Source organism: Amblyraja radiata, chromosome 8 (assembly GCF_010909765.2).
Source record: "Amblyraja radiata isolate CabotCenter1 chromosome 8, sAmbRad1.1.pri, whole genome shotgun sequence".
NCBI lineage: Eukaryota > Metazoa > Chordata > Chondrichthyes > Rajiformes > Rajidae > Amblyraja > Amblyraja radiata.
The window spans coordinates 24,533,512-24,821,869 of NC_045963.1; the positions used below are offsets into that span (position 1 = coordinate 24,533,512).

The window sequence follows — 288,358 nt, forward strand, 5'->3', positions numbered from 1 at the left end:
ACGGAGGAGCTCAGCAGGTCAAGCATCATGTGTGAAGGCAAAGGGAGAGTTGACATTTTAGGCCGAGAGCCTGCATAAATTTGTTTTATGCACAACTTAAGAAATTTTAGTCAGTTCTTTTCGGAGAGTTATGTACTGAGCTTGGAATTAACAACATTTATGAGGATAACTCAGAAAAGAGATTAGACTAGTTAATCTCTAGTGGAACACAGTTGGTTTGAGGAATGACAATATCTTTGTAAAGCCAAAAGACAATGCCTGAGTCTGAAGAAGGGTCTCGACCCAAAACGTCACCCATTCCTTCTATCCAGAGATGCTGCCTGTCCTGCTGAGTTACTCCATCATTTTATGTCTATCTTCAGTGTAAACCAGCATCTGCAGTTCCTTCCTACACCTGAGAACAGAAAGCCATTAGCATAGTGGGGCAGCTGGTTGTGCTGCAGCCTAGAGACCTGGGTTTAATGCTCAGGTACCATCTGTGTGTAGTTTGCTTGTTCTTCCTGTGATTACTTGGGTTTCCTACAGATGATCCAGTTTCCTCCTACATCCCAAAGACATGTGGGTTTGACAGGCTAATTGGTAACTGAATTGCCTCTAGTGTATAGCGATTCGATGAAAAAGTGGGATAACAGAATGAGTGTGAACTGGTGATCGATGGTTGGTGTGGACTTGATGGGCTGAAGGCCCTGTTTCCATGCTATATCTCTAAACTAAACAAAATAAAGTATTTCCTCGTATTATATAATAATGAAATATTATTTTCTTCTGTGGCATGCAAGTGATTTTCAGATGAAAATATGTTGCCCTTTTTTCTGATTATCTAAAAATTAAAGACTTATTCTGAGTGCTTAATTATCTAATGCAAGTGCTTAATGTTCTGCCTGTCGGTAGCAAGAGTGCTATAGTAAACCATTGTTTTACGTCATAAATAAGGTGCCTGCTAAATCACTTTACAGCACTGAGTACTCATTCTACCAGGTTTATAGACTCCTGTTTATGAACTCAATTAGATAATCAGATTCACCATCAGGAAACATTCATAGGAAATGGCTGTTTATGATCTCATGTCACAAACACAAGAAACAGAAAATGTTAATCAATTGATTAAGATTTACAATTTAGATTTACTTATTGCTGCTCGGAAATGCATCTTCGTCATTCTGAACAAGCGTCCCGGATCGAAATGTTACCTGTCCATACTCTCAAGAGTTACTGCCTGACCCGCTGAGTTACTCCAGCACTTTGCGGCCTTTTTTGCAAACCAGCATAGAAATATAGAAACATAGAAAATAGGTGCAGGAGTAGGCCATTCGGCCCTTCGAGCCTGCACCGCCAATCAATATGATCATGGCTGATATTGTAGTTCTAGTGTAGGAAGGAACAGCAGATGCTGGTTTACACCGAAGATAGACACAAAATGCTGGAGTAACTCAGCGGGACAGGCAGCATCCCTGGAGAGAAGGAATGGATGACATTTCGGGTCGAGAAGAAGGGTCTGTCTGAAGAAGGGTCTCGACCCAAGATGTCACTCAATCCTTCTCTCCAGAGATGCTGCCTGTCCTGCTGAGCTACTCAAGCATTTCGTGTCTATCTATAATTTGTAGTTCTTTGTTTCTTCACTCACAAAATGTCTTCATAGGAGCTTTAAGCTATTTGCTGGCACAGTTGATAGTCCTCTGGTTTGCACGTGTTTATAGAATGCTCACAGATATCCACTTTATTTATGTTTATTTAACATTTTATTGATGTACTCTTTGTTTCTTTCTAGCTGGAAATTAGTGACCCTTCATTTTTTCTCAACATTCCAAATGAAACCCATACAACGTGAAACTCCCCATAAGAAAATGTACTAGCATTTTACAATTGTAAATCAATACTCAAAGGGATCAGTTAGTTTATCCACAAAAGCCGCTGGCACTTCGCCATTATAAAAGCTTGCTGTTTGCTTCAGTTCTTTGTTTCCTTTAGAAACATAATCCCTTTCGTTGCATACTTCGGCTTACAATTCATTTGAAACCTCTGTGGTTTTTGAAGAATTATTATTGTTCATTCGGTTGGTTTGGCTTTTATATAAAATATTTTCCTCACCATTTAGGAACTACCAAGTTTAAATCTACAGTTTACCATTATTAGGGTACAGTAAATGCATTTGTTTACAACAGTGATAGGTAGGTAAATACACTACAATACCAATGAAGATATTTTGCATTTCTGATGCATAGCCAAACATAAAGCCCAAAAAAACAGAGATGGGCACAGACGTGATAAAGAATTGAGTAAAAATGAGAGGATTTTAAACGATTCCAAGATGATTTTACAAACAAATGGACAAGAATGGGTATTGAACCAAACAACAACGAGGGGTGACTCAAATAAAGGTCTCACAGGAGCAGGGAAGTGTAGAGACAGAGAGATTTAGCAAGGAATTCCAGAGTTTAGAACTTAGATGAGTGACGGCACAACTGGCAATAGCGAGTAAGATTTGTAAAAGCTGCTTCGGTAGCTAATGAAGTGGTGGGCTGGACTATTTTACAAAAATAGAACAGATAAACTCAATGGATGAACGGGAGCACAAGAATGATATCTTTAAATCCGATATGTCTGAAGATCAAGATCTCCAAGTAAGGAAATGATGGATGAACAGAACTCAGCATGATATAAGGTGAGGCGTTTTGGATGAGCATTATGTTGTGAACAAAAGGATGAGTGGATATCGTTGACATAGTTGAATTTGGAGGTAACAATAGTTTCAGGGTTTAATCAGCCCACGGTTAACATACAGCGCAAGATTGAACATTTTGTGATCTTTGAAATAGAGATATAATGTGTTTAGAAACTGATACAGATACATTCCTAAAGATTTCACTTAATTGTATGAAGTTTTAGTGGACAGCCCTTCGGGAATTGTTTCAATTGATCATTTGTGAAATAAATTAAAATTTCTTGTACATTAGACTGTTTTCGAAGAGCTCCAATATAATTTTCGTTACTACAGGTACAGGGTACTTCATTATAATTTTCATAATTCAATATACAAAATCGAAAACCAGATAATGACGAAATTCAGCACCAGTTATCATTACAATCATTAATTTGGGGCAACATTTTCTTTTTATTGATATTTATTTTCTTCTATTAGATAAAGAGCATTTGATTTTTTTCTCATCTAGCATTTCAGAGTGTTTGATGAACTAGTATGTAAAGATTTAAATAAATGTTACTAAAAAAATCCATACTCAAAGGAATAGGATTACAAGTATTAATTCTGAGTTATAATACAAGCTAAAGCACAGTAGCAATACTCTTATCCTTTGAAATAATTTAAATTGCCTGTTCATCTTATACAGTATTGTAATACCAAGCAACATGGAAATAAATCATGGTCTTTTGAGAATCCCCATAGTTTGAAAAAACAACACAAAATTGATTAACGTTGATTATTCCCCGAATCACTGAAAGAAACTGGCTGCACTTTCCAGCAGGGGTCACAGGATCTTTATGTGCACTGTCTGGTTCTTCTCCTTCCTGGGCCTGCAATGTTAAATCAATTGTTATTCTGACTCAAATAGGATCAATTAAGTTTGGGGTGGCATGGTGGTGCAGCGGTAGAGTTGCTGCCTTACAGCGGCAGAGACCTGGGTTCAATCCTGACTATGGGTGCTGTCTGTATGGAATTTGTACGTTCTTCCTATGACCAGGTGGGTTTCCTCTGGGTGCTTCGGTTTCTTCCTACACTCCAGAGATGTAAAGATTTGTAGGTTAATTGGCTCGGGTATAATTGTAAATTGTCCCTAGGGTGTAGGATAGTGTTAGTGTACGGGGATCAATGGTGGGCGCAGACTCGGTGGACCGAGGGTCTGTTTCGGCGCTGTGTCCCAAAAACGAAACCAAATCTGAGCAGATTTAAGATTGAAAATGGGATTTTTCTAATTGGAGTATTCAATCTCTTGGTTACAGGTATAATATAGAATGGGGACACATGAAACATATGGGCCTGTCCCACGTAGGTGACTTTTTAGGCGACTGCAGGAGACTATGCGGTCACCACATGGTCGCCACATGTTCGCGGGTGATTGCCGGGGAGTCGCCTTCATGGTCGTAAGGAGTTCCCGCATTCTGGGAACTAGTCATGGCCTCATTATGGTCGCCGCAAATTTTTCAAAATGTTGAAAATTAGCGGCCACCAGAATGAAGCCGCCATGGAGAGTAGCGAGAATCCTCGTGCCGTAGGTGGGTCGCCAGGAGGTCCTAGTGGGTTGCCAGGAGGTCGAAGGTTCTCATAGGTTGTAGCCGGTGCTGACCAGTGAATTTCATTGGCTCATTGGGAAAAAAAACGTAAGCAGTAGTTTTCAGAACCAAGGATAACCGACCAGTAATGTTAATGTCCGCCGAGCTTCACAGCCGCATATCTCTGGCTTCTTAAAAGTTGTCTCTGGCTTCTTAACAGTTGTCTCCCACCTCTCCCCCCCCCCCCTTATAAAGGACTTACGTGACCCTTCCCGTACACGGTGCTTTCACCCTCTTAATTACAGCGCCAACACCCTGTTCATCGCGGTGTGCATCTGTATCACATTGGCTTTGCATCATGTGAATTTCACTCGGACATCGCTCCCCCCGCTTGCCCTGTCCCCCGCCTGCAAAACGGGCTGGTGAATGAAGCTTGGCAGTCACCGGCAGTCGCCTGAAAAATCGCCTAAGTGGGCCAGGCCCAATACTGCCATTCATTTCTGAAACTTGAAAGCACAAGTTGACAGATGGATTGATCCTCTCCAATTTTTCTTACAGTGTATAATTATGCAGTTAATGTGAATGCTCCATTGTAGCTTTGTTGATATCATATTACTTTTACCAAGAATTGTACCTTCTGAACAAAGGATAAACCACATGGATTTTCTCACATTCAGGAGCTGTTGATGGTTCTTACAAATCCAAATGATTTACAAATATTCTCGAAGGAAGTAAACCAGCTGCCTAAATCTTGTTGGGCCTTTATATGATTCTAGATACATGAATATAGCTCATCCTTAGCTACCTCTCAAGAAGACTAACTGGTCAGTCTGATGTCTCATGGCACCTGTGATGGGCATTAAATGCCAGTTTTTCCAGCAATACTCCCTACCTGGAGTAAAACAAAATAATTGTATTCAATACACATGACCCTATCACAGGAACATTGAATGATTGGTGTGGTTTAAATCCATTATCTATGCTTTACATGGCAAATAAGGAGTGAATAACAATATCTTTTTGATGAATTACTACCATCATACCTTTCTTGTATGAAGCCCTGGTTGCAGTTAAATATTGACTTGATGCCTGAACATTAAACAATCTTGTGGATTATCTACCTTTTACAGAATTCACCGAGTTTCATTCCTATTCAAATGGATCAATGAAAATGAAAATAAAACAATACTCCCTACCTGAGGTAAAACAAAATGATTATATTGATAAAAAGTGGCGCAGCGGTTGAGCTGCTCCTTCACAGTGGCAGAGACCTGGGTTCAATCCTGATTATGGGTGCTGTCTGTGCAGAGTTTGTGTGTTCTTCCTGTGACCACATGGGTTTTCTCCAGGTGCTCCGGTTTCCTCCCACATTTCCAAAGACATACTCGTTTGTAGCTTAATTAGCTGCTGTAAATTGCCCACAGTGTGTCGGATGTGAAAGTGGCATAACAGTGAACTAGTGTAGGGTGATCGATGGTTGGGATCGATTCAGTGAGCCGAAGGGCCTGTTTTCATGCTCTATCTCTAAAATAAAATGAAAACTGAATAGTTTCTACAGCACGTGAACTTCAGAACACCTAGTTATTTTTTCTCCAAATGCCACACAGAAATGTATCCCCTAACTTCAGAGCTGGGCCTGGAGAGTTGATCAAATATATATTGTTTGATTCTGATAATGTGAGCCACCAGGCTGGATCCAGTCTTTCTTGTAGAGAAATAAACACTGAAACTATGTCTCTAAATTTGCAATATATTACTGCAATGTGAAAAAACTTCTTATTTGCATGTCAGTTGAGAATCATATCAAAAGCTGATCAAGAAGCTAATCAAAAGCTGACACCATAAAATCAGGTCTTGAATGCCTTCTTTTGTTATATGGCACATAAACTGCCATATAAGGGTTGTCATTAGTAAACTGTCAGGATATAAATAGGAAACACTCTGAGGGGGGGGGCAATTCAAAATTTATTTTCAAGGATGTCATTCTATCCTGACTGCAAAAACCACTCAATTCAAAACTTTATTTTGTGCATTTGCAAATCTGCACTGTATCCTTGGATAGCCTTTTTGTTCTCAGCAACTGTGTCATCACTCTAGAAATGAAAAGAGGACATTATTCAGTGAAAGGGTGAAGGGATGCAAAAATAAACAACAGGGAAACTTTGATACAGCCACTTTTTCTTCTACATTCAACTCTGTGAATGCCAATAACAGGGTAATTAACACACTTTCTTCATTCCAGTTTCTACCAGAACAATGTGACCTAATTACACCATGTCATACATAGGTATAGGTGACAATTTAGAACTGCACGTTCACAAATCTGCCTTTGCAGAATTCTTTGTTACTTGTGATACATTTGAAGACCATTTGCAACTTTCAAGAATTTACGTTGAAAACATTTTTCCCATAAATTGCTGCTTTAATAAAATCTCGGCAGGGAATTCATGTCTTCACTACTAGTACTTCTGCTCCCCTACCGCCTGCCAATTGTAATAGAAACATAGAAACATAGAAATTAGGTGCAGGAGTAGGCCATTCGGCCCTTCGAGCCTGCACCGCCATTCAATATGATCATGGCTGATCATCCAACTCAGTATCCCGTACCTGCCTTCTCTCCATACCCTCTGATCCCCTTGGCCACAAGGGACTAATGAAATATAATTTCTTCCAGATACAATATCTCCCACCGATGAAATTTTCAAATTTTAATGGTTTCCTTCCTTGAATTTGGCTACTAGCTACCACTGTTTTCAGATGATCAAAACATAAGTGGCTATTTTTTCAACTGACTAATTAAAACTTCGATAAATAAGTCATTCAATCTAAACCAGGTCATACATTTTAAACAAATCAGTGACAGCAAATTAGAAAACACATGAGCTCCTGACTTTCTCTACCATTTGCCAATTCCATAGGATGAATTTCCATTACCCAAACAGCCATAATGAAGGAGTTACCTGTAGTCTTTTAAATAGAAAGCAAGGGAGAACAATTGGAACCTAAAGCCTACAACACTACAGACTGATAGGCAGAATCAACGTGATTGTATGAATTGGAAGGGTCGAAGGGCCGAATGGCCTACTCCTGCACCTAATTTCTATGTTTCTATGTTAATTTCTATGTAGACAAAGAAACCAGATGATGTAATTTTTCAGTATTTTTCATTTTCATAAGACCTTGGTAATGTATTAAACAAAATGTTCAAGAAGTAATGAAAATGATAGCAAGAAGATTGTTGGCATAATATTTTAATATGAATGAAGGATTGTTTAAAGGGCAGCAAACAAAGAGATTGCATTGGCAATTTTCAGGTTGGCAGACATTTACTTCTGAGGTGCCACAGAGATTTATATAAACAATGCAAATTAAAAGCCAGTGTTTACAGCATTCAAGATTACTGATGATAAAAAGCTACATGGGAAAGTGAGGAGAATGTAAATAATCTAAGGAATATGAGCAGGTTATGTGTATAGAAAAGAAGATGAGACAAGAGTATAATGTGGGAAAATCTATATTACTAAAAGTCTGATCTTAAACACTTCCTGTTGTTCTGTATATTGATTTTAGAAAAGACGCTGCCACTTACGACTGAGGTTTTTGGCCATCTTACTCATAGTCCCCCTCCGCTGCGCAGGTCAAGAGGATTTTTCCCATCGGCGAAAAATAAAAGAGTTATTAGTGTTTGAAAAATGTTGTGATTCTCTCTCCTGAAAGCCACGCCCCTTCCAGAGGGACTTTAAAACCCGGAAGTGTTGAGTGCCTCAGTCGGTCTCTGCAAGATGGGGGAAGCGAGAGGGTCACGTCTCTCAGTCTGAGCTGTAAATCACACTGAACACATGTCTACTAAAATGTGAGTGTGGTTTTACTGACCTTGAGTGCCCTTAATGTGGTTTGAAAATGTGGTTGGTTTGAACTAAAGCACAGCAAATGGTTGGTGGTGATTGGTTTGAACTAAAGCACAGCAAATGGTTGGTGGTGGTTGGTTTGAACTAAAGCACGATTAAAAGTCTAAATTTGACAACTTCCTGCTTGCACTGTATATTGATTTTAGATAAAACGCTACCACTTACGGCTGTGATTTTTGGCCATCTTACTCAGTCCCCCTCCGCTCATCAGGTGCAGAGAATTCTTCCCATCAATGAAAAATAAAAGTGTTATTAGTGTTTAAAAAATGTTGAGAATCTCTCTCCTGTCAATCACGCCATGAAGGCCACGCTCCTTCTGGTGGGAGGGGGGAGGGATTATAAGACTCGGAAGTGTGGGTGTGGCTCAGACTCTGCAGATGGGGATGGAGAGGTCACGACTGTCTGAGCTGTGAATCAACTGAACACACTGAATGTCTACTTAACTGTGAGTGTAGTGTTTATCTGGTATTTTGTGGTGTTTTGTGTGGTTTTATGATGGATTCACCCTGCTTGAAATGGTATGAAACTGCACTTTAATTTGGTGGCCTTGCACCCTGCCTGAAATGGCATGAACTGCACATGAATTTGATGACCTTGCACCCTGCTTGAAATGGCATGAAACTGCACTTGCATTTAGTGTCCTTGCACCCTGCTTGAAGTGGATTGAAACTGTACTTGAATTTGGTGGCCTTGCACCCTGCTTGAAATGGCAAGAAACTGCACTTGAATTTGGTGGCCTTGCACCCTGCTTGGTGGCATGAAACTGCACTTGAATTTGGTGCCTTGCACCCTGCTTGAAGTGGCATGAAATGGCACTTGAATTTGGTGGGCTTGCACCCTGCTTGAAGTGGCATGAAACAGCACTTGAATTTGGTGGCCTTGCACCCTGCTTGAAGTGGCATGAAACTGCACTTGAGTTTGGTGGCCTTGCACCCTGCTTGAAGTGGTAGGAAACGGCACTTGAGTTTGGTGGCCCTGCACCCTGCTTCAAGTGGTATGAAACTGCACTTGAGTTTGGTGGACTTGCACCCTGCTTGAAGTGGTATTAGATTAGATTAGATTAGATCCTTTATTTGTCATTCAGACCTTTCGGTCTGAACGAAATGTCGTTGCCTGCAGCCATACATATAATAATAAACAACAAAACGCACAATAAACACAAATTAACATCCACCCCAGTGAGTTCACCAGGCACCTCCTCACTGTGATGGAGGCAAAGTCTCAAAGTTACTGTCTCTTCCCTCCTCATTCTCCCTCTGCGCTGAGGCGATATGTTACCCCACCGGGCGATGGTAGTCAGTCCCGCGGCTCAACTGAGCTCCGCGAACGGGCCGGTTCAAGCTCCGCGGCCCGAGGTGGTCGAAGCTGCCGCCCTCCAGTCCAGCGGACGCAGCTGTTGCCGCGGAAGCTCCGGAAAACAGGAACCAGCCTGTGACCTGCGAACTTCCGACAATGTCATCCACTGGCCCGCAGCCGAGCCCCGGATTCAGGTCGCCGCTGCCGGAACGCCGCCTCAGCCACCGGAGCACCGTCTCAGCCCCGAGCCGGGCAGCCCTCACCGGAGCACCGTCTCAGCACCGAGCCGGGCCACCCTCACCGGAGGGCCATCCGAGCCCCGCGCCGGGCCGCCCTCACCGGAGGGCCATCTCAGCCCCGAGTCGGGCCGCCCTCACCGGAGCCCCGTCTCAGCCCCGAGCCGGGCAGCCCTCACCGGAGCCCCGTCTCAGCCCCGAGCCGGGCAGCCCTCACCGGAGCCCCGTCTCAGCCCCGAGTCGGGCCGCCCTCACCGGAGCCCCGTCTCAGCCCCGAGTCGGGCCGCCCTCACCGGAGCCCCGTCTCAGCCCCAAGTCGTGCCACTTCCACTGGAACGCCGGAACGCCGCCGCAGCTCGAAGACGGCCAGCCTCGCGTTGGTGAGTCCTGGCTGGCTCTGCTTCCAGAGCCTCGACCCAAGTTTGATTCTGACCTTGGATGCTGTCTCTGTGGAGTTTGCACATTTTCCCTGTGGCTGTGTGGGTTTCCTCCGGGTGCTCAGGTTTCTCCCCACATCCGAAAAACATGCGGATTTGTACGTTAATAGACCTCTGTAAATTGCCCTTACTGTGTCGGGGGTGGATGAGAAAGTGGGATAACATAGAACTGGTGTGAACAGGGGATCTATGGATGGCGTGGGCCGAAGGGCCTGTTTCCATATTGTATCTCTAAACTAAATTTAAGTACACTAAATTTAAAGTACTTGAGGGATGAGCATAAGACACACAAAGGGCTGGGATGTGGGCAATTGCTGGATAGCACTTTGTAAGGCTGACATGGATTAATTAAGTTAAATGGTCTCCTTCAGTGCTTATATGGTTCACACTAGTTTCTCTATGCCTAAATTATGGTGCGTTCTGGGTTTATTTGTAAAACCAAGATATGCCAAATGTGTAACTTCTACCACATAATAGTTTATTTTGTTTGGTTAAAAACTGGAATTCTAAACTTTGCCCAAAATTGCTTAAATAAAGAAACATTTGTATTTCTGATTGCATAAGTGCTTTTACTTCTTGCTTTGGTCATGTTTTTCCATCAAGAAAAAAGTTCCTGATCAGGGGTTCATCCTGTGACAGTTTCAGTTGCTGAAAACAAAGGAACGTTTATATTAATGGTCAATTTTCATAACAGTGTTTGATGAATTAGATAAAACAGCAGCACATTCCACTCACTGTCTTTTTATCCATGAGATCTCAGTTTAGTTTAGTTTAATTTAGATATACAATGCGGAAACAGGCCCTTTGGCCCACTGGGTCCGTGCCGAGCAGAGATCCCGCTATCGTGGATCAACACTATCCTACACCCACTAGGGATAATTTACATTTATACCGAACCAATTAACCTACAAACCGGTACGTCTCGGGAGTGTGGGAGGAAACTGAAGATCTCGGAGAAAACCCATGCAGGACACGGGGAGAACATACAAACTCCGTACAGACAGTACCTGTAGTCAGGATCGAACCTGGGTCTCCGACGCTGCATTCGCTGTAAGGTAGCAACTCTACCGCTGCACCACCGTGCCACCCTAAAATGGAGCCCAGTCAAACAGAACAAGAATCCCATGACCAAATGCCGCACATAGAAATGAATTTAAGCAAATTTAATAAAGCCTGCAGCCAGTGTAAATCCACATCAACTATCTGTTCAATTTATTTGCACAAATTGTCATTATATTGTAATCTTGGACTCTTGCTGCTTCAGCTACATTTTGCCGGAATATTAATAAGCAATTTGTTTTTCTATTCCTACTTTAGAAACACAATATTTTTGCATATAAAAGTGCTGCAGACAGAGTCAGGTGCATCTCTGAGAAAAGAAGATAAGATGTTGAAGATGAGCTCAAGTAGGTAATTTCAACATGTTAACTCTCATCCCTTGACACTGGGGCAAATTGATTGAATTTCGGAACCAACATGTTCCAGGAAGGAGAAGGGATAAAGATAGCAAAATGAGGTATACTTGGATTACCAAAGAGGGTGTAAATTTGGTCAAAAAGAAAGAGGAAGCACATGTAAGGTTTAAGATGGCGGAGTCAGACAGGGCCTTTGAGGGATATAAAGAAAGATAAAAATAATTCAAGATGGAGATTGGAAGGGCCAAAAGGGTCCATGAAATGGCTTTGATGTGTTGGATTAAAGAAAATCTCAAAATTGTAATACTTAAATTAAAAACAAGAGGGTAACCAGGCAGAAGGTAGGACCAATCAAGGAGAAATTTGTGCTTGGAGTCTGGGAATGTAGGTACTAAATCAGTTTTCACCCAGGAGAAGGACATGGAGTACAGTGAGATCAGTGTGGAGAACACTATTATTTAAGGGCAGTTTGAATACTAATATGCAGAGGGGAGGAGGTGTTGGGGCTCTTGAAGAGCATTAAGGAGGGTAAATCCCCAGGACATGATGGGATTTATTCCTGGTTATTGAGATTACGGGAGCCTTGATGAAGATCTTTGCATCTTCTCTAGCCACAGGTGAGGTGCCAGGAGACTAAAGGGTAGGAAATGTTGTCCTTTTATTTAAGAAGTGGGGATAATCCAGGGATTATAGGCCAGTGAACTTCACATCAGTGGTTGGGAATCTATTGGAGAGGATTTATTGGGATAGGATTTACTCTCATTTGGTAGAATAAGGTTTAATTAGGGACTGTCACCATGGCTTTGTACCTGTACATAGCAAATCGTATCTTACTAACTTGATCTCGTGTTTTGAAGAGGTGTCAAAGGTGATCAATGTGGGCCGGGTGATGGATGTTTGTTTACGTGGATTTTAATAAGGCATTTATTTGATAAGGTTTCCCATGGTTGGCTGATCCAGAAGATTAAGAGGCATGGGATAAGCAGTGACTTGGTCGTGTGAATTCCAATCTGGTTTACTGACATATACAGAGGGTTGTGGTGGACAATATTCAGACTGGAGATTCCACAGGAATCTGTGATGGGACCTCTGCTGTTTGTAATATATATATAAATGACTTGGCCATAAACATAGACAGGTTGGTTAGTAAGTTTGCAGATGACACCAAGATTGCTGGGGTCACAGACTGTCAAGATATACAGTGGGATAGAGATAAACTACAGAAAAGGGTGGAGAAATGACAGGTAGAGCTTAATCCAGGCACTTTGGATTAAATATCTTTTCAAAGTATCGCACTTTGAAAAGTCAAATATAAGGGGAAATATATACAATTAATGGCATGAGCACGTTGATGTACAGAGGGATCCAAGACATAACTCCCTGGAAGTGGCGACATAAGTAGATAGAAAGGTAATGCTTACTTTCATAGGTTGGGACAGTGAGTGTAGGAGTCACGGTCATGATGCAGCTTTAGGCCGTATTTGGAATATTGCGTGTAGTTCTGATGGGCCCAATACAGGAAGGATGTGGAGGCGTTGGAAAGGGTGCAGGTTTACCAGAATTATTCCTGGATTCGAGGGCATAAACTATAGGGAGAGATTAGATAGCCTTGGATTATGTCTCTGGAACACAGGAGGTAGCTGGGAGACCCGATAGAAGTATATATATTATGAGAGGCATAGATTGCTGAGACAGACAGAAACATTTTCCCACAATGGAAAATTCAAATACTAGAAGGTGTAGTTTTAAGGTGAGGAGATGTGAGTGTGTTGGTGGAGGCAGATACCATAGTGGCAATTAAGAGACTATTGGATAGGAGGATGGATATTGGGAGAATGGATGGATATAGATTATGTGCAGGTGAGATGGTCTTGTCATAATTTTGACACAGTCATTATGGGCAAAAGGCTTATTCTTGTGCTGTAAAGTTTAAGTTTCAAGGCCATTCTGGTGTCAGTCAGAACATTCAAGTGTCAGTCAGCTCAATAGCTAGTGTCACCACTACGCTACTATTGATGAATATTGAAGTAACTCTTCACAGGATTCTGATTGTGGCTGAGCCGTCCACATTCCATCCTCCGAGAACTGTTCAACAGGTAGGATTATTAATTGAAGACAGTAGGTGTAACCTATCACTGGTTATCCTACTCCGTTCAACACAGCAGGCAATTTCATAGTATTTGGATGAAAAGATATATGGCATTGTGCTATTACATATAGGGGGGAATGTCTTGCAAACTCAAGATTTGCCTAGGCCTTAGGCTAGATTTGGAGCATTTCTATTAATGTGGCAATGTCAGACTGTTGTATGATTAGTCTGTGGTAAACTCTTCCTAACATCAACGTAATTCCCAGTGAGGGTGAGCACGATCCTGCCCAACTGACATCCTGTGTCTTTACTGCATCTTGCTCTGATATATAAGATTGAAGTCGGGGATATGATTTATGATGATGATTATTATTAGAAAATATTTTTCAGTTGTAATATTAATGAAGCCATTCGTGCTCTCCACCATTAAAACTAACACCATCACTGGGATTTCCATTTCACGCAGAAGTCCCAAAATCGCCATCAATGATTTAGATCGTCACCATAGGCTGCTATTTGTAATATTGCCTTCCCTATTGCAACTCAGGGAAATTAATTGAATTGATAAATATCTCAGATATTTGCAAACTAGTTTCACTGCAAAATATTCTGAAAATTTTGTTTTGTTATTTGAGGAGCAAGCACATTATAAATGACATATGTGACCATCATCATCGGCAGTCACTCAAAACGAGTATGACAGTCCTCTCTATAGACGCTTGTGCGTGACTTTGTTTAACGTGGGGAGACTGGAGCACAGACAGCCACCACATGGTCTTTGACAGATCTGGGTCAGGATCCAGTGGCATGGAGTCCAAAACGACCGGGGACCCTTTTCTGCTGCAGCCTTCATCCGCCTTCCCAGCTGTTGTGATGCTCCACTAAAGTCAGTCATCATCCTCCGCCTGTTCCACCGTTGAGGTCTTGGTTGGATTGCTCTTTGTCAGGGACCTCCCTCTCGACCTTACCGCCATGGGTGGCCCTAACAAAAGCATTGCGCCAGACGGCATCGCTTTCAGGACCACACAAGCTTCTCCACCATGACAAGGTGACAATCCACGGAGAAGATGTGGCCATAGATACTATGTATTTCAACTTTTAACAATTTTATTTCGTTGATCCCATTTTCTTCTGCAATCTGTAAAATGTTTGATGATTAAGTTAAAAATTTGTTCCTTTTAAGAATGTTTCAAGTGCACTTGACCATAGGTTGGTCTGAGTCCAATTCTATGCTACATAGCATAAACAAAGAGAGACCACTTTTCAACAGAAAAATCATATTAGGTGGTCAGCTAACAAAATAATATTTTCAGAAAAAGGCACATTTTTCTGATATTCCCATTGTTATAAGATCTTATAGTTTTCCATTCTGTATATTATGGGTCAGCAGGTACAATACAATCATTAGTAATTCATGTTCATCCAGGGAACCTGAGTGAGTCCAAAAATAATTCTAGATGCAATTAGGTTAATAAATTAATTTATTGAAACAGAATAAAAGCTTACAATTACCGAGTACAACTTAGAACATATGCCACGCAGAAAAGAATACCAATCAAACACACTCAAGTACATAGTTTTCAGCAAATGTTACTTACATATTTGAATCAAATAAATACTTATTTTTGAATGTGGTATGTTATTAAGTTACAGACAACAGTTTTGTTCTCTTACAGAGAACATGTATCCCTCTAGGGGCGCTGCACTGGCAGCAGCCTCTACCTACAGCCTGGTAGGTTCTATCTTTTTTATTATTTTTAGTTAGTCTAAAGTCTTGTGTTGGGGGAAACTTTAACTTTTCTATGTAGGGGAGGGGGGCAGGGTAAGGGGGAAACCGTCTCCTAGTCTCTTCCTGGCGGGGACGCGACTATTTCTCCGAGTTGCGTCCTCGCCCCCAAACACGCGGCCTACCAGCTGGATCGGAGCGGCCTTTCCTGCCGGGGACCGGGACCGGACCAGGGCTGCTACAGCGGCGGCGCAGCGCTGGAGTCACCGCGGAGTGGGCGATGCCTACCTGGGTCGCCGTTTGGAGCTCCAGAGCGCTGGGCCGTTGCTCCAACATCGTGGAGCTCTGGTGCGGAGAGCTTCCAACGCGGGCGGCGCTGAACAACATCGTGGAGTCCTGGGGCGCCTTGCAGAGGGTCTCCAGCAGCAGTCTCCACCCGGCGCGGCCTGCGGACTTTGGAAGCCGCCGACTCCGGTAGGAGGGGGCCGACTCTGGTGTCCATGCCGCTGAGGACGTCCCGCAGCCCCGACGTCGGACTTACAACACCCCGGCGAGCGGTCCTGAACATCGGGCCGCCCATAGCAGCAATCTGCGGAGGACACGGGGAGGCCCTGACCACGGGGAACAATGGAGGAAGAGACTGACTTTGGTGCCTTCCCACACAGTGGGAAACTCTGATTCTGCTGTGTGGGGATGTTTTATGTCAAACCCTATAGTGTGTTGTGTCCCTTATTTTTATTGTATGGCTGTATGGGAATTTCATTTCACTGTGCCATCTGGCACATGTGATGAATAAATCTATCTTGTATCTTGTATCTTGTATCATTGAATTTACCACTAATTCTGACATGACGATTCGTAAATTTAATGTTAAATTTGTGTTATTAGTGAAATTATCAAAATCTACACACTTGTGATATTTTGCAATTATTTCATCATTTTGACGGAAGATTTAATGACCAATTGAATTTTCAATTGAATTTAAAATACCATCTTGTATTGATTGGAAATTTCACTTAACATTTTCTAACTTTCAGAGTCATAGAATCATATAGCACGGAAACAGGCTCTTTGGCCCAACTTGCCTATGCTGGCCAACATGCTCCATAGTTTCCAAGCTTTACCTTGCAGCCCTTCTTAAATAGAGGCATAACATTAGCCACACTCCAGTCTTCAACTCAGCTGTGTCTAATTATTCATATATCTTAGCCTGCAATTTCTTCGCTAACTTCCCACAGTGACCTTGGATATATCTGATCAATCCCAGGAAATGTATCTACTTTCACATGCCTTAGAATATTCAGCATCTCCTCGACTGTAGTAGGGACTGTCCCCAAGACATCTTTTGGAGTCAAGAATCTCAATTGGAGGTTACAATTAATGGCTATTGCATCCATATGTATAGGAACTTAACAATTACATTGTTTTTACAGTTTGTTCCCATTCACCAGGTCATCACATCGCTTTGCAAGTGGTCACCAGTGCATACATTTGAATTGTACTTTCAGAGGTATTAAAAAACATTTAGCATATGGACATTTAATGAAAAACAATGTTATTATACATTTAAAATTGTGGTTTTGATTTTATCATTAATTTACAAAATTCCAAACAATTAAGTAATCCAAATTCAGTTCTTCCATTACTTACCCCTTCCACCAGGAAACCAAAGGTTTTTGCCTTGCCTTGTCAGGTTCTGAATCATTCAATTTAGGTTGTGGCCTGTTTGTTTTGCAAAATATCCTCCATGACATGTTCTAAATGTGAAAACTCTTGAGATTAATCAAATCAAACTACAAATTGCTTCTGAATAGGAAATGGCATATATTTTCTTTATAATTTTTTCTGTGTATTTGTATACTTCGCAAAAACACAATGCATTGTAGTGTCTGAAATACTGCATCATGTTGTTGGCATTGACTTTGCTTCAATACATGAAAAGATTTTACAATCTATGCTTTAAAAATAATTAATTGCTTCATTAAGCTGAGGATGAAGGCGACTAAACCTTCTATATTACTAAAAGTCTGATCTTGACTACTTCCTGCTGTTCTGTATATTGATTTTAGAAAAAACGCTGCCACTTACGGCTGTGATTTTTGATCATCTTAGTCCCCCTCCGCTGTGCAGGACAAGAGGATTTTTCCCATTGATTAAAAATAAAATAATTATTTGTGTTTAAAAAATGTTGAGATTCTCTCTCCTGAAGGCCACGCCCTTTCTGAAGGGACTATAATACCCGGAAGTGTTGAGTGCCTCAGTCAGTCTCTGTAAGATGGGGGAAGCGAAAGAGTCACGTCTCTCAGTCTGAGCTGTGAATAACACTGAACACATGTTTACTAAACAGTGAGTGGTTTACTGACCTGTCAGTGCCCTTAATGCGGTTTGAAAATATAGTTTGGAAATGCTAAAGCTGTGTTGCCTTAGGTTTGGAAATGCTAAAGCTGTGTTGCCTTTGGTTTGGAAATGCTAAAGCTGTGTTGCCTTTGGTTTGGAAATGCTAAAGCTGTGTTGCCTAATTAAAGTTGCCTTGCCTAATTAAAGTTGCCTTGCCTATATAATTAAAAGTCTAATCTTGACCACTTCCAGTTTGCGCTTTATATAGATTTTAGAAAAAGGCTACCACGTACGGCTGTGATTTTTGGCCATCTTACTCAGAGTCCCCCACCGATCATCAGGTGCCGAGGATTTTTCCCATCAATGTAAAATAAAAGAGTGTTTAAAAAATGTTGAGATTCTCTCTCCTGTCAATCATGCCATGAAGGACACGCCCCTTCTGGTGGGAGGGGGAGGGACTATAAACCCCAGAAGTGTGGGCATGGCTCAGTCTCTGCACGATGGAGGAGGGAGAGGTCACGACTCGCTGTCTTTAGTGGCCTTGCTCCCTGCTTGAAATGGTATGAAACTGCACTTGAATTTGGTGGCCTTGCACCCTGCTTGAAGTGGTAAGAAACTACACTTGAATTTGGTGGCCTTGCACCCTGCTTGAAATGGAATTTCAAGTAATTTTTTTTTTGAAATTACTTAATGAGAATATTTTAAGAGTATGAATGAATGAATCTCTTTATTGTCATTGCACATGGTACAACGAAATTTAAAAGTCAATCCCATGCAGCTATAAAGTCATCTTCTTCTGAACATATCATTACATTTTATTTTGATTCTAAGCAAAATACTTGACTGAATGTTCCCAATACTACTTAGTTAAATTGTCTCACTTTATTTTTCTAAAAATATATCTGACAGTTACTAGGGAATAAGGTCCATGAATCAGAAATAAAACAATGAAACTGGTATTCTTTGATAAAGTGCTGACATAGTTTGTATGTTTCAAACATAATAGTAAAGTTCAGTGATAGTCAAGCTTCGATTCTTCAAAGCTACCCTTATCATGTCAAGTTGCTGGGCATAGCTGTATATCCTGTACTCAGGAGCCAAAGATGAATTTTCTAGGCAGCCTTTCGTTATTTCCCCTTACTCTATGAATAGGGTTCATAAGCTCAAAAGTGATAAAAATGTATACAATATAACTGACTGCAGATTCTTTCATAATTCTGAAGATTTCATGCTTATAATAATTAATTTGATATCACAAGACAAGCACCTTAATTATTAACTTATAACTCCTGGAAATCTCTTCTAGATGACGGGGGATTTGTACATAATATCACGAAGGTCTTCTTAATTTTTTTAATTGTAACGTTAGTCATGACTGACCATTAATTATTCAGTCCTTTCACTGGTAATGTACTACATGCTGTTCTTTTTGCATTGAGTGCTACTTGTACTTTTGGAAGCTAAACAAAATTAAATAATCCATTATAAGCTGGGTAAACATTATCTTGATTGTGGTTCATTAAGGTAAATATAATTTTACAAGTCACAGCAAAGGTTGATTTTTTAATAGAATATTTCAGACCAAAATAATACAACACAATAAATATTGTTCATTCTTCCTGGGATGCATATTACCTGGCATTAATTTAAAGATGTTGAAGATCTTCAATTCATCTAAAGACATAGGCGGCACGGTGGCGCAGCGGTAGAGTTGCTGCCTTACAACGATAGTGTTAATATGCGGGGATCGCTGGTCAGCGCGGACCCGGTGGGCCGAAAGGGCCTGTTTCCGCGTTGTATCCGGCCTGTATCTCTGAACTAAACATAGTAACTCAATTGAAATCATGTTAACATTAATATTTTCTTGCTGACCAAAATATATGGGTAACTTCATAAGCCAAATTAAGATTTCTTAAGTCAATGATAAGGTTCCACATATCGGGCAGCTCTGGAAAGTTAGATCACATGGGATCCAGGGAGAGCTATCTAACTGGATACAGAATTGGCTTAATGGAAGAAAGCAGAGCGTGATTGTGGAAGGGAGCTTTTTGAACTGCAGGCTTGTGACAAATGGGGTGCCTCAAGGATCAGTGCTGGGCTCATTTTTTTTTTTTTTTTTTTTTTTTTTAAATCAAAAATATTTATTCAAATATTAAAATTGTATTTACAATACAATAAAACAAAACACCACCATAATGCAAGATCAACAATTATGCTAATCAACTGCTAAACAACTATATTACAATCCTTGTCAAGGATACATTCAACCTCCCTCGGTGCCCAGCGGTCGCGGAACTCCCTCAGGGTGCCCGTAGACAGGGCGTATTCCCTTTCCATCCGCACCCGGGCACGGACGTATCCCCGGAAAAGGGGCAGGCAGCCGGCTCGGGTAGAGCCCTCCACCGTCTGGCGCCGTGACTCGCGGATGGCCAGCTTGGCCGTGCTGGGCTCATTGGTGTTTGTGCTTTATATCAACAATTTGGATTAGAATGTACAAGGCATGATGAGTAAGTTTGCAGATGGCACTAAAGTAAGTGGTATCGTAGATATTGAAGATGACTATAAAGAATTACCCCAGACTCTTTATTAGCTGGGCAAGTGGGCTGAGGATTTGCTATTGGAGTTTAATGCAGGTAAGTGTGAGATGTTGCATTTTGGGAAGTCAAACTGAGGCAGTATTGATTGGATCTAGAAGTAGTTCAAGTTCACATTTCTTGTCACATGCATCAATTGGTACAGTGGAATTTGGGTTACCATACAGCCATACGAATAAAAATAACACAATACACAATAGAGTTTAACATAAACATCCATCACAGTGGACTCAACATTTCTCACTGTGATGGAAGGTAATAAAGTTCAGTCAATCTTCCGCTTTATTTTGGTCGGGCCCTTTGAACCCTCCGCAGTCGCCCTTACGGACAGCCCGATGTAAAGGCCCTATCGCCGGGATGATCGAAACTCCGACGTTGGGACGGAGGAACACATTCGGTTTGGAGTTCCCGAATTGGCCGCTTCTTACCGGAGACCACGGCTTCCGAGACCACAGGCCCCGCTGGACAGAGCTACACCACTGGCGATCCCCGGCAAGGGATCGCCCGGCTCCGCGATGGCAATTACACGCTGTGCCTGTTGCTGAAGCTCTGGGCCGGTCTCCGGTAGGAAAGGCCGTGCCAATCCAGTTGGTAGGCCGCAAGGGAGGAGGGGGGGGGGGGGGGGGAGAGTGCAACACAGAGAAAGGACACATCTCCGTCCAGTTAAGTGACTGAGAAATGGTTTCCCCCTATTCCCCCCGCACCACCCCCCACATAAGACATACTGGGAAACATTAAAACATATATTTAGACACATATATTTAGATCACTGCTATAGGAAGGATGTCATTAAGCAGGAAAGAGAAGGATGTTGGATGTCAGGAAAGAGCTAGGATGTTGACAGGACTTGAAGCGGTAAGCTATAGGTAGAGGTTGAGTATGCTAGGACTTTAGTTCTTGGTGCGCAGAAAGCTAAGGAGTGATACAGTATAAATATATATAAAACCATGATGGGTATAAATGGGGTGAATGCACAGTCTTTTACCCAGGGTAAGGGAATAAAAAAAGAGGACATAGGTTTAAGGTGAGATTTAATAGGAGCTAGTGGTGCAACATTTTCACTGAAGAGAGTGATGGTGCATGGAAGGAGCTGCCAGAGGAGGTAAATAGGCCAGGTACTACAACAGCATTTAAAATTCACTTGGACAGTGGATAGGAAAGGTTTAGACGGATTTGGGCCAAACATGGTCAAATGTGACCAGCTTAAATGGGGCATTATGGTCTGCACAGATTAGTTGGGCCGAAGGGCCTGTTTCCATGCAGCATGACTCTTATGACTAATCTTCTTCACATACATAATTTGTTGTTTAAAAAACGTTAAGATTCCCAAACTTCTTTTGTTGTCTAAACTTTGTAAATATGACCTCTTCCCTTATGCATAAATTGTGTACACAGTAGACAATCTATTTATGGTATGGTTTTGTACATGAATCAGCTGCTTTTGACCAACTTTCTGGGAGGTCATTAAAAATGTAATACAAATACAATTTCATCCCTGAAGTTGATGAAACATAGTGGAGTTGCTCACCGACATTGACTTGGATTATACAACATATTAGAAATGAAGAAATGTTTTCATTCCTAATATTCATCCTCCCAATCCTCGGAAAGAAAGGTGGAGTACTTCTTTAATGCTTAAAACAAAACTAATTGATAAAGTTAGGATAATTCCTACCTTTGGTTATATCAAGCATTTGATCCTGTAACAAATAGCTAAGTAATGCAAACAACTTGAGACATATAACAAAATAAAACAATGATTCTTTGGAAGAAGGGAACTACTGGTCTCGCGGGAACATTTTTGGTCTGGATTCTGAAGGACAGGATGTACCTGCATTGGCTTTGTGCATTGAAAATCACGTCTCACTAACCTAATAGAATGTTTTGAAGAGGTCACCAAGATGATTGATGAGGACAGGGCAGTGAACGTTGTCTATGTTGACTTCAGCAAAGCCTTTGACAAGGTCCCACATGGTAGGCTTGTCTAGAAGGGTAGATCACACAGAATCATGAGTTGGCTGATTGGATTCAAAATTGGCTTTGAGGAAGGAGTCCAAGGGTGGTTGTGGAGGGTTGTTTTTTCTAAATGGAGGCCTGTGTCCACAGATGTCAGTTATCTTATACTCATGATTTGGATGACATTGCTAGTAAAATTGCAGCTGATACCAAATATGATGGTATTGTGGAAAATGTGGAACAATATCTAAGTATACAGCAGGATCTAGATCAGATGGGACGGCGGGTCAAGGAACGGCAAATGGAATTTAACTCTGACAATGTGTGGTATTGTCAAACCAGGGCAAGGCTAACACAGTCCTCCAGTTACCAATACGTTTGCCATTGAAAGCAATTCCTTCCTTTTCACTATGTGAAAACACTGATAATGTTGACACCCCATTAAAATCTTCCGTCAATCTCGAAACCCCACCTCTGATCTTTGCACTTAGCAGAAGCAATCTTGCTTTGTACCATTTTGGCAACCTATCCTGCACTCTTTCCTCTCAAAGTTGAATAACCAAGAGTGGACGCAAAGCACCAGCTTCCTTGTTTGTGTACTCGGTGTCACTATTTAAAACTTTTAATTGTACATTCTTCATTAACAGATCGTGCCATCTTGAAACATTTGCACTTCGTTATACTCGGATCTCACTGTCACTGAAATCTCTACAAAATAGTGCAATATAGTTTTTTATTGACAGCCGTCTCCAACCCCCCGCCGCCCACAATGCCTTCCATCCCACTTCTCCGCATTAAATTTCATCTATCACCTGTCTGTTCATTTCACCCGACTGACAATATTTCCCTGAGGTCTGATCATATACAGTATATATATCCCTTGCGGGCTACTGCTTTTCCCAGCATGAGACCTTGAGTAAAAATCACTGAATATTGAAAAACAATTAAATAATAAATTAAAGGATCACTTTCACAAAATACCTCGTCGTTTTATGTAGGACTTTCTAGGAATCTTGTCTTTTGGCGGAAATCCTCTCAACCTCAACAGCACAGGTTGGGAATTGCGTAACAATGCGCACTTAAGCACATGCCCCGTCCTACGTGTGATCCATGTGGATCTGCGAATAGACCATTGCACTTGATTCCCTGTGAAGTTTTTTAATTCAGTTTGAGTTTTGCACCGAAGCTTTGCTTTGCTTTGCTGCCTTGCCAGACGTCAGAGCCTTAGTAACAAAATAACAATGACTCATACTGGTCATTGCGAAGATCCACGGACTTCATTGTATCCCACTGGAATGCGATGACCCAGTGATAAGGGCCACTTCACAACGTGACCTTGTGAAACTATTTCGATGAATGCATGTATGCACACAATCATCTTGCCAGGCGAAAGGTACCACTTCACGTCACCCCTCCAAGTTGACCTACAACTTTAGGCTGTGCACGCCATACGCAAGAAGAAGAACGTCACCCCCGAAAGCTTCCGAAATACCATGCCAAGCATTTCCTATCTATCCTTTTGCCAAATGCCAGATAAATGCAATTTACATCCTTCACCTCTGCTGCAAACAGACATCCTTTTAGATTGTGCACGGTCTTCTGATACTAATATCTGTCCAGGTGATACAAAATAGTAAAATAATTCCCTTTGACAATCTAATATGTAACAGATTATATCTTCCGTGTATTTTTTGTATTGATTTGCACTGCAGGAATGCGGATTGGGCTCTTCTTAGATCTCCTTCGCTGAAAGTCCGTGGATAAGCGAGAGTGTCTGCGGTGCAGCTGGAAGGGCTTCCGACTGAGTGGCCGCCGCTGGGATCGTTCTCTCTCTCTTGCTCTTGCTCGTCGTAGGCACCGGCTCTCTCAGGAGCGCTCGTACGCCGGCGAACTCCCTCTCAGTCCTTCCTGTCTGCCCGTGGTGACAAGTACAGCCGTTTCCGACGGCTTCTGTCTCAACAACCCCCCTCCCCTCCTCTCTCCCTCCTCCCTCGCTTCTCTTCCACCCCTCCTCCCCTCTTTCTCTGTCTCCGCTGCTTCAATTCAACACCAATTTCTCCCTCTCTGTCGGTCTCGCCTCCCCTCCCCACCTCCCTCTCACTAACCAACAGATGCCCCGGTCAGTAATGGAGGATTTCCTACCCGACATGTAAAAAGCCAGCCTTGTCTTCGCCGCCGGCGGACCTTTTCCTCCGATTGACAAGGGGGGGGAATAAAGGGACAAACAAAACACAGCAAACAGCGAAACAACGACGGCCAAATAAAAACGGGTCTGTGGAAGGACGAGGAAAATTCGGCCTATGCACCGAGTGTGACGCCAAAATGTCGACCAGAACGCCATTGCCTACCGTAAATGAGCGCGACACAGAAAATGTGAGTGAGATGATGCTTCATTTTATTTGCTTTAAAAAAAATGTTACTTTTAACGCGAGGGTTTTGGCGGAGAGCTGCTATGTGACTGAAGGCGGGTGTTTGTGTGTGTGGGGAGGGAGGGAGGGATGCGGCGGCCGGGACTCTCCGGGAGATGGATCCGGCGCAGAGAAATGAAAATCCCTGGGAGAGAGGGAGAGCAGCGGACGGCGGCTCCCACTCGTCCGCTTCCCCGTCACACAGGCTTCCCGGCTTTGTTCGCAGGAGCGGGTTTTTTTTTAAATTTCCCGAAGAGGCATTATTTTCGTTCAGACTGAATTAAAAAAAAACTGTTTCTCATTTGCATGTTGCCTTCCTTCCCCCCGGTACCCTCAGGTCTCGAAATATCCATTTAAGGCTGCCTTTAGCTGTGGGTTGCAACCCAATGACAAGGACCACAATAGAGCCTCGACCCGCTTTAGTGTCGCTCAATGCAGACTTGGGGCTGACGCAGTATCTTTCAGTTTGATCTATTATTGAGGGAGTTTTCTTTATCCCTTCCTTTTGAGGGGTCCATATGCAGATTCCGATTGCATTCCTGTTCATGTTTCTTTCACGACCTGCTCACTCCCGGCGTATTGCAAGGAGGAAAATGGGTTGATGGCAGGACTTCAAAAACTGGCGACTCACTGAGAAGGTGAAGGGTCAGGTGGACGATACAGCAGCACAATTCAAGCCCCACATGTTGCTAGAACGTATTTGTTTGTACCCCTAATAGATGAATCATATGCTCGGCACCCTCCCCAACTAGATCTTTATTACAAAAAATATTAAAATAATGGTTACATCCTATCAGAGATGAGTTACATTGTGCCTTTCTTCATCATTTATGCTTTGGTTTAACGTAACCCACAACACTGAAGTCATCCAAGTCTTACAGTTACAGCAGAATTGCTGTGCAGTGATAGGACTGTTTGATGTATTATTTATGAAAATCGCTGATATTGTAAATCTAAGCTGTTGCAAGCAATTAAACGTGTTTACTTTTTCTCATAATTCTGACTAATTTGCAGCACACTTCTCTTGATGGATATGCTGAATCGCAAAGCCAGCCCTCCAAATCAAGTAGCAGACAAAGTCTACCACGGTGCAGGAATTCAGTGGCATCTACGACCGACGAGCAACCCCACATTGGAAATTACAGGCTGCTGAAGACTATCGGCAAGGGAAACTTTGCAAAAGTAAAATTAGCACGACACGTTCTAACTGGAAGGGAAGTGAGTTTAATATTGTATATTTCAGCTTTATCCGAATTTCACACCCATCTCTTTCGTACTGATATCATTTTGGAATTGCATTTATTTCATATCTTTGAAAGATTTTTCACAGTTTATTAATAGTTTTTGTGATCCTCAGCATATGGATTGCACTGAAGACTGAAACAGTCATGCTGATTGTTTTGGTGTGCCTGTGGTAGTGAAAGGCAAATGTCCACATATGATATGTGGGACAGGGCCGCAATAGCTCAAATGTTGCCTTTGTTCATTTTCTCTGCTGTATCTGTAACAACTTGGTAAATGCTATAAGGTTTTCTGATGAACTTCTGGGATGCCATCAAAATCATTGTTGATGTTCTAATCCACATTGGATATAAAACAGTGTTACAAAACTTAACTGGAGATTATCTCAGTAATGCTTGTTTATTGATCTTAATCTTTAATGTGGTTGTCGTCAATTATGTTAGAAGCGAAACAATTTCTGAGTTATGCTCAGATAATACTGATTATATCTGTTGAAGACTAACCTAACATATGTATTATCTGAATGATGCCCGATTAGGAAAAGGGGAGATGCAACGAGACCTGGGTGTCATGGTACACCAGTCATTGAAAGTAGGCATGCAGGTGCAGCAGGCAGTGAAGAAAGCGAATGGTATGTTAGCATTTATAGCAAAAGGATTTGAGTATAGGAGCAGGGAGGTTCTACTGCAGTTGTACAGGGCCTTGGTGAGACCACACCTGGAATTGTGTGAACAGTTTTGGTCTCCTAATCTGAGGAATGACATTCTTGCCATAGAGGGAATACAGAGAAGGTTCACCAGACTGATTCTGGATAGACTCTGCTTGTACTCGCTAGAATTTAGAAGATTGAGGGGGGATCTTATTGAAACTTACAAAATTCTCAAGGGGTTGGACAGGCTAGATGCAGGAAGATTGTTCCTGATGTTGGGGAAGTCCAGAACAAGGGATCACAGTTTAAGGATAAGGGGGAAGTCTTTTAGGACCGAGATGAGAAAAGCATTTTTCACACAGTGGTGAATCTGTGGAATTCTCTGCCACAGAAGGTAGTTGAGGCCAGTTCATTGGCTATATTTAAGAGGGAGTTAGATGTGGCCCTTGTGGCTAAGGGGATCAGGGGGTATGGAGAGAAGGCAGGTACGGGATACTGAGTTGGATGATCAGCCATGATCATATTGAATGGTGGTGCAGGCTCAAAGGGCCGAATGGCCTACTCCTGCACCTATTTTCTATGTTTCTATGTAAAAAGCAAATGATTTGTTTCAGTGAAGGCAAAATGTTTAAATAACCTCTAGGACTCTACAAAGTTTTCTGCAAAATGCTTGTTTTGCAGTATTACTGAAACCAAGAACCGAGCAGGATTAAGTGTTCAGAAATCCTAAGACTTAAACCTGCAGCCTACAGAGCCTAATCAGTGCTATGGGTATATATCCATTTTAGCTAAAAATGTTTTAAAGTATATCGACAAGCATTCTGTTAAATACTGTCAAAATTATTTTCAGGTTGCTGTTAAAATAATTGACAAAACACAGCTTAATCCCACCAGTCTACAAAAGGTAAGGCTTTTTTTAAAATCAAATACAAAGTTTATTTATTTGCAGCTGGTTTAATAGACAAACCAAGAAAATATAAATTATCCAGTTTTGTGTTTGCATATACAGAATTTATTATACTTCAATGCCAAAGGGAAATGAAACTTAATTTAAAAATTATGCACCTAATGGGTGTTGACATGACACAATGTTACTGTGTACAGTAGTGAAAAAAACATGTGTTGTTAAACAAGTAGTAGCTGGTTGTTTGCAGAAATTTTGTTTCACCTCCATGTATTGTTTGCAACAGACGAACAGCTATTAACCCTGCAACTAGGAGTTGAATACAATTGTGAGGAAAATGTTGTTAATTTATTTTTACTCCTATGGTTACAGTAACAATATTGTTTCAGTATCATTGTAGAATTCGGATCAAAAACACGATTGCAACATTTCATTCATGTGTGTATTTACCAGTCGCTAGATATTAGATATTCTTTATTTTTGGCATGTGTCCGAAAATAGATATATTTTTGTTTTACAGAATGTAACTGGTTGTTGTGCTTCAGAGCAAAATATTTTTTGCTGAAGAAGCTTGTTTCACATCAGAGCACTATGTTGTGAAAATTAAGTAGCAAATTCAGTAATCCTAGTAATCGGTCTTAAGTTGTTTATGTGTTTAAATGTTGATGTTTGTAACTTTTCAATGGAAATCTATTACAAATTTATAGAAGCATATTCTCTTGATGGCAGGAGCTTTGTTGTTTATTGTGTTGTTTATATTGAGGACTGTTGAACTGTTTGACACTAGATTTACATAGCAGGGTAAACAATGCAAAAGATGATGGAATGTTGGCTTTGTACGACTAATAAATTAAGATATTGGCCAAAGATTGTGTCATCATGCTTAAAAGAGCACAATATTTTTGAAAATATCTTTGCTTGTTTTGGGGGAAAGCCCAAGAATAAAGTGTATATTTTTAGAGCATAGGCTTTTCATTACTGTTTAATGTGTAATTTAAGTATGATAAATGTTCAGCAATATGTCATGAAAACAAGCTATCATCAAATCTTGATATCATGAGAAATGCCTTTTAAATTGTTCATTATACTAATTTCAGTGTTTTCTTTATGGATTCTCAAAGCCCAGATTTTCATAGAATATCCTTCCTGAATTCTTCAGTTGATGAACCAAAGGAAGAGTATAGGAATGTGTCGAGTGTAAATATACCCTCATTCCATTGGAGGGTATCTTGTGCTGTAGTTCAATGTGGTGGTGGGGGGTGGGGGGGGGGGGGGAGAAAGTCAGTTTATTTTTGTGTGTTCGTATGTAGTTTGACAAATTATTTAAAATAAAACTGCATTTGCTGAGTGGCTCTGCTGTGTGCTGTAAATGAATAGTGTCGTATATGGTCATTATATGGATGTGGTACAATGCCATTTACTCATATTTTGAATATCATAAATATTGGGTTAAAATAACTTGATGAATATGGTGTGCAGGTATATCACTATGGCTTTGCTCTACTTGTGTTGAATGACACAATGAGTTAAAGTGTACTATGCAATGGATAAATCGAGTGGGCTAAAATATGAGAGCCCTGATGTATGTAAGTGAAACTGTCGATGTGATATATACATTTTTAAAACAAATTCAACAATGTTTAATTGATCTGAGGGGATTACTGTCTTTATTGTTTGTTTAGAATCCCATTGCCAAATTAATTTAGATTTTTTTAACTGTTCCCACTAGATGTACATAACCTTAGGGCTCTCATGATATCAAACGTTTACCTGACCTGACCACATTTGTTTTGGGTGAAAATGGAAGAGACATAAGAATAGTAAGATTAAACGAGAACTTACCAGTTTGAAGTTTGATCTGTATTTTATGAGGAGTTACGATGAGGGATTACGTGAAGAACCCGTTCAGCACGCATGCGCGGCATACTTCAAAGCAGCGGTGTGGAATCACAGATAGACACAGTTATTGAAGTAAACATAGTAAAGATAAGGAGACATCAGTTTATGAATTTGACCCATATTATTGAGGGTGGGAGCGGAGGGCACGTAATCCCTCATCGTAACTCCTCATAAAATACAGATCAAACTTCAAACTGGTAAGTTCTCGTTTAATCTTACTATTTTACTTCGGAGTCACGTGAGTGATTCCGTGAAGATTTCAAAGCTCTGTGATTTTAAACCGTGTAACAGTTATTACTACATCACTGCCGAAGTCTTTGAGGGAGGAAGTGTGTTATCGTAACCAACCAATGAATCTGTTTGTAGAAAAACACAATGGTATTTTTTAACAATAACAACAAAGAAATTAAATTGCTTCCCTGGGCTTAAATTAAATATTTGCAGTCTGTAAAATCTTTCCTGCAAATAAAACAGGTTTTGCCAACGGTTTATTATAAAATTTCTGAACGGTCTTTCCCCCCACCATCCTGCTGTAGCCAGGATGTGGTTTATAGGCACGTCCATTCTTTTAGCCGTCAACGTGGATGCTGCCCTGGTGGAATGAAATTTGTACATGTTATTTTTTTATCCCAGCAGCTTTTAGCACCTGCTTGAGCCATCTCGAAATGGCTCGTCACCTGTCCATAAGGTTTTTTATGACTGACCCACAAGGCTTTTTATCTCCCTCGAATATTTTGGTTGTGTCTATGTAGGATAATAGGGTCATGGCACATAACCGTGTTTCTGGCGGGTAAGCCCCGAATTCCACGACTGGATTAGGTGTTCCTGGTCTGCTCTGTTTGATCATTCCCTGGATAACGACAGAGATCTGGTCTGGAGCTGTGAGCATGGTGTCCAGTCGCAATAGGTGTAGTGACTGGACCCTCTGTGCAGCTACAAGTGCCATCAACATGAGTGTTTTGAGCATAGATGGTTCCAGGTTGAGGGATCTGGCTGGTGGCCATCCCCTGAGGTATGTCAGGACCACACTGACATCCCATATATGGGTGTACCTTGGTCTAGGGGGTTAGGGTTGTAAATACCCTTCATTAGTTTGACCACCAGCTGGTGGGACCCCATGGCCTGTTGTCCTGGAGCTGGCTTGAAATAGACAGGCAGGGCAATTCTAGCTGTGTTGATGGCTCTGTAGCTGAGTCCTTCATCGTGGTGAAGGTTCGCCAGGAATTCCAGTACGTTGGTAACTGTAGCGGTTGAGTAGGTGGTCCCTGTATCCAAGCAGTACTTCTCCCATTTTTTGATGCTGGACAAGTGCTGTTTTTTAGTGGATGTTCGGAGGGATGCTGACATGGTGTCGACAGTTTGTTATGATAATCCCAGTCCCAGAAGTGGTTTGTGCAGAATCTGCAACCCAGGAGTTTGATTTTTTTCATGGCACGGGTGGCTTGTGCCCGACACTGGGTGTTAACAACTCTGGGTCACTGGGGAATACCATCGGAGTTTCAACAACCATGTCATGGAGTATTGGGAACCATGGCTGTGTAGGCCAGTCGGGTACTATCAAAATACCTGAAGCAGAGTCCATTTGTACTGTGCGTAGTCCCCGACTGATGAGGCAGAAGGGAGGAAATGCATAGAAGAAGCGAACGCATCTACCGCTGCTGCTTCAGTGTCTGGTTCACAAGCGACATACATAGGTACCTGGTGATTTAGCCTTGATGCAAATAAATCGATATCTGGCATGCCATATTGCTTGATAACTTTTGTGAATTTTTTTTGGGGGGGTTTAACATCCATTCGATGTTGTCATTAAATGTACGTGACCTGGTGTCTGCCACTGTATTTAGCTTACCTGGCAGGTAAGTTACTGATAGCCAAATATGTCTTTGGACACACCATTGCCAAATTATGTTGACCAACTTGTCGCATGATACCGATTTTATGCCGCCCATATGGTTAATGTAGGCCACCACCGTAGTATTATCTATTTATAGCCGTACATGCAAGTGATGCATATTTATGCATATGCTTTTAAACCATAAAAGTCACCCAACATCTCTAGATAATTAATGCCCAGTGTAAGTGGTAACGATGATTCTGGGTTAGTCCATCTACTACTTGTGCTGGATATAGTTAGTTGCTCCCCAGTCTTGAGCACTGGCATCTGTTTGGATAACTGACATAGGGTTAGTGATGATAATAGGCTGAAACTATGTCAAACGTTTTTTGCCCACCACTGTAGTTCTGATATTACTTCAGTGGGTAACTTCATGAAACGGTCATAATGACCTGTATGTCGTTTTTGGTACAAAGGTCCGAATTATGTAGCTGGAAATGCTGCTACCATTTTCCCTATTACTCTGTTACTTGTCGAGTAGTTGGTAGTTTGTTGACCATTAAATTGTTGCATGATTGTGCCAATTCAACTATGTTGTCTTTTGGCAATGTTAGTCACGTAGACTGAATTAATTGTGAAGCCCAAGTAGTCCATGATAGAGGATGGCTTCAACTTAGATTTATCTGGATGTAAGACAACGCCAGGGTTTCGAATAACTGTTTGGTAGCTGAACAGCTAACATAGTCAAATTCATGGTCTTGCCTACCATTTAGGATATCATCAAGATATGCCATGACAATATGTTTTTGTCTTCTGAATATTGCCAGAGCTGGTTTTAGTGTCTTGGTGACACTCTTGGGCTGATGTGAACCCATTGGGTAACGCTTTAAACTGCTATAGCTGCCCCATCCAGGTAAATTTCAGATATCTGCGATGATCCTTGTGAATGGTACTAAATAGTAAACATCTTTAAGATGAATGCTTGCCATGAAGTATCCTTTGGAATTTAGTTGTTTGGCAGTAACAACCGGTTCCATTTTGAAATGTATATACTTAACAAACATATTTAGTGAAGTTAAGTCAATGATGATGCGACATCCACCATCTTTTTTGGGTTTAGTGACTATATTTGATACGAATTGCAAGGGTTCAGGTTTTCCCATGATACCCTTTGTAATTATTCTCACCAGTTCAGCTTGTCCCTCTTGTTTCTTTAACGGAGAGGGGAAAAAATACCCTCTGGGGTGAATGTTGACCTGGTGGCAATTTTTCTAGTATGAATTGTATTTGTATTCACTAATGCCATTGAGTATATACTGATCACTCGTGATAGACTCCCATGTGTTCGTATTACTGATAGGAACCAGACCCACCTACCTCCATGGTTATGGGTATTCTTCTGTTTCCTGCCGGTCCAACGAGTGTTGCACGTCGTCTGACGTAGCGGTGACGTTGGGGGGTGGCACATTTTCCATGGGGTCCGCTCTAGGCCCTGGTCTAAAGAAGACTTTCGGTAATAGAATGCGGACCCCGAGCTTTCATCAGTCCGATATGGTAGACGTTGACTGATGGACGCGATGGGGTGCTGCTGCGTAGGAATTACTGTTTTTGGTTACTCGTCCCGGCCCTGCCCTCATGAGCCGAAAGTTTTGTAAACCCTCTTGCATGTCCTTCATATGCTTTGTGAGGTTTTTGCCAAAGAGCAGTGGGTCTGGCTCAGTGGCTGGGGTATGCACAACCCCGCAATGTAGGATTTTATGGCAGGTCTTATGACTTGTTTACGAAGGTTGTGGTCATCACCGTATTTGTCCATGGAACGAGGAAAAAACGATGTGATGGCTGTCGTCAGGCTTTTAACGGCCTCCTGCACGTGGGGTTTCCACGTAGCTGTCTACCACACCTAGCAGCTCTTCCTGTTCCTGCGCCCCTTGCATACTCTTCAGCCATTGCCCCTGTTCTTGACCAGCCCAGTCCTGGTCATCAAAGCTATCCTCTGGAAAGGAGGAAGCAATGGACAGTGCACAAGGCACTGTGGAGGGAGTGCCTGCCCCCCCTCTGCGAGAGCGCCCCTCCTGGGGTTCACCTCGCTGGAGCTCCTGCTCCAATAGCTGCTCCAAGCGGCTCAGGCGGCTGTCTCTCCCCAGCCTGGGTGGAGAGACGTCCCCGTCCGATAAGTCGGAGCCACCGGCCGGATGCCTCTTCCTTGGTTTACATCCAGCCCGCTGCTCAGGCGCTAGCGGGGCTGGGCGCAGTGTCGGGGTATAGCGGACCGCCCGGTAAGCGGTCCTACCGCCTTGTTGCTGCCCCCACGAGATGGAACGCTCCTCCGTGGAGTCGAGCGGGGGGTAGGTCTGTTCAGGTGGCTGTCTTTCCCCCCGGGCGGGTGGAAAGATGTCCCCGTCTGAGAAGTCGGAGCCACCGGCCGGACGCCTCTTCCGTGGCGGTACTTCCAGCCCGCTGCTTAGGCGCTAGCGGGGCTGGGCTCGGCACGGTCTCGGGATAGCGGAGCGCCGGGTAAGTGATCCTACCGCCTTGATGCTGCCCCCCAAATGGAACGCTCCTCCGTGGAGTCAAGCGGGGGACAGGTCTGTTCTGTTGCTGCCCCCCCCCCCCCCCCAGATGGACGCTCCTCCGTGGAGTCGAGCGGGGGACAGGTTTGTTGCAGAGCCTTTCTTCTCTGCCGGACAGCAGAAGGCTCCCTGTGAAAGAAAAACCCGACTTCAGCTTACCTGACGGTCCGTTCTTTCACCTCCGTAGCGGGAGCGCCTGACTCCCGCTGTGCCGCTGTTGCTCTGCTGGACGTAATGCCGCGCATGCGTGCTGAACGGGTTCTTCATGGAATCACTCACGTGACTCCGAAGTAAAATCCAATTAAAAAAAAATATTCTTTGAAGTCTTATTGCGGCATTGATTGTTCCATCGAGCATAGGTTCAACATTGAAATGTAACAAGACACCCCTAGAAAGACCACTGATGGATATGGAGAACAAAATACTTAGTGCATCGAGGAAGTCTGTGTTGTACTCAAGTAACATCAAAGAGTCCAGCATTAAATGGAAGGTGGTGCACAGAGCTTGGTGTCTCTGTACATCTTTGTATGTGCTTTTAGACCGAACATGTAGGGCAATATCTGGCTGATGCAACAATTTCCTTTGCAAGCAGTAGTAGTCACTGAATTTCAGAGTAAAGCTTGGCACTGAAAGATCAGATTGCTCACGTAAGCTCAAGTTGCTGCAATGGAAGCAGGCAGCTGCCATCACGAAATAAGAGAAGAAAATGCTGGAAACACAGTATTTCAGGTAGCATCTGTGGTAATAGAAATAGACTTAACATTTCCGGTTGAGGTTCCTTCATCAGAACTGGGAAGAAGAGAAAACAAATTAACATTGAACATGAAATGGCTATCATGTGTGTCCAATAGTGTGGAAAGATCTTGCAGGGTTCAGAAGGTGTTTTCCCAAGTGATTACGAGTATTGTTGAAGTGCTACTCTAACGCAGGAGCCGTGGCTACGTGGAATGTGATCCCTTTGTTCTGTCCCAGATAAAAATCATTTACTCTGTCATCCCTGCTTCTCCATCAGTGATGTTGCTTTTCAATGATGCTGAGTCATGGCATAGAAACACAACTGCAGATGCAGGTCAATATGCCAAAGGCACAAAGTGCTGGAGTAACTCAGCGGGTCAGGCAGCATCTCTGGAGAACATGGATTTCAGTCTTGGAGTTTTCTTCAGACTCTGAGTGGAGTGATGACTGGGGCCATCAGTTAGGGTCTCGATCAGAAATGTCACCTATCCATGTTCTCCAGAGATGCTCCCTGACCTGTTGAGTTTATCCAGCATTTTGTATCCTCTGACGCTGTGTCATGGCCTGCTGAGCCAGTGTGGCAAGAAGCTGGAGGTTCTCTGTCGTGAGTTGTTTGTGTTGATGTTCTGAAGCCCCCTGCAGCCTTCTCTACTGTTAGCTGGGGTTATTGGAAAATTATGGCCTAGGAATGTTAAGAAGCAGAGGAGCATAAGTCCAATGGAATGTGCAAGGAGGATTAACTCATAATTGTATTCAGTATGGCATGAATTTGGTTTGGGCTATTTATACTACATTGTGTTGGCTTTTATTTTGGTACTTTGGCCTTGCAGGCACCTGGTGACTGATGCATTTCAGATCAAAACAAATAATGCTGGAAAATCTCAGTTCAAGTTGGAAAGAGCAACATTTATTTGTTAACCTTAGTGCTTGCTTTGCAAAGATGCTCCCCCCCCCCCCCAACATTTCTGTTTTTATTTTATATTTTAAGCGTTACAGTTTTATATATTTTCATTTACTGTGTTATTTGACATTGTTTAAGCCATATTTATATTCCATTAATGATAGATAGCCCTGGAAAAATGTGTTTACCTTGGTTGCCTTCCTCCCTCTTGCCACTTCTCCTCCTCCTCCTCCTCCTCCTCCTCCTCCTCCTCCTCATGCTCCTCAGCTGACTGTATATCAGACTGCAGAGGCTGTCCCCACATGAGAACACGTTATGCAAAAGGCAACGGATCATCGCAAATCTTGACGTCCAGTGTACCAGGTTCTGCAGGGCAACTCCAGATCAGTAACGGCAGTGGAAGTGTTGTTTCTACATGGAGATGCAAGAGGCTGCAGATGCTGGAATCCAGAGCAACAGGATAAACACAGCAGGTTGAGCATCATCTGTGGATCAAAAGGAATGGTCGATGTTTCAAGTTGAAACCCTGATGCAGGGTTTTGAACCAAAACCTCGATCATTTCCTTTCATCCATTTCTCTCCATCCATAGATGCTGCTCAACCCGCTGAGTTTCTGCAGCAGATTGTTTCTACATGGCAATGGTTTGTTCTATCATATTTTTCACGATACCTGTATGTGCATTCCATAAACACGTGAGTGGGTTGCGCACTAGAAACACAAGTCCTGCTGTCAGTGGATGGATGTGCTGTCCAGGACTGACCTCTTCACTTATCTTAGAGATTGGCGTGCAGCTTGGTGTAGCAGAGTGAAAACAGCACCGATGTACCAGGCACTGATCTGTCCAATTGACTGGTTGGATACCAGCTGGTTGATGAGTAAGAGGAAGCCCGATCGTTTTGCAGTTAACGTATATAGTGCTCTCACTTAACATTTTTTCCCTGTTGCCAGCCGGGCAACTTCAACAGCTTTTTAGGTTGCCAAATGACAGTTTAGGTGGTCTTTTAAGATGGCTTGCATGACGCGCGCGATAATGTGCTCGAACGAAGTGCGTAGTTACCAGTCGGAATTATGCTCAATGAAGCATTCACATATTATTACTGCTTCAAATAATGTCACAAACTAAACATATTCACCAATCAAGACATGATATATACCGCAATGACATGCAGCAAAGTTACAATACAGTATCTCAACTCTTTTTACACATTGCAATTAATGCAATTTCTATTATTTCTTTCCACTTCCCAACAAAAATGTGGTTGGATTATTCAGCGTATGATCAACCTGTGTCAATAAATCCTGGACCATGGTAACATATATGCTTAACCATGCACACTACAGATTGATGCAAGCATGTTTTCTGTGAAGGACCGAAAATTATCATGACATTCCCATAACATGGGTCGTTATTGCTATTGGTACAGAAACACTCTCACTTCCCACATAATTTATCCACAACAAAATATACAGGTTGCAAGAAAATTTCTAAAGGCATTTTATGATAATAGCTGTTAAAACCAACTATACCCATCTGACAGGTTAAACATTCCACTAACTGACAAGAGATGGCCAAAGGACATAACTGCAGCAAATGTTCTTTTGGTAATATGTTTAAAGGTGTCAAAACGCCACATTACCGGGCATTCTCTCATTAACTACCTCTCTCATTAACTACCGCCCAATCTCAAACCTCCCCTTCCTTTCAAAAACCCTGGAGCGTATCGTTGCGTCGCAACTTCATTCCCACCTCCTTGCGTATAACCTACTTGAACCCTTCCAATCTGGCTTTCGCCCCCTCCATAGCACAGAAACTGCTCTCCTCAAAGTCCTCAACGACCTCCTCACCTCTGCTGACACTGGTTCCCTCAACATCCTCATCCTCCTCGACCTGAGCGCAGCCTTCGATACATTGAACCATAACATCCTGCTCACCAGACTCAAGGACCTCGGCATTGAAGGCTCTGCACTCAGCTGGCTCCGTTCCTACCTTTCCAACAGATCCCACTTCATCTCTCTCCACAACCACACCTCTGCTACAGCCGCAGTCACTCAAGGCGTTCCCCAAGGCTCCGTACTCGGCCCCCTCCTCTTTATCATCTACATCCTCCCCCTTGGTCAGATACTCTGCCACTTCAATCTGGACTTCCACTGTTACGCTGATGACACCCAGATTTACCTTGGCACCAAATCCCCCCACAACCCCCCCCTCTCCCATATCAACTCCTGTTTGTCAGCTATAAAAACCTGGATGCAACATAATTTCCTCAAACTCAACAGCGATAAGACAGAATTCCTCCTCATAGGCTCCAAAGCCACACTCAGCAAAATCAATAACCCCACTCTCACCATCGACGGCACCACTGTCTCCCCATCTCCCCAGGCCCGCAACCTTGGCGTGATCTTTGATTCCACCCTCTCCCTTGAGCCTCACATCCGCCATGTCATTAAAACCTCCTTCTTTCATCTCCGCAACATCGCCAAACTCAGACCCTCTCTCACACCGCCTGCTGCTGAAAGACTCATCCATGCCTTCATCTCCTCCCGACTAGACTATTGCAACTCACTTCTCCTTGGCATCAGCTCCACCTACATCAACCGACTCCAACTGGTCCAGAACGCAGCCGCCCGACTCATCACCCACACCAAATCCTGGCATCACATCACTCCAGTCCTCAAAAAACTTCACTGGCTTCCCATCTCCCACCGGATCACCTACAAAATCCTGGTCCTCACCTACAAAGCCCTCCACCATCTGGCCCCAACATATCTCATTGACCTCCTCTCCCCCTACCAACCCTCACGGTCCCTCAGATCCACATCAGCCGGTCTCCTCTCCATCCACAAGTCCAACCTCCGCAGTTTTGGGGACAGAGCCTTCTCCAGGGCAGCTCCCAGGCTCTGGAACTCCCTCCCCCAACTGATCCGCAATTCCGTGTCCCTCCCCATCTTCCAGTCCCGCCTCAAGACCCATCTCTTCACCTCTGCCTATCCTTAGCCCCACGTCCCCGTCCCTTTTCATCTGTGCATTAATTGCCTCATGCTGTGTTTTGTATTGAATTCTGTCTTTACTTTGTGTACTAGTCATGTCTCTACTATTTATTTCATTCCCCTTACATGTTTTTCCTATACATGCTCAATTTTTGTAAGGTGTCCTTGAGACTCTTGAAAGGCGCCCATAAATAAAATGTATTATTATTATTATTATTCAGATTAAATGTATGTGTTGTGAACAGCAATGAAGATACCCAGTTTGTACGCACCAGATTTAAAAAAAAATATTGATAAACGCTGTTTCCATCATTCCCACTTCAGAATTAACGTTAAAATTTCAACTGAAATATCTCCTGACCAAATTTGTGATGTATATAACCGACTGTAGAAGTAAAACCTGGATAAATCCAACGTATAGTTGTGAATGTTGCTCATTAAATAACAGTACTGATACTCCATATTAAGAGCATTAATTTGCCGTTAAAATGAATTCTGTAATAACGTGTCAACGGTAGCAGTGACAATCGAACACTGCGGTTTTAATGTTTCACCTGTTCACAATTTAATTCATCCATCTTTATGGATTAAAACAAATAATAACATTGTGATTTAAAACACATTTGATTGCATTCCATTATCAAACATAGTCATTTTTCGCTCTGAAGACATTTTCAGCACAGTAGGGGTGGGAGGCTGTGAATCAGTGCGGGATGGATAGATGGGGGGGGGGGGGGGGGGGGGGGGTGGTGGATCAGAACGTGATTAACGGGGGGGCATCAGTACAGGATGAATGGGAGGTGGCAGTGCAGGATGGATGGGAAAGGGGGTGAGTAGAGGATGAATTGGAGGACCAGTGTACGATGGATGGGGGGTGGGGGGGTGGCAGGAGAATCAATGCGAGGTGGATAGCCAGATCAGTGCAGGGTGAATAGATGGGGTGGGGGGAGCACAGGGGATGTCAGTGAGGACTGAATAGAGGTTGGAATGGGGATCAGTGGAGAGGAGGGATCCCAGGATAAGGGGGGCGTACAAGCGAGAGAGAGAGAAAGGCGGTAGGTGGAGAGGAAGGAAGGTCAGCGCTCATCGGACAGGGACTGTATCATCGCCCCGCTGCCTTGGCCGACCCTGTCCACCGCCAAGTGCCGCCGCCAAAGGGGGAGACAGTTGGGTTCTCCTCGCTGCCGCCTCCCCTCCTCCGCCAGCGGGGCCGAGCGGTGCAGCTGCTTCAGACGGCGGAAGGGGGACTCCCTCTCCCTCCCTCCTCCCGGCCTCGGCATGCTGGAGGGTTTGTTTTGAAAGCGGTATCGCAGTTAGCGGAGTGGCAAGCAGCGGTCGCTATCAGGGCGGGCGGGGTGCTGGAGAGGTGGAGCCGCTGTCACTGTGCGGGGCTCGTCATTCGCTCTGACCCTTCATCACCCCACACCCCTTATCTTTGCTCCACACTATGTCACCGCCGACACGAAACATCACTTTCCTTTTCTCCAGAGATGCTGCCTGACCCGCTGAGTTACTCCAGTTTTTGTGTCTGTCTTCGGTATAAACCAGTATCTACAGTGCCAAGCCGGGCAAAATGACTTGGCATTTAGGTTGTCTGGCGGCACTTGGTGGTGGCGATTGGCACCCGGGCAACCACTAATTTTGAGCCCTGTAGTCTGTAAAGCAATGGATATACAGTCAATGGCCTCCTGTGCTATAGGAAGCTTGAAGTCCTAAAGAAAAAACTTCATAGAAACATAGAAAATAGGTGCAGGAGTAGGCCATTCGGCCCTTCGAGCCTGCACCACCATTCAATATGATCATGGCTGATCATCCAACATAAAGTCCATCTTTTGTCTGGTGAGCAGGAATAACACCATTACCTGTTTGAATAAAATGCTTCAGTGGTGTATCCTATAACTACAGGATATTGCTACCTTCTGTATCTCCAGCTAGGCATGTTAACCTTGACGGTCTCTGGCCACATGGTTGTTACTGACTCTGAGGTTTCAGCGGTGACTGGCATATTTCCGACTGGAAACCCAGACTGAGTTTGGAAACATCTTGCCATTCAATGTTACCCTCGGAATCTTTGTAGTGCGAGAGATTCTGTATTCCATTAACCATTGCAACATGTGGCTTTGTTTTCATTGAGTGCAATATTTGTCTTGAATAGTAGCTGGTATGATTGCCAGAGACAGCAGTTTTGGCTCCAGGATTTGCTGTGGAAATATAGCTGGCAGTTGCAGTGTCAGCATTTTATAGGTAGGTAGATGAGTTGTTGAAACACACCTGGTTGGTCATGGCCTCTTACCTACATTTTCTTCAACTCCATTCCTTACTTTTGTCTTCCAGCAAACTGCCCTGCCCAGTCTGCTTATTTGCTCAGTCTTGGTGTACTTACTTCAATAGGAAAGTCCATACTTGTAATTATGTTGGTTGGCTCATAGTTTATGCAAAAGTCTTGAAGCAAAAAAAAAAAAAAATGCTACTAGCATTTGTCACATTGCTTTCTGGAGATTTTGGCAAATTAAATAAACTCAATAAACACAAAATATTTATGGAATTGTAGCAGCAGCCAAAAGAAATAGCCTAGCAATTAACCATTACCATTCAAAAAAATATTTTAAATAACATCAATGGAGATGAGCGTTGGTGAATTGGAGTGTTACTACGAGGGATCCTTTGCATTACTTAACATGTTTTGCTGCAGTTTGAAAAACGGATGTGATTGAGGCACTGCATTCCAAGATGGTAACACTGACATCAGATCGGATCTAGGTGCTGATGAAGCTTGCACTGTGCATGCTTCTGGTAAATATTACAGGAACACCCATTGGTGCCTTAAATGTTGGAACATTCAGTGTCATTCACAGCAGACCTGAATAATGACTTGCATGCATTGGGGATCATTTTGGTACCCAAAAGATGGCTGAAGCAAACATAACTTTGGGCCTTCCAGGTTTCTAGTTTATTTAAGTGAGTGTTTAATCTTCTGAGGCTAACAAATTTACTGTATTGCTTTATTGTACTTTGGCTCAAGTAGGAAATCTATCGCCTAAATTTGGTGTACATTCATATGTGTGGTAGTCAATTACGCCAGTGAATCAAATTTAACATCTAAATGACATTTCATAAATTAGATCTGTAATCCTGGAATAAAATTGCAAGTAATTTGTTCAGATGTAATTGAAAAGGCATCCTCCCGTAAACGTAAACCCAGCATGCTTGATTTATTCAGAATTTTTTTTAAAAGGAAAGAATAGTTTTTTTTGCGTTTAATCTGAGCAAGTGTGAAGTGTTGCAATTTGGGAGGTCAATGCAAGGGGAAAATATACAATTAATGGCAAGACCCTTAACAGCATTGACGTACAGAGGGATCTTGGGGTCCAAGTCCATAACTCCCTGAAAGGAGTAACACAAGTGGATAGAGTGGTAAAGAAGGCATATGTCATGCTTGCCTTCAACGGTAGGGACATTGGGTATAAGAGTCAGGAAGTCATGTTGCAGCTTTATAGGAATTTGGTTGGGCCGTGGTTGGAGTATTGCTTGCCGTTCTCATCGCCCCAAAATAGAAAAGATGTGGAGTTATTAGAAAGGGTGCAGAGGAGGTTTATCAGAATGATTCATGGATTAGGGGGTATTAGCTACAAGGAGAGGTTGGATAGACATGGACTGTTTTCTCTGGAATGTTGGAGTTTGAGGGGAAATCTATATAAATTATAAGAGGCACAGATAGGATAGACAGTCAGAGCCTTTTTCCCAGGATGAAAATATCAAATACTAGAGGGTATAGCATTTAGGTGAGGGGGCAATGTTGAAAGGAGGGCAGTTTTCTTTTTTTTTGTTTTTTTGTTTTTTTGTACAGAAGGTGGTAAGTGCATCGAACCTGATAGGATAGTGGCATTTAAGAGACTTGGATCAGCATACGGGTATGGAGGGATATGGATTGTGTGCGGGCAGATAAGAGTTGGTCTTGGCATCATTTTCGGCACAGACATAGTAGGCCGATGAGTCTGTGCTGCACTGTGCTATATATTATGTTAATTAACATTATCACAATTCCAAAATTTTTGTACAGGTTTCAATTTTCTTGTTACATCTTCCTTTCTCATCTAATGTTGAATTCTTAATGTTTCTGATGTTTGCTAAATTTTGATTGATTTTCTAAAGCTGCATTTTCTAAGGCATTTTAAAATCATTCAGCACTATTTATAACTCTTATGCCTTTGCACGCACTCCTTATTCTTACCTTGGATAGTGCGGGGAATATGGAGAAATGGGTCGAGCTGCTGGAATGTGTGCAACTGGTGTATTTAACTCTCTCATTGCTTTGTGCTTGTGTCAAAATGTCATGTATATGTATGTGTATTCATATGTGTGTGTGTGTGTATGTGTGTATATATATGTGTGTATATATATATATATATGTGTGTGTATGTATGTGTGTGTATGTATGTGTGTGTATATATATGTGTGTGTATATATATGTGTGTGTGTGTATATATATTTGTGTGTATATGTGTGTGTGTGTATGTATATAATGTGTGTGTGTATATATGCTGTTAATCACAAAGCAAATGTAAATGAATGAGCAGTGCTGCATTTTGAAAAAATACATTATAATTCTGTTGGCAAACTTGTAAGACTGTAAAAGTCTGAAGAAGTTTAGCCAGAAAATGTATTTTGTTACTGCCTCAGTATTAACAATGATTACATAATTGCTTTGTGCCCAGCTATTCAAAAATAGCTGGTGTAGAAATTCTTCTACTTTGTTTTGATATGTGCGAGATCAAAATAAGGTGGAGATGGAAGAAAGTTGCCGGATTGATATAGTGCTGATAAGGGGGAACATAACAGTGTGCAAGTGAGATGATCAGAAAGTCTGGGATGAAAACAGACTGCCCTGAAGAGAAACTTGCATAATCTTGGGAAAAGATTGATCGTTGAAAGATGTCTGAGGAGCCTGGAGATAAGATGACAAGGAATGGGGAAGTGATTTTCAGTGATTTGTAAAGGACATCAGAGAGGAGTTTGGCAGCAATATAAAGATTGATCATGTGCTGGGGGAAGGAGTTGGGAGTAGAATAATACATCTGCAGAGGACTTGGACAAGATAGGGGATACAATCACTCCCCGAGAAGAAGCAGGAACTCCAGGAATTCTTGGGGAATTGGTAATGCCCAATTCCTCAGCAGCTGCTGTGTGGGAATGGAAATTGGCCAACACATCTCTAGTTGAGATATGGTTCTCCAGTCAGAGGATCAATCTTTCGTCAGTTGTTGGAAACGCAAGAAACTACAGATGTTGAATTCTTGAGCAAAAATCAAAGCGCTGGAGGAACTAAGTGGGAGAGCAGCATCTGTGGAGGGTATGGACTGATGATAGGACTGATTGGAGTAGGGGAAAGAATGCTGGAAGAAAGAGTGGTAGTGAGACAACACCTGGCAAGTGATGGGTGGATTCAGGTGAGGGGGGCAGGGCAGGGCAGTGATGGGCAGATGGGTGGTGTAACTGACAAAGGTTAGAGGTGAAAAGGAGACAAAGGACGTCATCTAAGGAAAGAAGAGGTGGAGTGAAATATAAATCTAAAGGAAGTGCTATGAGTGGATGAAGTTGGGGAGGGGAATGAAAGTGAACTGTGGAACTGGGTGGGAGATGAACATACGGAGAAGGGGAAAAGAGCAGGATGATGGGGGTGGTGGAAATGTGTGCAGAGGGCAGGAAATGGGGATTGGGGGTGGGGAGGTATATTACTTGAAAATAGAGAATTCAATATTCATTCTGTTGGGTTGTAAACTGCCCAAGTGGAAGATGGGGGGGGGGGGGAAGAGATACCCCCCTTGATATTATATTAATATTATTAATTTGCTCCTTTTACCCCATAACCACCCTATCTACTGACATCTAGCCCCCAACTTGCAGTCACATCTAGAGAGGGGGGGGGGGTTAGAGAGTGAGGGCAGAGAGAGAAGGGGCAGAGACAGAGAGAGACTCAGAGACAGAGAGAGGGGCAAGAGGGATAGGGGGGAGGAGAAGAGGGAGGGTGGGTGAGGGGGGAAAGGTGGGGGAGGAAAGGTGGGGGAGGAGAGAGAGGGTGAGAGTGAGGGGGGGTGAGAGGGGGTGCTGAGAGGGGGGTGAGGGGGAGAGGTGGGGAGCGGGGAGGGAGGGGACAGGGTGGAGGGAAGAGGGTAGGGGGTTTAGGGGAGGGAGGGTGGGGGGAGGGAGAGAGAGAGGGGGAGAGGAGGAGGGGGAGAGGGGAGAGGGGGGGAGGGGGAGAGGGGGGAGGAGGAGGGAGGAGGAGGGGGAGGGGGGGAGGAGGGGGAGGGGGGAAGAGAGGGAGGGGAGAGGGGGAGAGAGGGCGTGCTGAGAGGGGGGTGAGGTGAGGGGAGGGGGAGAGGTGGGGAGCAGGGAGGGAGGGTAGGGGGTAGGGGTGTGTGGAGGGGAGGGGTGTTTAGGGGAGGGGTGTTTAGGGGAGGGACGGTGGGGGAGGGGAGGAGAGGGAGAAAAAGAGGGAAGAGCAGAGGGGGGGAAGAGCAGAGGGGGGGGAAGAGCAGAGGGGGGGAAGAGGAGGGGGGGGGTGGGGAGAGAGAGGTGGGGAGAGAGAGGTGGGGAGAGAGAGGTGGGGAGAGAGAGGTGGGGAGAGAGAGGTGGGGAGAGAGAGGTGGGGAGAGAGAGGTGGGGAGAGAGAGGAGGGGAGAGAGAGAGAGAGAGAGAGAGAGAGAGAGAGACAGGGGGGAGAGAGAGAGAGAAAGGGAGAGAGACATGGGGGAAGAGAGAGAGAGAGAGGGATAGTGAGAGAGAGAGGTGGGTGGAGAGAGGAGGGGAGAGAGAGAGTGCCTTTTTACCCAAACCCCCCAAACAACCATTTGCAGGCAGTGCTTTTTTCCTCAAACTAACCAATAAAGGCATTCAATTCAATCAATTTTCAAACCACATTATGGGTACTCACAGCTGTGGAGACATTTGTTCAGTGTCATTCAGAGCTCTGATTGAGGCACACCACTTCCTGGTTTTATAGTCCCTCCCCCTCCCTCCAGCAGGGGCAGCAGAGAGAATGGGGAATTTTGTAAAAACATTAATAATATCTCTCATTTTTTATCGATGGGAAAAATCCTCGGCACACATGCGGCGGAGGGGTCTCTGAGTGAGGTGGCCAAAAATGACGGCCGTAGGTGGCGGCGTTCTCACGGAAATCGCAGCACAGAAGGCCAAAACCGGTCAAGAACAGACTTTTAGTAATATAAATAGATAGGTGCAGGAGTAGGCCATTCGGCCCTTCGAGCTAGCACCGCCATTCAATGTGATCATGGCAGATCATCCCCAATCAGTACCCCGTTCCTGCCTTCTCCCCATATCCCCTGACTCCGCTATCTTTAAAAGCCCTATCTAGCACTTTCGTGAAAGTATCCAGAGAATCGGCCTCCACCGCCCTCTGAGGCAGAGAATCCCACAGACTCGCAACTCTCTGTTTATACTCCCTTTTTTCCCCCCTAGCCCCTGTCCTCTTCCACCCATATCTTCTCTCTGGCTTTATATTTATCCTCTTTGTGAAGATCGCTGATTTATTACTTTTAAAAACATGAAGGAAAAAGTATTGAAATCTTTCTGATATTTCGCCATGACCACAGCTTCCTGTGGTTTTGCCAGAGTTAATGATGCTCATCGAGCACAACATAGCTGCTAACTTGACCTGTCTCTTAAGTTTCTGATTTCGAAGTAGGGAAGTAGTTTGGGTACAATGAGATCAGTCAGAGTTTAATTGCTATGTGATGGGGGAAGTTTGCAGGTTGCCTGGTGCTTGTAATTTTATAGCCCCAGGTTAGAAACTAAACTGCATACACTTTGTTCTAATTGGCATCTGACATTTGTAATTGTTGTAAACTTATACCTGAATTGTACACGTTAGAACTTTGTACAGATTAGTGTTTTTTTTTTAGTAAAAGTACTATGTTTAATTGTCCCATTTTTCTGTATTGGAAATCCCAATCCAATAAAGAGAAAGCAATGCTTGGAATGAAAATAAAGGAAAGTAACTTTGAGACTTTCCAGCATTTCTTTACTAACAAATTGCCGGTCTTACTGGCAAGAAATCCATATTTTCTTGTGACTCGCTTCTGGAATTTGCAACACAGTGAACATGTTTTTAAGAATCAACTGATTTTGTCCAGTGCAGTAGCATTTCACATTGCAAACTAAAGAATAATTTTCTTGATTATTTAGTAAACTGGCATTTATGGTTCTGTTTTCATGCCCTGCTGGTAATATTTTTCTGTGTCTATTTTGACCTATATATTCCTGGGCAGTCATTTAATTGTAATAACAAATACTTTGCAGTGAATGCTTGTGTTTATAAATCACACATGCTTTCTCTATATTGGATTGGAACTTCCACCCAGAGAAATGAGACAATTAAACATGGTACTGTTTCTCGAAAGGAACACTAATCTGTAACAAGTTCATTTTTTATTAAAGGAACTCGCTTGCATTTGCAAATCAATGTTTCTTTTGCACAAATGGATTAATTGCAAATAGCGAGGTCTTTCATACTGATCTATTTAATCATTTCAGCAATTGGGAAATGTGTCATTTTACCTAAACCTGGCCAATAGGCAATTCCTGCTTACTAATTCTTGCAATGGAATCTATTAAAATCCATTTGATTTTGCTACAGATGTGATTTAGCTGAGTACCAGTGTATTTACATGAAGAATTCTTTCTCTGCATATCATTCTTTACATTTTCACAGGATGTCTTGTTTTTTCTCCTCCTTCCCCTCCACAATCTGTTGTGGTACACTGTAGAAGGGGATTAGACAGGCAGATTCATGCAGAATCGTGATCAATCCTTAGTGGTGCAATTGCCAGCCCAATATGTTGCACATTTAACTTTTGAGGACAGTGTTGCTTCAAGACTTCTAGACGTTATTATGTCAATGGCCCATAGTGGACTTGTCACTGTTTTTGCAGCTTAAAATACAAAACAAGTAGTTTAGAAAATGTATTTTTGTTTTCATATTTATAATTATTTTTAAAGTTACCATTAGTCTGCATTTTATCTTGTATCAAAGGAAATATTGCAGAGAGCATCCTTTTTACCCGCCATTTAAACTACTGTCAGAGATGGAGACAGACAGCATAGAAATACGTCTTCAATCCCATAATTTAATACTGGCCATCAAATAACCATGGATCCCATTAACCAGCACTTGGCCTTCTATGGTTTATCGAAATCGGCCTCAAATTTGTTCCTCTTGTTTTTTTAGCCAGATGTATTCCATGTTTATGTGGTAACTTTTAATGCATGAAAATAAAAAGTTGAAATGATAGAGATACTGCATTCAAATCCAACCAATGGGCACCAAATAAAAAGATTGAAGGTGACTGGGAGGAGTAGGAAACAAACCAAACATGGTGGTCAGAAAGTTTGGAATAAAATGGAGTAAACAATATAAAGAACAATATACCTCTATTTCTGTGGGTGCTGTCATCGTTGATATTCATAAGGCATGGGAGCAGAATTAGTCCATTTGACCCATTGAGTCTACTCTGCCATTCAATCATTGCTGATCTATCATTCAATCTCGACTCCTTTCTCCTGCCTTCTCCCCATCACATTTGACACCCTTACAAAACGAGACCCTATCAATCTCTGCTTTTAAAAACACCCAAAGATTTGGCCTCCACAGCTGTCAGTGGAAATGAATTCCACGGATTCACAACCCTCTCGCTTAAGAAATTCCTCCTCATCTCTGTTCTAAAGGTACATCCTTTCATTCTGAGACTGTTCCCTCTGGTCTGAGACTCTCCCACTAGGTGAAACATCCATCAATTGGTTCAATAGATGGAATTTTTTCAGACGTGGATCTTGGTTGATTTCAGTGGATTTCAGTTTGTCTTGAAAGGTTCTTGCTGCTATCTGGCTGCTAGCCAGATTTCCTCCTTTGTTGGAAACAAGATAATTTTTTTAACATCTTTGAAAAGGATAACAAACAAGTAACACGCCTTTCTTCAAAGCGGTGTTTGAGTATTCAAATTGTCTTAATAATCTTATGTGGGAAGCAGTGTTGCCATTCATTGTACACCCCTAATGGATTGCCAGGCCACAGCAGAGGGCTGTCATATTGCTTTTTACAGCTTTTGGTAGGTTCATCGATACCACTGTTGATTTCATTCCAATTTTTACTTCAAATCCTTGGGGCTAATGAATTTTAAATGATGAAATAAAACCTTGTGTTTCGATCAGTAGTACAGGCCTTCGGTTGCTAATCCGATAACAAACATAATGCTTCCCTTCATATGCCAGCTTGTCAGGGAATGTTCAAAATGGATTTAAACAAAAAAGATTTATTCACAAATTGATGGCCACCATTTCCTTTCAGCCCTTATCCCTCCATCACTGCTAACAGAAATGTATCTACCTATAGATGCTCCTTGGATATTCTGATTGAATCACTCCCTGACCTTCTGAATTACAGGAATTACTATCCTAGTTTGATATATGGTTCTAGTATTTTAACCTATGGAATCCAGATATCATTCTTGTACTCTATGCTGCCCCTTCTTCTGCTTGATCATGTAGAAAACTAAAAAATCAGCTCTGTGTTTCTCTTAATTTGCATTTAATGCATTGTGACAGAGGGAGTATGCATGTAAACATTATATGAGAGTAATATGAAGGTTAGTTGTGACATTAACGCAACTTGAGTGTTTTACTCGAGGCTTGTGTGAAAGATGGTAACACAAGTGATGAGAGAGAGAGAGAGAAAGAGAGAATAGCAGAGATGCGTGAGGCTGCAGATGTTGTACACTTAACCAAAAATCTAAGTGCGGGAGGAATTCAGCAGGTTAGACATCATCTGTTGAGAAAAAAATAACAAATTACATTTTGTGTCAAGACCCTTCTTCGAATCATGGGTACATTGACTATATCGTATCCCAATAGCCATCCTGTTTCTGTTGAAGGTGGGAAAATAAGCAGATGTATGAGAGATACAACTGCAGGTTTAAAGGCAGTCTCAGCAAGTTAAACCTGGCTTCAATCTGAAACAGTTGCTGCTGAATTTTAGAATTAATTTTGTTTAAATTAGAATCCATAGCGATATTTGCTGCTAGAATTGGCGTGCTATTGTTTCATCAAATTTGTGAAACAGAATTTTCATTTGGCTGTCGGTTCATGATTTTAAAAAAAAGTGAAATTTATATTAAAAGATATGAGAATAAATAAATTAATGTTGTGGCCACACACAACAGTTTAGTTGCACTTTCGTTATCTAGTAAGTACAGTGGTCAGGATTTGGTATGTAAATATTTTGGTTTAGCAAGGATTGAGCAGTTAGTTTTTGCCACAGTTTCGATTGAGCACTGATAAGACATGATTCTGTACAGCGGTAACTTAATTTTATCTGTACTTTGGTGTAATGACATTTTGATCCATGAATGATGTCTGATCTGATTTGCTGCAGTAAATAAGTTGCAATAAGAATTTAAATTTGTAATGTACAGCTTTTTGATGGTCATATTAAAACTGAAAATTAGATTGCTTGATGTTCTATTTGATAATTATTTTCTGCTTCAGAAGCGGAAAAACCATCAAATCAAAAAAGGAATATTAGCTGCTAAATCATCAGGTCATGTCTTCAGTGTGGAAGGTTTTAACAACATCTCAATGGCATGTTGAAGTTTTATCCAATTCAAATACTCGTGCTCCCACCCAGGAATCTCGGTTAAATGCTAAAAAGCAGCATCATTACTTGGAGATCCATAGCTTATCTATCCATAACTCCACAACTTAAATCGAAGAGTCACAATGTCACTCTTGGTGATCTGTACGGCACAACCTCTAATACCATTATGTTCTTGCAGAGTTAGGATGCCGGAACTAATCTCAGTTCTCCAGTTATGTTCCAACCAGAGGTTTGTATAGCTGTTACAGAACCTCCATCCATTCGTACTTCAGATATACAATCCAGAATATACCAGACTTGCAATTTCTGGAGAGGTCAGGGCATGTTCTAAAGGACATACAGTATACCATTTTTCTTTTTAAATTCTGGTTTGAAAACAAAATGTTTAACACTTATTTTTAACCAACATTGTAGCATTCTGATATGTTCCCTGTTGAAAGTATTAACATTCTTGGTGCGAATTAAATACTTTAAATAAAATCGGTGAATGATACTGCTAAATTAAAAATAAATGCAAGAAATATTCAGCAGGTTGAGGCAGCATATTTTGAGAAGAGAAAACCGTAAACTTTCAGGCTGTTGCATCAGAACTGGCCAGCAATGTCTGGTTATCTGAAATTGTTTGACTAATTTGGTTCTGACGGATATTACGTACTGACTCAAAAGATGAGATGCCATTTCCTGAGCTTGCATAATGCTTCATTGGTGCAAAAGTAACAAGTCTCTTCCCCTTTGCTCTACCTATTGTACTTGAGTTTGACTTGATTGTATTGATGTATAGTATTATCTGATCTAGCATGTAATAGAAAGCTTTTCACTGTACCGCAGGACACGTGACAATGATAAACCTGAACCTAAAAACTCCACATGGGAATGGGATGGAGAATCAAAATGACAAAAAAGCTCAGGGTCATCATAGTCGACAGAATAGAGATGTCCCACTAAACATCTATCCGATATTCATTTCATTTCACCAATATAAAAGAGACCAATTTGGAAAAAGAAAAGTGAATTACTTCATCTGAAAGTAATGTTCAGATTCCTGGACTGTGGAAAAAGATAAGATAAAAGGGCAGATGTAGTCTCTTGTGACGACATGGGAACAAGCGAGGAGAAGGGATGTGATTTCCAGTGGATATGAAAGATAAAGACAAAGGAACGAAAGATGGCAACAGTATTGATTTATTTTGGTATTGATTTATTTTTGTCATGTGTACTGAGATACAGTGGAAAAACCTTGTTTTTGTGCAATCCAGCTAGGTCATACTACCTAGCTTTGATTGTGAGTACAATCAAGCCAATCCTACTATACCAGGTGGTACAAAGCGAACAATCCTAGAGTGCAGAACACAGTGTTGCAGCATTTTTGTTTAATAGTTGCAGAGAAAGTGCAGATATAATACAAGGGCCAAAATGAATTAGGTTGGGAGATTGGGGTTGCACCTTAGCGTATGAGAGGTCCGTTTACTAGTTTGAAGACAGCGGGGACGAATCTCTTCCTGAATTTGGTGGTAGCTGCTTTCAAGCTTTTGTATCTTTTGCCCAATGGGAGAGGAGAGAAGAAGGAATGACCAAGGTGTCAAAAGTCCTTGATCTTGTTGGCTGCTTTCCCCAGGCAACGCAAAGTGTTGAAGGAGGGGAAGGCAGTTTACCGCATAGACGGGGCTACATCAACTTTCTTGCAGTGTTCGGCAAGTTGTTGGATATGATGAGCAGTCCAAGATGTTCAATGTGTTGGATCCACTATATTATTGTTCCTGAAGAATCAAACAATGCTATAGATTGCTCAGCATATTTAGTATTTGTTGCTGGTTTGCCATGAATGTGGAGGTGAGCAGGAGTTCTTTTACTAAATTCTTTAAGCAGGAAATGAGGGATAGATCAAAGACAAAAAATAATTTTGGAAACAAGTTGGTGCTCATGTTGTTCAAGTAAATGTGCAAAATGTGCAGTAAAATCCCTTTCGGGACTAGTATCTGTCAGATGTCGCAGAAACCATGGATTTTAGGATTTGAAATGCAAGTGAAAGGATCAGAAGTGGTTGCTATTTGGATTTACTACAGATTTATAGAGCTGTACAGCCACAGAAAATGGCTCTTTGGCCCAAATCGTCCGTGCCGATCAAATTATTTAATTGAGCTTGTCCTACTTGCCCATTCCTGGCCTATAGTGCCCTCCATAATGTTGGGACAAAGACCCATCATTTATTTATTTGCCTATTTACTCCACAATTTGAGATTTGTAATAGAAAAAATCACATGTGGTTAAAGTGCACATTGTCAGATTTTAATAAAGGCCATTTTAATACATTTTGGTTTCACCATGTAGAAATTACGGCTGTGTTTATACATAATCCCTCCATTTCAGGGCACCATAATGTTTGGGACACATGGCTTCACAGGTGTATGTAATTGCTCAGGTGTGTTTAATTGCCTCCTTAATGCAGGTATAAGAGATTTCTCAGCACCTCATCTTTTCTCCAGTCTTTCCATCACCTTTGGAAAATGTTATTGCTGTTTATCCACATGAGGACCAAAGTTGTGCCAATGAAAGTCAAAGAAGCCATTATGAGACTGAGAAACAAGAATAAAAATGTTAGAGACATCAACAAACCTTGGGCTTACCAAAATCAGCTGTTTGGAAGATCATTAAGAAGAAAGAGAGCACTGGTGAGCTTACTAATCGCAAAGGGACTGGCAGGCCAAGGAAGACCTCTACAGCTGATAACAGAAGAATTCTCTCTATAATAAAGAAAAATCCCCAAACACCTGTCCGTCAGATCAGAAATACTCTTCAGGAGTCAGGTGTGGATTTGTCAATGACCACTGTCCGCAGAAGACTTCATGAACAGAAATACAGAGGCTACACTGCAAGATGCAAACCACTGGTTAGCTGCAAAAATAGGATGGTCAGGTTACAGTTTGCCAAGAAGTACTTAAAAGAGCAACGGCAGTTCTGGAAAAAGGTCTTGGGGACAGATGAGACTAAGACTAACTTGCATCAGAGTGATGGCAAGAGCAAAGTATGAAGGAGCTAAGGAACTGCCCAAGATCCAAAGCATACCACCTCATCTGTGAAACACAGTGGTGGGGGTGTTATGGCCTGGGCATGTATGGCTGCTGAACGAACTAGCTCACTTATCTTCATTGATGACACAACTGCTGATGGTAGTAGCATAATGAATTCTGAAGTGTATAGACACATCCCATCTGCTCAAGTTCAAATAAATGCCTCAAAACTCATTGGCCACTGGTTCATTCTACAGCAAGACAATGATCCCAAACATGCTGCTAAAGCAACAAATAAGTTTTTCAAAGCTTAAAAAATGATAAATTCTTGAGTGGCCAAGTCAATCACCCAATCTGAACTCAATTGAGCATGCCTTTTATATGCTGAAGGGAAAACTGAAGGGGACTAGTCCCCAAAATAAACATAAGCTAAAGATGGCTGCAATACAGGCCTGGCAGAGCACCATCAGAGAAGACTCCCAGCAATTGGTGATGTCCATGAATCGCAGACTTCAAGCAGTGTTTTTTTTGTTTTTTTTTCTCTATTATAAATCTCAAATTGTGGAGTACAGAGGCAAATAAATAAATGATCGGTCTATGTCCTAATCATAACGGAGGACACTGTCTATCCCTATAATTCTTTCCTATCCATGTATCTGTCCAGATGTTCTTTAAATGTCATAATAGCACCCATCTCTTCCATTTTCTCTGGCATGTACGCACCATACTCTGAGCAAAAAGCTGCCCCTTGGGTCCTTTTAAATATTTCTCCTCAACTTAAACCTTGTCCCCCTCATTTCAAATTAATTTATAAAATTGCCGATGACATGACCGTTGTTAGATAAATTGCAGAGTCAGAGTACAGAAGGGAAATTGATCGACTGACTGAAGCCAGAGCAACAACCTTGCTCTCAATGTCAGTAAAACTAATGCAGTGCCCCCCATAATGTTTGAGATAAAGACCGATCAGCAACATCTCCCAATACACGCATCCTGCAAATTACACTTCTTTCTTTTCCACTTCTGATGATGGGTGTTCTTTCCCCTTTGTCACTGCGACGGGAGTGAAGGGTGATGTACAGGCTTGCAGAGAATCGATGGGACAGTCTTGCAGAGAATTGATGGGGGTTAGTCTGCCTAGAACTGAGGGGATTAGTTTACTTAGAAAGCCATTAACAGTTCAGAATGTGTCCGCTGGACACTGGTAAAGAACAATTTGTGAACTCAAAGTTACAATTGATAAGAACCTAAACAGTACTGTGAACAAGAATCCCTACAATGGTACAAAGGTGCTACCAACTGATATGAACATGGACAGTGCTATGAACAATAATCCCTTCAATGTTACATAGGTGTAATGTATATTGTGATCACCCTATATAGATAAGGAAGCCTGTTTCAGCAGTGTGTTCTGTGTGAAAGTGGTTCGTTGACTGTCCAGTGTCTTTTGTCTGCTGGTTATGTTCAGTCTTGAGTCTTTTAGCTGTAATTCCAGTCTTTTTGTTTTGTTAATTATGACATGTTTAGTTTTATTTAAAGTCCGCAAGTATTTTAATGCTTTGCTCTGATGCCGTATAACCGCTGCGTCTGAATAAAAAGTTTTAAACAATTACTACTGGACTCGGCAAATCATTGAGAATTCAGTGAAACTACAGGTGATCTTATCGAGGTATGTCAATACATGAGTGGCCCTAGCAATGCCACTATCTTTACACCTCCCCCCCCCCCCCTCCCCAAGAGTATGAGAGTCAAGAGTGCTTTATTGTCATAATGTCCCTTTATACAGTATCTGTTGTCTGTCAGCAGTCGTTACTGTATAGTGGAATATGGGCAGTGATTACCGTCATCTTTTGGCCCACTAAATGCTGTTCTTGCTGAAGCTGATTTGTTCTGGCTTCAAAAGCTACCAGTTAAATATCTTTGAATAGCATGCATGCATGTTAGAGGAGGACTCGTGCTGTTTTTCTCAAGGAGATTTTCCATTCCTTTCTGAGACTGCATCACAAAGGCAGAAGTTGCTTAACACAGATTATCTGTTTCAAGATATTTCAATTGATTCCAAATTCTTAAATCACCTAGAATATAATTCCAAAAATAAGGAGCTACTGTCTTCCATTGTTACCATTTTAATATTTAATTAACTGGAAAATTCAACTTTTACTGGGTAATTACTGACAGATGTGAACACATTTTGTTATGCGTACATTGAGTGATGTACTGAAACTGAAACACCTCTGATTTGATGTCCAAATCTTTTATTTAATTATGTTTTAAAATCTGTTAAGTACATTTTCATAGTTTTCCTTTTTTTTTTTCCTGGATTGTAATCCCATACTGAAAAAGAGCAGACACTTTATTTTTGGCGCCTAATTGAATGCTCGGCCTACATAAACCTGGCATTGATCCCTTTTTTAAAATTGAGCACCCAAGGCAGATAGCCAAGGCAAGTATGGAACTCGGTGGGGTGGGAAACATTAACAGAGAAGTAAATCGAAATGTTAATTTGGTGAAGTCAAACCTGGGTCTCCACCATTGTCAGAGTGAGGCTAAACACAAATTGGATCTCATATTTCGCTTGGGCAGCTAAAAGCCCGGTAGTATGAATATTGATTTCTCTAACTTGAAGTAACCCCGGCATTCCCTCTCTCTCCATCCAGCTTCCCATTTTCACTCATCAAATAGCTAACAATAGCCTGTTTCCGTTATCATCATTACTTTTTTGCATATCTTTCATTCATTGTTCTTTATCTTTCTGCATTATCATCTATATCTCTCGTTTTCTTTTATCCTGACTAGTCTCGACCCAAAGCATCACCCATTCCTTCTCTCCAGAGATGCTGCCTGTCCCGCTGAGTCACCCAGCTTTTTGTGCCTTTCTTGGGTTTCAAAAGTTTAGAAACAAGTGTGCAATTGTAAAAGGAAGGTTGGGGGAGGAGCTGGTGAGACAGACTGAATTTATCAGAGAGCCTGGCAACCACAACAGGACATTGGAGCTCATTGTGAGGCCGTGTTGCCAGAGAGATTGTGGTAACACTCCTGCGTGTTATCCAAGAAAATCTGCTGCCTTTGTCTGGATGAATATGTCCCGCTTCCTAGGGGGATTGAACAGTACAACCTCTTGGTTGCACTGTTCAGGCAAAGGATTCTTGAAGCAATTTGAATTCTTGCAATGCAGAAATAGTTATGAATGTGGCTTTCAGAAACCCTAATAAAATGGTGCATAATTCTGAAACTGGTAGTTGCGTGCCTTTTGTGTCCTTCCAAGCAAAGTGCTCCCAGCAATATTAGTAATGATTTTGAGTAAGTGGTGGTGGGGGTTTTTTTGGAGCAGTTTTGGTAATAAGGTTTGCCAGCCAGGAAGCATTTAGTTTAGTTTAAAGATACAGCATGGAAACGGGCCATTCGGCCCACCAAGTCCACGCTGACCATTGACTACCTGTTCACACTAGTTCAATGTTGCCATGATGATAACGGAATCAGCCATGTAGGGCGGTGCTGGCTCGAAGGGCCGAATGGCCGACTCCTGGACCTATTGTCTATTGTTTATTGTTATCCCAATTTCTCATCCATTCCCTGCACAATAAGGGCAATTTAAAAAAGCCAATTAACCTGGAAACCTGCATGTCTTTGGGATGTGGGGGAAAACCAGAGCAATGGAGGAAACCCACGTGGCCACAGGGAGAATGTGCAAACTCCACATAGACAGCAACCAAGGTCAGGATTGAACCCAGGTAACTGTTGCTGTGAGGTAGTTACACTACCACTGTGCCATTGCAGGGCGATATCTATCATTTTTGCAAAATAGAAACTGCAATACAATTCTGATAATCCTCTACTTGATCATTCAGAAATCAAGATTGTTTGACACCTGGCTTTGGTACTTTGGTACTGACGTCACTACTCCCCTCAACACACCTCTGTTGGGACTTCTACTGTTTGTAGTGTATCTAAATGACTTGGACATAAACGTAGATGGGTTGGTTAATAAGTTTGTACATGACACAACGATTGCTGGGTGACGGACTTTGTGGAAGGCTGTGAAAGTATACAGAGGGTTATGCATCAGCGGTAGATGTACTCACTATGCAACCATCAGAGGGCTATACGCAGTGGCGCAGCAGTAGAGTTACTGCCTTGCCACGCCCGAGACCCGGTTTCGATCCCGACTACCGGTTGTGTCTGTACGGAGTTTGTACGTTCTCCCCGTGACTGCGTGGATTTTCTCCAAGATCTTTGGTTTCCCCCCACACTCCAAAGACATACAGTTTTGTAGGTTAATTGGCTTGGGTTTGTATACTTGGCATAAGTGCAAATTGTCCCTACTGCGTGTAGGCTTGTGTTAATGTGCGGGGATCGCTGGTCAGTGCGGACTTGGTGGGCTGAAGGGCCTGTTTCCGCACTGTGTCACTAAACTAAACTAAATGGGTGGAGATTAATCTGGGATCTGTGAGGTGTTACACTTTGGGAAGTTAAATGTAAGGGAAAAAATATAATTAATGGCATGACCCATAATGGCATTGATGTACAGTGCGATATTGGATAATAACCACCTGAAAGTGGCAACACAAGTAGATGGGGCGGTGAAGAAAGCCTAGGGCACACTTGGATTGTGCAGTCAGATGAAATTTGTTCTTGGCATTATGTTCAGCACAGACATTGTAGGCCAGAGGCCTGTTTCCATGCTGTACTATTCTATGTTCACACCTGGGCTGGGTTCCCTGCACTCCCCTCTGCAAACCAGGTCCCGGAGTCCATGTCCTCCCCTCCCCTCCACACACGGGGATGTGGAATCCCTCTCCTGCACACACGGGGATCTGGGGTCCCTGCTCTGCCCTCCTCTCCCCTCCACACACTGGGTTCTGGAGTTCCCGCTGTCTCTTTAAATACATCTGATTCTATTTCCTGGATCGACTTAACTCGCTGGCAACCTATTTGTACTCTCAGTGGAAACATACTAATTTCCCGCACTCCCTCCAAAACAAACCAGATTCTCGGGAAAACGTATTGTTCTACCGTGTAACGTCTTAAAACAAAATTAAGTGTGTTTGAGGCATAATTGGAATAGCATTCTGTAGTCCAGAAAATCTGCAAGTCCACAAACCCCTGAGGGTTTCAAGATTGGGAAAATGAAATGATCAGTTGATAATTTTTAATGGTACACCATTTCTATGTTGCATTCAAGCCAATAAATGGTACTTTTTCTCAAGCTGGTCAGCTCCTTTATCCACATATATCTCTAAATGCACTATGTTAACAAACATGCTCAGGAATCGGAGTCCTGGGGGGTTTAAATCTGTGCTCCACATCTTCCATACTGTCCTGTAGGAAAGTCTCTGGCAGAAGTAAAACTTTTTTAGAGAATAATAAATAGTGTACACATTTAATAATGCAATACCATTCATTAATGGGTAAGAAGATCAATCTTGGTTTTTATAGTGTATTACTGAGGCACTATTTTCTGTCCGTACACTCTTTTCCCATTAGCGTTCGGAACAGTGTGCATGTGTTTTAGTGCAGCTTTGCAGAATTTGGGAGAAGGTTACATTTTAAGTGTGTATGGCACAAGTAATCCATCAAAGTATCAGGGAATAACGCTGATAATAACTTTGGAAGGAAAATTGTATCTTGGGTTCTGAAGTCAGGTCAAGTTATATTACATTGAAGTGAAGGAAACTACTGGGGCTTGTGCATCTTTTCCCATTAACTAATAGGCTGAATATCTTTGCTACTTAAATCGATAAACTGTTAGGGGGAAATTTCCACTGGCCGTATACTTTGGAAAGTGGAAGAACTCCTTCCCATTGTTGAGAGTGACAATCATGTTGTTTGTTTTAAAAACTCATTTGTTTTGCCATGTCATTCATTTGGAGCTGTATTCATTCTAATAAACTCTCTTGATCATTATCATAACATCGAACATTTTGGTGATCCTAAGATGCTGATTAAAGTAATTGGTAACATTATCAGTGTACAATTGACAAAAACAGGAGCATGGATTGTGCAAATAAATTAAAAATGTGAAGTGATCTGGCTCTTGCAAACCGCCAGTTACAATGGTTTTCACTTCAGTGAAAACTAAATTATTGGACTGCATTCAAGTAACGTTTAGACAGATGACAAGCTTTTTTCGTGCAAAACATTGCAGCAATCATTTTGATTATTCAGTAGATATTTTTGTTTCCCATTCCTTCCAAAAGTGTTTGTTAATCAAGCAGGTGATAACACCATGCTACCAGGGCACTTCATTTATTGAGTATGTTTAAGAAGGAACTGCAGATGCTGGAAAAATCGAAGGTAGATAAAAATGCTGGAGAAACTTAGCGGGTGAGGCAGCATCTATGGAGCGAAGGAATAGGCGACGTTTCGGGTCGAGACCCTTCTTCATTGGCCTGAAGAAGGGTCAATCCGACACATTGCCTATTCCTTCGCTCCATAGATGCTGCCTCAGCCACTGAGTTTCACCAGCATTTTTACCTACCTTCATTTATCGAGCAATTGAGTTTGCAAATGCCCAAAGTATGGGGAGGTAGGTTTGTGGTGGCTGTACAGCAGCTAATACTTTGTAAGGAGAATAACACTACTGGTGATGAAAGGCGGTGTGGAGATTGAACCTCAAGACTGACACTGACTCTTTAGACGGTCGCCTAAAGAGTCGTAACGTTTTTCTGGTCGCCACTGGATTATGAAATGTTCAAAACATTTTGGCGACTGTGGGCTTGTCGCAGCTTGTCTTCTCCTGTCGTAGGTGCTGTCGCCAGGATGAGGCAGGTTGTCGCCAGTTGTTGTTGGTTGTCACCGGGTGCTGACTTAGATGAATTCCAATGGCGACTACCTACATCAACCGGCGACTTAATTGTCTTTAGTTGTTGCCGACAGGGTTGTTGCTTGTCGTAGCTTGTCGCGGGTGGACGTAGGTTGACTTTGGTTGTCGCCTGTGTGGTCGTAGGTTGTCGTAGGTGGACGTCCTAATGGGTTGCCAGTTGTTGGTAGCTTCAAGTTGACTAGGTGGTAGTTTGTCGTAGCTTGTCGTTGGGGGGGGGGGGGGGTCCTGTCGCCGCTTTTTCGGTGACCTGCTACGACTGTGACAGTCGCCAAAAGAAATCGCTAAGGTGGGGCAGGCCCTTTACTTTCTATTTTCAAATATACACAATAGCTACATGGATATGAGGTTCATTCCATTGGAGTCATTCCCTGGCCACAGAGAATTGGTTCAAATGTAAGGAACATCGTTAGTAAAAGAGAATATTTTCAAACTCTTGTCAATGAAAGAAAATGTGGCAGATTATATTTTTTGTAGGTTTCATGACCTAATGGTATCCATTCTTCAAAAAATTATTTTCCATTATACAGTTTGTTAAATTCAATTTTATTGATGTGATTGGGGTACTGGCAGTCAATACATTTATCTTCAGCATTAAATAAATTCATAAAGATGTTGGTTTGGTAGTTCTGTGCTAGTTCACACTTTTAACAGTGTAAAATATATATTAATCATTTCCATTAACAAACAATGTGTGGCTGGGAGAAATAGTTACAAAGAGTGTAGGGATAGACTAAGCAAGTGGCGAAGGACTTTAGTAGTTGCAACTCCAGTTGGATCCAAGAAAGTTGAGCTGGAATGTTTACAATTGTGAGAGCTCAGAAATGGAGGAGCATAGCGATTTAGCTATTCATTTACTCAAATTTGTAATGCCAGTTAATGGCAAAAGGTGTATCTCGAGAGTTGGAATTCAACATGGAATATATAACGCTTCAGTCATGAGCTAATCGGGTAAACAGCTTCCACATATTGAATTTACAAGGATAACGGTTATCCAATTGGGGTAGTTCAAATGAATTGATAGGGTAATGACAATGAAATTGCCTACCTTGGTTGGGGAAATCAGAAGTGTGTGTTTTTAAAATCGTAAGTCAGCCATTCAGGAATAAAATTATAGATTTTGTTTTACTCATAGTAATGGTGGTCTTCTCTGAATCTGATTGCTGAGTCAAGTGAAATTTCAAGGATGAGACCAATTGTAAGAGACCTAGAACTAAGTAGGTAAATGTAGTAAGATGATGAATAACTATGATGAAATTGAATGCAGAGCTGATTCAAAAGGCTGAAATGTTACTTTTGTACCAATATGAAATGCAATATTAATCCATTAGCTTCCATTTGAATAGGATCTTACATGTAAAAAAGTATATTGGGGCATTGTGGTGAATGGAAAGTTGCTGCTGCAGAAGTAGGACAGTGGTTTGAATTTAAAGAAGGCACGTGAGTCTTTAAGGATGGAGAGATGAGGAAGTGGAGATGCTTGGAGGTTGTGATGGGAATAACTTTGTGTGGAGCCCAATCAAGTGGTATTGATGATTGAAAAGAGAGAGAATGGATGCATTTGTCAGATTGCAAGCAACAAGAGCAGACATTTTCTTTTTGTCCCAAGTGTTAATGTGTGATTTGGTAGCAAACGCCTGTTATGCTCAGCTTTGGGAAGTAGAGTATGATGCACAAACATTGCTATTTCACGCTTGCGTAACCCTGATGAAAGAGGATTTGCTCCTCCAGATGTTTGCATTTTGGAGGTTTGTAGGATTGTACAGGGCAGGAGATAGAAACTGGAAGGATCTGAACATATGAAAGAATTTGAAATGTTACGTTAATACAGGACTGAGGAGAGATTACTGGTAGACTGAGGTGGATGCTGGTTGCAAAATGGATTGTAGTGTTTGTGATGTGCTGTAGTTTACATGGGGAACGGATGGAAAGATGGCTTGAACTGTGATTGAGTCCAACTCCAATAAAAGGCATAGACGATAGTTTCAGAAGCAAATAAATTAGTCAAAATAGGAATGGTTGACGAGGGCATTTGGAGTGGAGATAGTAATGTTATCTGTAGGAAGGAGCTGCAGATGCTGGTTTAAACCGAAGATAGACACAATGCTGGAGTAACTCAAAGGGACAGGCTCTATCTCTGAAGGGAAGGAATGGGTGATGTTTTGGGTAGAGACCCTTCTTCAGACTCGACCCAAAACGTTACTCCAGCTTATTGTGTCTATCTTTAGTAATGTTATCTAATATTTTTGAAAGAAATGCACAGCAATAGGGCTAGTGAATTGAATGTAGTTAATGACATGTATGTTGTTTGGTGTCATGAGATTTAGTCCACTCAGTGTTCATCTGGAGGAAATTGTGATTCATGGAAGGTTAGGTGCTAAAAGCATTGAAGACAGTGGAGGCCGATTCACTGGATGCATTCAAGAGTTAGATAGAGCTCTTAGGGCTATCGGAATCAAGGGATATGGGGAGAAAGTAGGAACGGAGTACTGATTGTGGATGATCAGCCATGATCACATTGAATGGTTGTGCTGGCTCGAAGGTCAGAATGGCCTACTCCTGCATCTATTGTCTATGTAAAGACAGATGTGTGACTGCAAGAGATAATGGAGAGTTGCAGCTCAGTGTCTTAAGTGCTTAATGCAATGAATCTTTGAATATACAGCATTTTGAAATTCAACACATGTTAATGTGGCGATGTGCTTTAATGTCAAGTTGTGTGGCATTACATTTGGTTGTAAGTGAGGTTGATTGTGTACAATAGAATAAACAATACTGAAAGTATATTTTGCATTTGAAATTTTTTTGTAAGACCCTAAAATATTTGATGCATTCAAAGCAAAGGCATTGGTAATGAATACTGATGTACAGCTTATTCGAGACTCTTGGAAAGTGTAAAATAACTAAAGTGGATAACTAATTAAAAAAAAACTGGGATGCAGTATTTCTTTTCAAGGTAGTTAAAACAGAGCATGATTTCATTTGCCTTTGCACAGTTGCATTGAAGAATAACTTTTTTTAAATGCATTTCTAAATATTAAAATTTCTTGATTATAGTTTTTAAAAATGATCCTTTGACCACTGATCAGAAGTGGTATATATGGCAATATTGATGGTGGAAACAATAGTTCCATAAACGTTGTTGCTGTATTTGACAATTAAAATATATTATGTAATATTCCACAGGTATTTGTCTAGTTCATCGTCAGGCATGAAAGACAAATAATAAAATGAATCCTGATGGGGAAGCCACCTCACCAGCAAATTTCTAAACAATCTTTGACACTTCAATGTAGAAGACAATCTAACTACCTGCTGAAAACTTGACTTTGAATGGTAATTGTAAATTGCAGGATTTTCTGGCCTGCATGAGTTTCTTCAACGTTAGTAATAATTTGTGTAATACAGCTACAAACATAATTTTTGTGATATTTTTAGTTTGCAATGCCATATTTCCACTTTTAGTATAAACAAGCAGAATGATGACAGCTCATGATGCTTCAATGGAACATAGTACTGCACTTGAAATAGACTTCCCAAATCCTGGAATCCATGCCAGGCTGTACGTTATAATTCATTGTGCTAAACAAGCTGCAACACTCAATTTCCACTGAACTGCAGAAGGTCCTTTTCACCAAGCACCATATGACTTCATGATGGATGGCATGCGTCTGCTATTGTTATCTCGTTTGCTCAAGATGACTTGGAGCAAGGCAGAGTCAGCTGGATAATAGTCTGGATTAATTATTTAAAGAAGACGCTTTCAGTACTGAGTTACATTATTCTCTTAATAAAACACAAATGTGACAAAAATATATATCAAAATACTGCACATTTTCTTCTGTTCGTCTTTCATTCTAAAATGCGTGACTCTCCATCTTAAATAGATTGGCTTGATATATATTTTTGAGTGTCATGAATGTGAGTTCTGGTTTTGTACTGAGTCTATTTTTAAAATGGCTCAAGGCCTGTTGAACTTTGGTGATGTGTGTTACAACAGGTGACTTCTATATCTTAGTCATTAGGGACCAGACAGAAAGCAAGCAAAGGAAATTTTGGTTTGGCCACTTCAGCCTACTGGCATTTCAGTGACTATTTTTAAAGAAGACAAAAACATCACAAATCACATGGTTCTGCTCTCATTTGATGAATGCATCTCTTTAGAAGTGTGTTCAAAATTAGAAGAAATACTGCAGAATCTCACTTCCCAAAGGAAAACAAATGGCCAGAGAGTAAAACTTTGTAATTAACAAAACGTTTTTGCCGATTATGTTAGTAAGGAAATTTACAATGATAAATGTTGAGAAGCATGATCAATCAGTCATTGTAATAAAGTTTTGGGGTTAAATGTGTGTTTTCTATGCAACATATCTAATGAGATCCTACTAATTTCCCATTTCTAGTTTCCTTGTCCCATTGCTTTGTTTTCTTTTTCCTATATTTGTCGTGAATACATTCGGACACTGTTATGTCAAGAAAAGGCAACGGAAGAAAGAAAATTGTTTGTTTGCTTTGAATATTTTCACCAAGCTGCTTTACCCCATGAAGCATTTTCAGTAGGAAAGCCAGGATGACTCTCACCACAGATGCTGTTTGTACCACTGGCACAAGGCACTGTTGTAAAACAGCAGGCCAAGAATGAATTCTACACTATGTTAAGACCAAGTCATAACTTATTTGGGACCCACATATTGACAAGCATAAATGTGCCAAACCAATCTATTTAAGGACCCAATAGAGGTTGTGCATGTTCGTGTGAACGGTAAACAGCAAATATTCTTCATGTTTCAAGACTGTATGACTGACAAACCTGGTGGTTTGATTACTGGGCATCAATACTTTCATGATAATACCTTAATACAATGTTCACTTAGGAGCTGTTCTATGACAGCGCAGGTAGCAGCACTACCATTATACCACTGCAGCCACAAACATGGGAGGAACATCTTGCAGACCTTGACAGTGGAGTCATCATGGGCAGGAGTGCAACTGAGCAACTTGTTACAGGAAGAAGAGGAACAATCGATAATTAAAGGCCCTAAACTGTCCCTTTATTAAATAGACCAATTCAGAACTAACATGGTGAAAGGGGGCAATGTTACATTACATGAGAGCTGCTATCACAGCAAGAGGCGAACCATGGAACATTACCACCTGTCCACTTGCACTGGACAGGCCGTGCACTGTTTGGGATCTTGCTGATACCAACCTGTGAGTGTGTGCTTATCAATGGAAGGAGCTAAATTTTTGAAGGATGGACAAAGTAAGAAGTTTATATCAGGTCTCCCAATTTTCTTCCAAGACTGCAAATGCAGTAACTGTGAATAATAGGGCGGCACAGTAGTGCAGCTGGTAGAGCTACCTCGCAGAACCAGAGACACGGGTTCAATCCTGACCTTTGGTACCATCTATGTGGAATTTGCACATTCTCCCTGTGACCGTATGGGTTTCCTCTGGGTTCCGCCCACATTGATGTGCAGGTTTGTAGGTTAAATGGTCTCTACAAATTGCACTCAGTGTGAAGGGTGTGGATGAGAAAGTGGGATAACATCAAACTAGTGTGAATCAAAGATCCTATAGCAAGCAAGATAGACCACTTCTTCTAAATGCAATGGGCTGATGTGTAGTACGCAACAGAGTGGAACATGGGCCTTTTTTTCATCCATTTCAGTAACCCGACCCGACTCGCAGTGCAATCAATGTTGCGGGGGAACAGTTTGTGTTAATAAATTTTAATTCTGAAAAGAGAAGATTTTTCCCAAATAACTTTTATTTTTACGAGGATGTTTCCGTAACCGGCTTCCGTCTCCGCACTAGTATCTTATGGGATCTTTGGTGCGGAGATGTAAGCCGGTTACGGAAATGGGGCCGGAAATTACCCATGAATCTGCCCATGACCGTACTACGTCTTTTTCGTCGAGTGATCTATCTTTGCTTGCTATAGGATCTTTGGTGTGAATGGCTGATGAATGGTCAGCATGGACTCGGTGGGCTGAAGGCCTGTTTCCATGCTGTATCTCTAAAACTACAAACTAATCTTAACTTGGATATTGTCCCTTGAACACTTGAAGAAAGGTTTAAAAGAAATGATTAATTACTTTGATTTTTGAAATAAAATGTCTTTAGTGTGTGACCAACCGATTATATGGTTGATTTTATTTGTAAATTCTTGTAAAAATGCTGTTTTTAGAATTTTTCTTTAAATCAAATTCACATTGATCTTCAAAGATCACTTCTCAAGGCTAATGGTGTGCAAATCACGCACCAGTCACTGGATACTCAGCAAACAAACTGATGTATCTGTTGAACTCTATTTTTAGCAGCCCCAAACTACTGGATGTTAGATCATTTCCAACTCAGTCCCTATGCCATGCACTGAGTGATTAAATGAATATGTAACTCTTTGGTTACGTATAGGTTGGAGGAGGGAGAGAGAGATTACATTCAAATGAACAGGTTTATGGATTGCCAAGGTTTGGAAATTTTTTTTTTTTTTAATCTTGTTTGAAACTTTCACACCTCCATCGTATTACATTAAACTTATTTTCAGATTATTAGCAACATTTTTATTTATGTTTGTCAAGGTACTTTGAAGGTCACAAAGTTGGTGACTATCAGCCTTTGTCGTGTTAGCTGCAGAACATGCTCTTGACCTAGCTTAAAGCACCACAATATAGAGTGGTGTATAAATAGAAATTCAAAATCTCTGGAGAATTTTTGTAAGATTATGACAAGCCAAAAATCATTGTGATTTATATCTATCTCTTTAATGAAGATAAAAGCAGTTCCTTCATGCGTTCTCAACTATCAAGGACAATTTTTGTGGTTCATGAATTTAAATATAAAGTGACAATGCTATGCTTCACTGGCTGTTGTAGCATCTGTTTATACTTATAACATGACCTTCAGCATATGGTCTTTGCAGGTCATTGTAAAGGTGCACACCAAAATGTGGCTTAAAAATGTTGGTTCAAGTGTCATATTTCCCGACATATCTGTTGGAGAATCATACCACCATTATGGATATTCTGCTTCAAAAGGGCACCTATAATACTGGTACCCAAGAAGAATAATGTGACAAGCCTCAATGACTACTGACCAGTGGCACGAATGTCAGTGGTTATGAAGTATTTTGAAGGGCTGGCTATAGTGCATATCAACTCTCACCATAGCAAGAACCTGGACCCATTACAATTTGCCTACCACCATAATAGATCAATGGGAGATGCGATCTCGCTGGCTCTCCACTCCATATTGGGCTACTTGGACAATAAGGACACAATATGTCCAGCATTCGTTCATTAACTGTAACTCCGCATTCAACGCCATCACCCCCTCCATACTTGTTATCAAGCTTTGGGTCGTGGGTCTTTCCTCATCCCTATACAGCTAGATCCTTGACTTTCTCATCAACAGACCACAATCAGCATTGGCAACAACATTCCCTCAAAAACCATCAGAACAGGACCACCTCAGGGCTGTACTCAACCCCCTGCTCTACTCAATCTATGGCCATGACTTTGTAGACAGACTCCATTCTAACTGCATCTTTTAAATTTACTGATATCACCGTTATTGGACGAATTACAGGTAATGATGAGTAGGAGAGAGGTTAATAATCTAATTGAATGGTGCCAGAACAACAACCTTGCTCTCAAAGTCAACAACTCCAAGGAGCTGATTGTTGACTTTAGAAGAGGGAAAGCAAGGATCCACAAACCTGTCTTCAATAGGGATTGTCAGTGGAATGAATCAACAACTTTGTTCCTGTGTGCATAGCTCTGAAGATCTGTACTGGGTTCAACATGTTGATGCAATTATAAAGAAAGCCCATCAACGCTTCTCTTTCCCTCAAAAAGACAGCCATCAACATCCTGACCATGCTCTCATTTCACTCATACCATCGGGAAGAAAGCATAAGCCAGAACCACCAGGTTCAAGAATAACTTATTTCCAGGCCCTTGAACACCACAAAGCACTAACTAATCTGTGTCTACTCTAATATATTAGCGAGACCAAACACAGACTGCGATCATTTCGCTGAACACCTCTGCTCAGTCCGCCTAGGCGTACACGGTCTCCCAGTTGCCAAACACTTCAAGTCAAGAGAGTTTATTGTCTGAAGAAGGGTTTCGACCCGAACGTTGCCTATTTCCTTCGCTCCATAGATGCTGCCTCACCCGCTGAGTTTCTCAAGCATTTTTGTCTACCTTCGATTTTCCGGCATATGCAGTTACTTCTTAAACAATAAAGAGTTTATTGTCATGTGTCCCAGATAGGGACACACAACTCTCCCTCCCATTCCCATACTGACCTTTCTGTCCAGGGCCGCCTCCACTGTCGGAGTGAGGCCCAACGCAGGAACAGCACCTCATATTTGACTTGAGCAGCTTACAACCCAACGGTATGAATATTGATTTCTCTAACTCTACCCCTTGCTTCCCCTGTCTCTCTGTCCCTCCTTCACCCTAGTTCTACGACTGGATTCATTGTCCTCCTGATTAATTTTACTCAACTAACAAGTGAACCATTCTGCATTTCCTTGATCATCATCTGCTTTAATCTATCGTTTTCCCACCTTACCCGTGTATATCTCTAGTCTCCCACTCCCTGACTCTCACTGAAGAAGGGTCTCTACCCAAAACTTCACCCATGCCTCCCCTCCAGTGATGATGCCTGTCCAGCTGAGTTACCCAGTATTTTGTGTCTACCTCAGCTATGGACTGTCTTTGATTGAACTTTGGTCTTTTTGCATTAGTATTGCTGTTATTAATTTAATGATTTTTGTTTTGCTTATTATGTTATCTATGAGTATTGTGTTTACAGGCCTATTATGCTGCTGCAAGTAAGAATTTATTTGTTCCATTGTTGATGCATATGATAATTCAAGACTCTTGACTTTTCATATTTTCATGAAACACAGTCCTCCCCAGCAGAACCATGAGTAGAGCTGAAGCTTGATGCTGAATAATTGTTTAGGCTAAATGGGGTGGGTAGAAGGAGGATACTGAATAAAGCTAAATTGAAGTTCCATGTTTGCATCTATGTACATGCATAGAAAATTGTAAATCTTAAACTGAATTTTGACAGGAATGGATTTAGTCACTGATGGAATAGTGTAATAGCCAGAAGGGCCATATGGCCAACTACTGCATTTGTTTCTTATGTAACATCTACACCGTTACTCCTAGTAATATATAGGTGATTCTTCATTGGAAAATATTACAAATAATTTGTTACGTTGCTGCAAATGACCATTTACGTTATTGCCGTTTATCACTGTCTGGTATTTCTCAAGACATTAGGATGTGATTAGGTATCCCTGATCCAGATCTCAGTAAATTATATTATAACCTTGCGGACATTGGATTGTCAATTTGTAACATTTCTTTGAATTTTCCCAAAAGAGGCAACATTACATGGGGCTTTTTAGTGAGGCAGCAACTGCATCGCTGTGCCAGCAACAAAATGTTGGTATTTTGTCCTCCTTTCCTAATTATTTTCTGGAAATAAAATTGTCCAATTAGTTGGCATACATTTTTCAATTAAATTCACTATCACTAGATATTTTACATGCATTTTATTAACACGCAAACTGCATGTGGAAGAGTGCATTGATTAATTAGTGGCACTTTGGAGCATAACTGGAGTTGAGCTCGTGTAATATCAGAAATAAATTGCAGTTAGTGTTGATTGCCGTGTAAGGTTGAACCTCAGAGTGCTAAGAATATTTGAGGCAAAGTCTAGTTGTTACCCATTTGTGTAGGTTATTTTTAAAGTTATTTGTGACCTAATTCACTGTAAGAGAAGCGAACAAGTTTGGGTCACCTGCTTGCCCCCTTTTTTTTTTTTAATTGATCTGACTTGACTGTCGATTTGTTATTGAAGAGTTAGCTTTGATATGGGTGTACCTCATTGTGGTATGTCAGAATAATTACCCACAGAAATTCAGGTATTAAAAAAAATCAAGGTGCTTTGGTGGGTCCCTGATTGTTTTTTAAAAAGCAACATAGCTGTATTGTCTCATGATATACTGCTCTTGGGTTGATAATCTAAATAATCTGCTGTGTTAATTGCCTATATCGTTATGATTTGTGAAAGCCTCCATTTTGGGTATTCAGATGATGAAGTTCAAAATTAATGCTTAAAAAATATTATATATACTTGGTTCATGGAAATTCTTATGCAATAGGATATCAAACCTTTAGACATGTCTGAAATAAGGCAACAAATCTTTTATTTTCCTTTTGATGTGTTATTTATGTGTTAACTATGGTGCTACATTGACTGAGTAAGATTGGTGGGGTCTCATTCCTATTTAAAACATTTTGAAACAATTGTAAACATTGAAAATAATTTGTTACGGTTTATTTTTTTAAATCATAATTTACAGTTTGGAGCTAGATCTGTTTTTGCAGTCATAAATAGCATAGACTGATCTGAAGACTGACTATCAACAGAATAATGATGCAATTTACATAGAATGTCTGAAAATTATGGAATATTTATTCATTGTGTATGGTACCCTTCAAAATAACAAGTAAAGTAATTAATGATTCGGTATCCTTTCCCATACTGAGATTAAAGCAGTAGATTGTATAATAAGGCTCAAGCAGTAGGTTATTGGTACTGGCATTGGATCTCGAGAATAGAACTGATGATTGTGGTTATGGGAAACCCAGTTAAGGAGGAGGTCACTTGTCACCGTCAGCAAGGAATGTCCTAATTGCAAGTTTTAAAATTGTCCCAGTCAAATTAATTGTATATGAAGAATGCATTCATTAGTTGCACCGTAGGTGAATAATGATCAAGTCAAAATTAAATTTATGTGGTAGTATGTGTTATAAATATTCTTAAAAAGGCATTGCACTTGGAACATATGATTGCTAATTAATATATTCTGTAATTTCAAAATATGAGTTTTGTGATCAGAAACATTGATTGCGGATGGATCTTTTCTGAGTGTTTTGCCGCAAGCATATTTCTTGTTAAAAATTAATTAAGATTTTTTTCCTGTCTTTGGCTCAATAAAGGGAACCCCAGCAACTTTCACCTTTAGATTATTAAACTTCAACAATGTCTTTGTAGCACTATAGTCCAGTTGAATTTGATGGCAAGTTACAAGATGAGATACTGAGGTAGATGCTGGATAGATTTTATAAATGAGAGTTTTAAAGGGGGAGAGAAATCCATCAAGGTTTTAAAAATGAATTATTGATCTTAAGGCAGGTGAAGCTGAAAGCAAAGCCTCAACATTGAATCAATGAAAATTGAGGACTAGATTTTGGTGACCATGGAGATTTCAGATGATTGTGGAGCGGGGAGTTTTCGGATATGGGATAGGGTGGAGATAGGTAAGGATTTGAAGAGATAAAATTATTAAAACTATATAAATCTAGCTCACCCTGACATGTCATCCAAAAGTATTGCTTGTGAAAGTTCAAAGTTAGCTGCTTGTGGAATGCCCAACCAAGCCAGATGCTATTCATATGTCTCATTCCAAGATGTTTCTGGAAAGGGAGATGCATCTGTTTGCTTTTCACTCTCCTTTCCATGTTGGGGCTTTTGAGGTCTTTATTACCTAAAATTCATAATTGCTTACAGACCAGTATAAAAATTCCCCGAAATATCGCATGGTCCAAATCTCATGTCGGTGAATTATTAATTCCAGGTTTATTTTACATTTACTTTCCATTAAGTGTGGCTATTATAACGTACTTTCAACCAATTAATATATGATGTGTTCCTCCTTTACAATTGGTTTCAACAATAGCTTTTCAACTATAAATAGACGATGGAATGTGCAGCCTCGACATTGACTTTGATTCATCTATTGGAAAACCGATTTAGTTTATTGCTCCAATTTAGCTGTATTAAACATTGGTCTTCTGTAGCTTGATTTCTCTTCAATCTATCCTACTTTGACATGCTCCTCTGGCCAATGTACAGTGTGGGGGCTATGCCCAGATTACACTTTATTACGTGTTACAGACACAGCCACCCATTCATCAAATCTGCAGAGCATTACTTTTGATGGGAGATATTATGTTTTTAAATGTCCTTTGCCTTGCATAATATGGATACAGTAGAACTTGGGACTTTGCATGATACCAGGACAGGGAATGCCATGTGGAGTTTCTTGCAATGTCAGGAAATTATTATGTCTGCTGTCAATAATTATCAGTAAAATATTATGCTATTAACTGATTGCAAACCATAAATGTCATCAAAAGAGTAATGCTGTTTTCCGTGGTGTAATCCTAATCATGCGTATCTAATTTGTGCACTCTGCAGTATTGTGTCAGATTTCTAAATCATACTTCAAATTCAAAAAACAAATTCATTCATGTAATATAGGAGTCAGAATATCACTTCTTTGTAGAAATAGTAACTTGTGTCCAGGAAACACGGCAATGGTTGAGTGCTTGAAATAGATTAGCAAATGAACAGGACTGATACACATCAGTTACATTTTGAGGCTTTAAATGAAATCAGTTGCAATTTGGTAGTGAAATTAACATTGAGTTGGGGGAGAAATGGGAAAAATTAGGAATATGCAAATCAAAAGTGATTTAAGCAGTTGGGAGTGTATAAATGAGAAAATACAAAAGACATGTAGATACAACTGATCAGAGGGACACGCATGGAAAAAGCAATGAACCCCTAGAGTCACTTCAACCAACTTCCAATTTATTCCTACTCGTCTAGTCCTGAAAATTGAATAGGCTTTTCATTACGGTTGATCATTTAGGCGTGGGATGAGAACTCTTTTGATTCTGAGTGGCATGAATCTTTATAATTCTCCACCTGAGAGGGCTGTAGATGCTCAGTAATTGAATATTTTTTCAGACTGAAATCAAAGGGAATTAATGTAGGACAGTAAGTGGATGAGGCATAGGATCAACCATAATATTGAAAGGTGCAGCAAGCTCAAGAAGCCACATAACAGCCACACTTTCCGGAATCAATATACGGGAGAGGGCGCAACACTGGCCACCACTTGGGGAACAAGTTAGGTCGTGACTGGTGTCATTTGGGGAGCACTTTGGGACCACTGACCCTAATTCTATAGTTTTAGAGTAGTTATGTAGAAGGGTAGGACTGGCCCACCAGTTGGTGTTTGATGATGTTCAATAATCTGCTGTTTGAAGATGACAATTATTGAAAGTATTGATGAGCAAAAAACAAAGTAAGCAAATAATTTTTCACATGTAATCATCGTATGCCATGAAATGACGGCCAATATTTTGGTGACAGTAAATTAATATTAATTGAATCCCACTCACTGCCACAGAACTGTGCTGAGGTATATGGCAGATTCTGTGCTAGTTAAAAGGCAGGCTTTTGGGGGGGTGCAGTTAACAGTGTTAATCAGCATTGAGCAGCACAAAGTCTGTCACCAGCTCAACCTACATAACTCAGTGGGGAGCTTGGCAGTCTTGTCAGAGAACAAGGCGCTACACCTCTGGGTAAACTGTGGACGGCAATTGGGTTGAATGATCCAGCCCAAGATCAAAACTTATCTTGGCACAATCTAAAACTGCAGAATCTGGAATCTTCCGTAGAAGTGTTGGAGGTCAGGCTTTTTCAGTTGATAATATCTTCATTTCTACCTCTCTAATAATTGGTTTTCCCCATTGTTTGGAAATATTTATGGTTTAGCGTGTGGCTCACTAGGTGCTATTTCCCATGCTCCCTGTAACCACAGTGGGACCCTGTTCACACACTTCTTATAAATTCTCCATAGCTGTTTTCAACAGAACTTATTTAACACACTGGGGCCCCTTTACAACAGTCCTCATAAACTCACCAGAGCTTTCCCAGACTCCTGCTAAGTCCACTGGGGCCCTGTATCCAGCGCTCCTTACTAAATCACCAGGGCCCCATATACAGCATTCCTTATCACTTCCCTAAAGCCCTGTTGCCATGCTCCTCATGAATTTACCAGGGACCCATTGCAACATTCCTTTTAAACACACAGAAACTTTGTTTACTGTGCTTCCTTTAAATTTGACAGTTTTTGTTTATCATGCTACCTTTAAACTCATGTTTTTGTTTCCTGCGCTCTCTCTTGGTTTATTGAAAATTCTATTGTATTACTGTGTAACATCAAAACAAAAGCCGAAAAGCATTTTGGATTATCAGTAGAAATGATATCCAATCGTCTGCAAAATTGCAAATCTTGTCCCACCAACATCCCAAGTGCTGAATTCTTGGAGTTTTTACTGGACTTACCTATAAGTAAACGGGGAAAGGAAGATTGTACTGATTTAAATTTGAGCAGGTGCTCAGGACATAGCTCCTCAAGCCTTCTCCATCATATGACAAAATTACGCCCTTTGTGTAAAAAATTAAATTGTCCCTCAGGTTCCTATTAAATCTTCTGCATGCCCCCCCCCCCCCCCCCCAACCTCAAACCTATGGTCTCTGGTTCTCTATTTCCCCTGCTCTAGGCAAAGTATTGTGTGTTTACCCAATCAAGTCCTCTCATGATTTTGTACACCTCTATAAGATCACCTTTCATCCTCCTGTGCTCCAAGGAATAAAGTCCTAGTCTGCTCATCCTCTCCCTATAGCTCAGGCCCTCGGGTCCCTGCAACATCCTCGTAAATCTTCTCTGCACCCTTTCCAGCTTGACAACATCTTTCCTCTAACATGGTAACCAAAAGCAACTGGAGATGCATGTTGGGAAGTCGGTTTTGGGTGACTCGGGCATTTTTTCAAGCTGGTTCTACAGCTCCCTCTCCTAAATGGGTGGATCTATAAATAGAACTTGGAAAATGTTGCCAATCCTTCCTTAACGTTATTTGGGGTAGTAAAGAGAATGTAGGGGAAAATTCGAAGAGAAATTGTATGGAGATCGAAATATTTCAAAGCTCATTAGTATAAATGGAGATCCCCAATTGCCTCCTTAATAGCTCGGAGTGGGCAGAGCAAGCACACTCATGGGGTAGTGTTATAATTTGGTGTCACGAGACTGCAGATGCTGGAATCTGGCGCAACAAACAATCTGCCGAAGAAACGCAAACAGTCGAGCAGCATCCACGGGGTGAAGTGGATAGTCGACATTTCAGGTCAGGATCCCTCATGCTGTTCGTTTGTTAATCCTTTGGTGTCATTGTATGAAATTTGCAGGACAAATACACTTCTAAACATTACAAAAGGAATGATTTAAAATATATATATATATATCCATTGGATCAACAGTAAAATTCAAACAGAAATTATAGGGAGATAAAAATATTTCAAAGCTCATTAGTATAAGTCACTTATTATCACTTCTTATTATTTATTTAAATAATTTGCTATGTCGCTCTTCCAGGGAGATGCTAAATGCATTTCGTTGTCTCTGTACTGTACACTGACAATGACAATTAAAATTGAATCTGAATCTGAATCTGAATAAATGGAGATCCCCAGTTGCCTGCTTCTGGTGCAGGACACTATTCTAACCTGCTCATTGTTAAGATCCACATAGTACGTCTCTTGGTTGGTTAGAAAAAGCGGAGTCTATTCTCAAGAGTTACCTCATTTATCTCTGTCTTTTGCTGCTCCTCAGTTATCATATGAAGATATATAAAAACTTTAAACTGCCTCTGAATGAATGAATAAAAGATTCCAGAACAGTGGAAATTACGAACGGCCCAGACTCCCAGATGCACCGAGAACCTGCTTCAAAAGTAATTATCAGTGGCAGAAATCAACATTTGTGGGTTGAGTAAAATCGTCACTACTTTCTGTGTCTGTGTCAATTGAACGTGGCAGCAGCCGGGTTATGTAACTTTCACACTGACTTATCCCAGAGCTGCCAAGCAAATTCACGCCTGTTGCACCACTGTCCCTCATTTTGAATTTCTTCCAATAAGTTAATTTGAGCCTCCAAAATCAAAATACCGAAAGAGCAAAATCTGTGAAGAAATTCAATAGGATTGCTTTCAGTATCCTGTTTTGGAGGCAGTGAAATAACACATCATTAAAGATCCACACAAATTAACTGTGGAATTGGATTATCCACTATCGGCCCGAAACGTCACCTGTCCATGTTCTCCAGGGATGCTGCCTGACCCACTGAGTTACTCCAGCATTGTGTCCTTTTATGGATTATCCATTTGCCATTTCTGAATGAAGTTAAACTGAAAGAACACTATAAATAATCCTTGGACCTGAGTGTGCGTCTTATTCTCTTACAAAATAAAATGTGAAAAATGTATAAAACTTGGTAAAGTATTAAGGTTTGATTTGACGTTTATTTGTATAAGCTGTTCGGTATGAATATTGCAAAGCATAACTTGGAGAAAATTATTGTTGCACTTGTCCATCAATCAACTAATGTTATGTATATATTCCCTTTAATATGGTCATGCATTTCGAGGCTATTACATGTTTAACACAGAGCCACGAAGAGCTAATGAGGACAGATGGAGGTGTGTTTTAAGGAACATATAAAAATGGAAAAGAAGGCAGAGGGACTTTTAAGTGAAGGTTAATAGATGAAGAATATGATTTGTGCATTCACAAGTAGCTGGGAGGGGCAAGGCCGTGATGTATTACAAAAAAACAATGATAGAGATTTAAAATCCATGTGTATATTGAAAAGAGAGCCAAAGTAAAACAGCAAGTCTAAGGGTTATGGGATAAGAGGACTTTGAGCAAGTCACAACATAGGAAGCACAGTTTGGGATGCAGTTACATTTTTGGAATGTTCAAGAAGTCATGTTGTACATAACAAGAATGTATTAGAATGGTGGGGTCCACAGGTAAGGGAAGAGCATTTTGGTGGCAGATGAGCAAAGACAGTTGAGGAACTGTAGTGAAATTCATAAGTCTAGATCATTGTGTAGATTTCAATTTCAAAGATCATTTCTCATTACTTGCTCACTACATGAGCACAAAAGGCCATTCAGCCCTTTATGTCCATAACAGCCGTTAGAATAATCCTGTTACACCACTTACTTCCTTGTAACCAAATCTACCTTGCTTGCCTATCGACCACATCCTGACACCCCCTGCCCCAACCCCACTCAACTATGCTTTGGGTAATACTCAGCTGGCATGTCTTTGGGATGTGGGAGGAAAGTGAATTACATAGAAGAAACCCATGCAATCTCAGGGAAAACATGCAAACTCCACTCTACATTGATTGAATGTCAGGATTAAACCCTGCTCCATGGAACTGCAAGGCAGTGGTACTACTTATCTCGCAATCCAATGCAATACAATGCTTTGAATATTCAAGGAAATGACTGAATAAGATAATTAAACTTTGAATTTGACTATCCCAGGAGTAGTGACGTTATGCTGCTTGAATGCACTGAAATACAGGAGGAATTACAGGTTGTAGCTGCATTTCCAGAGTTGGCACTGTTTCCGTAACTAGAATGAGAAGCCAATATAACATCGCTGTGGCATTGTGTTCCCTGACACTAGGAAACATAACTTGGTGAATGATCATGTCTTTGAAAATCATGTAAAGCTGTTGGTTGGTATTTTGCTTTCTTGGGATAACGCATAGTTGGTTTCATCGAAGATCAGTGAAATTAACACTAAACATAATGTCACGGGTAACATGGCAACATTTGTGTGGCATGTTTTTGGGCTCTATATGGTAATGCAGTTTGAAAAGGTTTGAAGCACTGGAAATCTAAATCTTTGCTCTTGGGAAACATTCAATGAAGCAGCAGAATAATGATGCAGTGACACTGCCGGTAGAAAACAAATGTGCCGACTTCCAAAGCATCTGAAAATACAATAACATTTTATTATCTTTATTATAAAATTTGTGCCTATAAGACTTTCATTTGGAGTGGGCTTTAATTTGCTGTGAAATCTTGTGATAGCGCCAACCTTTGTGTGCTCCAGAGAATTCCACATGGAGATGATTAAGAAATGTGTATTCACTTTTTGTCCATATTTCAGAATACTTTCGCTAATTTTATAGGAAGCATTAGCATTGATTTATTTAAAAATGTATATATTAAATCATGACGGTTTTCAGGATATCCTTATAATGGATTAAGAATCCAAAAATGAGAAGGAAAATAATAAAAACTCATCTTGCTGGGAAGAATTTGCGACTTAACAACTTGCACTGATAGTTTAGATTAATTTATTAATTGTCACGTGTACCGAGGTACAGTGAAAAGCATTTTAATGTTGAATCCCAAGGGTTGCTTCAGGGAAGCAGCTTTGAATGGGACCAAAGGACAACTGACTGAGGGATTATTCAGTTTAAGGTAATTGGTATTGTCTACTAAAGAGGACATCATTTGGGAGAGTTTCTCCCAATTTTGTTAGCCCTTGCTGTCTCCTCCCATCCCCCAGCCCTCGGGCTCCTCCTCCTCCTTTTTCCTTCCTTCTCCCCGCCACCCCCTATCAGTCTGAAGAAGGGTTTTGGCCCGAAACGTTACCTATTTCCTTCGCTCCATAGATGCTGCTGCACCCGCTGAGTTTCTCCAGCATTTTTGTGTAACTATCATTTTATGACCTTTTGTTTTACATTACATTATTATGCAAACTTAAGATTCATTTGTTTAGTTTTTAGTTTAGAGATAGAGTGCAGAAACAGGCCCACCGAGTCCGCACCAACCACAGATCCACGCACATTAACTCACACGAGGGTTGTGTATGTACTGTAATGTTAAAATTGTACAAGGCATTGGTGAGACCAAATCTGGAGTATTGTGTACAATTTTGGTCGCCCAATTATAGGAAGGATGTCAACAAAATAGAGTACAGAGGAGATTTACTAGAATGTTGCCTGGGTTTCAACAACTAAGTTACAGAGATAGGTTGAATAAGTTAGGTCTTTATTCTCTGGAGCGCAGAAGGTTAAGGGGGGACTTGATAGAGGTCTTTAAAATGATGAGAGGGATAGACAGAGTTGATGTGATCAAGCTTTTCCCTTTGAGAATAGGGAAGATTCAAACAAGAGGACATGACTTCAGAATTAAGGGACAGAAGTTTAGGGGTAACATGAGGGGGAACTTCTTTACTCAGAGAGTGGTAGCGGTGTGGAATGAGCTTCCAGTGGAAGTGGTGGCGGCAGGTTCGTTGGTATCATTTAAAAATAAATTGGATAGGCATATGGATGAGAAGGGAATGGAGGGTTATGGTATGAGTGCAGGCAGGTGGGACTAAGGGAAAAAAGTTGTTCGGCACGGACTTGTAGGGCCGAGATGGCCTGTTTCCGTGCTGTAATTGTTATATGGTTATTATATGGAGGGGCAATTTACACTTATACCAAGTCAATTAACCTTCAAACCTGTATGTCTTTGGAATGTGGGAGGAAACCAAAGATCTCTGAGAAAACCCACTCGGGTCATGGGGAGAACGTACAAGCTCTGTACAGATAGCACCAGTAGTCTGGATCGAACCCGGGCTTCTGGTGCTGCAAGCGCTGTAAAGCAGCAACTCTACCGCTGTGCCACCGTGCCGCCCATTTGCTTGAACTTTGTTCACCATAATTTATTACTATGTTTATAGAATAACACCGTCTGTAATTTATTAAACTTCACATAGTCTATGATAACTAAGTCAATCTTTTGGAAAGAAAAGTAGAACATCACATACATAAAAGATCCAGTGTAGATTACAAAATCATTTTCTTATTACATTACTGTGATCTCACTGTCATGCAAAGAAATATGGGACCTTGAGTCTCCTAAAAATGAGGCTGCCAAAGCCTTTTGAGGAGGAAGATATGAGCATGGACCTAAGCTTGTTCCTGCAACAGTCTGAAATTCACAGTGGTCTTCAAGCATGATGTCAGTAAATGCCGATCACGTCATCTTGTGGATAATAAAGATATAACAATGTGCATTTGTAACAAGGCAGCAGAGAGTGATGGACTTAGAACAGTCCATCATGGGTACAACCTCTCCTTTGAGAGTATTAAAATGAGGCACTGATTCAAGAAGACAGCATCTATCATCAAGGATCCCCAATCATTCAGGCCAGGTCCTCTTCTTACTTCTACCGTTGGTCAGGAGGTACAGAAGTTTGAATTTGCATACCGCCAGGTTCAGTTACAGCTGCTTTCCTACAACTATCCAGTTCTCACAACCCTATTCCTACCTCGATAACAGAACATTGCGACCCACCTCTTGCACAACCATGGACTTATATTTTGTATCATGTATTACACGAATGCCTTTTATTTTGCATAATTTTCTTTCTTCTAGAAATTTCATGTGTAATTTATATATATTTTGTGTTTGTCCTGGTCTATGTGCCTGTGATGCTGCTACGAGCAAGCTTTTCATTGTACCTGTATCGCACTGTACTTGTGCATATGACAATAACCTTGACTGAACTTCACTCTAGAGCTAAGTGCACTTTCATGTCATATATTTTGAAATTCTTTTTCTTTTTAAGTTGTGGCAATTTTGAAGAGGTTCTTGAAACCATTCCATCAAGCTGAAGGATTGAACTGAAGATTTAACTCTTAATTTGAAAGCGAGCTGTATACATTAATAAAAAATCCTTCAAATATTATGTGTCATTCACTGCCCCCGAAATTAGTTTATTGTGAAGAAAGGGAGAAACTTTAGCATTTGGTGCTATCAGTTTGAATTTTGATGTTCAAATGGAAGCATTATTTCAGTGAAAATGGAGAAATTATGATGAACTTGACGTAACTTGAGCAAGTTAACTGGTCTTGGAGGGGTTGCCGATTAATGGGGCATATTCTGTGCTAGTTAAATTTATCTGCTTTCAGAAGTCAAAGAATTTAGAGCTCATGGACACGCATAGATCACAGATTTGTGTTTTTAAATTATAGAAGATTCACGTATTTGAGCGGAGGTTTATGGACTACTAAGAATGGCACTGTTAAATTTTGTTCTGACAGGATACCAGTAGTGAGATTTGTCATAACCAAATATTTTCTAATACTGTAGATAGACACAAAAAGCTGGAGTAACTCAGTGGGTCAGACAGCATTTCGAGAAAAGGAATTGGTGATGTTTCGGGTTGAGACCGTTCTACATTTTCTAATATTGTGATGTCTACCAAATGGCAATGCATTTTTCATACAAATGTTTTGAATCTTTTCAAGTAATTGAGTACCATCTAAATGGATAATCTGGAATCCTTTCCTCGCCCACCTAAAACATGATTGTTTCCAATTTCATTTAGATTATGTTTATAACATGTGGCTGAATCTGCAGGTAGTTTATTCTTTGATTATTATTAACCTTAAAATAATATGGCATTTGATTCCGTAACAGCCATTTGGCATATTGTTCAGTCATTCTATGATGGTTCAATTTGGAAAAGAGAATAATAGACATGTTGCGATGGTAAGTTGTGTATATGATGCACAGTTGGGGTTGTTTGGGTAGACAATTATGACTCAAGATACTTGCTATTGAAAAAAGCAGCCTCGATAGGGTGGTGCGGAAATAAGCTCAAATTACATTGGTTATTCAGTTCTCTTCCTTGATTAACAATTGAAATGGAACTATGAATATGTATTTAATATTTACTATTGAATGCTAATGCATTAATCTGGTGGTTCACCCCAGGTACCTTGGGTTAATACCATCTGAGTTGTGGCATTGTAGTGTAAATAATAATTTGTGCATTTAAATACACGTATCGCCATTATAGAAACCTTTCAAATTACTAACAAATTTGTGTTCTTCATTGTGCAAATTCTACGTCTGCATTGTTACCAATCAATTCTAGTGTTACTGATCAGCCGTAGTTTGAATATCAGAGTGGTTAGATGCAGACGTAAATCTATTTCAAGAGTCAAAGCTATCCCATTTGGCATGTTTTGTTTTCTCTATTTCCTGCTCCACCCAGTTGATGCCTCCCTAAATTTGCCACTGTTATTATGGTTGGTGGCTAGCAATTTGCAGTGGGGCCATCCCTCGACAAAGCTAGATTGAGACGGTCGAACCTCATGTATAGAGAGAGGGCCTTTCAATCCAATGGACGAATTGAGACCATTCTTGTATCATTGTGGGCTTACAAGTTACAAGCGCCCAGAATGACAATGTTATGGAGTACTGCAGTGTGATCACCGGTTATTTAAAGTATCTTGCATCTAATTAGCCAAAGTAAAAAATAACTTTGGCTTGATCACCATTTCTAGCTTTACTGGTCACTTTTCTGTAATTAATTATGTATGTTGTTTTTTTGAAGTTAGAGTATAATCTGTAGTTCTGAATGGGAAATTGTAGATGTATGTATGCATTCTAATTGTACAATTAACCAATATGGTGCCATTTACCAACATAGTTCCAGCTACTAATATGTTGCCTGACCCACTGAGTTACTCCAGCCCTTTGTCTTTCTTTTGGTAAACTAGCATCTGCAGTTCCTTGTGTCAAAAAATATGTTGACTCTGTAGCTGGGTGTATTTCAATGTGGGACAATTGCCAATTAAATCAGATGTTCTATTTGAATGAATAGTTCATAATTTTTGACAGATCAGTTTATCCAGAAATAATATTATTTGGGGTTAAATTCATAAGGGTTTTTTTTTTAAAAGGTCAGCAGTAAATTCAACTGAACCCTGAATGCTGGGAAGCTTTGGTAGGATGGAATTCAGGGATAACATGTGGCATAGTTAAATGTCTCAATTTTTATCTATGTAGAGAAATGATGGCCTGGCTCATATTTATAATGCTTAGAGTATGGTGACCAGACATTTCTTCACATTCTCCTGAGAGAGGTCCAGAAACATAGAATAAACAGTAGGGCCAAAAACTAGAAAGGGAGGGTTGGACAGAACGTTTCTCTTCAATCCCTTCAGGCAATTAAAACCAGATCAGAAGACCAGATTGAATATGTGGTATTAACTGTTTCACAACTTGCCGTACCATCTTATATGGTTTGATCAGTGCTCTGGCTTAAAGCTAGCCCAGATCTCTCTTGCATGCTACAAAGAGACTGCATATACAACACACACGGGCAACGCATTCGAGAGACCCAGTATGAAAGATAAACTGATGAAAATCCAATCTATCCGTGCACTTTGACTTGCCCTGGTCTGCATCAATCAGCCAATGTTATTTCAGAAAGTGTATTACAAAGCAGTCATTGTTACTCCAGAGTGTGACAAAATGCAAACTAGAGAAACAACACCTCGTGTTCCATCTGTGCAGTCTACAACCCAAAGCCATGAATATCGAATTGTTCAATTTCAAGTAATCCACACCACTTTGTCTCCCCTCATGTCTCTCCTGGCCCTCTCACACACACCCTTCTTCCCACAACATCCCCCCCCCCCCCCCCCCACCCTCCCCAACTACTCATTTGCCCATCACTCACACATCTCTCCCACTGGCTTCCCTTCCACTCCCTCCTTCACAGTTCTCCATTCTCTCTGTTGCTCCCATCCCTCCTTATTTAGTTCCACCCTTCACCTGTCCTGTCTGAGTACAGAATCTGCAGCCCTTTGTTCTCTACTGATCACCTCTTGACCTCTCACCTTCCCCCCACCCCTCTCCCTTCACCGCTTAACAGTGATCTGTCATTCATCCTTTTCTCACCTGAATCCACCTATCACTTGCTCATGTTTGACCAATCCCCCTAACTCTTTACATCGGCCAATTCATCTCTACTCTTTCAATCCAGATAAAAACCCTGGACCGAAGCATTGACTGTCCATTTCCCTCCATGGATGCTGCCTGACTGGCTGAGTTCCTCCAGCAGCTCTTTTTTTTATGTTCAGCATTATGCTTTGTTCAAATCTGTGTTCCACTGTGGCACGTTCTCATCATCAGTTCTGACAATTCTTTAAGTAACCTGTGCAAAGATATTTTGTTGTTGTTGTTGTCGTCATATCTATTGAATTTTTATCCTTGCTCTTTCACCGAGAATTGTAATCAATATTATTTCAGACAGCTGTGATGCTATGTTTTAAATAATGTTCAGTTGTAGTAGGGGGATTTTCCAAAGTGATGGCAGTAGTTCAAGGACTGTTGTGTCAAGGATTCTTCGTCAGAAGATATACACCAAATGCTGGAGTAACTCAGTGGGTCGGAAAGCATCTTTGAGGAAAAGGAATAGGTGAGGTTTTGGGTCAGAACTCTTCTTCAGACTCTTCATCAGAACTGATTTAATCTGAACCAATCACTCTGGTTGCCTTCCCTCAAATTGAGAAAAGTTGATTCCGCTGTGGGGGATGTTCATGTTAAATTCTATTGTGTATTGTGTTCTTTTTATTCCTATGGCTGTATGGTAACTCAAATCTCACTGTGCCAATTGGTGCATGTGACAATAACTGTAACTTGAACTTGGTTCTATTGCATTGATGTTGCCTGACCTGCTGAGTGCTTCCAGTTTTCTCTAGGCAGGCCTTGAAGTGCTGGAGGTACACAATGGGTCAGGCAGCATCTTGAGAGGGTATGTGCAAATGGATGTTTCAATAGACAATAGGTGCAGGAGTAGGCCATTCGGCCCTTCGAGCCAGCACTGCCATTCAATGTGATCATGGTTGATCATCCCCAATCAGTACCCTGTTTCTGCCTTCTCCCCATAACCCCTGACTACGCTATCTTTAAGAGCCCTATCTAGCTCTCTCTTGAAAGTATCCAGAGAACCGGCCTCCACAGCCATCCGAGGCAGAGAATTCCACAGACTCACAACTCTGTGTGAAAAAGTGTTTCCTCATCTCCGTTCTAAATGGCTTACCCCTTATTCTTAAACTGTGGCCCCTAGTTCCGGACTCCCCAACATCGGGAACATGTTTCCTGCCTCTAGCGTGTCCAAACCCTTTATAATCTTATATGTTTCAATAAGATACCCTCTCATCCTTCTACATTCCAGAGTATACAAGCCCAGCCGTTCCATTCTCTCAGCATAAGACAGTCCCGCCATCCCAGGAATTAACCTTGTAAACCTACGCTGCACTCCCGCAATAGCAAGAATGTCCTTCCTCAAATTAGGGGACCAAAACTGCACACAATACTCCAGGTGTGGTCTCACTAGGGCCCTGTGCAACTGCTGAAGGACATCTTTGCTCCTATGCTCAACTCCTCTTGTTATGAAGGCCAACATGCCATTCACTTTCTTCACTGCCTGCTGTACCTGCAGCATCGCTGGAGGGAAGGTTCTTCAGACTGAAGAAGGGTCTCAACCCGAAACGTCACCCATTCCTTCTCTCCAGAGATGCTGCCTGTCCTGCTGAGTTACACTAACATTTTGTGTCTACCTTTGGAATATTGTGAGCAGATTTGGTCCCCATATCTGAGGAAGGATATGCTGGCGTTGTGAGGTTCCAGAGGAGGTTTATGAGAATGATACCGGGAATGATTAGGTTAATGTATGAGGAGTGTTTGATGCAGCTAAACCTGTACTCACTGGAGTTTAGATGGATTGGGGGAGATCTTATTGAAACGTACCGAATAATGACTTGAAAAGGAAAGGATGTTTCCAGTAATGGGACAGTCAAGAACCAGAGCCTCCGAATAAAAGGTCATACCTTCAGAATGCCAGATGATGGTGAATCTGTAGAACTCATTGATATGGACAGCTGTGGAGACCAAGTCATTGGGTATTTTTAAAGCAGAGATTGATAGGTTTTTGATTAGTAAGGGTGTCAAAAATTATGGGGAGAAGGCAGGAGAATGAAGTTAACAGAGAAAAATAGATCAGCCTTGAACGATGGACTCGATGGACCAATTGGCCTAATTCTGATCTATGTCTTGTGATCTCATTGCCCTATCAGACACCATTGTCGCTTACTATCACAGGCTGTTAGTTTCACTGCAGTTGGTCATTGAAATTGACAAGCAATCGCTTCCATTGACACTTGGGCAACCATACTCTCTTAAAGCTGAGTCTCACGTTGCGAGTTGACACAAGAGGTACCCCGAGTGAAAGACTCGTGGTTGTGTACGAGATACCAAGTGAAAGATCAAGAGTTTAACCGAGTTCCCACGGGTAGACGGTAGTTTTCCGTTTACTTGTCATTTCTGCGATGTTCCAATTTCGTCTCCCGAGTTAACAAGTTCCTGTCCCGTTAATCTTGAGCAAACATTGTCTACCGACGTGTTGTAAAATCATCACATGGTACAAATGATGTGATGTATTTTTTTTACACACTATAAAAATCCTCCCTTGGTTAAATTGGCTCATTTGGAGACATGTCTGCAAGAAGGCTTTTGGAGTCCAGGATGGTGATGTTTTTTATTCAAGTGTTGTATGCAGCAGCCATTTGTGTGATGTGAGGACGCTTGTGTGAAGGCAGAAGGGAGAGAGTAAAAAGGACTTTATGCCATCTTCCCTTTCTATCCGCGTCTGAGGATTTATCCAACACGGCTACCTGGGAGGCAATCTGCAGATTTCCTATCTCACTGTTTCCCTGCTCCAAGGAGCCCACAGGCAGTGTTGACTTCTCCTGTGGCATCTCCTGTGCCATCTCCTCCTGCCTCTCCTCCTGCCTCTCCTCCTGCCTCTCCTCCTGCCTCTCCTCCTGCCTCTCTTCCTGCCTCTCCTCCTGCCTCTCCTCCTGCCTCTCCTGCTGCCTCTCCTGCTGCCTCTCCTCCTCCTCCTGTATGACAAAAGCTTTATTGGCAGTTGTTCTGTAAGGCTCTGCTCTTCCCTTTCGTTGTACTTTTCTTGGAGCCATTTCTACCAGTTAAAAAGATTCACCAGCAATGATGTGAAACGTCCTCGATTGACCCAGGTCACGTGGTGATATTGAAATCACCTTTTTTTAACTCACCTTTTTTTTTTCCTCTGTCCAGCTGCCGGGTTCACCGTGCCCAGGACTTCCCACGGTAGACTCAAGAGTCACTAAGGTAAACGCACGGGCCACTACGTTATTACAACGAGTTAAAATGTTTCAATTCTTAACCACAAGAGTAAAATTGACTCGTGGAAAATTTTAAACATGTTTGATTTTTTGCAAGAGTTGACAAGTTTCACGAGTACCTGCCGTTAGCGCCACGAGTCTCTAAGTTGCGTCCACGAGTTCCGTGCGTTAATCGTACGTTATTACCACGAGTTTTAACTCGGGGTACCTCTTGTGTCAACTCGCAACGTGAGACTCGGCTATAAGTGTAACATACAGCCTTTTATATTTTTAGCTTGTAACAAAAGTAAACATAGTTATTTTTGAAAATCCTGCACAAACTTTTTTAATGTGAGTCTGAAACTCTCCAGCCCCTAACCTACTTTCCATCAGTAACATAAATGTTTTAGTAATGCAATTTGCTATAATGAGAATAGACACAATGTGGAGTAACTCAGCGGGACAGGCAGCATCTCCAGAAAGAAGGAATGATCACCCAATCTGCCTGTGCCGCTGCCAGTCCTGCTGAATTACTCCAGCATTTTGTATCTATCTTCGGTGTAAACCAGCATCTGCAATTCCTTCCTACGCATTTCTATAATGAGAGGTTTCTAAGAATGCATCTATTCTGTTATAGCAGAACTACTGATACGTGCTATTTAGTGTGTTTACTTAATTTATTATCCCATCTTACAGCTGCACAGATTATGGATAAGGACACGTGATGGCATGTGTGCTGTAGACTGGCATCTGTGACTGCAGTAGTGTCTCGCTATATTACTTTCTCGATGGTAAAATGTTTTCCAGTTTTTCTGCAGGGAATATACAAATAAACAGTTAATCCTATAAGGCTATATGTTAGCTAATCAAGTGCTTAAGATTCATGCTCAAGCCAGAGTGGAATAAATAACAAATAATAAATAATATATAGAAAAATGAGTTGTCTGATCTACATTTTTTTAAAAAGTTGGTTTTCAAAAATCAAATTAGAAAATGTAGTTTTACTCTTTCAAATTCTGTTTTATGGCCAGGCTCAAGCTTGTTTTATTCTTGTGTTCTTTAAAAAGATTTCATCTAATTCACTTGTGAATAATTTAAGATGTGTATTCTATTGATCAATGCAGGCACCTTTGTGCATGTGGGATGTTATGGGAACATTCACATTGAATAATTGCTCTCAAGCAGTCTGTCTTACGGTTTGAATTCTGTTAAATGTATTTCGTTCTCATTATGCAGTAGAGGTTGGGTCGCTTCTGGATGGGCTTTAAGTACATTAATATTCCAGAATTGACAGATTGTATTAATGCAGTATTATTTTCTGAAGCTCTTGTTGTCCAGTCTACTCTGATAGCCATACAATAATATGTTGCACTTGACATTTTCTGGTGCAAATAAAAGTATAAATTGATTACAGTCTCTGGAAATTGATTCAGTGACTGTTTTTGGATGAGCTGTCAGGAGTTTCTGGATGTCTTGCCCCATGTCCATTTGCCACAGTGATGAATGCAGTAATCTTAGTTTGGTTATATTCCTCAGCAACTTTAATGTTGAATGCCACATGATATTAGCCACTGTTGTCATTCACTGACAACTGCACGGTTCTTGAAAGAGGATGATGTTAGTTGGATCAACCAATGTTTTTTTTATACAATTTTATGTGTGTATTAATTGATCTCAGCCATCAAAGCCTTTCTTTAGATTTTATAACTAGTTTTCATAGTCTCAAAATCTTTGAAGTAACCAAAAAATGATTAGACCAGATTTAATTGGTGATTGACTGGGCCATTAGAACATAATAAAGTTGATACTGAAGTCTCTTTCCAGGAAACCACTCTTCAAATTCAAATTAATTTTGTACGATTCTTGTTCTGGAGATTTTAATGCTGCATGTTTCAAATATGTTTGCATTAAAACTGCAGAATTTTATATATTTGCAGTGTATTCACATTCCACTTGATACAATTTATTCTTTGGCAGCTGATAAGGATGATCTCCAAGGTAACCATTAGTGTGACTTCATGACTGCCTGCCAATCTGATTTCCGTAGGCCAAGTCACACTAAATTAGCTGCTCTTGTACACATAGCAGTAGAATTCCTAATTTGTGTGTAGTATTCTTCTCTGCAGCTTTATTAAAATAACTGCACGCAAACTATGAAAGTGAGAAGAATTGATAGACAGCTCTTGGAATCAAACCTTGTTAGTGACAGAACAACTTCAGTTGCTCCCAATGATGGACCATTCACCCAAAAAGAACGCATGCTTTATTTAGAAGATAGTAATTTTTTGTGTAAATCATCATTCATTTTTGCTTGACGAATCCTGAGACAACATAATGTGACAGGCCGTCAACTGAGTGCCGAAGCCATTACAACTGGAAACTTCTCTTTAAAAACTGCAAACATCCAAACAGTCTCAGCTTATATGATTTCAACTATTGTTTTATTTAGCTCTGTATGGAGCCAAACATGATTATCCTTTCTATATTTTCCATAATTGGACATTTTCCAACAGAGTGGTAATGTTGCGAAGTGTCATGCTGTCATGAAAAGAGATAGAGAAATTAATTTTTAATTCTGGTTGTCTAGTCAAGACTTGAACATGATTTTTGTAATCACTTTGAAATATTTAATTCCATTAGCATGAAACTGCCTTGGTTAGGTTGTTTTGATGAGTATCATTAGTAAATTTGATGTGAAATATCAAGAATTGTGAAGCATGAAAACTGTGCTTAGCAGAATTGCGTCACTTATGGCGGTGATTGAAGTCCAAATTTAGAAAATCAGTTTCTGAGATGTGTGGCATCTCAGCTGCGAGCTGTACCAAAGACCATCTTCTGGCATTGGGTAGAGAGGTAACTGCAAAATGGCGATCTGAAATAATCATCAAAATGTAACGGTTAAAATGACTGTTGTTTGCAAAAGCTGCAGCTATGTTTCAGGGGTTTATATTGTCAACATGTTTCGATCTCATCTCCCCTTACTCTTCCCCACCCCCATCCCAATTTATCTATCTAAATTTGGTTTCTTAAATATTGCATAATGTTCTAGGAAATGATTATATCAGACATGTAACGAGCAGACTGATTATTGCAGAGAGACAGAAATGGTGCTGCTTCAAGGCTATCTTGCCAAAAGTGAATCATCGAAGCAATTCATGATTGATGAGAAAGAGATGCTTCTGAGAATATCTTAACGATCCTCTAAGGCTAGAAGATCTTACTGTTTGCAGCTGTGGAAGTTTGCTTGGTAAAATTTAAATATTATTTACCATATTTATATTTTTGATATTTCCTTATACAGAAAAGACCATTTTGTCAGGTCACAAAGCAATCCCATTCTCCCACTAATTTTTCATTCTGTATTTGCTCCACATTCTCATGAACTCCCCCCCAGACTCTACCACTTGCCTATAAAATAGGAGCACTGGAAATATGGCTAATTAACTGACCAACCTGCACCTCTGTGGGATTTTTGAGGAAAGAGGACCCAGAGAAAACCCACATAATACAGGTGCACAACCTTTTATCCGGAGTTCCGGAAACCGAAAAACTCCGAAAACCGGCCATTTTTCCAGGATGTCGTCTGCACACCAAAGCTCGCGTTTGGCGCCAAACTTGACCCGAAACGACCCACGTTCAACCCAGGTCTGTACTACTGTAGCGGCTGCCTCCTACCCGGAGACCGGGGAGACACTTAAACATCTGTAAATCATTGCTTAAATGTTAGTCAGTTAGTTTGGAGGGCTTTTATGTGAAGGAAGGGGGGGGGGGTGTGAAGGGGGAAACTTTAATTCTTAGTCCCCTACCTGGTCGGAGAGGCGGGGAGCGGTCAATGCCTTACCGGGTCGCCGTGCAGTAAGCTCCGGAGCGCTGTGGCCGCCGACTCCCAGCTGGGGCTGCGGGCGGCACCGGTTGTAGCTCCGACCCCGGCAACTCTACCTCTGGCTGCGCGGCGCTCCAAATCCGGCGCGGCCTGCGGCCGGACGCCCGCAGCCCCAGCACCGCTGTGGCCGCCGACATGTTGTGTGTCGGCGGCAACAGCGCTCCGGAGCTTACCGCACGGCGACCCGGTAAGGCATTGCCCGCTCCCCGCTGGTATCCCAGCGCTGCGACGCCGCCGACTCCCAACATCGCGGCGCTGGGGCTGCGGGCGTCCGGCCGCGGGCCGCACTGGATTTGGAGCGCCGCGCAGCCAGGGGTAGAGTTGCCGGGGTCGGAGCTCCAACCGGCGCCGCCCGCCCGCAGCCCCCAGCTCCACGATGTTGGGAGTCGGCGGCCACAGCGCTCCGGAGCTTACTGCACGGCGACCCGGTAAGGCATTGCCCGCTCCCCGCCTCTCCGACCAGGTAGGGGACTAAGAATTAAAGTTTCCCCCTTCACCCCCCCCCCCCCCCACCACATAAAATCCCTCCAAACTAACTGACTAACATTTATGCAATGATTCTCCGGGGAGGAGGCAGCCGCTCCAGACTTTTCAAGCCGCCCGCGCTACCTACCTAATCTACGCTAAACATCTTCCATTCGGAAATCCGAAAAATTCCGAAATCCGACAAGTGTCTGGTCCCAAGGCTTTCGAATAAAAGGTTGTGCATCTGTAGTAGGATTAAACGAGAACTTACCAGTTTGAAGTTTGATCTGTATTTTATGAGGAGTTACGATGAGGGATTACGTGAAGAAGCCCGCCAGGACGCATGCGTGTCATTCTTCAAAGCAGCGGTGTGAAATCACAGATAACTGTAATGACTAAACATAGTAAGATTAGAGAAGAGATACCAGTTGAGTATATGATCAAGGGTGGGAGCGGAGGGCACGTAATCCCTCATCGTAACTCCTCATAAAATACAGATCAAACTTCAAACTGGTAAGTTCTCGTTTAATCTTACTATTTTACTTCGGAGTCACGTGAGTGACTACGTGAAGATTTTAAAGCTCTGTGATTTCATGCCGTGGAAACGAGTCCATGCATCACGTCTGCCTTGATGACTGTAGGAGGAATTGTGTTAACATAATTTGTACATGAATTCGACATTGAAATCATAAAATTTATGAACACAAAATTATAACCCCTTTTTATGGGTTTAAATTAATTTACAGAACAGAAAATTGTTTCTGCAAATGTTCCAGGTTTCATTACTGGTTTGTTGTAAAATAGTTGGAATGTTTTTTCCCCTGACCATCCTGCTGCCTTGAGGATTTGGTCCATTGGTACATCCAACTGTATCGCTGCCGATGTAGCTGCAGCCCTGGTGGAATGAGATTTAAAAATATTAGTATCCACCCCAGCCTGTGTTAGCACCTGTTTCAGCCATCTTGAGATGGTCTGGACCGTCACTCTTTTGTGTGGTTGCTTGTGGCTAACCAGAAGTGCCTTCTCATTGCCTCTTATGATTTTCGTTTTCTCCATGTATAACGACAAATGTCTTACTATACAGAGACGGTCATCTGTTGGGTATGACCTAAATTGTATATTGAGGCCTGCTGATCCCTGTCTGTTCTGCTTTACTAATTCATAGATATGAAACGTAATATTTTCAGTTGAGGAAGTCATGTTGTCCAGTCTTAGTTTATGCAGTGACTGTACCCTCTGTGCCGTGACCAATGCCATTAGCATGACTGTTTTTAATGTCAGTCTGTGTAGGGACAGAGCTGTTGCTGGAGACCAAATTCCTGAGCATCTTCAGGACAATACTTACATCCCATATTTGGGAGTACCTGGTTCTTGGGGGATTAGTATTAAAAATTCCCCTCATAAGTTTTGTTACCAGTGGGTGAGTCCCAACAGAGTAACGTTCTATCCCCTGCCATAGGTAAGTCGATAGGGCACTTCTGGCGCAGTTGATGGCACTGTAACTGAGCCCCTCATCATAATGGAGGCCTGTCAGATATTCCAGAACAGACGGGATGTTCATGTCTCTGTGGGTGATGTTGTTTTTGTGACAATGCATCTCCCACTTCCTGATATAGACCAGATACTGTTTTTTGGTTGACTGTCTTTGGGCCGCCGAGATCATGTTCACTGTTCGGTCCGTCAGTCCCAGTTGTAGTAGAGGTGTTTTTAAACTCTACAAATTAATAAGTTCAAATGGTTATGGCATGGGTGGCTATCCCTTGTTACTGGATGTAGCAATAAATCTGGTCTATGTGGGATGGTGATACATGGTTCTAATACCATGTTTAGTACCACTGAGAACCATGGTTGAGTAGGCCAATCGGGTACTACCAAAATACCAGACGCGGAGTCTTGTTGTATTTTCCATAATACCCGACTGATGAGGCAGAAAGGAGGGAATGCGTAAATAAACAATTTCCCCCAATGCAGCGATAATGCATCTGTCGCCGCTGCCCCAGGGCCTGGTTCCCATGAAACATAATTTGCTAACTGGTGGTTAAGTCTGGATGCGAATAGATCGATATCTGGTGTTCCATATCTTGCTGTAATATCAGCAAATACTTTTTTTTTTAATTCAACATCCATTCGGTGTTTTCATTAAATTTGCGTGACCTGGTGTCTGCCACTAAATTTAGTCTTCCTTGTAGGTAAGTGGCTGATATCCAAATATCTCTCTGGATACACCATTGCCAAATTGTATTAGCCAGATTGTCACATGATGTCGATTTGTTTCCACCCATGTGGTTGATGTATGCTACCACGGCGGTATTGTCTATCTGTAGTCTAACATGCTGGTGATATGACCCAGTACAATATGACTTTAGGCCATGGAATGCACCCAACATTTCCAGGTAGTTTATGCCCAGTGTGAGTAATAATGATGCCTCCTGAGCAGTCCATCTACCTCCACAGCTGGTGATGGTATTGGTGGCTCCCCACCCAAGTGCACTAGCATCAGTTTGTAGTACCATGGAAGGGTTACTGACAATGATTGGATTGGAACAAAGCCAGATGTTATCTATCCACCATTTTAGTTCCATTTTAGCTTTGATTGGTAGTTTCATAGGTCTGTCAAAGTGACCTGCATTGATTTTGAGTGCTTGTATTTTTGCTCTCTGTAAGTTTTGGTAATGTAGAGGTCCAAATTGTGTGGCTAAAAAGGCAGCCACCATTTTGCCAATTACTTTTTCTACCAATCTGATGGATGGTTTGCTGATGTCAATGAGGTTATTGCAAGCCTCTATTAAATCTCTAGCCTTTCCCTTAGGCAGAGTCACCGACATGTGAACTGAGTCAATGGTGAACCCCAAATAGTCCATAGTAGTGGAAGGCGTTAGTTTAGATTTAACTGGATGGATAATAAATCCCAGTTTTTCAAATAACTGTTTTGTGGCTGTTACGGTTTGTTTGGCCAATTCCAAAGTTTTGCCCACAATGAGTATGTCATCTAAATATGCCATGACCATGTGTTTTCGTTTCCGTAGAAACGCTAGGGTTGGTTTCAAAATTTTTGTGAACAGCCTGGGGGCTGATGATAAACCATTTGGCAGTGCTTTATACTGCCGATATTGTCCCATCCAGTTGAATTTTAAGTAACATCTGTGGTCACCTCGTATAGGCACTGAATAGTAAGCATCTTTTAAATCGATGCTGGCCATGAAGTAACCTTTGGAAATTAATTGTTTAGCAGTAACAAAGGTTTCCATTTTGAAGTGAATATATTGTACAAATATATTCTATTTTGTCAGGTCTATGATGGAGCGACAACCACCATCTTTTTTGTTTTTGGTAAATATATTGGACACGAATTCTAATGGTTCGTGTTGAATTTGCTCAATTACACCTTTTACGTAAAGCCGCTCCAGTTCAGCTTGCGCTTCTGATTTTTCTTTATCAGAAAGCACGAACATTCGGTTCGGTATATGTTGAACTGGAGGGCTGTACTTGTGTATAAACTCTATTGTATATCCCTGGATACTGCTTAAGATGTAAGTATCGGTTGTTAACATGCTCCATGCATTCAGAAAAGAGTGTAATCTCCCACCTACCTCCATGCTCCCTGTATTTTGTAGGGAACCAGACCCACCTACCTCCATAGTTACCAGTGGCAGGTTTACTTCTTTTTGTAGGTTCTTCGCTGCTGTTGTTGCGCTGGTGTCTGGATTTGTGGTTTGATTGGCGTTGGAGGTCCGCGCATCTTCCAAGAAGGCCCGCCTGGGCCATGGCCTAAAAAAGACTCATGTTTTGAGTACCGGGCCTTCGAGCTTTCACCAGTCATTCTTGTTCTGCTGGTGGGTGCGTAGGGGTGCTGTCTTTGGCTGTAGTGGGTTTTTGGTGGAGTCCCTTTCATCCACTGTGCGTGCAAATGCTGTTATCCCTGTTGTTAGGAGTTTCAATACTTTTTGTAATTTGACGTCCATACTTCTGACTCCTATTCCAATGTGTTTCCATATACAGGTGTTTACTATTGGAACATTCAGGGATATGCAGTTGCCCGGTGCCAGATGTCTTGATGTGGTGTCCAGTACAGCCTGTTCTTGTAACTGGTTTAGAGACATATAGTCTATACTGGCAGCTAGCTTTGGCTCCAGATTTTGACCAGTCTGGTCTGGCTGTATGAAATTGGACACCATGTCCAGTAGGTTCTTTCGTTCCTGCACCCCTTGCACACTTGCCTTTCCTTCTGCGGACCCCTCTTCCAGGTCAGCCCAGAACTGACCCGCAGTGCTCCCCTCTGATGAGGTAGAAGCACTGTGCAGCCCTTCAAGAGGTACTGCTGTGGGTTTATCATAGGGCCCCACTGTGACCCGACTCCTCTCCCGGAGTCTGTCACGATGGAGCAAATGCTCCACACACCGCTCCATCCGGCTCCAGCGCTCACGGTCGCTGGCCGCCCACGGTTGTTCAAAGTCGGACTCCTCTGAGTCCACGACCTTGTTTGTTTTTTGTCTAGCCTTACCGCCCGGCCGCGTGGATCTGGCCGGTGCGGAAGCGACATCGGGCACCGAAGTCGTTCCACCGCGTCTGACGTTTCGCAATGCGTGTAGCGATATGACACGCATGCGTCCTGGCGGGCTTCTTCACGTAGTCACTCACGTGACTCCGAAGTAAAATCACTGGGAGAGTGCATAACCTGCATACAGGCAGCACCCAAGGTCAGGATTGAACCAGGATTGTTGGGGCAATGAAACAGCAGCTGTGCGGCCTTGCCACTCCAGCATCTATACTTTAAATTATTTACAGTGAGGCAATTCTGATGGAAAATAATAGTATAATATATGTGCACCAGTATTCCAAGTTGCTTTTCTGTTTGTATTATCATATTTGAATATGCAAGCAAACCACAATTTAAGGTTTAACTTATTTCCCGAGTACCAACGATGTTATGTGAAGAGCTTTGTTCTGGTGTGTTAGTTGAAGGATATATTGGCTATGATAGAATACATTTTTTCCACAACTTGCCTCTCTGCTTCTTCGTGTAAAGCCGCATATTGAGATACTCCTTGTTTCATTGCCAAGATGGATGCCCTTTTACATGTGTTGGTTGGTCTCAAGTCTTGGCAGTTATAGTAGAGTGAGGAATACACTGAAAAATCATTCAAAGTTATAGAGTCACACAACCCTTCGGCCCAACTTGTCCATGATAACCAAGATGCCCCATCTACACTAGTCCCACCTGCCTGCATTTGGCCTTTAGCCCTCTAAACCTTTCCTATTCATGTACCTATCCAAATGTTTTTTAAATGTTGTTAATGGTACCAACACTGGGTTGTTCTTCAGTGAAATGAGCCTTATCATTAGATAATAGCTTGTGGCACCAACCATTTGTTTTATTATGATTGCTCAAGTGCAGGTGGCCCTTGGATTACAATAGAACAAAGGCAGTCTGATGACTGCCCCAATACAGGATGCCACTTCACATCATTTACTGTCTTAGATCCCATGTTCTAACCTCAAGGCATTGTAGATTTCAGTGAGGAAATTTCACACATTATCTCTGAATGAGGAATTGCTTCCTGACCACTGTGGTCAGATGTAATTTGCTGAGAGCCCTTCTCCTGTTTGTGGTCCTTCTACTAGCAGCCGATCCTGTTCCAGCTCATATTTTCTTGTTCTCTCAGTCAAAATACACTTTAAGTGGAATGTATACATTTCAACCAATTTCTCCAAATAACTCGTTTATGCAGGCACCTTGAAGTGAGATTGAAATCCTTCAGCATCTAACCCAATGCTCCATTTTGACTGTAGCTGCTTTATGTAAGACACTTACACAATCAAATAAACACCCGCATAAATCTGACATCAGCTTGGCAGCAAATAGTTGATGATGCTTTTAAATAGCACTCTGTGGATTCCTTCATGCATCTAGGCTTGTGTTCAGTTATGGGGAATTAAGAAAGAGCGCATTAGCTGGACTGTTTAGCTCTAATATAGTGTAGTGTCAATCTTGTCAATCACCATTGTATGCTCAGTGCCACAATAATTTGCCTACTCTGCACAGATGTTCAGCTGTCTGTGCTAATAAACACCATTGCCAATGTGGCCACTGGCACAAATATGTTGCATGCCTTTTTGGAATGTGTTGAAACCAGTGGCCAGATTTTATACTTTGCATCTGATTAGAGAAATACCCTATTTGGACCCAGAACAGTTACACATATGAAGGATAGGTTGGCAATGCCCTGAGTAATAATTCTGCTGCATGATCAGCGCGATTCATCTCTTCCCAAGTAATTGACTTAATTATATTGTTTATACCAAACTATTTGTTTTAATATTATTTTTAATGCAATCGTAATATAAAAAATGATATTTTTGGTAATCCTATTAGTGTGCAAGTTAAACAAATGTTATTTAATTTCAGACATTATTAAATTTTTGCTTTCAAATGGAGTAATTTTCTTGAAGACAGTGTGACTCTATACTTAATGCGCTCGGCTTATTTTCTTCTAAACTTTTTGGTTAATATGTATATTATGGAAAGGAGGACTTAACTGCAAACAGTAACACAGTTCAGGCATTTATGTTTAAGCCAAGATATTGAATGACATCAAGGCACAAATCTAATTTTGAATGAGTATTCAGTGATGGAACCGATGGAGCAGATACCTTTTTTTGGAATTGTTGCGCAATATCAGACAACTTCAGAAAGTAAATCTTAATTTTGACTAAATGTATGAGTTTACCTCGTATATAGAGCTGAGATTTTAACTCCTGAAAATGGGTGGTTTCAATTCATGTCAGTGATGCAAAATATATACATTCTACAACCAAGTCCACCCTTCTGGAGTTAGCAGAGGTGAAACAAGTGGTAGTCAGACTTCTCAGGAAATGTATTCCTATTTAATTATTAAATACATACATTGATTCACCAAAATTGAAGACCCTTGCATAACATTCCATCGCTCTTCATGGAGACCGAGCGACGTGGTGAGTTCAATAATGATTTTTCAAATCTACTAATGGGCCTTAAGGATAAAAGTTTCCTGTCTATTGGTTGTTCTGGGGGATGAAATTAATTGGCACATTCTCAATTATTAGGCAAGGGCCAATGGCTAATCACCTGTAATTTGGCATCAGTTAGCAAATTCACTGAGATTGTATACGTGTTTTACAGTGATGTCTTGTGGAACCTTTAAACTAGGACACTTAAATTTATCAACCTTGATGAATGTAATTAAAAATCCTGGAGCTACATGGTTGCTATGCAAGCACACATTATTCCTCCTCTTCTTTGGCTATATCCTGCACTGTTTTCTTAAAGTGAAACATAAGAACAGCTTGCATGTACGTACAACAGTGTTTAGTAGTTTCTTTGCCTTCATTTCAATGCAGGCTTTCCTGTGCCTTGCGAAACCAATCAGCTGTTCATAATCCAGAAGATGCCCCTAGATTAGATTAGATTTGTAAAACAAACTCCTCATTTCAAAAAAAGATGCATAGTGCTGGAGTAACTCAGTGGGTCTAGCAGCATCTCTGCAGGACATGGATAGGTGATGTTTTGTGTGGAGACACTTCTTCAGACTGATTGTGGTTGGGAGTAGGGGTGGAAAAAACTGCAAGAAAGGTGGAGGCAGGAGCAAGCCTGGTGAGTGACAGGTGGATACATTTGAGGGTTTTATTGGTAGACAAATTGTTGGACAATGGCTAGAGAGGAAAAAACAAAAGGTGTGAGTACCTACTTCCTAATGCCATTTTCAGAGTACGCATAGGTTGTCGGTAAATTGTGAATCACAATCTCACAATGGCACAAATTGTTTTACAATATAACAAAAAAAAACCTTGCCTGTATCCACCTTTTACTAACCAGGTTTTGCCTTGCCCCCATCTCTCATGCTGCCGTTCCCCCACCCCCCACTCCACCACAAACACTTAAGAAGAGTCCAGGCCCGAAACGTCACCTATTCATCTTTTCCAGAGATGCTGCCTGACCTGCTGAGTTACACCAGCACTTTGTGTCTTTTTTTGTGAACCAGCATCTGCAGTTTCTTGTAACTCCTCGTTTAAAGCCTTCTCTAGCAGTTAGCGTGTTTGGTATGATCCCAAACTCCATTATATCTCTCACCTCCAAACCTACCTCATGCTCAGGTTAGGTTCCTCATTCCTCTCCCCTGCTTCCATCATGCCACCACATAGAAACATAGAAAATAGGTGCAGGAGGAGGCCATTTGGCCCTTCGAGCCAGCCCTTCGATCATTCATTGTGATCATGGCTGATCATCCACATTCAGTAACCCGTGCCTGCCTACTCCCCATATCCCTTGATTCTGCTAGCCCCAAGAGCTCTATCTAGCTCTCTTTTAAATTCATCCAGTGAATTGGTTCCACTGCCTTCTGTGGCAGAGAATTCCACATATTCACAACTCTTTGGGTGAAAAAGTTTTTTCTCATCTCAGTTTTAAATGGCCTCCCCTTTATTCTTAGACTGTGGCCCCTGGTTCTGGACTCTCCCAACATTGGGAACATTTTTCCTGCATCTAGCTTGTCCAGTCCTTTTATAATTGTATATGTTTCTAAAAGATCCCCCTCATCTTTTAAATTCCAGTGAATACAAGCACAGTCTTTTCAATCGTTCCTCATATGACAGTCCCGCCATCCCAAAGATTAACCTCTGAACCTGCGCTGCACTCCCTCAATAGCAAGGATGTCCTTCCTCAAATTAGGAGACCAAAACTGTACACAATACTCCAGATGTGATATCACCAGGGCCCTGTACAACTGCAGAAGGACCTCTTTACTCCTATACTCAAATCCTCGCATTGTGAAGGCCAACATGCAATTAGCTTTCTTCACAGCCTGCTGTACCTGCATGTTTACTTTCCTACCCCATCACCTTATTTAACTACACCCAGGGGCTCACTTCTGTTCTACTCTATTTTCTCTTTCGCTTTCCTCTCACACTTTCTGTTCCTTCCCCAAACCTCCTCTTCACTCTACCCCCACATTCCCACCTGCATGGTGATATGCATCCAGTGGGAACACGTCACTTCGTGGGATGTTCTCCAAATTGGCAAAGAATGTTGTGATCCAGTTGCATTTTATGCTTTATCTTTTCTTGGTTACCCATTTTCCAATGGTATTTTCAGACAGAGAACAGGATGCAGATATATATTCTCAATCACAACATCAGAATTATTCGAATTGTTTAAGCACTACTTGAAGTAAAGCTGTAGATGTTGAATCTGGAATCAAATTCATTCAAAGCTTCCAATCAGCACTGAAGTGAATGCCTCTGTCCATCATACACTACTTTTGCTAGCTTTGAGAGGACAGGTGGCTGAACTGAAAGAAGGTACCTCTGAGGGAGCACAGTTACGTTTATGTGTTCAAGTCTGTCCTGGACCTTGAACTACGACCCTCTGAAGAAAGTGACCAAGAGGCAAGAAGTCATTCTGCTAATTTCCATTTGTGGAAACCTGTCACAGAATGCAGTTGAGGCCAGTTCATTGGCTAAATTTAAGAGGGAGTTAGATGTGGCCCTTGTGGCTAAAGGGATCAGGGGGTATGGAGAGAAGGCAGGTACAGGACACTGAGTTGGATGATCAGCCATGATCATATTGAATGGCGGTGCAGGCTCGAAGGGCCGAATGGCCTACTCCTGCACCTATTTTCTATGTTTCTATGTTCACAGCTACCAACTGAATATTTGGTTGGAAATAACCAATTATAATTTTCTTTGTTCTGTTGATATCTGACACTTTAGTGTTTTTCTCTAAGGTCATATTTTCATTTGTCCCCCTTTTGAGGGATACAGTATGTATAAATATGGGATGAATATCTTTAAACTTGCACATTATTAAGATGTTGCTGGGTATTCTTGTCCACCCAGTCGGTTAAATTCAGTTACACTGATCACAGACATTTGGAAAATTACTTGACCAAATATGGAAAAGCAAGTTTCTCATAGAGGTTTTTGCTTGAACCATAATTTTCTCCTGTTTTCTGAAGCTGAAGACCAATGTTCATCATGCTCAAATGTTCACGATGCCATCCCTTATTGTTCATTGCTCAAAATAAATTCTTGCAGTTTTGGCATAGGCCACCTGCATTTTGTAGAAATTATTGCCTTTACTATTGTTTTAATATGAATGTCAACACACCAAGTTTATAATTCCTAACCTGTTTTATAATCTTCCAGTGAAGTTATGAAAAGCTCTTCTTTCCTTTTCTTCCAAACAAATTTAATTAACTATTCTTGGTTGCATTCCATTTTGTTCTCTTGCCTTATGAGTTGTCAGGCATGGCAGGTTTAATAACAGTTTCATTATGATTTTGAATTGGTCTCATTTATGCAGAATTAATATTGTTCCTCCAATACCAGAAAGTACACGGATATAATGTGTAGGAAAGAACTGCAGATGCTGGTTTAAATCGAAGGCGACACAAAATGCTGGAGTTAACTCAGCGGGACAGGCAGCATCTCTGGAGAGAAGGAATGGGTGACGTTTTAGGTTTAGGCTTCTTCAGACTGATGTCAGGGGAGTGGGTGGGACAGAGATGGATTGTAGTCGGAGACAGTAAGACTGGTGGGAGAACTGGGGAGGGGATGGAGAGAGAGGGAAAGCAAGGGCTATTTGAAGTTAGAAAAGTCAATGTTCATACCGCTGAGGTGTAAGCTACCCAAGCAAAATATGAGGTGCTGTTCCTCCAATTTGCGCTGGGCCTCACTCTGACAATGGAGGAGGCCCTGGACAGAAACAACTTCAACGACTTCCATTTTCCAGGTCCCTACTCCCTCATCTTTGTTATGGATGTCCAGTCACTCTACACCTCCATCCCCCACCAGGAAGGTCTTAAAGCCCTCCGTTTCTTCCTCGACTGCAGAACCAGCCAATTTCCATGTAATACTCCTCTGCATAGCAGAGCTGGTCCTCACCGTCAACAACTTCAACACGTCCCACTTCCTCCAAATCCAAGGAGTAGCTATGGGCACTCGCATGGGCCCCTGCTATGCCTGCCTCTTTGTAGGGTACGTTGAACAATCACTGTTCCAGGTGTACATGGGCCCTATCTCTGAACTCTACCTCCGCTACCTCCTGCACCCATGCAGAACTCACTGACTTCACCAACTTCACAACCAATTTCCATCCTGCACTCAAATTCACTTGGACCATCTCCGATATCTCCCTATCGTTTCTAGATTTCATCGTCTCCATCACAGGTGACAGACTATTGACCGACATCTACTATAAACCACTGACTCCCATAACTATCTAGACTACACTTCGTCCCACCCTGCTTCCTGTAAAGACTCTATCCCCCTACTCCCAAATCCTCCGTCTACGCCACATCTGCACCCGGGATGAGGTTTTCTATATCAAGGCATCGGAGATGACCTAATTCTTTAGGAAACGGAGGTTCCCTTCTTCCATTATAGATGAGGCTCTCACTAGGGTCTCCTCGATATCCCGCAACTCCGCTCTTTCTCCTCCTCCCCCCATTCATAACAGAGTCCTCCTTGTCCTCACCTTTCACCCCCATCAGCCGTCACATACAGCATATAATCCTCCAACATGTTGCCACCTCCAACGGGATCCCACTACTGGCCATATCTTTCCATCTCCACCCTTTCTGCTTTCCGCAGAGACAGTTCCCTCCACAACTCATTGGTCAACTCATCCCTTCCCACCCAAACCAATCCCTCCCCAGGTACTTTCCTCTGCAACTGCACAAGATGCAACACGTGTACATTTACCTCCCCCCCCTCGACTCCATCCAAGGACCCCGAATGTCTTTTCGGGTGAGGCAGAGGTTCACTTGCATCTCCTACAACCTAATCTACTATATCTGCTGTTCCAGGTGTCAACTCCTGTACATCAGCGAGACCAAGTGCAGGCTCGGCAATCGTTTCGCTGAACACCTCCGCTCATTCCGTATTAACATACCTAATCACCCGGTTGCTCTGCATTTTAACTCCCCCTCCCATTCCCTATCTGACCTTTCTGTCCTGGGCCGCCTCCATTGTCAGAGTGAGGCCCAGCGCAAATTGGAGGAACAGCACCTAATATTTAGCTTGGGTAGCTTACACCCCAGCGGTATGAACATTGACTTCTCTAACTTCAAATAGCCCTTGCTTTCCCTCTCTCTCCATCCCCACTTCCTTCCCAGTTTTCCCATCAGTCTTACTATCCCCGACTCCATTCCATCTCTTTCCCGCCCACTCCCCTGACATGAGTCTAAAGAAGGGTCTCGACCCAAAACGTCACCCATTCCTTCTCTCCAGAGATGCTGCCAGTCCCACTGAGTTACTCCAGTATTTTGTGTCCACCTTAGTACATGGATATAATTTCTGTTGCATTTTATTCCTTTTTTAAAAAAAATCAGTTTTGAACTTTTTGTTTTTTACCTTCTTGGCCTCCATTTCTGCCATCACATTTTCCAATTATGTAATAGGTGAAGTGTCAATGGTAGGAGATTCAAGCTCAACTCCAAAGATTTCAATATGTAATCTAACCTTCAGGTGGACATTAAATATCTCCATACATTTTTCAAGGATAGTGAGGATAGTGCGATGTGTTAATCAAATTTTATCCTGGAACAACAATCAAAAAACAGATTACCTAGCCATTTCTGTGTTGCTGTAGGAATGTTGTGAGATATTTGGCGGAATTATTTCCTGTTTTGCAGCTGTTACTTTAGCTCAAAACATGGATTTCACAAATGATACTGAGGATGCCAGATGTCATGAAAAGTATTTTCTGAATGTACGATCTATCTTCCCTAACCAGCATCTTGCTGAAATCAGTAAGACACTGCCACTTTTGGGTTTGCTTTTGATGTTTTTATTGATGTGCGGTTCAAGTTATTGCTTCAAGCAGTCTGGTTGTCCTACAGGAGTGAGTGTAGAGTGTTGAATAGTGTAACAAGGGTACATTACACAGAACCATTGGACGGTTCAAAATTGTTAAAGCAAAGAGCAATCCAGTGGCAATCACTCAGGGCTGTCATCTCTAATGACATGAAACTGGATAATCTGACCCATTCTGTACTACTGTACAAGCAGATTCATCTAACTTTAAAAATGATCCCCATCCTGGCAGTCTTAATAACAAATAATAATTTGTCTTTAAAATGACTTAAAAAGAAAACAAAAATCTTAGAACTGCTTTCAGCCATTCAAGACATCTGCATTCTTCCAATACTTGGCTTTGAGATTTTAAGCATTCCTCCATTGGCTTCATTTCCCAAATTATGATTCTGCAGCTCATCAGTGACTAAGTGGATTTCTGTATTACCTTAGACAATTTAACAGACATGATTAATGCTGATGTCCACAGAGATACACTTCTGTCTCCAAGATATTTCCTCTGAGGATGGGACATTCTACATGTGAAACTCTGGGATGTCTTCCGTCTTAATTAACCATGGCTTCCCCTCGATCATAGTTGACAGAGCCCACCTCCATGTCCCTTTTATTCCTGCATCTCTATTTTTGCCTTTCTCTCTTCCCAGCTAAATGAAGGACAATCCTCTGCCTTCACTTTCCACCCCACTAGTCTCTGCATTCACCTGAGCATTCTTCACAATCTCTGCACCTTTAAGGAGATTCCACTATGAAACATGTCTTCTCCTTCATCCCCTTTTAGCATTTCAAAGACATTGTTTCCTTTGCCACACCCTGTTCTGTTCTCTCCCACCAATCACTCCCCTTCTTGAAGCACTCTCCCATGCATGTGCTCTTTCCCCTGACAGGTAAGAACTTGTAAAACTCCCAATCACAAGGTATTGGAAAAACCCACGGACTAGTCAGACAAATCAACAGGACCTGATGGCCTGTACTCGAGCGTTTTCAGTGAAATGGCTACAGAGATAGTGAAACCATTGTTCAAAATGTTTCAAAACTTGCTAAATTCCTTGAGGGAACCAGAAAATTGAAAAACAGCCAATAGAACTCCCTTTTTCAAAAAGGGAGGAATATGTGGGGCCGAGTATTATAGGGCTTTGTTCCAGAGCATTGTCGCTGTAGACTGAATGGTTGCCCATTCATTATGGCGATTAGTGTTGGGGCAATGATAGAACTTTGTTTGATCCAAACACAAAGTGCTGGAGGAAGTCAGGAGGTCAGGCAGCATCGGCTGAGGGAACGCACAAATGATATTTCGGGTCAGTACCAGTCTGAAGAATGGTCCCGACCCGAAACGTCACCTGTCCATCCCCTTCACTGATGCTGCCTGACCTGCTGAGATCCTCCAGCACTTTGTGCCTTGCTCAAGATTCCAACATCTGCACTTTCTTATGTTAAAACTTTGTGTAATGAATGTCTTCACTGAGATTGGGTTTTGTCCATTGTTTGTGTACACTTCAGTCTCACAGAATTAACATCCTATTCCACCTCTAGATACATCATTCTAGACCCCGGGCAACTCTCTCTTATTTCTTTGCCTGTCCCTAGTAAACTTAGGGTCGCCAACTCTGTTGGCTGCGGCTTAATTAGTCTGGTTCATGCATTACCGCATCTTCGTTAGCCTCCACTGGTTCCTGATTAGGTCGAGCTTGATTTTAAAATTAAATATCCTTGTTTTTCAATTGCTTCATGGTCTTCCCACCCCATCGCTGAAATTGCTAATTCTACAGTCCTTTATGAAATCTGCACTCTTCAAATTCTGGGCTCCAGAGCACCCATGATTCTCATCTTTCCACCAATGACAGCCATGTGTGCACTTTCCAAGACTATATACTTTGGAATTGCCTCCCTGAACTTATTTGACACATTGCTTCTCTTTCTCCAGTATGATATGCCTTCAAAGCTCATCTTCACCCAGAAATCATCGTGCATCAAATTTTGCTGAACAATCATCCTGTACAATTGTTGGTGCTGCTGATGAGAGACCTGAGCCCACATGTAATATCCTTCACGTCATCCCAGTTTGGATAGTCTGGGCATTAACCAGGGACCCTGTGGTTTAGGGAAGCATATTTAGGGAAACCACTGCATGATTTCCATGATATTCATTGTCATAGAGTCATACAGTGTGGAAACTGCCCCAACTTGCCCTCGCTGACCATCATGCCCCATCTGCACTTGTCCCACCTGCCTGCGTTTGGCCCATATCCTCCTAAACCTATCCTAATCATGTACCTGTCCAAATGTTTCTTAAGCATTGCGATAGTACTTTCCTCAACTACCTCTTCCGCCAGCTTGTTCCATACATCCACCATCCTTTGTGTAAAAAATAAAGTTATCACTTAGGTTCCTATTCAATCTTTCCTCCCTCACCTTAAACCAATGTCTTCTGATTCTCGATTCGCCTACTCTGGACTTTGTGTGTTTACCCGATCTATACCTCTCATGACTTTGTATACTTCTATAAGATCACACCTCATCCTCCTGTGCTCCAAGGAATAGAGTCCTAGCCTGCTCATCCACTCTGTATAGCTCAGACCCTTAGTCCTGGCAACATCCTCATAAATTTTCTCTGCACTGTTTCCAGCTTGACACCATCTTTCCTGTAAAATGGTGCCCAAAACTGAACACAATACTCTAAATGTGGACTCGCCAATTGTCGTAGCCATTTAGCTTAACTCGGTATGTTATAACTGTAACCAGTTACCTTTAAATTTTATCTGCCTGTAATTATGTGGGTGGAATTTATTACGTAGTCCATGCCTGTTTGTGGCTGGAATTCTCACGCAGACGCCCTAGTAGTTTTTAGTTTAGTTTGAAGAAGCATGTGGGAGAGGTCACAGCTTTCCACCATGCATGGGTTTGACTATGAGTAAGATCAAAATGTACTTAAACAAGAAGAAGTTTGGATGAATATCTTGCTGTTTTTACTACTACAATAAAGAAACTATTAATTAAGAGACTGTGTTTTGAAGATTTATCTTTCGACGGCATTGAATGTCTCGTGGAGAGCTCGTGGATGCATTTCGATTATCCCCTAAACCCCTGTCTTCAATCTTAGTGGCTAGAGGAAAGATTCCTTGAACGATATAAAAATTTGTCACCACACCAATGTCTTATATAATTGCAACATGACCCAACCCCCCCCCCCCCCCAACTTCTTTACTCAATCATCCGCCATCTTATCTCCTGTGGCATTATATATAATCTCCTGTCAAAGTCCAAGCCCCAATGGATATTTGAGCACAAGCTTTAGACTGATTTTAATGCAGAACTGGATTTCTGCATTATTTGAGGTGCCATCTCCTGGCCTGCACTGTGTGACATTCTGAACTGCCTGCTTGTGAGTTCTCCATCATTGAACAACAGTAAAAGATGATCAGCTGCTTGTCCATTTACCATTTGTGACAATTTGCAGTGTATACATTGGATGTATCTTTTGCTTGCAAAACAACTGTATCTGCATTTCAAAAGTAACCTACTGGAAATGAAGTACTGTGAAATGATCTAGTTATTTGGAAAATAAATCATATTGCACATCTTTCATCCTTCCTTTCCTCACTTGGGTTCCCTTCCTCCTTCCTTTTTCCTTTTAGTATTTTCTTCCTCTCTTCCCAAAATAATGTTATTGGTATTGACTGCTCAGTGATCCTTTCACTCGACACTGCTAACGTCTTCTTCCCAAATGTCCTTGAGGATATTTCTTGCTGTTCTCCATTCATATCCTATCATGTTTCCTCGTAAATTCTATTTATTGAAGTTCTTTTTAAATTGCGAGAGAAAATGATTCTAAAACATTTCTATCCTAGTAGTTTATCATTATAATCAACATTAAAAAAATGTGAGAGTAACATTTGGGGAGGTTTTACCATGAAATGTAGGTATTTATAAGGTCAGAACTACAGCTGCCTCAGGAGCAGCCAACATAGTCAAGGACCTTTTTCACTCCGGTAATTACTACTCCCTGCTCCCGTCAGACAGAAGATAAAAAAAGCTCGAAAGCAAGTACCACGAGATGCGGGAACAGACCCTTTCCCTCTCATCAGACTTCTGAACAATTGTTCCTTAAGCTAGGGTGTAGTCCCAATCCTTCAATTTATCTCTTTGTGAACAGTGGACTTTTTCAGAACAGTAACGTTACAATGTTGAAAACTATATTCTGCACTTTGCTATTTTTCTCTTTGCTCGACTTGTACTTGTACTTGGATGTATCCGTGTATAGTATTATCTGATTGATTTAATTATCTGATTTAATTGGAATTAAATCATTATTATCTGACTTAATTGGAAAGCACGCAATCAAAGGCTCTTGACTGTATTTTGCCACTCGTAACAATTATATACCAAAATCAATAAATTGCGATAAATTTTGCCATAAAACTAGATCTCTCTGGCATCTGGTTGGATTGTCTGACCCAGTTCCATTTCTGGTGTGACTGACTATTCCTGGAGCATGCTGTCTAGCCACCAATTGCCGGTCCAGCCTCATCTATTTTTGCAGCAGACATAGCCTAAACCAAGTCCATCATATTGAAGCAATGAATTGCAGTGCTCAGTTAATCTGTAGTGGAAACAAATGTGCTAGTTTCTCGCATAACACACACAGGCTTAAAAACATAATTTAAATGTTTAAAGAAAAATGTTTATGTAGTTTAAGCTACCCTCCCTCACCCTGAACAAAAATGTATTTTGATCATTACGCATTACTACAAGAAATAGAACTGAGTATTGCTATTCTATGGTTTTGTCTGACATGACTGCATTTTTTTGAAGTTCATCACACAATTTATGCATGGCCTTGAATAAGTAGTTCTGGATTGTATAGATGCTTTGGTATTATTTAATTACTAAAATGCAAAATATAAATATTGGATCTTTTAAAATATGGATTTATATTGACTGTTAAATATTTACTTTGAGATCTTCTTCAAAATTCTAGTGTTACAAATTCATAAGTTCTGACGCATCCATTTTCTTAAAGGGGCAGTGAATAAACTTGTACGGTTATTTTGCTGTGCTGCATTTAGTCTTCAAAATTAGCAACTGAAAAATGAAATAAAACATTTAAGTTAACCAGATTCTGACAATTACTTGGTATTTATTTAAAGACATATTTTATTAGGTTTTATTGTCCGGGAGAGGGAAATTGACCACGAAAGATTATTCCCTTCGTATCGTTCATTTCATTCCTCTGTCAGTACTGGTAGATGTCTGTCATCCAGCAACAGTGCATCGTTGAGCAGGATGAAAAGCCAGCTGTGTTGAAAAATTCTTCCATGTAGCAAAACATTAACTTAAAAAAAAAAAACCCTTCAAGTAAATTCTTAAATATTTCACTGAGCCAAATAAAGATTGCAACATAAGCATGACATTAAGAAAGAAGATGAAATCTTCTTTTAAAGAATTTCTTTTAAAAATTAATTCATTTCATTGATTATGCTTCTGCTACTGTGTGTGGAGTTTGCCAGAGTGAGAGAGATCTTCAATGTTTGTTGAAAATTTATGTTGCATCCCATTATACAAGCCTCAGATTTTTACAGGGGCACTGATATTATTTATTTCATGAAGGATGCTCATGTGCTGGAAGTAGTTGAGATTTGCTGGGATAATGGAGATACAAGAGACTGCAGATGCTAGAATCTTGCATAACAAATAAAGTGCTGGAGGAACTCACTAGGTCAGACAGCATCTGTGGATGGAAATGGATAGACGATGTTTCGGGACAATAGACAATAGGTGCAGGAGTAGGCCATTCGGCCTTTCGAGCCAGCACCGCCATTCAATGTGATCATGGCTGATCGTCCACAATCAGTATCCTGTTCCTGCCTTCTCCCCATATCCCCTGACTCCGCTATCTTTAAGAGCCCTATCTAGCTCTCTCTTGAAAGTATCCAGAGAACCGCCTCCACTGCCCTCTGAGGCAGAGAATTCCACACTCACAACACTCTGTGTGGAAAAATACCTTTCTTCAGACTTATATTTTTGGCCCTTTATATTTTCTTTCCACTTCAAGTTGTAACCCTTTCATTATTCAGTCCTTACAAATGTTTCTCCACAACTTCTTTCCTTTAGTCAAACTTTCAGTCACATCTCACAAACTGGCCTCATCATGATTACTGTGTCCCAATCAATGAAGTCCTGTGAGAGTGAGGCAGGCTTGAGGTAACCAGTGGCTGGTTCCTACTTGTGTCTGAAAGAGCTGTTGATATGGGCAGTGGCAAAACAACATGTGGTTACAGCAGCAAAAATTGAAAATGCTGGAATTGCTCAACAGACCAGAAGATATGGAGAAATAAATGAATGTTATTGATTTGGGTCAGTGACACTACATCAGATAATCATGGATTTTTGTTTCACCTTCCATTGATGATTGGGACTGATTGGCATTATGCTGCAGCCTTATTCTTCACCTGAGCTTTCAAGCACTTTGTTGTTATTTCAGATTTCCAGCATCTTCAGTTTTTTTCATCCCTTTTGTGATTTGATTCCAACATTCTGCAACCTACTGTCTTGAGCAATGCTTTTACATTCCTCTTCAAATAGATATGTTAAATTATTATTCATCCCCCTATGTTCAAATGTTGAGCTGCCTGAATAGCTCTGGAAAAAGGTTTTGGAAATGGAATTCCGGTTATATCCATTTATTAGTGTTAAAATGAATTATTAGTGTGAATTTTTTCATTTCTACCTCCGTCGTCTTGTTTATGCAGGCTTGGCTTATTTAACTCTGATTTGACTGGGACGTTGCCATTAATTAAACTGAAGCCTTATTGTTGTAAACCAGGACAGGAAAATTCTGGAAACTAAACTCTGTAATTGCATAACTATGACTTGTGTTGAACCAGTGGACCCGACTGAAGCATGGTTTTATCTTTCCTTAGTGGGAGGGAATTCGGCCTCTGAGCAGTCTTATGCTCCCAACCGATCTCCCTGTAACCTATTCTGTCTCACTTTGCCCTTTTAATGTCTTTTCTGATTGTCCAACCACCCACCCGCACTAGGAACATTTTGCAGTTACCGTTTAACTTAACAGCTTGTGTGAATACAAGAGGCTCTCATAGTTGTATTCAGATTTCTGATTAAACTGATCTGTAAATGTGCCATTGAAAGCTGTAGTCATCAATTATACCATTAATTAGCAGAGATCATGTGGCATTATTAGGAGCCAAGAAACAGGAGAAGAGCATTCGGAGGCATTTTATTTTTTTTAATGCACTCTTTGCTAATCCCTCTCCAACTTTTGTGTACTTATGTTTATTCCACTACCCGTCCTTTGTTTGTGATAACATTTTCTAAATTCACTCCCTGGTTCTAAGTATTCCTATTGAGACTGTCCAAATATATGTAAACAGTTTCTCACTACTTGTATTGATACCTGGAAAATCCATATCAAATTATCCCTGAACCTGCTGAAGTTGAGGGAATACCTCAATTGGTTGTGTAATTACTCCATTTAATACAATAATTGATGTGCAGGTATCATTCTGATAAATCATGTTTGCTCTCAAAGGCCATTAAATATTTATTAAGCTCACATAGACAAAGATTTCATGACTCTTTTTTGTTATATGCTGTGGTGTTTTACTAACCCAGACACAGGAGCACTTTGCACCCGGACCAGCCACATATACCGTGGCTTCAAGAGCAGGCCAGTGGTTGGTTATTTTGCAGCAAGTATTTCATTCTCAGCAACCCAACTTCTTTCCATTATCCACAAGGAATAAGATAGGAATGTGATGGAATAATGTCCACTTGTCTGGATACTGCTGCTCCAACAGCTCGCAGGAAGCTCAACCCACAGTGGCGCAGTCGGTAGGAGTTGCCTCCGAGCGCCAGTGACCCGGATTCAATCTGACCCCGGGTGCTGTCTGTGCGGAGTTTGCACTTCTCTCTGTAACTGCATGGGTTTCATCCAAATGCTCCAGTTTCCGCCCACATCCTGAAGGCGTGTTGCTTTGTAGGTTAATTGGCCTCTGTACATTGTCCCCCTAGTGTGTAGGAATTGGAAAGTGGTTAACATTGAACTAATGTGAACTGGTGATCGATGGTCAGCTTGGACTCAGTGGGGCAAAGGGCCAGTTTCCATGTAGTATTTCTAAATTAAACTACACCCATGCAGCCTTGGATATCAACATCACAGCCTTTTTCGTTGGCTCCTGTCCACATTAATTCCCTTCACCACCAGTGCATGGTGGTTACAGTACTGAACCACCATATACAAAATGTGCTGATTGATCACCTAGGCAACCTCAACGGTATCTCTCAAATCTGTGATCTCCACCTATAACAGTGAGGACTTCCAATACATAGAACACCACCTCCTGCAAATACCCGTGATCCTGACTTGGGAATATATTATCTTTCCTCGTTGGTGCGGATTCTAAATCCTGGCTCAATCCCCAACAACATTGTGAGGGTGCATTCAGCTGAAGGATTGTTGCAGCTCAAGAACGCAGTTTACTGTCATTTTGTCAAAGAGAATTAGAAATAGGCAATGCATGCTGGGCTCTTGAGCAACACAACACAGCGATCCTAAAAAATGCAAGCCTAAAGGGCGTGTCCCAATTGGGCCGTCACTTACGCGACAGGCTGGTAGTGACGGTCGCGCAACGGTCCCGCGAGAGTCGCGCTCGTCATCATGCGCCCGCACAGCCGTCTGGAGCGCGTGACGTCATTTGAAGATGGACACAAAATGCAGGAGCAACTCAGCGGGACCGGCAGCATCTCTGGAGAGAAGGAATGGATGATGTTTCGGGTCGAGACCCTTCTTCAGTCTGAAAGAAGGGTCTTGACCCGAAACGTCACCCATTCGTTTGCCATGATGTTGTCATCATGAAAATCAGTGTACAGAAATATCAGATACAGGCAAGATCAAACAATGTTAAATATATTCATATTATTTTGAATGTTGAAAATGTTGTTGTCAATATTTTGTTAGACTGGCGCTATAGGATTTAAAATGTAAGTAAAACTAGTTCACTTTCTTCTGTATGTGTTGAAGAAATAATGTTTGTCTTTTAGTTTTCCTTCTACTTAACTGGCAGACTTTTCCAAATCTATTCAGATGTGTTTCCACAAGTTTTCTTTGTATCATAAACATTCTACGATGATGGCCCTTTTCTTTATTTTTGTGGACATCAATAACATTCACAGGTTAGGCAGGGTTCCTTGCGAGTGTTGATATTTTGAGTTTGTGGCCTTTGGGACCAGATTATGCTGGATGTAGAAATGCATGATTTGTGCATTTGTCCCTGAGAATTGTGAATATGTATTTTATCAAAAGAGCACAATGTCATACAAGAGATTATTGCAAACTCCAAATGGTCTCTGAATAACTTTAAACTGATTGATTGAAATTCTGCATTTTATAGTTTCCAAAAAGAAATACCATTGTAATTGCACTATAATACTGATAAATATTGGAAGTAATATGGTTATGACCACATAATAGGTTACAGACAAAGTGTTGGTAAATAGGATTAGTGTTGATTTGTACTCTATGGCTGGCATAGTGGACCGAAAGGCATGATTCTCTGAGATATGTTGATGGCAGGAAAATAATTGAGAAAGATGGCAAGTACAGTATATTTTTAAAAATCTAATAATATCACAAGAGGTCAATAAAGATTTTAAAAGACTGTTTACGGCTGCGATTGAAAGCCTTATCTCGTACCACTGATTTCCAATAATAGCTTTTCTCTCATTAAAGTCATGATATAAACGCTAAAATTAGATTTAGCAATGTTACTTTCAATGAGTGCAAGGGAGATGTTGCTGAAACTCATTCTGTTTATTGATCTGACCAATTCACACCTTATTTTAGGTTGTAGGAGTGAACTAATATCAACACCAGCCATTCACAGAATCTAGTTGCAGAGAATCACTGAACAAAAGTTGCTTGTGATATTTCCTCCCACATTTAGTTTCATATCTCAGATACCAATAATAATTTGGTAGAGAGCAAATTATACTGTTGCATCAACACATTTTGTGGAACAGTGATGTGAAAATAATGAAAATCTAATATATCAACCAATCAGACAAATTGCACCAGGAATAAGCTCTCTGGCATTTTCTTTGTATATTTGCCACAAAGTACATAACAGGCCTACTGAAGGACATTTGTGAATTGCTAGATTACAGATTTTAATGTACTATTATAATTACATTATCAGCTGGTGTGGCGGTAAAGCCATTTCTGCAGTAAGCTTGCTTCATTTACATTCAGAATTTCCAAGCCAACAGTGACATTTCATCAATATTTAAAATATAAATAGACCTTGTATACCAATCTACAGTGCAAATAACATGACAAATTTACTTAGAACAGAAAATCTTTTCAGATCTCTTTCACATTTTTCATTGTTTGGTCAAAAATAAATCCCTTGAAGCAATAGTTTTTGTATTGCGTATTAGGATCATAATATGATTAAGAGCAGCAAAGCCATTTTTATATTCCGTACTGAAAAGCTAAAGCCATTATCAGTAATTGAAGGGTCACTATGATTGTCTTTTGAAAATCTATTTATACCTGTCCCTAACTTTGACAGGTGACCTTGCTCCAGAAAATACTTCAAGATGATTGAGATCAATGCAGCTGCCTCTGATCGATTTAGAGGCAAAGCAAAATGCTGTACTGTCCTGGTGTTCCCTATGCAATGTTTCAACCTCAGCGACTGCCTACCCAATTCTTCCTGTATCCCCCTTATAATTGGCATATTAAATCGAAAAGTCAATTATTTTTCACTCATTCTTTGCTTTGTGCCTTGATCTTGGAAGCAAAACACTGAAATTGATGATGTTTGCAGATTCCCAGCTGTCATGAGCAAAGCTTGTCATGCTTGACTTTCTCATCAGCCACTTGAGACATTCCTTATGTGACCTCCTGTAATTAAGTCCTACTTTCTGACAGGAGAGAGGATAAGAAAATCTTACTCCTGCAGGCTTGGAGTGGTATTTTGTTTTATTCTTTCATCTACTTTTACTGTGCCTGTACGGTTGCAGTATTTCATAAACAAAAGATTGGACAGAAGATTCCAGGGGTCCTTGAGGGTTTACTTCCCCCAGAACTATGAGCTGGGACTGGTAATATATGGCGTGCATATGACCCTCGGTCATTTTCAGTTGCATTTTTTTTTATTAAATGAAGGGGCGTGTCATATTCCACCACAAATCCAAATTCAGTTGGCATCATTGTCCAACAAAATTCTTCAGAATGCAATAATGGTCTAGTTAGATGACTGATCCTTTCCCTGGTAGGGCAGCAATGCCTCTGTCATAGGGCATTCAAATGATAAATGCTAGAGTTAGTTCAGAGCTGAGAATGCACTCTGGTTTCAGTGCAAAGAATATTTATGATAATTAAATTTTAAAAAAAACATGTGAACATATGAATTAGCAGCAAGAGCAACCCACTTGACAACTCTCCCCCACCATCCCCCTCCCTTCTTAGGATTGCTTCCCCATTCAAAAAGCTATTGGCAGGTCTAATTGTACCCTCGACTACCTATTCCTGTCAACTCTGTAACGTTTCACCACACTCAACAATGTGTTCGCCCCAGCTTTGACTATTCAATGACTCTGCTTTGAACGATTGCTTCAAAGACTCAGAAACCTGTGAGGGAGACAAATTTCATCTGATTTTCTACATCTCCATATCTATGCTGATTTGACACTCCCAGCACCCTGTATGTTTCAGTTAAGTCCCCTCTCCCTCGTCTGAGCTCCAGCACATCCAAGACCACCCTGGCCTACCTTTCCTCATTAGACAGCTCGTCCATTTTAGATATCAGCCTAAGGCTGTTTTTCTGATCCTTCCCAATTCCCATCATTGTAAATATGCGGAATAATACAAAACACTGCAGATGCCCCTCTATAATTGAAGTATAATCTCACTACTTTTGTATTCAGTTATTCTCATGGTATACTGTACAATAGCACTGGATCTTTCCTAATTACTTGCTGCACCTTTTGATCACAAAGGATCCATTTGCCTCTCACAGCTCTGCAGTCTCTCACCAACTGTACACTCACAACGTATTTTCTTGCACACTTTTAGATCATTTGCAAATATAGCGACCATGCTTTCAATGCCTTGTAAAGAATCTTGATTGATTGTTATAACCATGAACTAAATTGATGTGCATTATTGCTTGTGATTTACACAGGAGCAGTAGTAACCTGGTCAAAGGTTATGAGTTCCTATGGAAATTGCAATGCGTAAGAATAAAATCCCATTGTGCAATGTTGCCTGCAGTGATAAGAATTTCATGTCTGTCAATAACCCCATTGTGAAGTTGTATGAATGTAGTGTTGACTGTTTATTCAATCTTAAATGTTTATTTGCTTTATATACCCAGTTTTCTTGAGTAGCTCTAAAAACTTCAGAATACGCTTGTGATTAATAGTTCTATTGATTAACTATCTGAAAAAGAACACTTCACAGCAGGTTTTCAACCGGTTTAAGGCAAGTGTTTATGCGCAGTTTTCAAACTCAAAAGTAATGTAAAGAGCTAGTATTGGGAAAGAAAGTAAAACAATTCCAACCAGAAAATTTACTGTTGCCAATTAACCAACACATCTTTGGGACGTGGGAGGAAATGAGAGAAAACCCGTATGGTTACCAGAAGAACCTGCAAACTCCTGAGTCAGGATTGAGTCTTGATGGGAGAATGCCTCCGTGCTCTCTATGTATTATGGTACTTTGTCACAGATACTGAGGTACAATGAAATTCATTATTGTACACAGTACTGTACAAGTATCACTATACATAAGCATTTAAATGCATATTAGATAAGCATCTCACATGCAGTATAAGAGGAATAGCTGTAGTACACTGAGACAGTATACAGAGTTGCCGGTTTGGCACCATTTTCAAGTCCCAGTTGTTGTGAATGCCGGGATCTTGACCTGACCATGAAGGTCTGTTGTCCCGGTGGTGTTGCAGGGTCGGCCTGCTCTTGCTGCTAATTCATATGTTCACATGGTCTTTTTAAAATTTAATTATCATAAACATTTATTTGCACTGAAACCAGAGTGCATTCTCAGCTCTGAACTAAATCTAGCCTAGCCGTTGGTGTCCTCAGTGGACAGTATATTTTGCATGGGATGACTATTACAGTAACAAAATAGTGAACACTTGTCCACAGACGTTTTGTGAGTATTTGAGCAGTAACTGCTGTATGTATCCCGTTGGACCACTTCCAACATATTGTCCTTTGTAGCTTGCACCAGAATGGTTGTTCACTCAATCGGATTGAAGGAAGTATACACTGTCACAAATAAGCCCAAGAAATGGATCCTGTAGTTCCAGCCTTTAGGCATTAATTACACAAAATTAAATAATGCACAGAGCAGCAAATATTTCCAGGTGAAACTGGGTGAAGGCCAAGAGACCTGCTGTGGACACAGAGAACGGAGGTTGGCACAATGTGCTTATCAAGGGCAAGAGGGAGAATCCCCATACAATAAAGCGCTGATTACAGTCTGATTGAATGAAGCTTTGCTACAATTATTAGAATAGCATGTGACCAAATTGGTGGAAGATTGCCGTAAAGAGCCCAGACTTTATAAAAATATTTTTTTATGTGAAGCTCTCCACTCTTCAGGTATACAAAGGGTGTTCGGTTCTCCCTGACCAATCGTGAATCGAGAAACTTCCTTTCTCATTGCTTTATTGTGTGGGATTCTCAGTCTTGTCCAATGTGGCTACCTAATGCCAAACTCTGCTCTCTGTAACCTTGGATAGATATAGGCCTTCACCCCAGCACAGTTGGCCTAATTCCTGGCCTGTGTCTCATTGAGCCGAAGTTGCCTCTTTCTCCAGCATTATAGGCATTGCTGCAGCCTACCTACACTATGGGCAGTGTATTGTTAAGGACTGGCACCCTTCTCTGTACAGCAAAGTAACAGGCAATTGGCAAAATTGGATTAAGTCGTATTATCAATCCACAAGTTGTGCATTTGTGATAGAGTCCATGTGTAAATCATTCTTACAGTTAAGCATGGGTCCTAAATATTAATTTTACTCTTGCTTCTCATCTGCTCTGTAAAGTAGTAGAAATATATACAGTGTCTGTATGGCGCGGCGGCCTCGCCAGCAGTCTGTTTGTCATTTCACCCTTTTTGTTATTTTTAGTCTGTTTAGATTAGATAGATAGATTAGATTAGATATGCCTTTATTGTCATTCAGACCGAAGTCTGAACGAAATTGAAGCAGTCATACATACAATACAATACAATAAAAAACAACAATAAACACATATTAACATCCACCACAGTGAGTCCACCCAACATCTCCTCACTGTGATGGAGGCAAAAGTCTTAGGTCTCCAGTCTCTTCCCTCATCTTCTCCCTCTGCGCTGAGGCGATACCCCCCGGGCGATGTTACAACTGTCCCGCGGCTCAAACACCGCGGCCCGGGGTGGTCGAAGCTGCCGCCCACCAGTCCTGTTGATGCAGCCGCTGGCCCGCGGCCGAACCCCGGACTCAGGCCACCGCCGCCAGAACACCGTACCAGCCACCGGAGCACCGTTCCAGCCCCGAGCCGGATCGCCCTCACGTGAGTGCCGTTACCGTCTCAGCCTCGCGCCAGGCCGCCCCGACTGGGCGCCGCTCCTCGCTCGGGCTGGGCCGCCCCGACTGGGCGCCGCTTCTCCCTCGGGCTGGGCCGCCCCGACTGGGCATCGCTTCTCCCTCGGGCTGGGCCGCCCCGACCGGGCGCCGCTCCTCACTCGGGCTGGGAACGCCGTACCTCCCCGAGCTCGGCCACTCCGACGGGAGCACCGTTCCTTCCTCGGGCCGGCCGTCCTCACGGGAGCGTCACAGCCCCTCACGGAAGCCCTGTTCCAGCCCCGAGCCGGGCTGTCCTCACGGGAGCGAGCTCAGTGCGAGTCCTGGCGGGCTCTGCCTCCTGAGCCTCGAGGTCGCCAGCTCCGCCATTAGGCCTCAGCGCAGACGGAGGCAGAGAAGGGGAATACGACAAAAAAGTCGCATTCCCCCGCAGGGAGAGACAGCAAGCCCCGTTTCAACCCCCCACCCCCCCCCAAAACAGAAACTAAAAACCAAAACTAGACTAACCAAAACGAAAATAATAAACCCAAAAAACACAAAACAAACAGGACTGCCGGAGAGCCGCTGCAGCCAGAGCCGCGCCGCCACTAGGACAAAGTATGTTTTTGGCGGTTTCTTTGTCTTTTTTATGTGGGGGAGGTGAGGGGGAAGAGGGGAAACTGTTTCCTAGTCACTTCTTAGTCAAGGATGCGTCTTTTCTCCGAGTCGCATCTTCGCGCCCCCCCTTCGCGGTCTACCATCTGGATTGGCGCAGCCTTTCCTGCCGGAGACCGGCCAGAGCTTCAGCTGCAGCGCAGCACTGAATTCCATCGCGGAGCGGGCGATGCCTTACCGGGGATCGCCATGTTGGAGTTCCGGAGTGTTGGGGCTGCTGTTTAACACCGTGGAGCTGTGGTTTGTGGAGTTTCTAGCCGCGGGCGGCACTGACTTTAACATCGCGGAGTCCTAGGATCCTTTGCCGAGGGTCGCCAGTGTTGGAGCTCCGCCCAGCTCGGCCTGTCGACTTCGGAAACCGAAGCCTCCGGTAAGAAGTGGCCGATTCAGAAACTCCAAGCCGCGAGTGTGTTCTTCCGTTCCGATGCCAAAGTTCCGATCATCCCGGCGAGAGGGTCTGAACTTCGGGCCGCCGTAGTGGCGACTGCAGAGGTCTCAAAGGCCCCGACCACGGGTGAACAAAGAGGAAGATGACTGAACTTTATTGCCTTCCCTCACAGTGGGAAACCTCAATTCCGCTGTGTGGGGGATGTTCATGGTAAATTCTATCGTGTATTGTGTTCTTTTTATTCGTATGGCTGTATGGTAACTCAAATCTCACTGCACCAATTGGTGCAGGTGACAATAACTGTAACTTGAACTTGAACTAAAGATTTTTTTCCTTAGTTTCTACTTGTTCTTTTATCCCTCTCTTTTTCTATCCTATTTTAATGTTTCTGTACAAGTTTTTTACCAATCGATTAAATCCAATTTCTAATATCCTTGTTTCTACTTATTGATTTGAACTTTACTACCTGGACACTGGAGTCACCTAGATTTGGTTAGCAAAATCTCTTCATTCTTTAAATATATACAATGGATAAATGGCATACTTTTGAGAAAAACATCGTGGACATGTACAATTTCAGCCAAACCATATGACCCATGTAAACGAAGACTTAGTTGATATTGTCTTCAAGCTTTGCAAGATGTGTGCAATGTGATTGACGTGTTGGTTTACAAAATGGCTGATGAGCCATAAAGTAATTCATTAAATAAGGAATATTTTGGAGGCATTTCTGAGAAATGACACAAAATATAAAGTAAAAACATATAAGTGTGAATGGTCTCACGTTGAGTTGTACTAACAGCCCACAGCAATTGCAGCTTGACTGTAATTGGTTTGATTTAATTGAATCAAGGCATAATCAATAGAGACCAATAATTATAGTATGTATAAGAAGGAACTGCAGATGCTGGTTTAAACCGAAGATAAACACAAAACGCTGGAGTAATTCAGCGGGACAGGCAGCATCTCTGAAGGGAAGGAATGGGTGACATTTCGGGTTGAGACCCTTCTATAGTATTTCAGTCTCATTTGACAGACCCTGTTAAATTTCTGGGTAGATTGTGTTCAGTAACAATTAACTAGTTCATCATGCCAGCCAAAGCTGATCTATTTTAGCAAAGAACATGCCGGATGAGGATTTATTTGTTAACCTTGGAAAAATGTCAGTTGCATATCATAGTTCAGTTTATGTTGTAGAATACCTGCAGCCAAGAACATGTTAGGAGGCAAACTACAAGGTGTTCATGTAATCCTATTGCCTGGCCACCAATTATAACGCAGTGCCTGTTCTCAGTCCTATTAACTCATAACTATTTTACAGTTGCCTTGCAGTGTAAGAGTGACATTTGTATAATACCAGGCAACAGAATTTGGAAAGTTTCTCCCTAGGGCTGGATTCAAACCAAGGTCAAAAAAGGTGAAAGAGCTTATATATTAATGCACTGAATTGCCCTGTTCTGCATTATGTTTGTTTTGACACTAATCCAAGTCTTCTGTCAAAGATCAAAACTAAATGGCCCTTGTATTGTACTCTGTTGTGCAGACGGCTTCATAATGAGTTTCTGTAGTTTACTCGAAAACGGAGAGCAGACTATAATATGTTTTTCAGAAAATGCTCAATGCTCATATTATTTTTCATTTAAATAGCTCTTTCGGGAAGTAAGGATTATGAAAATTTTGAATCATCCCAATATAGGTAAGATTGTATTTTAATCATATTTGACTGTGCACTGAATATAGATGATTAATTTTAAATAATCTGTTACTCTTTTGTAAGAGCAACATTTTGATCTTTCATTTTTAACATTCTACTGACCATCATTTTCCATGCCTAATGTAATAAATATTTGTAATGTTGCATCCGCTTTTGCTTTGCTTTCCACGTTTTTGTTCCCTTTCTAATATCTGCCTATTCTCAATCCAGTGTATCGCGGCGGGTTTTGTTTCACTGGCAGTGATGAGTGGTGTGGATGGGTACAGAAGAAAAAGGGATTCAATTTACTTAAATTGTCAGATAAAACTTAAAAGTGTGTTTTTCCCCCCCTATGAATTAGGGAGGTCCCTGACACGTGTAATTTAATTCTGAGGTTTTTATAATATAAGTCCCCCCGAGCTACAAGGTGCTGAGGCCCACATTCAACACACCTAGCTGAAATTACAGTGGTGTAGAAATTGGATATGATCTGTCTGTACCTCTTTGCATTGCGCCACTTTCTTTTTCGACACCATATAGCCAAAGTGTGAACTAAACAAAACAGTATCTCACAAAGGATGACTTAATTTACCATGATAGAAAGGTCCTTTCACAAGCAGCTAATGAGAACAATGTGCATCAAATTAGGGTGAACTTGCATACTTCATTTTATAACATATTTGACTTGGGTAATAAAGTGGCAAATCTTTATGGTGTCGGAAAAGAAAGCTATGCAATGCAAATATGTACAGGCAGAGCATATCCTATTTCCACATTGCTGTCATTTCAGCTAGGTGTGTTGAAGGTGGGTTTCCAATGTCCATTCTATATATTGTTCTTCTGCTCCAGTTCCCCACATTCTCCACCCAAATCCCTTAACAGCAGTTTCTGTTTTTTACCACATTAGGTATTTTTTAACACTTTTTTTTAGAAAATCAAGCTAGTGTGCGAAATTGAATTCCTGTTTTTTTTTTTTTAAATAGTTTGTGTTTATGTGGAATAATTAATGAAACTTTTTTTTGGGAGGCTTAAAGCACAATTTATTAAGTTTCAATAAATTCACAACCTTTCTGCCTCACACAATATGGAACTAATATTTCTGAATGGGGACCAGATATTCACATTGCTGTTTTACTAAATGTATAATTTAGGAAGAGCCGATCCTGGACTGACTCTGGACTCTGGTCCTGTACACGGGAGGGAAATGGAGGAGGACTGGCCAAATTTTTGTGCCTTCCACCACAGTGATGAATGCTGTGGTGGATGTTTGTGTTACAGTTTTATTGTGTGTTCTTTATTATTGTACTGCTGCTGACAACCCAAATTTCCACCGACCCTGGTTGTGTGGCAATAAATTATATCTATCTATCTATCTATTTATTGGAATTTATTAGGTTATCTTTGTATTTAAAGATTTGGATTTTACAGTCCACGTCCTTTTCTTACTGGCAGAAATAAATGAACTATTTAATTAAAAGTATTATTTTACTTTTCCAGGCAGTATAAGCATAGGGAGCAAGGAGAATTATGGTATACATTCTCTAACTCTCAGTAACAGTCACTAATACAAGATTATTTCTTAACATTACAAAATGATATTCAGAGGGAATCTTCAGATAGTGCCTTGTGTTCAAAAATACTGAATAACTTAGCTGCAACCTTGTCTGGATTGAAAAGAGAAGTACTGATGCAGTTTAAATGCAGATTTGGGAATGCCATACGCTTCTCCCAAATTCCCAGCGACAACCATGTATGTAGATTTTCCGTATAGATTTATATAATTTTCAGTAATGGGGGGAAAAAAATGTTAATGCTAGAGTCTTGGCGAAACTACCTTTGAGCTCAGCTTTGTTCATGTCCTCTTCTCTCTAGGAAATTGAGAAGCATCATTGCAAATGTATCGAATATCATTCCTCTTAGTTTAAGAAATCCTTCAGGCAATCTCGCAAAACTTTCATTCGAGATATGAAATGCTATGGATGCTGACTGTCTGCAAAGTGCTAGAGTTCACAGCATCTACAGTTTTTGCTGTTTCAGTTCATAGTCAGTTCCAGCATTGTTTATTTTTGTCATTTTCCTTTCTTTCCCTTCCTCTGCTTTCATTCATCTCATATTATCCATATCTGCTCCTGGCAATGATCTTCAGATGTCAAGCCGCATTCCCTCTCTCAGCTGGTACCACAACTGCTGCTTGTCTTGATTTTCTGCCAATCACAAGCATTCAATTTGTTCTCCACCTACTATTATTGTCTTCAATTCAAAATGTGCAAATTTCTAACTTTTCCTCGTTTTGTTGGGAAACTTTCAGACTGAAATGCAACTGTTTTTCACTTGCCTTTCTAAATCCTGCCTTGTTGGCTGCATATTTCAACAGTTTTCTTTTTATATTATTTAGATGTGTAATTTGCAGAACACTTCCATGGATTCAGATCTATATGAAGCAGGTTTATTTTCAGGCGCCGAGCATTTAGAAATGCCTCAGACCACGTAAATGTCATATGTAATAAACTGCAGGTCAGATTGACACTGACATTTACTATGTTCATCGTGATCATTGGAAGGTCAGAGTGAAATTCAAGTATCTTTGCAACAGGCAATATAAGGAAAATCTCAAACCGCACTGTTGCACAGCTTAAGTGTTTAAATCTTTCAAATGGAATAATGACTTGAATGGGGAAGATTTAATTGTGTGAATTCAGAAGTAAGGATTATTTTTTTAATTGGCTATTTTGCTTTATGAACTTGTGCATTATGATGGTGTCTGATGTATAAATGCTAACCATGATCAGAATAATTTATCCCCACACGCTACTTTTTTAATAATGATTTTATTAGTATTATTTATAGGCAACCTTTTTTCTCTCCTAGTGAAATTATTTGAAGTAATTGAAACTGAGAAGACACTGTATTTAATCATGGAGTATGCAAGTGGGGGTAAGTGAAGTCTTTGGCTGTTCCTTGTAATTGATGCAAAGTTTGTGGCTTCCACAAGAAGAGAATCTCTCTGAAATAACGGAGGCACAAGAGACTGCAGATTATGAATGCTGCAGGGGGTGAAAGTGAGAGCAGCTGGAGGCGAGCAGCTGGTCAGGCAGACAGCATTGGAGGGAAATGAACAGTCGATATTTCGAGTAGACCCTTTCGTGTTATCCAATAGAGAGCCAATGTTTTGGGTTAAGACTCTTCGCCTAGACTGATGTAGGGTCTTGACCCAAAATGTCTTCTGTCCATTTGCCCCCACAGCTGCTGTCTGGCTCGTGGAATTCCTTAAGCTGCTCTCCATTTTTTGTTCACTGAAATAATGTTGGAATCGCATCACTGACTCTCTTAAAGTGGTTAAGAAGGAACTGCAGATGCTGGAAAATCGAAGGTAGACAAAAATGCTGGAGAAACTCAGTGGGTGAGACAGCATCTATGGAGCGAAGGAAATAGGTGACGTTAGTCTCAACCCGAAACGTCGCCTATTTTCTTCGCTCAATAGATGCTGTCTCACCCGTTGAGTTTCTCCAGCATTTTGTCTACCTCTTAAAGTGGCTGTTCAGTTAAATGCACTCTTAAAATTAAAGACAATGTTTTGTCGCCATTGTTATTTATCTCTTCTAGTATTTATCTCTTCTGGGTTTTTTTAATTAAGATTTTGCTCCATTCTCCCTTTGTCTTCTGTGAGTCTCAAGTTCCTGAACAGCCTGGTTCCATTAAAGCTGTTCAAGCAACCAAAAACATAGATTGATATCTATGTAAGCAATCCTTTCGAGGATGATGAGCTGTAGTTTTAGCTCAGTTGTAAAAAGACAAACCTAGAAAATTAGTGCATTTGTACAGGGAACATGATCGGGAACAAAAGAGGAATAACTTAATCTCAACAATTGTATTAAATAAATAATTGAGATTAAGTTATTGCTTTTTTGTTCCCGATAAAGTTGTTCTTGGCCAATTAACTCCGCAGTGTTTGCACATTAACTACTTTAATCTTTACATTTTGAAGCACCTTGTATTTGTGCACTATTTGTTAAACTGAGAGTTGAAAGTTATATTTGTATTCTAAAATCGTAATCTATGGCAAATGTGAATAAGAGATGATAAATTAATGTGTGTCAAATTATCTTAAAATTTTAAAGATAGTAGTTATAACTATAGTTTTCCTCGGATGAATACAGAACCATTTATCTATTACCAAAAGTACAATGCAGTAAATTTTTCTAGCAAATTCCTTTTGATCTATACCCCAGAAGATTGCAGGGTGAGATCATGTTTAAATAGTGTGACGGTTGAACTTCTAATGCCAGCAAAGTGTCTCTTACATCAAATCTCATCTAAAAATATCTGCAGGATAAAGCATTGGAATGCAGAAATGTTATACCGGATACATTAGACTGTCACAATATGTATTATGTTTTTTTAAGCTTTGTCCCACTTAAATGTAGGTCTGTCACATTCTGCTCTTTCAAATTCTACTCCAGCTGTGAACCTCTGGATGTCTGGGTACTCCATAAATTCTTTCCATTCATCTTTGTGATCAGTCAGAAGACACACAGTTCAAACAGGGAAACTGGTAATACACCTTTTCCTTGAATTGGATCAGTCCCTTCTAACTTAAATTTTTGCACGAGAATAGACTAATTTATTCAAGAAATTGTAGAAGACATTCTGCATTTAATTGTAAGTGGTGTCTTCTTGAAATTACTAGTAATTTTGCTTCTGTGGGAGGGTTCATACAACATGATAACCTTGATCATTCTTCATGGCTAATTAGTTGAAAATCTGTTGAGATTAATGTAACATAATTAATAAAAAGCTTTTAAAGTTTTCCTTAAATCGGTTGACCTTTTAAGTATTTGGAAGAATTGAAAGAAAACAATTCAGTTACCCTGCCATTCACATTTGATCTGCAGAATATTTATTAGATGCCACTTGTCATTTTGTTTCATGGAATTAAAAATAAATTGTCTAGCATTATTTTTGTCGTCACAAAATGCCTGAGTAACTCAGCAGGTCAGGCAGCATCTCTGGAGAAAAGGAATAGTTGACGTTTCGGGTCGAGACCCTTCTTCAGACTGATGTCAGGGGAGTCGGTGGGACAAAGATGGAATGTTGTCGGAGACAGTAAGACTGGTGGGAGAACTGGGAAGCGAGAGGGGATGGAGAGAGAGGGAAAACAAGGGCTATTTGAAGTTAGAGAAGTCAATGTTCATACCGCTGGGGTGTAAGCTACCCAAGCGAAATATAAGGTGCTGTTCCTACAATTTGCGCTGGACCTCACTCTGACAATGGAAGAGGCCCAGTACAGAAAGGTCAGATTGGGAATGGGAGGGGGAGTTGAAGTGCTGAGCAACCGGGAGATCAGGTAGGTTAAGACGGACTGAGCAGAGTTGTTCAGCTAAACGATCACCAAGCCTGGGCTTGGTCTCGCCGATGTACAGAAGTTGACACCTGGAACAGCCGATACAGTAGATGTGGTTGGAAGAGGTGCAAGTGAACCTCTGCCTCACCTGGAAAGACTGTTTGGGTCCTTGGATCGGTTGAGGGTGGAGGTAAAGGGACAGGTGTTGCATCTCCTGCGGTTGCAGGGGAAAGTACCTGGGGAGGGAGTAGTTTTGGTGGGAAGGGACGAGTTGACCAGGGAGTTTTGGAGGGAACGGTCTCTGCAGAAAGCAGAAAGGGGAGGAGATGGGAAGATGTGGCCAGTAGTGGGATCCCGTTGGAGGTGGCAAAAATGTTGGCAGATTATATGCTGTGATTTTTGTAGTGTTGCTAACTTGGTTGTATCTTGCCCACAGCCAACGTAACTGAATAAAGCACCTGCGTTTTATTGTTTCTGAATTGTTAATGTATGATTCTAATCAAATGAAAGTGGATTTGTGTTATATTCTTCAGCTTTGTTTGCCAGTTGATCTGGTACTCAATTCACAGGCTGTCCTGTCGAGTATCTCCAGTCTGCTTTCAAGTTTTTATTTTCATTATTTTAAATGGAGATGAGAACTTCCTTCCTTTGTACATTTAAAAAAAAAATCATAATTATAGAGTTCAGAAAATATGGAATGTGATAAGGTTTGCAACAAAGATTTTGTGTTTGAAATTTGTCTTTGGCCACTGAACAATGAATCCAAATTTTGGAGGATTGTAGCTGCATACTCTATTGCATGTGTAATGCAAGCGATGAAGGATGTATTTCTACCACTTTGCTTTTCAAAGTTCATTTGAAAAGAGCTTTGAAAAGTGAACATTTGGGAAGAAGTGTAATATTAGATTGTGCATTCAGTAAACATGCTTCATTCTCCTTTTACATCCTTGCAATGTAGGAGAAGTTTTTGATTACTTAGTTGCACATGGAAGAATGAAAGAAAAAGAAGCAAGGGCAAAGTTTAGACAGGTGAGTTGGGTGCAATTACATAACAATTTAGGTTTAATTCTCATGACATTCATTATAAATTGTTATAGATTGTTGCATATAAATATGTGAACTAAATTACCAGGTTTGAAAGAGTGATTTAAAGGAGAAAAGAAAGATAGGAATGGAAGGGGGAGGTTTAGCAGTTCCTCAGCGCTGGTGCAGTTATAGGGCTGGAAACACACACTTGAGCAATGTAAAAACAAGGATGTGTAATTTGAGACTTGCACAACCCAGTGGTTTATGGTAGTGAGTCAACGGATGCACTTGAACAGAACAACAAGTAATGGGATTGGGCATCAGGATTTTGCATGACTACCAGATTGTAGATGTTAGAATGTGGAGGGCTGACCTGAAATGAATTGGAAAAGATGGGTCCAGGCACAATAATCACATGAATATGAAATTCAGCATCAGACGATCTAAGAATGGACATGAGTCTGGTAATATTACAGATGTGGAATTATGCAGACTAATGGCAAAGATATGTAGTAGGATCTGGGAGTCGAGTGGGAAGCAAGAATGCAAACAAGTCCACTGAAACTTTTATCAAACATTTGTCTAGAAGGCAGATGATGTCATCGGTTAAAGAAGTGTGTCTGGCAGGAACGGTGGGTCTTGTCTTCTGATATGACTGAATGTTGTTAAATACTTCTAACTTGAGTAATGCTTTAGATGATGTAGTGGGGCGGGAGGTTCAATTAAAGATATTTAGTTTAGAGATACAGCGCGGAAACGGGCCCTTCGGCCCAGCGATCTCCGCACATTAACACTACCTTACACACACTTGGGACAATTTTACATTTATAGCCAAGCGAATTAACCTACAAACCTATACGTCTTTGGAGTGTGAGGAAACTGAAGATCTCGGAGAAAATCCACGCAGATCACGGGGAGAACGTACAAACTCCGTACAGACAGTACCCACAGTCAGGATCGAACCCGGCTCTCTGGTGCTGAAAAACAGTAGCTCTACAGCTGTGCCGCCCTGAGTCGCAGAGTTTAGGAAAAGATGGACACTGATTTAGAGGGTAACTACACACTCGGGGACTTTGAAGAAGGAAGAGTTGTTAGAGTTGGGGTTGTAGTTTGCAAGAACTAAAGGATCAGCCATTAATGTAGTGCAGGCTAGCTTCTTTGAGGAAGAGAGGAGCACGAACAGATTGGAAATAAATTTTAAGCCATTAAGCAAAATTTTGATGAGCTGTTTTGTGAGAACTGTGTTAATGGAACTAAAGTTGAGTCCTTTGAACAAGATATGCTTGGAAGAAGTGCAACAAGCAAAGTACAATAAGCAATGTGCAACATTCTTATACGTTTCCAACTTCTAAAACCACTGGGTTTGCTGAATTGGTTCCAACCAAAGTCATGCATGACATCCTAAGGTATTAAGGTCATAAGGAATAGTAGAATTAGACCATTCGGCCCATCATGTCTACTGCCATTCAATCATGATTCTGTCTATCTCTCCCTCCTAACCCCATTCTCCTGCCTTCGCCCACTAACCTCTGACCTATACTAATCAATAATCTATCTATCTCTGCCTTAAAAATATTCACTGACTTGGCCTCCACAGCCTTCTGTGGCAAAGAATTACACAGATTCACCACCCTCTGACTAAAGATTGCCTCTGACTGCATCCTTTGTGATGCATTTCCCTCCTCTTCAATGCAAGCCCATCATGATGGGAAGAACCTCCTGCAATGTCTTTCCTCACTGCCCCAGCATAATCAAATACTCCCCACTTAATGCCACTTAGTTTCCCAAATTTAATCAGAGAATTTCAACCAATGCTTTCATATTATATTCTGGATTTATTCCATAAATCCCTCTGCTACTCTCCCTCCTCCTTAAGACATTTAATGCATTAAAAATATAACTGAACCTTTGGGACATTTGCCATAATATGTGGCTCAACACCAAATATCATTCATTATGCTCCTGTGAAACTTACTGGTAAGCAAGATGTCAGTCTTGCTAATAGTGCAGGTGTGTCTCTGTATGAATGAATGAATATTGGCACATGTGACTGTGACTTGTCATCTTCCTTAGTGAAATGCTACATGTTAAAGACATCATGCACAAAAGTTTTGTACATTTCCATGCATGCATGATATCACCCAGTTGTAACTCTTATTCCCTTCACTGAAAAAAATAATAGGGGTTAGATGTTAGCACTCCAAGGTCATTAGGAATTGTCTTCAGTTTCATATCTAGAATTGTCATTGCTTCACTATGGTATGTTTAGATGAACAGATAATGCAAATGTAACTACCATTCAAACATTACACTTAAAAATAGAAAACTTTATTTTTAACCAAAATTGCAGTTGTGTGAAGCAGCTTGCCTTTGTGGTAGTACTATCATCTAACAAGTTGTAGCTACATACGCTGATGCCTCACTTTTTATTGAATATAAGTTACAGCAAGAGTAGGCCATGTGTCCTTGGAGCCTTCTCCAGCTTTGAGACAACCTGCTATATTCAGGTATTATTTTCCTGTGTTATGTTGGATACAATGGATTTTTTGTTATTTACAGAAGGTCTGTGAAAGGGGGTGAGCGTAAAGTAGAGGAATGTAGTGTTCCTCGTTCAATAAAACTGCAATAAATTGTCTGGTCATTTATTGTTGTTTTTGACATCTGTGTATCATGGGCATGTGGTTTATCACAAAACAATACTACAAATACATTTCAAATATAATTCATTGGTTGTGAAGCATTTCAGTTGAAGGACGTTCAAACAATTTCAGCAGAGCTGCATATTTAATATTTACTGAGGGATGTGTAATGTAAGTAGAAATCTGTTCAGCCGATCCTGCTCCAACATTCAGCATGGGAAGAGGGCCTCTGACTCACCAAATAGGATGACCTCATATTTATCCATATTATTAAAAAATCTCCCATATATCTACCATTCCATCATTCTGCCAAAATCACTTTGGAACTTTTCTTCTTCCTCCTCAGGACACTCATCTTTATCCTGTCCACAGGATGCTATATTTAATTCCTACATACAAATCAATGTATTGTGAATAGTTGGAGCACCAACAATGATCCTTCTGTTACTCTACTGACCACTGCTTGTAATTTTGAAAATTACCAATTCATTCCTTTGCTTCCTATCAGCCAGTCAGTTCTCTGTTAAATATAAGCACCTTATATTTAATCCCATCTGCTTTTATTTTGCACATTATTTTCATATCTTATCAAAAGAATACTTTCTGAAAGTCCAAATATTTGACATTCACTGGTTTTCCCTTATTTATTCTGCTTGTCACATCCTCTCAAAACTCCAGTAGATTTGTCAAGCATGATTTATCTTCCACAAATCCATGGTTGCAACATCTGATCCTGTCATTCTTTTCCAAGTTCTCTGCTATTCCATATTTTATTATGAGCTCTACCTTTTTTCCTGCTACTAGTGTCAGGCTCAACTGGTATAAAATTCCCTGTTTTCTCTTTACCTGATTTTTTTTTTTTTACATCGCGATTATGTTAGATATCCTTCAATCATTGGAACTGTAGAGTCTGATGAATGTTGGAAAATGCCACTGATACATCCTCTTTATAGAGCCACTTCCTTAAGTACTATACAAATAAAACTGTTGTGCCTTGGGAATCTATTCCCTCGCATCATTTCCCTATTAATACATTTAATTTAGGTTCCCTTGCTGTGTTTCCCAATATTCCTGGGGTGTTCTTTGTAACCTCCTTTATAAAGATATAATTTAATTAATTTGTGAAGACAGAAGTATGCCATTTCTTTATTCCCTATTACAAGTTCTCCTATTTCTGGGTGTAATAGACTCCTCATTTCCTTCACTAATATTTTTCTCCTCACATCTCTGTGAAAGTCTTTATATCAGAGTTTTAAGTAATCTGTAAGTTTTGCTTTCATACTTTATTTTTTACCTTCCTAACCAATCATTGTGTTGAATTCTAAACGGCTCAAAAACCTGCAAATTTTTCTGGAAAATAATATTCTGATTAAAATAATTATTTAAAAGTTCAGGTCAAATAATTGTATTCAGAGTGTCATATGGCACAGAAACAGATCCTGTTAGCCCACCATGTTCACATTGACCTTCAATACCCATCTATACTAATTTGATTTACCAACACTAGATTCATAGTCCACTATTCTTGGGCGCTTGAAGTGCTTATCCAAATATTGTGATAGTACCTGCCTCTACTACTTTCTCAGACAATGCGTTCCAGATGCAAACTTTTTATTGATGAAACTATTCCTGCACAGATGCCCTCTGAACCTCATACTCCTCACCTTAAACCTGTGTCCTCTGATCTTGGTCACCTCTGTCATGGGGCAAAACTAACATAGTGTCCACCAAATGTCATAATTTTCTATACCCCCCCCCCCCCCTCCCAAGCTTCCTTTGGTCCAAGGAAAAAACATCCAGTATGTCCTACAACTGAAACATTCAGCCCAGGCAAAATCCCCTCTACACCTTCTCCAGAGCAATCACATCATATGGTGTTGTGACCAGAATTTCACACTGTATTCCAGCAATGGCTTGACCAATGTTTTATCAAGTTATATCAAGACTTCCCTGCACTTGTTGTCTATGCCCTGGCTAAAAGTGCAAACATCCCCCTATGCCCCCTTCACCATTCTACCTATCTGCACCTTGGACTTGTACACCAAGGCTCCTCTGATTCTCAATACTCCCTGGCCCTTGCCATTCACTGTGTATGCCCTTCCCTGAGTAGACTCCCCAAAATGCATCATTTGCTGATATGTATATAAAATGGCAGTTTTATAAATATCTACCAGCATTTATTTGCAACTGAAAATCTTTTAGTGCATTTTTAGTGACTAGTAGTTCCCATACATGAGAACAATTTACACATGTGACTGAACAATCGATTTGTTTTAATTCATTGACATAAATGATAATCACAAATTCAAGTTTGCTCAATTTTTAGGTTTTGGCATATATTCAGGACTAGAAAAATGAAATTAAATGCTAATGTTCAACCAAACTTTCTCTTAAAGAGGTAAGAACTGAAGTGTACAGTTTTTTTCTGTCATACCATAGGAACAAATGAGATCATTCTTATTCCTTAAATTCAACATATTCATTCTACTTTACATCCTTCCCCTTTCATAGTCATTTTTTTCTCTGAATGAGTGAACTTGTGTTAATGTTATCTCAATCAGATGCATCACTAACTTTGATATTTAAGATAATGTATTGCTGCAGCTTCAATGAAATGACACTGGCATATGTGTGTTGAAAATGTTTCTGAATTGTTCTGATTTTTATTTTTCAGATTGTTTCCTCAGTAGAATACTGTCATCAGAGGTGTATTGTACATAGAGATCTTAAGGTACCTGAAACTGAAAGGAATTTTCTGATTCTGTTGTATTTTTAACAGCTGCTTCAGTTTAAGGTTTTGTTCATTCATGAATTCATTGGTATTGTAAAAACTGACAAAGGTAATCATTTGATGCTTCCATTTTTTTAGGCAGAAAATTTGCTTCTCGATGCAGACATGAATATAAAAATAGCAGATTTTGGCTTTAGCAATGAATTTACAATTGGTAGCAAATTAGACACATTTTGTGGAAGTCCACCCTATGCAGCGCCAGAACTTTTCCAAGGAAAGAAGTACGATGGCCCAGAAGTGGATGTCTGGAGTCTCGGCGTCATCCTTTACACGTTAGTTAGTGGATCTTTACCTTTTGATGGCCAGAATTTAAAGGTAACTTGTGTCTCTGTTTTTTGTCTTTTACATTGGATTGTATAAAATCTACAATACAGAATACCCATACTTGTTATCAGCCATACTGACTGTATTGCTCTGAGCTCCCATCCTTCCACTTCTAATCTATTGTAATAGAATATTCTATTCCTTCCCCCTTCACATGCTTATCCTGATTTCCCCTTAAATCACCTGAACTATTCCGTTATTTCCATGTTCTTCTCTTTGGGTAACATTTCTTTTGAAAAGGTTATTCGATTACTCGATGACTGTCTCATATTGCCATCCCATCAGTTCACTGTAATCCACAAGTGGATCCACCATATCAGCTCTTGTTAAACATGTCGCAGCTTGAGCACAACGTTGGTAAAGTCCCATGTTGCTAGATCTAAAACAGCTTTGTTTTAGCCTTTCGAAGGTACATGAAAATATAATATCATTGTAAGGCCCTCATTTTTCAGTTATTCCATTATCCCCGCCACCCCTCTTCCCCGTAACGATTGAGGATGTTTCTCTACTCTGACGTACCTCTTAAGATGAAGGAAAAATTGAAAGTACCACTCTTCAGTTAATACCATTGTGATCAGACTGCCCTTGGCCTTGACACTTCGTGCAATCTTATGCGGTTCATGATGTAGCATCACCTTTTGTTGCAAGTTACTTTGTATTTTAATGATCTATATTTTTACTTGATGTAATTTTGCTTACTGGCTTGGCAGCAGTCTTACTACTACAGTTACTTGCCGAGTAGAATATCATAAAATAGAGACATTGATTTTGAGTCCAATAATGTTTAAAATGTATTGATTTGGCATTTTTTTGAATTGGCACCAATGCAGAAAGCACTCTCGTAAAATGTCCTTGGGTGCTTGTGCACAAAATTTATAGGGCTTACATGGCACAAGTTTATTTCACTGACCTTGATGCTGGAGCCCACAACTACAGCTCCACCATGCTCACAGTAAGTAAATGTGAGTAAGATTAAAAATATAATGGAATGGTGTTTCATTTCATCAGTTTAATAAAATTAGTAAAATAAAATCAGCTCCCTATTTATCCCCGACTTCCCGTTACATCCACCTAAAAAACAATGGATGCATTGGTACTACTTCTTACATCATTGTGGAAGTTGACAATTTAATAATATTTGCTTATTCATTTTCACCCCACTCTAGAATTTGCTTGAGCCATTTCTCTCCCTTCTCTGTCTCCATCTCAGGAGACAAATTATCCACTAACATCTGCTATAAACTCGCTGTCTCCTACAGCCTCCTAAACTGCACTCCTTCACATCCTTCTCTTAGATACCATTTTTTTTGCCCAGTTTCTCTTCCCCCCCAACCCTCCCCTTTTTCCTTTGACCCACCTCAGGTTCACATTTAAATTTAAAAAAAAGTTTTGTCCCATTTCCAATAGTCTCCTCCTGCCCTCCTCATCACCTACTTTCAACCCCCTTCCCCTCCTGGTTCCATCCACCCTGTACATGCAGATTTTATCCACTATCTTGTTCTGGTTTTATCTGTTCTTCACCTCTCCCTAATGATTCCCATTATCACCTTACATCAGATTCTGGCATTGGCAGCCTTCACGTTACTGTTTATCACCTCCCATCTGTCTCCATCTTCACTCTTCCCCTACCTGGCTACATTCAAAAATGTTTCTCTGCCTTTTCTGTAACCCACTGACATCAGTCTTCCAACTCCCGCCCTGCCCTTCCTTACTGGCTACATCTGCCTGCCTGTCATCCAGCACCTCAATCCACCAATCATTTTCTGATTCCAATCTCACCCTCTCTCTCTCTCCACCTTATACAAGTTATCTTCCCTTTCCACTCTCATCCTGATGCAGGGTTTCAACCTGAAGCATCAACAGTTGTGCTCAGCCCCATGCCCTTCGTTTTTAGTACAATGGCTTGACTTGGTAGTATACTAAAAACACTTTGAAAATGCTGGAATCCATTAGTAAAGTAGTAACTGGGTACTTACAAAATTATGTTTAACCATTCAACACAATTTTATGCCAAGTAAATCATTTTGAGAAATCTAAGCCTTTTAATTTTTTAGCTAGTGGTGTAAATAGAAGGAAAATAAATCGACGGGTTATTCGGTTTAAAGGCATTCTTTGATTCTTGTCTCAGTAAATTCAGTACTTTTTGACCCAAACATTTGAGGACTTAATTCTGTCTCATGGTCCAGGAAAGGTGCTACGATTTTTATTTGTTCCCTCCCTCCAGGAATTAAGGGAAAGGGTGTTGCGAGGAAAATACCGTATTCCTTTTTATATGTCAACCGACTGTGAAAACCTGCTCAAAAAACTTCTGGTATTAAATCCTGCCAAACGGGGCAGTTTGGAAGTAAGTGAGACCCTTTAGAATTTGTGAAGCTTACATTTTTGTTAATGGTTAATGTGGTTTTTAATTACTAATTTTTCCACTTTTACTCCAAAAATTATTTATATAGTTTTTGAAAGTTAATAAAGTTTACCGCTGGCAAACTTACTTAAATGTCGAGATTTTTTTTGGAAACAGCAAATTATGAAGGATCGATGGATGAATGTTGGTTTTGAGGAGGAGGAATTGAAACCATACGGTGAACCAGAACCTGACTATAGTGATTCCAATAGAATAGGTAAATCTTTTAATATTGCTTGAATGATGGGGGTTTGGTCTGCTGATCAATTGAAGTGAATTACAATTGTAAAAATTACTGTCCTTGGTTTATATTCACTTTTTCTATAATAAACACATTGAAAATGAGTAAAAAGGTCTTACTATTTGTTCATTGTACAGGTGCACAACCTTTTATCCGAAAGCCTTGGGACCAGACACTTTTCGTAATTCAGAATTTGTCGGTCTTCGGAATGGATTTTTTTTAGCGTAGATTTTAATGGCTGGCTCAGTGGTAGAGTGCTCCGCTCATATCCGCAAGGTCGCGAGTTTGCGCCTTGTTCCCGGCAGTAAACTCGGTCGCGAGTTTGAGTCTTCAATGTAGTTTTTTCTTGCAGAATAAATGTTTGTATGAAATGCAGTGTAGGAGAGGTGTACTGACTGTGTGGGCAGAACTTTGGAAGTGATTGCCCACCAGTCTAAAAAGCCGCTGTGTCTCCCTGTCCCTGGGGTAGCAGGGGGCGATCAAACAGCACAATACCCCCCTCCCCCTCCAGAGGAATCCGCTCCCCGATGGGCCGCTACGGCGACAAGTGGCAGTTTGCCCACAGCCCGAGCTGCGCCCCCTCATCCGCCACCCCAAGAACAAGACGTACCTTGCACACCATCAGCTTCTGCCCCTACGTGTTCCTCTGGAGTTGGAGCGGGGCAGGGCTGGAGTTGCTGCTGGCTGTGGGTCTCTGGGATCTCCGTGCTTGCAGTGGGCCTGGGGGTCGGTGTCCCGTTGGTCCTGACGTCTCCAGCCACCCCCCTGGACTGGAGCTGAGACTGGGAACTGTACCGCCCTTGCCCCCTCCCTCTGCAACAGCAAACAACCCCACTCTCCTGCAAGGGCGGTACAGTTCCCGGAGGATGGCAGGTGGCCGGAGACGTCAAGACCAACAGGAACCCCACTCCCCGATGGGCCCCTACGACGCCCCGAGCTGCGCCCCGTCATCCGCAACCAAGGTTCCTCTGTAGTTGGAGCGGGGCTGGGCTGGGCTGCTGTTGGCTGTGGGTCTCTGGGATCTCCGTGCTTGCAGTGGGCCTGGGGGTCGGTGTCCTGATGAGGGGGCGCAGCTCGGGGAACGGCTTCTGGTGGTCCTGACGTCTCCGGCCAGTTTGCAGTTTTCCTCTGGAGTTGGAACGGGGCTGGGCTGCTGTTGGCTGTGGGTCTCTGGGACCTCCGTGCTTGCAGTGGGCCTGGGGGTCGGTGTCCCGTTGGTCCTGACGTCTCCGGTGACTGGCACGGTCCTGCTGCAATCGCCGACGTGAAGACAGTGCAAAGTCCCCGCGCCGGTGCAGAGGGGAGGGAAGGGGTCACACACATGGCCGGGAAGCAGAGGGGTGTAGGTGGGGTGAAACTGAAGGGAGCGACAATCTGCTGCTGCCTGCCCCGCTGAGTTAAAAAGTTCCCACGCAAGACTCACGAAACACTGTGTATCGTGAGTCTACCGTGGGAACTTTTTAACTCAGCGGGCAGGCAGCAGCATATTGTCAATTATTAACCCTCCCGCGCAATATACCCTCACCTTCTCTTTTATGAATGGGGATTTAGTTCCCCTTTCTTCGAGGACCGACCGGAGGTTCCGCTGTCACCTCTGCAGGCCGCCCTCGGTGAACGTTTTCAAGGACCTTTCTTCAAGGACCGAAAAAATGGCCGCTATTTGGAGGTTTTCGTTATTTGGATCTTCGGATAAAAGGTTGTGCACCTGTAATATGTTGTAGGATTTCCTCAGGCTAAGAATGAGCACAGAGATTTAATTTGCTGCAGAGATGTGGTTATGATGAGAATATTGCTTTGAGTGTGTTTAAACAAAATATATATTTTTAGATTGTAATTTTTGTTTTGATATTCACAGAAACTATGATTACGATGGGCTTCCCAAGAGATGAAATTACTCAGTCCCTTGTGGGACAGAAGTATGATGAAGTCATGGCCTGCTATCTATTATTAGGCAGGAAACCTCCAGAGGTAAGTTTCATAATAAATTATTACCAAGCCAGAAATAGTTCTGCGTAATGCAGATTATAGGGATATACACATGCATGGATTTTCTCCATTGCTGCCCTTGAACAGTGCAACAGTGGTTTCCCTATTGAAAGGGCTGCTGCATTGTTTCATCTCCTGTGTATCACTATATAAAACTGATCAGCATTTTGACTTTCCACTGGACTCTAGAACCTATCTTAAAAAGCAATAGTTTTTTCTATCCCTTACTCTATATAAATATTATTTTTTTTAAAAATATTTTTATTAGAAGCAATGTACAATAATATAAAGCATGAATAACATAATACATTTCATGTACAACTTCTTGTTTTAAATTTAGTAGTAAAAAAAGTAACAAAAGCAAGAGAAAGAGAAAGAGAATGTTAAATACAGTAGTGATATTGATAGTTCATGAAAAAATAAAGAGAAAGAGCCCATAAAAATGTAAAGCCCGGGAGAAAAAACAAAAGTGAGAGATGGAACCAAAAAAAAAGGATAGAGAAGAAGAAAAAAAATTAAATAACAAAATTAAAAGGGATATACCGGCTTCGTATCTTTACACACCCCTCACCCGGTTCTGAAACAGTTAATTTCTAAGGTAATGTTGCACCATATGCTTGTAATAAGTCGATAAAGGGAGACCAAATCTTTAAGAATTGGTCTGATTTACCTGATGGAATATTTTTTTAAATGGCATAATTTCCAGCTTCAAAATATTTAGGCTGAGAAAATTAATTGAGAATTGTATTGTTCTGTTTCAGTACACAAGACAAAACTCTCTTGACTCCAGGAACAAAGGAAAAAGCGCTCTTCAGTTTTGTTCTGTCATTCAATAAAATAATTGGTTGTTACTATCATTCGTTCTGGGGTTTTAAATTAATATTTGCCCTTGGGCTAATTGCTATTTGTAGGGAAGAGCTCAACATAAATAGCACCACCTGCATATGTTTCCTAACATCAACCTGACAGTTCTGGTGACCCTTGAGTCAGTGATAGAGACGTTGTTGGATAGATTCTGAAGGACAAGATTTACGTTCACATGGAAAGGCAGGGACTGATTCAGAGGAGTCAGCAGGGTTTTATGCAGCGGAGATCAAGCCTCACAATCTAAGTTTTTTTAAGAGATAACTTAGAAAGCTGATGAAGGCAGGACATGACTTGCATGTAAGGCTTCAACAAGGTGCTGCACAGTAGGCTGGCCAATGGGTTCAGGCTCAAAGAAACCAAAGCGTGTTAGCAAACTCGTCCATAATACGCGTGGCGATAGGCAGTAGAGGTTAAGAGTGAATATGGTTTTTTTTTTACAGAAAGCCTGCCACAAGTATATTACAGGAATTGGTCTTGTTTTTAATATGTATAATATAATATTGGGCAGTACAGTGGCACACCTGTAGAGTTGCTGCCATACAGTGCCAGAGACCCGGGTTTGATCGTGGGTGCTGTCTGTCCGGAGTTTATACGTTCTCCCTGTGACCACTAGGGTTTTCTCCCCGTGCTCAGGTTTCCTCCCACACTCCAGACGCACAGGTTTGTAGGTTAATTGGCGTCTGTAAATTTTAAATTGTTCCCAGTGGGTAGGATAGTGCTAGTGTACAGAGTGATCGCTGGTTGGTGTGGACACAGTGGAGAATTAAAGTGGCCAGTGAAGGAATGGTGGGGTAGTCCTGCCCACCGAACACCGATGCCCTACAAAACAGTCACTCAATATGCGTTTGGTTTCTCCAGTGTGTAGGAGACCATATTGGAGTGAAATCTGCATTAGCAGTAGGGCAATAGAGTGAAGAAAACATTTTCGATGTTGCAAGTGAAAGATACAAGGCTGGAATAGTGGTTTATATGATATTGTTCAATTCAGTGTTGAGTCTGGTTGGTTTAATGCTGACTGGGATGATAAGGAGTTGCTGGGCGTTGTTGAGACAGTGTAAGAAGCCAATTAGAGGATAGTTGGAGTGGGATGAAGAATCGATCTGACAATTCAATGTAGTGTGAACAGTGGTACTGTTTTCGATATAAATGATCACATAACTTTTTTTGAGACAAAGCAGGGGAAAGTTTCAAATATTATCAATATTTGTTACACTAAAACATGTTTTGAGATAGATTGGTAATCTATCTCATTTCTATTTGTGTATCCTTTATTTTCACAACTTGTTCTGCAATTATTTGTCCTTCATATGTGCAGTGAGGACACTTGCAGCAATTTTTCGTTGATGAAAACTCCACAATCCACACTATTCGGGAAGTATTGACCCATGCGTTTAAAATTAACGTCAGATTGCTTGGAATAATGGAAACTAAAAATTTAATGAAAAATGTTTTATCTTAATACAGTGAAAACAAATAAAGATTTAAGGTTTCAAAACTTATTTTTAACAACATTTCTGTTCCAACTTCCAGTTTGAAGGCAGCGAATCTGTATCCAGTAGTAACCTGTGTCAAAGGTCGCGACCCAATAGCGATCTCAACAACAGCTCCACGCAGTCCCCTGCACATTCGAAGGTCCAGCGCAGTACATCAGCGAATCAGAAACAACGACGGTTTAGTGATCATGGTGAGGATGACATTCAAACATGTAATGTAACATGGCACATTTCAACTTTGAGTGTGCGGCACCTTAGTGTGCTGTTCTGGAGCAAACCTTCTTTTAACTTTTAATTTCATCCAGTTATTTGTTTCAGAGTATTTTGCATTCTTAATCGACTAAGTTCATCATTTTTGGTTGTGTATTCAAATTTGACAGTTGAAGTTTTTCCTCTTGCAATGCCTTTCCAAAATAATTCCTTCACCATCTATCAGTTCCTGCTGGATTGCAGATGTGGAACTTCTAATTTTAATTGAATCACTACAGCCTGATAAAACTTAATTACCAGTAATATTTACTTTCTGTGAGGCATTAATTTTTGAACAATAATGTTTCTCTTGCAGGCTTTATTAACCCACGTCACTAACAGATAAAAACCTAAATTGGTTCAAACTTTAGTGTTCCATTCGACCAGTTGTTCATATCTGATTACACATAATTTAAATTTGTAGACAGTATATTGTCTCTCCCTGTGTTGCTAGACATTTACCTGAAGTTTTAACTGAATATTTGTATCATGGGATGTTGTTTAGGAAGGATATTTAATTGTTAAATAATTGAAATTAAATAACATCCTTTTAAAAAAAAAAAATAAAAAAAAGTTTTTTTATTTATGTAGTTGGGGGGGGGGAAATCAAATGGGAATAAATATACAGATGCTCCCCGATTTATGATGCTTTGACTTGCAATATTTTGACTTTACGATGGTGCAAATGCTGGGCAACGGCAGCGAGCCGCAGCTCACTTCCAGTCGCTTGATCAAATTGTATTAAATGTGTTTTCGACTAAGGATATTTGCGATTTACGATGGGTTTATCGGAACGTAACCCCATCGTAGGTCGAGGAGCAGCTGTAAATGAACATTCTTATCAGATTAGATTGCATTATTTTGTTAAGATTATGGTTTGCAAACAAGATTTGGGTGTTAGAAGTAAATTTTAGGATAATAGATTTAAAAGCCATTTCTTTCAAGCAAAAAATTAGAAATCTAAAATGCACAACAATCCCATTCAGCATCTAATAGAGATTCTGGTTAAATAAACCATACAAGAAGAACCTGAATGTTTATTTTTCCAGAAGCTGGTTGGCTTGTTGTTACGCATTCCCATTTTGATAGTATTTGCAAAGTTCAAGCTTTCATGATTTATTCTTTATATGTTTTATTTTTTATGTGGCTGGAAATCTACTAATTGTTTTGTTCTTTAAAGGGTTTAAGCATTTGTAGGTGCTGGTTGGTCATTATAACGTTACTGGAGAAATCTTTATAACTGTCAGTTTCTAAGGGAATATTTTCTATGACACATTAATTCGATTAAAAAAATTCCAGCCATATGTTTAGTCTGTTTAACAAAAAGCATGTGCTTTCTTTTTATTACAGACTAATTAAGTCTAATCTTTATCAGCTATCTTATGTCTGTCATATTTCTAAATGTAAATTGCAAGAGGTATTAAAGCAATACAGCAATTAAACCCCATCTGTGTGTTTTCGCTTTGAGAGGCCTAGAGAGGATGTGGAAAGGATGTTCCCTGCAATGGGAGAATCTAGGACCAGGGGCCACAGTCTCAGAATACCTATCGAATGGAGATGAGGATGAATTTCTTTACTCAGAGGGTGGTGAATCTGGAATTAATTGCCACAAATGGCTGTGGATGCCAAGTCATTGGGTATTTTTGAAGCAGAGATTAGTAAGGGCATCAAAGGTATAGGGAGAAGGCAGGAGAATGGGATTGAGAGCAAAAAATAGACAAGCCAGGATCGAAAGGCTGAGCAGACTTGATGGGCCAAATGGCCTAATTCTGCTCCTATGTCTTATGATATTATAAAGAAATCAACGAAATAAATAAATAAAGGCAAATAAATAAGTAAATTAATAACAAAGCGAAAAGATGACAAAATATGAAATTTCAAAAGCATCTTTGGACAATAGAGAGCAGTAAAACAGCTGTTGGGTGAAAGACAGGATAATAAACCTGGTGAAAGCTTATTGTTTATGAAGTATTTTAAATCATTGATCTTTGGCCTTTTGTGTGTTTCTGATTTTCATGATTGAATCAAACTTTAATGTGTAGACACATCATTAGTTTGTGACTAGTTCCTCTGACTCGTACATAAAGCATCAGTTCACAAGAACAAAAAGAGAAAGCTTTAGTCAGACGAAAAAATAATTGAGTAGTACATTTTTAGGTCAATTATTATAACAGTTGAAAGCTTTATAAAGATTCTAAATATAAGATGCCTTTATCACAGTTTGGCTGTTCAATATATTTATCTGCCCATCATCTGTTTTCTATGGTAATTTTTTTAAATTTGAGGTGAAATCGAGAGATCCTGTGAAATTGGCTCTTGCAATGTTTACCTTCCACGGCTAACTCATCCCTTCATAATGATGCTTATTATGCCTGCTATCGGTTGTCCAGTCATATTCACTTGCTTGAGCTTTAAAATATTTCGGCTTTAAAAAAAATACTTGGAATTTTACACAATTGAGGTTTAACTAATTTTTGTTGCCGTATTTTCCGGTTTTACAGCTGGTCCATCAATCTCATCTGCTGTGTCATACACCAAACGACCTCAAGCAAACAGCGTAGAAAGTGACCAGAAGGAAGAGTGGGACAAAGACATTGCTCGCAAATTAAGTAGCACCACTGTAGGTTCCAAGGGGGATGTCCCTGCCAGCCCACTTTCAGGTCTAGAAAGGAAGAAATCCTCAACAGGGCCCAATGTAAGCAGCAAATTAATTTGATTGAGTTGTTTGTTGCATTTCTTTGTTCCAAGCAGCTTTGCCTTTCTAATGCTGTTAATGAACAAATCGTGCACTGTTAATTAAAACAGATGTCTAGGTGTGAAATGAATGCAAAATTCCTCTTTCCCTCCTGTTCATTGTGTGTTTATAATAGGGGTGTAGTCTATTGGGAGAAATCCTTGGACTTATATCATGTTCACTGCTTTCTACTCCTCTCAATGTTATTGTCACATTATTTGAAATGATGGCGCTGATGTTCATACTTAATATCCAGTCAACAGGTAACAAACGTTAGCCTCCACAGTTGAAGACCATTTACAGTTCTGCAGAAAAACTCATGTACAGACTGAAAGTAATAAGCATGTGCTATACATGAGAAGTTTTATTCTGGTAATTTTCTGCTCAATAGTGCAGAGTGAGAATGGGATAAATGCAGGTCACCCAGAATGAAAGGTTAATGAAAGTTCCAGGTATAAGTTTAATATTAGCTGGAACGTAACTAATACAGTGCCCTCCATAATGTTTGGGACAAAGACCCATCATTTATTTATTTGCCTCTGTACACCACAATTTGAAATATGTAACAGAAAAAAATCACATGTGGTTAAAGTGCGCATTATCAGATTTTAATAAAGGCCATTTTTATACTTTTTGGTTTCACCATCTAGAAATTGCAGCAGTTTTTATACATAGTCCCCCCCATTTCAGGGCACCATAATGTTTGGGATGCAGCAATCTCATGTAAATGAAAGTGTTTAGTATTTTGTTGCATATCCTTTGCATGCAATGACTGCTTGAAGTCTGCGATTCATGGACATCACCAGTTGCTGGGTGTCTTCTCTGGTGATGCTCTGCCAGGCCTGTATTGCAGCCATCTTTAGTTTATGTTTGTTTTGGGGGCTAGTCCCCTTCAGTTTTCTCTTCAGCATATAAAAGGCATGCTCAATTGGGTTCAGATTGGGTGATTGACTTGGCCACTCAAGAATTACCATTTTTTAGCTTTGAAAAACTCCTTTCTTGCTTTAGCAGTATGTTTTGGATCATTGGCTTGCTGTAGAATAAACCACCGGCCAATGTGTTTTGAGGCATTTGTTTGAACTTGAGTAGATAGGATGTGTCTATACACTTCAGAATTCATTATGCTACTACCATCAGCAGATGTATGATCAATGAAGATAAGTGAGCCAGTACCTTCAGCAGCCATACATGCCCAGCCATAACACACCTACCACCATTTTTCACAGATGAGGTGGTATGCTTTGGATCTTTGGCAGTTCCTTCTCTCCTCCATACCTTGCTCTTGCCATCACTCTGATATAAGTTAATCTTCGTCTCATCTGTCCACAAGACCTTTTTCCAGAACTGTGGTTGCTCTTTTAAGTACTTCTTGGCAAACTGTAACGTGACCATCCTATTTTTGCGGCTAACCAGTGGTTTGCATCTTGCAGTGTAGCCTCTGTATTTCTGTTCATTAAGTCTTCTGCGGACAGTTGTCATTAACAAATCCACACCTGACTCCTGAAGAGTGTTTCTGATCTGTCGGACAGGTGTTTGGGAATGTTTCTTTATTATAGAGAGAATTCTTCTGTCATCAGCTGTGGAGGTCTTCCTTGGCCGACCAGTCCCTTTGTGATCAGTAAGCTCACCTGTGCTCTCTTTCTTCTTAATGATGTTCCAAACAGTTGATTTTGGTAAGCCTAATGTTTGGCTGATGTCTCTAACAGTTTTATTCTTGTTTCTCAGTCTCATAATGGCGTCTTTAACTTTCATTGGCACAACTTTGGTCCCCATGTTGATAAACAGCAATAAAAGTTTCCAAAGGTGATGAGAAGAGCTCTCTTGTACTTGCATTAAGGAGGCATTTAAACACACCTGAGAAATTACAAATGCCTGTGAAGCCATGTGTCCCAAACATTTTGGAGCCCTGAAATGGGGGGGGGACTATGTATAAACACAGCTGTAATTTCTACATGGTGAAACCAAAATGTATAAAAATGGCCTTTAATAAAATCTGACAATGTGCACTTTAACCACATGTGAGTTTTTCTATTACACATCTCAAATTGTGGAGTACAGAGGCAAATAAATAAATGATGGGTCTTTGTCCCAAACATTATGGAAAGCTCTGTAAGTGGATTTTACTTGGAATTGATGTGAGGTACCAAAGTGAAAGAGTCCTTAAATGAGCCTTTTTTTGACAAAAATAGAATGTTACTTATGTAAAGTAGTAAATATAACCAATAATCAAGCATATTTAGTAGCTAGAACAAAATTATAAAATTTGACTGTTAGTCTAATAGTTGTATTGATTATTGCACTTTTCTAAGCACTTTTATTATGTACAATATCTGGAAAATTATGAAAATGGTGACACTTCTGTTACATTTAAAATTGTAAAAATCTGAATCTAAATTTCTGAATATTTTTGTGAAACTGTGCCTATCTGACAATACTTCATTTCTTATGTCAGAACAACATGGTTCCTGGTATGACGAGAAGAAACACTTATGTGTGTGAACGATCCACTGGAGATCGATATTCTGCTGTGCAGAATGGAAAAGACAGCAGGTGAGAATCCATAACAAAACAATATTGTCAGATCTCGGTGATTTTCCCAAAATTAAAGCAAGTATGGAGCTATAAAGAGCTAATAAAAATCATAACGAGTGTAGCAGTTATGCATTAATCAAAAATAAATTAGCGCAAAATGTGTACTTTGGGAAACAAAAGCAGATATTCAACTGAACGAGGCCATTATTGGAATGTACACGGTAAGTAACATATTAAATTTGAAGAAGATCCTGTAAGGAATAATGTTGATGAGATAAAAATTGTTTAGAGTCTACTTATGTTGGCAATAGGTGATTAAGAATCAAGAGCAATATTTTTCCATACACAAATGAAAGTGTTATGATTAAATACCACCAATATTTGTTCCATAAAACTGATCTATTTCTCATATTTACTTATTTATTTTGCTTTTTATTTGTTTGCTAAATGTTTAAATGATGCCTGTGTTTGTTCATTGGAGGAAATAATTTGGTGCTAATATTATTATAATTTTAACTCTTCCCATCTTTGACAGCATATGAGAATGTGTTTGGGCAATGCTATAAAGTTAGAATGAGATTCAAATCCATATTAATCACAATATGGAGCAGAAGATAAACTTGGACATTCATAATGGCATAGTGCAATGCAAAATGCATGATTTGGTGTTATATTGAGACAACAAGGATGTTAAATTTCATTTTGTTTAGCTCTCGTCTTTTAATGCAAAATAAATTAGCATTCTGCACAGCTACCAGGAATGTAACCATTAGGAAATGATGTGCACTGACGTGCTGAGAAGAGATAGACTAGATGAGATGCCATCAGAAAAGAAAGGTTGCAGTTGAAAACATGAATGATAATTAATTGGGGTTAGTCAGCACATTAATAATATTGAGAACTCCATTTTTTTTCAAATAAAATAATAACTTTGTGCATAAAAGAAAGAGAATTGATGTTCTGTTTGCAGATTTTCTTTGGGTATTTGCTGGCACATAGCTGATAAAGTTAAGATCCTAGTTTAAAAAAAATTACCTCATGGTAAAGATTTTGCATAAAGTAGAGCAAATGCATGCTGTTAATAGAATGTGTCATGAATTTTCTGAATGTAAATAGTAGTTTCCATGGCAATCTATTATTGCCAGGGATCTTCTATTATAAATAGGCTCAGTTTCGAAACTTGCAATAACGGGATAACTTGGCAGGGTAGTAGTTTGGTCAGATAACTGTCAGATGAGGACTGTGTTTGCATGAGAGAGGGTGCAGAGGTGATTGATTAGGATCTTGCCTGAGATGAAAGATTTCAGTTTTGTGGGGAAAGTAGATGGGCTATTTATTTTCCTTGGAATGGAAGAGACTGACAGAGATGTAGGTAAGGAACAAAGACAGGGTAGATGGTAGTCAACATGTCGGCACAGTAGACTGGTCTAATATTAGAGGGCATGCGTTCCGATAAGAGTTTTAGAGGGAATCTGAGGAAGAAATCTGTCACCCAGTGGATAGATGGAATTTGGAATGCCCAACCTTAATAGATGGTAGAGGTCGATGGTCTCTCAACATTTAAAAAGTACCAAAATAAGCATTTGGTTCTGTGAAACATAGAAGACAACAGACCAAAGGTGGGTAAATTGGATTAGTTTAAAACTTTGATGGTCATCATGGGCTTGATATGCCAAAGCACCCAATTCACTGTTGCATGGCTCTATGAAAATTAACCAGAGAATTATAAAATGTATCGTATGTAGAGAAAATATTTTTTGCATTAAATGTTAACATTTTGCAAGATGCAGATAAATGGAGGTTACGTAAAGGCAACCATTTAGGATTGCCCTTAGTTTCCATACAACATGACCCTTTACAGCGCCTTTTAGTATAATTAATTAAATTTCTTTATTTATATAGCACATTTTTAGTCAACTTGCATTGACCCCAAAGTGCTTCACATAATTACATCCACACACACAGGCAGAGGTGGGTGAAGTGTCTTGCCCAAGGACACACACAGGCAAAGGTGGGTGAAGTGTCTTGCCAAAGGACACAACGACAGTATGCACTCCAGCGGGATTCGAACCAGCTACCTTCCGGTTGCCAGCCGAACACTTAGCCCATTGTGCCATCTGTCGTTATTATATGTAGATAATGGTTAGAAACAAGAGTTTTTTAAAGCACCAAATGTGTAATTGGCCCATTTAAAATACAGGTATAAGAGAAATGTCCTTCTAGAAATTAGAGAAAATTAAAATGTGTTACATCATGTTTCAGTGCCCACATTTTGATAGAATATATAGTTTATGCTGTAGGTTACTAAACAAATCAATCTCGGTCCACCTACTCTTATCCTTGTGTAGGGCTTTTGTTGGGACCATGGGTAGTATGTACGAGGACCACAGAGTATCTTTTTTTTTTAATTTCTTGACCCGGGTATTTTCTGTTCCATTTTGGCCTCTATCTGTCTTTTGCCTAAACCCATAAGCCTAATTGAAATGTCTGCTTGTGCAAGCAGTACTTCCACATCCATCGCAAGTCCTGCAGGATCTTCTGGGCTACCTTCAGCACGGCCTCGACACCAGAAATCAATGTCAGCTTCTGGTCATCCAATAAAGGTCACTTTGCCTTCCATAGAAGATGGGAGTGAAGGTTATCGGCCCAGGTAAATATTTACAAGATTCCAAACATAGAACATTCCAGCAAAATGAGAAACTAACTTAAGAAAGGGTGGTACGGTGTTGCAGCGGTAGAGCTGCGGCCGTACAGCGCCAGAGGCACAGGTTCGATCCCTGGGTGCTCCGGTTTCCTCCCACACTCCAAAGATGTTCAGGTTTGTAGGCTAATTGGCTTGGTATAATTGTAAAATTGTCCTTCGTGGGTGTTGGATAGTGTTAGTGTGCGGAGATCGCTGTTCAGCACGGACTCAGTGGGCCAAAGGGCTTGTTTCGGTGCTGCATCTCTAAACTAAACCAAATGTGAGCACTTTGGCATTGTGGATTTTAAAAAATCATCTGCTCTGATATTTTCTTATCTGAGATTTATAGCATGCACAGTTTTTTCCAATTGAAATTGCAAATGGAGTTAAAAATACAGGGAAAAGCTCTTCCAAGTATAGTTAAAAATAAAATTCAAATTCATGCCCATATGCTGACTACCTTTGAGATTGGAATACATTTTTATTCAGCAAATAATGTTTTTTTAAAGTTAATAATTTAATATGGTTTCTCTTTATTTGTGGCTTCATTCTGGCATCCACATATAACTAAATTATTGATATCCCTTTTCTCTCTGTATATAACAGAACAAGGAGGAAATCAAAACAGATTTCCTAGAAATATTTATATTCTTTGGAGAGAAAAAGAGGAGTTAATATTTCAAGTTCATGATATTTCAACGTAGCAAAATACTTGTACACAGATATTACTAATTGTGAATCAGCAATGAAGAAAAATAATAAAGAAAATTATTTAGTTCTTGTATTTGTTTCCCACATGGTATTAATGTAAATGAGGCTTTGCTTTACTTGTATGGACTTTAAATGTGGAACAAAAATAGTAAGTTTAACAAAAATTCTTTATGGACCAGTTAACAACCCATCACACTTAATTGTAAAACTTATCTTTTTGAACAAATTTAAACCACATTTTTACATTGTTTTTAAGGCTTTATGGTGGTTGTAGGTTAATTGGCTTCAGTAAAAATATACATTGTCCCTAGTGTATAGGATAGTGTACGGGGGGCGGGGAATGGAATCACTGGTCGGCATGGACTTGGTGGGCCGAAGAGCCTGTTTCCGTGCTGCATCTCTAAACTAAACTAAACTGCTTAACAAATGCAGAGAAAGTATGTTGAACAATGGAACATTGTTCATCAAACCGTGTTTGTCAAATAATGAAAGGCAATCCTTTAGGATCACACAATAGATTACAACTAGTCTCGTATGTTCTTTTTTCCTAACTCAGCTCTGGAGCCCAAAGGGTACCTGCTGCGTCCCCGTCTGCACATAGTATTAGCACTACAACTCCCGATCGAACCCGCTTCCCTCGAGGTAGCTCTAGCCGAAGCACTTTTCACGGTGGCCAGTTACGGGAACGGCACACTGCAACGTACAATGGACCGCCAGCTTCACCAACACTGTCACATGACACTGGTGCCCTGTCTCAAGCTCGAAGAGGAACTTCAACCGGGATAATAAGCAAGATCACATCCAAATTTGCCCGCAGGTAGGTTGTCAATTGTTTCAACATGTTAATAGTCCTTTTATGTTTAAGATATAGGAAACAAAAAAATGGTAATAACCCCTCAAGCACAACCCACTCCTATCTAATTTGGAGGAAGGCACCATTTTCTGGCAGCAGACTTACTATTTTGGTTCTGAACTAAAAACAGTAGTTGAGAAGCTCCTTTGGGGTTAACTCAAGATAACATCTGTTCATCTGCAATCTGCTCACAGGTAAGTAAGGTGAGTGCAGAATTAATACTTGGGTTCTGGTTATATTAGAACATTTGATGCATAAAAAACATGCATGTAAACATATTTGATTAAAAAAAATCTAGCCTTGGTTCAATTTGTTTTCTTTTAATTGCTCATCCTGTGAGCATCTAATTCACCAGTAGAAGATTCATCATCTCATCAGTTCCTTCAGGTCATTCTAGAATTTACTAAGCTTTTAATCAGCAAGTCCCCAACTTTTCAAATCCATTTTTATAACAGTAGTTTGTCATCCAGTTATTTTATCATTATCTTACAGTTGATTTTATATACTTCCACATTGACGAATAAAGGCTAAAAAAAATCTACTTGCATTAGCTTTGGTAGAGCTTTGGCAATACTTTATCCAGAGCTATAGATTCATGTAATAAGTGTATAGAACACATATCAAACCGCCAATTATTTCTAATAGGGGCGTGTGTATATTCAACTGGCATTTATTGTGAATGTAGCCAAACATTTGGATACTGTGTAGTGATGTGAAGACTTTTCTTTATTGTGTAAATATTTTGTCCACCTAATCTTCATAATTTCCTGTGATCGAAACAGAAAAAAAGGAGAATAGGTATTTGGCTTTAATGTTTGCAATAGGTTGTACTTCTATGTGTACTTCTAAGAAAGTTTTTTTAATTTTTTATTGCATTTGAGACGTACTACATTTTCAAATGTGGACTTAGTCAAAGAAACTATTTCAATGATTGTGTGTAGATTATTTTATAAAAATGAACTTGACAGTTTCCACTGACAATCACGCCATGTGTTTGAAACTGAAGACATGAATCTTCCACCACCCTAGAACATTCATTAGATGAATGGAAAATAATTAGTTTGCTTCGAGTTTGCTTCAATATCCACCAGACAAATACATTCTGATAATGAACATAGTTTCACTTAGGCCACTTTAAGAATATTGTGAAAAGAATTAGTATCGGACACACCTGATCATCCATTCATCAATGTAGCAGCTGAATATGTAGTAATATATTAAAAAAAGAGTTCCAGGAACTAACACCTGTTAGTATGAAACATGATCTGACATGTGCAATTGCTCCTTATTAGCAGTAGTTCTTAAGAAAATAAGATTAGGAACAAGTTAAACTTAGCACAGTTAAATTTTATTGGCAAAGCAAAAGAGTCAAAGTTATTTTGGGTTAGTTCCCTCAACCAGATGATCCCTCACAGAATAAATGCAGTCAAATGGGAAATCGGGGCACTTGTTGCAGCTAAAAAAAATAGACACAAAATGCTGGAGTAACACAGCGGGCCAGGCAGCATCTCTGGAGAAAATGGTTAGGTGACGTCTCTCAGGTCGGAACCTTTCTTCAGAACTGCATCTGTAGTTCCTTTCCATTACACTTGTTGCTGCTGTTGGATTCAAGTGATGGTTGACAAAATAAGTGCCCAAACATTGGGGTACATTTGCCCTTTTTAATATTTTAATCACCAATTTAGTGTTTGGAGCCTGTGCTTGTGCCAATTCCCTGTTGAAATTGGGCCAGGTACTTTCTGTTATAATTCACCATGATGAAGGTTTCTGTAGATTATGTACACAATGACATTGGTTTTATTTAACTAACAATAGAAACTACGATCAAAAAGTCATGGTTAATGGCCCTTGTAAGTAGATGTACACTATGCAGACCACAATGAACAGTGTGTGAATTTAAATGATCAACCACCTCCAGCACATTTTAAAAAATCATGTATAATTTTTATCAAAAATCAGTGCTAGCTGTCTTGTGTAGAAATGGAAGATTCTGTGAACTACTATCAGCAACCCCCTCATATCCCCTATTTCCTCCTCCCCATTCACCCTAATTTCCTCAGTTGCCACAGAGAGATCTGTTTAAAAGTACCAACCCACTTCCTTTGTATCGATGAATGACATGGCAGCTGCAAGTCCAGCGACTAGCTAGGAATCTGTGGAACTACAGATCAGTTTTTAATATAATTGCCGGGGAGCATATCACAACAATGATCTCTTAAATCAAGAACTGCGATTTCCAGTTTCATATGGGTGCAATATGTAACACTTTGCAGCCCTGAGATGCATTAGGTTCAATTTCTAGGCAGTGGACTGTGATTTTATGCATCTGATTGTACACTCCAAGTTGAAGTACATTCGCACTTAAGTGATGCTTTAAATTATGTCCCATTAGTAAAAACAGATTTTGAGACAACATCCCAATGTCTCGAGCTGTGACGAATAAAATTGACTTTGACTTTGGGAGCGAGTCTGCCAAACATGGTTGTTCAGACTATTTTGGAATGAGTTTGTTTCTTTTGAAGATAAAGGCTGAAAATAGAGAACCCATTTACCCCATCTTTTCAATCGGACTGTTCCAGTTTGTAACCAGTCTCTGGGTGGGGCGGGAGGAACTCTTCCTCATATCCATTTTAAACCTGTGTCCACTGGTGTCAGACATTTCTGCCATAGGGAAAATATCCTTGCTATTCACCCTGTCGATATCTCTCAGAATTCTGTAGACCTCTGTCAGGTACACCTTCAGCCTGCTCTGCTCCATGCAGAACAGATCCAGCTAACCAATCCTTCATCAGTAGAGTTGCACCTTTCCTCTAATGTGAGCAGAACTGCACACAATATTAACCAATTCTGTGCCCCAGTTAATCCAAGCAAGCATCCCATATGCCTTCAGCACTTTATCTAGCTGTGCTGATCTTTGGGCCTTTGCATAAGCTCCCTTTGATCTTTAATACTCCTGAGCGCTAGGTCTAGAAAGGGTAGAACATGGTGCATGCTCTACCCTTTCTAGACCTTCCAAAATGAATCGCGTCACATTTATCAGGTTTAAAGTCTATCTGCCGTTGTCCTGCCTACGTCCCATTGTGATCATTGTAGTTCTGTTGCCCAAAGTGTATAAAATGTTTGTAGTGTATAAAATCATAAGAGGAATAGATCGGGAAGATGCACAGTGTCTCTTGCCCAGAGTAGTGAATCAAGGACCAGAGGAAATAGGTTTAAGGTGAAAGGGAAAAGTTTTAATAGGAATCTGAATGGTAACTTTTTCACACAAAGGGCGGTGGGGGTATGGAACAAGTTGCCAGAGGAGGTTGCTGAGGCTGGAACTATCCTAACGTTTAAGAAACAGTTACACAGGTTTGGAGGGATATGGGCCAACCACTGGGAATAGTGTAGCTGGGACATGTTGGCAAGTTGGGCTGAAGGGCCTGTTTCCATGCTGTTTCGCTCTATGACTACCCTCCTCACTAACATCAACACACTACATAATATCTAAGGTAGACAAAAATGCTGGAGAAACTCAGTGGGTGAGGCAGTATTTACGTGAGGCAACATAATATCTATGTATTTAAGAAGGAACTGCAGATGCTGGAAAATCGAAGGTACACAAAAAAATGCTGGAGAAACTCAGCGGGTGCAGCAGCATCTATGGAGCGAAGGAGATAGGCAACGTTTCGGGCTGAAACCCTTCTTCAGATATCTATGTATTTTGGAATAGAAAGTGAGATTTAAACTTGTCTTGGAATCGTAACTCCTGCAAGTGATGCCACAGCACCATCGATAGGATAACGTATAAAGAGATTTTGACAAGTTTTCGTTAAAGTTTATTTTATGACTCTGGATGTTTTCATGTGCGATCCGGACAGGAAGTATGCATAGGCAATACTTGCATAAAGGAACAAAGCAAAACAACACTAGGCATTTCTTGCGAGGCAACTCTCCCCGTGACCACATGGGTCTCCTCCTGATGCTCCAGTTTCCTGCCACATCCCAAAGATGCGGGTTTGTAGGTTAATTGGCCCTAGTGTGTAGGGAGTGTAAAGTAGGATAACATAGAACTAGTTAGAACGGCTGATCGGTGTTTGTTGGGGTCTGGGTGGGCCGAAGGGCCTGTTTCCATGCTGTATCTCTAAACTAAACTACCAAATTTCATCTGTGTTAGAATTGCAATCCGATAACAGGATAGAACTATAGCTCACTTGCTAATTAACAATCAAAATGTAATTTGATTTGTTTTTATGAAATCTGGGAACAGAGTGTAATGCATTCCCATAACTGATCATAAAATGTTTGAATGGGTAACAGAAATATGATTTAGAATATATTCAGTTTGTATTGATGGGATGGGTTATGTGATGTGCCTACATTATTATTTGGATGGGCATAGTCAGATCAGTTTCCACATGCACAATTTTGTGTTCAGCCTTTCTTTGGAAATGCTTAATATTTATTATTGTCCCAACATATTTCTTAGGACTAACTATCAATTGTGCATTGTAACTTTTACTCCATCCATATACAATATAATTGCTGAAGCTGAGACACATGCTGCTCAGCTTCTGAATGATGCAGAATTTATCCTATGTCAACATTCAAAATTAAGCTGTTTTCCTTAATAGCAAGTAAATTGTATTTACAATGAAGAAAGGTTGTATATTTTCATTGATGGAACAAAAATATGGGGATATAATAATAGCTTCTGGAGCAGTATTTAGCTCTTTCTTTCTTTGTGATTGAGTTGGTGAGGAGTCATGAGCCTGTTGGTGTTGTCTTTTCATCTGGATTATATTGCATTACTTGATTTTATTTCCTTACAAAATCTATCATACTGTATCTCCCTAGTTCTGCAACAAATGACAAATCTCTGCAAATGAAAGCAGTCACTGATTTATTCTTAGCTTATTCAGCCAATATTTCCTGCCAATATGCTATTGCATTAGGTGCAAGATAATTACAGTACTTTGATTAAGAAAAAATGCGAACAAATCAATTTACTTGCACTCTCTCCTGCACCTACATTACTGTATATTTCTGCTCGTTTTGCATTTTAACCTTGCTGCTGTGGCCATTTCTTGAATATGATCTGCATTAATCACAATTCAAGGACTCCTGGGCCTCCTCCATTGCCAGCACCTCATTGGGTAGTTGACACCCCAGCAGTATGAACATTGACCTCCAATTTCAGATATTCCTTGCTTTCTCCCTCCTTCCCCTCCACTTCCCAGCTCTCCGATAAGCCTACTGTCTCCGCCTCTTCCTTTCTTCCCCCCCCCCCCCCCGACATCAGTCTGAAGAAGGGTCTCAACTCGAAACGTCGCCTATTCCTTCTCTCCATAGATGCTGCCCCACCCGCTGAGTTTCTCCAGCATTTTTGTCTATCTTCGAGGAATAAAACATGGTTGTCTACCTTCGATTTTTCCAGCATCTGCCGTTCTTTCTTAAACATGTTTTATTCCTCAGTATCTGAGGAATGTCACTGCAAATTGTGTAAAAAATGGAATGTTGCGTGTTATGAAGATTATTTCTTCTTTTAACATAATCTTGAAATTACAAAATGGGAAAAGTGCAAGCAAAAGTATTGCTTTAATTTTATGAAATCTTTCACATGTGCAGGAAAAGTAGAAAATCTTCTTTAATGATAAATGGACAAAGTTAAAATCTGGACTTGCAGCATTCCCTAAGATTGCTCACTTCAAGGGATACAACCTGAATGACCCACTGCAAATTAGTGGAAAGAGTACAGTACACCCTCTTTTTAACGGACCCCTTTATAATGGACGGACCTGCTGGCGCCGCCCCGGCTTCCGATGTCACTCCATCTCGCAAGGTGCACCAGCGAGCCCTTCTTCTCCGCATGGTCTCGTTGACGTGGCTGTTGTTGCGGCTCACGTTATGACCCCTGGGGACAGCGCTTTCTTCAGACCACCACCACTGACAGGACGTTCTTGGTCACTGTGGGGCTTCCTCCCCTTTCACCGGCTGCCGCTTCTTCCTATCATTGTCGCTTGGTCTACATGCGCTATGTGCCTTCTCCCTCCGCCACTGCCTCCTTCTCCTCCTCCTGTCACTTTGTCCACTCAGCCTCTCCCTTCCTCCACCATCGTGTTCTCCTCCCCCCGGGAGTTGCCGACATACTCCACCTTGGAAGATATCGGGTGACTGCAGGGGAGGTGGTGGCGGGGCAGCAGACAAGGCAACGGGTAGAGGGGACTGAGTCCCACGGTGATCGAGCACATCCTGTTGGTAACGACAGCCTGAAGAAAGCATCCTGTCGGGGGGGATGCAATGTGAGCAGCAACAACAGCCACATCAACTGGTGAAGAAGAGCTCATTGGTGCATACCTGCAGCATCGGTGCCTAGTTTTATGGTGAAACCATATTGTGAGGAGTAACTCAGCAGACTGAATCGGTGTTCTCCAGAAACGCTGCCTGACCCACTGAATCACTCCAGTACTTTGTGTCATTTTGTGTCTGAACCATCATGTACAGTTCTTTGTTTCAACTATATACAATGATAAAACCTTCCTTGGTTAGTGCGGACAGTCATCAATAATAATGGACACCATCCCCCCCCAAGGGTCCATTATAACAAGAGTTTGCTGTATTGCCAAATAATCCATGGAATTGTATATGGGTCACTTTGTGGGAAATGGGGACTAAGGAGAGCAAAGTTGTACCATTTAGTATCAGCAACGAGGGTTATGTTCTTCGAGAAAAATCAGCTCCATCCTGACAGTAAAATGCAATAAACTAATTGAAGTTATAAGGTTTCTCAGCAGAAATATTGGTTTATTAAGGGGATAATGGATTATGCTAATCAGGGTACTATGATATATTTTAGTTTGCCGCATTGCTATTAAGCCATAAGCAAATAAAGTTCAACTATCTGGTCAAATTAATATATTAATGCTAAGTAGAAATATTGAGGATGCAGTTTTGAATAAAGACGGATTTATTTCTTCCTCTTGCTTTGAACCTACTTACACAACAAAGATTCCATAACATGAATCTTAAATAAAGAATAATCGGTTTCCATGTTCAGAACTATTGCATTTTGATTGTTCATTGTTTGTGTTTGTGTTTTTTTTTTTAAGGTTGTATTTCTGTCCTCTTGTCATGTAATTGGGATCTAGATTCACAACACCATTCTTCAGACTGCTAATTTGTTATCTTGTTTCCTCTGCTTGCATTGAACCTTAATTCTGATTGCTTTTGAGGGGCCCAAGTGAAGGCGAAGGCGGTGGCAGAGCAGACACTGCAAGGTGAGGAGAAGTGCTATTATTCTCATGTGTAATGGTTACTTTGGTTGCTGAAATTATATTGGTGAAGGTCACCATTTTTAACTTTAGAGTTAAGCATCCAATTTCATGTTGGAAGGGAGGGGTTGCACTCCACTGATAGATATGGAGTGAAAAGGGAAACCAACCTCATCAAACGATTTAGTAAACATTTTCCCTACAATAACACAATTACACATTTTAAACTATAATGTTCATCTTTAAACATATATATGATAAAGAGACTTTTCTGATAGTTCTTTCTCACCAAAACTGGTGGTGAAATGTTAAATGGAAACTGACATATCGAACAAAATAACACGTTATACTTTGAATAAATTAGTGGGCCAATTGTTATTAAGCTGCAATATACAAATGGTATTCTAACGAGCTGAAGATATTATATATTTTAAAGTGTGTACAAATAGGCAGTTTAGTGAGCCACTTTGAATTAGAATCAGATTTTATTCGACAAGTATGTTTTGCAACATACGAGGAATTGTGGCCAGGTCAGTCATACAATAAAAGCAACAGACTCAAAAACACGAACATCCACCACAGTGACTCCTACACATTCCTCACTGTGATGGAAGGCGAAATAAAGTACAAGTCCTTTTGTTCTTCCTCAGTCAGGGGCCTCGAGCCCTCCGTTGACGGGACGGTCTTGACTCCCGTAGCCGGCGGCGTTCGGGCCCTCTGCGTCGAGGCGTTCAGATCCTGCATCGGGGGGTTGTCAGCTCCCCCACGCCAGGCGACTGAACCTTGCGTCGGGGCTGGTCGAACCTTCTGCGGCGTTGGAGCTCCCGACTAGCCTCTCTCGAGACTGCAAGCCCTTGATGGTAAGTCCGCAGGCCGCGGTGGGAGCGATCCCAGGCAAGGGATCCGCTCCGATGTTAAGTCCGCGCCCCGCGCTGGGGCTCACGACAGTCCGAGGAGGCCTCCAGCTCCAGCGGTGGTAGGCCGCAGAGCCCAGAGAATGTGATCTGAAAATTGATCACATCTCCGGGAAGGTAGGAACTTGAAAAAAGTTTCCCCCGATCCCCTCCCCCCTCCCCACATAAAACAGACCGAAGTACATTAAAACAAACTTTTAACAAACGCTAATAATAACAAAAAGATGAAAAAACAAACAGACTGCCGGCAGGGCTGCCATCTCCCCAGCGCCCCTGGTGGTCAATATCTGTGTTACCAATGGCCACTTCTATTTAATTAATACAGTTTTAAGATGGGGCCGGGTGGATGGATACTAAAAAGGTATGCATTAGCGTGCATGTTAAAGTCGGAAAGCAAGGTAGGAGGTTTCAGAGAAAGGAATTTTGGCAGTTGAAGGAGCACAGATTTTAGAGAGTTATTGGGTTGGAACAATTTACAGAGAGAAGGATTTAAAATAATATTTAGATTTTTTTTAATCGTCACATGCTTAATCAAGACCTCATCAAGAATAGGTAAAGTGGGTGGATGTGTCAATATTCAAAGGAGAAATTTCAATGACTTCAAACTTAGCGAAGCTTTGGGAAGTCAGCCACTAATAGTTAGGACAAGGTGGTCAGCAACAAAAGAATAGAGGCAGAGGCAGAGTTGGATTCCATTAAAGATATAGCATTCAGTGGACTTGGTATTCATATGGATTTGTGATCAAAGTTGGAGCAATAGAATTGATTTGTGGCAGTGGATGTTAAACAATCAGTCTTAGAGATGTTGCAATGATCAAGAGAGAGAGGGTGACGAGGTGTTGGATTGTGTCTGGCATATTGTAATAATGTAAATTGTCTCATATTCTGAAGGAGTCCTTAGCATTGATTCGGTTTTCAGTCAAGAATACCCTGGTGAGTTGTGTGGCTGCCTCTCTTCATACAGCTGAGAGATTCTGAATTATATTGCAAAGGAATAAGATGTAAATTATTGCTGGTAGGGGGTGGAGTGGCAGCCGTGGATAAATCGTTAGGAAGCCAAAAGGTAAGAGAGTGGGGGAATGAGAAAAGGCTTATTTCATCTCAGCTGTATGAAGAGAGGCAGCTGCACAACACACAAGGGTATTCTTGACTGAAATTTGAATCAATGCTTGCACTCCTTCAGAATATGAGACAATTTACAGGAATTACCATGTATTGTTTTATGTTGCTGACTCTGGTTTCATCGTCAATTCAATAGGTCATGGGTTGAATTTTAGCCATGCGATAGGCAGTATTTCATCAATATATAATATTAGGTGGCAGAGAGTATTAAAATCTCTTATTACAGGCCCATCATTTTAATGAGATCTTATCTTTGGCCCTAAGAAAGATTTTATTATTGCCAGTGTAGAAGTTCAAAATTCACTGTTCCACATCTGCAATAATTACTGTCGATTACAGTTCAAATTCAAGATTCTTCCATCCTGGTTGGAAGATTTTGATTAATGAATCACTTGTTGCTGACATTTAAAATGATTACCTTCCAAAACATGTTGAAGTAGAACAGGAATATTTGATATGTACATCTATCTATCTATCTTCTATTATTATATAAAACTCTCGCCCCATCCGTCCGACATCCGTCCGGCTGCCTTTCGATTCGTTCCCGCCGTGCGATGTCACAATGCCCGATGCTCGCAGACGTCCAATCGCGATGCCCGACGCTCGCAGACGTCCAATCGGAATGGATCCATTTATATGTACGGCTTCCGGCCGCATTTCTTCCTTTGATTCCCTGCAACTCCGAAACCAGACGCAGAATCGCCGACGTCTTTTCCATTTCGGTAGAGATTTCACTTTTCTTTCTAAGTACCCGCACCTCATTACATTTCGTCGTGTTTAAGTACACGTTTTTAATCAAATCCTTCCCCCCCCCCCAATATTTCAAAACTAAACTGGCTTCTCACCCTTCCAAGCTGCACCAGCCCCAGCCCCTGCTGAACGTTCCATCGTGTGATGTCACAATGCCCAATGTTCACATATGTCCAATCGGAATGGATTCATTTACATATGCCTATGCAGGAGCCCCAGCCAATGGTGGACGTTCCATCGTGTGATGTCACAATGCCCTATGCTCAAATACATCGTTGCCATAGAGAGGGAGTACAGAGAAGGTTCACCAGACTGATTCCTGGAATGTCAGTACTTTCATATGAAGAAAGACTGGATAGACTCGCCTTGTACTCGCTAGATTTTAGAAGATTAAGGGGGTATCTTATAGAAACGTATAAAATTCTTAAGGGGTTGGACGGGCTAGATGCAGAAAGATTGTTCCGGATGTTGGGTAAGACCAGAACAAGGGGTCAAAGTTTAAGGATAAGGGGGAAAGCAGAATCGCCGACATCTTTTCCATTTCGGAAGAGATTTCACTTTTCTTTCTAAGTATCCACTCATTACATTTCGTCGTGTTTAAGTGCACGTTTTTAATCAAATCCCCCCCCCCCCCCCCCCAATATTTCAAAAATAAACTGACTTCTCACCCATAGAATCAGCACCAGCCCCAGCCCATGGTGAACGTTCCATCGTGTGATGTCACAATGCCCGATGTTCACATATATCCAATCGGAATGGATCTATTTACATATGGCTTTGCAGGAGCCCCAGCCCCTGCTGAACGTTCCATCGTGTCATGTCACAATGCCCAATGCTCAAAGACATTGTTGCCATATTGGGAGTACAGAGAATAGGCTGTGGGCCGAGGAGCTTTATTCTGCGGTTTCGTGACCCAAGTCACCAAACTACATGAAATTTTCACATATTGTGTAAAAATATTTACATAAATCACCCCTGAAACTCGATATGAAGAGGACTTGCACATTTTAATTAAATTAGAGTAAAACGTGAAAAATGTCGGGGAATTTTTTAGTCCAATCAAAGCACGTTTGACATTGAGTTGTCTGCCAGTTGGCCAATCACGCGCTTTGTTTCAGGCAAGCACACAAAATGGATGAGGGGGCTTCACAGATGCCTGTTTTACTGGAGATTCCAATGTGTTGTTCTGTGGAATAAATGTCATGGAAACTTGCAGCAGGTTCATTGTATTTAGTGTGAAAAGCATAAAAAAGGCAGAAGAAAGTGATCCCCCCTCCCCCCACCTGTGTGTTTGGGGGGTGGTTAATGTGAGTTTGATGCCGCAGCCCCCCCTCCCCCCCCCCCCCCCCCCGCAAAACGCCGTTGGGGAAACAGACCCAACGGGTCTGCACTTGGTCTAGTCTATCTTTAAAACTGTGTGCCTGTCGCCTGCCGTCCGTCCGGCTGCCTGCCTGCCTTTCGATTCGTTCCCATCGTGTGATGTCACAATGCCCAATGCTCGCAGATGTCCAATCGCAATGCCAAATGCTCGCAGATGTCCAATCGGAATGGATCCATTTACATGTACGGCTTCCGACTGCATTTCTTCCTTTGATTCCCTGCAACTCCGAAACCAGACGCAGAATCGCCGACATCTTTTCCATTTCGGTAGAGATTTCACTTTTCTTTCTAAGTATCCACTCCTCATTACATTTCGTCGTGTTTAAGTACACGTTTTTAATCAAATCCTTCCCCCCCCCCCCGACCCCCCCCCCAAAATTTCAAAAATAAACTGGCTTCGCACCCATAGAAGCAGCACCAGCCCCAGCCCCTGATGAACGTTCCATTGTGTGATGTCACAATGCCTGATGTTCACATATGTCCAATCGGAATGGATTCATTTACATATGCCTTTGCAGGAGCCCCAGCCCCTGGTGAACGTTCCATCGTGTGATGTCACAATGCCCAATGTTCACATATGTCCAATCGGAATGGATTCATTTACATATGCCTTTGCAGGAGCCCCAGCCCCTGGTGAACGTTCCATCGTGTGATGTCACAATGCCCAATGCTCAAATACATTGTTGCCATAGAGGGAGTACAGAGAAGGTTCACCAGACTGATTTCTGGAATGTCAGGATTTTCATATGAAGAAAGACTGGATAGACTCGCCTTGTACTCGCTAGATTTTAGAAGATTGAGGGGGTATCTTATAGAAACGTATGACATTCTTAAGGGGTTGGACAGGCTAGATGCAGGAAGATTGTTCCGGATGTTGGGGAAGACCAGAACAAGGGGTCACAGTTTAAGGATAAGGGGGAAATCCTTTAGGACAGAGATGAGAAAAACATTTTTCACACAGAGAGTGGTGAATCTCTGGAATTCTCTGCCACATAAGGTAGTTGAGGTCAGTTCATTGGCTATATTTAAGAGGGAGTTAGATGTGGCCCTTGTGGCTAAAGGGATCAGGGGGTATGGAGAGAAGGCAGGTACAGGATACTGAGTTGGATGATCAGCCATGATCATATTGAATGGTGGTGCAGGCTAGAAGGGCCGAATGGCCTACTCCTGCACTTAATTTCTATGTTTCTATGTTTCCCTCTCCTCACCCCTCTCCCTCTCCCACCCATCCCTCTCTCCCCCACCCCCCTTCCCTCTCTACCACCACCCCCTTACCCCTACCCCTCTGTCCCTCTTTCACCACTCCCCCTACCCCTCCCTCCCCACTCTTTCACTTCTATCCCCTTACCCGACGCCTCTCCCTCCCCCACCCTCTCTCTTCCGCTCCCTTCCCCTCTCTCCCCCACCCCTTCCCCTCTGTCCCTCTTCCACCACTCCCCCGTCCCTCTTCTACCACTCCCGCTACCCCTCTACCCCTCCCTCCCTCCCCACTCTTCCACTTCTCTCCCACTCTCTCCTCCCGCTCTCCTCACCCCTCTCCCATCCCTCTCTCCCCCACCCCCCTTCCCTCTCTACCCCGCCCCCTTCCCTCTCTCCCCCCACCCCCTTCCCCCTATCCCTCTTCCATCACTCCCGCTACCCCTCTCCTCCTCCCTCCCCACTCTTCCACTTCTCTCCCCCTTCCCCTCCACTCTCCCTCCCCACTCTTTCCCCTCTCTCCCCCCACCCCTCTCCCCATCCCTCCCTCCTCCCCTCCCTCCCCATCCCCCCTCCCCCACATCTCTCTCCCCATCTCTCACCCCCTACCCCGCTCTCCTTTCCCTCCCAAATCTATCCCGTTTCCTCCTCCTCCTCTCCCCTCCCTCTCCTCTTCCCCCCCCCCTCCGCAAAAGCCGTTGGGGGAACAGACCCAACGGGTCTGCACTTGGTCTAGTACAATATAAAATTCTTCAGCTGCACTAGATGACAGAAGATGGAATTATTAATATTTAAAACATTATTTATTTTAGTCCATTGATATTCAATATTTGTTGGAAAAACAGTAGTAAAGTTATGATCCCTAGTTTTAGGAGGTTATTGCATTATCAACAATTTAATGTTGGGTGGAAATATGCAACTGCCAATTTGCCACATATTGACAAACGACTTCGGTCCCATCCCAATGGTTTTAAGCAAAGGAGTACACTTGCCTGTTCATCTGAAGAGTTAAGTTTAGATCATTAATGAAAATTAATCTTGCACACAATTCAAGTCATAAAGGCCTAGTTACTTAATTTGTAGCTCTTACATATCAGCAGATGTGGAAAGTCCGTAAAGAGCACAATAAAATTGGGATTTTAAAAAAAAATATTTCACCAATATTGTGTCAGAATTACCATGATCAATACTGTGACTCTTGGGATCAATTTCTCAAAGCAAAACTATTTTGACACTGCAAAATGAATATGGAATTTGGAATGTAATACAAGAATAATTTGGAACATGACAGTAATAGTAACATATTTTGCAGGCCGATAGTGACCCATGGTTCATAAAGTTATGCATGAATTGACACCTAATGCATGTTGTAAAGCAACTGATAAAGATTGATTGATAAGTATAATCAGTAACTTCATTGCTGTCGTACTGGTGCCATTATGCATGACACCAAGTGGAATTTGTTCTTTTTCAATCCAGCAATTCATATTTGAAGGCAAATCACTATGAAAGCCTATCTGATATTCCTGGTTGTGAGAATGTGGCTTCATTAATATTTATATATATTTCGCAAAAAGCTTTAATTATTTTAAGTAGGATGAAGAAAATTATTAGAAAACAAAGGGGTTTATTTTGGATCTGTCATTTTTATTAAATGTTACAAAGATAGAAGCGTTTAAAATTATTCTTAGCATAACCTAATGACAGCACTGAAGTTAGTATTTTAAATGTTAATTTAAGAGATGATTGCTAATGGTTCACACACACAGCTTTCATGGAACTAATTGTTTCTATAAATTGGTTTCCAGTGAAGTGCTAAATTAATCTGCATCATGCTCTTAACCATACAATGGAAGTCTATATCAAGGCAAATCTAGTTTGGTCTTAATACACCTACCTTGGAGCAAAGGCACATAGTGACACTGTATATCAAAACAAGTAATGATTTAAACATCATTCGGAAGTATCTGAGCTCATATATTAATTATGCAATATTCTATAAATACAGCACTATTTAATATCTACATATCAACTATACCATTTTAATTCTACAAAGGTAAAAATACTGAAGCTGGCCGAAAAAAAATGTTTGATGTGTTTTAATAGAGTTTGCTTTAAATTACCACTTTCTGCTTTAGCTAAAGATTGCAGGTTGATTTATCCTGAAAAGCAGTTATTGAAAATCTATTTTATTAATGAGTCAAAGTAGCTTTTAAGAGTTGCAATGTATTTTGAGTAACTTAAATGTATTTTGAAGTGGGATAAAACCATATTTGTAAAATCAGGCAAAGAATCTATATCTATGTTGTACCTAAACATGAAAAATATGTCTCTACTTTCAGGAGTATGTTAGGAGAATCAAAAGACAAAGAAAGGGATGACATTAAAGATGCAAAACCAAGGTCCTTGAGGTTCACGTGGAGCATGAAGACCACTAGTTCGATGGATCCCAATGATATGATGCGTGAGATCCGAAAGGTGCTGGATGCTAATAACTGTGACTATGAGCAACGAGAAAGATTCCTTTTGTTCTGTGTTCATGGCGATGCGCGACAGGACAACTTAGTTCAATGGGAAATGGAAGTCTGCAAGTTGCCACGTTTGTCTCTAAATGGTGTTCGTTTTAAGCGAATATCAGGAACATCTATAGCATTCAAGAACATTGCATCCAAAATTGCGAATGAGCTGAAGTTGTGAAGAAAAACTGTAATTATAAGATCAGGGAAGTTTCTGGTATGATATACAGTTCACTCCTGAATGTACTGGTATTATTGCTAATGTGCGTGAGTTTGGCCACCGATCCCACTTCCTCTCTCATACCAATAAACGGTTAGAAATTACCGTCGCAATAAGGTTATATATATTGTGATTATAAATTGTAAAACCTGGATCCGTATGGCTTATTGTGAATTAGCTTTAATGAATTGTGATCTTATTTCCACATGTACAGGTAAGTATATTGAGCATTGTCACAGCTTATGTTCATATAGTTGTACAATAAAGAATAATACCTAACACCTACAGGTATTGTATAGTTGTGTCCTGATTTATGTACAGAAATGCTCATTTTAATGTTCCATGTGTTTTTTGAGCTTGAAGTTCTTTAGCACTAACTACATTTTTGAGTGTTAGATAAATAAAGATTTTTGACTTCATGTTAATGAAAGTTAATCTCTTCCTCCTACCGTGACCCAAAACAGAAGTCATTACGATCTTTTAAATTTGTGACATGGAAGTCCAATCTGTTCTCTCCACGTTATACTATTGTCATTAATAGCACAAAATAGCTTTTGGGAAAGTTGTCTCAGGAATTATCAATCATCTTTGAGGATGATAGTCCTCTTCCTTTCTTTTTGTGCTGTATGGGACTACAAATACCCACCATTCACATTTTAAAATTTGTGTATAAAATAGTAAAGCTTACACATTAAATGGTATGATTTCCTGACCCTCTTGTAATCTCATGTACTGAATAGTTTACCAGATCTCCTGTATTTATTCCAGGACAGTATACCTGTAATGTGCATTGTAATTATTAGGCCTTTGCCAATTAAAGGATTTTTTTTCCTTTATTACTAGTGATGTACAATGTAAAACCACTAGTACTGGTACATTTAATACATGTTTTGTACCAAATTAACCATGTAGGTTAATTGTGCAATTGTATTTTATGTTGTAATTATTGTAATATTAGCATTTGACCCCGTCTGCACTCTTGTGACAATTTGGAAAAGTAATCAAGCTCTGTCAATATACATGTTGTGATCAGATTGGCACTGATTATCAGAAGGTAATCTAAATCTTTGTATGGTTGCATAAAAATGCAAGAACATTAGGTTGAAGCTTTGGATTGTAAATACTCTGTAATGTAGCTTTCCTGTGGCGGTTGTGTTTCAGAATGACATTGATCTTGCTGCCTTAGAAGATGCTTGGACAGTTGTACTTGCCCCTCCCCTTTATGTTTATTGAGAGGAGTTCAGTGCAAGGTACATGGGTACGTTTTCAATGGTGCACAATATTAAAACAAATTTGAAATGACTTGAACATGGAGTAAGTTTTATTTCATTTTAACCTTCTCCTGGGAATTTGCATGTCAATGTAAAAAGGTATATACTTTTACTTAGAAGCAAGGAACTGCAGATGCTAGTTTACAAAGAAGGACACAGGGTGCTGAAGTAACTCGGCAGGTCAGCCAGTATATCTATAAGTATAGATACTTATCCATGCTCTTCAGAGATGCTGCCTGACCCGCCGAGTTACTCCAGCACTTTGCGTCCTTTTTCATCCTTTTATTTCATTTTCAGTTGCATATTCATACAAAGAAGCTTGATTATTATATTATTAATACAGACCATATTGTCCAACTGGCTTATTGTTTATTATGTAACTTCTTACTTTGGTAAGTTAATTAGTTTGTTTCAATATATTTATTGATGTTTGAAATCATTGTGGTAAAACCAACTATTATGGCCATATAGATAATGTTCTCAAGGCCTTGCCCTGATAGCCATAAAACCTCGTGGTGACTGTGAATGGCTTTAGCTTACACACTCACTGATAACAAAATGAGTCTTCCAGTCGTCAAATCTTGATTCATTGGCTTTTAATAAACTAATACAAAGCAAGACATAGTTCATCACACTCCAATCTCAATTGCTGTTCCATTACGTCATAAACTTGCCTTAAATCTTTAATCCATAGCTCAGCACATGGTTCAGAGCACGATAAAACTCAGTGCCTGTGTGTTAAATAAACTGTAAGACATCTCAGTCCCACAAGGTTTAAACTGCAACTAACCTAAAAAGCCCCTAGCTCCACTGAAAGCCGTAAGCATGCTGATAACAATTAAAGGCAACTAGACAGAATACATAAAATGCTGATCATAGCTAAATGGCTCCAACACCAACTAAGAAGACTAGTTCCTTCATATTAGTGATTCTTAAATAATAAGCTTACTTTGATACTTCTATTAGTCATAGAAAATTTCAAAATCAAAATGCTGGAAATATTCAACAGGCCACTCAGCAACAGAATACACAAAGTGCTGGAGTAACAGCAGGTCAAGCACCATCTTGGAGTCAGAGTTATACAGCATGGAAACAAGCCCTTTGGTTCAACTTGCCAACACCAACCAACTAGGTCTATCTACCCTAGACTCACCTGCCTGCATGTGTCCCATATCCCTTTAATGTATCCATGTATCTGTCCAAATTATTAATAAATGTAACAATAGTACTTGCCTCAATTACCTTCTCTGGCAGCTCGTTCCATACTCCCACCACCCTTTGTGTAAAAATAAAATTATCCTTCTGGTTTCTATTTAATCTTTTCCCCCATCACCTTAAACATATGTCCTCTGGTTCTTGATTTCCCCCACTCTGGGCAAAAGATTCTGAGCATTTACCTGATCTGTTCTGCTCATAATTTTGAATACCTCTATAAGATCTCTCCTCATCCTCTTGTGCGCCAAGGAGTAAAATCCTAGCCTGCTCAACCTCTCTATATAGCTCAGGCTCTCAAGCCCTGGCAACATCCTTGTAAATCTTCTCCCAACACTTTCCAGCTTGATAATGTCCAAATCTGAACACAGTACTTAAGTGTGGGCTGACCAACGTTTTATACAACTGTAACATGACCTCCCGACTTCTATACTCAATGCACTGACTGATGCAGGCCAGTGTTCAGAAAGCCTTTTCAGACTGATATGGTGGAGGGTGCAGAAGAAAGTTGGATGAGAGGAGGGGCAGGCCAAAGCCTGGCAAGTAATAGGTGGATGCAGGTAAGGGAGGTTTTGATAGATTGATAGATGGTTGGACAAAGGCCAGAGATGAAAGGCACAAGACAACAGAATTGAAGAATTGTGAAGCTAGAGAATGAGATGTAGGTGGAAGGGGAGGTGTAGATGCAAGACCAGGTAGGGCAGATGGAAAAGGAGGGGGGGGGGGGAGGGAGAGAAGGGAGGGAGGGTTTGTCGATACCTAATATTGTAGAAGTCAATGTTCATAATGTGGATGGAATTAATTATCCTTTGCCTACTATCTTAAAAGGTTTGTCTTCACAAAAAATGCCATATTAAATCCCATCACCTTGCAGTGGGAGACACAAGAGACTCCATATGCTGGAATCTTGCGCATAAACAAAAATGCTTGAAGAACTCAGCAGGTTATGCAATATCTGTGGAGGGAATGGACGGACGGCATTTCAGGTCAGGATCTTTCTTCAGATTGATGAAGGGTGCCAACCCAAAACATAATCTGTCTATTCCCTCCATAGATGCTGCCTGCCTCTGAATTTTTCCAGCACTGCTTGCCTCTCTAAATTACTTTTTTTACCATGCTGTGTGAGTTGGCCAGGTGGATGAGTTTTTTTATGTCAGCTTTACAACTCCTCCCTGAGGCATTTTTGTTGCAACAAATTGGAAATTTACTCAACATAATTTTTGTTGTCTACAAATGGAACGGGGGAAATGCTGTGAAGAACAATGGACAATGGGGACCCGGCATGGGGGTGATTGCCGTGAAGGAGGGGGAGGAACAATGGATAATGGAGGACCCAGCATGTGGGGGGGGGGGGGGGAACAAAGGGTGAACTTGAGCGGGGAGGGGGATTTGTAACTTTGTAAGCACCCTTCATGGACGACTATTGCATACCTTGTTAAGGTATGCAAGCAAAAGATTTCACCGTGACTTCTCACATGTGACAATAAAATTTTCCTTCATTTATTCATTCGTTTCAGATGAGCTGGAAAAGATGTAAAGAACTTTATAGGCAGATGCAAGAAAGAACTATTAACAAAAAATGTTTTGAGGAGCCATTTGCAGACAAACACTAGCTGGATAATGGATATCTGGCTGTGGTGCAAGAAGGTGGATGGATGTAGATAGAGCAAGCAGAGGAAGTTATTGGAGGTGTTAGCGTGGTATGGTAGGTTAATGGTTAGAGTTGCTATTGCACAGCACCAGAGATATTTCCTATGTCCCAACAAAAGGCGTGCTGGTTGGCAGGTTAATTGGCTGCTTTAAATTGCCACTAGCACAGGCATAGCAGGAGAGTGGGAGGTTAGGGGAAGGGTTTGGCCTGGGCCTAATGGGGGTGCAAGAGGAAATGTAGGATTAATATATATGAATGTTGGATAATCAGTACAAAGGTGTTGGTTTGAACAACTTGTTTCTGTTGCGTATGACAGCTAAGGGTGGGTAGAGTGCAGTTAGAGATGCTAATTTACTATCTTAACTGGTTGGTAGTAGAATGGGGTTTATGTAAACAGGTGAGTAGCAAGTAAATTATGGACAACTGGTGGGCGAGCAGGGATTAGATGCCAATGAATGGCCACAGCCTAAAGCAGAGAGAGATGTTGGGTGGACAGTCTAGCACTGTTGGCTACCAGTTTGATATTGGGGGGGTGGGGGGGGGGTGCTATCTGACTAAGTTTTAGGGCACGACCAGCTGTTGGGTAATCAAGATAGAAATTAAAAATAACTTTGGAGATGTGCATTGAGAATGTTAGTGGTTTGTGGTATAATGCTGGGATGGGTAGAACAATAAGGGGAAGATTGAGGAATGTGATGTAGTCCAAGATAGGCAGATAAGAACTGAGGAGGTGCTCTGGAGCAGCAGGGTTGCCAGACCTGGTAGGCAGGTACTTTTTTCCCCCTAGTCAAGCTGGCCTTGAGCTCCTGGATGATGGAGCAATACCCCAGAATCCCAGAGCCAGAGGATGATGATCTCTTGCTCCCTTGATTGGCTGCCTTAATGGACATATCAAATCAAAATAAGCAATGCGATCCATTTTTAGCACTTTCTCCCTGCTGGGTGTATTAATAAATATATAAATCTCATAAATTAAGGTAGCAGTCTCAATCTCATTGCAAATCTTGTGCTTTTTCTGCACTTTCACTGGGACTGTAACACTATAAAGCTGTAACACCATATTCCTCACTTTTTTTTTCTTTGCTTGCGTATGACTTGATTGCACTCTAATGCAGAGGATGATTTGGGTGTGTAGCACCATACGGTTTGCACTGCAGCTGGGACGTGTCGCAATAATAAACCAATGCCATAAAATGCTGGCGTAAACTCAGCGGGACAGGCAGGCAGGCAGGCAGCATTTCTGGAGAGAAGGAATGGGTGGCGTTTCGGGTCGAGACCCTTCTTCAGACTTGACGACCCGAAGCGTCACCCATTCCTTCTCTCCAGAGATGCTGCCTGACCCACTGTTACTCCAGCATTTTGCGTCTATCTTCGGTTTAAACCACAGATACTAGCCCATCATCTGCAGCAAAGATCATAGAGTGGCTCCGCTATATGATCTTTGATCCGCTCCGCTGTAGGATCTTTGCTTTGATCTGCAGTTCCTCCCTCCACATAAACCAGAGATCCTCTGCTATAAGATCTTTGGCATAAACCATGTGATGAAAGCGTCAGCAGCAGCAAGTGACCAATCCAACGTGGCACCAATTGCAGCGTTTGTTACTCCGAGAAGCGAAGACAAAACCAATGACACCGCTGAGTATCTGAACACTCCCACACCATGGAGCCAATCGAGCCCTGGGTTAGTGGGAGGCGATGCCTGAAGAAGCGGTAGAGGAGGGCGGCTGTGAGCAAAGATCTTTGGCTGTGAGGAGGTGAGTGGCTCAGCGGGACACCTGCAGTTGCTGCCTGCACCGGGGGCTAGTGGCTCAGCGGGACATCAGCAGCTGCAGTTGCACCGGGAGTGAGTGGCTCAGCGGGACATCTGCAGTTGCTACCAAAGATCCTATAGCAAGGATCCGTTGTAGGATCTTTGGTTGCTGAATGCACCGGGGGTGAGTAGCTCAGCGGGACTGGCAGCTTCTGTGTATAAACGGCATCTGCAGTTGCTTCTTGCACGGGAGGGTAAGTGCAGGGTTTAATACTCGTGCAAGTGAAGGTCTCGTCGTAGTTGTTGCGGTGAAAACAAAGTCGTTCTGGTGATATCTTTAGCCGAGAAAAAGTCAATGACCCCCCTCCCTTATCATCTGCACCTTCTAAACTGTGAACTGTTGAAGATGCCGGCAAGAAGACGAACACCGTAGGCGACAGAGTGCAAAGAGCGAGAGTCCAGGTGGGCCGAGTTACTATCCTTATTTATCTCCTTATTTGAGGGCAGTGGAGAGGATGTTCATTAGGTTGATTCATTGGACCCACGGGCTTTCTTATCGGCAAAAGCTAGGTTGATGTTTATTAACGTTGACACCTAAGTTTCAGTGATTAGATTATGAAGAATGATTGCATAAACTTTTGTTTTATTTACAAAAACCTCGCTGGTTACAATAAGAGTTGATTGAAAGTTTAAAGCTCTTTGGAGGAATGCACTGTATGCGATTTGTGTCTGTTCATTGCTGATTCTACGACCTGGTGTAGCAATGAATTCAGAAGTGAATTTAGGAAAAAATTCTAAAACTGCCTAAGTGTCTTTCACAAAAAAGTGATTAATGCAGGTACAATTATAAATATTAATCTCAAGATTAATAACATAGTAATGTATTTAATAATATGGAGCAGTTGCAGAAGTGTATGAAGGCATCAGCAGAGAGTGAAGACCTGCATATCTCTTTTCTGAGCTGAAAAGGTTTTCTTGGTGTTGGATTAAAGTCATTTTTCTGTCCAGAATCTTGCCAATTAATGTGCACATTATGAAAGGTCATACACAAGTGTCATTTTTTGGAACATTGACCACTGTCCTGGATTGAAATATTCTTTGAGAGTCGATCATACTTGACGGAGGTATTGTATTCATGATCAGTAAATATGTGGAACTTTTAGATTATGCATCCCAATGAAAATCAAGAGCCCATGAAAATGTTTTCTTGGGGCAAGTGAGAGGAAACTCATTGTACACTACAGCAGGGTTACCAAGAAGGGAACCAAATAATGGCACTGAATGGTATGAGCAGTCATGTGAGATGTTGCCAATGAGAATAGTAAATATCAGACAATCTTATTGGTATCTTTCATTAGCTTGGTTTCAGCAATGTGGCACAGATAGGCACTTGAGAAGTTGGGAAATATGAGACTGATGTGTGAAGCAAAATCGTCTTTACAGACAAAGTAAGGATGGGCCGTAGTTTGCAAAGATGGAGACAGATCTTTTGTGAGAACATTCACATGAACAGGATCTAGGGTGACAGTAACTGGAGAGGTCACCCGTTTATTATGTACACTTTAACAGCTTTTGATTGTTCATGAGGTGTGATGCACCACTGTAGTGTATCAGAATTTACAGCAGTTCAATAGCTGTTTCTTATCGACTCAACCGATCCATGCCACCATTATTGTCCAGCTATACTCCATGGTGGCCTTGTTCCTCCATCTGCATAATCTTACAAGATTCTCTTTCTATTCAGTTACTCAAGTACTGACAATGTACTGGGTTATTGTAAGAATGTTATGTAAATGTTAGTCAGCAACTGTGGATTAGAACTTTCATTTGTTTTTGCAATACAACACCAAAAATGTAGTATTTTAAAAGCTTTTCTATACTTCAATGTTTCTAGTGGCAAATGAACTGTCAAAAGACGTGTAGGTTTGTAGGTTAATTACTTCTGAAAATTATCCCTTTGGTGTAGGATAGAACTAGTATACAGATGACCATGGTCAGCACAGACTCAGTGGGCTGAAGGGCCTGTTTCCACTTTGTATCTATAAGGTAAACTCTGGATGAAGAAACAGGATTTTTAGTGCCTTGGAAAGCTTATAATTACTGACCTTGCCACTCTACTATAAAACAAATATCAGCTGGCTTCAGTTCTTGCTTCAGTGGATTTGCTTAAATCTGAAGGTTGTGGTCCAACTTGCCACAAGCAGAATGCACATCAGTGCCCCCTCTCAGCTAGATGCAAGCGTTTTAATTGCATTGGGAAAGTGGCATGTTCTTTTTCTATCTGAAAACATAATATTCCACTGAGACCCTTGAGGGAGTTTAACTTGTTTCTGGCAATGTGGAAATGGTCTACCATGTTTCTTAACATAAGTAGCAAATATTCCAGAGTAATTAATTTGCTGCAGAGGTTTTGGAAAATCCTGGATGTGGCATATCATGGCAAGTTAGTAATTTTCTGGCTGTTTTATTAGCACCAGGGGTCTTAGCCCAGCACTCTGGTTGGCCATCTCCATTGGAGGATCATCTGCTCAACAACAAGTATTTTTTGTTTACAGTCTTTTTGAATGTGCTCACATTAAAATATTAAACTTTTGAATTCACATTCAAATTGTTGGTCTTTACTGTTTCCTTCAAGGTAAAGTTCGGGCAAAATGTTTCTTACTGCATTTTTGCTTCGAAAAGGAATTCCGGGCAAACAATGGATAGGGAAATACAGACGTCCAAGAAATATTACGTGGCAAATGAAACGTGGTTTCATTCGGAGGCTGGAGATTGAAAAGGAGACCGAATACTGGCTCAGCCGCCCCTGGATGACCATTGAACAAGAAAGAGGGAATGCAGCATCACGCAGAGCTGAACAGTGGGAAGCCTTCAAAGCTGCTAAAGCTGCAACTTTCCCTGCACCAAAATACATTGAAGACCATCTAAACCACCTAAATGTAACCAAAAAATGGGGAAATTGAAATGTTTGAAGAAATCTTTTTTCGATTGTGACTGCAGAATTTTTTTTTTAAATAAGGAAAAGCTTCCTGATAAACTAACATACAGAGCCATTGGTTATGTATAATTTCTGAAAGTGTTTGAAATTGCTATCATGCATAGAGTAATAGGATAATTTAATGAATGATATCAAGGAAGTTTGTACTTATGTTCTACTGGTCCTGATGAAATTGTATATCTATTAGGAAACATAAATTAAATATTTGTGAACTTTAGTCTTTTACTGTCCTGGTTTAGTTAGTTTCCTACACTTAGATTTACATAGGAGCTTTTAGCTTGCATTTTAAGCAATTTTAAATTGTATTTTCAAGCTTATTAAAGGAACGAGGAGGAAGTGAATTTAAAGTTAGTTGACTGTCTTTAGTTTGCTACAGCATGTATGAAATGCATGAATCAACATTTTTAGCTTAAGATGATGGTTGCAGTGTATTTTTTGAAAATGCTGTGGAAATATTTTATCATAAGCCCATCTTAACAGATTTGAAACATTTCTTATTATATTTTTATCAAGTCTTTTTTTGGTAAACAAACTAATTCAAAGCATTGTTACAAAAAAAAAATAATTCCCACAATTCATGGCTTGAAACTTTAAAGAAAGTGTAATTTTATTTTACTAAATATACATCCATCTACTTGTGAGCAGGAAGAAGGTCATGAATAGACTTTCCCTGTTGAATATTTTTATCCATGTTGATCAACAGTTTAATGCCATCAGCAAGAAACTGCAATAGTTGAACTTCGGAAAAACCAATTCTGTCCGAATTAGAAATATCACAAACACCACTTTCAGTGGAAGCAAAGGCATCACCTAGAAAAAAAGATTCATTATGTTGGTTAACGTAACACCGTTTACAAATATCCTATAACAGAAAACATTAGGTTAATGGATTGTAATAAGATGTTATTTTTTAGTAAACGTGGTTTCCCCCCCACTGTCATAGATAGATACCTCAGCGCATCTCATCTGTGTCCCATAGTTCTGCTCTCACCTCCCTACACCCCAGATGGAACAAGGATAATAGTTGCCCTGGTCTTCGCCTTTCGGCCCACCAGTACCCGCATCATCCACCACTTCAGCCACCACATGTCACATTTTCTCATTCTCATCTCTTTCCACCTTCCACAGAGACTGCCTCCTCTGCAACTCCTTGATTCAATCATCCCTTCTCACCCAAACCACCCCCTCTCCAGTTACTTTCCCCAGCATGAGACATAACACCTGTACCTGATATACCTCCTCCCTCGCTTCCATCTAGGGACCCCAGCAGTCCTCCCAGGTGAGACAGGTTTACGTGTACCTCCTCCAAACTCATTTGCTGCATCCGGTGTTCCCAATGTTGCCTGTACATTGGCGAGACCAGCTATCGTATTGCTAAACACTTGCACTCAGTCCACCAAAGCCCACTAGAATTCCCAGTTGCTAACCATTTTAATTCCCATTCCGTTACTGACCTTTCTGTCCTGGGCCTCCTCCATTGCCAAAGTGAAGCCACATGCCCCTCATCTATTCCAGCTTTCACACACGCACGCACGCACGCACACACACACACACACTGAAGATCCCCAACTGGAAGCATCACTTATCCTGTTCTCCAGAGATGCTAAGGTGCTGCTTGACCTGCTGAGCAACTCAAGCTCCATCTCATTTTCTGCTAGGCTCATTGATTCATTGCAAAAGCAACAGTAAGCGAATTAAAGAAATTGGACTCTAATTTGATGTCAAAGTTCAAGCTAATAGTATGTCATTTATATTTGTGTAATTGCTGTAGCAACTTCAGATGAGGTACAAGTGCAGAACAGCTTCATCTTCTGGACACAAAGTGCTGGAGTAGGTCAGGCAGCGTCTGTGGAGAACATGGATAGGTGATGTTTCAGGGCGAGACTGTTCTACCGACATGAGATGCTGCTTGACCCGCTGAGCTACTCCAGCATTCTGTGTCCTTTTGTATATTAACAAGCATTTGCAGTTCTTTGTTTCTACATCTTGCTTCATCTGTTGTCTGGCTCACTATTGTAGTGTCATGGTACTAATTTAAAATTTAAATTTATTCATTCCAAATTACACTTCTCAGTCTATGTGTAATGCTGTTAAGTTTCGGTTCTTTCAGTTTTGGTCATTAGTTTTTGTGCAGATACTGGAAATCTGAAATTAAGAACAGAAAATGTTGGAAACATTCAGCAGTTGAGGCAGCATCTGTGAAAGGAGAAATAGATAATGTTTAAGGTCCAGGACTCATCACCTGATGATTGGTCCCAGACCTGAAACATTAACTCTCTCTTGGGTACACAAAAATGCTGGAGAAACTCAGCAGTCTTCAGACTGAAGAAGGGTTTCGGCCCGAAACGTCGCCTATTTCCTTCGCTCCATAGATGCTGCTGCACCCGCTAAGTTTCTCCAGCATTTGTGTACCATTAACTCTCTCTTAATTGGATTAGTTATTTGCCCAGGTTACTAAGGCCTTGAATTTATTTGCTGTTCTATTGTCGGCTTGTTTTCAGCGGCTTGCAGTGGAGAAAATGTCATTAAAGAGTCACCCTCCCGCAGCAAATTATGCATCGATCATTTTGGTATGCAAGATTATTATCTACATTAACGAACAGGGCTCAGGCAGTGATGAAGGTGAAAAAATTGTGGAGAAGTAGAGCTAGGTTACACTAACCAGTGGAAAAAGTATTGACCGGGCCTCGGGTATTTGAATGGTGGTCAGAATGTGGGTGAAAAGAATCCAAGAATAGACACAAGTCAAAAAAAAAAAAAAGTGGTGGCCAAAAAAAAGCCATATCTGAAGATTTCTGACAATGACGACTGATGAGGCACAACCTTAAAAAAGATACTTCTCACAGAGATAAATAGTGAGAGAAAAACAAATTGGACTCAATGTCTGAGTTCAGGGAAGTGATAAGGATGAATTAGACACTATATACAGATGTCAGTTTGACATTATTTTCTGGACTTTGGTGGAGGTGGAAGCCTGAATCGTGGAAGGGACGGGTACAGGACTTAATTATACTGAGCATGAAATCAGGACTAAATTACAATATTTAAAATTAAACAAATACTATAATGCTGGAAAGCGAAAATATACGGAAAAGTTGCTGGAAATATTTTGGAGGTCAGGAGGTGAAACAGAGTTAACATTACAGATAGCTGATTGAAATGTGTAGGGAGGAACTGCAGATGCTGGTTTACACCGAAGATAGACACAAAATGCTGGAGTGACTCAGCAGGATAGGCAGCATCTCTAGTTAGAAGGGATGGGTGATGTTTCGGGTCGAGACCCTTTAGACTGAGAACAGGGGAGAGGGAGACACAGAGATAAGGAAGTGTAAGGTGTGTAAACAAGAGGAGATAAAGGTCAAGAAAAATGTAGAATAGATTATTAGCTAGAAGGTGAAAACGAAGCATAAAGAGATAAAATTTAATCGGGAAACTGACTGGTCGGCGAACTAGGAAAGGGGAACAATAGAGATAAATTGGTTTCTGCATTGGTACTTTCTGCATTTTCTGTTTGACATTTCTGACAACGTCATATCAGATGATCAAAAAGAAAAGGGAAAATTTAACATGAACAAAAATGAAGTACAATAAAAACACTGAAAATGTTAATTGAATATGTAAGTACCATCTGCAGTGAACAAAATATGCTGGCTTGGTAGAGGTATTATTTTGAAATGGGAATTAAAACAAAACAAATAGTATTTCCAACCTTGTTTATGTATATGAATAAACAGTGTAATATGTTAGCATAACAAATATTGAGCAATGGGAACATTCACAGAGATGAACGCTGATGAGAAATGGGAGAACTTTCAAGAAATGCATCTTTCCTGCTGCAAAATAAAATTAGAGGTTAGTATGATAAAATAAATTTAACAAGTGAGATGCAAAATGTTAATCACACTTCAACAATCTGCAATACAAAGTTTTCCAATTTAGTGCCACTCACTATTTAGTGTTTATTCAAATGGTTACATTTGATTAGTAATTTAATGGAATTAAAAAATTTTAAATACAGTACCAGTGAGTTTTTCTAGACGTAGTCTCTGCAAGATCTCATCAAACTTCTCATGCTTACTGATGTACTTCAGCCTAATGTGGACACTTGCCCGTAAGCCCGTGCCAAGTTCAGACGGGCAGGTCAACACATAACCTAGATTATCCTTCCAGATGAAAGGGTGCTTTTTCTGACAGTATATTTCTTCAAGCTAAACAAATAATCATAGTTATTTCTCCACTTTCTAAAAATGTATAATACAACAAATTAATGGCAAATAGAAAAAAGTTATTTTGTCAAATTCCCTCACAAACTCTATTAGCAAAATAATTTCAAAGCACAATTAACTAGTGAGAACATTGAATGTCCAACTTTGTAAGTACATTTGTCTAGTATAACGAGTTTAAGGTTCTCAAATGTTGAATAAATTTCAGCAGTCTAGGTATAAAGTAGCAAAGCCTCAACTACAGCCCAGGAACATAGTGTAAACCAAAGATTATAGAGCTCTAGAATCTTTGGTGTAAACAGCATCTAAACATCTCGCTCTTCCAGAGCTTAGGTTTGCAACAATCTCTTAATATTTCTGCCTAAAGACTGGAACATTCTGTGGAAGATTACTTGCATTTTGGTTCTTGACAGCACATGCACACACACACAAGAAAGAAATAAAAGCATGACCTGGTCATTCAGACAATAGTTTGTGATAACTGGGGCATCCATAGAACAGATGAGAAGAAATGTATTCACCCAATAGCTGGTGAATCTATGAAATTTCTATCATGGAATGGAATGGAGTCTAAATTGCTGAGTATTGTTGGAGTCTGGATATTAAAGTAGGTTAACGATGGTAAACTATGGGAACCTTGAATGACCAGAGGTAAATTTGGTTAAAAAGTAAAAGGAAGCACATACAAAGTTTAAGATGATGAAATCAAACAGGGCCTGAAGGAATTATCAAGCAAGGAGGAAAAAACTTAAGCAGATAGTTAGAAGGGCCAAAATGGGTCTGGAACTGGCTTAGGCAAGGAAGATTAAAGGAAATCCGAAGGCATTTTATACCTAATTAAAAACGAGAGGGTAACCAGGGAGAAGATGGGATGCTTCAGGATAAAGGAGGGAATTTGTGCTTGCAGTCAGACAATGCAAGTGATTACTTTGCTTCTGTTTTCACCAAGGAGAAGAACTTAGAGGACAGTGAGAATACTAATGTCGGCAATCAGCTCCTTGGTCCTACTAATGTTGAGAGCTAGGTTGTTATGGCACATTCAATCAGACAGTCGGTCTCCCTCCTATACTCTGACTCATCTTTCTCCGTATTTCTATGTTGAAATATGATACTAATATGCAAGGGTAGTTACCAACCGGTGGCACTAATGCCCATGGTGAAGTAGTGCTTTGACAGGTCGATTATGGTGCATCTCAACTCCCTTATCAAGAACATTGACCCACTACAACTTGCTCAAGGCCACAATAGATCAATGGGGATGCGATCTTGCTGTTTCTCCACTGCACTGGACCACTTGGACAATTAAAACATGTCAGGTTGTTGTTCATCGACTACACTTGTCAATCAACATTATCATCCCCTCCAGACATGTTACCAAGCTCAGGGAAATGGGTTTCTGCTCATCGTTTTGCAACTGGATCTTGCACTTAGTCAATTCAATTCAATTCAACTTTATTGTCATTGTACAAATACGAGTATAGGTACAACGAAATGCAGTTTAGCGTCTGGTCATAGTGCAAGATAGTAGAAGTAAAAATAAAAATACAAAATAAGCATACAATAAAAAAAATAAATACTGGTTAACAATGTGTGGATTGTGGATGAATTAAAACTGCTACATAGGCAAATAACTGTATACAAATGGGAGAGTCTAAAGATAGCTAGCGACGGGACTGAGTTCAGCAGTGTAATGGTGTTGTTGAAAAAGCTGTTCCTCAGCCTGCTTGTGCGAGACCTGAGGCTCCTGTACCGCCTCCCTAATGGGAGGAGGGCAAACAGTCCATGGTTAGGGTGAGAGGGGTCCTTGATGATTTTCCCGGCCCGTCTCAGACACCGTTTGCGGTGGAGGGCATCCATGGCAGGGAGCGGGGCACCGATGATGTGCTGAGCGGTTTTCACCACCCGTTGCAGTGCCTTCCTGTCAGCTGCGGTGCAGCTGCTGTACCATACCGTGAAGCAGGTGGTCAGGATGCTTTCGATGGTACAGCGGTAGAAGTTGGACAGGATCTGGGGGGACAGGTGAGCTTTCTTGAGCCTCCTCAGAAAGTAAAGGCGCTGCTGCGCCTTTTTGATCAATTTGGTGGTATTGAGGGACCAGGACAGATCCTCTGAGATGTGTACCCCGAGGAATTTGTAGTTGGAGACGCGCTCCACCTCAGTCCCGTTTATGTGGATGGGGGTATGTCTGCCAACTCTGGTCTTCCTGAAGTCAACAATGATTTCCTTCGTCTTCTTGGAGTTGAGGACGAGGTTATTGTTGGTGCACCAGGCTGCCAGGTTCTGGACCTCCTCCCTATAGGCTGATTCGTTGTTGTCGCTGATCAGTCCTACCACCGTGGTGTCATCGGCAAATTTTATGATGGCGTTGGAGCCATACTTAGGGACGCAGTCATGGGTGAAGAGGGAGTGGAGGAGAGGGCTGAGGTTCAGTGTTAGAGTGGAGGAGGTGAGGTTGTTGATCCTAACAGACTGTGGTCTGTTGGTGAGGAAATCCAGTGTCCAATTGCAGAGGGAGGTGGTGATGCCAATGTAGTCATCGGCAGAATACAATTGGTATGAATTGGCAACGACACTTCCTCCTCGATAACCCTCAGCACAAGGGCACTTCAAGGCTGTGCTCAGTCCTTTGCTCTTCTCGCTCTATATCCGTGACTGTATAGCAGGACACAGTTCCAACTCCATCTACAAATTCACCTACAGCACCACCATTGTTGGATGAAATACAGGTAATGATGAGTCAGTTTAGGAGGGAGATCGACTGTCTGATTGAATGTGCCAGAACAACAACTTAGCTCTCAACATTAGTAGGAACTGATTACCAAGATTGGAAGAGGAAGACCCGAGGATCTACAAACCCATCAGCATCAAAGGATCAGTGGTGGAAAGTCAACAACCTCAAACTCTTGACCATGCATAATCTCTGAAGATCTGTCCTGGATGCAGCACACTGATGCATTCATGAAGAAATCCCATCAACACTATTTCATTGGATGATTAAGGAGATTTGGCATGTCGATAAAAAATCACTTGAATTATGTATGGTAGAGAGCATACTAACTAGGTGCATCAGGACTTGGTTTGTCAACTCAACGTCCAGGAATGAAGGAGATTACCAAAAGTGGCGGACCCTGCCGAGTCCATCATGGGTACTGACCTCCCGACCTTTTTTTTTTGCATTGAATTGTGCCTATTCTTGGACTCTTTTCACCCACATTCTGACCACCATTCAAATACCCGAGGTCCGGCTCCATACCTTTTCCACAGGTTAGTGTAACCTAGCTTTACTTCTCCTCAATTTTCAACAAGTCATCAGGAGCTACACCAACCTGGCCATGTTCTCATTTCATTCCTGCCGTCAAGAGAAGGTATAGGAATCTGAAAACTCCAGGTTCAGGAACAACTGCTTCCCAACAACCATCCAGCTATTGAACACTACAAACACCAACTAAACACATTCGGCACAGACATTGAGGGGTTGAATGGCCTGTTCCTCTGCTGTACTGTTCTATCTTCAATGTTAATCAATCAAAACCAGGAAGTTACAAACAATCCAATATACTTCTATTTAGTTTAATTATCTGTGATAGCTTATTAATGCTCTTCTGGAAAAAAAAAAAAATGTACCAAATCCACTGGTTTGCCTTTATTTTGCTGGCTACAAGCTCAAAAATCTCCAACACCCTTATCAAACAGCCTTTTCAGAAATCCACTTTGACTCGTGACTATCATTATTAATAATGTGTTTTAAAGAAAATTTCACTAGCATTGACATCAGGGTAACTTGCAGTAATAAAAAAAAACTATTTTCACTGTTTTACATTTGCTCCCTCCATCATCATTTCAGAATGGAACAAAATTGGGGAAGCTGAAAATATGCACCACCATTCCTGTAGCCACTTCTTTCTAAACTTTGTGATGTAAATCGTCAGGTTCTGAAGATTTAATGGCTCTCAGTCCCATTTTTTTTTTTCAACTTATGTCTTTCAGCTCTTTTTACATTCTAGAATTGTTCTCCACGATTTCTCAGACATTTATTGTCCATTCTTTGAAGACGACAGACAAAATATTCCATTTCATTTCTTAGCCATTCTTGCATCACGGGCAATAAGGGGCCCACATTAACAGTAGCTTTAACGGTCTATATTCATGTTCCCAGCCAAGTTCCCTTGTATTCTGGTTTTCCTCTCCTTGTCAGATTTTTGGGCCTCCTTTGCTGAATTCTAAAAAGATCCAATTCTCAGCCTTGTCGCTCATTTTGGCAACATCGTAATTTTTTTCTATTGGTAGTTAGAGCTCAATATTTATTAATTGCAAGGAATTCATGTAAACTATGTATTTATACTTTTAGACGGATAAATCAATGGATATTATTTAAAATAAATGTATGTATGAAAATATAAAAATGACTTACCATTTTAATACCCAAAGAATACTGTGTAAAAACTTGTTTCAAATTTCCTCCCTGTTGCATAAATGTAATACGAAGATGGTCTTCTTTATTGACCCAAACAATAACATTTTTCATATCATTGTGCCTATAAAATGAAAATTTATATTTATACATTTGAAGCCAATCTGAACACTTGTCCCTTTACCTCCCCCCTCGACTCCATTCAAGGACCCAAGCAGTCGTTCCAGGTGTGACAGAGGTTTACCTGCATCTCCTCCAACCTCATCTATTGCATCCGCTGCTCTAGATGTCAGCAGATCTATATCGGTGAGACCAAGCGGAGGTTGGGCAATCGTTTCGCCGAACACCTCCACTCGGTCCGCAATAACCAACCTGACCTCCCGGTGGCTCAGCACTTCAACTCCCCCTCCCACTCCGTATCCGACCTCTCTGTCCTGGGTCTCCTCCATGGCCAGAGCGAGCAACACCGGAAATTGGAGGAACAGCACCTCATATTCCGCTTGGGGAGTCTGCATCCTGGGGGCATGAACATTGAATTCTCCCAATTTTGTTATTCCTTGCTGTCTCCTCCCCTTCCTCAGCCCTCCTGCTGTCTCCTCCCATCCCCCAGCCTTCGGGCTCCTCCTCCTTTTTCCTTTCTTCTCCCCGCCCCCGATCAGTCTGAAGAAGGGTTTCGGCCCGAAACGTTGCCTATTTCCTTCGCTCCATAGCTGCTGCTGCACCCGCTGAGTTTCTCCAGCTTTTTTGTGTACCTTGTATGAACAATCAAAAGGTTGCGTTTTAAGAGTCAGTGCATAACTACATGCAAATATTTGAGTAACTTTTAAGTATAACACCTAGCTTTCTTTGTACAAAACATCAAGAAATTGGTCCTAAGGGCTCAGTAACTCATATTCATGGGGAAAAAAACACTTTTTTGTGTAATATAACAACAAAATAGATTTTCTTGCTGGAATAAGTTTTTTACACCAATACACATCGTTGCATACAAAATTGCTCTAATCTGTTGTTTAGTTTAGTTTAAAGATACAGCACGGAAACAGGCCTTTCGGCCCACCGGGTCCGAGCCGACCAGCGATCCCCGCACATTTACACACTAGGGCCAATTTTTTACTTTTACCAAGCCAATTATCCTACAAACCTGTACGTCTTTGGAGTGTGGGAGGAAACCGAAGATCTCGGAGAAAACACACGCAGGTCGCAAGGAGAAAATACAACTCCGTACAGACGGAACCCGTAGTCGGGATCGAACCCGTGTCTCCGGTGCTGCATTCGCTGTATGGCAGCAACTCTACCGCTGTGCCACCATGACAGATTGAGAGTACAAGAGTGAGTAGGTTAGCTCATAGTCGAACCGTGACTCTTAGGAAGCCACAGAACATTATACTATAACCAATTTTTCAATGAACATTGTAAGATGTTATTTCTAGCTGCCAGTTACAATATTTAGTAAATCGTAACTCCTTTATTAGGATACAGGTTGCATTTACTGTAACATTCAGTTATTCTTCTTGGAGTCTTACAGCACAGAAATAGTCCCTTCGGCCCAACTCCTCCTTGCCAACCAAGTTGCCTAACTAAACCAATGCCTGTGCCTGACCCATATCCCTCAAAACCTTTCCTATTCATCTACCTAACCAAGTAGCTATCCAAACGGCTTTTAAATGTCATCATTATATCCGTCTCTACGACTAACACTGGCAGCTACCTCCAAATGCGCGGCATGCTCTGTGTGTAAAAGCTGCCACTTCGGTCTCTCTTTAAGCTCTGCCCAGAGGAAAAGCCTGACAATCCACCTTAGATAATGCTGCTCACGATTTTATACAACTAAGTTCACCTGTCAGCCATCTAAATTCCAGGGAAAATATCCTAGCCTATCCAACCTCTCCTTATAACTCAAACATTCCAATCCCAGTTACATCCATGTAATTATTTTTGCATTTTTTCCAGTTTAAATGACTTCCTACCTATGGTAGGCCAACCAGAACTATACTCAGTAGTCTGTGGCCTTGTATAGTTGTAACATGATATCCCAAACTCCTGTTCTCAATACCCTGACCAATGTGTGCCCAATGCCTTCACCACCCAGTCTACCGTTGTCATGGAACTAGGTACCTGAATCCCAAGGTCTCCGTTCTACAACACTCCCCAGGATCCAACCATTTACTGTACAGGTCCCGCCCATATCAGCGTAAAATTCCAACTACCATTCCTCAGCCCTTTGGCCCAGTTGATCAAGATCCTGTTGTAAATTTCAGTTTTAAAACACTATTTTTAAGTGAACCAGCAAAATAACTGTCTTGAAACAAATTATTTAAGCTATGAAAATGTAATATAGAAATTATTTAAGTATAATAAAGGCCAATTTCATGCAGAAAACATGAAATTTGCATGTTGAAAAAAATCAGAATCAAAACAATTTAGGTGGCGCCCTCCCAAAACATTTTTATTGGAAGAACCAAGTTGCACCAGCTATTTTTTCCACTCTTCCTATTTCTCCATGGGTTGTCTAGTAACCATGGTCAAGCTGTTTCTTGAACAAACGATTCATTGGAATACTCCAAGCCATTCTGACAGTAGATGATAAAGTCCATTTCGTTTTTGGTTCTCCTGTTCCAAACACTTGCGCGCTAGATCACAGGCATAATCAATTGCTCTGCTTCCAGGCCTTTGATATCCAAATTGCCCACAGAGTTGAAAAGGATGCTTGACGTCTACGCATAAATGGTAATTGACATCGGTGCATCAGAGGAGCTAGATAGGATGTGGAAACTGAGCCTATCGTTCGTGCCATAGTTTGTGATCTCAATGGATTGAAATGCTACTTGGAAAACTATTTGGATTTATAAAATAAATCACACTTACCAGACTCCCCGTGCATCTGGCCAATCTCTGGCCATTCCAGATGAAAACATCTTTGGAGTAACAAGATTATCAGTAAGGATTCCAGCATTGGTCAGATCCTGACAGTCTTCCTCACTCAAGTTCTTCAATGAATGGTAAGTGCCCTTAAATTCATCATCCATCACATGGAAGGCTGTTCATGATCATTTGATCGAAGTAAATGGAAACAAAGGATCAATAAAATTGGAGGGTAGGTTTTCTGTTTTCTTATGTGTTTTTGTATTCCATTCAGAACTCAATCCCTTGCATTTGTAATATAATGAATTATGAAGGCAACATTAAATATATACCACATGGCAGGAGTTAGAAAGAAAGCTTTTGTCTGCCAGAAGATCTAGTCTAGTAGGTTGGGCAGATAAATGGCAACTGGAAATACAAAGCAAGGGAATATACAAATGAAGTTAACGTATTGAGTGGTATGGAGAAACAAAGAGTCGTCATGCTAAAGTTGTGACCTAACTAGCATTCTATATCGTTCTTGAATAACCTTCTTGCTTTTAAATTCTCTGCCAATGACTAATCGAAGAAATAATCCCTGCATAGATCCTGAAAGGCAGCAGGACATCAATAATCCATGGCATTCTTTCTTTTATTAGTCATGGCAGCGCATTTAAGAACAGTAAGGTTATTCAACAACCCTGTAGAACGCTGATTAGGTCATAGCTTCAGAAATGACGACACGCAAGAACAAAATGCTGGAAGACTGCAGCGGGTTGAGCAGCAACTGGGGAAACAAGATAATTAACATTTCAAGTCCAAACTCTGCACCATCTTGAAGCTATGATGGCTTCTTTTGTCATGTTTTCCAGCTGCAACTAGACCCCACCGCTAGTCACATTTTTACCCCATGCTGTTCCACCTTTCACAAGGATCACTCTCCCTATGGCTCACTGGCCTGTTCATCCATCTCCACCCACCCACCCATCACCGTCACTTTCAACTGCAGGAGATGCAACACATCCTCTCTCATCCCTATCCAAGGACCCAAACAGCTCCTCCTGACGAAGCAAAGATTCAAATGCACCTCCTCCAACCTAGTCTAAACACTGCTCTCGATGTAGGCTGGAGGAGCTGGTTTGGTCGCTGGATGGCAGTGAGAGAGGATGCATTGCATTCAATGCTTGACATGGCCTCCTCTACATGTCCGTTATCAAAGCAGAGATGAGGTGACAGATTGGCAGAGCGATAGAGGCCTTTGGTCTAACTCACCTATGGTGACAAACCCAGCTGGTCAAACTTACCTCTGTGTGCCTGATTCTGGATCCATCCACCCTTCATCCTTCCACTAATGATTCCCATTATCACCTTCCTTACTTTTCAGATTCCAGCATCCCCCACCTCCCCCTCCCCCTCCCCCTCCCTATACTCTCTATACTGGCTACCTTCCCTCTCCATTCATTCCTGATGCAGGGTCTCAACCCAAAACATTGACAATTCCTTACCCCACCATAAATGCTGCTTGACCCACCCAGTTCACCCAGCAAATTGTTTCCAGCTTTAGCATCAGTTCTGTTTTGGTCAGCAGGTTATAGGAAACACTTGTTTACACTAGAGAACATGCATAACAAATTAATATGGATATTGTCAAATCAGACAAAATGGAGCAATGAATAAAGATCAGATAACCTTTGGAAGAAGACATAGAGAAGAGACTTGATTGAGGTGCATCAAATTAAGAAGAGGTCTATGTGAAGAAAATAGGAAGAACTAATTTTGCTAAGTTAGGGGACACAGATTGAAAGTAACTTGTAGCAGTGTTAAAGGGGGAAATGAAGATATTTTTCCATTCAGTGCACAGCAGGAATCTGGAATTCACTTCCCGAAAGAATGATGGAAGCAGAAAACCTCATCACATTTAAACATAATTTGGATGCGCACTTGAACACCTGCAGAGCCACAGACTAAGGGTTAGAAGGATTGAATTGAGTATTTTAAGCAGCATGGATGCAATGAGCCCTCCGTCCGGTATTGTAATTTTTCTATGATCCATTGAAGAGTTCCGTCTCTTCCAAAGAAAACAGCCCTAGCTTATCCAATCCTTCTCAAGGCTACAATTTGCCAGTGGTTTAATTACTTTCTTTAAATAGTGAAATATTAGTACAATTAAATTGCTTTGACTTTTTTCTTTAAGAAAAATGATATCATTATTTCAATTTGAATAAAATGCTTTAATTTAGAACATAGCACAGAAACAGCCCCTTTACCCCACAAAGTCTGTGCCAAACATAATGACAAGTTAATCTCTTCTGCCTGTAAGGGATCCATATCCCTCCATTCCCTGATATTCATGTGCCTGCCTAAAAGTCTCATAAATGCCACTATCATATCAGCTTCCACCACGCACACGTCACTCTTCACAGCATGTTCCAGGCACTCAATACTCTGTGAAAAAAAAACTTACCATGGACATCTCCTTTAAACATTCCCCCTCTGATCCTAGAGCTACACACACGAGTATATAATATTTCCACCGTGGTGAAAAAACTTTTGACCATCTACCCTATCTATACTTCTGATAGTTTTATATACTGTACTTCCATCAGGTCACCCCTCTGCTTTCAATACCCCGGAGAAAACTTAGAAAACAGGGAAAATGTGATATACCTACATTATCCATTCTTTTTTAAAGAGAGAAATAGGGTGGAAACGGATCCTTTGTCCCACCGAATCCACACCAACCAGCAATCACCCATACACCAGTTCTATCTTACAAACTAGGGACAGTTTACAGAAGCCTATTAACCTACTTCTTTTGAATGTGGAAGGAAACCAAAGCACCCAGAGAAAACCCACGCAATCACAGGGAGAACGTACAAACTCTGCACAGACAGCACCTGTAGTCATGATTGAACCTTGGTCACTGGTGCTGTAAGGCAGCGACTCTACGCTGTAGAACCGTGCCACCCATTCCCTGCATACATCTATCAAATTAACCCAGGCAAACACTTTAGCCAAATTCCAGTCTTATGCCTCTTAATGTAGCTCAAAATCAAAGATTTTACCATTGCTTGTCCTCATTCATGTAGTTCAGGCTCTGCCACAAGGTTGGCATCTACTTAAAGGCATTAGTAAATATGTAATGGTGTGGTAGGAGGGATATGCTTCATGCTGCTATTCAGCTTTCAGAGTATGTGTTGCACTCAGCAGGCAACTGGCAACTTCCCAGCTTGTCGCCTTTATAACAAACACATTTTCAGAAGTCTCCGAGAGTAAATCACAAAGAAACCACAGGGATTCAGACAATAATATCAATGTTCATATGGAAGTCAAAACCATTCAAATGCAACTCAAATGCTCTTAAACTTTGGGAAACATGCAAAAATATTAAACAAAAACTGATAATTATAAATAAACTAAAAAAGACACTATTCTGTAAAAACAAATCCTGAAACAATCAAATTTGTTAACTAAAGCGGCTGTCCCACATCGGTGACCTAGTCTGCGAGCTTAGACGAGTTTGCCCTCGACTCAAACTCGCAGCATGGTCGACACGTGGTCCCAGGAGGTCCTATGAGGCCACTGGAACTCTCCTTCATGCTCAAGGGAAGTTCCCGAATACTCGCGGCCTCAGCTAGACTGCGGAAAAATTTTCAGCATGTCGAAAATTTTTCTGCGAGTAAAATTTGGTCGGCATAGTTCTTTTTAACGCGTAGTGCAGTGGAGTGGGGTTGCTATTTAGATACAGGCAGTCGAGGGCAGCCGTAGGCAATCTCCTTCGCTGACAGCACTCCCCTGCTTTCCCTGGCCCCCGCCTTTGGTGGGGGGGGGGGGGGGTGTGTGTTTGTGTGTGTGTGTGTGTGTGTGTGTGTGTGTGTGTGTGTGTGTGTGTGTGTGTGTGTGTGTGTGTGTGTGTGTGTAATAGATATAATTTGCAATGTGTAAATATCTATCTTTTAACTCAAAATAAAAGAAAGCAGTCTTGTTGATAGATTGGTCCAATGGTCTGGTTCATCACTTGGATGGAAACATGTTCAGTTTTAACTATAAAGTAGTCATCTGCATTCTGACTTCCAATAAAAATACTTGGTTTAGTTTGCTGTTCAGTCAAAAGTATCTATTTTATAGAAAACGTATGACTGAACAATACGAGTAGAAAACATAATAGAATGAGATGGTAACGGTGCACGATAGAAATGGATTGAAAATACTGCAGGTACTACCAACACAATGATTAAGGCAGAAGCTAATTTGAAAGCATTTTTGTGAACCATTACAGTCGTAAGACGACAGTTCCAGCAGAGTGAGCAATTTTGGGTTCCAGTGCATTGGAAGGATATTGACAAAATAGACGTACCACAGAATAACAAAGAAGTTATCTGATATGAGTAATTATAAGCGCAAGACTTGTGAAATTAAGGAAGTCATTGATAAATGGGAGAGATTTAAATGTTCACAATTTAGAGGGACTGGGCCTGGGTAAATGGAGTCAGTAACCAAAGGATTTTAGATATAATATTAAATCTATGAGATCTACATTAATAATAATAGATGTGTGTTTTTGCAGAGTTGCAAAAACCATATTGAACCAAAGACCCCATAACAATAGAAAAACACAAAATGCGAGAGTAATCCAGCGGGGCAGGCAACATCTCTGGAGGAAAGGAATAGGTGACCCTTCTTCAGACTGTTGCAACCCTTTTTCAGACTGAGGTGGGGGCATAGAGGTGGGGGATATAGAACTCATCCAGTTCCCCAACCCCCCCCCTCCACACCTCTACCTTTCAGTCTGAAGAAGGGTTCTGACCCGAAACATCATCCATTCCTTCTCTCCAGAGATGCTGCTTGACCTGCTGAGCTACTACCGTGTTTTGTGTCTATCTTTGATATAAACCAGCATCTGCAGTTCCTTACTACCCCATGCCAATAAATTTAATAGATTGAAGTAAAGTGGGGGAAATGGACATGGGAGCAAAATGGACCTGTGGATTTATGATTATTGCGTGCAAGAAAGTGGAACATCAACATGAACAGGTCAGGTAAGTGGTTGAATGCTAGAGGAAGAAAGGTACAGCTGAAAGAGGAAGACAAGGGAAAGAGCAGAGAAGAAAATCAGAGAGGATAAGATGTTTGGTTGACTAAAATACAAGATGCTGGTCAATGCCAATTGTCTGGAAACAGTTTCCAACAGTATTCTCATTTCATCAGTCACTCGGTACCCCAGTGACATATTCTATTATCTGATTTGTGTTAGCAAGGGAGCAGGAACGTTAGAGGGCCAGTGATCAAAAATGGAATTACTGTGAGGCGATCTGACTTTCTAAATGACGTGTAGCCTTGATGAAAATCAGGTGGTGCAAAAAGACCTCAATACTTTGATAGGCCAGCTGCGGTCATGATTTAAAGAAATACTTTTTGAGAGAAAGTGTGATAGGAAGAAAATTAACAAAAGACGGTAATGTGGTTTTAAATGATCTGTGATGGGTTGAATTAATAATTCAAAGAAAACACTCCTGTAGCTCACAGATCTTTCCAAAAGCATTATAACCGATGACGTGTTTAAGAAGGAACTGCAGATGCTGGAAAATCGAAGGTACAAAAAATGCTGGAGAAACTCAGCGGGTGCAGCAGCATCTATGGAGCGAAGGAAATAGGCAACGCTCCATAGATGCTGCTGCACCCGCTGAGTTTCTCCAGCATTTTTGTGTACCTTATAACCGAGCAGACCTGAATTGAAGATTGCATTGTTTAAAAGCTTCACATTTGAATGCTTTAGAGATTTTCCTTTCTACTGAGAGCAGACCAAGATGGAGACATTTCTATTGTATATTGTCTATTGTAACTTATTGGGGCAATTAATCGTATTCTTGCTCATCATAGTCCATCGTTATCTGAACTGTATGGTTACATACAAACAAGGACAGACGTGTGCATGCACAAGTGATCGAGAATATTCCAGCAGCTCCCCACCTATCCTTCAAAAGGCAACTGATAAAAATAGCACAAAACGCTCGAGATATTTTCAGCCGACAGATCAAAGACCATTTGTCCTTTCGGTTGGATTGAGATGTGTGTAACAGCTGTAATGTTTTCCCGCAGTTGGCCACTAGATGGTGACAGGATGCTTTCAATAAGCACAATAGGGAGATGTATTCATTTTGGAAAATATAAAAGGATTAGATGGATTAGAGCGAATTGTGTGTCCACCTATCATAGTGTGGGATAAACAAACATAAATTCACCTGCTATCGCCAGCTTTTCCAGTGCACGCCTCTCCCCGCGGCTGCAATGTGGTGGGAAACTAAAACCATCCACATTGCGCCCAGCGCTTACGCTGCACCCCAGCACATATTGTCCATCTAAATCAGATCCACCCTGCCGGGGAAATAGAGTAATTACTAGACAGTTATCTTGTTAGCCGAATATTAAATTGGCTTAAACTTAATAAAGACCATGATTCCCTGCATTCAAGGTAAATGTTTGCACAGGGGCGCCACAATTGGAGCAGTAGGGAAGGATAAAGGGGAGGGTGCAGAGGACGATGCGATCAGTGCAAGTTTGGCCCGGTACCATTAGTGCACGACGTTCATGCACGAACTTCCAACTAGGGGACTTATCTGTTTAGAAGGTGTGAATCACGCTGCTTTTCGCAATTAGTGTATGCCGTGTAGGAATAATGTTACCGTCCTGCATACTAACCCAACAATTGGCATCTAGCCTGCACCACTTAGAGGTGAGCACCAAATCCAACCTCTCGTATTATTTTGTTGCTGGGAAATTACTGGAGAAATTTCAGGATGACCGCACAATTCAGAAACAAACTCTCCATTCTGGAAATCCAAGCGGGAAGATTTTCAGAGAGACGGAGAGTCAAGTCTAGAGTATTTATTATGTACCAGGAAAGAGACAATGAAATTCATACTTGCAGCAGCTTCACACATGCAACCACATCACCGTCTATAGGGTGATTTCACGAAAGGTCACTGGAGCATAGATCCTCACCCACGTGACCGCAAAATCCAACTGGGGTACAAGCGTCACTTCCGGTACATGTTATTGATGCTGAAAACGCGCACTTTCACACCCGTTAAAAACCGCGAAAACGGCCCGTTTTTGAGCTGTAAATAACTGTGCCAGTCGGGGTGACCGTGAGACACAGTTATCTAACTTTACAGTCCAGAAGATAGATAAAAACGAAGGTAAATACAAGAGGGAGCTGAAGGGGCAAAAACAGCGGAAGTTGTTAGCGGACATTCGCCGTGGAGATATAAAGATCGAAAATATCGGGAATTATCGCGTTTGCTCGCTGCATTTCATCAAAAGTAAGGCATTATTGACGTTTTATCTTTATTCATTTGTTATATGAAAAGTTTTAAAAGTAAAAAATCCGTCAGTAAAATTGCAAAATCGCCCATGGTTCTCAGGTGGGTTTTAACATGCAAAATGAAAACGCTTCTGAAGCTACATTTACCATTTAAATAATCGTAAACTATCAATGCGTTTTGAAATAAATTTTACTCAGATGCAAGCTAAGGAATGGGATAATTGTCAGTTTTCATTTTGCATGTTAAAACCCACCTGAGAACCATGGGCGATTTTGCAATTTTACTGATGGATTTTTCACTTTTAAAACTTTTCATATAACAAATGAATAAAGATAAAACGTCAATAATGCCACTTTTGATGAAATGCAGCGAGCAAACGCGATAATTCCCGATATTTTCGATCTTTATATCTCCACGGCGAATGTCCGCTAACCACTTCCGCTATTTTTGCCCCTTCAGCTCCCTCTTGTATTTACCTTCGTTTTTATCTATCTTCTGGACTGTAAAGTTAGATAACTGTGTCTCACGGTCACCCCGACTGGCACAGTTATTTACAGCTCAAAAACGGGCCGTTTGCGCGGTTTTTAATGGGTGTGAAAGTGCGCGTTTTCAGCATCACTAACATGTACCGGAAGTGACGCTTGTACCCCAGTTGGATTTTGCGGTCACGTGAGTGAGGATCTATGCTCCAGTGACCTTTCGTGAAATCACCCTATATCTCTCGTTCCCTTTATCCCTAACCAGTCTGAAGAAGGGTCTCGACCCGAAATGTCACCCATTTCTTCTCTCCATAGATGCAGCCTGTCCCGCTGAGTTACTCCAGCTTTTTACGTCTTTCTTCGGTTTAAACTAGCATCTGCAGTCCTTTCTTACACATGTTAGCGCATATAGTTAGTGGATATCTACCATCTCAGCTCCTGGCATTTTAGATATTGGAGGGTCTAATAAGAGGGCCCGTGTCAGTGTGGTGAGTCACAGCTCCTGTGCCAGCTCCCAGGAAGCGAGACCACCTCCACTCCTACGCTAGATGACTCAGATGATAATTACAGTGGGACAGCCTTTGGAAGAAGGTTGATAAACATGCTGTTTAGATTCCCTTACCCTAGAAAGAATATACTTGCCATTGAAGGAGAACAGCAAAAATTCACCATGTGAAGTCATGTGAAGAGATTCACTAGCTGGCACTGACTAGATTTAGGAGAATGAACAATATCATTGAATCATGAAGAATTCTGATTTTTCTGAACAGTCTCATTGTAGAGAGTGTTCCTGGCTAGTTGGGGTGAGACTAGGTTTTCCCAAATGAACGTCCCCATTCCAGGATACTTCAGGCATTTATAAATGAGAACAAATGTCTTCACTGTGGATGGTGAACCTGTGGAATTCTCTATCACAAAAGACTCTGCAGGCCAAATTGTTGGCCATATTTGAGGTGGAGCTCCATTACAGGTACTGATCTCCCCACCATCAAAGGAATCTGTAGGAGGCAGTGCCTCAAAAAGGCAGCCAGCATAAAGGACCCACACCACCCTGGGCACGCTCTCATTTCACTCTTATCAATAGGAAGAAGATATAAGAGTCTGAAAACAGTGACCTTCAGGTTCAAGAACAGCAATCAGACTCTCAAACACTACAGAACACAACAAAACACTAAATAAACTATGAACTATCTTGGTTGCACTAAGGATTCGGGATTTTTGCACTAGAGGTTTTTTAGTTTATTGAATTTTGTGCTTATTATGTTATCTACAAGTTAAATGTTTACTGGCCTGTTAAGCTGCTGCCAGTAACAAGTTCATTGTTCTGTTGTCGGTAAATATGACAATTAAATACTCTTGACTCTCAAAAGAAAAAGGAGATGGCAACTTATTGTCAACTTCAAGGATGATTACAGGTAGTAGATTAAATAGTTGCCTTGTGGCTCATATTGTGTGAATGATTAAGCTTGTGTTATACATTGAATGAAACAAAGCATATCAAGATACTTCACAGGTGGGGTTGAAAGTATGAAGATGATAGAGATGCTGACAGGCTTTTAGGGAGGCTTTTGAAGATGAGAGACATAGCAGGATAAAGGGTTTTTACATTGTGGAAACTAGATGACAAAGGCTTTACTAGAGGCAATGGATGAGAGAAATGTGGGAAGTGTGCAATCGAGGGGCTTGAGTGATACAAGACTGGAAGAGGGAACTTGAAGATGAAAGTGTGGAAACTGAGGGACCAAAAAATAATGGAGCAGTTTGTCATTTCCTACTCTCTTAAATCTTGAGAATACGGGTGTATGTTCACTAGCAAAACTCATTAAAAGTGCTCTTACATAAAATAGGCAATTACTATATGATCAAATGATACTAATCGACAAAGAGAAAAATATCAACTGAGGTGATTTGATATTCATGGTTCATTAGTCCTGTACCAATTGCCTAGGTGGAGGTGGGACTGGTCAATGAAGGGAGACATGGACATCACTTGATCCATGGACAACATGGAATATATTGTGAATCTAGGTTTATTAATTTGATAAACCATAAATACTTTTGATAATTACAAGAGTAAATGTGAGTAATTTACAGGATTACATAATCCATATGGACAAAACTTGCTCATCGGTCTGAACGCTTATTCACATTCTATTGTCATCTAATTAAAGACCATGCACAAATATCAAAGCTAGTTTAATAAATGTACCTTTAAGTTTTCTGGATTCATGTCACTCTTATGCGTTTCACTTGCCTGGTAACCACTGTGATAAAGTTCAATTAGAGGATCAAAAAACTGCATGAAGACAGTATATGATTCTGCATCTCCAGCCACACAGCCTGACATTCTGACACAAGAATGCTCTATAATGGCAAGCAAACAAAATACCAATGTCAACAAAATCAGTATAATACTTTAACACCAACAAATAACACACTCAAAATTAACACGAGAATATCATTCACATGTTGTTCAGTGAAATATTCCAAAGGCAAGGATACTTTGCATAATATTAGCAGATCATACTCCTAATTGGATCACTTTAGTTTTTAGAGATACAGCACGGAAACAGGCCCTATGGCCCACCGAGTCTGTGCCAACCAGCGATTCCTGTACACTAACAATATCCTACACACACACTAGGGACAATTTACAATTTTACCAATGCTTATTAACCTACAAACTTGTACGTCTGGAGTGTGGGAGTAAACCGGAACATCCGGAGAAAACCCATGCGGTCACAGGGAGAAAGTACAAACTCCGTACAAACAGCACCCATGGTCAGGATCGAACTCAGGTCTCTGGTGCTGTAAGGCAGCAACTCCACCGATGTGCCACCGTTTCACTTATTTCAGAATACACAAAGAACAAATGGCCCTTCGCAAGAGTGTACTCAACCATTACATGAACAATCCTCCAAGTACACATCACATCAGAATGGGCAACTCTTAAGTACCAAAAATTGACGAGGAGTGAAAGATCAAAACTTTAAAGTCACAACAAATAGAAAGTTTACAAATGATTCAATTTATGACATTGAAACATGCAGTAATATTATTTTTACTGAGTTCAATCAGAAGTAATTATTTATATAGAGATGTCTCTTACCAGATTGATCCACACCAGGCTGGATAACATCATCCAGTGTGAAGCCACTTTGGGTTGCCCGTCCCCTCAGTCTCTTGTACATTTGGACTGTGAGAACATTTGCCATACATGTCTGATTTTTGCTCAAGTTTGGAAATTCTTCTTCGACTGACAATTTGTTTCCAGTAATTGCAGGGCCGTGCGGAGTTAATTGCTAAAATTATGAATAGCTATATTCACACATGTACATTTGAAAAGAGAAGGCATAGAAGGGTACAGATCTAGCGTGGGCAAATGGGATTAGTGTAGATGGGCAAAGAGGTCAGCATGGATGTGGTGGTCCGAAGCAGTATAAAATTCTATAACACTATGAACGCCACTACATTGCCATCAAGTGACTATTCATTTTAACATAAAGCTAAAAACAAGATGCAAAATGTAACAATAAGATAGAAATTCAGCGTGAGCACTATTTTACTCTTTTGCTCCTGAAGCAGAAATTTAGCCGGCTGCTAGGTCCATGAACAATTAGGAAGGGCCATAAATGCCCTCACAGTAAGATCCTCACTGTCGATTTTAAAAAATATATTATGCACTTTTTATTAGTAGAAAGCTATAATTATGTCAAAGGATATTCTGCGATTGTGCAGCATCTTTAAGAAATATTTTGTGTTTTATGGGATTTATGTTGTGTCCACAGTTTCTACATTATAAGTAAATATTGACAAAGCCTCATTGATTCAGATATCCCATAATGGACTGTATCAATCAATTGCAAGGAATTGCAATACATCACATACCGAATATCATACCACAATTTTAATACCATAAGGTTGATAAAAATAAACTTTTGATTGATGGATTTTATCAGAACAGCATCAAAGCCATTTAAACACCGAGTATTTCTCAAGAAATGCCGTTGCACAAAACACAGATTATCGATACGGTTTTGACTAATAGAAAATACATCTTTAGTTTAGTCACAAAACAAGAACATCACTATCTAAGCTAGCAGTTGTAGCTTATATCATTGTCTGTGAATTGAGTGGCTTGTGAAAACATTTCAAAGTGCAGTTAAGAGTAAAAGTGATTCCAAAGAAGTAGAGATTTTTTTGATAAAACGGCTGCTGACTAAATGTATTTAGTAATAACATGTTGTACACTAACTTTGCTGAGGTATATCATAACACTGCATCAATTAGAATCATTTGTAGCACCTCGCCCCGAAAGGTTATTGCAAGATAAATGGAAATGAATGCTGCTTGTCGTGAGCAGACTAATTCAGTCTTTCCAAAGCAGCAATCTTTTTTCGATAGAACACCTAACTAAAAGGTATATGTAATAACGAGTCGTACATTAACTTTTCTGGGGGGTTTCATAATGCTGCATCGTTTGGAGTCATTTATTTGATTGTAGCACCTTGCCCAGAAAAGTTATTGCAAGATGCTGGTTTACAAAAGTGCTGGAGTAACTCAGCAGATCATGCAGCATCTCTGGAGAACAAGGGTTGGTGACATTTCTGGTTGGGATCCATCTTCAGACTGATTGTGGTGCGAGGTGGGTGGGGGAGAAAGCTAGAAGAGAGGAGGGGCAGGACAAAACCTGGCAAGTGATAGGTGGTTACAGGTAAGGGGGAGTTTTGATAGGCAGATAATTGGACAAAATTCAATGTTCAATACCCTAAAGGGCCTGTCCCACTTTCACGACCTTTTTTACTTGTGGACATTTTTCATCATGCTAGAAAAACGCCCCGACCTACTTGATGCCACGAGTACCTACGACTAGCATCACGGCCTCCTACGACCTCGTGACGACCATGCTGCGAGTATGAGTCAAGGGCAAACTTTGCAGACGTCGTGAATTAGGTCGTGAAAGTGGGACAGGCCCTTAAGGCTGCAAGCTACCCAAGAGGAATATAAGGTGCAAGTCCTCCAATTTGCATGTGCCCTCCCTCTGGCAATGGAGGAGACCCAGGACAGAAAGGTCAGTATTCGAATGGGAAGGGGAGTTAAAATAGAAAGCAACTGGGAAAACCAACTGGGAAGGCCTTGGCAGATCCACCCCACGTATCCCGCTTGTGTAGCTTACACCTTTCTCCAATCCCCACTACATTCCTTCCTCTGGCTTTAAAATTTACGCCTCTTCTATCCTCATCCCACATCTTTTGTCTTTTCATCTTTGGCGTTTGTCCAACCATCTACCGATCAAAACTCACTCCAAACTGTATCCATTATCCTTCGTCCTGTTCCCTTCTTCCAGCTTTCTCCCCCTCGGCACCGCAACCAGACGGGAAAAAGGTCCCTACTAGAAATGTCACCTATTCGTGTTCTCCAGAGATGCTGCCTGATCCGCTGAGTTACTCCAGCGCTCTCTTTTTATGACAGGCACAGGCAAGGGGAGATTTTTTTCTGGCCTTTGTTCCAACCATCTGTCTGTCTGTCTGTCTGTCTGTCTGTCTAACCCCCACGTCTGTGTCGACCTATTACCTGCCACGCTTTGTTCTGCCTCTCAATGAAAACTTCATATTTATAAATAACCGTACTTACTTGACAGCTACATTTTACTGTTCGTTTCGTTTAAATAACGATACATCTGAAAACTAACCAACGTTGTGAATTACACTTTCTACACCAACGGCTAAGCCGGAGTTCCTCTCCAAAGCCACAAGCGAACTTCTTGCAGTGTGATCTCGCTCCACTCAAATTGTAAAGATTTGAAACACATGGCAAGCGGTTTAAAAATAGAGCCAATAATCATGCAATTCTTGCAAATGTGCCGAGCGCGCTATTCTAATTCTCTCCCTGTTTGCCCTCAGTGTAAGTGGAGAACTTTCGTTTTGTTTATTTCAGAATACAAACCTCCAAAATGTAGCTGTACTTGAGACTGAGTGGCATTTCTAGCGGAGCTGTAGAAATAACACAAATAATACGTGGGTTTATGGTATGCCTATAAATGCTGACATCGACGCTTTAATATTTAAAAAAAACAATATCGAATCGATGGAGCGCCACAAAATAACAAGCTCATTCTATCCTGTCACTGCCATTATAGGAGAGGGCGACCTGAATGAACCTTGTCCACTAATTCTCATCAATGGAACTGGCCAATAGTCACTATTGTATCCTTAATGCAATCTTTCATTGGTCTCCTTTCCAGGAGTTTAAAGATCTTAACGATGTCACGTTTCAATTTGCTTTCGTAACGATTGCAACTAAACACAGAAAGCAAGACTTACGTTTTAGTTTCCACATGTCTGCAGACAGCGGCCAGCGACACACAAATCCTGGGCTGCTGGTTAAGAGAGACGAGCCTCCGGGAGTGACCACTCACGCTGCCCTCCTGCAGCGAACTGAGAGTGCGATCACATCGCTCTGGCTTCACTTGAAATGTGACCTCGGCTGCAACAGGCGGTCGTTTGGATTGTTTCCGACATATAACACCCTGTTCCCACCGGGCACACGGTAGAGGGCAATTTAACTCTGTCCTCTATCCAGAATTGATGTTATTCTTGCAAAGAGTCTCCCTCCCATTGAATGGTAATCATTGGACTACAATCAAATAATAATTGCTGAGTGTTAACTTTGTTAAATACAAGTGGTCAGTCCCACTCTGGGATGCCGTCCCCAGCTTCACTTGGGTTATATACAGTAGCATCACCTGCTTGGTCTATATACAGTAGCATCACCTGCTTGGTTGTAGTGTGAAGGCAGGCAGCATTGTGTTGGCCTTGATACGTGTATAATTCCCAAGTTGCTCCACATAAAAGTTTTTATGGTGGGGAGAGATAACAGCTTCAAATTCCTATAGACTATCTCTAGAGTGGAAACAGCCCCTTGGCCCACTGTGTCCACACTGACCAGCGATCACCCCTTACAATAGCACTATCCTACACATTAGGGGCAATTTACAATTTACAGAAGCCAATTAACCTACACGTCTTTAGTGTGGAAGTAAACCAGAGCATACAGAAAAAACCCACACGGTCACAAGGAGAACGTGCAAACTCGATACAGACAGCACCCGTAGTCAGGATTGAATCTGAAGGCAGCAACTTTACTACTCGCCACTGTACTGCCCCTGTTTGGTAACATCTTGGACGATCTGTCCTTGGCCTAGATGTAATCATGAAGAAGGCACAGTGGTGCCACTGCTCGCTTAGAAAGAGATTCAGCATTTCACTGAATATTCCAACAAACTTCTACAGATGTACTCTAGGAAGTAAACGAGGTAGACAAAAATGCTGGAGAAACTCTGCGGGTGAGGCAGCATCTATGGAGCGAAGGAATAGGTGACGTTTCTGGTGGAGACCCTCAGTCTGAAGAAGGATCTCGACCCGAAACGTCACCTATTCCTTTGCTCCATAGATGCTGCCTCGCCTGCTGAGTTTCTCCAGCATTTTTATCTACCTTCGATTTTGTCCAGCATCTACAGTTCTTTCTTAAACTAGGAAGTATCCTGGAAGGCTGCATTTTCGCCTGCTGTGGCAATTCCAACACGCAAGAGGCTGCAGAAAGTTAGAGGTCTCGGCCCAGTCCATCACAAACACAGCCATCCCCTCCAACAAAGTATCAATATGGGAGCACTGCCTCAAGAAGGTGACATCTGCAGGGCTGCCAACATTGGGTGAGAGTGAGAAATTGCAAGGGAGGGTAGCGACCGAGGGGGGAGGGTGTGGGAGGGGGGGTGTCCCTTCCACGGTAGGGAGCTTTCGCATTTTCAGCTTGAAATTGTGCAATCTGGTGCATACTGTAGCAAGTCTTTTAACTCATACTTGAATGCAACATTTATGCTTTAAATTGGATTAGGTATGAATAAGGTTAGGCTAAATTACATTCCTAATTACATTCCACAGTAGAGCCAGGCTCTGATCAACAGGTGCAGCACATGAGTGACTATATTCATGTTGAAATCAGATTATAATTCATGCTGTTATGCATATATATATAGAGAAAAAACAGAGAAACAAGGCAAGAGTTGGACTTCCAACACTGTTCTGCACAAATAAATCAATCAACCTTACCCTTTGACTATAGAAACAAGACAAAAATAATACTACATATTCAGTCATATACGGTTCAATAAAATTAAGATATATATGTAAAACATGTAGTCTGAATCTGCATCCATGATGCTGCTACAGGCAACATTTTATTGTTCCTGTACCTTTTGAGGAAATGACAATAAACTCAATTTGACTACTTGACTCGATTCTCTGTGAAGAATCTGATGGAACTGTTTTTTACACCAGCTGTAACTAAATGCAAGCACAGATGGCAGACTGTCTGACTTTACTGATTATCTCTTGAGCTTAAGGAACGAGACGCAAGACCAAAGCTGAAGACTACAGTGACCTTAGCTGTGGGAGTTGTGGTGCGTCCTTACAACTCTTGTGCAGGAGGTGACGTGACCCCTGATGGTCTCCCCAGAGAAATGAAACCATCCTTTCAACTGCTCCACAAACAACGACATGCATATGTCCTTGCTGTTAACTCCGTTGGGAGGATAGGGTATCTCTGAACATAATCAGTTCTATTTACGTTCTCTTCAGCTGCAGCTGTTTTATTCTTTCTTTTATTTTCTTCACAACTACTGTCTCCTTCCTACCAGAATGGAATTCACAAATGTATGAACAGAAATGCTTTATGATGCTACAGTCATCTTAAGAATTCAGAATATTCTACAGCTGCAACAAACCTTATGAAAGAATTTGGGTCCTGTGCATACCTCCTAAAATGTTCTACTGTATTCTCTGAAACATCACAGTTCATTTCTATTTCTCTTGTTCATATGTTTGTAAGTATTAGAATTCAAGATACCAGAACTAGGGATGCTTTTCACTGAAAGGTCCAGCCTCTGCAGTTTCTGTCTCCATTTGATTCTCTTTGTCTTGAAGGCGACATGGTAACCCCAACAACATAACCAGTTATTGTCTTTAATTGACAAAATTTTGAACATATTTGACTTTTCTATTAAAAATAAAAAACGCATATGCTGGTGTTTTGAAATAACAATGAAAAATGCTGGAAATACTCCATGTCAGACAGCATCTATAAAGAGAGACAATGCTGTTTATGTTTACATAGGTTTATAAACATGTGTTAAATGTACCTCGTCCTGAAAAAGATAAAGTAAGAATTTCACATCTTTTTATGATAGGCCATAATTGTCTCATCTTAAGCATGAAATGGTCTAACTTGGGTCTGTCAAAGTCTAACACCCACTTTGATTTAACTAACCCAAACTGATTAAATACCATCAACCAGTTGCCTAGACTGTAGATTTAAACAACGATCAATTTTGCAAAAGGAGCTGTCACTCATGCACAATATTACTTGTTTCAAATGCATTCTTTTTTCTTCCATACACTACATGTAATGACCTTAGTTGGTACAGAATTTTGAACGCAGTTTAAAAAAAAACCTTTTGAAATGAACTTCCTAAGTTAATATGATTGTACTATTTTTTAATCCTCTTCAATTAAATTTAACGTATGGTACATATTCATTAGTATCTGAAACCCTGCACAACTTGAACTTTGTTTTTGCACACAGTCATTACTTGGCATTTGACCTGATTGCAATAGTTCAATCAAAGTTGGCAATATAACCAGGTGGAATTTGAGCTACTTGCCCAGTTGATGATAATCCTCAGAAACCTCTTGGATGGGAGGTGAGCAGAGGGTGAAATTTCCTCAAGATCAGCAGGACGGGTAACTGAGTGCAGGCTACTAAGTGGAGACATAGTGAACTGCAGATGATAATTTGCAAAGAAAGACGCAATGTGCTGGAGCAACTCAGTGGTTCAAGCAGTATCTCTGGGGAACATGGATACATCCCTTCCTTAGACCTTAAGTCTTGGAAGTAGAAAACAAACAGTGACAGCCTCCAATGGAGTTTCTACAGATTGTTGGTTAAGCCTCCATTATCCTGCAGACAAATTCTCTGATGGAGCCAAAAATATTTATAGGAACCTCTTGTCCTAAAGGAAATGAGGCCTACACAGGTTCCAAACAACCACCAGATCTGACTAAAAGCCCTGTAGCATTTGGGAATCTTGCACGTTATGTTATTCCTGCATTAAATTCATGGACCAAAAAGTCAACAATTTCTACCTCTGTGAATCCTAAGCAGATCCTAAGTCTGATCGGATTTAAATATAAAAATAATCACTAAGTGAACAATGTAATTAATCAGCAATCATGCACATGTGAATGAGATCTGCATTTAATAGAAAAATAAAAAAATATTCACAATAATTATATTAGTCTTTCCCAAGCTTGGTGCTCAATAAAATATAGTAACATAACATTCAATATCGAACAATAGATCCATTAGTTTGAGTAAAATTTTAGAAATTCGGCTATTGATCTTCAAGATCAGTTAAGTCCACGATGACTTTGATGAACAATGTGTCATCTTTTATATATGTCCCCATTTTCCCAACTTCGAGAACTGCAAAGGACACAAATCGTGGACATCCAGATGCGATATTCATTTCTGAAATTGGTCTTTTGAAACTGGTGCTGCTGGCATCGGCCTTAAAGAGTTCTACAATGTGATGTTTCTTTGGGCTTTGGTCAAGCAATGCAAGAGTGACCTTCTGTTTAAATGGCCACATCAACAGAGAGTCATATTCGCCTTTCATAACAACAAAAAACAAAGATAAATGTGTTCCTTTGCCTGCACCGTCTCCATTTAAATATGCCCTAGCACAGAGCCTGTATCCACACCGACTTGTGTAAAAGGGTTGGCTAAAAAGAGAAACAGCAGCTCCCACCGCTGCCTCCTGTTTTCTCCTTCTGTAGTTGCAGATCTTCCATATCAGTTTGCCATTGTATCCAGCTGCTTCCAAGACTCAAAATCTCTCATTAGTCTTTTCTAGTAGTTTCTTATGGGCATTTAACAATAATTCGTGTTGCTTCAGACATGGCTTAAAAGAAACTAAAGTGGGAAAAAATGCACAATGTCATCATATTAAAGCTTCCAAGGTGTGCATAAATGATCAAAATGTTGTTAGCTATATTAGAACAATGCATTGCACTGGTAACTACAAAAGGAATACAAGCTGGATGGCATATTCCTCTGATGCACTACAAAATGCAGATAATACTAAAAACTGGCATTAGTGAATTGCAAAGGGTGGTGATAGGATCGTAAGAAGCCAGAAAGTAGAACCATTCAAACCAAGTCATTATGATAGGATTAGTAACACAGCTATCATTCTTTATAAAGATAATAACTTTGAAACAATCATAAAATATACTGCACAATTTAGGTCAGGTCGGAGAGAGTTCCCCCCGCCACAGGTACCATGCAATCCCGTGCTACCTGTTCCATGGTCGGATAGTAGGTGACTAAACAGTCTCCCCCACCTGGTTTGCCAGGTGAGGAGGGGGCTATGGACCCCCAGCAGGACCAAAAACAAGACCTGTCAAAGGGCGGATGAGCTTCTAGCGATCAAACGGCCATCCACACTTCAGTTGAAGTTGCGATCACTGTCGTACATAGCATTGTAAGGAATGATGATAAAGCACACACACCAAAATCCTATACTTCCAGTGGCGGAAATCCGCAGGAACTGGAGGACAGAGATGTGTGGTGCATCCGTCACCGTTCCCGTTGGAAACCAGCAACACTGCATCACTAATGTTTTCAACGATGATGAACAATATGATGAGTTCATATATATTGATGTTTTTCTGGATAAATATGTTAATGTTAAAATGAGCATCTAATACATCAAACTTATATGTGATCAAACAAAGACATTTTGTCATCGCTAGGGTCACCGTGATTTTCTGTTATTTTATAAAATACTATTATTAAAGTGTCCAAATTATTTCTGAATATGGATATGAAAGGGATAAGAGAAAAGAATTGAAAAGCCTCCATTTAGGCTATTCAATCATGTTGAAGGGACATAGCAATGTTAACCATAGGACCATTCAATTAGACTGTGACTGATTTGTATCTCAAGTCACTTCCTCTGGTGGAGGGATCCAGAACTGCATAAGACCATCCTAAAAATTAAAGCTGGTCATTCAAAAAGGAAATTAAATCAAGAAACAAATGTAATGTGACTCTCTCTACCCTAAAAACCGTAGATGTTGGGAAAAATAACATTTTAAAGATTTTACTCTGACCATTTTTAGTCGAGTAGAGTGATGTTCAAAGTCCTTCAACATTCAAAATATCAAGGCTTGAGCCGCTTCAGTATCTACTCAGCAGTGTCAGAATATACAGCACCCTCAGAGTTGCTGGACTATGCAGTAATTGAATCTACTACATTTTCTATGTTTGATGTTCAGTTTATGTATCTATGTTGAAGAAAGGCATCAGCATCTAACATTGTGTAATTTTAATGGTAAAAAGGAAACTAAATTGCTTCAGAATAATTAATTTTATAAAGAAAATTAGCATTTCCCTTCAAGATGGATATTATGTATTTTAGAACTACCATTCATGGTTAATCAACGAGCATTTACATTATATTAAATGTCTACCATATACATTTATAGTCTCTTGGAATATATTATGGACATAACTTTACATTCAAAAATATAATTCTAAATCCTTGATGTCATTTTAGGTGGATTTTCTACAATTTATATTTGGCCTTAATCCACCGGGTGGCGCCATCAGCGATAGCAGCCTCGCCAACGGTGTGTCTGTCTTTTCGTCTTTTTTGTTATTTTTAGTGTGTTTTAAAAAGTATGTATTAATGTTCCCTGGTTTGTTTTGTGGGGGTGGGGGAGGGAACTTTTTTCAATCTCTTACCTTGCCGGAGATGCGATTGTTTTCCGGGTCGTATCTCCGGTCGCTCTGCGGCCTAACATCATGGAGCTGGCGGCCTTGCTCGAGACTGACTTTGAGACCCACCGCGGGGCAGTGGACTTACCATTGGAGTCTGCGATCCCTTCCCTGGGATCGACACTCCAACCGCGGCCTGCGGATTTCAACATCGAGGAGCTCACAGTCTCGGGTGGAGACTGATGTCGGGAAGCTCCAAAGTTGCAGGAGGTTCGAATAGCCCTGACCCAGGGTCCGATTGCCCAGCATGGGGGAGCTTGATCGTCCCGATGAGGAGGGCCTGACTGCCGGCTACGGAAGCCAGGATCGCCCCGTCAACGGAAGGCTCGAGGCCCCTGACCGCGGGAGAACAAAGAAGGGAAGAGATTGAACTTTTTTTCGCTTTCCATCACAGTGAAGAATGTGGAGGAGTCTCAGTGGTGGATGTTTATATGTTAAAATGTATTTTGTGTGTTCTGTTGCTTTTTATTGGTATGACTGTATGGCAAATCAAATTTCTCGTAAGTTGCAAAACATACTTGGCTAATAAAGTATAATTATGATTATGATTAAAACAGAGAAACTTATTGTCAGGTTTATGCAAAACATGTAAATAGACTTTAAACTAAAAGATTTACAAATTATATTATTTAAGGAAATAATCAAAAGGAAAGAACAGACCCATTGACACAATGTTATTTTCAGCAGTTTCCACCTTTTCCTTCAATGCAATAATTACTTCCTTCAGTGATGTTATTTCATTATTTCTTTCTTGATCTAATCTTCTGCAAAGTTGTTGTGAATGTTGCTCAATGGTTATTATTTTGTCAGCATGTCCGGCCAGGATTTTCTGTTTTAATGTAAAGTTTTATATTGCAGCAAGTATCAACAAAGAAAAAAAAGGTCAGTATTCTGCTAATTAGTTTTGCTTAACTTTCATTACTCAAACAACATTATGACTCACACTTACACCTCATATAAGGGTGAAGAATTCTTAAAGACTGCATGTAAAAACATTTTAAAAACTAATAAGTAAAATAATAAGAAAAAAGCAAATATCCAGTGCATGGAAGAGGAGTAGCAGTTTGTCTATGCCAGAAAAATTGTTTCCATTACAGGTTTAACATTTATTTTAATCTTGTACTGCAGGCATAGCAATAATTTCATTAGTTTGGATCTTTTTCTTTGCTCTTGGCAATGTAGATGAGATCTGTAACTTCATGTAGGTGAAATCTAAGCCATGTAAATTTAAGATTAAATAGCCCTGATATAGCCACTGCAAATTTAAATTCATGCATTTGTATGGTGTATTGTCACCTCAAAGCTTCTCAAGCTTAATGAATGATTTACAGGACATAGAGATTTGGAATAATGGATTACGCATTTTAATACCTCAGTAGAATAAAAAAGTCAAATTTAAGATTCCTTTAGATCCTTAAGGATTCCCCTTAAGATTTATTTAAACTTAGCCAGAATGGAGTAAAATATTTTAAAATACATAATATGCTTTATGCATGAATAGAATAAAGTTCAGGACATAATGATTTAAAGCAAACATGTCTTGCTTAAGATTTCATGAGTTATGGAGCAGATGGTCAACCAGAGGAGTTGCCAATTTAAATATTCCTATAATGGTTTGGATTTTTTAAGTCTTTGCTATTTTTAAAACCATTACGAAGGGTAACCTTGCAAATAAATAATTGCTGTGTCTAGCTCAGTCATTGTAATTTTACTGATAGAATACCTTCAGTATTACTGACAAGATCAGTTAAATAGAGGACACAAGGAACTGTAGATGCTAGAATCTTGAGCAAAAATCGCAAAGTGATGGAAAACTCAGCAGGTCACACAGCATCTCTAAAGAAGGTTCTGGCCTGAAACATCACCTATCCATATTATCCAGAGATGCTGCCTCACTGGCTGAGTTACTCCAGTACTTTGTATTATTTGCTTGAGATAAACTAAAAGACACACTAATTAAAAAATTGCCAATTTACAAAAAAAAAAATCACAAAAGTCAAATGGCAAATATATGGCACTTGGGATTTTCAGGGACGAACCTGCTGGTGCAAATACAGAAACAAGGTTTATTTTGTTTAATCAGAAAGGGTCATGTGGTTTGTTACAACATGTTTTACTAGCTGTCACGATGAAAATATATGAAAATATTTAATATCTATGTGATAGTGTTAATATTTTAAAAATATTTATAAAAAGACTACATGCAGTTCATGTACCTGTGTCTTTGCAATCTCATCATCGTTTTTAGAAATAACCTCACTCAAATGTGCAACCATGATGTCAAGCTTGTTTATTTGTTCTTCCATCTGAGTGATAATGTGGTTTCTTTCACATAATGTTTTTTGCAGATCCAATATCTATGATTGAGAAATAAATGAAACATTTTGTCAAAACCATAAACTAAGGAAAAACTAAAATTGCAATCTGTATATCAGTAATATATTTTTATACTCAGACATTTAACTTGTTTCAATGCAAGTGTACTGCCTTAAACTAGATTACTTTAGAACATATGTTGGCTGAGCTTATTATTATTGACTAATGTACCGAGGTACAGTGAAAAGTTTTTTGTTGCGTCCTATCCAGTTAGCAAAAGACTATACATGATTACAATCAAGTCATCCACAGTGTACAGATACAGGATAAAGGGTATCATAATGCATGATAGCAGATCCACTTCTGGGACCAGCACGCAAAGAGTGGCCTGGCTAGGGTGCCATCTTAGCACACACAAACAAGCCCTTTGGCGCCCAATGTCAGTGCCAAACATGATGCCAGGTTAAACTAATCTCCTCTGCCCACAAGTGATCCATATCCCTCCATTCCCTGCATATCCATGTGTCAATCTAAAAGTCTCTTAAATTCCACTATCCACTACCACCCATGGCAATGGCTTCCAGGCACCCCCACCCACCATGTGTAAATAAACGCCCCACTCAACTACTTTAAAGTATGCTCCTTTCACCTGAAAGCTATGTCCTCTAGTCTTTGACATTTCCACCCTGGGAGAAAGGTTCTAACTGTGCCCTATCTATTGCTTTCCGAATTGTATATACATGAGTGAGGGGAAATTAGCTACCCCATTTACTTTCACAACAACTAAAACAAACAATAAATACATTTATGGGTTTGAACATTGTGATTGTCTGGGGGCATGAAGTGTACCAAATAATATATGCTCTTTTCTCATAATAAATTTTGTAAAAGTTAATGTTTCATTGTCTTACTCATAGTTTTATAAGGAGAATTACACCAAGTAACATCTCCTAGGAGACTGATTCATGAACACCATTGCCAACTGCAAGTTCTGGATGTTCTCCGATTGGGGGCGAAGACATAAGTTACAGACCACTAGGGGCGCTGCATTGAAGGCGTCTCTGCCTACAGCCTGTCCGTTTTTTCCTATCTTTTTTTTATTTTAGTTTGTCTAACAGTTTAGTTTTGGGGATTCTTTAGTTTTTCTATGTGGGGAGGGGGGGGGGAGGGGGAAGGGGGAAACCGCTTCCCAGTCGCTTCCTGGCAAAGATGCGACTATTTCTCCGAGTCGCGTCCTCGCCCCCCACCTCGCGGCCTACCAGCTGGATCTGAGCGGCCTTTCCTACCGGAGACCGGGGACCGGACCAGAGCTTCCGCAGCGGCAACGGTGCGGCGCTGGTTTCACCGTGGAGCGGGCGAAACCTACTTGGATCGCCGTTTGAAGCTCCGGAGCGTGGTTCGCGGAGCTCCCAGCGCGGAGTCCCTGGGGCCCTTTGCCGTGGGCCGCCAGCGGGAGTCTCCGCCTGGCGCGGCCTGGGGACGTCGAGAGCTGAGGACTCCGGTGGGAAGCGGCCGTTTTGGAGGTCCAAGCCGCTGAAGTTGGCCTCCAGTCCCGATGTCGGAGAGCCAACATCCCGGCGAGCGGGCCTGAGCGGCGGGCTGCCCGTGGCGGTGACTGCGGAGGGCTCCGGAGGCCCCGACCATGGGTGAACATCAGAGGAAGATGACTGGTGCCTTCCATCACAGTGGGAAACTTTTGATTCTGCTGTGTGGGGATGTTTTATGTTGAACTCTATTAACTCTATGTTGTGTTCTTTATTTTATTGTATGGGTGTATGGTGATCACATTTCACTGTGCCAACTGGCACATGCGACAAATAAATGTATCTTGTACTGCAAATGTGGTTTGGATATGTTGAGGTCCTAGGTCTAAAAGTTGTAGGATAAAGTTTACTGAAAATGAAGGGACAATTCTAGGGATCTGAAAACAGAGGATTTATTAGCTTAGTTTGTTTACAGATACAGCGCGGCAACAGGCCCTTCGGCCCACTGAGTCTGCACCGACCAGCGCTCCCCGTTACACCAGCCCGCATTACATACGAGGGACAATTTATCATTTTTACCAAAGCCAATTAACCTAGAAACCTACGTGTCTTGGGAGTGTGGGAAGAACCCGGAGCACCCAGAAAAAACACATGTGGTCACGGGGAGAATGTACAGACAGCACCCCTAGTCAGGATCGATCCTGAGTTTCTGGCACTGTAAGGCAGCAACTCTACTGCTGTGCCACTGTGCCACCCATTAGCCAAAGATTTCAGTATTTGAATGTAGTGGAGGAAATGTTGCGATTAAAGACCACAGAGTGGACAGTGGAGAGTACTGAATTGAGAATAATGAGTGGTCCTCAGAGGAAGAAAGAGTGAGGATTTTGTGATTGTATGAAAATTAGTCATCGGGCCAAGGAGCTCTAAATGGAGAAGTTAGAGATTTTCAATTGTTGAGGAGGAATGCAGAATCAAGGGCAGAGCAGAAAATGGCATTTTAAGGGTTACATGCATTTGATAAATTTGATGTAAAACTATGTGCCTTGCATTAAATACTAGACTAAGTGGGATGCGTTGGGTCCCATTTTCACATGGGAGGGCGGGTCCCTCATGCGATATTCCACCTCTCCACCAATTCCAATATTGGTGGCCAGTGGGGGGGGGGGGGGCTTTCTGGAGCGCTAGTATGAGTGCTGGGGGCCGAAGGGACTGGTTTCCAGAGGGGTAGTATGGACATTGTGGGCCGAATGGATTCTTGGACACAATTCAGACACTCATGGCTGGTGGACTCACAGTTCAGTCACTCACGACTGGTGGACTCACAGTTCAGTCACTCACAGCTGGTGGACTCACAATTCACTCACTCACGGCTGGTGGGCTCACAGTTCACACACTCACAGCTGGTGGACTCACAGTTCACTCACTCACGGCTGGTGGACTCACAGTTCACTCACTCACGGCTGGTAGACTTACAGTTCACTCACTCATGGTTGGTGGACTCATCCATCACACACACACACCCTCCATCACACACACAAACCCTCCATCACACACACACACCCTCAATCACACACCCACACACCCTCCATCTCATACACACATCCTCCATCTCTCTCTCACACACACCCTCCATCTCGGCTGTCCTGCCAGCAGCGTTAGTCATTTCTACTTTTTATGTTTTTGTTAGTATGTTCAAATGTGTGTTTTAATGTATTTCGGTGTGTCTTGTGTGGGGTTGGTGGGGGGGGGGATAAGGGGGAAACAGCTTTCGGTCGCCTCCTCCTCTTCCATGTCGCCTCCCTCGCGGCCTAACACCAAGGATTGGTGTGGCCTTTCCCGGAGTCGGGCTAGGAGCTTCAGCAGCGGGCGCAGCGTGAACTTTTTCCGATTGCTGGCCTGCCGACTGTTCAGTCTGAAGCCGTGGTCTGTGGTGCTTCTAGCCGCGGTTGCGGCGTCTGGAACCTGCGATCCCTTGTTGGGGACCCCCGGAGAAGAAGAGCTCCGGCCTGCCGGCCCACAACACCTTGAAGCCGTGGACTGCGGAGCTTCTAGCCGCGGGCGCAGCGGGGACCTACCTACCATCCGGAGCGGGATCCTTTGCCAGGAATCCCTGGAGAAGAGCTCCGACCGTCGGCCTGTGGCCTACATCATCCTGAAGCCGCGGTCTCTGGTAGGGGAGCACCGGTTCGGGACTTACCTTCCAGACGAGAGGGCCTGTCATCTGGTCGCCGCAGCGGCAACTGCAGAGGTTATGGCCCCACCCACGGGGGAAAATGGAGGAGGATTGACTGTACTTTGTGCCTTCCACCACAGTGAAGAATGCTGTGGTGAATGTTTGTGTTAAATTTTTATTGTGTATTGTGTGTTCTTTTTTATTGTACCGCTGCTGGCAAATTCATTTCACTGCACTTTATTGTGTATGTGATGAATAAATCTGATTGATTGATTGAAACCCTCCATCTCACACACACACACACACCCTCCATCTCTCTCTCACACACACACACACACACACACACACCCTCCATCTCACACACACACACACCCTCCATCTCACACACACTCGCACCCTCCATCTCTCACACACAAACACCCACCCTCCATCTCTCTCACACACACACACACACACACACACACACACACACACGCACACACCCTCCATCACACACACACATCCAGACATACGACATAATCTCTTGATTATACTCACGCCCAACTTCTGGACTAAGCGCGACCTCTGGACTGAGCGCGACTTTCGGACTGAACGCGACCTCCGGACTCACACACATATTCACACCCTCCAGGGCTTTATTCTCCTCGCCCCCGGAAAGGGCGTTACCTTCATTGTGATTGACAGGCGAGAAGACCAATCTGCTGATCTCACGATTTTTTAAACCTTCATAACTTTTCTATTATTTCACCGATCAGAACAAAACTTGGTGCACTTGGAGCAGAGGAGAACGGCGAGTAACGGCAAATGTAATTACAACGCAGACCGGAAGTGGTCAAGATGAGAGTTTTAGTAATAGTATGTAGATAGATTACCTGTTCTTCCAATTTATTATTGTTTGTAACAACAAGCAATAAATGTTCATTTAAACAAGATTGTTCATGTTCCTTGATCTTCCTCCGTTTCTCCTGTAAAAATGGAAACGTAGAAGAAACAGAAAAATAGGTGTTTGGCCCTTCGAACCGGCACCGCCATTCAAAATGATCATGGCTGATCATCTAAAATCAGTACTCCATTCGTGCTTTTTCCCCGTATCCCTTGATTCCCTTAGCCTGAAGAGCTAAATCTCTCTCTTGAAAACGTGGGAGTTTTAAAAAATAATGCCAACATTACAGATGGTTTTATGATATTAAGTATTGAATACTAGTCATTTGACAATCATTATCCCTGCTTACCCTGGCATGGCAACCATATTTTTTGTAGCTACATTCCACTTCAGCTTCTGGACAGATAGTCAGATGTGCATCAATCTGCAAGAAACCACAAACATTTTGAAATACCAGTGCATGCAGACTTATAGAGTTATGCAAGTATGTTTTAAGGCTATTATTTTTGTAAAAGTGAAATGGCCATTACTAATTTATAGGAACAATGTATTCTGTTGGCTTCTTTTTGGTATCCAAGATAATAGAAATCTAAGGGGACATGTACAGCTTGTGTTATTTAATGTTAATTTTAAGTCAGTGAATTAGATGTGCCAGATGGGAATATTGTTTCTATAAATCATTTCAATTTCACTTGGACCTGCTACAAAGCATAGACCTTATGGCTGATATAGACACCGCGATGTAGCAATTGGTGCCACTGCCTCACAGTTACTGGGAACCGTTTTCAATTCTGACCTCGAATGCTCCATCTGTGGAGTTTGCCTGTTCTCTCTGTGCTTGAGTGGGTTTCTTTCCTTTGGTATTCCCCCTCAACCCAAAGACATGTTGACAGGTCTCTCTTTTCCTCTCTGTCCCAGTACTGATGAAGGTTTTTGATCTCTGCCTCTTTTTCAAGTATAACAATGATTCATTCATTCCAACATTCCAAAAAAAACCCCAAAGATTACCTGTATCCTATTAAATTAAAACAGAACACTGGAAATACTCAGCATATCAGTAGGGGTGGCACAGTGGCACAGCTGCCTCATAGCAGCAGAAACCCGGGTTAGATCCCGACCTCAGGTTCTGTCTGTGTGCAGTTTGAAAGTTCTCTGTGACAGCATGGGTTTCCTCCGGGTACTCCGGTTTCCAACCACATCTTAAAGACGTATGGCTTTGTAGATTGATTGGCCTCTGCAAATTGCCTCTAGTATGTAGGGAGTGGATGGGAAAGTGGGATAACACATAACTACTATGAATGGCTGATCAATGGTTAGCGTAGAATCAGTGGGCCAAAGGGCCTGTTTCCATAGTGCTACTCTAAATTAAACAAAACTAAATGTCAGGTGGGATCTCTGGAATGTGAAACAGTATTAAAGTCTCAGGCTGAAATGTTAACTTTGCTTCTCTTTACACAGTCCTCTCTGTCCTGCTCAGTGTTTCCAGTATTTTCTGTTTTTAGTTCAGATTTCCAGCATTAACTAAAGATACATTCTTCTTTTGGAGGTTTTACAGCATCATAGGTTGGTAGAGCTGCTGCTCATAGACCCAGCAACCTGGGCTTGATATTGACTTCAGGTCTAGTGCATAATCAGTTTGTACATTCAACCTCTTGTTCCAGTTTCCTTGCACATCCCAAGTGGGTCCATTGGCCACTGTAAATTTCCCCAGCATGTAGGTAAGCGATGAAATTAGGGAGAGTGAATGGAGGTGTAAAAAGTGGATAAGTATTAATGCTCATTTGATGGTTCATGTTGACTCAGTGGGTCATGGCTCTTGATTCTGTGCTCTGAGGCTCTCTGGTTCTTTTTTTGTGTGACAGCATTAAGTGAAATTATGCATTTGATAGTAAAGTTGATCAGAGGAGAAATATGGTAATTAAATCAAACATGTTTTCACATTTGTCTCATTCATTAACATCCAAAATCACTATTACTGTTACTTAAAATATTGCTCACCTCACTTCTCATAAAACTTTCACCACAATTGTTTGTGCAATAAACAGGATACTTCGGACATGCGATGACTTCATGATCCTAAAACAAAGTAAACATCAATCTGAGCTGATCATGTGCCATTCATATTAAGTAAACTTACTTGAAATAAATTGGAATTCATTGTATGGTTAGTTTTATCTATGGGCCTCGCTCACACAAAAGCAATCAATACAACTCCAGCAGGTTCCCCTAATTTACAGCATGAGCACTCTGTTCCCATTGTCCCCTATGCACAATCCACATATGATATGGTAGAACTTTATTTATCCCAGGAGGAAAATTGATCTGCCAGTAGTCATAAAACACAACAAGATCCATGAAACATGAAATTAAATTTACAATAGACAATACGAGTGGAAATTCCAGGATTGGGGATGTGCAGAGATTGGGGGGGGGGGGGAGAGAAGGGGAGTCAGTCTATCCCACAACAGAAGGGGGAAGAGTTGTACAATTTGATAGCCACGGGGAAGAAGGATCTCCTGTGGCATTCTGTGCTGCATCTCGGTGGAACCAGTCTGTTGCTGAAGGTGCCGTGAGCTGTATTGTCCAAGATGTCCCGCAGTTTGAGAAGCATCCTCCCCTCCAAGACCACCTCCACTGAATCCAATTCCACCCCCAGGCCGGAGCCAGCCTTCCTGATGAGCTTATTCATTCTGTTGGTGTCCGCGCCCTTCGCCATTATGAAAGTGCAATGTTTGATTTCTAGATTATGCCAAATTAATTAGCATTGGCAAGTTGAGATTGTACTTGGGCCCCTGATGTAGGGTGAGAAATATCATCCAGGCATCCTTCTTTTATCCACATCAGCCAGAACTGCCAGAAATAATACATTTGTCCTCAGAATTTTCTGGGGAACTCCACCAATGTTCACCATTCAAAATGATTTGCCTGTATAAAGCACCCCCTCATACCTTCAGAACAATCAAACTTGCTTCACAGATAATTAATTACTTTCCTTTTAAATGGTTACTGTTGCTTGATGGGCAAATCTGTCTATGATTAACGGCGAAGAGCTGAAGTGAACAAAATATACCTTTTTGTACAGAACATTACCTTAATATTTTTAAAGATTAAAGTCACTTTGCAATATTGGCAAGCCTCTTCTCTAAATTCACACACTGCTTGCAAATGATCGATTAAATATTTCCTTTGCAAGACAGCGTTGCAACCGTTGATGCATTCTACAGTTTCAAATTGACATTTTTTAAGGTGATCCTAAAAGAACAAAGAAAAGACATTGTATAAGCTCATTGTGAGATTTCAATTTGTTAATTAATATAAATGAAGTAAAATGAAAAAGCTATCATTGTAGTTGAGTCATACTCTTTTTATTTTTGACCAACAGAGTCATCATTTTTTATTTAGTCATCGTCAAATACTTCGAAGGTGCAAAGACTCAGTGACATGTTATACATTTTCTGTTCTGCTTCAGTCTGCCTTAGCCCTGACTTTAGGACAGCGCCACATGGTGACTATTTCTATTTTGTTAAGGTGTACATGAGAATGTTAAGTTTACGTACATTTTCCAGACAGCAGCAGGGTAGATAGCGTCCTAATTATGGGTTGTGGGGCATCCCATCATGAAGGAGCAGATAGATTCGCAGTGGTGAATGTTAATTGTGTAACTGAGGAGGTTCAGTGGAAACACGTCTCCGCCAAGCCCTTAAGCAGTGTTGATAGGTATTTACTTCACCAGCTGTCAGATGCCAGGTGTTCTGCGCTTGACTGTGGTTAAAATTAGAATGACCCTTAAAGTTAAGACAGATCTGATTATAATGTTTAATTATCACGCCTCTTTGCATGATTGACTGCTTTCATCAAAACTGGAAGTGAGTTCCTCGCCTGTCCCTAATGTTAAGCATTTTCATCATCTGAGAAGACTGCAGATCTCTTATTTTTTTCAACGTTAAGATATTGCCTGCAATCTCTCAAATTCCTTTTTCAGTAAACAATTTCAATTGGCTGTAAGTGCGAACATTACCATAGGATCCTTTCTCAAATTTTAATAAATGATGACATAAAAATACAACAATGATCACATCAAATGATAATACACGTTTTCCATTTGAGGAGGGAGGTATCAGTGTGGTATTTTGATTCTGAAGTACTTTTGAAACAAGTGGCAACAACTTATTACTCTATCCATACATGTGAAATAAGCAGCTTGTTATAAATCTGCAAGCAGCTTGTTATAAATTATTGAAGCACCTCCAAAGAAAGGACTTACCCCTAAACGCCCAAAGGATACTTTTGTGTTGCAATCTGGTGCATTTTTACAATACACCATCAAATTCCACACTTCCCTCTTGCAGCAGTTATCTCTAAATATCTATAAAAAATTGCATTTATTAGGTTTACTGGAAATACAAAACTTTTCTATACTAGATTAATTGCTTTGTCATGGTTAATTCTACATAGTTCCACATAACCAACCATTTCTACAGCAGAAACAAAACTGTCTGAAAAAAGATCTCATTTGTCCCAAGCAGGTATTTGAATGTTGTGTATACGGTGCATTCTGAAAGTATTCAGACCCCTTCAATCTTTCCACATTTTGTAACGTTACAGCCTTATTTTAAAATGGATTAAATTCATTTTTTAATCTACATACAATACCCCAGAATGAAGAAGTGAAAACAGATGTTTAGAAATTCTTGCAAAGTAATTAAAAAGAAATAACTGAAATATCACATTTACATAAGTATTCAGACACTTTGCTATGACCATTAAAATTGAGCCTGGATTCATCCTGTTTCCATTGATTATCCTTGAGATGTTTCTACAACTAGATGAGTCCACCAGTGGTAAATTAAATTGATCCGACATGATTTGGAAAGGCACACACCTGTCTATATAAGGTCCCACAGTTGACAGTGCATGTCAGAGCAAAAACCAAGCCATGAAGACGAAGGAATCGTCTGTTGACCTCCGAGACATGATTGTGTCGAGACACAGATCTGGGGAAGGGTATAAAACAATTTCTACAGCAATGCAGGTCCCGAAGAGCACAGTGGCCTCTGTCATTTTTAAATGGAAGAAATTTGGAACCACCAAGACTCTTCATGGAGCTGGCCACCCGGCCAAACTGAGCAATCGGGGGAGAAGGGCCGTGGTCAGGGAGGTGACCAAGAACCCGATGGTCACTCTGACAGAGCTCCAGAGTTCCTCTGTGGACATGGGAGAACTTTCCAGAAGGCCAACTATATCTGCAGCACACCACCAATCAGGCCTTTATGGTAGAGTGGCCAGACGGAAGCCACTCCTCAGTAAAAGGCACACTACAGCCTGCTTGGAGTTTGGCAAAAGGCACCTAAAGGACTCAGACAATGAGAAACATGATTCTCTGGTCTGACGAAACCAAGAATGAACTCTCTGGCCTGAATGCCATGCGACATGTCTGGAGGAAACCAGGCACCGCTCATCACAGTGAAGAATGGTGTCGGCAGCATCATGCTGTGAGGATGATTTTCAGCAGCAGGAACTGGCTAGTCAGGATCGAGGGAAAGATGAACACGACAAAGTATAGAGAGATACTTGATGAAAACCTGCTCCAGAGCGTTCTGGACCTCAGACTGGGGCGGAGGTTAGAATAGAATTACCTTTATTGTCATTCAGACCTTACGGTCTGAACGAAATTTCGTGCCTGCAGACATACATACAATCATACAATAATAAACAACAACAAACACAAATTAACATCCACCACAGTGAGTCCTCCAAGCACCTCCTCACTGTGGTGGAGGCAAATATCTTAGGGCTGCAGTCTCTTCCCTCCTCTTCTCCCTCTGCGCTGAGGCGATTCCCCACCGGGCGATGGTACAACCAGTCCCGCGGCTCACTGAACCCCGCAACGGGCCGGCTCAAACACCGCGGCCCGGGGTGGTCGAAGCTGCCCCCCTCCAGTCCAGTGGCCCGCGGCTGAACCCCGGACTCAGGTCACCGCCGCCAGAACGCCGTCCCAGCCACCGGAGCACCGTTCCAGCCCCTAGCCGGATCGCCCTCACGTGAGTGTCATTCCTCCCTCGAGCTGGGCCGCCCCGACGGGAGCGCGGTACCTCCCTCGAGCTGGGCCGCTCCAACGGGAGTGCCGTACCTCCCTCGAGCTGGGCCGCTCCGACGGGAGCGCCATTCCACCCTCGAGCTGGGCCGCTCCGACGGGAGCGCCATTCCACCCTCGGGCTGGGCCGCCCCGACGGGAGCGCCACAGCCCCTCACGGGAGAATCTCAGCCCCGCGCCAGGCCGCCCTCACGGGAGCGCCGTTCCAGCCCCGAGCCGGATCGCCCTCACGGGAGCGAGCCCAGGGCAAGTCCTGACTGGCTCTGCCTCCGGAGTCTCGAGGTCGCCAGCTCCGCCATTAGGCCTCAGCGCAGACGGAAGGTTCACCTTCCAACAGGACAACGACCCTAAGCGCACAGTCAAGACAATGCAGGAGTGGCTTTGTGACAAGTCTGTGAATGTCCTTGAGTGGCCCAGCCAGAGCCCAGACTTTAACCCGATCGAACATCTCTGGAGGGACCTGAAAATAGCTGTGCATCGACGCTCCCCGTCCAACCTGACAGAGCTTGAGAGGATCTGCAGAGAAGAATGGGAGAAATTACCCAAATACAGGTGTGCCAAGCTTGTAGCGTCATACCCAAGATGACTTGAAGCTGTAATCGCTGCCAAAGGTGCCTCAACAAAGTACTGAGTAAAGGGTCTGAATACTTATGTAAATGTGATATTTCAGTTGTTTCTTTTGAATTACTTTGCAAAAATTTCTAAATACCTGTTTTCGCTTTTTTATTATGGGGTATTGTGTGTAGATTGATGATAAAATAAAAAATGTAATCCATTTTAGAATAAGGCTGTAACGTAACAAAATGTGGAAAAAGTGAAGGAGTCTGAATACTTCCTGAATGCACTGTAAAGCTCAAATTAGCAAAGCAGATTTTGGGAAACTTCACAGAAAACATTTTAGTTTAGTTTAGAGATACAGGGTGAAAACAGGCCTTTCGGCCCGCTGTCCATGCCGACCATTACCTATACACTAGTTCTATGTTATCTCACGTTCCCATCCTACACACTAGGGGCAATATACAGAAGCCAGTTAACCTACGAACCTTCACGCCTTTGGAATGTGGGAGGAAACCGGAGCAACTGGAGAAAGTCCACTTGGTCACAGAGAGAACTTATAAGTTCCATACTGACAGACCTGTGGTCGGGATTAAATTTGGGTCTTTGGCGCTGTGAGGCAGCAGCTCTACTGCTACACCACTGTGTCACCCGCTCTGTCCCCATGCAAATATAATTTAATTTAGAAGCACTCACCAATACATGGATGGGTACAAATTAGATCGGTGAAGGGGTGTATGAGATGATGGAAAGCAGCAGCAAGAATGCTTGTATTTGATATCTAGTCTAAAGCCACAAATGATGAATGGATTTTTTTAGTATGGTACGAAGTGAAACTCTGCTATAAACATTTATCCTTCAGCATAAGTAAATACCTTTATTTATTGATGTAATTCATTATATGTAGTGCAATCCAAGATATCACTGAGAGTAAATTAACGCATTAAGTTAACGCGGGATATTTTCTCTTAAAACTGATGAGAAAAATTAAAAGGTAATACAGAGCATTGGTTGTACTTTTATTGTTAGACAATGATATGTTAAATGCATTTTATATTTTAAAATGCTATCTTGGGCTTTTAACCTGTTTTTTTTTTCCCACCATTGGCCATAACCTGGGCATATGGCCAGGTTAAATGTATTGCACCTGCAGTATATGTGAAAACTGGCCCAGCCTCAATAACTTTGTCATTTAAGATACCTTAAAGTCTATCTCTTTAACATAACTTTTGATTATTCTTCCTCATAGCTCCGACTTTGGATTGATGTCCACTTTCTTCCTTATATTTCTGGGAAGCTCCTTAGTCAATTTTTCCTATTCATTAAAAGGTATAATATAGCTTCAAATCCATTTTATTGAGGCAAAGTCACATGACCTCCTTTTCTTTAACTTCACCCAATAAAGGAATGTTATTAAGTATTCCATCAAAATCACGTTTGATTCAGAGGAGAGTTGGATGTAAAGTAATATTTCCAAAAAGTGTTTGACTTGCTATGTGCAAATGTCTAAGTTTTGTCCTATTCTTCATGTTGAATTTATTTAAACCAGAAATAAATTTCAATAATGCACAGTCACTATAACAATTATGTCACCTTCCCCTTCTACATTATTTTCTGTCTCTTTGTTGTAGTCTTCTCCCCATTTTTGGTCCTTGCAAATCTTGTTGCAGTACTAAGTTGATGTCAAGTGAACATCAGCATAGATTTTGCCAGTCGATCGATATAGTTAAGCTGAGCCCTTCGAAATTCTCTTAAATGACCAAATTTCATGCTTGTCATCGTGCCTCTTGAAACCGCTGACCTTTTATAGATATGACATTTCCACAGCCCAATCCATACCCATGTCTAGAAATGTTCAGTATCCCACAAATATTGAGCAGCCTGTTTCTTTTAAGACTAGGAATACCTTTATTTATTTATGTATGTGACATGCATACAATCATTGGTGGGTGTATGGAACAAGTTGCCAGAGGAGGTAGTTGAAGCTGGGACTATCCCAACATTTAAGAAACAGTTAGACAGGTACATGGATAGGACAGGTTTGGAAGGATATGGAACAAACGCGGGCAGGTGCGACTAGTGTAGCTGGGACATGTTGTCCGGTGTGGGCAAGTTCGGCCGAAGGGCCTGTTGCCACACTCTATGACTATTGTACATTTCAGTGGAATCCAGTATAATGATGCCACAGGCAGCCTGTATGTTGCCAGCACAAATGGGATAATTCTATATGGTAAAGTTTCACTTGCGATACATTTAATTGCTTCATAGAAATGTGTGCAACATCATCTTCATTCCTGTCTACCACAGGAATCACTGCTTTCAGCCAAAGAAATAGAAATCATGGACTCATTACTGCAAAAGCAAACTATGCTTTTCCATTTCTTAGCATGGTACTCATGTGAGGCCACATTAAGTAGACAATACCTTCAATGATTTCATTAAGCTATGAATGCTAACATACCATTCGCCTTCTTCACTGCCTGCTGCACCTGCATGCCTACTTTTAATGACTGGTGTACCATGACACCCAGGTCTCGTTGCATCTCCCCCTTTCCTAATCGGCCACCATTCAGATAATAATCTACTTTCCTGTGTTTGCCACCAAAGTGGATAACCTCACATTTATCCATATTATACTACATCTGCCATGCATTTGCCCACTCACCCAGCCTATGCAAGTCACCGTGCAGCCTCCTAGCATCCTCCTCACAGCTAACACTGCCCCCCAGCCATGTCATCCGCAAACTTGGAGATGTTGCATTCAATTCCCTCGTCCAAATCATTAATATATATTGTAAATAGCTGGGGTCCCAGAACTGAGCCTTGCGGTACCCCACTAGTCACTGCCTGCCATTGTGAAAAGGACCCGTTTACTCCTACTCTTTGCTTCCTGTCTGCCATCCAGTTCTCTATCCACATCACTACTGAACCCCCAATACCGTGTGCTTTAAGTTTGTATACTAATCTCTTATGTGGGACCTTGTCGAAAGCCTTTTGAAAGTCCAGATATAACACATCCACTGGTTCTCCCTTATCCACTCTACTAGTTACATCCTCGAAAAATTCTATAAGAATGATTGTTGTAGTTCATCCATGCAGTGTTTAAATGCCTTCCATTGCATATCCACCGTCAACCCATTAAGAATCAATCGCCAGTCTATCTTGGCCAATTCACGTCTCATACCCTCAAAGTTACCTTTCTTTAAGTTCAGGACCCTTGTTTCTGAATTAACGATGTCACTCTCCATCCTAATGAAGAACTCAACCATATTATGGTCACTCTTGCCCAAAGGACCATGCACAACAAGACTGCTAACTAACCCTTCTTCATTACTCAATACCCAGTCTATAATAGCCTGCTCTCTCGTTGGTTCCTCTACATGTTGGTTTAGAAAAATATCCCGCATACATTCCAAGAAATCCTCTTCCTCAGCACCCTTGCCAATTTGATTCACCCAATCTATATGTAGATTGAAGTCACCCATTATAACTGTTTTACCTTTGTTGCACACATTTCTAATTTCCTGTTTGATGCCATCCCCAATGCCACTACTACTGTTAGGTGGCCTGTACACAACTCCCACTAGCGTTTTCTGCCCCTTAGTGTTTCGCAGCTCTACCCATATCGATTCCACATCCTCAAAGCTAATGTCCTTCCTTTCTATTGTATTAATCTGCTCTCTAACCAGCAACGCTACCCCACCTCCTTTCCCTTTCTGTCTATCCCTCCTGAATATTGAATATCCCTGGATGTTCAGCTCCCAGCCTTGGTCACCCTGGAGCCATGTCTCCGTGATCCCAACTATATCATAGTCATTAATAGCTATCTGCACATTCAACTCATCCACCTTATTACGAATGCTCCTTGCATTGAGACACAAAGCCTTCAGGCTTGTTTTTACAACACTCTTACCCCTTATACTATTATGCTGAAAAGTGGCCTTTTTTGATTTTTGCCCTGGATTTGCCGGCCTGCCACTTTTACTTTTCACCTTGCCACCTATTGCTTCTACCTTCATTTTACACCCCTCTGTCTCTACGCTCACACATTTATGAAACCCTTTCCCTTTAACTCCATCCTCCACTATCCCATTCGACACCCCACCCCCCTTATTCAGTTTAAAACCACCCGTGTAGCAGTGGCAAACCTGCCTGCCAGAATGCTGGTCCCACACCTGTTAAGATGCAATCCGTCCCTTTTGTACAGTTCCCCCTTACCCCAAAACAGATCCCAGTGATCTAAGAATCTAAATCCCTGCCCCGTGCACCAGTTCCTCAGCCACACGTTCAGGTCTCGTATCTCCCTGTTCCTGCTCTCGCCAGCACGAGGAACTGGAAGCAAACCGGAGATAACAACCCTGGAGGTCCTGCTTTTCAGCATTCTTCCGAGCTCTCTAAAGTCACGCTGCAGAATATTCATCCCCTTCTTTCCGACATCATTTGTGCCGACATGCACTACCACAACCTGTTCACAAGATGTTCACCTTCGCCCTTGAGGATTTTCTGCACTCTGTCCGTGACATCCTGGATCATGGCACCAGGAAGGCAGCACACCATCCTCGCGTCCCGTCTGTTGCCGCAGAAACCCCTGTCTGTACCTCTCACAATGGAGTCTCCCACTACAATGGCGTTGCCTGCCTTAGGCCTTTTTGGTTTTGGCTCAACAGCCCTATTCGCATCGCAAGCCAGTCCGCCGCTCAGTTTAAACACGTCTTCTGTTCCAACAGCTTCTAAGTGGGTGAACCTGTTCACAAGAGGTACAACACCCGGGGACGTTGGCATTCCATGCTTCCCTCCCTTTCTCACTGTCTCCCACCTTCTCTCTTCCAGTACCTTAGGTGTAACAATCTTACTGTAGGACTTGTCGAGGAACGACTCCGTTTCTCTGACGAACCGGAGTTCATCCACTTACTTCTCCAGTTCCCCAACACGGTCCTTCAGGAGCTCTATCTGGATGCACTTCTCGCATTTGTAGCAGCCAGAGGCACCAGCGGTGTCCTTGACCTCCCACATACTGCAAGCATCGCACTGAATCAGCTTGCCTGAAATCTCCTTCTTTCGTCTCTACCTCTCAAGCGTATTGCGTGGTCTCCTCTCCGAAGACTCTCGAGCCAAAGACTCACACTTTTCTCACAGGGCTGCTCACTCACTGCCGCTCCCTAAGAGCAGTCTTGCTTAAATGTTTATTTCAATAACTGTATATATCTGTGATTCCACACCGCTGCTTTGACGTATGCCGCGCATGCGTGCTGTGCGGGCTCTTCAAGTAATCCCTCATCGTAACTCCTCATAAAATACAGATCAAACTTCAAACAGGTAAGTTCTCATTTAATCTTACTATTTTGTTAGCCCTTGCTACTCCTCCCCTTCCTCAGCCCTCGGGCTGTCTCCTCCCATCCCTCAGCCCTCTGGTTCCTCCTCCTCCTTTTTCCACTTTTAAGCAAGTGTTAATATAAACGTTATAGTGGGGTGGGGTTAGTGATGCTAACTTATGTGTGATTGGTTAACATGCATAATCAATCTTTATCCTTCCCCCTAAAGACTAAGTGTGAAAGGTCACCCATGCAATGGAGTTAAACATACTCGCCATATCTATCTGGCGGTCTACTGACTCAGCCCGAGTGCGTGCGGTCCAAACCCTCTCCTCCCTCTCCTGAAAGATGAGGTGGAGAACCCGGAGGCGAGAATGGCACGGGAGAGGCTTGTGGTGACCGAAAGGGAGAACATGCAGGACCGGTGGCCCAGTGGTTAGTCACGACCGCGGGACGTGGAGGGGTGCAAGGCATGTGGGAATGGGTAGGAGACATGGCAGCAGGCGGCTGGATGAGTTCCATGAATAAGTTTAGTTCAGTTTAGTTTAGAGATACAGCGCGTAAACAGGCCCTTCGTCCCACCGAGTCCGTACCGACCAGCGATCCCCGCTGTAGACAGACTCCAGACACACTATGTGATCCAAAATCATCTTTAATCAGCACTTAAACTTTAACAGCACAAAGGATGATTTGATGTCAGATTCAGATTCAGATTCAATTTTAATTGTCATTGTCAGTGTACAATACAGAGACAATGAAATGCATTTAGCATCTCCCTTGAAGAGCGACATAGCAAATGATTTGAATAAATAATAATGTGTCCGGGGGGGGGGTGATTGGTAGTCACCGAGGTACGTTGTTGAGTAGAGTGACAGCCACCAGGAAGAAGCTGTTCCTGGACCTGCTGGTTTGGCAACGGAGAGACCTGTAGCGCCTCCCGGATGGTAGGAGGGTAAAGAGTCCATGGTTGGGGTGAGAGCAGTCCTTGGCGATGCTGAGCACCCTCCGCAGACAACGCTTGCTTTGGACAGACTCAATGGAGGGGAGCGAGGAACCGGTGATGCGTTGGGCAATTTTCACCACCTTCTGCAATGCCTTCCGGTCGGAGACAGAGCAGTTGCCATACCATACTGTGATGCAGTTGGTAAGGATGCTTTCGATGGTGCAGCGGTAGAAGTTCACCAGGATCTGAGGAGACAGATGGACCTTCTTCAGTCTCCTCAGGAAGAAGAGACGCTGGTGAGCCTTCTTGATCAGAGTTGAGGTATTGTGGGTCCAAGAGAGGTCATCGGAGATGTTGACTCCCAGGTACCTGAAGCTAGAAACACGTTCCACCTCCGTCCCGTTAATATGGATGGGGGTGTGCGTGCCGCCCCTGGACTTCGTCAGAACATGCCAACTGCTGCTCAAACTGAGTAGTTCCAGAGGCAAGTCTTAATATAAACGTTATAGTGGGGTGGGGCTAGTGATGCTAACTATGTGTGATTGGTTAACATGCATAATCAATCTTTATCCTTCCCCCGAAAGACTAAGTGTGAAAGGTGAAAGATGAGGTGGAGAACCCGGAGGCGAGAATGGTGCGGGAGAGGCTTGTGGTGACCGAAAGGGAGAACATGCAGGACCGGTGGCCCAGTGGTTAGTCACGACCGCGGGACGTGGAGGGGTGCAAGGCATGTGGGAACGGGTAGGAGACATGGCAGCAGGCGGCTGGAACTGGAGCGGTGGAGCATAGGGACCGGCTGGTGCTTGTCGAGGTTCCTGCAAAGCAAGCAGGTGTTGTTGACTTCTCCGGTATACCGCTCCCTCACAGTCCACAAGGTAGGAGGATCGTGGTTCGTCAGTCAGGTTAACAATGGTGCCCAGACGGGAATGTCCAGTTTGGAGTTTGTAAGCAGACGACCTGGCCCGGCAGTAGAGGCCTAAGTGGTTTGCTGTATCTGCATGATCGTTTCTGGATGTCATGCTTCTCCTGGATACGTTTCTGGACAGTAGCAGGCTTCAGCACCCGAGGGACCAGCTGTTGTTGTGCGATCTTGTCGGTCTGGGCATAATTCGCTGGTCTGGCGATCCCAGGGTTCCGTCTCTGGCAATATTTTTGAGATTCAGGAGATCGAGATACACATCAGAGTTTGAAAAACATGCTTTCTCTAACAGTTGCTTGGTGCTTTTGGTGGCACGCTCAGCGAATCCATTACTCTGTGGGTACTCGGGGCTGCTCGTGATGTGTTGGAAGTTCCATCGGTATGCGAACAGCTTGAACACGTGGCTGGTGAACTGTCTACCGTTGTCGGTTTGCAGGCGGATGGGTGAGCCGAAAGTAGAGAAGTGTCTCTTAAGTTTCCAGATGACAAGCTTAGCTTAGCTTAGCTTAGCTTAGCTTAGCTTAGCTTAGTTTAGCTTAGCTTAGTTTAGCTTAGCTTAGTTTAGCTTAGTTTAGCTTAGTTTAGCTTAGCTTAGCTTAGCTTAGCTTAGTTTAGCTTAGCTTAGCTTAGCTTAGCTTAGCTTAGCTTAGCTTAGCTTAGTTTAGCTTAGCTTAGTTTAGCTTAGCTTAGCTTAGTTTAGCTTAGCTTAGCTTAGCTTAGCTTAGCTTAGCTTAGTTTAGCTTAGCTTAGTTTAGCTTAGCTTAGCTTAGCTTAGCTTAGCTTAGCTTAGTTTAGCTTAGCTTATGTTGATGGCACTTGTATCTGCACAGAGGGTCCAGTCACTACAACTATTGCGACTGGACAGCATGCTCACAGCTCCAGACCAGATCTCTGTCATTATCCAGGGACTGATCAAACAGAGCAGACCAGGAACATCTAATCCAGTCGTGGAATTCCGGGCTTACCCGCCAGAACCACGGTTATGTGCCATGACCCACCTACTGTCCTACATAGACACAACCAAAAATATTCGAGGGAGAAGAAAAGCCTTGTGGGTCAGTCATAAAAAACCTTATGGTCGGGTGACGAACCAAACCATTTCGAGATGGCTCAAGCAGGTGCTAAAAGCTGCTGGGATAAACTCTAACATGTACAAATCTCACTCCACCAGGGCAGCATCCACGTCGATGGCCAAAAGGATGGACGTGCCTATAGACCACATCCTGGCTACAGCAGTATGGTCAGGGGAAAGACCGTTCAGAAATTTTATAATAAGCTGTTGGCAAAACCTGCTTTATTTGCAGAAATCTTTTTACAGACTGCAAATATTTAATTTAAGCCCAGGGGAGCAATTTAATTTCTTTGTTGTTATTGTTAAAAAATACCATTGTGTTTTTCTACAAACAGATGCATTGGTTGATTACGATAACACACTTCCTCCCTCAAGGACTTCGGCAGTGAGTGAAGTAATAACTGTTACACGGCTTGAAATCACAGAGCTTTGAAGTCTTCACATAGTAACTCACGTGACTCCGAAGTAAAATAGTAAGGTTAAACGAGAACTTACCAGTTTGAAGTTTGATCTATATTTTATGAGGAGTTACGATGAGGAATTACGTGCCCTCCGCACCCACCCTCAATAATATGGGTCAAACTGATAACTGATGTCTCCTTTTCTTTACATAGAAACAAATACAACAAAATGTAGATGATACACACTGCTGTCCCCGTGAGCTGGTGGTAGAGGGAGTCAGTATTGTAGGTTGGTGGATACTTGAGATGCAAGCTGGTCAGTGCTGGATATTGCTGAGCCTCTTCCATGTGGTAGGAACTGCACTCATCAATGTAAGAGAAGGGCAATACATGATATTAGTGCGGCACTGTGGTACAGCGGTAGAGTTGCTGCTTACATAGAAACATAGAAAATAGGTGCAGGAGTAGGCCATTCGGCCCTTCGAGCCTGCACCACCATTCAATATGATCATGGCCGATCATCCAACTCAGTATCCTGTATCTGCCTTCTCTCCATACCCCCTGATCCCTTTAGCCACAAGGGCCACATCTAACTCCCTCTTAAATATAGCCAATGAACTGGCCTCAACTACCTTCTGCGGCAGAGAATTCCAGAGATTCACCACTCTGTGTGAAAAAAGTTTTCCTCATCTCGGTCCTAAAAGATTTCCCCCTTATCCTTAAACTGTGACCCCTTGTTCTGGACTTCCCCAACATCGGGAACAATCTTCCTGCATCTAGCCTGTCCAACCCCTTAAGAATTTTGTAAGTTTCTATAAGATCCCCCCTCAATCTTCTAAATTCTAGCGAGTACAAGCCGAGTCTATCCAGTCTTTCTTCATATGAAAGTCCTGACATCCCAGGAATCAGTCTGGTGAACCTTCTCTGTACTCCCTCTATGGCAAGAATGTCTTTCCTCAGATTAGGAGACCAAAACTGTACGCAATACTCCAGGTGTGGTCTCACCAAGACCCTGTACAACTGCAGTAGAACCTCCCTGCTCCTATACTCAAATCCTTTTGCTATGAATGCTAACATACCATTCGCTTATTCACTGCCTGCTGCACCTGCATGCCTACTTTCAATGACTGGTGTACCATGACACCCAGGTCTCGTTGCATCTCCCCTTTTCCTAATCGGCCACCATTCAGATAATAGTCTACTTTCCTGTTTTTGCCACCAAAGTGGATAACCTCACATTTATCCACATTATACTGCATCTGCCATGCATTTGCCCACTCACCCAGCCTATCCAAGTCACCTTACAGCCTCCTAGCATCCTCCTCACAGCTAACACTGCCCCCCAGCTTGTGTCATCTGCAAACTTGGAGATGTTGCATTACAATTCCCTCGTCCAAATCATTAATATATATTGTAAATAGCTGGGGTCCCCAGCATTGAGCCTTGCGGTACCCCACTAGGCACTGCCTGCCATTGTGAAAAGGACCCGTTTACTCCTACTCTTTGCTTCCTGTCTGCCAGCCAGTTTCTCTATCCACATCAATACTGAACCCCCAATACCGTGTGCTTTAAGTTTGTATACTAATCTCTTATGTGGGACCTTGTCAAAAGCCTTCTGAAAGTCCAGATATAACACATCCACTGGTTCTCCCTTATCCACTCTACTAGTTACATCCTCGAAAAATTCTATAAGATTCGTCAGAAATGATTTACCTTTCATAAATCCATGCTGAATTTGTCCAATGATTTCACCACTTTCCAAATGTGCTGCTATCCCATCTTTAATAACTGACTCGAGCAGTTTCCCCACTACCGATGTTAGACTAACTGGTCTGTAATTCCCCGTTTTCTCTCTCCCTCCCTTTTTAAAAAGTGGGGTTACTTTAGCTACCCTCCAATCCTCAGGAACTACTCCAGAATCTAAAGAGTTTTGAAAATTTATCACTAATGCATCCACTATTTCTGGAGCTACTTCCTTAAGTACTCTGGGATGCAGCCCATCTGGCCCTGAGGATTTATCGGCCTTTAATCCATTCAAGTTACCTAACACCACTTCCCGGCAAACCTGAATTTCACTTAGTTCCTCCATCTCATTTGACCCCGGTCCCCTGTAATTTCCGGCAGATTATTTATGTCATCCTTAGTGAAGACAGAATCAAAGTAGTTATTCAATTGGTCTTCCATGTCCTTGTTCCCCATGATCAATTCACCTGTTTCTGACTGCAAGGGACCTACATTTGTTTTAACTAATCTTTTTCTCTTCACATATCTATAAAAACTTTTGCAGTCAGTTTTTATGTTCCCTGCCAGTTTTCTTTCATAATCTATTTTCCATTTCCTAATTAAGCCCTTTGTCCTCCTCTGCTGGACTCTGAATTTCTCCCAGTCCTCTGGTAGGCTGCTTTTTCTGGCTAATTTGTATGCTTCATCTTTTGTTTTGATACTATCCCTGATTTCCCTTGTTATCCACAGATGCACTACCTTCCCTGATTTATTATTTTGCCAAACTGGGATGAACAATTGTTGTAGCTCATCCATGCAGTCTTTAAATGCCTTCCATTGCATATCCACCGTCAACCCTTTAAGAATCAATTAGCCAGTCAATCTTGGCCAATTCACGTCTCATACCCTCAAAGCTACCTTTCTTTAAGTTCAGAACCCTTGTTTCTGAATTAATTATGTCACTCTCCATCCTAATGAAGAACTCAACCATATTATGGTCACTCTTGCCCAAGGGGCCACGCACAACAAGACTACTAACTAACCCTTCCTCATTACTCAATACCCAGTCTAGAATAGCCTGCTCTCTCATTGGTTCCTCTACATGTTGGTTTAGAAAACTATCCCGCATACATACCAAGAAATCCTCTTCCTCAGCACCCCAGCCAATTTGATTCACCCAATCTATATGTAGATTGAAGTCACCCATTATAACTGTTTTACCTTTGTTGCACGCATTTTAATTTCCTGTTTGATCCATTCCCAACTCCACTACTACTGTTAGTGGCCTGTACACAACTCCCACTAGCGTTTTCTGCCCCTTAGTGTTTCGCAGCTCTACCCATATCGATTCCACATCCTCCAAGCTAATGTCCTTCTTTCTATTGCGTTAATCTCCTCTCTAACCAGCAACGCTACCCCACCTCCTTTTCCTTTCTGTCTATCCCTCCTGAATATTGAATATCCCTGGATGTTTAGCTCCCAACCTTGCTCACCCTGGAGCCATGTCTCCGTGATCTCAACTATATCATAGTAAATCATATCTATCTGCACATTCAACTCATCCACCTTATTACGAATGCTCCTCGCATTGAGAGACAAAGCCTTCAGGCTTGTTTTTACAACACTCTTACCCCTTATACAATTATGTTGGAAAGTGGCCATTTTTGATTTTTGCCCTGGATTTGTCTGCCTGCCATTTTTACTTTTCACCTTGCTACCTATTGCTTTTACCCTCATTTTACAGCCCTCTGTCTCTGCTCACACATTTAAGAAACCCACCACTGCTTATTCTCTATTATCTTTTTCTTCTTTCTCCCCTACATGTTGGGTCTGAGTGCTTCCCTTCTCTGCCTCCTGCCTCACACACTGTCTACTAGCTTTCTCTATTTGAGTCCCTCCCCCCAACCGTTCTAGTTTAAAGTCTCTCCAGTAGCCTTTGCAAACCACCCCGCCAGGATATTGGTCCCCCTCGGGTTCAAGTGCAACCCGTCCTTTTTGTACAGGTCACATCTTCCCCAAAAGAGGTCCCAATAATCCAGAAACTTGAATCCCTGCCCTCTGCACCAGTCCTTCAGCCACGCATTTATCCTCCACCTCGCTCCATTCCTACTCTCATTGTCGCGTGGCACAGGCAATAATCCTGAGATTGTTACCTTTGCGGTCCTAAATTCTCCTTTCAGGACCTTTTCTCTTTTTCTACCTATGTCATTGGTACCTATATGTGACATGACCTCAGGCTCCTTTCCCTCCCATTTCAGGATATCTTGGACACATTCAGCCACATCCCAGACCCTGGCACCAGGGAGGCAAACTACCATCCGGGTCACCTGACTGCGTCCACAGAATTGCCTATCTGACCCCCTAACTATAGAGTCCCCTATTACTACTGCCCTCCTCTTCTTTTCCTTACCCTTCTGAGCAACAGGGCCGGTCTCTGTACTGGAGGCCCAGCCGCTGTCGCTACCCCCAGGTAGGCTGTCCCCCCCCAACAGTACTCAAGCAGGAGTACTTATTGCCAAGGTGTACAGCCACTGGGGTACTCTCTAGTCCCTGCCTCTGCCCCTTGCGCCTCCTAACCGTGACCCACTTCTCTGTCTCCCGTGGTCTTGGAGTGACCACCTCTCTATAACTCCTCTCTATGACCTCCTCACTCTCCCTGACCAGACATAGGTCATCGAGCCGCTGCTCCAGGTTCCTAATACGGTCCCTTAGGAGCCCCATCTCGATGCACCTGGCGCAGTTGTGGACGTCTGGAAGGCTAGGAGACTCCATGACCTCCCACATCTGTCATCCAGAACAGTAAACTGCCCTGGGCCTCATACTGCCCCCTTACCCTGGCTACAATACAAAGTACAATACAATACAAACTGCTGGAAGAAATCAGCAGGGATCTAATTCCCAATCAGCTGCTTACTCTAGTCCGCTTCCACCAATCAGCGGCTTCCTCAAGCCCACTTCATTTGAAATGTGAAGAGTGAATGAACGTTGCAGAGTTGAGTTCCTCCCTCTGCAACCGCTCCTGGGCCTCTGTAAAGTAAAGCACCGCGCTCGGTTTTTGAACCTACCGCCCGGACGTCGCTCCACTCTCTGCAACCGCTCCTGGGCCTCTGAACCGAATCCAGAAACCGAACTTCAAAGGTTCAAAAATTCAAAGGTCAGTTTATTGTCACGTGTCCCAATTAAGGTACATTGAAACTCGAATTACCATACAGACATACTAAAAAAAAAAACAACGAGACACACAACAGCATAAAAGTTAACATAAACATCCACCACAGCAGATTCCCCACATTTCTCACTGTGATGGAAGGCAATAAAGTTAAACTTCTTCCTCTTTATTCACGGGGCAATTGAACCATCCGCAGTTGGGGCTTCGAAGCCTCCACGTCGGGGCGATCAAAGCTCTGGTGTCGGGTCGGTTGAAGCTCCTACGGCCTGGAGCTCCCAAAGTCAATCTCTAACCAGGGTTCGTGAGCTCCACGATGTTAAAGTCCGCAGGGCTGGCCATCTCCCAGGCGCCCCTGGTGGTATAAGCTGGTGATGTAAACATATAAGATTATTAAGGGTTTGGACACACTAGAGGCAGGAAACATGTTCCTTATGTTGGGAGTCCAGAACCAGGGGCCACAGTTTAAGAATAAGGGGTAAGCCATTTAGAATGGGGATGAGGAAACACTTTTTCACACAAAGTTGTGAGTCTGTGGAATTCTCTGCCTCAGAGGGCGGTGGAGGCGAGTTCTCTGGATACGTTCAAGAGAGAGCTAGATAGGGCTCTTAAAGAAGGCGGAGTCAGGAGATATGGGGAGAAGGCAGGAACAGGGTACTGATTGTGGATGATCAGCCATGATCACATTGAATGGCGGTGCTGGCTCGAAGGGCCGAATGGCCGACACCTGCACCTATTGTCTATTGTCTATTCACCTTTTGCCAACTAAACATAGCGAGAGGAGAGGGGCCAAATATAGCCAGAGGGAGGGATGTTCCTCAAAAATATAGTCTTATCTTGCCTTAAAGGATTGGTGACTGAACATATTGGGTCGATACCCTTCTTCAGTCTGGACATTTTTTTACACAGATGCTGCCTGACCCGCCAAGGTCCCTCAGCCCTTTGAGATCAAATGTGATCCTATGTAGGGTTTTTAATCCAATTCCACTCGGTAAAATGGTTCCTAAATCAGCTTCTCTTTGGTTTGCCATGCCTCCGGTACCCGGCTCTTGTCACTCAAAGTAAGTTGTATCGTTGACTAATTTAAAATGATAAAAGGATGGGTCAGCCTTTTACCAAGCTCTTTTGATGGGGGTAGGCTTCTTGTTACAAAGGAGGCTGAGGGGTGATCTACAACGAAGTGTAAAAGATCGTGAAGGATTTGATAAAGAGAATGCTCAGCCTTTTACACATGGTTGATGATTCTAACATAAGTGGGTAGATGCTCGAGGTGAGTGAAGAGATATTTAAGAGAAACTTCAGGGGCAAAGTATTCACTTAACGTTTAGTCTATATCTGGAATGATTTGCCAGAGGATTTTTAGAATGTTTAAAAGACACTTGGACAGTTAAAGGGTTAAGGACACCTTAAAATCCCATTCTTTGATCCTTCCCTCCTATCAGTGGTTCTTCTCGTCTCCACCCCAGCAGTTACACTGCCCCCCTATTGTCTCCAGCTTTTCATTACAGTATATTATCTGCTCCCAGACGACCTGTTCAAAGTTCCCCTCGCCTTAATTAAAATGATTTTAATTGCGATTATACATACATACATATTACAGTTGTTGATATTTTTTTGCCCCACCTCTTCCTTTCACTTCTCTTTACCAACAGTTTTAACCTAAAGTTTAAAAAGTTTGTCGACTATTGAATTGTCCTTTTCAGTCGACAGACTTTTAAAACTTTTGGTTAAAGTGTTGGTAAAGAGAAGTGAAAGGAAGAGGTGGGGCAAAAACAAACAGGTAATTGCAATTTTTTTAACACACAATTAGATACAATAATGTTGTTTAAATGGTTTTCAGATAGGCACATGGATATGCAGGGAATTGACGGAAGGGGATCATGTGCAAGCGGAGCAGAATAGTTTCTGTTCTGTACTATTCTATCTATCTATCTATCTATCTATCTATCTATCTATCTATCTATCTATCTATCTATCTATCTATCTATCTATCTATCTATCTATCTATCTATCTATCTATCTATCTATCTATCTATCTATCTATCTATCTATCTGTGTGCCTGTCGCCTGCCGTCCGTCCGGCTGCCTGCCTGCCTTTCGATTCGTTCCCATCGTGTGATGTCACAATGCCCAATGCTCGCAGATGTCCAATCGCAATGCCAAATGCTCGCAGATGTCCAATCGGAATGGATCCATTTACATGTATGGCTTCCAACTGCATTTCTTCCTTTGATTCCCTGCAACTCCGAAACCAGACGCAGAATCGTCGACATCTTTTCCATTTCGGTAGAGATTTCACTTTTCTTTCTAAGTATCCGCTCCTCATTACATTTTGTCGTGTTTAAGTACACGTTTTTAATCAAATCCTTCCCCCCCCCCAATATTTCAAAAATAAACTGGCTTCGCACCCATAGAAGCAGCACCAGCCCCAGCCCCTGATGAACGTTCCATCGTGTGATATCACAATGCCTGATGCTCACAGATGTCCAATCGGAATGGATTAATTTACATATGCCTTTGCAGGAGCCCCAGCCCATGGTGAACGTTCCAACGTGTGATGTCACAATGCCCAATGTTCACATATGTCCAATAGGAATGGATCCATTTACATATGGCTTTGCAGGAGCCCCAGCCACTGGTGAACGTTCCATCGTGTGATGTCACAATGCCCAATGCTCAAATACATTGTTGCCATAGAGGGAGTACAGAGAAGGTTCACCAGACTGATTCCTGGAATGTCAGGATTTTCAAATGAAGAAAGACTGCATAGACTCGCCTTGTACTCGCTAGATTTTAGAAGATTGAGGGGGTATCTTATAGAAACGTATAACATTCTTAAGGGGTTGGACAGGCTAGATGCAGGAAGATTGTTCCGGATGTTGGGGAAGACCAGAACAAGGGGTCACACTTTAAGGATAAGGGGGAAATCCTTTAGGACAGAGATGAGAAAACATTTTTCACACAGAGAGTGGTGAATCTCTGGAATTCTCTGCCACAGAAGGTAGTTGAGGTCAGTTCGTTGGCTATATTTAAGAGGGAGTTAGATGTGGCCCTTGTGTATGGAGAGAAGGCAGGTACAGGATACTGAGTTGGATGATCAGCCATGATCATATTGAATGGTGGTGCAGGCTAGAAGGGCCGAATGGCCTACTCCTGCACTTAATTTCTATGTTTCTATGTTTCCCTCTCCTCACCACTCTCCCTCTCCCACCCATCACTCTCTCCCCCACCCCCCTTCCCTCTCTACCCCACCCCCTTCCCTCTCTCCCCCCGCCCCCTTCCCCTACCCCACTGTCCCTCTTCCACCAGTCCCTCTACCCCTCCCTCCCCACTCTTCCACTTCCCTTACCCCACCCCTCTCCCTCCCTCACCCCTCTCTCTTCACCTCCCTGTCCCACCCCTTCCCCAACCCCTCTGTCCCTCTTCCACCACTCCCCTGTCCCTCTTCCACCACTCCCGCTACCCCTCCTTCCCTCCCCACTCTTCCACTTCTCTCCCCCACCCCCCTTCCATCTCTACCCCACCCCTTCCCTCTCTCCCCCCACCCCCTTCCCCCTAACCCTCTGTCCCTCTTCCATCACTCCCGCTACCCCTCTCCTCCTCCCTCCCCACTCATCCACTTCTCTCCCCCTTCCCCTCCACTCTCCCTCCCCACTCTTTCCCCTCTCTCCCCCCACCCCTCTCTCCATCCCTCCCTCCTCCCCTCCCTCCCCATCTCCCCTCCCTCCCCATCCCCCCTCCCCCACATCTCTCTCCCCATCTCTCACCCCCTACCCTGCTCTCCTTTCCCTCCCAAATCTATCCCGTTTCCTCCTCCTCCTCTCCCCTCCCTCCCCTCTTCTCACCACCCCCCCCCCCCCCAAAACCCCATTGGGGAAACAGACCCAACGGGTCTGCACTTGGTCTAGTTAATATATAAAATTCTTGTCCCATCCGTCCAGCTGGCGTCCGGATCCCTTTCTGCCTTTCGATTCGTTCCCGCCGTGCGATGTCACAATGCCCGATGCTCGCAGATGTCCAATTGCAATGCCCGATGCTCGCGGACGTCCAATCGGAATGGATCCATTTACATGTACGGCTTCCGGCCGCATTTCTTCCTTTGATTCCCTGCAACTCCGAAACCAGACGCAGAATTGCCGACATCTTTTCCATTTCGGTAGAGATTTCACTTTTCTTTCTAAGTATCTGCTCCTCATTACATTTCGTCGTGTTTAAGTGCACGTTTTTAATCAAATCCTTCTCCCCCCCCCCCAATATTTCAAAACTAAACTGGCTTCTCACCCATAGAAGCAGCACCAGCCCCAGCCCCTGGTGAACGTTCCATCGTGTGATGTCACAATGCCCGATGCTCACAGATGTCCAATCGGAATGGATTCATTTACATATGCCTTTGCAGGAGCCCCAGCCGCTGGTGAACGTTCCATCGTGTGATGTCACAATGCCCAATGCTCAAATACATTGTTGCCATAGAGGGAGTACAGAGAAGGTTCACCAGACTGATTCCTGGGATGTCAGGACTTTCATATGACGAAAGACTGGATAGACTAGGCTTGTTCATGCTAGAATTTAGAAGTTTGAGGGGGTATCTTATAGAAACGTACAAAATTCTTAAGGGGTTGGACATGCTAGATGCAGGAAGATTGTTCCAGATGTTGGGGAAGTCCAGAACAAGGGGTCACAGTTTAAGGATAAGGGGTAAATCTTTTAGGACCGAGATGAGAAAAACATTTATCACACAGCGAGTGGTGAATCTCTGGAATTCACTGGCACAGAAGGTAGTTGAGGCCTGTTCATTGGCTGTATTTAAGAGGGAGTTAGATGTGGCCCTTGTGGCTAAAGGGATCAGGGGGTATGGAGAGAAGGCAGGTACAGGATACTGAGTTGGATGATCAGCCATGATCATATTGAATGGTGGTGCAGGCTCGAAGGGCCGAATGGCCTACTCCTGCACTTAATTTCTATGTTTCCCTCTCCTCACCCCTCTCCCTCTCCCACCCATCCCTCTCTCCCCCCCCCCCCTTCCCTCTCTACCCCACCCCCTTCCCTCTATACCCCACCCCCTTCCCTCTCTCCCCCCGCCCCTACCCCTCTGTCCCTCTTCCACCACTCCCTCTACCCCTCCCTCCCCACTCTACCACTTCTCTCCCCTTACCCCACCCCTCTCCCTCCCTCACCACTCTCTCTTCCCCTCCCTGTCCCACCCCTTCCCTACCCCTCTGTCCCTCTTCCACCACTCCCCCGTCCCTCTTCCACCACTCCCGCTACCCCTCCCTCCCTCCCCACTCTCCCACTTCTCTCCCCCTTCTCTCCTCCCCCTCTCCCTCTCCTCACCCCTCTTCCATCCCCCTCTCCCCACCCCTTCCCTCTCTACCCCACCCCCTCCCCTCTCTCCCCTGCCCCCTTCCCCTCTGTCCCTCTTCCACCACTCCCCCCACCCCTCCCTCTCCCACTTCTCTCCCCTTACCCCACCCCTTTACATCCTCCACCCCTGTCTCCCCCTCCCTTCCCCTCTCTCCCCCACCCCTTCCCCTGCCCCTCTGTCCCTCTTCCACCACTCCCCCTGTCCCTCTTCCACCACTCCTGCTACCCCTCTCCCCCTCCCTCCCTCCCTCCCTCCCTCCCCACTCTACCACTTCTCTCCCCGCCTCCCCCCCCACACTCTTTCCCCTCTCTCCCCCCACCCCTCTCCCCCTCCCATCCCACTCTCCCGCTCCCTCCACACTCTTCCCCTTTTCCCTCCTCATTCCCTTACCGTGCACAGTCTCGGTCTTTAAGAAGGAACTACAGATGCTGGAAAATCGAAGGTAGACATAAAAAAAGCTGGATAAACTCAGCGGGTGCGGCAGCATCTATGGAGCGAATTGAATGGTCAAAGTTTTTGGCCGAAACCCGGAAGAATGGTTTCGGCCAAAAACGTTGCCCTTTTCCTTCGGTCCATAGATGCTGCTGCATCCGCTGAGTTTATCCAGCTTTTTTGTTGTTGTACCAGCCTCTCTCTCTCTCTGCCCTTTTCTCTTCTCTCGACTCATGCACGCACACTCCAACCCCTCCCCCCCCCCTTCACCTCTCGCCCCCATCCTCTTCTCCCCCCCCCCCCCCCTCTCCCTCTCCACACTCCTCCTCCCCTTCCTCACAAAATATTTTTTGTGGGGGCGGGTCCTCAGTGTGTGTGACTGTTTGTGGAGGCGACCACGCGCTCTCCATTCAAGAAGACGCTCATCTGTTTGTGGAGGCGCGTGCTTAGTATGTGACCAAAGATCTTATAGCGGAGCTCTCCGCTACAAGATCTTTGTGTGTGACGACACACGCTCCCCCCCCCCCTTTGGTGCAGGAGGCGCGCGCAGCATCTGAACGCTCAGCGATTATTCGAATTCTTCACTAACCGTCATTCTGACTTTGCTTGTGAAGAGAAAAGTCCTGAATTGCATTTGTCTGATGCAGGAAGATTGTTCCCGATATTGGGGAAGTCCAGGACAAGCAGGTCACAGTTTAAGGATAAAGGGGAAATCCTTTAGTACTGAGATGAGGAAAACATTTTTCACACAGATAGTGGTGAGTCTCTGGAACTCTCTGCCACAGAAGGTAGTTGAGGGCAGTTCATTGGCTATATTTAAGAGGGAGTTAGATGTGGCCCTTGTGGCTAAAGGGATCAGGGGGTATGGAGAGAAGGCAGGTACAGGATACTGAGTTGGTTGATCAGCCATGATCATATTGAATGGTGGTGCAGGCTCGAAGGGCCGAATGGTCTACTCCTGCACTTAATTTCTATGCTTCTATGTTTCCCTCTCTGCACCCCTCTCCCTCTCTCACCCATCCCTCTCTCTCCCACCCCCCTTCCCTCTCTACCACCACCCCCTTCCCCCTACCCCTCTGTCCCTCTTTCACCACTCCCCCTACACCTCCCTCCCCACTCTTCCACTTCTATCCCCTTACCCCACGCCTCTCCCACCCCACCCCTCTCTCTTCCCCTCCCTTCCCCTCTCTCCCCCACCCCTTCCCCTACCCCTCTGTCCCTCTTCCACCACTCCCCCGTCTCTCTTCCTCCACTCCCGCTACCCCTCTACCCCTCATTCCCTCCCCACTCTGCCCCTTCTCTCCCCCTTCTCTCCTCCCCCTCTCCCTCTCCTCACCCCTCTCCCTCTCCCATCCCTCTCTCCCCCACCCCCCTTCCCTCTCTACCCCACCCCTTCCCTCTCCCCCCCACCCCCTTCCCCCTATCCCTCTGTCCCTCTTCCATCACTCCCCCTACCCCTCTCCTCCTCCCTCCCCACTCTACCACTTCTCTCCCCCTTCCCCTCCACTCTCCCTCCCCACTCTTTCCCCTCTCTCCCCCACCCCTCTCCCCCTCGCTCCCTCCTCCCCATCTTCCCCATCCCCCCTCCCCCACATCTCTCTCCCCATCTCTCACCCCCTACCCCGCTCTCCTTTCCCTCCCAAATCTATCCCGTTTCCTCCTCCTCCTCTCCCCTCCCTCCCCACTTCTCACCCCCCCCCCCCCGCAAACGCCGTTGGGGAAACAGATCCAACGGGTCTGCACTTGGTCTAGTATCTGATAAAATTAAGAATGACTGGGAAAGGGAACTCCAAATGTCTCTATCTCTAGAGAAATGGGAGAGGAATCTTCAATTAGTCAATACCTCTTCAATGCGTGCAAGACACGCTCTGATACAATTCAAGGTGGTTCACAGAGTTCATATGTCAAAAGATAAGTAAGCTCGTTTTTATGGTCATATAAATCCTACCTGTGACAGATGTAACTCTGAAGTGGCCTCACTAACCCATATGTTTTGGTCCTACCCACTTTTGGAAAAATATTGGAAAGACATTTTTGATACTATTTCTGTAGTCTTTGGTATTGATTTACAACCTCATCCTATTACTGTAATTTTTGGGCTACCAATGTTAGATTCTATTCTTTGTCCCGCTCTGCCCATCGGTTGATTGCTTTTACCACATTAATTGCCAGAAGATCTATTTTATTTTAAATGGAAAGACTCCAACCCTCCGACCACACTCCATTGGTACTCTGAAACGATATCATGTTTAAATTTAGAAAAAATCAGGAGTGACATTGTTGAACCCTTGGTTAAATTTGATAACACTTGGGGAAAATTTATTCAACACTTTCACACAACATAAATTGCTCCCTCTCTAACCGTTATAAAAACTATTTTATATATGGTGGAACGGACTTGACGACAAACAGACTTAAATTGGTGAAATTCTCAGCTCAGATTCTTTCTTTATTTTTTCTTTCTTTAGTTTAGGGGAGCTTTGTTTCTTCCTTTTTCCCTTTTTTCTTTTTTATCCTTTTTATCTTTGTGTTTTCCTTTAAATAAGTTTTCTTTTAAACATTTAACTATATTTACATAGAGACTGGGAGGTCTATATTCAATGTATATTTTGACACTGGACTCATTTAGGTTATACCTGTTATTAATGTAATCTATGTATCAATATCATTGTTATGTTTATCATTATTCTTTTTGCTTTGTTTTTTTTTGTTTTTTGTTTTGTTTTTGTTTTTTGGAAAAAACTAATAAAAAGATTTTAAAAGAAAGAAAGAAAGAAAGAAAAGAAGCAACTTGAAGGGCAACTCATTCATTTGGATGGTGGCGGGTATATTGAATGAACTGCCAGAGGAGGTAGTTGAGAGGTACCACAACAGCATTTAAAAGATACTTGGACAGGTACATGGATAGGAGAGGTTTAAAAGGATATGGGCCAAATGCAAGAGAATGGGACTAGTTTAGATGGGGAATCTTGCCTGATATTGGCCAGTTGGACCAAAGGGCCTGTTTCCGTGCTGTGTGGCTTTATCACTCCACAAAAACAAGGGAATTGCAGACCAGTGAGTGTACTTCAGTGGTGGGAAAGATAATGCATTCTGAATAACATCATCTATCTGCAAAGGCAAGAAATGATTTTGAACAATCATCATGGCTTTCTTCATAGCAGTAGCTGATTGAATTTAATTCAGACAACCGCAAAGTAATGCATTCAAGGAAGTTAATCCAGGTCAGCATAGATAGTGACTGATAGCGCTCTGGGGACTGCTTCTCAAGAGAATCCTAAGAGTATAAGTACTTAGTTTGTTGAAAGTGGCCTCACAAGAAGATAGAAGTAGAAGGAATATGACTTCATCGTCAGCTAAGATGGAGATGAATGGAATCCTTCCTCTCCTTGCCATTCAAGCTTGATTTTTACACTGGTAAGTAATATAATTGATTATAATTGATTTTATAAGGAACTATGTCTGACACTGCACCTTTGGACAGGAATCACTGCTTTTATTTGGTACAATACCTGTATTTCTTGTTTGTGCTGAGTTTTTAAACTCGTAATTTTGATAAATTGACTATACTTGCTGTGCATTTGGTTGTTTATTTTGAGTTGAACATCCCACCTAACAGTCGAAAGAGGAGCAGGAGAAGGTATTCTGAGCTCCTTCCACAAGATCGCGGCTGATCTTTTAGCTACAGCACCATCTCTATATCCCCCCCCGTCCTTTAATATCTCAACATTTTGAATCATCACAATCGAACCTCCACAGTAAAAACTGTAAAGACTGGAAACACTCAACAGATCAGACAGCATTGGTGGAAACAGAAACAGGTTAACATTTAAAGAGGAGACACTTCATCAATAGTGAAAGTGTTTAACGTACTGACAACAGAATAATTACATTCTTACTTGCAGCAAAATAACAGGCCTGTAAACATGACACATAGATAATATATAATAAGCAAAACGTCAATAAATGAATAATGCCAATACCAGTGCAATAAAAATAATCAACAGGGAAATACAGATAAAAAATATTATTTTAAGTGGGACAGCGCAGTGGTGCAGTGGCAGAGTTGCTGCCTTACAGCGCCAGAGACTTGGGTTCGATCCTGACTATAGGTGCTGTCTCTACGGAGTTTGTACGTTCTCCCTGTGACCTGCGTGGGTTTTCTCCGACAGCTCCGGTTTCCTTCCACATTCCAAAGATGTACAGGCCTGTAGGCTAATTGGCTTCAGTAAGCAGTAAAATTGTCCCAAGTGTGTGTAGGATAGTGTAAATTGGTGGGATCACTGATTGGTGCGGACTCGGTGGACTGAAGTGCCTGTTTCAGCAGGCAGTACCTGCTGTACAGCAGGTAGTGAAGAAAGCGAATGGCATGCTGGCCTTTATAACACGAGGAATCGAATATAGGAGCATAGAGGTCCTTCTGCAGTTGTACAGAGTCTTAGTGAGACCACACCTTGAGTATTGTGTGCAGTTTTGGTCCCCTAATTTGAGGAAGGACATTCTTGCTATTGAGGGAGTGCAGCGTAGGTTTACAAGGTTAATTCCCGGGATGGCGGGACTATCATATGCTGAGAGAATGGAGCAGCTGGGCTTGTACACTCTGGAGTTTAGAAGGATAAGGGGCAGTGGAGGCAGTGGAGGCAGGTTCTCTGGATGCTTTCAAGAGAGAGCTAGATAGGGCTCTTAAAAATAGCGGAGTCAGGGGATATGGGGAGAAGGCAGGAACGGGGTGCTGATTGGGGATGATCAGCCATGATCACATTGAATGGCGGTGCTGGCTCAAAGGGCCAAATGGCCTACTCCTGCACCTATTGTCTATTGTCTATTGTTTCTGCATTGTATTGCTAAAATAAAACTAAACTGAGATAAAAGTGGTGGGAAGAACGGATAGAACAAAATAAGTAACTCGTCATCTGAGCCAACACAGCCCCCAATGTTAGATAATTCCAAAGCTTTAATTTGTGCCATAATTTGCCTGTTGCAAACATTCTGATCAGAGTGTTTTCATTTTGTCATTTAACTTTTTTTCTGTGCTCCAACATTTTGTTTTTGCTATCAACATATTTTAATTCTTATGTTGCCAACTTCTCCTTCCATTTTTTTACTTTCTCCTTGATTAATACAATAATTCACCAATGAAAACTATTATTCTGTCAAGACCTGTCATGATTCTGAAAACCTCTATCAGGTTCCCTCCTAACTTTAGTTTAGTTTAATGTGCAGGAAGGAGCTGCAGATGCTAGTTTACACCGAAGATAGACACAAAATGCTGGAGTAACCAACCAAGGAACTGATAGCATCGCTGGATAGAAGGAATGGGTGATATTTTGGGTCGACACCCTTCAACCGACTAGTTAAGTTTAGTTTTGTTTATTGTCACGTGTGCAGTGAAAAGCTACCCAGAGGGACTCACACAGTGAGTTTTCAGAATCATCAAAAAAGCTCATCAGCGCCTCTACTTCCTGAGAAGATTACGGAGAGTCGGATTGTCAAGGAAGACTCTCTCTAACTTCTACAGGTGCACAGTCGAGAGCATGCTAACCGGTTGCATCGTGGCTTGGTTCGGCAATTTGAGCGCCCTGGAGAGGAAAAGACTACAAAAAGTAGTAAACACTGCCCAGTCCATCATCGGCTCTGACCTTCCTTCCATCGAGGGGATTTATCGCAGTCGCTGCCTCAAAAAGGCTGGCAGTATCATCAAAGACCCACACCATCCTGGCCACACACTCATCTCCCTGCTACCTTCAGGTAGAAGGTACAGGAGCCTGAAGACTGCAACAACCAGGTTCAGGAATAGCTACTTCCCCTCAGCCATCAGGCTATTAAACCTGGCTCGGACAAAACTCTGATTATTAGCAACCACTTTCTGTTATTTGCACTACCAGTTTATTTATTCATGTGTGTATATATTTATATCATGGTATATGGACACATTTATCTGTTTTGTAGTAAATGCCTACTATTTTCTGTGTGCTTAAGCAAAGCAAGAATTTAATTGTCCTATACAGGGACACATGACAATAAACTCACTTGAACTTGAACTTGAACTTATCCAGACTATGTGCACAATAAAAATATCTCATCTCTGAAATCATTTCAATACATTGCCCAAAGCCTCAAAGAAATCGTCAGCTAATTCTCATTAAAATGCAATGGGCACAAAAGCCATCTTTCATTCCCTCCTTCAGCCACTCACCCTAATCACACCTATTTTGTCCTCGGAAGGGATTTTCCAGTCATTCTCCACAGTTACAAAAGGACACAAAGTGCTGGAGTAACTCAGCAGATCAGGCAACATCTTTAGAGAACATGGATAGGTGATGTTTCGAGTTGAGACCCTTCTTCAGACACTTCTTTGTTTCTGCATTTTGATTGCTCCACTGCAAAATCTCCTCAAGGTGGACTAGTCTGACGAAGGGCCTCAACTAATATGCAAGTCGCACTTTAAAGTTCACAAGTTGATAAGTTCTCAGAGCAGAATTAGCTCATTCAGGCCATCAACTTTACTCTGCCATTCAATCATGGCTGATCTAACTTTCCCTTTAACCCCATACTCCTGCCTTCTCCCCATAACATCTGACAACTTTAAGGGCCTGTCCCACCAGCATGCATGCGGAGCCGTCTGGAGTTGTGCGGGGCTGGTCCCGACATCATACTCACCAATCAATTGGGCAGGAGGCGGGCCGACCGAATTTGGACATCATTAGCATCGTGAAAAAATGTGAGCGACCTTTATTCTAAAATAACAGTTTAGCTGATCCTTAGATCTTTGTGAAGCATCTCCAGATTCCGCTTTCCATCGTGATGGCAGATTTAAAGTAGAACATTAACTCCTCCCCTCAGTACACAATTTAGTTTTCATTGTCATTACTGTCAAGCTTTGTCCTGTCTCTCCCCTGTTCCAGCGTCCCCCCCCCCCCCTCCCACAATCAGTCTGAAGAGAGGTCTCAACATGAAACATCATCTATCCATGTTCTCCAGAGATGCTGCCATACCTGCTGAGTTACTCCAGCACTTTGTGTCATTTTGTGTATTAATCAACATCTGCAGTTCTTTGTTTCGCTCATTCTTTCCCTTGGAGCAATCTTTCTGCTTTATTACATCTAAGCTCATGGAGGTGTACGGCACAGAAGCAAGTTCTTCAGCAGCCAGCATGTCCCAGCTAAACTAGTCCCTGCTGCCTGCGTTTGGCCCATATCCCTCCAAACCTGCCCAATCCATGTACCTGTCTAACTGTTTCTTAAATGTTGGGATAATCCCTGCCTCAACTACCTCCTCTGGCAGCTCTTTCCATGCACCTACCCCCCTTTGTGTGAAAAGGTTACCCCTCAGATTCCTATTAAATCGTTTCCCCTTTACAAACCTATGTCCCCTGGCCCTCGATTCCCCTACTCTGGGCAAGAGACTCTGTGAGAGTAACTGCTTCTGCCACCTTCACGGGCAACCACCCTTTGGGCAAAACATTTTTTCCTCAGATTCCCTGTAAACCTCTTACTCTTCAACTTAAACCTTTGGAAATTTTAAGCATCCCACTTCGGAGGGAAAGGTTCTCACTCTCTACATATTCTACCTTGCTCACAATTCTGCATATTTCTAACAGTCTTTTAAACTTTAACATCCTGGGCAACATTCTCATCAATCTCCTCTACACCCTCCCCAGTGTATTCACTTCCTACCGACGGCGATTCACTGTACATAATCTCCCAAACAAACTTCTATTAATTAACTTAGAGTCATAGTACAGCGTGGAAACTTGCCCTTCGTCCCAATTTGCCCACACCGTCCAACATGTCCCAGCTACACTAATCCCACCTACCTGCATTTGGCCCACATCTTTTCAAACCTGTCCTATCCTGATGTATTGGTCTTGTGGTTGTAGTTGTGGTCAGAGATCTCTGCATCTCTTCAGCAATGATCTATTCAATTAATAATTTCAATTTGTCCAATTTGCACGATAGAGGTTAACGAACGGTGTTTTTTCTTGCAGTTTGAAAATAAGGATGAGCTATTCTATCCCAAAGGCTGAGCTTTTTAAGTATCCTGTATCTCGGAGATGTCATTAGAGCCATTTTTATTCAAGGCTTTGCCCGGCAAGAACTTACTTGCAAAGACCAGCAGAGGGCAGGATAGTGGCATCAACTCAAATATTCAAACTTCAGGGAATTAACAAATTTGTTTTTACAGATGTCCATCATGAGAAGAATAGATCGGGTAGATGCACAGAGTCTCTTGCTCAGAGTAGGAGAATCAAGGACCAGAGGACGCAGGTGAAGGTGAAAAGAATTAACAGGAATCTGAAGGGTAACTTTTTCACACAAAGGGTGGTAGGTGTATGGAACAAGCTGCCAGAGGAGGTAGTTGAGGCTGGGACTATCCCAACATTAAAGAAACAGTTAGACACGTACGTGGATAGGACAGGTTTGGAGGGATGTGGATCAAACAAGGGCAGGTGGGACTGGTGTAGCTGGGATATGTTGGACGGTGTGGGCACGTTGGGCGGAAGGGCCTCTTTCCACGCTGTATCACTCTATGACTCTATCAGTTGCTAAAGTCGGAAATATATTTAAAAAATCACTGTGTAATAACCATTCTTCCACAGTATAATTATAAATGGCATATAAACCATTTCAGACTGAAAAGAAAGGACAATTACCAAAAATGGGGAGGGAGGGGGAGAATCTAGTTCCATCAGTCCTGCGTACACCGGACTTATAAATGTAATATTATGTATTGCTTGCTCGCTTGTATGTAGGGGGAGTCCATACATTGTGTGTTCATAACCTGGGGACGGCCTTTAGGCATTTTATAACAGTTTTAATCACCTGAAGGATCACTTTGATTTAGTATCTTCAGTTTGTTTGGAAAATATACTCAATGGATTTTTACATGCAGTAACAAATTTAATTTCTGGCATAAATACACATTTATTAACGCACAGACGGCTGCTGGTAGAATTACAAATTCACCACTAAAACTCATTGATCGAGTAATTAATTTAATTTAGGTCAGTTTAGTTTAGAGATACCGTGCAGAAACATAGAAAATAGGTGCAGGAGTAGGCCATTCGGCCCTTCGAGCCTGTACCGCCATTCAATATGATCATGGCTGATCATCCAACTCAGTATCCTGTACCTGCCTTCTCTCCATACCCCCTGATCCCTCTAGCCACAAGGACCACATCTAACCCTCTTAAATATAGCCAATGAACTGGCCTCAACTACCTTCTGTTGCAGGGAGTTCCAGAGATTCATCACTCTCTGTGTGAAAAATGTTTATCTCATCTCGGTCCTAAAGGATTTCCTCTTTATCCTTAAACTGTGACTTTGGCCCACCGAGTCTGCAACAACCAGCGATCCCCGCAAATTAAGCCTCCACACACTAGGGACAATTTACACTTATACCAAGTATACAAACCCAATCCAAATAACCTACAAACCTGTACGTTTTGGGATTATGGGACGAAACTGAAGTTCTCGGAGAAAACCCACGCGGTCACGGGGAGAACATACAAACTCCGTACAGACAGCATCCGTAGTCAGGATCGAACCCGGGACTCAGGATCTGCAAGCTCTGTAAGGCAGCAACTTTACTGTTGCGCCACTGTGCTGTCCATAGTAATTAACGTTATATTTTTATTATTTCTTGCAGGCTACTGAAAGAAAGAAATATTATTTGTGAAACTTTTTCTGGTATTCCTGCCAAACACTGCAAATTGATTATAGACACAGAATCCTGAAGTAACTCAGCGGGACAGGCAGCATCTCTGGAGACAAGGAATGGGTGGCGTTTCTGGGTCAAGAACATTCTTCAGCCTGAAGAAGGGTCTCGACCCATCCCTTCTATCCAGAGATGCTGCCTGTCCCACTGAGTTAATCATAAGTGATATGAGCATAATTAGGCCATTTGGCCCATCAAGTCTACTCCGCCATTCAATCATGGCTGATCTATCTCTCCCTCCTAACCCCATTCTCCTGCCTTCTCCACATAACCCCTGACACCTGTACCAATCATTTCCATACTCCAACATCTTGTGTCTATCTTCGGTGTAAACCATCATCTGCAGAAGGTATGTAGGTAAAATTGGCTTGGTAAATGTAAAAATGATCCATAGTGTGTGTAGGATAGTCTTAATATGCGGGGATCGCTGGTCGTCATGGACCCGATGGGTTGAAGGGCTTGTTTCCGCGCTGTATCTCTAAACTCAACTAAATTTGGAGACAAAAGAGAGAATTTGGACATTGAGGTCTTGAGGTATTTCCACCTATGAAAGAAATGGATGTGAGACCTTCCTAGGAAAACATTGTCTCCTTATCTGTGAAAGGATATACTTGTCAGCGAGATAGTGCAGTGAAGGCTCATCAGAGAGATTCCTGGAATGGCAGGACTGTCAATTCAGATTGATTGAGGCATCTGGGCCTGTACTCAATGCAGCTTAGAAGAATGTGTAGTTATTTCATTGAAACATGCACAATTGTTATAGGGGTTAACAGGCTAGATCAGCTTTTCTCAAACACCTTACTCTTGCAGATTGAAATTATTTTGAAATAATACCCTTGAAATTATTTTCATGTCTCAGGGAACCCCTAAATTAAAATTATTATATATCTTCATTAGTGAGTCACTTGATACACAAATCCGTCATGTACAGCTCCTGTCCACTGACTACTAAAGGCAGTTTCACACTGGCGCAGTTGGTCTGCTCCCCCAATGCACCCGTTCCCTACCCGTAGTCCCCACAGGAGGCGTGGTTCTCCAACTCAAGCCATTCCCGAACCTAGGATTCCAGCACTCCCCTGCCTCCCTCAGCAGTGCTCTTTAAAAAAACATTCCAATTTCACTTGCCCAGCGTGTTGCAATAGCAATTCGCCCTTCCCCTGCTAGCCGAGCCATTGTGAATTCATCAGTTGAAGCTGGTCGTTTTAAATTCAAAGTCTTATGATTTTTTTAAACTTTAATCAGTGATGTCGAGAAATAAAGCATAAAGGTTCAGTGGTCATCCCTAGATGGGAAAAATGTCAGAATATGTAAAAATCTTCTGAAAGTTGCCATTTTTAAAGCTTTAATCGTGAATAACGTGTCATATATAGGATGACATTTTCAGTGAGGCCGATCACTGCTAGCCGAGCCATTGTGATGCCATCAGTTGAAGCTGGTCAATTTAATTTTAAATTTTTTGACTTTTTTAGACTTTTAATCAGTAATGAGTCGAGAATAAGTCGAGAAATAAAGCATAAAATGTTCAGATAAGGTGGTCCCGGCCTCGAGGGGAATAACGTCAATCGGAATATGTAAATATGTTATCGTTACCAAGTAGTGTTTTTGCGAAGATGTAAAGACAACCACATATATACACACACACACATACATATACACACACACAAATCAGGCTTTTAATAAGTACTAAACCAAGTGCAGACCCGTTGGGTCTGTTTCCCCAACGGCGTTTGCGGGGGGGGGGGGGGGGTGCTGCGGCATCACACTCACATTAACCACCCCCCAAACACACAGGGGGGGGGGGGGGGGGGGGTGAGATGAGGGGTGGGTGGGGTGAGGAGGAGGAGGAAACGGGACAGATTTGGGAGGGAAAGGAGAGCGGGTTAGGGGGTGAGAGAGGGGGATGGGGAGAGAGGAGGGGGGGGGATGGGGAGGGAGGGGAGGAGGGAGGGAGGGGGAGAGGGGTGGGGGGACGGAGGGGAAAGAGTGGGGAGGGAGAGTGGAGGGGGAAGGGGGGAGAGAAGTGGAAGAGTGGGGAGGGAGGAGGAGAGGGGTAGGGGGAGTGATGGAAGAGGGACAGAGGGGTAGGGCGAAGGGGGCGGGGGGAGAGAGGGAAGGGGGTGGGGTAGAGAGGGAAGGGGGGTGGTGGAGAGAGGGATGGGAGAGGGAGAGGGGTGAGGAGAGGGAGAGGGGGAGGAGAGAAGGGGGAGAGAAGTGGTAGAGTGGGGAGGGAGGGAGGGGTAGCGGGGTAGCGGGAGTGGTGGAAGAGGGACGGGGAGTAGTGGAAGAGGGACAGAGGGGTAGGGGAAGGGGTGGGGGAGAGAGGGGAAGGGAGGGGAAGAGAGAGGGGTGGGGGAATGAGAGGTGTAGGGGGTGGTGGAAGAGGGACAGAGGAGTAGGGGGAAGGGGGCGGGGGGAGAGAGGGAAGGGGGTGGGGTAGAGAGGGATTGGGGGTGGGGAGAGAGGGATGGGTGGGAGAGGGAGAGGGGTGAGGAGAGGGAAACATAGAAACATAGAAATTAAGTGCAGGCGTAGGCCATTCGGCCCTTCGAGCCTGCACCACCATTCAATATGATCATGGCTGATCATCCAACTCAGTATCCTGTACCTGCCTTCTCTCCATACCCCCTGATCCCTTTAGCCACAAGGGCCACATCTAACTACCTCTTAAATATAGGCAATGAACTGGCCTCAACTACCTTCTGTGGCAGAGAATTCCAGAGATTCACCACTCTCTGTGTGAAAAATGTTTTTCTCATCTCGGTCCTAAAGGATTTCCCCCTTATCCTTAAACTGTGACCCCTTGTTCTGGACTTCCCCAACATCTGGAACAATCCTCCTGCATCTAGCATGTCCAACCCCTTAAGAATTTTATAAGTTTCTAAAAGATCCCCCCTCAATCTTTTAAAATCTAGCGAGTACAAGCCGAGTCTATCCAGTCTTTCTTCATATGAAAGTCCTGACATCCCAGGAATCAGTCTGGTGAACATTCTCTGTACTCCCTCTATGGCAAGAATGTCTTTGAGCATTGGGTATTGTGACATCACACGATGGAACGTTCACCAGGGGATGGGGCTCCTGCAAAGGCATATGTAAATGGATCCATTCCGATTGGACATCTGTGAGCATTGGGCATTGTGACATCACACGATGGAACATTCAGCAGGGGCTGGGGCTGGGGCTGCTTTTATAGGTGAGAAGCAGTTTTCTTTTGAAATTTGGAGGGGGGGGGGAGAAGGATTTGATTAAAAATGTGTACATAAACATGACGAAATGTAATCAGGAGCGGATACTTTGAAAGAAAAGTGAAATATCTACCGAAATGGAAAAGATCTCGGCGATTCTGCGTCTGGTTTCGGAGTAGCAAGGAATCAAAGGAAGAAAGGCGGCCGGCAGCGGTCCGGACGGCGGCAGCCACACAGTTTTAATATATAACTAGACCAAGTGCAGACCCGTTGGGTCTGTTTCCCCAACGCGTGTTTGGGGGGGGGGGGGGGGGTGAGGCGTCACACTAACCAACTGGGTCTATTGCGTCTGTTCCTCCAAAGCACGGGTGCGGGGTGGGAATCTGGCTGGGGCTGGTGCAAAGGCATATGTAAATGGATCCATTCCGATTGGACATCTGTTAGCATTGTGCATTGTGACATCACACGATGGAACGTTCACCAGGGGCTGGGGCTGGTGCAAAGGCATATGTAAATGGATCCATCCCGATTGGACATATGTGAGCATTGGGCATTGTGACATCACACGATGGAAACAAATCAAAAGGCAGACAGGCAGCCGGACGGACGCCGGCAGCCACAGACTTTTATATAATAATAGATAGATAGATATGATATGATGATAGCAGATTGAAGACTTTATTATAATACCCAAGAATTTTCCAAGAATATGCCGTACGTGTATAATAAAATTACAAATGTGAAATTAAACACAAAAATGACTTAAAAGCGCATTTACATATGATTAGCCTATTTATCACTATTTCTTGCGACTCTAGCGAACTCTCGCGGAACCCCTAGCGTCCTCCAGCGGAACCCTAGCATTCCGGGGAACCCTGGTTGAGAAACGCTGGGCTAGATGTAGAGAAGATGTTTGTCCTGGCTGAAGCGTTCTAGATGGAGAGGTCGCAGTCTCAGGATAGAAGGTATGCCATTTAGATTGAGATGAAGAGAACATTTTTCACTCATAGGCTGGTAAATCAATATATTTCTCTACCACGGAAGGGAATAGAGCAGCATGGTTGTGCAGCGGTAGAGTTGCTGCTTTCCAGCACCAGAGACCCAAGTTTTATCCTGACTATAGGTGTTGTCCGTATGGAGTTCTCCCTGTGACTGCATTTTCAATGTAAGGCAGCAACTCTACCGCTGCGCCACTCTGCCACGATAATTTACCTCTCCATTATTGTTGCTGGTTCAGCATCCCGACTATATCCATATGGTGTGTAAATAGCTCCATAGGGACCTGCCAACAGAGGACAGAGAGCTGGAAAGTGCAGGAAAGAGTCACAAGGATAGAGGGCAGCACACTAACGCAGCAATAGAGTTGCTGCCCCAACGCCAGAAATCCATGTTCAGTCCCTACTACGGGTGCTGTCTGTATGGAGTTTGTCCGTTCTCCCCGTAACCGTGTGGGTAATTCTCTGGTTTCCTCACACACTCCAAAAACATACAGGTTTGCAGTTTAGTTGGCTTCAGTGAATTGTCCCTGGTATGAAGGGATTGCAGGTCGGCATGGATTAATTGGACCGAATGGCCTGTTTCCATGCTGTATTTCTAAACTTGTGTCCGGTTGGAGATCTCCGCCGGCCACCCGCAGGGTCCCTCAGCTACACTAAAGACGCGATGGCGCAGGAAGGGGAAAACCGTCCCGGGGAGTGACAGAAGAAGAGGCCAATCTGTGCGGCGCTGACTGGCAGGAGAAGAGATCGATCTGCGCACGCGTGGTTTTTACGATTTTTAAACCCCACTAACACTTACAATATACTACCGATCGTAACAAAACTTGTTGCACTAGCAGCACAGGAGAACGGTGAGTGAGCTGACGAAAAATCGTAGTGCTGTCGCATACCGTTTTGCGCAAATCGGAAGAGCACAAGATCAGAGTTGTAGTTATATATATATACTAGACTAAGTGGGACCCGTTGGGTCCAATGTTCACAAGGGAGAGCTGGTGGGGGGGGGGGGCTTTCTGGAGCGCTAGTATGGGTAATGTGGGCCGAAGGAACTGGTTTCCAGAGGGCTAGTATGGACATTGTGGGCCGAATGGATTCCTGGGCTGGCAGCTCAGTCACTCAGGCTTGGTGGGCTGGCAGCTCAGTCACTCAGGCCTGGTGGGCTGGCAGCTCAGTCACTCAGGCCTGATGGGCTGGCAGCTCAGTCACTCAGGCCTGGTGGGCTGGCAGCTCAAAAACTGCCAGAAATTCTGCCCAAAACAGGTGAGAGACTCTGTGAGAGAGAAGGGGGAGAGGGTGGACAATCAATTCTTGACATTTTTCTTCGTTTTCTGCAGATCACAGCAATGAAGTAGGAAAGTCTATCCTGGCCCGGATTTCACAGGGAACAAATGAAGGGAGAAAAATACTGGGGTGAGGTTTAATACTTGCAGGGGGAATACTTACTGATGAGCAGTTTCAAGCACAGGGCAGGCCAAGCCAAACAGCTGATTGCATTTTCACTTCATTTCCATTGCCATTGCAGACTCTGAGTAAGATGGCCAAAAAACTACAGCCATATGTGGTGGCGTTTTTTCTAATATCAAAGCCTAGTGCAAACAGGAAGTGGTTAAGATGAGACTTTTAATTATATAGATATAGATAGATTGGAGTGGCTGTGCCTGAGTTCCCAGGAGTGTAGGAGGCAGAAGGGTGACCTTATGGAGATAGCCAATATCACGAGGGACACAGGCAAGGTGTACGTTCACTGTCTTTTTCCCTGTGCAGGGGAGTCTAAAACTCAAGAGTATGTTTAAGGCGTGAAGGGAAAGACAAAAGGTTTAGAGTTACGACAGAAGGTGGTGGCTATATGGAACAAGCTGACAGAGGATGTGGTACATCATCATCGTTGATAACATTAGCCACGCAGTGGTGCTGGTTTCCAACGGGAATGGTGACGGACGCACCACACATCTCTGTCCTCCAGTTCCTGCGGACTTCAGCTGCAGGATGTATAAGATTTTGGTGTGTCTGCTTTATCATCATTCCGTGCTGCAGTGATCACAACTTCTACTGAAGTGTGGATGGCTCTTGGCCCGCTACAAGCTCGTCCGCCCTTTGACAGGCCTTATTTTTGGTCCTGCTGGGGATCTATAGCCCCCTCCTCACCTGGGAAACCAGGTGGGGGAGAAGGTTTAGTCGCTGACTATCTGACCATGGAGCAGGTAGCACGGGATTACATGGTACGCGTGGCGAGGGGAACTCCCCCTGACCTGACCTGTGGTATAGCTGGGTGCATTCACAAGGTTTAAAAGAGAACTGGATTGGTACATGAATTGGAAAGGTTTGGAGGGAAATGAGACGAATGGGACCAGCTTAGATAGGCAATTTGGCTGTTATGTGGAAGTAAGGCCGAAGGAAGATGTTTCCAATCTGTATATGATTCCAGGAGCATTGATTGAGAAGGAAAAATGAGTAGCTTTGACACATTGTAAGAAAAAGTATTGAATTGACGGCATCATGAAAGATGAGAAAGATGTACCGATCATTATTTTCTCCATATATGTTATGAGTGAAATATATTTTAAAATTAATTCTTCATGGGGACTGCTCCATCCGGGACCGTGAGAAATTGCAGTGAATTGTGGATGCAGCCCAAGCCATCACACAATCCAACTTCCCTTCTATCGACTCAATTTATACCTCATGCTGCCTCGGCAAGGCCAGCAGCATAATCAAGGACCCGTCGCACCCTGGCCAAGCCCTCTTCTCCCCTCTCCCATCAGGCAAAATGTATAGAAGTGTGAAAACGCACACCTCCAGTTTCAGGGACAGTTTCTTCCCGGCTGTTTTCAGACAACTGAATCATCCAACCACAACCAGAGAGCAGTGCTGAACTACTATCTACCGCTTTGATGTCCCTCGGACTATCCAACAATCCCTGAAGAAGGCAACACTGCCATAAAGGTTTTGAAGAAAAGCAGTGGGTTGCTTGTCTTCATATCCTGGAGCACAGAATGTTAAGTGCCTGACCCACTTAGGCTATTTTTTAGGCGACTACAGGTGACTACACTGTTGCCACATGGTCGTGATGGTGTCGCCTGTACGGTCATGAGTAGTCTCCTCAGTCGCCCAAAGAGTCGTAGCGTCTTTCTGGTCGCTGCTGGATTTTCAACATGTTCAAAAATTTTCGGTGACAGTCAGCAACAGTGGGTTGACGCCAATGAGCGTAGCTTGACTTCTCCTGATGTCGGTGCTGTCATAGGTTGTCGCCAGGTGATGTAGGTTGTCACCGGTGCTGACCTTGGTGAATTCCATTAGCGATTACCTACGTCAACCTACGTCAACCGGTGACAGGTACCGGCGACTGAATTGTCTTCAGTTGTCGCTGACGGGGTCGTAGCTTGTCGCGGGTGGAGGTAGGTTGACTTCGGTTGTCGCTTATGTGGTCGAAGGTTGTCGTAGGTGCAGTTGTAGGTGGACGTCCTAATAGGTCGCCGGTTGTCGGTAGCTTGCCTTAGCTTGACGCCGACTAGGTGGTAGGTTGTCGTAGCTTGTCGTGGACATTGTCGTAGGGGGGGTCCAGTCGCCGTTTATTCGGTGACATACTACGACTATCACAGTCACTGGCAGTTGCCTAAAAATTCGCCTAAGTGGGACAGGCCCTGAATAAGAACAGTCAGGTCTTGGTACAACTTTATAAACCATGGCTGCGCCACATCTGAAATATCGCATGCCACTTTGTGGAACACATTATAGGAAGGAGGTAACTGCACTGGAGAGGGTGCAGAGGAGATTCACCAGGATGTGCCTTGAGATGAAATGTGTTGGTAATGAGGAGAGACTGGATAGTCTGAGTTTATTTTCCTCAGAGCTGAGACTGCTGAGGGGAGACCTGATTGAGGTTTGCAAAAGTCCAAAAGACATATTTAGGGTAGGGTTATAGAGTCATCGAATGATACAACATGGACACAGACCCTTCGGCCCAACCTGCCCACAGTGGCTAACATGTCGCAGCTACACTAGTCCCACCTGCCTGCATTTGGTCCATATCCCTCCAAACCAGCCCTATCCATGTACCTGTCTAACCAATCGGACATTGTTGGCTTTACCTTGCACTAAAGGTTATTCCGTTATCACGTATCTATACATTGTAAATGGATCGATTGTAAGATCGATTGATCTTAGAACATAACAAAAGCTTTTCACTGTATCTCAGTACACGTGACAATAGACTAAACTGAACTAAACACCAGCCTGCATATGGCCCTTATCCCTCTAAGCATGTCCTATCCTTCTACCTGCCTAATTGTTTCTTATACGTTGTGATAGTCCCAGCCTCAACTACCTCCTCTGGCAGCTCATTCCATACACCCTTTGTGTGAAAGAGTTACCCGCAGGTTCCAACTAAATCTTTTCACCTTCACCTTAAACCTATGTCCTCTGGTCCTCGATTCCTCTACTCTGGGCAAGAGACTATCAGTACATGGTAGACATGGTAGAGAGGGCATAAGTTAAAGACGAGGAGTTAGTGGCATAGAGGATATCTGAGGAGGAACCTTTTTCACCCTGAGGATTGTTGCAATCTCGGACCTGCTACCCGAGGGACTGTTGGAGGCAGAGACACTCACAAAATGTCAGAAGCATCTGGACATGCATTTGAATCACCAGGGCATGATAGTCTATAGACCAAGTGTTTTAAATGGGGTTAGTGGGCATAGGTATGGAATGGTTGTCACAGACACGGTGGGCTGAAGAATGAAATTCATTTTTGTAAACATTTTAATACAATTATCACTATACATACATATTAGGTAAGCATACAGTTCAAAGGAATAGCAGGAGTACACTAATACAGTATACAGCGTCAACAGTTTAGCGCCATTTTCAAGTTGTTGAAAGTGCAGGGATCTTGATCTGACCATTAAGGCCCATTGTCCTGGTGGTGTTGCAGGGTCGGCCTGGTCAAGCGTGGCCGTTGGTGTCCTCCGCCGCTGCTCCACCACTGTAGGCCGCGTGTGATCCACCAGCTCGGCCTCTGGAAGCAGCGCCCGGTCCAGCAGAGCCCCAGGCTGCTGCAGGATCTCCAGCTGTCGAGTCCGTGCACTGCCTACCACAGCCGGTCGAAGATTGTAGCTGGTCCCCTGGTGCCGTGAGGAAGTACCAGACATTGATACACATCCTTGCCTCCGCTCCTTGCTATTCAGCATGTTGGTTGCATGCCAACTTGCAACAGAACAATCCCATTTCCCCTCTTTTAATTGCTTGACTCATTAAAAAATCCAAAGAGTTATTAGACATTATTTCCCCTTGGCTCATCCTGATTCTGTTTCTACTGCCAGACTATGGGTAGCCTGGTTCTGTCACAATGAGTCAGATGGAAGAGAAAAATCAGGTTTTTTTCCCATTGATGCATTATCTTATACTTTTCCTCTGCATGGTTGTAGACAGTCTATCAACTCTGATTAAGTGAAATTCCCTCTGCTGCTTTCTTCTCTCCAACATCCCACCCAAGCCCCTCAGTGCAAATATTCTATTGCTGTCACCCTGTCTTTCCGTCCCCCTGTCTTACATTTTTTCCAGAATTTGAAGCATTCCCTTTCAGAATAAGTGCCATTTATGGATCTCAAGCTGTGACAACATCTGTACTTAAGGGCCTATCCCACGAGCATGCGACTCCATGCGGCAAGCGCGACCTAACATGGTTGCTTGAGCCATACGGCCTCGCGGGGCTGGTCCCACTTCGATCGCCGGAGTATGGAGTTGTGCGGAGCTGGTCCCGACATCGCGCGGGGCTCCGAAAAACTGACCGTGTTCAAAAATTCCGCGTGGCAACGGTTTGCCGGCCCGCTGCCGCATTGAGGCCGTATGCACCGCCTCGATGGGTGTGTGCAGCACCTTGACGCCGTAAGCAGCATCTTGATGCCGTACGTCACGCGCAAACTTCCCGCGGACTTCCCTCGAACTTCACGTCACTCACTCGACCTCTGCGCGGCCTCCTCTTCCGGTTTGGTGGCGCTCGCCGCATGCAGGCGCATGCTGGTGGGTCTGGCCCTATACGGGGATCATTCGACCTCCGCGCGGCCCCCGCTTCTGATTTGGTCGCGCTTGCCGCATGCAGGTCGCATGCTCGTGGGACAGGCCCTTTAGTCATCAAGTCACACAGCACAGAAACAGGTCATTCGGCCCACCATGTCCACACCAACCAGTGGGGACCCAACTGTATCACTCCTATTTTCCAGCACTTGTGCCACATCCTTCTATATCCGCCTCCACCATTGTCAGAATGAGGCCCAATGCAAATTGGAGGAACTGTAACTCATATTTTACCTGGGCAGCTTACAACCCAGCGGTATGAATATTAATTTATCTAACTTTCAAGTGACCCTTCCTTTCCCTCTTTTAGATAATCTTTATTGTCATTGTACAAGACAACGAAATTCTGTTGGAGCAGTCCTCCAGCTGCACAGGAATATAAGTATAAAAAATACAATTTAAAAAAAGAACTATTAAAAAATTTAACTATAACCATAAACATACAGGAGTATTGGCGGGTGTGTGAGAGAGAGGGGGGGGATCAATGTGGGAGGGGGATAGAGTTCAGTAGTGTCACAGCTCTATGGTAGAAGCTGTTTTTCAGTCTTGTCGTGCGGGCGCTCAGTGTCCTGTATCGTCTTCCTGAGGGCAGGAGGGTGAAGAGACAGTGTCCAGGGTGTGTGCTGTCTCTAATGATGCCCTTGACCCTCCGGATGCAGCGGGTCCGGTAGATGTCCTCCAGACTGGGGAGCTGGGTGCCAGTGATCCTCTCAGCAGTCTTGATGACGCGTTGGAGAGCTTTCCTGTTCTCTGCGGTACAGCCAGAGTACCATACTGTGATGCAGTATGTAAGGACTGACTCAATGGCTGACCTGTAGAAGCTCACCAGCAGCTGTTGTGGGAGACGTGCCCTCTTCAAGCACCTCAGGAAGTGAAGCCTTTGAAGTCCTTTCTTGGCCGTCGCCGTGGTGTTGACGGTCCAGGTCAGGTCGTGGCTGATGTTGACCCCGAGGTACCTGATGTTCTGCACAGCCTCCACTGTCTCGCCGTTAATGGTGATGGGCTGATGGACGAAGGTCTTCGGTCTCCTCCTGAAGTCCAGGATCATCTCCTTTGTTTTTTTTGCGTCGGGAGCTCGCGGGTCCGGGGGGAGAGAGAGACCGCTTCCCGGAGCTCCCGCAACGCGACTTCTCCAGCCCGTGTCGCGGGGTTTGGAACGACCCGGAGCGGGGTCATACATCACCCGGCACGGCTTCATGGCCGTGGGACATGCCAGCGCCCGCCGGGGGCTCCAATTTTGTGACTTTTAGACCGGGAGCGGGGCCGTAAATCGCCCGGCACGGCCTAAAATGGCCGTGGGACTTATCATCGCCCGCCTGGGGCTTGGACATCGGGAGAGCAGGGGAGAGAAAAGACTTTTGCCTTCCATCACAGTGGGTTCACTGTGATGGATGTTTGTGTGAACTTAATTGTGTGTATGTCTGTAGGACATTGTTTTTGTTTGTATGGCTGTGGAAACAAAATTTCGTTTGAGTCTCACGGGGCTCAAATGACAATAAATGTGTATTGTATTGTATTGTTAGAGCCACTGGTCGAAATTCATTATGGCAGGCTGGGTTTGGTTTCTTCGGGACAGGGACGATGGTGGCACTCTTAAGACAGTTGGGCACTACTGCCTGGCTGAGTGAGATGTTAAAAATGTCTGTGAAGACATCTTTCAGTTGCTCGGCGCAGTCTCTTAAAACGCATCCAGGAATGTTGTCCGGCCCTGCAGCTTTGCGTGGATTGATGCTGGCAAAGGCCTTTTTAACTCCGGCTGCGGACAGCCTGAGCGACTGGTCACTGGGAGATGGCAGTAGTGCACGTGTCTGGGTGGGGTCAAGGAAAGAGCGTTCACGTCGCGGCCCTGTTTCAACCAATCTTTCCACCACCATGCACAAGACGCACAAGAAGCACAAGACAGACACCATTGTGCAGATGCCGAGAAGTGTGTTCAGCTCTTGCTGAACAACTTCTAATCTTGTGTGTGGACTCGATAAGAAGAAGAGACGTGTCTGGGTGCTGTTTTTAACCTCAAACCGTAGTTGTTTAACCTCAAATTGTAGTTGTTTTTGGACTGCGGGCGGAGGCATCAGTCGTTGGGCTGGGGAACCCAGTAAGGAATCCCTGGCAATGTTCCTTAAATTGAGCAGGTCTAGTTAGATGTCAGATTTTGCAAGGTAGGAATGCTCTATTAGTTTTGCGCTTCGTTCGGCGAGTCCGTTGGACTGCGGAAACTCGGCTGCTGGTGATATGGCGAAAGTCCCATCATTGTGCAAAGTTTTTAAAAAGCTGGCTGGTAAACTGACTGCCGTTGTCGGATAGAAGGTGTGCAGGGGAACCGTGCACGGAGAAATGGCGTTGCAATTTCCGGATAACTGCTTCAGATGTAATGGTTTGGAGTCGATCAATGTCAAACCAGCCCGAGTAAGAGTCGACAAGAACCGGATAGTGTTTCCCATGTGATTCGAATATGTCGATGGCTACCTTGGACCACAGTAGAGCAGGAACCGGGTGCGGCAGGATTCAAGATTCAAGATACATTTAATTGTCACATGTGCCAGATGGCACAGTGAAATGAAATTCCCATACAGCCGTACAATAAAAATAAAGAACACAACACACAATAGAATTTAACATAAAACATCCCCACACAGCAGAATCAAAGTTTCCCACTGTGTGGGAAGGCACCAAAGTCAGTCTCTTCCTCCACTGTTCCTCGTGGTCAGGGCCTCCCCGTGCCCTCCGCAGTTGCAGCTACGGGCGGCCCGATGTCCAGGACCGCTCGCCGGGGTGATACAAGTCCGACGTCGGGGCTGCGGGACGTCCTCAGCGGCGTGGACACAGAGCCGGCCCCCTCCTACCGGAGTCGGCGGCTTCCAAAGTCCGCAGGCTGCGCCGGGTGGAGACCCGCTGCTGTAGGCCCTCTGCAAGGCGCCCCAGGACTCCACGATGTTGTTCAGCGCCGCCCGCGTTGGAAGCTCTCCGCACCAGAGCTCCACGATGTTGGAGCAACGGCCCAGCGCTCCGGAGCTCCAAACGGCGACCCAGGTAGGCATCGCCCGCTCCGCGGTGACTCCAGCGCTGAGCCGCCGCTGTAGCAGCCCCGGTCCGGTTCCCGGTCCCCGGCAGGAAAGGCCGCTCCGATCCAGCTGGTAGGCCGCGAGGTGGGGGGCGAGGACGCGACTCGGAGAAATAGTCGCGTCCTCGCCAGAAAGAGACTGGGAGACGGTTTCCCCCTTACCCTGCCCCCCTCCCCCACATAGAAAAGTTAAAGTTCCCCCCCCAAAACAGACATTGGACTAACTGAAAATTTAAAAAAAATAGAAATGACAGACAGGCTGTAGGTAGAGGCTGCTGCCAGTGCAGCGCCCCCTAGAGGTGGTCTGCTTCTGCTGGTGTGGTGTCAGGCTTTTGCAGATGGCGCAGACTTCAGTTTTGTCACGTATGTACTTGGTCATACCAGGCCTATAAAACATTCTCTGTGACCGTTGTAAGGTGGCCTCCACACCGGGGTGGCCCCTGTGGACAGCATCGAAATACTTGTCCCGAAGGACAGCTGGGACAACTGCCTTGTGGCCCTTGACTATAATCCCGTCCTGTAACACCAGTTCTTCGCGAACCAGGAAGTATGGGCGGATCGCGAGCGGGGTGCTGTGTTGTTTATCCGGCCAGCCACGCCGGATGACTGCGGACAGCAATTGTAGTTTTGTCAGCAGCCGTGTGCTCTGCCAGGCTGCTTAGGCAATCAGTAGGAACATACGATACCTTCATTACTGAGAACTGGTCCTGTTCAGAGTGCTGTTGTTCGCTGGTTTTGCGTGGGGCCCACAATAGCATGTCAGCTATGTGCATGTCCCTGCCTTTTTTATAGACAATGTTGAAATCAAAACGCTGCAGCTGCATCATCATCCATTGCAGGCGAGCCGGAGCGGCGTGGATGGGTTTGTTCAAGATAGTGACCAGCGGCTGGTGTTCGGTTTCTATAATCACAGACTTTCCAAAAATAAATTATTTGAATTTCGTGCAGGCGAAAACCACTGCGAGCAATTCCTTTTCAATTTGGGCTTAAAGTTGCTCAGTATCAGTGTGCGAGAGGCATATGAAACAGGCTTGCAGTCGCCATCGGCAGCGGTCTGTAGGCAAGCAGCGCCAAGTCCGTACTGGGACGCATCACATGTGAGTGTTACTGGTAACTCCAAAGCGAAGTAGGCGAGGATGCAACTTGAGGATATCAAAAGCTCTTTGGTGATGTGAATACCAGGACCATGCAGTGTCTTTGTGTATCAGTTCCCTCAGGGAGGCAGATATGTCGCTGAGGTTGGGAATAAATTTCCCTAGGTAGTTGACCATTCCAAGGAACCTTTGTAGACTCGCAACGTCAGTAGGAACCGGCATCTCATTGATAGCTGCAGTATTTGATGGGTCTGGTCTAAGACCATCACTTGTGAAAACATGTCCGACGTAGTTAACTTCCGGAACTCGAAACTTGCACTTCAGGGGATTGAGTTTGAGCTGAATGTCTTTGGCACGTTCCAGTACTTTCTTCAGATTAGCATCATGCTCTGCCAAGTCGCGCCCATAGACGAGAATATCATCAACAATGATGGCGCATGGATACCCTGCAAACAATTGTTCCATCGTGCGTTGGAAAACTTCACTGGCAGAGTTAATGCCAAAGGGCATTCTCAGGAATTTGTAGCGGCCAAACGGGGTGCTGAACGTAGTAAGATTGGACGAGTGGGTCCAGTCGAATCTGCCAAAAGGAGCTTTTGGCATCCAGAATGGAGAACACTGATGCGTTGCTTATTTGAGCAGCAACTTCCTCTACCATTCACATAGGGTAGTGCGGGCGTTTGATGGCTGCATTGAGATCTCTGGGGTGTATGCAAATACAGATTTCCTCCTTGTTTTATTTCGTTGCGACCACCATGGTGGAAACCCAGTCAGATGGGTCAGTAACTTCAGCAATGACACCCATGGAGACCATCCGCTTGAGTTCATTGTGAACTCTGTCACGCATGGCATGCAGAACACTGCGGTGCTCGAACCTCAGGAGTGACGTTGGGATCAACAGCAATGTGGTACTTGAGGGGCAGCTTGCCAAGCTCTTCGTTAAATAGTTCTCTGTATTGAGAAAGTATTTGCTGAGTGGGGCCCTCAGCGAGAAAGAGTTGATGGACAGCGCGGCCAAAATATATTAGGCCTAGATCGTGGCATGCATCGATACTGAGCAGAGTCTCAGAATCCCCCTTGACGATATATAACTTGAGAGTTTGAGACTGCGAGTCTATGGTGCACTTTAAATCAGTCTGTCCAAGGGGGTGTAGAACATCTCCCCCATAGGCCCGAAGCATGGTCGAGGCCTTTACAACATGTTCAGCATTACAAATTTTTTTAAACTCAGATAACGAGATGATGTTGCATTTTGCTCCCGTATCAACCTTTGCGATCACAGGCTTGTTATTCACAAACATGGTTACCTCAGGGTCAAGTTGCTCGTTAGAGGAAGGGAGGAGAGGGTGGATGGCTGAACTGTTATCTGTACTTTCAGAGAGCTGAGCGGAGGATGGCACGTCAGGCTCTTGGTTTTCGTTATCAGCAAGCTCATGTTGTAACAGGTGCAAACTCAGCCTTGAGACGGATTGAGTCACACGGGAGCGGCAACATCTTGCAAAGTGGTTGGATTTCTTCAAGAAATTGCAGATTTTACCATAAGCAATACAGAACTCTCGACCCTGAGCATGAGAATATTTACAATTAGGACATCGAGCAGCAGACCACCTCTGCTGCCAGACCGAGGAAGGCTGTAAATGGCTGTTACGACAGGAGGTGTCGGTAAGATTGACACTATACTGTGAACGCTGGCCAGAGATCACAGACTTAGTGTGAGAAGATGTTATCTCAGCAATCCGACAGGCATGCTTGGATTGATTAAGGGTCAGTTCAATGTTACGGAGCAATTCATCTTTTAACTTGTCATTAAGCAAACCTCCAACGATCTTGTCGCGGATGAGTTCATCACATAAATCCCGAAATTTACAACGCGCAGCCATGCGCTTCAAGTCACTAATAAAAAATTCTATCAGTTCATCAATCTGTTGCATACAAGCATAAAACTTGGTACATTTAATAATGTAGTTCGAGGGGAGGTCACACAACTGTCTATACTTTGCAAGTAGGACAGCAGGGTCATCAATCGTTTCTGCAGGCACTTGAATCGGTCCGTTTGCATCTAAAACAGCAGGCTCAAATGTGAAACTGTCCGCACATTTCATTGCCTCAGGGCCAGCCAGGTTGAGTAACACAGAAGCACGTACATCCGGAGGATCGTTGCGATGAACGATGCGAACATAGTGAGTATAGTCGCGCTCGAAAAGGCGCCAGCGTTCAGCAATGTCAGAGTCAAAGATCAGAGGACTAGGACGGCGAGACGAGTTTGCCATGATAGAGATAACGCGCATATAAAACAAATATAAAAAAACAAAACCCGAAAAACATGAACGGAGTAGGTAAGATTCACTCTCTGACACCATGTAATGAGTTGAGTTGGACACACTTCAAGATACAACATGTTTATTAAAGTCCACTTACAGCATCGGTCTGCAGGACATTACAGTAACTAGCAGCTACTCAGAATGACTTACGTAAGCAAGCTCTTGGTAATATGAATCGCATATTAGGCGGAGCAACTACAAACAAGCACTACAATTGGTTAGTAGGAAATAACCAATCTACAAGTACCGAATAAAATGCCCATCTGAGCTGGTCCCACTTGACCCATGTCCCTTTAAATCCTGTCTGAAGGAGAGAGGATTGTGACATCCATCATCCTGAAGGTGAGCATACAACGGGACCCGCTGACCAACTTGGTGATGGAAGTGGCAGCTTTGGAAGGTGCGGTTGGAGAAGCCCAGGCAAGTGAGCTCAGTGCATTTTGATGTGTTGGAGACTCTGCTTGACTGAATGCAGGTCATTCCTTTGTGCTCCTAACTTGTGCATTTCAGACGGCAGAAAGACTGGCGATTCAGGTGGTGCGCACATTGGAGCTGACCCAAGCTGTGACCCATAAAGTAGGCTGCTTTGTCCTGCCTAGCTACTTGAATGTTATTTGATTGTGTAGGAAGGAACTGCAGATGCTGGTTCTAAAGAAGAGTTCTGACCCAGAGATGCTGCCTGATCCGCTGAGATACTCCAGTTAACGATTGATTGAAAGAGCATGGAAACCGTCCCTACTGGCCAACTGAGTCCACGGCGACCAGGTAAGAGGATCACATTCCCTCAAGTTCCTGACATGAGTTTTGTGGATCGTGAAAAGGCTTTGCTTTGTCAAGAGATGAATATCTCACTGCAGCTTACACTTAGTAACCATGTCATGTATGTACAGAACGTTAGAGCCCATGGAATCAAAGGGCATAAAGCGCTGGAGTAACTCAGCAGGTCAGGCAACACCCCTGGAGAACGTGGACAGGTGACGTTTTGGGTGGAGACCCTTCTTCAGACTGATTATAGGGGGGGAGAGAGAAGAAAGCTGGAAAAGGGGAGAGGCATGACCTTTGATACAAATTTATGATCAAAGACAAGTTGAACCCAAAATTGGATCGATGATAGAAAATGGAGATTGACCAGTACACACTGTCTGAGGAGGTGGTGGTGGCAGAAACAGTCAACATATAAAAGATTCTGGACAAGCACCTGAATTGCCAAGGCATGAAATCGACAGACCTAGTGCTGGTAGATGGAAGAGTAGATAGGTACTTGATGATCAATATGGACACAGTTGTGCAACCCTCCCCAGGGCTCTACCATTTACTGTGCAAGTTGTTTCTTGGTTTGTATTGCCAAAATGTAACAACTCTAATTTTTCTGAATTAAATTCCAGTGCCATTCCTTGGCCCATTTTACCAGTTGTTCAAGATCCCATTGTAACCTTGGATAACCATCTTCGCAGTATGTAATGCCACAAATTTTAGTGTCATCTGCAAGCTTACTACATTCTTACTTCATTCATATCCAAATCGTTAATCTAAATAACAAAAAACAGTGAACCCAAAACTTGAGGTCATGTTTCTGAGGCTCATGTACCACCTTTAGGATGGTAGTAGTGAGATGAGAGCATGGCCAGGGCTAGTGTAGATCTTTAATATTAACTGGGTTTTTGTGGCAGCGCCTTCTCAATCCCTTCAATGATGGGGAGGTCTGGGCAGTGTCCACCACTGTCTGCATCCTCCTTTGTTCTTGGGTCTTTGGGTTTCCGAACTGGACCATGATGTAGTCAGTCTGTATGCTCTTCACCTGTCGTCTGCTAAAATAACTCAGTTGGGAGAGTATTAGGCTGAAGATCTAAAGGTCTCTCATTTCATCCCGGGTTTTGGCAATGGTGGGGGAACATTTATTTCAGGACTCGAGAGTCTGAGCAATAGGAAGAAATTGAGCAGGCGAGGTCTTTATTCCTTGGAGTGCAGGAGGATGGAGGGTGAATTTACAAGATCATGAGAGGATTAGATAAGGTAAATCCACAGAGTCTCTTACCCAGAGTAGGAGAATCAAGAACCAGAGGACACAGGGTTAAGATGAGGGTAGAAGATTTAATAGGAACTAGACTAAGTGGGACCCGTTGGGTCCCAGCATCACACAGGGGGGCTGGTCCCCCAACGCAATATTCCACCTCTCCACCAATTCCAATATTGGTGGCCAGTGGGAGGGGGGCTTTCTGGAGCGCCAGTATGGGTGTTGTGGGCTGAATGGGCCTGGTTTCCAGAGGGCTAGTATGGACATTGTGGGCCAAATGGATTCTTGGGCTGGCGGCTCAGTCACTCAAACCTGTTGTGCTGGCAGCTCACTCACGGCTGGTGGGCTGGCAGTTGACTCACGGCTATTCCTTGAAATTCCATTTCAAGCAGGATGCAAGGCCATCAAATTCAAGTGCAGTTTCTTACCACTTCAAGCAGGGTGCAAGGCCACCAAATTCAAGTGCAGTTTCATACCATTTCAAGCAGGGTGCAAGGCCACTAAAGACAGTGAGTCGTGACCGCTTCCTCCTCCATCTTGCAGAGACTGAGCCACGCCCACACTTCTGGGTTTTATAGTCCCTCCCCCCTCCCACCAGAAGGGGCGTGGCCTTCACAGCTTGATTGACAGGAGAGAGAATCTCAACATTTTTTAAACACTAATAACTCTTTTATTTTTCATCGATGGGAAAAATCCTCTTGTCTTGCGCAGCGGAGGGGGACTCTGAGTAAGATGGCCAAAAATCACAGCCGTAATTGGCAGCGTTTTTTCTAAAATCTATATACAGAACAACAGGAAGTGGTCAAGATCAGACTTTTAGTAATATAGATTATTAAATCTTTCTGCCTCATCTTAAACCTGTATCCTCTGGTTCTTGATTCTCCTACTCTGAGGGGCAACATTTTTACACAAAGGGTGGTGGGCGTATGGAATACATAGATACATACATAGAAAATAGGTGCAGGAGAAGGCCATTCAGCCCTTCGAGCCAGCACCACCATTCAATGTGATCATGGCTGATCAAGCACAATCAGTACCCCGTACCTGCCTTCTCCCCATATTCCTTGATTCCGCTAGCCCTAAGAGATCTATCCAACTCTCTCTTGAATCCATCCAGTGCATCGGCCTCCACTGCCTTCTGAGGCAGAGCTGCCTGAGCAGCTAGTTGAGGCCGGTACTATCACAATGTTTAAGAAAGATTTGGACAGGTACACAGATAGGATAGGTTTAGAGGGATATGGGCCGAATGCATGCTGGTGGGACTAGTGTAGATGGGGCATGTTGGTCAGCACGGACAAGTTGAGCTGAAGGGCCTTTCTCCACGTTCTATGACTCTTAAGTGTGCTGGAGATCTGCAGCTTGTTGTGTGAGCTGCGGCCAGGAGGTGGCGCTGTGGGTGTGGATCTGCTCCACCAACCATCACTTGGGATCCGACGTATTCAGCTACCATCCCCACAGATAAATCCTCTGCCCTCTTCAGTGGATGAAAGTTCCCATCGCGACAGGGGTGGGCGACTCCTCATTTATTCCTTGACTGACCTCAGATAAGGAGATGTTATATTGTCCTATCATGGTGACGTGATATCAGTACACAGGCATCTAAAGTTATCCATCTTCAGTTCAAACCAGCCCTGGCAAAATGTACACAGGTTCTGGAAGAAACGTTGCCTATTTCCTTCGCTCCATAGATGCTGCCGCACCTGCTGAGTTTCTCCAGCACTTTTGTCTACCTTCTGGAGGAACTCGGCGGGTCATGCCACATCTCTGGAGGACATGGATTAGCAATGTTAAGGGTCAGGACCCTTCTTCACACTGATTGTGGTGGTGGGGGGGGGGGGGGGCGGAACATTTGTGGAAACAGAAATGTTAATATACAGAGTGCTGGAGCAACCCAGCAATTTTGTTTTAGTTTATAGATGCAGCGTGGAAACTGTGATTGTGACCGAAATACCATCACGGCGAATGTGGGCTCTGGAAGGCACATCAGTTTTCTCCCTATCGAGCTGTGGCCTTACCAAGGTCGTATCTGGACTTCTTGTAGACATCTGTGTCTCCAGACCTGAATGCCCGGGATCTGGTCTTCAGAAGAATGTAGATCTCATGGTTCATCCAAGGCTTCTGGCTAGGAAACACATGGCAGGTTTTTGTTGGGATTCAGTTCTCCACACATTTCTTTATGCAGTCTGTAGCGATTAAGGCGTATTCGTTCAGGTCCTTTGCCGAGTCTACAGACTCCAAACAGTCCTGGAGTTGTTCCTCTGCCCCCTCCGACCTGCTCTGTACAGTCCTCACCTCTGGGGATGCGCTCTTCAATTGCTGCCTGTAGGCAGGAAGAAGCAGCACCGCGGTATGGTCGGATTTACCAAAGTGAGGGCGAGGGATAGCGCGATAAGCGTCTTTGATGGTCGTGTAGCAGTGGTCGAGGGTGTTTGATTCTCTGGTGCTGCAGGAGACATGTAGGGAGCAATTTCTTCAGGTTGGCTTTGTGGAAGTCCCCGGCTATGGTGGTAAATGCCTCTGGGGTAAGCCATCTGGTGCTTGTTGACCATGGCGTGCAGCTCCCCCAGTGCCAGACGGACTTCTGCCTGGCGAGGGATGTAGACCGCGGTCAGGATGATGGACGTGAAGTCCCTCGGTAGGTAAAAGGGGCGACACTTCACCGCCAGATGTTCGAGGTGTGGAGAGCAGGAGTTGGATAGGACTGCCACATCTGAGCACCACGCAGAGTTGACCATGAGGCAGACGCCCCCTCCTCTCCCTTTCCCAGATGCCAGTGTACGGTCCATGCGATTGATGGAGAACCCTTCAGGCTAGACGGCTGAGTCTGGGGAGCTGGGGGGTGAGCCATGTCTCTGTGAAACAGAACACAGAGTATTCCCTCAGCTCCCTTTGGTAAAGCAGTCTTGCCCTTTTTCACACAGAGAGTGGTGAATCTCTGGAACTCTGCCACAGAAGGTAGTTGAGGCCAGTTCATTGGCTATATTTAAGAGGGAGTTATATGTGGCCCTTGTGGCTAAAGGAATCAGGGGGTATGGAGAGAAGGCAGGTACAGGATACTGAGTTGGATGATCAGCCATGATCATATTGAATGGCGGTGCAGGCTCGAAGGGCCGAATGGCCTACTCCTGCACTTATTTTCTATGAATCTATGAATCTAAGTCCTCACTTTATTTTCAAGGGACTGTACATTGGCCAGTAGGATGGTAGGGTGAGGGGGTCAAAGTCCCATGCGCTTCAGTCTGACCTGAAGTCCTGCACATCGGCCATGTTTCCGGACACATGCTTTGTTGTCATGCTTTGTCCTGACCTCTCCTCCAGCTTTCTCCTCTTCCCCCCCCTACCCCCCCCCCCCCCCCCCCACCCACAACAATCAGTCTAACGAAGGGTCCAAACCAGAATCATCTACAGAGATGCTGCCTGACTCTAGCACTTTGACCCCTTATCCTGATGCATGTACTCTTCAGACTTCCCCACTTCCATTTTGACCCCAGAGCTGCTGCTGCTGCGAGCCAGTGGGGGGTGGTTTCCTGTTGCACATCTTCACATACAGCAGGTGGGCTGAGGGAATACAAGGATCTCCAAGCAGTCTGCTGTACTATTTTCCACCCGCACCCTACCCCAGTCTGACCCTTTCCTGTTATCTGTTTATCACCCACACGATGTATATGTCAGATCTGTCAGTGGGCGATCTCTACAGGGGAATTTTTTACTCTTCAAATTTTCCCTTTGTGCCTGTAAGCAAAGTAGTATGCACTTGTAATGCCTGTACAGAGGTCACGCCGAGAGTTAGAATGAAGTCCCAAGCAGGCAAGCTGAACAAGGGGCAACCTACTGAAATGCCTATTGCAGAAAGGAGAGTTGTATTCCAAGTGCGAATATTGTTTGACAATATGGAATGAGCAAATTGCTTACAAATAATCCATATGCTGCATTAATAATGAAAAGAATAGTTGATAGTTTTATTTGTCACATACCGAGCTACTGTGAAATGTCTTTTTTGTTGCGTGCAATCCAGTCAGCAGAAAGACTATACATGATTTACAATCGAGCCATCCACAGTGTACAGATACAGGATAAAAGGAATAATGTTTAGAGTAAGATGAAGTCCAGTAAAGTTCAACTAAAGATAGTCCAGTCCCCATTGAGGTAGGTGGGAGGTCAGGACTGTTCACTCGTTGGTGATAGGATGGTTCAGTTGCCTGATTACAGCTTAGGAGGAAACTGTTCCTGAATCTGGAGGTGTGCGTTTTTCACACTTCTGTACCTCCTACCTGATGGGAGAGGGGAGAAGAGGGAGTGTCCGGAGTGAGACTCATCCTTGATTATGCTGGTGGCCTTGCGGTAGACTTTTGTATTGAAACCTGGACCACTCTGAACAGGGTAGAGGTGGGGATATCCCAGGCTGGGAAATCTAGATCACGAGGGTCTGAAGCTAAGGGCCAGTAGGGAAGTGAACTCTTGGTACATGCTGTCAATAGTGGTGGTGGAGGCAGATACGATAGTGGCATTTAAGAGGCTTTTAAGGTAGACACACGGATATGCAGGGAATGGTGGGATATAGATTACGAGGAGAGTAGTTTCATCTGGCATCATGTTTGGCACAGACCTTGTAGACCGATGGGCCTGTTCCCATTCCTGTGCTTGAAGATTGTGGACTTGCTGAATATCTGCAAGGCAGAGATTGATAGATCTTTGGATATGAAGAGATAAAAGTTAGTGTAGGGAAGTGACACAAGTGAGGTGAAAGATCAGCCTCGGTTTGACTGAGTAGCAGAGCAAGTGTAAGGGGCTGAATTTTCCTGTTGGACAATGTTGGGAATTTACTTTTGGACAGCTGGAACACATGGTTCCTCCCGGAATCCTGATCACAAGTTATGGACAGAAGGGATAGGAGGCCAGGTCACACTTTTGCAAGTGAGAGGTTGCTTTAGTTTAGAGATACAGCGTGGAAACAAACCCTTCGGCCCACCAAGTCCGCGCCGACCAGCGATCGCACCGTACACTAACACAAGCGCAATCCTACACACTAGGGACAATTTATAATTTATTTTACTGAAGCAAATTAACCTACAAAACTGCACGTCTTTTGGAGTGTGGGAGGAAACCGGAGCTCCCGAAGAAAACCTACATGGTCACAGAGAGAATGTACAAACCCTATACGCAGTCAGAACGCAGGTCTCTGGCGCTGTAAGGAAGCAATTCTACCACTGCGCCACTTGCCTGATTACAGCTGGGAAGAAACTGTCCCTGAATCTGGAGATATGCGTTTTCACACTTTTGTATCTCTTGCCAGATGGGAGAGGTGAGAAGAGGGAGTGACCGGGGTGAGACTCGTCGTTGATTATGCTGGCGGCCTTGCCGAGGCAACATTTAGTGTAGATGGAGTCAATGGAAGGGAGTCAATGGTTTGCTTGATAGACTGGGCTGGTGAGAGGGACAAAGGAGATATGCAGGGCCAGGTTTTTTTGCACAGGATGGTGGGTGCCTGGAATGTGCTGCCGGGGGTGGTGGTGGAGGGAGCCACCATAATGATATTTAAGGGACTTTTAAGTGGGCACATGGATAAGGAAGGATATGGATCTTGTGCAGTTGGAGATGATTAGTTTAATTTGGCATTGTGTTCAGTACAGACATTGTGACCTGAAGGGCCTGTTCCTGTGCTGTATTGTTCTTTGTTATATGTTCTAGGCTTGGACCCCTGAGCTGGCATGATTTAATCTGCCCCCTTCCGTAGATTTAACGTACAGTGGCGTGACGAGGGTGGGCTTCTGTGGAGCAAGGGCGAGGTTCTCCCATCTACATCAGCCGGATATTGGCAACATGCAGGAGGGCAGCTCAGTGGAAGAGCTCCTGCCTTTCAGCGCCAGAGACCTGGGTTTGATCCTGACTACGGGTGCTGTCTGTACAGAATTTGCACGTTCTCCTTGTGACCGTGTGGGTTTTCTCTCGGCGCTCCAGTTTCCTCCCACATTCCAAAGACGTACAGATTTGTAGGTTAATTGGCTTTGGTATAAATTATCTCTCGTGTGTGGGATAGTGCTTGTGTACGGGGTGATCGTTGGTCGGCATTGGCTCGGTGGGCCGAAGGGCCTGTTTCCACGCTGTATCTCTCAGGTCTAAAGGGGCAGGACTTTATTGCTGTTGACAAAAGAAGGGTCCCGACCCAAAAAGTCACCTATCCATGTTCTCCAGAGATGCTGCCCGACCCGCTGAGTGTCTCCAGCAATTTGTGTCTATCTTTCAGCAACTGTCATGGTCACAGACATGCAAATCAGTGGCTGTGGATGAGTCGATAGCCATCACTAGAAGGAAGGGCTGCTCAAAGTAATGTGGTGCTTGAGACGGGGCAGAGGTACAGCTTATTGGATGTTAGTTAGGCTGCATGTGGAGTGTTGTGTATGTTTATGATCAGTCCATTGGTTTAGTTTACTATTGTCATGTGTACTGAGGTCAGTGAAAAGATTTTTTGTTGCATGTTATGCAGTCAGCAAAGAGACGGTACATGATTACAAGCAAGCGGTCCAGTGTACAGACAGATAAAGGGAGTAACGTCTAGTGCAAAATAAAGTCTAAAGTCCTATTAAAGATAGTTCAAAGTGCTCCAATGAGGTCGGTGGGAGGTCAGGACCGCAGTCTAGTTGGTGAGAGGACTGTTCAGTTGCCTGTAGGGTCTGGTGAAGGGTTTTGGCCTGAAACGTTGCCTATTTCCTTCGCTCCATAGATGCTGCTGCACCCGCTGAGTTTCTCCAGCATTATTGTCTACCTTCGATTTTCCAGCATCTGCAGTTCCTTCTTAGACAGGAAGAATATGGTGGCTTTCGAGAGGATGCAGAAGTGGTTTAGAAACATAGAAACAAAGAAAATAGTTGCAGGAGGAGGCCATTCGGCCCTTCGAGCCTGCACCGCCATTCAATATGATCATGGCTGATCATCCAACTCAGTATCCTGTACCTGCCTTCTCTCCATACCCCCTGATCCCTTTAGCCACAAGGGCCACATCTAAATCCCCCTCTTAAATATAGCCAATGAACTGGCCTCAACTACCTTCTGTGGCAGAGAGTTCCACAGATTCACCACTCTCTGTGTGAAAAATCTTTTTCTCATCTCGGTCCTAAAGGATTTCCCCTTTATCCTTAAACTGTGACCCCTTGTCCTGGACTTCCCCAATATCGGGAACAATCTTCCTGCATCTAGCCTGTCCAACCCCTTAAGAATTTTGTACGTTTCTATAAGATCCCCCCTCAATCTTCTAAATTCTAGCGAGTACAAGCCAAGTCTATCGAGTCTTTCTTCATATGAAAGTCCTGACACCCCAGGAATCAGTTTGGTGAACCTTCTCTGTACTCCCTCTATGGCAAGAATGTCTTTCCTCAGATTTGGAGACCAAAACTGTACGCAATACTCCAGGTGTGGTCTCATCAAGACCCTGTACAACTGCAGTAGAACCTCCCTGCTCCTATACTCAAATCCTTTTGCTATGAATGCTAACATATTGTTCGCTTTCTTCACTGCCTGCTGCACCTGCATGCCTACTTTCAATGACTAGTGTACCATGACACCCAGGTCTCGTTGCATCTCCCCTTTTTCTAATCGGCCACCATTTAGATAATAGTATACTTTCCTGTTTTTGCCACCAAAGTGGATAACCTCACATTTATCCACATTATACTGCATCTGCCATGCATTTGCCCACTCACCCAGCCTATCCAAGTCACCTTGCAGCCTCCTAGCATCCTCCTCACAGCTAACACTGCCCCCCCAGCTTCGTGTCATCCGCAAACTTGGAGATGTTGCATTCAATTCCCTTGTCCAAATCATTAATATATATTGTAAATAGCTGGGGTCCCAGCACTGAGCCTTGCGGTACCCCACTAGTCACTGCCTGCCATTCTGAAAAGGACCCGTTTACTCCTACTCTTTGTTTCCTGTTTGCCAGTCAGTTCTCTATCCACATCAATACTGAACCCCCAATACCGTGTGGTTTAAGTTTGTATACTAATCTCTTATGTGGGACCTTGTCAAAAGCCTTCTGAAAGTCCAGATATAACACATCCACTGGTTCTCCCTTATCCACTCTACTAGTTACATCCTCGAAAAATTCTATAAGATTCGTCAGACATGATTTACCTTTCGTAAATCCATGCTGACTTTGTCCAATGATTTCACCACTTTCCAAATGTGCTGCTATCCCATCTTTAATAACTGACTAGCAGTTTCCCCACTACCGATGTTAGACTAACTGGTCTGTAATTCCCCGTTTTCTCTCTCCCTCCCTTTTTAAAAAGTGGGGTTACATTAGCTACCCTCCAATCCTCAGGAACTACTCCAGAATCTAAGGAGTTTTGAAAAATTATCACCAATGCATCCACTATTTCTGGGGCTACCTCCTTAAGTACTCTGGGATGCAGCCTATCTGGCCCTGGGGATTTATCGGCCTTTAATCCATTCAATTTACCTAACACCACTTCCCGGCTAACCTGGATTTCACTCAGTTCCTCCATCTCATTTGACCCGCTATCCCCTGCTATTTCCGGCAGATTATTTATGTCTTCCTTAGTGAAGACAGAACCAAAGTAGTTATTCAATTGGTCCTTGTTCCCCATGATCAATTCACCTGTTTCTGACTGCAAGGGACCTACATTTGTTTTAACTAAACTCTTTCTCTTCACATATCTATAAAAACTTTTACAGTCAGTTTTTATGTTCCCTGCCAGTTTTCTTTCATAATCTATTTTCCCTTTCCTAATTAAGCCATTTGTCCTCCTCTGCTGGACTCTGAATTTCTCCAGTCCTCTGGTAGGCTGCTTTTTCTGGCTAATTTGTACGCTTCATCTTTTGTTTTGATACTATCCCTGATTTTCCTTGTTATCCACGGATGCACTACCTTCCCTGATTTATTCTTTTGCCAAACTGGGATGAACAATTGTTGTAGTTCATCCATGCAGTCTTTAAATGCCTTCCATTGTATATCCACCGTCATCCCTTTAAGAATCAATTGCCAGTCAATCTTGGCCAATTCACCCTTGTTTCTGAATTAACAATGTCACTCTCCATCCTAATGAAGAACTCAACCATATTATGGTCACTCTTGCCCAAGGGGCCACGCACAACAAGACTGCTAACTAACCCTTCCTCATTACTCAATACCCAGTCTAGAATAGCCTGCTCTCTCGTTGGTTCCTCTACATGTTGGTTTACCAGAACATTGCCTGGATTAGCAGGAATACCTACAGGAAAGGTTGGACAAACTTGGATTATTTGCTCTGGAATGTCGGAGGTTGAATGGAGATTTGATGGAAGTATATAAAATTATTAGACCAGGTGCGGACCCGTTGGGTCCCGTCCCCAACGCAATATTCCACCACTGACCCATAGTCCCCAATTGTGCAGGCGCAGCTGATGGGTTTCCCTCTTCCTACCCCTATCCTCCTTCATTCCCCCTCATCCGCCAAAATTTGATTAAAACAGTTTAAAATTTTAAAAAATCAATGTCAATGAAAATCGCGAATTTTTAAAATGTAAATGAAATTCAGGATCCCATTGTGACATAATTGTGACATTGGACGTGGCTGACGGACAGCGCAAGTGGAAAAGTGGTTTTGTAAAGTGTTTTTTGTAAAGTTTAAAATGTCATAACTTGTAAAATATAACATCAATCTGAATGAAACTTGGCTGATGCACACCCCCAGGATAATGGTGAGTAAGGTGGGCCAAAAATTGTAGTGCTATCGTGTACCCTTTTGGCGGAGTTAGCAGAACTCACACACATACAAACAAACAAACAATATGAGAGTTTTAGTAATATAGATATAAATAGATATATACTAGCCCAACTACAGACCCGTTAGGTCTGCTCCCCCAACGCACCCGTTCCCTACCCGTAGCCCCCATGGGAGGCGTGGTCCTCCAACTCAAGCCATTCCCGAATGTAAGATTCCAGCAGTCCCCTTGCCTTCTTCAGTGATCTTTTTTAAAATTCCAATTGCACTTGCCCTGCGTGTCGCAATAGCAAATCGCCCTCCCCCTTCCAGTCAAGCCATTATGATGTCATAATTTGAAGCTGGTCAGTTTGAAATTCAAAGACGTCATCATTTGAACCTGGTCGTTTTAAAATTCAAGGTAATTACTCAGTAATAAGTCGAGAAATAAAGCATAAAATGTTCAGTGAAAGTGATCTCTGCCTCGAGGGGAAAAGTGTGAATCAGAATATGTAAAAATCTTGTGATAGTTGGCATTTTTACAGCTTTAATCGCGAATAATGTGTCAAATATAGGGTGAAATCTTCATTCAGGCTGGTCTCTGCTAGCTGAGCCATTGTGACATCATCATTTGAAGCTGTTTTAATTTCAAAGTCTTTTGATGTTTTTAAACTTTAATCAGTAATAAGTTGAGAAATAAAGCATTAAATGTTCAGGTAAGGTGATCCCGGCCTTGACGGGAAAAATGTCAATCAGAATTTGTAAAAATGTTATAGTTACCGCGTAGTTTATTTGCAAAGATGTGAAGACAACCACATATACACACACATATACACACTAACAAGATCAGAGTTTTAATAAGTATTCTAGGCTAAGTGGGACCCGTTGGGTCCCAGCATCACATGGGAGGGCTGGTCACCAACGCAATATTCCACCTCTCCACCAATTCCAATACTGCTCGCCAGTGGTGGGGGGCGGGGGGGGGGGCTGTCTGTTGCGCTAGTATGGGTGTTGCGGGCTGAAGGTACTGGTTTCCAGAGGGCTAGTATAGACATTGTGGGCCGTATGGATGCTTGGGCAGGCATCCAACTGTTGCAACGATTTTAAAAGCCAAGCCAAGGCAAACAATTGGGCTGCAGCCACCCGACAACCAAAATTCATTTTGTGAACACAAACTTGTTAAAAAAAGGCGAGGCAAACAATTGGGCTGCAGGCAACCAACAACCAAAATTCATTTTGTGAACACAAACTTGTTAAAAAAAGGCGAGGCAAACAATTGGGCTGCAGACACCCGACAACCAAAATTCATTTTGTGAACACAAACTTGTTAAAAAAAGGCGAGGCAAACAATTGGGCTGCAGACACCCGACAACCAAAATTCATTTTGTGAACACAAACTTTTAAAAAAGGTCCGCAGCCGCTTTGCAGCCGCATCGAGGGGACTCACCGTGGAGTAGACGTGCGTTCAGTGTTATTCGCAGCTCAGTCTCTGCCAGACCCTCTTGCTTCCTGGGTCTGGCAGAGACTGAGTGAGGCACGACACTTCCTGGTTTTATAGTCCCTCCCCCTGCCTCCAGCGGGGGCAGCAAAGAGAATGGGGAATTTTGTAAAAACATTAATATCTCTCTCATTTTTCATCGACGGAAAAAATCCTCCGCACTCATACGGCGGAGGGGGGCTCTGAGCGAGGTGGACAAAAATGACGTAGGTGGCGGCGTTCTCTCGGAAATCGCAGCACAGTCGGCTAAAAGCAGTCAAGATCAGAGATTTAGTAATATAGATGATATAGATGAAAGACAAAGGATGGGTAGACAAAACCTTTTTCCCATCATGTTCGCCATGGACATTGTGGATTGAAGAGCCTGTTCCTGTGCTGTTCAATTAGTTGGGGTGTCACTAAAAGGGGCAGGCTGCACAAAGCCGTTCACTAGGTGTGTGACGTTAGGCTGTGTGAAGCTCAGGAACTGATGGGGAAAGGTATGAACTTATCTGTTGCTTCTGCTGGTGCAGTCAAATAAGTGAAACCACGCACTCTCGACCCAGACTGTGGCTGTTCGCAGTCAGATGTAATCAGACTGATAACACTCGGCGACCTTGATCCTAGTTTGGAGCAGTAAGAAGTCATAGCTGTACTGTGATGCTTTTGTCTTTCCCTGTAGCCGGTTTCCTTTTGGTTTTGGAAATCTCCAAGCATCACTTGATCAATGTTACACAACACATCGACTAGGACACCACAGTCAGGTGGAAGAAATGACTGCGGTAAACAAGTGAACCATCACAGGAAATACCTGCGCATTATACAACAGTCGCTCTTCTTTCTGACCTGCCTACAGCTCACGGCACCGGGTTTTATACTGAGGGATGACCTTAACATATGATGAGCGTCTGAAGGCACTGGGCCTGTACTCTCTGGTGTTTAGAAGGATGAGGGGGAATTTCAATGGAACTTACCGAATAGTGACAGGCCTGGATAGAGTGGAGAGGATGTTTCCACCAACGGGAGGGTCTAAGATCAGTGGCCACAGCCTCAGAATAAAAAGACGTTCTTTTAGGAAGGAGATGAGTAATTTCTTTAGTCAGAGGGCGGTGAATCTGTGGAATTCATTGCTACAGACGGCTGTGGAGGGTGTCAATGGATATTTTTAAGGTGGAGATGAATAGATTATTGATTAGTATGGGTGTCAAGGTTTATGGGGAGAAGGCAGTTGGGGAGAAGAAAGGGGTTGAGAGGGAAGGATAGATTAGCCATGATTGAATAGAGGAGTAGACTTGATGGGACGAACGGCCTAATTCTGCTCCTAGACATGAGCATATTGAGGTGTCCATGATCATGAGGGATATGGATATAGTGACCGCTCAGTCATCTTCCTCAGTGTAGAGGACCTGAGTGGAAGAAGTTGTCCCTGACGTCCCCCTTAAATCTCTCCCCTCTCGCCTTAAGCCTAGATTTGGAATCCTGGATGAAAGACTGAGTGTATTCACATTATCCACCTCCACCTTGTGACTTACTGCACCATTGTTTATGTCACGTGTACCGAGGTACAGTGAATAGCTTTTTTTTGTTGCGTGCTAACCCGTCAGCAGAAAGGCTGATGTTTGCCTGCACAGTGGAACAGCTGGTAGGGCCACTGTCTCAAAGCGCCAGAGACCCCGGTTTGATCCTGACCTCGTGTGCTGTCTGTGTGTGGAGTTTGCACCTTCTCCATGTGACCTCGTGGGTTTCCTCCGGGTGCTCCGGTTTCCTTCCATGTCCCGAGGATGAGTGGATTTGTTGGTTAATTGGCCCTCTGTAAATTGCAATTACGACTTTCAAAATACATTTAGACAGATATATGGATAGGAGAGGTTTGGAGGGTTGTGGGCTAAATGCGGGCATACGGGACAAGTCCAACATGTTGACTTGGTCGTAAAGGACAAGGCGGGCTGCAGGTAGTGCATACAGCTCTCCATCTCTAAAACACTCCAGGAGTTCTTGTTGAGCAATACGTTATCTGCACCTGCCATCTCTCAGCTCAATACCAAGTGTTGCAGCTCAAAGCTCAAAGCTGCAACAGTGGAACAGTGGTTGCTGAAAAAGCCGAGATAAAGCGTTTCCTGAATAATTCTCAGTAATTCCTCACTCACAACAAACTTCAAATGTGATCCAAATAAAGAACTGCGTTTAAGAATAATGAGATGGCTAAAGAAAGGGATGCAAAAGCTTCCGCTGTGCTGATATCCGCTTATTTTAAATTAGTATAAAATATTACTTAAAGGACACAAAGTGTTAGAGTAACTCGACAGGTCAGCAGCATCTCTGGAGATCACAGTCATAAAGCACAGAAACAGGCCCTTGGGCCCAACTTGCCTATGCCGACCGACATGCCCCATCTATACTAGTCCCACCTGCCTGCATTTGGCCCATATCCCTCTAAACCTTTCCTATTGATGTACCCTGTAAAGCCCCCGTCCCACTTAGGCGATTTTTGTCGGCAACTGGGCTGTCTTCACATGGTCACAGGGTGACGCCTGTCTCCTCAAGTTGCCTAAAGGGCATGTCCCACTTCGGAGACCTCCACCGCGACCTCTGGCGACCTTTTATTTTATTTTTATTTTTTTATTTTATTAGAAGTTAATACAGTACAAAACAGTACAGTGGAACCTAATTTTAGTTGCCAACTATGTCATACCGTAATCCATTCTATGTACAACCTCTAGTTTTATGTTTTGAGAAGGGAGTAAGCAAGACAAGAAAAAGAAAACAATAGAAAGGGGAAAAAGAGGAAAAATAGATGGTAGAGAGTAGAAAAACGTGAAGTGTGTATATAAAAAAAAGAAAAAGTGGAAAGTAGAAATAGAAGAGAAGGCCCCTTAAAAGAGAAATTTTCAAATCTTTATTCGGAGATGTAGATCTATCCGCGGCATGAACTGAAATCAGCAATCCTTATGGTACCGCTGCATCACATGATTCCAAAAAGTCGATGGAAGGAGACCAACTCCTTAAGAATTGGTCATATTTATCTATTAATCGGAGTCTCATTTCTTCAAGGCGTGCTATGTCCATCATATTCCTAATCCACATTTTAACAGTTGGTATGGTTGTATTTTTCCAAAATTTAAGTATCAATTTCTTTCCAATTATTAACCCATAATTAAAAAAAACGTTTTGGTCTTTATTTAAATTGATATCTTCTGCTATTATTCCAAATATAATCCATTCCGTTTTAGGTTCTATTCTTGACTTGAAAAGCTTTGTAAATATATCAAATATATCACTCCAAAATTTATTCAACTTTGTACATCCTACAAATGAATATTAGCGTTTTGAAACAAACATTTATCGCATCTGGGAGAGACGTTTGGATAAATTCAACCTCGTTTTTGAATAATATAGTCTATATGTAATAATTTGAATTGAATTAAATTATGTCTTGCATTAATAGAACAATTATGTGTGTTCATCAGATACTTTTCCCATCTATCCTTCGAGATCTTTATCATTAGCTCATGTTCCCAATCTTCTCTTAGTGCTTCTGTTGAGGGTGATTCTCTATTTAATATATTATTATAAAAGTATGATATTAGTTTTTGTGAATCAGCCTTAATATTCATTGCTTCTTCTAAAGGGTCTAAAAATATAGTTTGAAATCTATGTGTATATTTCTTCATAAAGTCACATATCTGTATATATTTAAAATATTGATTATCCTTCAGTTTAAATTTTAATTTTAAATGTTGAAATGATAACAGTTTGCCCAATTCATACATATCCACTACTTTCCTAATCCCTAGTCTATCCCATTGTTGATATGTTTTGTCGATGAGAGATGGTTTGAATGCGGGGTTGTTCAATAGTGGGGTTAGTACTGATAGATTATTTAATTTCAAGGATACTTTTATTTGTTTCCAAATTCTTATTGTATTGTGACTAATTGGGTTCTTCTTATATATTATACTATTCAATTTTATCGGTGAGAGCAAGATCGTTCCTATATCGTGGGGATAGCACTCCTCTTTCTCCATTCTTATCCACTCCAACTGCTGAGTGGAACTATCCAACCAGTACATTATGTTCTTAATATGCACTGCCCAGTAGTAATACATAAAGTTAGGTAATGATAAACCCCCAACTTCTTTAGGTTTACACAAATGCTTTCGTTGAATTCTGTGTGCTCTGTAATCCCATATAAAATTAGTGATAGTAGAATCTAGTTTTTTGAAAAAGTATTTTTGAATATATATTGGGATCGCTTGAAACAAATATATTAATTGTGGTAAGAAAGTCATTTTTATAGCGTTAATTCTACCTATCAAATGAGAGCGGGAGCGTTTTCCAAAATTTAATCATATCATTCAGTTTATTTAATAGTGGCATAAAATTGGCACTAAATAATGATTTGTGTCTTCTCGTAATTTGAATACCCAGATACTTGAATTTTTCTGTTACAATTTTGAAGGGGAATTTTAGTAAGTGTCTCGAATCCTGTGGTTTTAAAGACATAATTTCGCTTTTATTCCAATTTATTCTATATCCTGAAAAAGAGCCGAATTCCTCAATTAGTGTTAATAAGGTGGGTGTACTCGTTTGTGTATTAGTAATATATAAAAGGATATCATCAGCGTATAATTAAATTTTATTCTTTGAGTCCTTAGTGTTATATCCGTGAATATTTGGGTGATTTCTAATCTTTTCGGCCAGCGGTTCTATCATAAGGGCAAATAGCAATGGTGATAAGGCACAACCTTGCCTATTACCCCTTGATAAGTAAAATTTTGGAGATAGCATATTGTTAGTTAATATTCTTGCCGTAGGTCTATCGTAAAGTAGTTTAACCCATCTAATAAAATTCTCTCCCGTATTAAATTTTTGGAGTACCTTGTATAAATACTGCCATTCTACCTGATCAAATGCCTTCTCTGCGTCCAGCGTGACAACTGAAATATCTTCATTGTCCTCATTGTGAGAGTACATTATATTGAAAAGCCTTCTCAAATTATTAAATGATTGTCTTTTGGGTATAAATCCCGTTTGATCCGTATTTATTAAATTGTTAATATAATTATTTAGTCTTCTAGCTAGAATCTTTGCTAAAATTTTCTGATCCGTATTTAGAAGTGAAATAGCTCTATAAGAACCCGGTTCATCTAAATCTTTATCTTTTTTTGGTATAAGCGTTACTGTTGCTTCTGCTAGGGTTTCTGGTAGTTTATTTTCGGTATAAGCCTGCATGTATAAATTGAATAATCTTGGTACAATTGACTCCTGAAATCTTTTATAAAATTCATTACTAAAACCATCTGGTCCTGGGGTCTTCCCATTTTTCAGTGAGTTTATTATTTGTTTTATTTCTTCACTAGTAATCCGTGCTCCTAATTGTTCTTGTTCTAAACTATCCAATTTTGGGAGATTGCAATTATCTAAAAAATTTGTAATTTTACTAACATCTGTATTTATTTTAGATGTATATAAATTATGATAAAATTGGGCAAACCTCTTATTAATATCCTTTGGCAGTGTTAGAAACTCACCCTTATCCGATTTAATTTTAGTGATAGTTTTTTTCCTTTTCTTGTTGCTTCAGTTGCCTCGCAAGTAATTTATGTGGCTTATCCCCAAATTTGAAGTGTGCTTGTTTCTTATTACTCTTGCCGATAGTATTCTATTGATTTTATATTTCAATAAAGTTATCTTATTATGTTTATCTATGGTTGGGTCAGTTGCGTTGTCCAGTTCTAGTAATTTTATTTCCTGTTCTATCCGCTGAAGTTCTCTTTTATTTTCCTTATTTTGAAAACTTTGGTAAGAGATTATGACGCCGTGAATATATGCCTTGAAGGTTTCCCATAATAGCGGTGCAGAAATACCCGGCGTGTCATTTATTTCGAAAAAAGATTTTGTTTGTTCTTTTATATACTCATAGCCCTGCGGGTTATTTAATATGTGTGCGTTGAATGTCCAAAAAGGTTTTATACCCGGCATTCCCTCAATTTTAAGTATAAAAGTCAATGGTGAATGATCAGAAATAATACTATTATGATATGATGGTTTATTCGTATACGGGATTCGTGTCCAATAAGAAATAGTCAATTTGTGAATAAGTTTTATGAACTGATGAGTAAAATGAATATTCCCTACCACTTGGATTTGCTATTCTCCAAACATCAGCTATGTTGTTATTTTTTATATAAGTATTTAAAAATTCACAGGTCTTAGTTTTAACAAGACGCTTCCCTACCTTTATTGATTTATCTAAGTATGGGTCTATAACACAGTTAAAATCTCCCCCCATTATTATATTTTGATAATTATGCTCTGCGATTAAATCTATTATTTTCTTAAAAAATTGTGGTTTATCAAAATTAGGCGCGTAAATATTTATCATAGTTAATGGTGTATTGTAAATTTCTCCCGTGACTATAACGTATCTTCCCTCTTTATCAGATATGGATTTCTTTAATTTAAAAGGTATACCCTTCCGAATTATAATGGCCGTGCCTCTTGCTTTAGAGGTGAATGAGGAGTAATAGGTTTGACCTATCCAGTTTACCCTTAATCTGATCTGAGTTTGTTGTTTCAAATGTGTCTCTTGTAGGAAAGCAATATCCATATTTAATGATTTTAATTGTGCCAGAATTTTACCCCTCTTAATTGGCTCGTTCGCACCTCTGATGTTCCAACTACAGAAAGTGAGACCTCCGATATTTATTCGACTATTATCTTGCATTGGCTATTATTACCAGACTGTATGATTCATGTGATGCAGCCAAGTACCTCGGAATCCCGATTCCAAAGTTGTCCTTCATAATTTCTGCAGTAGTTTTACATCTCCTGACACTATTAAACATAATTAAGGGAAAGAGAAAAACATAACATAAAGTGTACATAAACATTGTTAAATCATACAACACATAATTGTGAATAAACAAAAAAAGTGAGTGACCTCTGGCGACCTTAAGCGACTTTTTTTTAAATCAAGGTCGCGGTGACCTAAGACCTTCCACGACTGTATACGACCTCCTCCGACTGTTGAAGACCTCCCTCGACTATGAAGAAGACCTCCTTCGACAATGTTGAAGACTGGCTTCGACCAAGTACGTTTCTCTCGAGGATGATCTCTGGCATATCATTCTGAACAAGGAGGAACTAGTTTGGTGGATGTTAGTAAAAATACAACTACTGCTGTTTGCAGTTACCCTTTTTCGTCAACCTATGTCAACCGGCAACAGGTACCGGCGGCTGAATTGTCTTCAGTTGTCTATGACCGCTCTAAGGTTGTCGTTAGCTTGTCACGGGTGGACGTAGGTTGACTTTGTTGTCGTAGGATGTCGCCTGTGTGGTTACATAGAAACATAGAAACATAGAAAATAGGTGCAGGAGTAGGCCATTCGGCCCTTCGAGCCTGCACCGCCATACAATATGATCATGGCTGATCATCCAAATCAATATCCCATCCCTGGCTTCTCTCCATACCCCCTGATCCCTTTAGCCACAAGGGCCATGGTTGTAGGTGGTCATAGGTGTGGTCGTAGGTGGACGTCCTAATGGGTCGCCGGTTGTTGGCAGCTTGCAGTAACTTGATGTCGGCTAGGTGATAGGTTGTTATAGCTTATCATAGACATTGTCGTGGGGGGGTCCAGTCGCCGCTTTTTCGGCGACCTGCTACGACTGTGACAGTCGCTGAAAAAAATCGCCTAAGTGGGACAGGGCCTTAAATGTTTCTTAAATGTTGTGATAGTACCTACCTCAACTACCTTCTCCAGATAGCTCATTCCACAACCCTATCACACTTTGTGTGTGTGGGTGTGTGGGTGGGGGTGTTTGTTTGTTTGTTTGTTTGTTTGATTGTTCCCTCAGGTTCCTATTAAAACTTTCCACCCTCACCTTAAACCTATCCTCTGGTTCTTGATTTCCCCTAATCTCAATAAAAGACACCTGATCTACTCCTCTTCAGACCTTTGTGTCCTTTTGTGTATTAGCCACATCTGCCGTTCTTTCTTTCTACATAAAACAATGCATTGAACGCAAATGTTGAGCAAGAGCTGGCCACTAACTATCATCACCCAGTAGAAATGGCACCATTAGCAGTCTGATCTTACACTCACACATTTTGCTGGTGCTATCACAACGTTTAAAAAGCATTTGGGCAGGCACGCGGATGGGACAGGCCTGGAGGGATATGGACCAAGCACAGGCAGGTGGGACTTGTATAAAATGGGGCATGTTGATCGGCGTGGGCACGTTGGTCCGCAGGGACTGTTTCCACGCTGATGACTCTGGGATTCTATCCTCTTTCATTTTAAAGGGGCATGAAAATATTTCTGATAATAAACAAATATTAATCTGAATGAGGTGCACTGGGGAGAGACTGAGATAATTACCTGTAAGACATATGCCCACCCTCTTAGTTCAACCAACTTACCAATCCTACCACCACCCGCCTTGTTGTGCTGTTCACCCCAACAGTGCTGCTTGGAGATTATTTAATTCTGTGTATAATGAAGGATAAATGATGATGGTTAATTGATCTCTCAGCTACATTTTCGGCAATAACTCATGTTTACGCTGGGTGAGGTGAGCCATGAGAGGTGTCACGAAGGTGGAGCAGTGGCTGTGTGAGGCGAGAGGATCAAGAGTTGAGGTGTCGGCAGAGTGGGCCGCTGGAGGCCTTGCAGCAGCCTGAGGCTCCATTAGATCGGGCATCGCTCCAAGAGGCAGAGCGCGCGGGTCGGTTGCGGCCTGCAGCGGCAAGCAGCGGTGGCGGACACCAACAACATGACTGGCCAGGCCGGTCCTGCAACTCCATCCCAGTGCTGCCACCAGGACAATGGGCCTTTACAGCCAAGTTAGAGACTCCAGAAATGTTAACAACATTGAACTTGAAAGGTACAATATTACACGCTACTCTTGTGTGCTTGGGTGGGCAGTTAGAACCTTATTCCCAGAGTGGAAATGTGAAAGCCTAGTCATAGCTTTAAGGTCAGAGGGAAAAAGATTAAAGGATATTTGCAGATATGGTGAGCTGTATTTCTAAACTAAACAATCCCTGCCACATATCACTAGCATGAAAAGCCAGATGAGTAGGAGTAGTGCGTAGAGGCAGCAAACTCACTGCCCTGTATCTGATGCCTGAGATTTTGGTCGGGTCAGTGAGAAGAAAATATATGAAGACCTGGATGTTTCCTGCTGCAGCCTGCAAGCGGTACCTGTCTCCCACTTACACTGCATCCTCCAGGGTAATTCCCCTCACAACACCACTGCGAGTCCTCCACCCACTCCCATCAGCAGCTTTCTCAGCCCACTTCCTTCTGACATTTGCAAGCATCTGTTTGGGTGCTGGGCACCGTGTTAATGCAAGGACCTGTTTCCAAGCTATAAGACTCTATGCTGGTTTACAAAACAAGACCAGCTTGGGAACAGGCCCTTTGGCCCAACTTGTCCACACTAGTCCCACCTGCATATTCCTCTAAACCTGTCCTA

General features: G+C 42.3%; 4 protein-coding genes across 12 annotated transcripts; 2 read left to right on the forward strand and 2 right to left on the reverse strand.

Moving 5' to 3' along the window:
• Positions 1 to 23,785: 23,785 nt before the first annotated feature.
• On the forward strand, positions 23,786 to 166,663 carry mark1 (microtubule affinity regulating kinase 1). 6 transcript variants are annotated; one of them, XM_033025381.1, is made up of 19 exons: positions 23,789 to 24,594; positions 25,644 to 25,847; positions 27,371 to 27,424; positions 86,548 to 86,601; positions 121,090 to 121,138; positions 124,004 to 124,069; positions 127,435 to 127,505; positions 132,816 to 132,872; positions 133,011 to 133,247; positions 135,481 to 135,600; positions 135,775 to 135,874; positions 137,754 to 137,866; positions 140,282 to 140,435; positions 142,995 to 143,188; positions 145,680 to 145,777; positions 148,263 to 148,409; positions 149,710 to 149,970; positions 157,218 to 157,262; positions 164,962 to 166,663. In XM_033025381.1, the coding sequence occupies exons 1-19, from the start codon at positions 24,544 to 24,546 to the stop codon at positions 165,314 to 165,316; spliced, it is 2,430 nt and encodes an 809-aa protein (XP_032881272.1). In that variant the 5' UTR covers positions 23,789 to 24,543; the 3' UTR covers positions 165,317 to 166,663. The 6 variants fall into 6 exon arrangements, with proteins under 6 accessions (XP_032881273.1, XP_032881275.1, XP_032881272.1 ...); XM_033025382.1 differs by lacking the exon at positions 157,218 to 157,262 and having other exon boundaries at positions 23,786 to 24,594; XM_033025384.1 differs by lacking the exon at positions 148,263 to 148,409 and having other exon boundaries at positions 23,787 to 24,594.
• Positions 166,664 to 171,136: 4,473 nt separating this feature from the next.
• Positions 171,137 to 174,454, forward strand: LOC116975955 (ribosomal protein 63, mitochondrial-like). Of its 3 annotated transcripts, none has more exons than XR_004412825.1 (2): positions 171,137 to 171,243; positions 173,875 to 174,454. XR_004412825.1 is itself a non-coding variant. In XM_033025390.1 (2 exons), exon 2 carries the CDS (start codon positions 173,891 to 173,893, stop codon positions 174,200 to 174,202), a length of 312 nt encoding a protein of 103 aa, XP_032881281.1. In that variant the 5' UTR covers positions 171,444 to 171,493; positions 173,875 to 173,890; the 3' UTR covers positions 174,203 to 174,454. The 3 variants fall into 3 exon arrangements, 2 of the variants coding, with proteins under 2 accessions (XP_032881281.1, XP_032881282.1); XM_033025390.1 differs by lacking the exon at positions 171,137 to 171,243 and adding an exon at positions 171,444 to 171,493; XM_033025391.1 differs by lacking the exon at positions 171,137 to 171,243 and adding an exon at positions 171,599 to 171,701.
• Positions 174,455 to 174,815: 361 nt separating this feature from the next.
• Positions 174,816 to 200,004, reverse strand: LOC116975954 (creatine kinase M-type-like). 2 transcript variants are annotated; one of them, XM_033025389.1, is made up of 10 exons: positions 199,840 to 200,004; positions 199,463 to 199,509; positions 196,626 to 196,818; positions 195,726 to 195,880; positions 191,955 to 192,087; positions 185,737 to 185,908; positions 182,872 to 182,995; positions 178,259 to 178,445; positions 178,015 to 178,070; positions 174,823 to 175,047 (listed from the first exon to the last, which is right to left on the reverse strand). In XM_033025389.1, the coding sequence occupies exons 1-10, from the start codon at positions 199,853 to 199,855 to the stop codon at positions 174,934 to 174,936; spliced, it is 1,197 nt and encodes a 398-aa protein (XP_032881280.1). In that variant the 5' UTR covers positions 199,856 to 200,004; the 3' UTR covers positions 174,823 to 174,933. The 2 variants fall into 2 exon arrangements, with proteins under 2 accessions (XP_032881279.1, XP_032881280.1); XM_033025388.1 differs by lacking the exon at positions 178,015 to 178,070 and having other exon boundaries at positions 174,816 to 175,047; positions 199,840 to 199,999.
• Positions 200,005 to 203,809: 3,805 nt separating this feature from the next.
• Positions 203,810 to 217,631, reverse strand: LOC116975956 (TNF receptor-associated factor 5-like). The gene is given in 8 exon segments (XM_033025392.1): positions 203,810 to 204,544; positions 207,074 to 207,242; positions 208,630 to 208,770; positions 213,259 to 213,351; positions 213,619 to 213,693; positions 215,268 to 215,345; positions 216,360 to 216,521; positions 217,534 to 217,631. Coding segments are annotated over 8 exon segments (1,359 nt in total). The 5' UTR covers positions 217,594 to 217,631; the 3' UTR covers positions 203,810 to 203,963.
• Between the last annotated feature and the right edge of the window lie 70,727 nt (positions 217,632 to 288,358).

Bases quoted from the DNA above. Each gene is read 5' to 3' on its own strand.
- mark1 (XM_033025381.1), top strand. From the start codon at position 24,544: ATGTCGACCAGAACGCCATTGCCTACCGTAAATGAGCGCGACACAGAA. The intron at 135,601-135,774 runs GTAAGTGAGACC...TTTTGGAAACAG, and splicing joins CCAAACGGGGCAGTTTGGAA to CAAATTATGAAGGATCGATG. The intron at 143,189-145,679 runs GTAAGCAGCAAA...TTCTTATGTCAG, and splicing joins AATCCTCAACAGGGCCCAAT to AACAACATGGTTCCTGGTAT.
- LOC116975955 (XM_033025390.1), top strand. From the start codon at position 173,891: ATGTTTCTTACTGCATTTTTGCTTCGAAAAGGAATTCCGGGCAAACAA.
- LOC116975954 (XM_033025388.1), bottom strand. The intron at 192,088-195,725 runs GTACATTTATTA...TTTCCCCGGCAG, and splicing joins TGAATCCAGAAAACTTAAAG to GGTGGATCTGATTTAGATGG. The intron at 175,048-178,258 runs GTACTGTATTTA...CTTTTTTTCTAG, and splicing joins ACGTCTAGAAAAACTCACTG to GTGATGCCTTTGCTTCCACT.